The following is a 223,386-nucleotide window of genomic DNA, read 5'->3' as shown; positions in this document are numbered from 1 at the left end:
ACTGTAGGCTGTACTCCTCATACTGACCAACATTTGTTCAGCGACTTTTAAAAATAACTTGTGGTTTGATTTTTAATACACTTTAAAGTTTATTCTAAGACGCAATGTATTGCGAATTTTGTTATGTTTAAGGCGTGACAAGCAACGTCAATCACACGTTCCAGTTCCAGTACTATGAAGGAATGAAATAAAACATCAAGTAGAGTGATGCGTTGGGTTAAGATGGAATGTTTTTTTGGTGAGATGAGAAGTGTTGCAGTAGAACCACCGGAAAACAAAATACTATTATATTTATATTGTATTTTGTAACCTATTAAGATTCTTAGGGGATAATTATAATTTCCTATTCCATCGATAACACTCCGATAATAGGTATGGTACCAATGAAGTAAACTATACCTTCTAAAAAATAAGGAATAAGTTAAATGGTGGCAGGGTAGATAAAATCGATGGATATACCGGGTGTGGCCTGTAATATGAGCAAAAAATTAAACTGTAGGCTGTACTCCTCATACTGACCAACATTTGTTCAGCGACTTTTAAAAATAACTTGTGGTTTGATTTTTAATACACTTTAAAGTTTATTCTAAGACGCAATGTATTGCGAATTTTGTTATGTTTAAGGCGTGACAAGCAACGTCAATCACAGTGATATGGCGTGGTGATGGCGTCCATTGAAGGTAATATTTATTTTGTATGAAAAATAGGGAGTCTAAATACTTCATAATTTTTAAAAGTTGTTGAACAAAAGTGTCACCGTTTGAGGAGTACAATCTATGTTTTAATTATTTGCTCGTGTTACAGGCCACACCCGGTAGATGTCTCAAAATTTACGTTGTTTTAACTTACCTCTGTTTTGACTGACTTCGGTCTCCCCTAATTTTAAACATCTTAATTCGTAAACTTACCCAAATAGAGTCGGACCACGCTAACTTTTCTTGCTAAGTCCTACTGTATGGAGCTTATAGGGATATATTACTTGTGTATGCGTTCTTACTGCCAAGTTTGCGTGAAGTTAGGGTAGTCAGAGTCTATTCACGGTTTTCCTCTACTCCGGTAGTATGGGCAACTATTGCTATCACTTAAAACTAGTGATGAATTCAAAATGATAATAAAGGGTCATGTCATGTCATATGGCATTTTTCTCACGGAGACGATCACGGAGCAAAGCCGCGGACAGATATAGACAGACGTAGAAAGACTGTGACTACTGTGAGGGTTCCTAGTTGAATAGGGAACCCTGAAATAGTTATTTACGATACAAGTGCGGAAAAGAGGAAATTTGAAACGAGTGGCGATAAATTAAAACACGACCGAAGGGAGTGTTTTAAATCGAGTTGCGAATTACCTTTTCGCACGTGTATCGTACAACGTTTTACAGTATATATGGCCCTTTAAACTTTTGACATACGCACGAAAAGTGCTATTTTACGCACTAGTGCGCGAAAATTGGACCATATGTACTGTAAACATGTTTTATCATTACTGACAACATACCAGAAAGAACCTACTTAATTTAGTCGGGTTTATTATTGCCCCACCAACAAGACGTCTATACCGTCTTGTCGTAGTACTTATGAGGTTTAAGAGGTTAATAGCAATAATAGCGCTATCTCATGACTCTTTATTAACTATTACCGCATTTAAATCCATTTCACAGTACACATGGCGCTACTTTACCGCACTAGTGCGATAATTACTTAATTAGAGTCATTTCAAACATAGACAGAGAAGTAGGTATCATACTATCTTTGTCTTCTTTCTCTTATGCTAATAGTCCTTGCACTCAAAAGAAAGGGATGCGTATAGTTATTTTTCTGTTATTTACTAATAAGTTGTGTTTGCCAAACTATATATAGTTGGTCAAGCAGATCTTGTCAGTAGAAAATGGCCGCTGAAAAATGTAGGCGCGAAGGGATATCGTCTTATAGAAAATTAGAATTTCGCGCCTTTTTCTACTGACAAGATTTGCTTGACCATCTATGTACCTAAGTAAAGACAGTTCGTTCCAAAAAACAAAGCACTCGCTGACGTGGCCCACATGAAAAAAAAAAACAATGTAGTGTTTATGGAGCTTTATATTATATTGTGATAAAAACATGTTAATCATTGAATAAATAAAATAAATGTTTTATTAATCGTATTGTGTACTGTATTAATACGGAACCTGCAGTATTTTTATTTTGCTTTCATTTTCAATAACCCCACCTAAAATAGTCCATCAGTAGTTTGTCAAAGGATTGTTTCATTTCAAAAATAGACAGAGAATCATACTATCTTTGTCTTACACTAGTACTAGCACCCGAAAGAAAAAATGGGTATAGTTTTTTGTTCTTATTTACTGACAAATTTGGTTTGACCAACTATATTAAAACAATTAAAACTTAAAAAATCCTATTTCTATTTATTGCGGTAAACTCTTTGAATATTAATATGAAAGAAGTTTTGATTCACCACATGGCAACACTGAATGAACGGACTTATCGTTACTTCCATGTTACTTCAAATCATGGAGTTGTGGCAACGCCATCTCACGGTATGTGACAAAAACTAACTAGTACAAGGGATTTTTAAAGAGTATTTTTTATTTCCTCTTTTAGGGTGATAAAATAATTCTTTGAATAGTTTAATTAATACAAAAATAACAGTTTTATCACCTTAAAGAAATGAAAGGAAATCAAAATTTCCCCAAAATTGTTAGTTTGGCATAAACCGTTAGATGGCGCAGTGGCGGGCTTGATGGCTGCATCATGAAATAGGCTCTTTTAATTTGTCATGTCATTATCAGAAGCGCTGATTGGTGTTTCGAAAATCGTTCCATTTCACGTACAAGTTATTCGAATATAATTGTAAAAAAAAAAAATTATTACGATATTAATGTCGCAGTATTAAGTATTATTTCAGCCTTTTAGACACAAAATACACAAAAGTGCCATGATAACATCTTCTCTATTAAATAGCCGTATAATATTTTTAGTCTATTAAAAAAAAGTGAAACATATCAAATTGTGCGTAATGCTGAGTGCGTAATGCCGTTGGTTTTTATAAAGATAAAAAGTTTAAAAATTAGGCAGTATGGCCTTTGGTCTTAGCCTGTCCAGAAAGGACGAATAAAAAAAAAAAAAAAAAAAAAAAGTTTAAAAAGTAAAAGGAAACCCCGCCAATTTTGACGGTTTACTACCAAGTTATTGCAATTGTTGTACAAACAATTACAGTTTGATTTGGCTTTATTAAATTTGTGATTCTGTGGAGTAAATTTAATATCATCAGACATTTTTGCAAAGTCTAAAATCTGTGGCCCTAGTGAATAAGAGTACAAGTCTCGGGCAGCGCAGTTGTAAAAGGGCGTAAGTTCCACGTAACATTTATGCCCTTTTAGACCTAAGCTGCGCGAGACTTGTACCCTTTGTCACTAGGGCCACAGAAATGTTATAGCAGGTAAGTCAAAAGAAAACTACATTAGATACCTACTTATTTTTTTCTTCTTTATTATTTTATTTTATTGACGTAAGACAAGGTGATTTAGTCAAATTTTAAAATTGTAACGCCAGGCACGAAAACTAGCTCTGTCCGCCCGTCGTAGGACTCGTAGGAAATGCCGCCCCAGAACATTACGGATCCATTGCCATAGGCGACCCTTTCGGAGAAGTAACATTGCACAAACTGTTTTTCTGGCCTTCTGTAGACTTTTTCTCTTCGGTCACACCCATTCAACCACATTTGCACGCTTTCAAGAAGAGAACTGGGGTTCATTGCTCAATGGTCCAGTTCTTGTGATTTTCAGCAAACTCTTTTTAGGCTGTACGGTGTCGCACCAGCAATCTGGGCCCCGCTGCGGGCCTCCTGGGTGTCAAGTTCGCTTTCTTAAGTCTTCTTCTTATTGTCTACTCACTGGCAGCCACTTCTCGTACCTCACGCAGGCGCTGCTGGATGGCAATGCTTGTCTGGTGTCGATCTCGGAGAGATGTTGTGACAAAGAAGCGGTCGTCCCTCTCTGATGTACACTTTCTGCGGCCGCTTCTTGGTCTTGAAGTAAAGGATCCAGTCCCCTGGAACCTCTGGTAAACTCTGCAAACTGTAGATTGGCTTAAATTCAGCTTGGCAGCTACTGCACATTGGCTACGCCCCGCTTGCAGGGGCTGGACGATTTGGCGGACTTCAGCTTCAGTGGTTTCCATTTTTCCAGGTCTTCTTCATGGGAAAATACGCGGAAATATGTAACGATCGACTTCTGATAAGTGACTGATAACAACCCCTTCTCTAACCCCCGTTTTATAGGGGTCAAGGGTAGGGCAACTCGTGCGCGTGATAACGTGAAACCGCTCACAAATCAGGAAAATGCCGATAATTTGAAAAATACTGGGCCAATTTCCATGTTTTTTTACTTTTCGCAAAGCTAAAACTTCAAGGAACATGATTACATTAAAATAATTTAGCAAAATTAACCAGTTTACAAATATATTGGGTGCGGACGAAAAAATGCAAAGTGATGCAATACTTTTGCACGCGAGTGTATGTGTGGGTAAGTCGCTTTACTGAGAGGACGCCAGAAGTCCGCCAGATTCATGTCGCGGCCAGTCGCGGGGCGAGGTAATGCGAGTCGGGGCGGGGCGGTGCGTGGCCGTTTTGTATGATAATACTATTACTTATTCTGTGGTCATACTGAACAAAATTTATTCAGGGACCAATGCCAATGGTGAAAAAAAATTTGGCTGTTTCATACATTCCGACTGATGAGATGCCGCTGATTTCTAAAGAAAATCCAATTTTCGCGATTTTGGCATGGGTTCCGTTATAAAAGTTGTTCTGTATTTGATCTATAAATTCTACGCAGAGTATGGCAGGTGAAAAAAATTCAACCTGTACTTATATCAGTTTATGGCATCTATTTTGAGTTGATGGTGAGGTTTTGTATGTACAAATTATAAAAATGATAGGTAATAGAACACACACAACAACATACAAGTATTTAATGCATTATTACTGAAACTTAAGTTATCTCGTTATTTTATTTATTTTAAGGCATAATTATTCTGATTTAATTTAGGGTGCAATTACATTCAAACCTAATATTTCAAGTTGACATCAGCGCGATGAAATTGCGGACCTATATGTAAGTATATGTCTTGTTGATTCGGTCATATTGTGTTTTTTGAAAAACAAGTTATAGCCAGCATTCAATGGATGTAGTATGATACCTTTGGGTATGGTGCTTTACGCACACTACTGTCCCATCCCCTCCCCCTGACGCAATTATTCCTAACTTTAATACTTTTCTCAAGCATTTTAAAAAACCGTCAACCGGGACATATTTAATGCTAAAAGGGTGGGTTGCGTCAGAGGGAGGGGATGGAACACAACTTGACCGAATGTGTTGACGACGACGGCGTATTTAGTACATATTTAAAGTAGGTAGGTAAGTTAGTTGTTTTTTTAATAATGTCTAATATGGCACTTATTTAGAATTATATAATATTTTTGTTACTCGTTCGTAAAGATGATTTAATGTACGGTGGTCGGTGGTTAACACTGAAGTAGAGTTTAATATACATATGTATAATTTAACGTATGTATCGTAGATATAGTTAGTCATTATATCTGTATATAAATACATATCACTATAAGTACTTTGAAGTTTCCATTTTAAACGGAAAGTATTATTTGTTTGTTTTTGATGACTAGATTAGATTAGGTAACTAGTTACACGAATAGTTCGAGTAGGTAAATAATAACTAATACTAGTGGTTCTGTATGAGTGTAGACCTGGGGAAGATAGCTTTAACTGAATAAATGTATGGCTACGCCATTTCGGAAAATTTCCAAGAACTGAATCAACAATAAAATTCTGTTTAAACATCGCAACCTGCAAATTGCGAACTACAGAAGAGAACATCCGGACATACGAAAACATTTTTGCCCAAAAGCGTATCTAATGTAGACCTTCGCTAACGCTCGATAAATAAATTTAGAGGCATTTAGAATACCTACTATATATTTATATCTATGTAGCTCATTTTTTATAATTTAACTTATTTTACAAAACTGTACCAAACTGTTTACTTTAAAACATTTAGATCATATCTGAGAAGTGGGTATCGAGATCTATAAAATACTAGACGGGCCCGCAGCTCCGCTAGCGTAAATGAAATAAAGAGTGTGTCAACCCTGCCAGGGTTCATAACGGTGATAGGGATTTCTTATTTGTACCCGTTATTTGGATAACTTAATACGCAAAATATCTGAAAAAAATTATGTGATTTGATAAAAAGGCAAAATTATACTTTTTCATCTACGTAGTTATTTATTTAAAACTCCTTTCAACATAAAATTATTATTTATTTTTATAAGCCTAATTGCAAAAACGTTCATTAGATTAATTTCCGCCTTAAGACGAATATGGACGACCACCGCCCATAAATCGCCTTTTGGTACAAACGTACGTACTCCCCATTTCCCTTTCTGAATACTAACATTACTTACTACGGTTATGTGAATCCTGGCCTCCGAGAAAAGACAAAACAAAACCACACCATGTTTCTCGGTCTTGCGATAGCTCTCGCCAGTCCCCATGGCCGAGGATAAGCAGATCGCGAGCAACTACGTCGTTCCAGCGGTAGGTACCTATGACGTCCAATTGGGCGTCTCCCATTTCGTTGTCCCAAGTACGCTCTCGTCACGGCACGATCCTCTCCCATTCTCTCTAAATGTCCGAGCCAATGTAAGCTTAGCCACTTTTGTCTCTCACTATTCCGCCAGTATATCGGAACACTTCCTTATTTCTATATCAACAGAGTTATATTACGATATTTGGCCGACTGCTGACTGTACGTTTGCTGATTTTCACCAGGTCGTTTCGCTCAAAAATATCTGAACATGCACTTAAATTTTATCTACCTACATTATAACTTGCTATCAACTTTGTATTTTTGGCCCATCTCGGCAGCCCGGTCCCCGGACGAATTTGTTTGCCGAAGCTGTGAAAGTAAATCTGAATAACATAACTCAAAAAGAAATTTAAAACAACAAAATACAAATTACTATTGATATTGATAAGTCATTATCAGTCATTATATGGCATGTCACTCGTATGGGCATAAACTAAGGTAAAAGGTTGAGGTTGACAGCACTTTTTATTTTACTTCGAGTAAAAAAGGCCGAAATCACTGCATACCAACATAAAAAACATAATTTTGGTTATTTGAAGTTCGAAACGAAACCAACCGAGAGTTTCCGAAAATAGCCGATAGTCGTAAAATGAAGCATGTTATGAAAATTTCTTTTGCTTATTGTAAATTAAATACGCATCGAAAGCGATAGTTTTTATGCTCTAGTTATATTCTCATACTTAGATAATAGATTAGAACAGTTTTTTTTTATCATACGTGCGTCGTATTTGAGAAACGTGTCAAAAACTTTTTTAGAAATTTGTAAGGCGCCATCTCGCTTCTTCCCTCGTTTTTTATCCCGTTCTGGTTTTTTTATTTTATATATATGATGACTAGACGGGCCCGCAGCTCCGCTCGCGTAAATGAAATAAAGAGTTTGTCTTATGTTTAGTTAAATACCGACATTATTATGTATTCAACCATGCCAGGGTTTATAACTGTGATAAGGATTTCTTATTTGTCAAGTAGGTAGCCGTTATTTGGATAACTTAATTCGAAAAATTCTTATAACGTACGCAGGTATTTATTTAAAACTTGTTTTAACATAAAATTATTACTTATTGTTGTAAGCCTAGTTGTAAAAACGTTCATTAGATTACTTATTTTCCACCCACCCATAAATCGCCTTTTCATACAAACGTAGGTAGTCCCCATTTCCCTTTCTGGATCTTAACATTACTACGGCTAAGGTGACGCAACGATCCAAAGGACTCACCTGGCCTCCGATACCAGATCACGTCATTCTTGCGATCTTGCGATAGCTCTCGCCATCGGGCGTCTCCCATTTTGTTGTCCCAAGTACGCTCGTCTCCCATTCTATAACTTTGTATTTTTGGCTCATCTCGGCAGCCCTTTCCCTGGACGAATGACAATGTTTGCCGTAGCCATGAAAATCAATCTGAATAATAATAACTCATAAAGAAATTTAAAACAATAAAATACAAATTATTAACACGATAATCATACGATAATATTAATTTGATTGATATGTCATAAATGGCATAATTCACTCGTATGGGCTATGGACTACGGTTGAGGTTGGCAGCACTTTTTATTTTACTTCGTGTAAAAAAACTCAGAAATACCTGTATACCAACATGACAAACATAATTTAGGTTACTTTAACTTACGGATTATTTGGTCTAATCTGTAGCACCGCCAAACGAAAGCAACCGAGAGTTGCCGAGAAATGGTCGAAGTCGTAAAATGAAGATTGTTATGAAAATTTCTTTTCCTTATTGTAAATTAAATACGCATCGAAAGCGATAGTTTTTATGTTCTAGTTTTATTCTCATATGTAGATAATAGATTTAAACAGTTTTTTCTTATCATACGTGCGTTGTATTCGAGATACGTGTCAAAAACTTTTTTAGAAATTTGTAAGGCGCCATCTCTCTTCTTCGCTCGTTTTTTATCCCGTTCTGGTTTTTCAATTTTATATATATGATGATTATTAAATAAAAAATGTTACAAACCTAACTGAAGTTTGAAGTTGCATGAAAATTTACATGTTTTTCAATAGGTTCCGGTTATCATAAATTTAGACGCAATACATACTTCGTAGCAAATTTTAGGAACAGTATTTGAGAAACGTGTCAAACAGATAAAAAATACATAACAGAACTACTTACATCATAGCTACTTTTACTTGCCAATTTTTTTATCGATTCTTAATTCGAAAGAAAGTCTTACCCCCCTATTCATAAACGCGCTACAAACCTCAATTAACTAATAATCGTTTGTCCTTATCTGTCATTTTGACTTGTGTATTTGCTACATGCAAATACGTAAGTAAGTAAGAAAGGGATAAAACATAATTTAACTACTTAAATGAGGCCCGTAACGTTTTATGAATAAGGGGGTCAGCAATGTATTAACAAGCATACCTACATTTTCTATTTTCGATTTTTAGCGTCATGGGTAGACCTACTAAAGGAGCAGCCCGCATGAAGGCAAATAGCAATCGCGAAACTATAAATGAAAATAGGGCCCGGTTATTGAAGAATCGTAATAAAAATGCTATATCGCGTTCTCAAGAATTGCCACTGGCCCGTAAAACGAGGCTTTCTCAGTTGAGAAGTTACATCCATTCTCAATTATCACAAGAGTCAACTGAGCAGTGCCAACATCGCTTACAAGTGATCCAAAAACGATTGGTTACAGAAACTCCAGAAAAACGTAAACATCGACTCGATACTATTCATAACCGTATAATAAAAGAAACACCGGAACAACGACAGCATCGACTCGATACTATCACCGGAACAACGAAAGCATCGACTCGACACTATTAATAACCGTTTAATAGATGAAACATCGGAACAACGAAAGCATCGACTCCATACTATTAATAACCGTTTAATAAATGAAACACCGGAACAACGAGAGCATCGGCTTAAACTTAAGAATAAACGCATTAGTGATGAACTTCCCGACCAACGTTCGCAAAGGCTAAATGCAATGAGATGTAATTTTCAGACAAGGCCAACTAATGAAAATGAGAAACAAAGAGAGGAACGTTTACAAAATAAACGTAATAATTCCCGCCAAAATCGCTTGATTGGGGAAGGAAATTTTCAATCTGCGATTAACGAGTTTGCAGATTTACCATGTGATGTGTGTAAAAAACTATTGTACCCCAAACAGAGATGCAATTTGGACTCGTCATGTCAACAAAATTTACTGCCGAATGAATTAGTGGAAATGGGTAAGATTGTGATCTGCGGGCGATGCGCCACAAATCTAAGAAAACGTAAAGTACCTTCACAGGCGTATTGGAACAAAATGTTAGTAATGCCTACACCACCGGATATAAGTAATTTGTCGGATGTAGAACAACGCCTACTTAGTAGAATGATTCCATTTCTAAAAATTATGAAGGTCCAAAATAGGTTCAGTCAAAATTGGTGTAAAGGGCAGGTGGTTTTATTTGCATAAGATGTTGTAGAAATTGCTGAACAATTACCACTGTCCCTTAGTAGCGCAGGATTAATTATTGTAGCAGAAACACGAGAAAATTTGCAACAGCACAGAGAGTTTTCCATAAATATGGAAAGTGTTGAAACTGCATTACGATGGCTCCTATTACATAATAAGCTATACCAAGATGTCACATCAATCTTTGCTAATGTATTAGACTACGATATATCTCAAATTGTGCAGGTTAGTGAAACTCATGACGAAGGTGAGAATGTCCAAGTGCAAACTGATAATGCACAGAACATGCAAGAAAATCAACGCATCAGTTTCATTACCATAAACAACGAAATGTGCATTTTACGTGGTTCGTTTCACCAAGGTAATGAGCGTTTTAGCATAGATTCTCGTGGAAGACAGTGTACTGGTATTGCAGCAGTTGCTTGCGCAGCATTTGAATTATCTGATGCGAATACATGGACCGTAAGTGATGTTGATTATATATTGATAGTTGGAGATGCATACTACCGCGAATGTATTTCAGCTCGACAAAACCCCGATGCTCGTGAGCAAAATGTAGAATACTTAGCAATAAGAGAACTCTTGCCATGGTTATTGTTTAATGGGTTAATTTGAACGTGCAGAATAATGTTTCAATTAATGGTCATATCGATATAGATCAGAGTGAAGAAGGGTTCCCAAATTTGAAAAACGCCTTAGTAATACTCTTTAGATGCCACCATTGTGGAATACTTACAGCCAATTCAGTTTCCGTTGCAATAGCAAGCCAAAATGTGTCTGGCATCATACATTATTGGCTTTTTGATTCTCATGCTAGAGGGCCAAAGGGTCATTTGGCGTCAACCAGAGTTACTGCATGTTGCATGCGTTTTGTGAATATAAGTCATTTATTCACATTACTTCGTCGTAATTTAAGGACAAATGTAGGTGATGTACACTTTTTAAATACGTACTGCATTACTCCTATTCCTCTTCTCACTGAAGACAGAGAAATACAGCAACAAGTTGCTTGTCAATCATCACACATTGAATCATCACATGATATGACATGCAATAGTTCGGGCCTGCTTACATCAGATCACGCAGTCACTCAAACGCATCAGGCTCTTACAAATACATCATCGACGTCAAATGATGATACTATAAGTGATGATCAGATTATTTCCCAACACGTAGATACTACCCAAGTACTATCACACCCTTGTGTACTACCACCTCACACCCAAACACACAGAAAATACTGTGAACAATCTGATTTGACATTAAATAAATTAGATATTCTTTTAATAACGGAACACGAACTCACTCCAACTCAAGAGTCACTTGTGTACACATGTTCTCAAAAGGGTCCATTGAATGCATGGCCCTCGTCATCTGAAAATGCCAGAAATAATAACCCGGTTACTCATTCCCAACAAGTAGATACAAGCCAAGTACTTACGTCACGTCCTTGTTCTATGAGCAATACATCGACTGATTCTGAAGCTCTCAGTACGATTTGCAATAATTCAGTCGTCTTTCCTATAATGGAAGTTGAAAGTCAAGAATCACTTGTAACAGAGAGTGCAGTCATTCTAAGTCAAGAGTCAGTGCGTTCTCGTCCCATTGGCATTGCGTCCTCAGGTTCCGCTGCTCCGATCCTGCCTCTTAATTCAGATGTTCGAAATGTAGAACGCAGAGTTATTTATTCGACAAGTTTACTTTATCCTATCGATGAAGACGTACCTAATTTAGATACCATTGTTAATGCCAATACTGAAAACAACATAGACGATCCTGTGAGAGTGGTTGATGTCCAAAGAAAAACAGCACCACCACTTAACATTGAAAAGGAAAAAAGAATGGAGGAACTTTGTTGGTATTTTCTTTTTCCTGATGGGAGGAGGATAGAAGGGAGGAATACAACGAAGTGCTTAGAACCGGACGAAGCTCTATGTAATAATGGCCGATTCTGTGTGTTGCAAAGAGAAGCAGACGAAGTTATGGTGAACAATTATAACTCAGTTCTCCTTAAAATATGGACTGCCAACATGGATATACAGCCATGTGGCTATGTAATAGCTGTTGCCTATTACATTGTCAAATATGCCGGCAAAAGCGAACCAAAAATTGTGGCGATGTTATAAGGGAAGCAGTGGAAAAGGCAAAGCGTCAAAGCAACGATGTGTATGGCGATTCTTGGCCAACGGTTAGTAAGTGCTTCAGAAGCGGCCTACCGTTTGTGCCACCTACCTCTCAAGATGAGCTCAAGAAAAGCAGTTTTTGTGAATAGTTGTCGTCCAGAAGAGCGTTATAGGCTTTTACGTTTCTCTGAAGACGAAAACATCTGTTTTCAACAATATATTTGATCGCTACGAACAAAGACCAAACGAACTTGAGGAGATAAGCTTGGCTGAATTTGCAGTTAGATACGAAACTGTACCAAGTACGTTATGGACTGACGATGATGGAGACTTTGAGCTAAGAGACCAGGAGGACGAAAACCCAAGATTCATCAAATTACGTGATGGCACAAGAATGCGAGTAAGGAATCAGGCGACAGTTTTGCGCACACGCAATTGTACACTGAACAGCGATCGAGAAGGATTTTATTATAATCTTATCGTGTGTCACCTTCCTTTTCGCTATGAGCGCGAATTGGTTCAAGAGGGCGAAACTGCTGAGTCTTGTTTCCTACGCCGACAATCAGAACTAAGGCCTTTGCTACATAATGTATCCGTAGAGCAGTTCATCCATGCCGAGCAAATTATCCAACAGGCGTTGACTCAAGCTGCAGCACTGAACATAGTACACGAGGACAGGAGCGATCGTGATGAGCATGCTACGGACAACATATGCATCGAGGACCAAAACAATGTGTATGACCATTATGATTTTGTAGAAAATTACGACCCCATAACAATGCGTATGCCTGATGACGTTTTTACAAGTGCAATCAGAAGCCTGAATGTCCAACAAAAAAACTTATTACAGCAAGTTTCGGATACAATTGAGAAAGATCTCTCTAGTTCTAATGATACTTTTCAGCCTTTGCTGTTATTTATCACAAATTTTAGGCAGTACACTGCACTCCGTTTTTTCCCTTCCGGTTGAAAAAGGTACAGTCAGCAGCAGAAGTCGCTATACACTCCAGGTGCTCAAAGAGAGGTAAACGTTTAAACTGTCAAAAAGTTGTTGACTGGCATGGTAGTATTTACTTGTGAGCGCTCAACGTGTCACAATAAATATCTTAACAGTCGCTATTCATTAATTTCTACACTTACAACAAGTCATTGATACCTTAGCTGTCAAAAAACCACTGGTATCTAAGCGGTCAACGTGTCAAATATATCTGAACAATATGGAAAAATAGACGTTTAAAGCATACAAGTATGGTCGAATATTGGATGAAAAATAGCCATGCTAATTTCAGGTAAAGCGTTTTGACAATCATCGAAAGCAGTACAGTCTTGTAATCATATACATCTATCTCACGTTTTGCCCTTCAACCATTTGACACGGGCCTCTCGGTCAACTTACTACAAACTATTTCTTTTAGCAGAATCGTCAAAACGAATGACACATAGCGAAAGCTAACTGAAGCCGAATTTAGAGCCAATTGTCAAGGCACGTTGTGGTCTCAGTAACAGGCATTTGCTTTTCAAAGCAGAGACCGCGGGTTCAAATCTCAGTCGCAGTGCGCACCTAGAGATTACAGTTTTTTTTTTGGGTTTCATTTCTATTATTAATTTGTGTCTTCTGGTTTTATGTTAATTTCGCATTAGTTTATATAATTTTTGAAGATATGATATGTCACATGTAGCGTATGTGCGACTTCTAACAGGACGTTGTAGGTTTGAACCCGCAGTGCGCGTTCCTTAGATTACTCCTGTGCGGAATGCCATTAGATGTTTACCTGCTAACAATAAGTTCAAAGATATATATAAACAGGGTGATTCAGGAGACGTGAGCAGGACTGCGCATTTCGTAAATTATAAGCAACTGTTTCGTATCTCACTCAAGTCAGTTTATTTTCTTCGTAATCAAAATGCTGTCATTACGGTTAAAGAGGTTTTATGTTTATTGATTAGGTCTTGTAGGGTGACCACGATTGTAAGGAATTAAATTTGCCCTCACCAAAAAGTTAAAAAATAGGAAAAAGTGTGGTTGTTTCACCTAAATACGACGGTGATCGATCGATGCAGGATTAGTTCTGCTCACGTCTCATGAATCATCCTGTATATAATTCCGTATTCATTTTTTTCTCTATCCTCTCTGCTAAGTTGTAAAAACAAAATTCGTCATTCCTATGGTCAACAGTTAGCATATTACGTATATGCATGGCAGTGATATTTTTATCGCATACATCTATAGAAGAGGAGGCACCGTTCTTGCGGATCATGAGTCCAACCAACAAAATAAAGAAAGGAGTTATAGTTGGATATGTTTAACACCTTTACTGCCCGTGCTCTTCACGTGGGGCCACGGCTAGCCTCTATTACAAAGCCATAAGGTTTACATGTCGGATTGGGACAGTGAACGTGTTACGTTTCAATTCAATTATAATTTTCTCCTTCGTTCTTTGATCAATTCGGAGCATCGTATTTTAGTACTATACAGGTGGCCCATTTAGATCGGTCAGTATGGGAAAATCTAAAACTATAAGACATACACCGATCTCTTCTTAGGAACCATGTCATCGATTTTAGTAACAAGAAAAACTGCATTCATACATTTAAAAAAAAATTATGTAAAATGTATTGAAAAAAAAATGGTGGTCTTTTCGAAAACTTACTAAAATAAATTAAAGGATATGAAAACAATGCATTTTATTCATTTCAGACATCATGTTTCATAGTAACATTTACTGCTAAGACCTACACAATCGATACCTATCTAAATAGAAATAGTCTTAGTTTTATTTTTCAAAACGTTCGGGGTTCGACCCCGAGCTGAGTAGTACACATTTTTTTTAAATGTATGAATGCAGTTTTTCTTGTTACTAAAATCGATGACATGGTTCCTAAGAAGAGATCGGTGTAGGTATATCTTATAGTTTCAGATTTTCCCATACTGACCGATCTAAATGGGCCACCCTGTATATTATATTATAGTACAATCCATGGTATAATAAAACATGGTCTTCTATTCCCAGAGTGACACGGGCCTACGTCACAATAACATTGCCACTTTATTTTAACATAACATGTTACATGGGTACATTATACCTATGGTTAATAAGTTAAAATATTTCTTTATAATTTTATAATTTTCATTTATAATGTATTTTATCTTACATTTTACAATAACACGTTTTTTTTAATTATTCGTTAGCAATATCTTCCGATTCACGAAAGAAATTTCAGACGTTCGGGTAATTCTGTTTAGATTACTGGCAACACAGGATAGCGCTGTCACATTTGACAATTCGGATCTAGATAACTTCATGCCCTGACCGTCATCCTTGTCGAACGCGTGTTAATTGTCATTTCCTTCTCGCTCAGTGTCAGCAGTTGCAGTGTTTTCCAAACTTTTCACGTCGTAAGCTTGGTAATTAAAGTGTAACTGTGAATTAGTTTTTAAAAACGTTTGTCTTGTATAGATAAATAAAGTTTAATTTAATACATTAGATTTGTTTTATTTTACTATGTTTCTACATGGAGAACTTAAAATTAATGCCGTTAAAATAATTTTCACCGTTGGTTAAAATTCTCCCACATTTTAAAGTTTGAGAACCTGTAAACAGCATGATGACGTAGGCCCGTGTCAGTTAGGTCATACGCGAATCTCGGAATAGAGTACCAGGCGGAGTATATTATTATACCATGGTACAATCAGCGGGCTAAATAAATATATTAACATATATATGCTCTACGGTTTGGAAGAACGGCCGCCTATGACAGTTAAAATAAAAAACCGCTCATAGAACCTACTTATTTATTGTCTAAGTGTGACACTTGACGATAAAATACTTCTTTAAGAAAGGAGGTGTCAATTCGTAGCTGCTACAGTATTTTTTTATAAGTTAAACAGATCAAATGTTGATGCTTAGTTACCATTGAAATAACAACTGCTTAGCAACTGGTGGCACCCTGGCTGCTGACGTACGTGATTGGCAGTGCGTGTAGGTATTAATGACAGCAGCTTGAATTTGAGTGCTTAGTTACCACAGACTTTCTAACCGTTATTGTCATTGTGATTAAATAAGGGTGTATGTGTTAAAGAAAAACCCAGAAGTTAAGATATATGTGACGATCTGAAAGCCTACGTGAAAATGACAACTTAGATGTCCTTATTTTTGAGACGATTGAAGTGTATACGTTTTCTTGGACACCTTGCCCGCTCAGGTCTATCTGCTGCTGACTGTACTACGATGACTTATCGTAAAATAAGTGGACAACAATTGGAACGGTAAAGGCGGAAGTGGAAACACATAAAATGGTTGGTAGTTGATGAAATCTCCATGGTTTCATATGAAAACTTGCGCATGGTACATTTACGGCTCCAAGAGTTTAAAAGCAGTAATGCCTTGTTTGGAGGTGTAAATGTACTGCTCTTTGGAGATATCATGCAACTACCACCAGTAAAAGGGCATCTGGTGCTTCCACCAACCACCGTGGTTAAACGCAGAAGTTCATTTATGGCGTCAATTCTCTTTCTGCGAGCTTAGAATCAACATGTGACAAAGCAGTGATACAGAAATTGTTGATTTATTAAATAACCTCCGCATTGGTAAGCTGACTTTGTCGCAATTACAACTGCTATGTGAAAGGCGCCGGGTGGAGCAGGTTGGTGATTTTGCAAATGGTGCTGCAGTTCGAATTTTCCCAACGGTTAAATTAGTAGAAGAGATAATTCCAAAATTACGGACCATCTGCTTCAGGCAAGTTGTGTTTACACACTGCATGCTGTTGATGAATCACGGGAGACTGCAACCTATGGGAAACAACCACCTAGTAATGTTATACCTGCAGACGTAAATAACTGTGGTGGTTTGTTACATAAATTAAAACTGGGCCTATGCCCAGTTATAACTCTAGAACCTATGTTCTAGAGTTATGTTACGACGTAACATATCGGTTACTGAGGGTCTCGTCAACGGGACAATGGGGATCGTACAACAGTTCAAATGGCCTGCGCTTCGTCGTAACCAGTTAGAAGCAGGAGAGTTACCAGATGCGGTCCTCATAAAATTTGATGACGAAACTGTTGCTCCTAATATGAAGAACAGTGACGGTTTAGTTGCTATAGCCCCAGCTTCCGCAACTTATCAAGGAACTAAAGGCTACGGCGACATTGCGCGACGAATGGCGCCGTTGATTCTTAGTTGGGCTGTCACTGTCCATAAATTGCAGGGCACCACATTAAATAGGGCTGTCATTGACCTGGGTAAGAAAAACTTTGCTAAAGGGCAAGTAAATGTAGCATTAAGTAGAGTAAAGACTTTAGGTGTGCTACTCTGCAGCGGCGCCACCATAATGAATACCAACGAATTATATGGTGAAATGATGTACCTAAAAGGTACATCATGTACGTATAATGTTTATGGCTGTACCTGTGATAGGAAACGAAATAATCGGCATTGAAAGTGGCGCCGCTGGGGAGCATACTCCCCAGCGGCGCCACACAGTACTCATAGATGGAAATGATATTAGCTATTTTTTTCTTAAGTAAATTGATGTACTAATGCTGCTTATTACGTACCTATTGAAAAAAAAGAATTATTTTGCATTGATTAGTGATTTTATTTACATTTAAATTCCGCGTTCCACCTAAACGGTATGAGTTGTAAGAGAGGCGCGCGGGTGAGCGAGATGGTGATAGAAATTCTTCCCGCGGAACCGCGCTCCCGCGGCCCGTTCCGATTTTCAATAATAAATATTTTTGTTATTGCTTTCGTTATGTTTCTGTGTCTGTACTTCTGTATCAAAAGAAAAATTATATTAAGTACGTTGTATTTTTTTTATTTAAAAGTATATAATTAAATAACATTTTCTGTATGATAGTTTCAGGTAAGAATTACATCTTGTTTCATTGCGATTTTCAGTAGTCGGGTTTTAGTTTTTGAACTTATTTTCATAAATAATATTTTTGTTTTGGCTTTCGTTATGTTTATGTGTCTGTAAAAAGAAAAATAGTTATTCGTTTTACGAGGGGGCAAAGTTGTTGTCCAAGATTCCAAAATTATATAAAAAAGCGAATTATTGGGTTGTGGGTACTCGGACCGCGATATATATAACACTTGCACTGCTTGGGCTATCAAAATCGCTGCAGACTTTAAAATATTTTTACCAATAAAGTAACTGAACTGAACTGAACTGAGACTTCCTTTGGTCTAACTTTATACGCGATATAATCCGTTTTAATAGTTTTATTTCATGAGTAACATATGCAATCGCGGTAACCGAAGACAATACATATTATAATACGTAACGTATAAGTTAACAACTCAAAATTTGCATTAGGTAATTTAATTTTCACCACACCAGCTCGGAAAGACTTACTTTGCACTTCAAAAACGGATAGCAAAGTTGCACTTTGCTATCAGTAATTCACATGTGAGGCAAAGTAATCAAATGCAAATTTTGAGTTGTATTCTCATGTTTACTGGTAGAATTGACTTTTAAATTATGATTTTGGATGATAAATATTTAATAACATTAATTTGAAATTGATTTGATTTTGTTTGATACCGTCATTATAGCCAACTTTGCCCGCTTTTTTTGAAAAAACACGAATTTCTCAAAAAAAAAATATAACACATCATATAACTTTTTTGCTCAGCACGTCCATAGTGATCAAACGCATCAGTTTAATTGAAGAAAATTTTTAAATCATGTTTTTACCCACTTTTTTTGGCGTTTTAGAGGGCGGGCAAAGATATCCGGTATTTGCGCCAACATTGCCCACGTCAATTTGGTGTTCAAATACAGCTCGTATGTATGATGATGATGTCTAAAGGGGCCCACTGATTAACAGTCCGCCGGACGGTATCGGCCTGTCAGTCGTTCGGAACTGTCAAAATTTTGTTCTAACTGACAGGCCGATACCGTCCGGTGGACTGTATCGGCCTGTCAGTTAGAACGTGATTATCTACAGTTATAAAGTTAAGAATGAATCAGTGGGCCCCTTAAGGATTATTTAATGGTTTTGGGCAATCGTACCGTTCCCTGTTAATAACTTAACGATAAGTGTAATAACTTTTGAATTGGTGGGTAATGTTGGCTACCCGTTTTTGGCCATTTCCATACAAGACTCACCTAAGCATTTTACAAAGGCTAAGGTTGTCACTTGAGAGAAAACCTGTAGTTTAATGGACTAAAATATGAGTTTTGCTGTAGTTTTCATGCGTTAAAGGGATAAAACATCTAAATAAAGGATAATAAGACCAATCAAATACAGTATATAATTATAAACTTACTTTAGTGTACAAAACATAACCATAACATTCGCTTACTTGCGAAGTTGGGTAAATTTGTCAAAAGTGACAACCCTAAGCCGTTTTAAGTGTTGGGCAATGTTGGCATCCATAGGTCTGTAAATTACCGGATTACATTGCCCACCGCCAAAACTTTTGTGTCTTTAGGCCTTTTTAGATTAAACCTCAATGGACATAATCTATGCTTCATGTTTTATAACTGAAACCCGGAAATATTTGTCAGTGTTGTCATTTTTTTTTCTACTTGCATTAATTTTTCAACAAGTTTTGCCCGCCGAAATATACCCTATATTTGACAACTCGCTGAAAATTCCCAAGTCAAGTTGAGCATATGTTTGGTATATAGTTTTGTCACAAATTTAACCTATTTCCTTTAAATATTTAATAATTTAACCTATTATTTAATGTTTAAAATTGTCGTTTTGGGCAAAGTTTCCCCTGGTGGCAAAGTTGGCTATAATGACGGTATTTAACATTTAATATTTGCTTCGGTCTGAGCGAAGCGAAGACCAAAATAGTAGACGAGGGTAAAAATGGACATTTATGCCCTTGTTGTACACTCTGCTTTTCACTTCGATTGCGAGGAAAATATACAAAAAATCAAATATTTTAGGTTATTTTAACGTATTTATTCAAGACTAAAGAAAATTGTGCTTGGGCCGGTCGGAGGCGCGGGGCACGCCGATCGGGAGAGCGCCGGTCGTGGGCGCGCCGGCAGGGCTGGCAGTTTGTATGGCAGAATTTGGACTTTATTGCTAAGTCAATAAGGGTCGTAATAGATGATTTTACTTTATGCTCTAGAGCATAAAATACAATTTTATGTCGTCTACGCACGACATAAAGGTGCACTTTTTGAGCATGAGAAGTGAAAATAACTATTATTATTGAAAATCGGAACGGGCCGCGGAAGCGCGGTCCCGCGGTAAGAATTTCTATCTCCATCTCGCTCACCCGCGCGCCTCTCTTACAATTCATACCGTTTAGGTGGAACGCGGAATTAAAATGTAAATAAAATCACTAATCAATGCAATATAATTATTTTTTTCAATAGGTACGTAATCAGCAGCATTAGTACATCAATTTACATAAGAAAAAAATAGCTAATATCATTTCTATCTATGAGTACTGTGTGGCGCCGCTGGGGAGTATGCTCCCCAGCGGCGCCACTTTCAATGCCGATTATTTCGTTTCCTATCACAGGTACAGCCATAAACATTATACGTACATGATGTACCTTTTAGGTACATCATTTCACCATATAATTCGTTGGTATTCATTATGGTGGCGCCGCTGCAGAGTAGCACACCTATTTGTGAATTGGAACCAAAGAAATTACTAACCAGGCCACATGACATAAAGGCGTTGGAAGAAATGGAAAGGTTAAGAAGTTTGTACTGTTTGTAATTTATAATAGGGTTCATACTTTTGGACTAACAAACTCTTGAAATAACTTGTATTGATTACATTACATTGCATTGCTTGATTGCAATTCTAACCTAACCTTCTTTTCTGGTAGCAGCTAATTTCTGTGAGGTTCGCAGTTCTAATTTAACCTGATTCACTTTCCTGTTAGCTATTTGTTTTTGTGAATATCCCAGTTTTAACCTAACCGAATGTACTATTCTGTTACTAGTTTTATTTTGTAAAGTCGCAGTTTTAGAATGAAGAACCTGATCTCATTTTTCGAATAGCATATAATTTCTGTAATAGACACCTTTTTAACTTAATCTAACTCTATTTTACTGGTAACAGTTCAGTTTATTAGGGTCACCTTTGAAGATTAGTTATTATTAATGGTCATTATGATACTTATAAAATTTGTATTGATAACAATTTTATATGAACTTTGGAGCAACCTTTATCTTACTTAAATCCAGAATGATGTATTCATTAGAATTAATTATAAGCATACATCGGATTCTAGGGGGCAAATTGTATGACGGGATCCCTATCCGATTATAAGACGTAATAACGCCTAATTAATGTAGTTAATTGTTACTTACGAGTAAATTACAAGTTATCGTATCTGTTAGCTTTAAGTTTAATTCGGATATTTAAATTTTGGTTTACTAAGTATGTACCTACCTACTCAATTGAAAGTTATCATTCTGTACAAAGGATCTGATTTTCTAGTATATAGGTAGGTATAATAATTTATCTTATGTGTCGGAAACTGAATTGTTTTTGGTGAATGGTGGTGATAAAACGGCGTTATTTCAAACTTGGAAACTTGGACGTCATCTCTTCTTACTATCTACCTACATGTTTAACCTGCTTGTATGCTTTAGATATTTAGAAAAATTACTCGTTACATGATGTGTGTATATTCTATGTGCCTGTATGAATTATGTAAATAATATTAATAAATTTGAGGATTCAGTAGGTCTGCACTTACATAAATATATGTAAATCACATCCAAGTGACACCATACAGTTGATACACAATAGAAGATTTCAAATTTGTGTTGGTAAATAATACAACGTATTTGTACTTAAGACTTTAAAAGGTACCAAAATGACTAAAATAAAAATGATATAAAATGTGTTGAATTTGTAAATATTACTTCGATGTTTACATAGGTTATTGAAATATTTTTTTTCCTGAATGACTGCGAATCGAAATGAAATGTTTATAGAAATTAAATCAATTTGTGGTACAATTTACAATATATTTGTACAAGCGATTAAGCGAAAAAAAAATAGTCTTTGCAATGGTCACACCATCCACTTCAAGAAACTTTGGCTGGTATAAGATATTATTATTCACAAAAAAATGTAGGTACATGTATTATTCAAGGGTAAATAAAAAATATAAATAATTATTGTTAACATTTAATTTGTTGTTTTATTTTAGAACGAGAACACATTGAGACTTTCTTCAATATACCGAGATTCTTTTCACATGTACTTACATATAGGTATTCAAAAACACAAGCCAATATTGCCATGAATAAGTTAACTTAATATTATCACTGCTCATAGAACCTCTATGACCATATGTGATGACTATATGAGTGGCAGACATAGTCCAGTACAGTTTATTAAGCATCTACTGCCTAGGTAGATGCTTAATAGACTGTACTGGACTATGTATGCCACTTAAAAATTTGAATGTCATTTCAAAGTGGAGTCGAAGTTGTAGTCGAATTCGGAGTCACGGTTGCTTTTGTAGTCGCGATATGACTCGAAGTCGCAATGACACTCGAAGCTGTAGTCGCGCTGTAGTTACAGTTGCAGTCGGAGACTGAGTCGCATAGCAGTCGCAGTCACGGTCGCAGTTACGGCCGCAGTCGCACTCCAAGTCGCAATCTCACTTGAAGTCGCAGTCGCAGTTGCAGTCGATCGGAGTTACAGATGCAGTCGAAGATGCAATAGTAGCAGTGCTGAGGTGACGAGTTGTATGTGCCACACGAGACCAACGTTATTTACTTTGGACCTCGTACCTTAGAAGACCCTCGCTACGCTCAAATCATATGTGGTCTTCATCATCAGGTCCACTCAATCAAATTTGTAGTTTTCGAGAGGAAATGCTTGAAGAGTTGCTTAAGAATATAGTCAAATCACCATACATGTGCCTTTAAAAATTGAGGAGTTCCCTCAATTCCTCGTGGATTTCATCATCAGATCAGAACCAAAAATATTATGGGACCACACCATGGAGGTAACTTCTTTCAAACAAAAAAATAATTACTCAAATCGGGTCACGGGTGCCACAGTAATCGTTAAACATAGGTACTACATTTCAAAAATCATCATCATCATTCCTCATGGATCCCATCATCAGATCAGAAACAAAAAAAAATAATATGGGACCACCTTAATTGGAGGTAGCTCCTTTCAAACAAAAAAATAATTACTCAAATCGGACCACGGATGTCGGAGTAATCGGTGAACGTACATAAAAAAGCCACAAATACAAAATCCATCCTCTGCTGCGCCACTGACCCAATCCCTGAACCCCCCGATCACTTAACCTCACAGCGCTCAACCCCTGATCACTGAACCCCTCGACCCTTAACCAGCAACCCTTCAACCGTTATTCCCCGACCCCTTAATCCCTGACCCCTTAACTCCTAACCCTAACCCCCGATCAGTAGCCTTACCACGAGTTTGCCATTGATATACTCGCTAGCGTGTTTTTACTTACTTTCTATGCATCTCGCTCGTACTGGCATATTAGTGCGAGCGAGATGCATAAAAAGTAAGTTACGAAGACGTTAGCGAATATGTCAATTAAGGCTACTGATCGGGGGTACTGTCAAACTCATGGTAAGGCTACAGTTACACTACATCAAATTGGTGGTTTTCGGGAGCAAATGCTTGAGTTACTTTAGAAAACACCGAAATTACGTTACACGTGCCTTTAAAATTTGAGGAGTTCCCTCAATTCCTCATGGATTCCATCATCAGACCAGAACCAAGAATAATACAGAAACACCTTGGAGGTAACTTCTTCCAAACAAAAAAAGAATTACTCAAATCGGATCACAGATGCCGGAGTACTCGCTGAACATACTACATTTAAATAAAAAAAATCATCATCATTATCATCAAAACAATCATCATCATCAGATCTACTTCATCAAATTGGTGGTTGAGAATGCTTGAGTTGCTTATGAAAATACCCAAATCGCCATACATGTGCCTTTAAAAATTGAGGAGTTCCCTCAATTCCTCATGGATCCCATCATCAGAACAGTACCAGATTAATGTGGGCCACCTTGGAAGTACCATCTTTCGAACAAAAAAAGAATTACTCAAATCGGCCCACGGGTCTCGGAGTAATCGGCGAACATACCTACATAAAATAAAATAAAAAAAAACATAGCCACAACCAAATTCAGAACCTCCTCCTTCTATGAAATTGAAGTCGGTTAAAAATGTAATAAATGCATCGAATTAGAGGGAGATTATATTGAAAAATAAAAATATTCAAATTTATGTTCATTGTTTTTTTCTATCTTAGGCTTACAACTTTTCAGTCGCCCCTCGTATACAGCTCATATATTTGTTACGTAACGAGCTGAAACTGGATAAAAAGATTGGTTAGTTGCCCAGCCCGTTGACCAATCACCACGCGTAAGAAAGTGAAAACATGGCAGGCGTGATCATTTATGTAAGTATCTTTAACTATACAATTCACAAAATATTGTAACTTTTATAGATAAGGATAGATAGTCGAGGAGTCTTAATCTCCGTCCATTTTCACATTTACGAAGACTATATAAACAGGTATACTCGTACCCTTTCGCTACCTTTGAACAGAATAATAACCACAAGAATGGACCAAGTCGCGTATTCAATACAAACAGAAACCTGAATGAAATTAAAGAATATTTGCTGCGCTCCTTTGCTCCTACTGGTATGGGAATTTGAATCGTATTCAAACAAGTGAATTCAAGTTTCTCTCATTGAAAGCCGAAACACTTAATTGCACAGGAAAGCCGTCACTGTTGTGAATTCAAGCACACTCGAGTTATTTGAGTGGAGGAAGTTACCAGCTAAGAGATGAAGAAGTTCATTAGATATTCAAAGTTTCATTATTTGTGTGCCACAGAGGTCTGCAGTTGGAAAGTTACGTACAGTTTTGAGATTGATTTCAACGACAATCTGTCGACTTTAAGGCTGTGCATCGAAAAATAACAGGATCTTAGAAAGGTGGCAGTGGCTAGCCTCGGAAATAAACAGATGTGATTTTCGGATATATGTTTCTTGACTATATTATAAGAGATTTCATGCTAGTCGAAACACGAATGCTTAAAAATTTCTCGATAGAAAATAAATCCGAAATTACCTCTTCATTTTCCTTATTTACCTCAGTGCAACTAGAAAACACATCCATATCACACAAACATATAGCATAATCCACTTTAAAGTAAAGGTTTTCATCTCGTCTTAATTGTCATAGCAAAAAATATTTACTTATTATCATTATACCGACGGATTTATCATCGTTTTTGATTTTATGAATTCAACTGAAAACGTCATGCGTCAAAGTCATAAGTGCATCCTTTATGCCAGTAATGTTAGATGGCCGTCGGGCCTCAAAGAGAGTACGTAGTACGACAAGAGTACATAGTTAGAACTGAATGATACAATTTATACGTCGCACTAAGAAAACCACTAGTGAGTATAAATTTTAAAACTAATTTCAATCCATAAATAATAATTGCATAATTTAAGGTAGCTATGTGATTTTCTTTTCACACAATACATAATTGTCAACTAGAACCACCTTAAACCTATAACAGATGAACTTTTAAATAAAAAGTGAAAAAAAAAACCGTATTAGCCTCATGTCAGAGGAGAAATACAATTCGCCCACAAATACTGGATTAAACGATTATTATTACCTTGAAATATAATTTAGCTAGCAGTTATACCTGTTTAACAGTTTTGCAGGGAGCTGTTTCCCTAGGTTGTTAGGTAAATTGGCGTCTATTTTTGTATCTATGTAGGTAAGTCAACACAGCAGCCTTACAAAATTGAATATTTGAGAAATGCCTATAATAGGAAATTTCACCATATCTGATATTTGTTTGTATACCAGTTTCAGAAGAATTTCACAATTAGGTACTTACTACAGATACCTACAAACGTGTAGGTAGGTTATAGAAATCTGAACACAAAAATGTGTAAAAAGTATTCGTCTAGATGCAAGCATAAAAAATACAGCACTAACACGGGGAACCATTTAAAGGACGTAGAAATCCGAGTTTTACCTCCTTTGTATTAAATAAGAGGACGGCAGCTTTTCTCGGTGACAGGCATTCTGATAATTAAACTGAACACTGACCTTAATAAACGCCTGTTGTTTATTTAGTAAGACTGGATAAACGGGGGCATCTAAGTATGTCTATATTTTGACATTTTAACTCATGGTTATTCACTTTAAGTTAAGGGGAAAATTGATTAAACTACTAAAAAGTAGGATATACTGTGCGTTAACTAATTATTGTGTTGCCAGTTTGCCACACTATTTGACTAATTCTTAATATTATCAATAGGAACCTAGATCATAGTTTAATTAATCAAATTTAACCTATTTCAGTCAGTAGAATATTCATATTATGAATGATAATGCCGACATAATGTTTCAATGTACGAATAAAATTCTTATGTTTTGTTCTAGGCATTGCTGGCTCTGCGCCAGAAATAAAACTGACTCCGGAAACTTCCTTTAGAAAACCTACTGCAAAGTTAGTGACGTCAAAAACTATTTAAGCACTTTTAACAATGGCACGTAAACTTTTTTTGGCCAAGATGCGGGTTCCGCTCTTCAGTGAACTTGGTGACAATTTTGGACGTGTGAACCGGTGTCCCGGCGAACGTAAGCAACAATAAATGAAAGCTTCATAAAACGTTTTTACTTCGGTTTTTTATAGCATCACGTTTATTATTGTGTTTTCGTAGACAATACAGTAGGTATTCGTAAATAAATTCGTATCACGTCAGTTCAGTTTTTTTAACTTATTGAAATTTACGGTAGGAAGCCAAGCACAATCATTGCTATACGAGGGGGCACTCGTAAAGAGACTAGTCGGGAACTTTACAGCCTTCCGTGCTTCACGAGTTAAAATTGTCCACGCCGAAAAATTCCAACAATGGGGACACGCCGGCTAAGGTCCCGGAGGCACGCGGAATACCGACCTGTCTTATCTTAATACTCTGTGATTATTCAAAATTATGCACTAGCACCAGGGTGAATCAAATTTTTCCTGTCACTGGTTGACATGGTTACCTTCCGGGTCACTATAAAACCCAGGTATTATGTTACTTGTTTAAATAAACAAAACCTTGATTTTTTGTGCCAGGGTCAGGTGGGCTAAATGTAAAACACGGGTAAAAATAAGACTAAGTTTTTACCACTCAACAACTTATTCTCTATTAAATAGAAGCCTTGTTTGTTATAGACTTCCTATTAAATGGAATAGAATTGAAATAAAATAAGTTTTTGAGTATTAAAAACTTAGTCTTATTATTACCCGTGTCTTATATTTACCCCACCTGATCCCTATTTAGAAACCCTTTTTATAATGGGCCAATTGGGCCATTTAGCAAACATCATAGTAGAACGTGGTACAATAGACGGTCTAGCCAAGATGCTGATCGTTTGCACTGTAGCGAACGGAACGGTAATGTCTCTCCTTTATTCTTCCATGTAAGTGCGACAGAAACACGTTAGGGTCTTGTAATCTCGGCTAGGCGCCCAGTTCTCCTAGCTGAGCCACAAACAGACTAACGTCTCCAAAGAGCGAGATAGCTCGGCACTGTATCTGGTGGTGATTTCGCAGACTAGTTTATGTAACATACTATATTATTATACACCTAAGGCATTAAGTACTTTCTTTAAATACATATAATCTAGCTTAGTATAACACAACAAAATACATGTGGGATGTGCCAATTCTATTCTGTACATAATAGGTAAGTAAAATGTGCTCATTCAAATTTTAACAACAGTGAAAGCAACTTAAACTTGACTGGATTTATAAATTCCCATTGACGCGATTAAAGCTCAATTGAAACAGTTTTAGAGGTAAACGAAATTGTTCCGAACCTAATTAACTAAAAGAGGAAGTTCTTAAAATAGTTGGCATAAAAAGGTTGGAAATTGACTTCCATTCAATTTGTTTCCCGGCTACTTCATCCAGATGGAATCTCACTTGAAACTTCCAAGTGGCCTTTTCCATTAACTTTGATGGTACACTAGGAAAAAGATTATAAAAGAGATGATCTTTTCACTTTACTAGTATTAAAGTAACAAGTTTACGTTCATAATAAGATTAGGTACCTAGGTATATACCGGGTGTGGCCTGTAATATGAGCAAAAAATTAAACTGTAGGCTGTACTCCTCATACTGGGTGCCGATGTTTGAATTTCGACCGCTCGATTTCGTGTATTTCGTTCAATAATATCTCCAGTACCCGGCATTTAAATTCTACTAATAGAATTGAAAACGAGTGGTCAATACCACTCGGTTCCCAATTTCTATCGCTCGTATTTCAAAAATTTGCATTTCACTGTTTTCCGCCGATTTTCGAGTAACGAAATTGAGCGCACGAATTTCAAAAATCGGCCCCCTGACCAACATTTGTTCAGCGACTTTTAAAAATAACTTGTGGTTTGATTTTTAATACACTTTAAAGTTTATTCTAAGACGCAATGTATTGCGAATTGTGTTATGTTTAAGGCGTGACAAGCAACGTCAATCACACTGATATGGCGTGGCGATGGCGTCCATTGAAGATAATATTTATTTTTTATGAAAATACGCGAGTCTAAATACTTCATAATTTTTAAAAGTTGTTGAACAAAAGTGTCCCCGTTTGAGGAGTACAATCTATGTTTTAATTATTTGCTCGTGTTACAAGCCACACCCGGTACAAGTACTTAAATTTTGTATTGTGTCAATATTTCAATAATATGCACAAGTACGGCACTCGTAAGTAAATAATGTTTTGTCGAGTGATGTTGTACAATTTTATATTGGGGATACTGTAATAGATTAAGTAGAGCTTACTTAAGGTCTTTCCTCTTAATATTTAAATTATTTTCCAGCATATAAACGAAAATATTATACATAGACGCCACGTTTTCAGTTAGATCACCAGAAAAGTAATTATTGTATTCAATAACACATTTTCTTTCTTCTTACCCCTTTCATAATCTTATTTGGTCTCGCGGCCAAAGAGATATCTCCGGGTAAATCTCAAGCTCCCAGAAGGGTCACAAAGATCGTTTTAAACCCGTGACTTCTTACGTATTAAATCACCTCGGATTTTTAGCCAAGTTGGTGCGTCGGTTGCGATTATAGGGATGAGCTCAGGTAAGATATTATACAGCCCTTGTCTGCTTGCTTTATTTATTACTAGGATTGTATTTTTATAGCGTTTTAGGGTATTTCAATTATGTTTAGTCCTTTGTTGGCATTAAAAATATCATATTTAAAAAATAAAAAAGAGCATGTTGGGCCATGCTCTGTGTAGGGTTCCGTAGTTACCATTCTGTCAGAATAGGCTAAACGGGGGCTTTTAGTAACTATCATGTACCTACATTATTAGCATACGGGAGTATACCTTCGCAGCGCTTTGTACGTCTTTTTACTAAAAAAGAGAAGACTTTTTGCAATAACTCAAAAACGGCTAGACTTGTCATGTTCGCTATATAGTTTAAATTGAAAGTATTTATTAGGTTTTTGTATTAAGAATTTTTCATATTTTATGCATCCAATATCTGGGAGACCGAGCTTTGCTCGGAAAACATATAAAAACTCAATAATGCGCGTTTTCCCAGAAATAAGACCTAACTAGATCGATTTTTCGCCCCCCAAAACCCCCATATACCTAGCAAATTTTATCGAAATTGTTAGAGCAGTTTCCGAGATCCCCGAAATATAGGTAGGTACCTATATATAAATAAATAAATAAACAAACAAGAATTGCTCGTTTAAAGTTATAAGATGATTCAAAAGTTGGGACAAGGGTGTTGGGACACATTTTTTTTCTTTTGGAGCGACTATTTCCGAAAATATCCATATTATCAAAAAATTGTTGTTGCATACCCGTGTTCGTTTTGAAAGACCTATCTCCCGATATCCCACACAAGTGGGTTAAAGCGGAAAAAATTAACATTTTGTATGGGAGATAACCTAAAAAAAGAATGAAAAGCTTTGGTCAGCTTTCAGTATCATTTTATTCATTCAGTATATCTAGAAAAAAAAACGCGTTGCAGACCCATTTGAATATGTGGTAGGTACAATTTATAAATAGTTTGCTACCATAAGTGACTCCTGACATTCAGACTGTATGAAATTAAATAGAGTTAGACCAAGCAAAGTCTGCAACGATTTTGATAGCACACGCAGTGCAGGTGTTATTTTAAACGTCAAACTTCTATGAAATTATGACGTATTAATGTCACTTGCACTGCGTATGCTATTAGGTATTACAATCGTTGCCAGACATCTTGGTTTAACATTAAGTATTTGTGCATGAACTTAGTAAAATTGTAAAGCAGTAGTCAGAGCGTAGCTTTAACGGCTCATATAAATGCAAGTTCACTCAGGAAATAGTTCTTACATAAAACTTTTAATGGTATGTCTCGCGCCCGAAATTGTTTTCGAACATAAGGGAAGGTGGACGAAGGAAGCAAAGGTTAACGTCCAAAAATAACTCTCTCGTACGATATAAAAACTATGTAACGTAACGCACTTTTGGGCGCCATTATGTGGTCTCAAAACTTTCCTCCTGTAGAAAAAATAAGAAATATAAATCAAATATTGTGTTAATTTTTTTAGTTCCTCTTTTATGGAAGGTTACCTACAGCAAGTTCGCTTCAACTGCTTGTTTTGGAAATATACTTAACCGTGGAAACATACCTTATTACTAGTACTCATTATGTATTAGCCTTTAATTTTTAGCCTTAAAAATAATTAATTCACATTTATATATGTAGTACATCATGTACGGAACGCTGAATTTTTTGAACTGCCCCCCATATACAATAATGCGAACTAAGAAATACGAGTACCTACGTACTAGTATTTTAAAGAAGTCATTAATCGAAATTTTGTTGAAGTAAGATGAATTGCAGTGAGAATACTCGTCGGCGACAGCGCGATCGGTAAATATAAGTTGGTTCTAAACTTTTGTGTTTATTTACGGCAAGTAACAACCCTAAGTTTATTTTCTGAAAACTGAGCGGCATCCAGCGTTTGACTAAGAAGATTACTTATTCAAAGTCATGCGCGACATCTGAGCGTACAGCGCCTCGCCTCTCGCCACTTCATTAACACATTTAAACATTAAGATTTGGGCCACATCTGTTCGTGTTATCTGAACAGTTGCATTTTTATAGCGATTCGGTAGCGCAATTTTTAAAGGACTATTTATTGGTCATTCGGGCCAAATGGATAAAATTCGAAGTGAGTTTAGATATGTTATATCCACTGTGTCCATATTTTTGTGACTTATATTTGATTTGGCCCAAAATTGCATTAAAACGCAATGTCTCATTTTATAAATACTAAATTCAATAGCCTTTTAACTAATTGAATCATGTTTCAGCGTACATTTCGATAATGTAGACATCTTAAACTGGTGCTCATGGTGCTGTAATTCCAATTCATCTTATTTATTTAGCAGCCACAATACGACTTAGGTAAGCTGGGCACGTCCTGTAACGTTACACGTTACTCATCCGTGTCCGAACCGCCGGCGTCACTCAGTACATAAATTACTTCCAATGGGCAGTTCACACGATTCCATTAGCAATCCAATCTAGTCTAGACTTACCTACAGTTAAACTGGAGCGGCGGCCGCCGCACGCTAAACGGTGGCAAACAACGACTGCGGTTCTTTAGCTGATAACAAGTAGGCCTGGATTATTGTTTCGTTTGGTTAACCCTTAACCAGGTAGTGATCTAATAGTTACAACATAGCAAATGATTTTTTTGACGAGCAGAGAAAAGACAACCGCCTGACTTCGAGCCCGCTGGAGAAGTTGGTAGTGTGGAGTGTATGGTGACCACAGGCATATGAACATTGGCGGTGTGCAAGAAAACCACGTGTTACGCGCAGGCATGGCCACCAATAGTGGGGTTCAGGGTTGATGTGTGGGCAAGCATTATCAACGGTGCATTGATAGAACCTTATTTAATTGAAGGATGACTAAATAAACAAAACTATCTCCAATGTCTGATAAATGTGGTTCCAGATTTGATAAGCGAAGTAGCGGATTAGTACATTTTAACTTGCATTATCAACAAGACAGAGCTCATTTCCCCCGCGAACTTCTTGATCACGTAGACAGAGAATAAATACCCTGACCTGGCTGGTGGATCGGAAGAAACGGGCCTATCTTATGGCAAGGAAGGACCCAATAGTATTTTATACAATTGTGATATAATAGAGAGTTTTTCAGTCGAGTACCGTGTTTAGGCAACGAAGCTTGCATAGCTCCCGCCTTAGTCTTCTAACCCAGGGGTCTCCAAACTTTTTTTACCTGGGGGCCATATCGCACCTCCACTAACTTTCACGCGGGCCACCATCGGTATTTTTTTGCGCCAGGAAATCTGTAGGATTAGGTTTGTGATACAGGCATAGCTAAGGCGCCTGTACTCGGTACGGGTGTTCAAAACCCGTACCGGGTGCAGTGGCGAGAGAGTGCCTTCGGCCGAGTAGGTACCTACTCCTCAAATTTGTTTATTTGATTTTAATATTTAATACACAACTAAACCGAGCACTCCACCGAGGGCACTCTCTCGCCACTGTACTGTACTCGGTACATGTGCATCAAGCAGCAAGCAAGTGAATTTATTCAAAGATATTAGTATTTCTGCAAACACTGTGGTTTGAAGGATTGAGAATATAGCTGAAAATATATTAACCCAATTATACCAAAAAAACCAAGAACTGGAGTGGTTCTCTTTAGCCTTGGATGAGTCTACATATGTCTCGGATACCGCTCAGGTATTAATATTTATTCGAGGAATAAATAAAGACTATACAGTTTACGAAGAACTGCTGGACGTCAACAGTATACACGGAACAACCACGGGAGAAGATATATTTAAAGGTGTTGAAAATACAATTACAAAAAATAACTACCACGGAAAAAATGAAGTGCATCACGACTGATGGGGGCAAAAATATGTCTGGTAAAAATAAGGGTGTTGTTGCTCTTGTATCAAAGGCCGTTAAAGATGACGATGGTTTGGAACCATTAATTGTACATTGCATCATTCATCAGCAGTCCCTGTGTGCAAAATGTATGGACATGACAGTAGGTAGTGTTGAAGCCTGTCGTCTCTACAGTCAATTTTATCCGATCGCACGCACTCAATCATCGTCAGTTTCTGGAATTTTTGGACGAACTTGGAGAAAATGATTTGCCATATTATACTGCAGTTCGGTGGTTAAGCTGCGGTAAAGTGCTATCGCGTTTTTTTGAGCTCAGAGAAATCATAGAAATTTTTTTGAATGAAAAATATCGCCCTCTTCCTGAGTTACGCGATAACGTCTGGCTGTGGAAATTAGCATTTTTTACAGATGTAACTAAACAAATGAATGAACTTAATTTGCGACTTCAAGGTGAAATCCAACTTGTGCACGAATTATATACTCATGTTAAATCATTTCGACTGAAAATTAGTTTATTTCAAACACAGCTTAGCAAAAAATGTTTTACACATTTTGAAACTTGTGAAAAACTTAATGATCAAATCGACACCCCTTTTCCGATACGATTTGCGACAGAGGCATTGGACGCATTGAAGAACAATTTTGAGTCTCGATTTTCAGACCTTGACGCAATTCGAAGCGATATCAGATTGTTCCAAAATCCTTTTACTGCTGATGTAGAACACTCTTTCTCCAGAACTCCAAATGGATAATTGATTTACAGTGCAATGACACCATGAAACAACAATATGATCAAAGCTCTTCACTGCTCAGTTTTTATAAGTTTACCATTCAACCAATATCAGTCCGTTCACAAGATTGCTCGCGGCATTATTGCCGTGTTTGGCACAACGTATATGTGCGAAAAAACTCAACTTTTTCACAAATGAAATATACTAAAAACAGTTACCGCTCTTGCCTCACAGATGACCATCTCAAGTCTTTGTTAGTAATAAGTACTTCGCATATTGAACCGGAACTCAAAAATATAGTTTCCAGTAAATCTCAGCTGCATGCAACCCATTAGTTTTAAATTCCAAAATAGTCAATATGCATGTACTTCAATTCCGGTTCAATATGCGGAGTAGGTACTTTAAGGGTAGCGAAATAACACCGACCGGCTATCGTAAGGCGAAGGCCCACGGTTGACCACGGTCCGGCCCGCTCCGCAGCTCCACGGGGTTTGGAAAGCCCTGTTCTAACCTAACCTATCCCAGTCGGATCTGCCCCGGAAAGTCTTGTTCGCTCACCGCGCTCGCTCACTGTGAGGGGAGTCACAGGATTTCGGTTCTGAGAGGGTCGCACTTCTAACCTAACCTAACCCACCTTTCTGGCAGCATTTCGGTTATTTGAGGGTCGCAGTTTTAATCTAACCTAACCCACCTTTCTGGCAGAAGTAATAATATTATGCATAAATTTCAACTGGGCAACTGGGCCCACAGGAAAATCGTTCTGCGGGCTCATTCACCCCTTACGTTTTTTTTGTGGGTGAGTCATCCCACCTGTCTGGCCAACTCAGCCCGCGGGTTCAGTTGACCACTCGCTATCGCTACAGGGTCTACTCAGCCCACGGGTTCAGTTGACCACTCGCTATCGCTACAGGGTCTACTCAGCCTAAAGGTTCAGACGACCACTTTTAACCGCTACAGGGTCTATTCAGACCACAGGTTCAGTCGACCACTCTACTGCTTAAGGGTTTACTCTGCCCACGGAACGGACATTGATTTAATTGTTTGAACAATATCATTAACTGAGAATATAACTGTTCATGCCATGAACTTCAAAAACTTTTCCCGGAAAATATTTTTTTTACATAGATGGGACATTCAAATCATGACAAGGTAATTTCTACCAACTAGTAACGTTACATGTGGACCTGGGAAGCGACCGAGAACACATCAAAGTGATGCCAGTTTTATATGCGTTGTTACCTTACAAACGAAAACAAACGTACGAGATATTGTTCAAATTAATCAAGGCTCGAACTACAAATTGGAACCCGGCTCACATTAAGGTGGACTTCGAAAACCCCTTGATATCAGCTCTGATTACTACTTGCCCGGAAGCCGAAAAAGATGTTTTTACCATTTCACCAGATGTCTATGGCGAAACGCAAAAGAATGCGGTATCAAAAAGACAAAACTGGGTAAAGTTCACGTTAAGCGGTTATCAGCTTTAGCCTATTTACCGTTTGAAGAGTTACTGGACGCCTGGATGTACACTTTGGAAGAAGGACCGAAAACAACAAAAGCAAGGGTATTGAACAAATATTTTTTCAAAAACTGGATGAAACCAATGTCAATATACTTTGGTAGGTGGACGTGCTATCAACAGATAAACCGAACAAACAATGCAATAGAAGGTTGGCACAACAAGGTAAATAAACTCCTTAAACCAAAACCCAACATAATCCAACTTATAGTGATCCTGCAAAAATTAATGAGAAACGACGTATTCAAATTAAGAAGAAAGGAGTGGTCAAAAAAGAAACAAGAAGTTATAGAAGTCAACGATATTATTACTCAAATTATTAAAAATTTAGAAAACCAAAAAATAAGCCTAGCCTTGTGTATTGAACAATTGAGAATGTAGGAATTTATATGAATAGTTTGTTTATTAGAATGAAGTTAGTTTTATTGGTTTTGTGCTTATGCTGTGTAGCAGAAATATATTATTTAAAAAAGAGATGTATTTTGTTTTATTGTAATAAATATTGAATACAAAATAACAAACCTTACACGTGTTTATTTAAACTAAGTTATAAGATCGACGATGACAACTAAACATCAGGTTAGCGGTCTGCTTGTTTGTCACCTAAGTTTGTCACCTTAGTTATGTAAAGCTAGATGATTTAAAATAGGTACCGAAGATAGTTATAATATGTCGGAGCGTGACTCCAGAAGGACGTATTGCAGCCTTTCGGTTTATTGTTTTAGACGCCTGTATAAAATCGATTAGCAATGTATTACTTGGTTGTAACGAAATTCCTAACGTAGAGAGTAACGCCGTCTATTGGCGTGTTGTTGAACTAAGATGACAGGTAAAAGGCTTTGGAACGTCAAGTGGTTTAACTTACGTGAAGTTCGGTACGAGGTTGCATTTTGGTCGTTATGTTGGAAGACTGGTCGAGCAGGTTTGCCAACTTGACTTGTAGGCGGTAGCAGAGAGGCTCCGCCGTTGGTAGTTCTTTTTGATCGGACCGCGCTAGAGATCGGACGTTATCGTTAGCCATACCTCGTGCCTAACTCGCCACGTTCCTGAAGGCTTATACCTGAAGGATTATTCTGAAAGCCTATAGGATCCAACGTTCTTTAACCATTTAGCTAAGTGTTTTATTTCAAGTGTTATTTTGATTTCTTATGTTTCATTACAAGCTTACTTTTGTGAAATAAAGAAAGGATGTGTTATGTGTTGTTTTGAAAAGATGTGTCCCTCTGAGTTTGTTGCCGGTCCCATATTGGGCTAAATCTTCTCAGATCAGAGGTGTAGGGTTGGAGCCGGCCTAGTTTGACTTGAATAAAGATTTGAACGGTCTCATGTGATCTTTTTATTTTCAATTTAATCAGTTAACATCCTAATAGCAATTAGTACTTTTATCATTTAGTTCTGAAATATAGTAGGCGCTAGTATGGTTAACGAGTCCGAATGTTTATTTCATGCACTGGTAGCAGTGGTAGCATACTAATTTAGCTGTGAAGTCAATACATCGAGGGACTACCCCCATGCGCCCACCGCCATATATATATATATATTATATAACTATCTGAGTCGCACGGTGGTTTTCTAACCAGTATTAAATAGGTACAATATCCTTAACATTATTGATCAACTTCAGCCCTTGGGCCGAGTAGACCTACATATAAGCTGATAATTGCTGTCTGAGCCCGCGGGTCGAGTAGACCCTCAATCAGTAGAGAGTGGTCGTCTGAGCCCGCGGGTCGAGTAGACCCTCAATCAGTAGAGAGTGGTCGTCTGAGCCCGCGGGCTGAGTCAGGTCGACTACCCACAAAATAAACCGTAAGGGGTGAATGAGCCCACGGGACGATTTTTCTGTGGGCCCAGTTGCCCACAGAATGATAAATTTTAGTACATAATAGCGATATTTATGTAGAATGACATTCTGAATATAATAAATTCGAAGTTCCAATGAGTATTGTTTAAAATGCAAATGTATAATGATCATTAGGATGTAAAATTGTATGAGATACTTTTTCGGAGTTTCAATAATCGAATTTGCAATTTTATAAATGAACTTTGGCGCACCCTCTAACGACCATCGAACGACCATATACTTGAACGGCCAGATGCGTTTGAATGACCACATCCCTGAAGCACTCAGTTTTTTTTTCTTTAGGAGAGGTTCTGTCTTTCGACTCATGAGATGAGCAGAATCTACTGAGAGTTTGTAGTATTTACCTTGGATCACTCCTCTCTAACGCTTAGACCACTGATCTCTCCCCTCTTGTTTAAACAATTAGTGTTATGACTTCGAATTTTCGAACCTTCTAAATTCCGTATTCTGGCTCCATTTACTCGTAGCATATGGGAACTAGAGGAAAAGTCACAGAAATAGCATGTCGGTGTCCAGTCTACAAAAAAGGCTCAAAAAGAGGTGCTCAAGAGAGAGCTAGTGTTGTGCTTGCGAGAACGTTCTCGCTCTCGGGAATTCCTTCTTTTGAGAATATCCGCACTTTCTCGAGAATAATTTCTTGGATGAGAATTACCGAGAAAGTGGGAAGACAGCGGGGTGGGATTTTTGACCGACTGCTTTGTTTTTGATTTGTGTTTGTGAATTTTTAGTAATAATTATGTTATTTTAATAAATTGAAACACAGTACTATTTGCTGTTTTTACAACAATAATTACCCCGCGACAAATAAATAAGTACCCTATTCAAACGGATTACAGTATCCATCAAAAAATAAGAATTAGGTATGTTCTTGTCGCATGGGGTTGAATTTAAAAATTCGGATTATCAAAGACTTATAAATAGCCGAGACACAAATGTTTTGCTCCTTATCGTTCAATTTTACAATAAATGCCACTAGATGTATTGGTGAATTCAGGAACGGCTAGGAAATCGAAATATCATCCAGTACACGACGACGAGATCGTTAAAATGGAATTAAACTACGCCATGAGAAAGACTTTATCGGCTTATAATGCTATAACAGTTTGCGATACGACAAGTTCATTGTTTTAATGAACACAATTATAAAGAAACTAATAATAATGATCAGGTAAGTACCATTTTTTTAAGAAAGATGTTGGAATGCGAAATGCTAAATGGATTTATCCGTGATATAAAACCGTCAAAATACTTCATATCAATACCTAATCACATAATAATAATTGACAAAGGGAAATACGGGAGAAACTATCTATAAAAACTTACCTGGATTTTATGCAATCACAGGTGATTATAATCCAGCATTTTTTTAGGAAAGTGAAATTAAAAGCGTAGAAAATATTAACAACGAAATAAAAAAGAGAATTTTTTTCTAAAAGTAAAGTATTGCGCCGGCGAGAACATTCTCGCTCTCGGGAATTCCTTCACTTGAGAATTTCCGCACTTTCTCGAGTATGATCTCTTGGATGAAAATTACCGAGAAAGTGGGAACAAAGCGTGGTGGGATTTTTCACCGACTGCTTTGTTTTTGATTTGTGTTCGTGTTTGTGTGTTTTTTATACCTGTTTTTATATAAAGTGATTTTTAGTAATAATTATTTCATATTAATTATTTGCAATAAAGTAAAATTTCCTGATTTTTCAACAATTAGTCTGCCACAAATAAATAAGTAGCTGTATCCATCAAAAATAAGAAATATATTCTTGTAGCATGGTGTTTGTAGTAAAACACGCGAGCTAGTTCAACACTGGTTTATTAGTTAGATATGAATTTAGGTAGATACAGTATTTTACAAATACCCTGAACTAATATACTACAGTGTTGACTTTAAGAGTTCGAATTATCATAGACTTATAAATAATAAATAGCCGAGACACTGATGTTTTGCTGCTACTCATTAATTTTTACAATTAAATGCCACTAGAAGTATGGGTGGATTCAGGAACGGGTAAGAAACCGAAATATCATCCAGTACACGAGATCGTTATGGAATTAAACGACAGTAACAACACCACGAGAATGACCTTATTGGCGTATGATGCAATAACAGGTTGCGATTCGACAAGTTTAGTATTTTAATGAACACAAATATAAAGAAATTAATGATGATGATTAATTACCTTTTTTAAGAAAAATGCTTGTAAATTAACTTGTTTGTAAACATCGGATTTTTACAATTTGCCTGCGACAATGCCATTTGTACATTCACTGTTATTCTTTCTAACAAAATTATATCAAGCGTTATTGAGGATTTGTCATGCCCAGACTCACATGCACCATCTATGAATAATTCTCTCTCCTATCCAAGCCTACGGGAACTCGAAATAATTTAAGGTATGTGGACCTAACGAAGATACACGCAAATCGGAGATCTATCTATAAAAGCTTACCTAGATTTTATGTAATCACAGGATGTCATTATAATCCAGGAATTTTTAGAAAAGCGAAATTAAAAGCGTAGAAAATATAAAAGATTTTTTTTCTAATAGTATTGATGTAAAGATTTTCCGACTGAACTTTTTAGTCGCTGAATATGAGTTTGATTCTGATAATAAGATTTGCTTGCATTTTGCTTGTTTAGTTAGCACTGCCACACACAAAATGTTTGCAAATTCAGCTAGCAGTGATAATATTTTTTTTTGGAGATGGCACATTAATTAAGCCAGTGCCCAATCCTTTACACCAGCTGTTTTCGATTCACGTAGATGAGTGATGGGAAAAATACGAACATTTTTCATATGCTGTACGCTTTACTACCAATTAGATGCAAAACACATACGTATCTTTATTTACTTTGATACGAGATGTATTAAAAATCGAAATATCTAAAACAAAATATGACTTTGAATTTTCCCAAAGTGGAAAGGTTAGGTACAGGATGCTATTTCCATTTTGCAAAGGCCATCTGGAGTAAAGCAGATGAACTGCAAAAGCAAATTGTAAGGCTGGTAAACGTCACTTATTATGAATGACGGCTGGAGCTCGATCATCTAGCAATTCACCACCTATCACATAGTCATGTAGCAATTCCGACATTCTGCGATGTAGCCGCTACGCGAAGTGGCCATTTTACGATCTAGACATAGGTACTTAGATGTACGGCTCGATTCGGGAAATGAATTAGAGATTCGCTAGATATGAAATAGTAAAGATATGAGACGTTCCACGCCAAAAGGTACCTTATGGCGGCTGGCGCCGCGATTCGGGAAATGAATTAGAAATTCACTAGATACGAAATAGTAAAGATATGTGACGTTCCACTGCAAAAGGTACCTTATGGCGGTTGGGCCTTAGGTCGCATAGCGCCGCAATAATATTGGAGCGGCGTTAATTATAGCGCAAGTGCCAAACGCCATAAGGTACCTTTACCCGTGGGATGTCACATATCTTAACTATATCGTATCTAGTTATTCTCTAATTCATTTCCCGAATCGCGCCGGTAGTCATTAGCGATTTAGGCTTGCTGCGCTGAAGCACATTTGCGATGCAGCTCTTATGCGATGTGGTCATTTTCCGATCTAGTCATACTACTAGTGACGCAATATTTATCGGATCGTCGGTATTTTTGTTACAGATTATATTCAAAATTCAAGGGAATTTTATTATTCTCAGTCGCAGAATACGAGGCATAAAGAAGCCGAGCCACAGGCCATCAGCGGCGGACCAACCTCTTCCGTCGCTCGTTTCCGCCCTAGTCCCCGCTAGGAAATGCTATCTCAAGTAGCAATCTATTTGCCAACAGTCAAACACTTTGCCTAGACAATAGCTTGATTTTTTTCATACCCCCTCACGTAATATCTTGAATGCTTATTTTTTCAACAAATATTTTTCTTGTCAACTACTTACTATGATTTTGAGAATTGTTTGTTCAATGTGGTTAACATAAAAGTATGTAGGTAAGGTAATTGAGTAATAATTTGAACTGCATTTAATAATAATAAATAATTAAGGCGTAGGGATGTGACGACCCCATCGCCCGCTGGTTTTACCAGTGCAATCAGTCAACGCAGGGCAGCTTGTGGCGAGCTGTTGGGGATTAGCGACCTCACGTACCCGAGTGCTCCTGGAGAGTTCTGTTACCCGCAAGGAGGGTGGGTGGGACAGGATTCTCTGCCTCTGGCTTGCCTTAGCCGGCCGGCCAGAGTGGAGTCGTTAGAGCTATAAGCTCCAGGGGTGGAAGTGAAATATGCATAAGACGCGAGTTGGCACAGTGGCTGTTAACAGCCACTGGGTAGAAAGCGGCGCACGCCTCTCGACACCCCTGAGCCGCTCACACCGGTGTTGCCCTTGAGCCATCCTAGATGTCGCTTTTTGTGGGGGCCCATCTTGTGAGGGCGAGTCACCGTCTGCCGGAAATAAAATTGCATACCGTTTTATTAGGCAGGCGTCCGGTTTTTTACCCCATAGCTCAGTTCTTAGTCCATCGCTTTCACCCAATAACCTAGTTCATTTTAGATTCCATCAACTCTCAATAGTCCTTACACCCTGGCGGGTGCTGCCTCTGCGTGCGTCCCATGACACGGGCAAGGGCAGCCTCCGCTCGGTGTACCCCTTACATTTCATTAAAGTGTCAAAAGGGCCTCTACGTGTTGGCTTCGGCTCCGCGCACGCCTCCCAAAGGTCCGGAACACCATTGTTCCGTGATGGGAAAGACATAAATAATACAATATAGGTACTGTGGAGTATGGGACGGGTGCTAGTTTGGGATGCAACTTGTGTAGACACACTGGCCCTCCTGTCACATCTCCACCGAACCTCCGTGAGGGCAGCGGCGGCAGAGAACACCAAGGTAGGGAAATACAGTGGTCTCGGCGCAGAGTATAATTTTATTCCATTCGGCGTTGAGACCCTTGGTCCGTGGGTCCTGGCGCTCTGAGTCTCTTCAAAGTCATAGAGACTCGGAGACGCCACAGGAGACCGAAGACCTGGTAGCTTCCTCGCTCAGCGTATTAATTTAACAATCCAGCGAGGAAATGCTGCCAGCGTTTTTGGTACTATGCCGCAGGGGCTTTTCTTAGATTTAATATAGTTTTATTTTAGATTTATTTCATCTTATTTTAATTTTAGTTTAGTTTTATTAGATACTTAGGTACTAAAAATAACTAGGAATATACAAACAAAATGTCTATCACTGCTGCTCAATGATTACGACACGGCGTTGTTTTTAAAGCACTGAAATTCAATAGGGAATATTACTGCATTGTTCTTCCGCCAGAGGGCATGACCGATACATATAGTAAACAGTTTTTTGACAATTTTGACAAGTCTTTCAAAACGGGATTAAAATAAAATTGTTAAATATATTAATATAATTTGAGTTTAAAATAAGGTTAATACTTACAAGATATGTTAATACAATAATGCATCAGTGCTGCGTACTTGGCTGTAGAAATCAAGGGAATCATTCATTTCCGAAAGACCAAAGTGTATGAAAGCTAGCTGTGGGAAGCGGTAGTACGTCGTAAAGCAAAAAAAACCTCAAAGATATGTTCAGCACATTTTAAATCCGAAGATTTCATTGCATCTGAAAACTTTTCAGGTAAGAATTTCGAAATAATAGAATAACCGTCACATTTACTACCCAATTTTATTTTGAGCATAACCTACACTCTTGTTTTTTATTTTCAGGATTATATAATACCAGGCGCGTTTATACGAAGGGAACCTGGGCCTTCCATCTTTCAGTGGACTAAAACAGAAGTTATAATATCTAATCAAAGGCGAGAACAGGCTGAAGCGAGTGAGGCGAAATGAAAATAATTGCTTACACATGTTGAGAACTCTGATGAAGCGGCGTTACTCAAAATAACTAGTCGTCGAAAAATAAAGCAAAAGTAACCGTTTCCAGAGTGTTAATTTGGTCGGATTATACATTCGAACAAGCACAGTTTGATTGTAAAGAGGTGTGCAACGTGCTTTGTTTACGCGCGTGAAATATCTGCATATGCTAGCTAATGGAACGTTGCCGGACGCAGTCGACCGTCCCGGCTCGTCGGCTAAAAAAGTGAAATTATTATCGAAGGTACACCACCAGACCACCACTGCTAAATACCTATACAGCATACAGAAACGATTAAAAAATGTGTGAATAATGTTGTAAACATGCATAAATTTAATCAGGAAAATAAACATCATTATATTTTTTTAAAGTAAAGTTGACTATAACCTTTTATTGGCTGGGACATGATTTAAAGACTATCTAGGGAATTATAACTCCCGCTACACCTTCTTGTAGAAATAGTAGATTTCTTTGTAAAGGAGCGGGAGTGTTGATTTTCCAGAATTTAATCCTGAGCGTAACAAGAAATACCGTAAAACGCGCGTAGGAAGAGAAGAGGTAGGGCGTGGAATCTTTAGCGTAGGTATAGTGCTAGTGAGAGATTCTAATAACTCCCTAAAATAAAGTATGTATCTGACCGTTAAGCAAAGCTAATGGCATGGTTTGTATTACCTTTTAGTATTTGCTATTTGCAAACGGTTAAAATTATTTTGTAACAGCACGTGAAGGTAAATGTTCAAAAGTCATTTTTTATCGTGAACATTTTGAACATAATAAACAAATCGCAATCAACACACAGATTATCACATTTCAACTATGTTGGCGTTAGTTTCTGTATTCGTTTCCATTTTAAAACATAACCGCGTGCCTGACAGTAAATAATTGGATATTTTGTGATAATAATTAACATCTATGACATTTAGAATTTGTCATGGCAATCGTGACAAGCATGACAAGTAAGTAGGTAAAAAACTTTTTTGTATGCTTGTAAGGAGGTTAAGTAAATTCCATAAATCATCCATAAATTACTTTCTTTCGCCAAACCTCAAACTTAAACCTAAATTTGAAGTTGAGTGGCACGACAAATAAATAGTCATTTTTTTTACTACGACCAACTTATTTTTTACTGCGATTGAATTTTCCTCTGGCTCACAACGGTCCGACCTGGTACCAGCGTGATGGTGCACCGCCTCATAATATATCGCTGTTCAAATGCGGAATCGATTAAATGAAATGTTTGAAACTCATAATCATTATCAAGACAGTAGATCTTTACTTAATTTTTATTTAAACGTATTTTAATAATTGTTCAAAATGTTGCTCGTCGGCTCAGATTATTTTTTACATTTCTCAACACAAAATTGTCGGCTCTTACATCCGTGTAGATGTAGTGTAGGGACGCCCGGCCGGAAGCAGGCGGGCTGTCGATCGCTTGTCACGTTCATTCAGCCCAGTTCCCTGGAGTTGGAGCTGCAGGTTACTGTCCCGGCGGCATTCCCACACTATTCTCCTCAAGTCTTCTTGTTTTCCTGCACAACAGAAGGACATCTTTGAGTTCGACGTCCTTCTTACATCCTCAGATGCTCTTACTATTTTATTTTAACACACGCTGTTTAATATCTCCTCATAGGTAAAAATCTAAGGGAGTCGAATCGGGACTGCGCGGTGGCCATAAGATAGGCCCGTTTCGTCCGATCCATCGTCCAGGGCATTCCCTGTCTAAGTGAGCACGAACTTCACGGTGGAAATGAGCTGGTGCTCCACCGTGCTGATAATCTGTACTTCTCTTAACAATCCTGGAACCACTTTTATTAGAAATTGGAGATAGTTTTTCCATTTAATCGTCCTTCAATGAAATTAGGTCCAATCAATACGTCATTGAGAAGGCCTGCCCACACATTAAGACTGAACCTCACTTGTAAGGCATCTCTTCGCGTAATTTGTGGTTTTCTTCCAGACCACCAATGCTCATTATGGACGTTAAAGATTCCGATTCGTTTAAACGTTGCCTCGTCAGTCCACAGTAGGTATGTTTGTTTCCAGGTTTTCTAATAACCACCGGCACATAATCCTCCTTTTTTGGTTTGGTTGAAAGTGGTACGGATGTTGGCCTGATGCATTTAACAATTGCATACTAGGGGCTAAGCAAAGATGACAATTTTTTGCAGAAAACGATCTCTATTACTCCTCCATATTAGTGAAATAGAGAGCCAGACAGCGTTTTGATTCGTTGTCAGCAAACTGTTGTCATAATGGCTAAGCCCCTATAGTATGTTAAGGTAACTGAATATGTGTAATGTATATGTATACCTACACCTAACTAAACCTCATAACCTCTACACTTTTAAAACAAAAACAAGTACCTAACTTAACCAATATTAATGCACCTGTAAATTGTAACAGATTAGATAGCACTTTTCAAAAATATGACTTTCTTCTAAAACTCGAAACATGTGATTCGGTTTTAATTGTTTGCTGGCTATGGATGAGGTCTTGGTGGCTCAGATGGCAGAGCGCTGGAGTATCAATCCAGAGGCCGTGAGTTCAAGTCTCACCCAAGACAGTAATTTTTCCACTTTTAAATTTATTCTAATCTTAATAGCATCGTTCGCAGACGTTTCTGCTTGTTAAAAATTAAAATTAGTATGGGTAGCACATCGTAACTGGTGAATTTCCAATATGACTTGGAACTCCGGTAGCCGTTTAAGAAGTGTAACACTCTTGCGGTAGATGTCGCTATGGTCCCCTTGACCTATAATATGGTGGAAAGGTTTGCTGGCTATGGATGAGGTCTTGGTGGCTCAGATGGCAGAGCGCTGGAGTATCAATCCAGAGGCCGTGAGTTCAAGTCTCACCCAAGACAGTAATTTTTCCACTTTTAAATTTATTCTAATCTTATGTGATTCGGTTGTTTTCAAATTCAGCCAATATGCTTTCGTATTTCTTGTCATAAACCCTGTACCGCAGTCTCCTATTAGTTTTAAAATGCAGTTTCATTGTCTGTTTGATCTTGGGATTCACGTGAATACCCTCTTTTCTTAATTTAGGTATGTTTATATGACGTTGGTTTTCGCGTTATTTTGACGTTTAACCGATGATGCCATCCTTCAATTACATTTGTAATATGGTGTTTAGAACCATCACAACTTAAAATTGAAGGTTTATATTTGAGATACCATTTTGTTTGAAAATATCCAATGAAACGGTTGAATTCGTCCTTTTCCGGTTGGGTGTTGAGAATAGAAAATAGAATAGAGAGCGTTTATTCGTGACGCCAAGCTTCGAAGCCACCAGGCAGACCAAGTGAGATGAAGATTCATTCGGTAGTTCTGGAATCCCTGTGATCTCAAGGTCACTTAGAAGGAGATCTTGCTCACGGTCGCAGAGCTCCAGTTTTAAACTAGCGACCGTCGCAGCCAACTCGCTGTTGGAAGAGACAACCGGCCGCTCATCGATCCGTTCTTCTGAACGTTTGACCTTGTCCTCAATGACGTCAGACGATTGCTAAATAAACTGTTCACCTCCGCTACCTCGCGTCGCAGCGCAGGCCAGGCCCACGACTTCGTCGCGTACAGAGCTAAACTCTGCGCGGAGCAAGCGCAGCTGCTCTGCGATGTCGAGCTGATGGTCATTAGGGCTGAGAGAGGATTTTACTTTACCAGTAGAGGAGGACCTGGGGGTAGAGGCGCATAGTGTATCACGAGTGCAGGGATTATTTGGTGAGGTCGTGGTCGTGTGTTTCATAGGCTGGTTACAGGAAGATGGCTTGCCAGACTTTTCGTGGCAATAACGGCACTTCCGGCTACTTCGGTTTTCTAAAGACATTAGCGAAAAGCGCTTATAACCCACACCAATTACACCCATATTTATTTCTTCCGGACCATCCAATCGGTGAAGACTCGGTGCAAGGGAGCTGAGGAATAGCCATGAGATTCTCGATCTGTAAATAATAATATACACGGTGTAACATGAGGAAACCGAATAATTTTAACAGCGTATTCCTGATCATATTTAGAGACAAAAATGTCCTATAGCCTTTTTTGAAATTCGCCTAGTTTCAGATATAATATTATTAAAAAAAAAACAAGTTTTTATTGTTACATAGTGTAAAAGGCCTTTTTGATGGTGATGTTGCTGCTATGGGACGTAGTCTAAATACGAGTATCCTTATTGATAGATGTCAAAAAGTGACAAGTAACACTTTGCAAAAAGTAGGTTTTACGAAAAAAAATTAAAAATCAATTTTAATTGACAAGTTTACCAATAACATTATTTTTTTATGTACAAATACATCCAAAAAATTTAAAAACTAAAACAAAAAAAAATTTTTTTTGGCGAAATTGACCTAAACTCATATTACAATTTTTCCTTCTTTTGACCTCAGAAATGCGTGGTTAAAATTATTCGGTTTCCTCCTGTTACACCGTGTATAATAGAGATGGCAACTCATTATGAATGAAATAAATAATTTAAGCTTAGGTAATAGGTAATTATGGTTTAAGCATTTAATACATATTAATATTTTTACTATACCTACTTAACTTACTTAAATACAAATAATGTAAGTTAAATAAAAGTTTGTAAAAATGTAGGTACTTACATTTTGCTCGCCCACGCCGGTTTCTCCCTCCACCGAGAGCCCCACAGCACACTCCCGGCCAATAATTCCCAATATTTGTTGGGAGAGTGCGGAGGAACCAACGCCGCATTTCCTGTTGTGGCTCTTGCCACCCGGGCTCGAGCCGCTTCGTCGCGGGCCTTCTTCTTTAAATCACGCCATGTCTATAAAAAGGGAATACAGAAATATTGTAATTTGGCTATAACTCTGATTCTTGATATTTTAAATGACAATATGATAGAAAAAACTAAAGGAAAACTACTTTTGTATTTAGTACTTACGTGTTTCCACTGCTCCATACTCTTAAAGGGGCCGATTTCCGCCAGCAACCCCTGCAGTTTGGCCCACTCAGCGTCCATATTTTGGGCGCCGAGTGGGCAAGGCATATTCACCCACGGCGAATAACGGGTTGGCGGCCATATAGTCCACCAGACCTTTTAGTTGAACGTTAGTGCTCCGAACTCTAAAACAGCATTCATAAGATTCAATGAAGGTTTAATATTACGAAACTACGAAATTCTCTTTAAAATAAAACGATGGGTTGAACACTATTACGACTAACATATTAAGTTTGAGATTAGACTTACACTTTTCGCTTCTTGACAGTGGAACTCGCCATTGTAATAAATGTTAAATGTAATATTTAAAATTCCCCGCCGTCAAAAGCGTGATTAAAATTTGACACTGACATTTCCAACTTTTAATAAAAATTGGCTATCTCTTTAATCTTAATAATGCGAGAAGGAGACAAAGTTATCGTGACTAGGGACGCTCCGTTTCTAAGGCTGACTATTAATTATTTTTGTACCGATTCAGTTTTGCCACGAAAAAAAAGTTTGTTCCATGTATAAATGGCCACACTCGCTAAGTCGCGCACGAGTGTGGAGTGGGCTTCTCGCGTGGAACTCTTTTCTCGATCTGCGCACTTATGCTGCCAACATCGAGAAATTGGCAGATCGAGACAGAAATTTGTGACGCGCGATTGCTGTTTCTCGCGGCGCGAGTTATCGCGCGTGTAATCGTCGGGTAAGTACTATCAAAAAATTAAAGTAACAATGCACTCTATTACAATTGTAACACGGTTTATTGTCCAATAATTTCAATGATGTTAGTTAGTGACTTTTGCTTGTCACCCGACGTAATCATGTGCTAGCCGTGCTGGCGACGGCGGCTATACCTATGCGCTAGATTTTTCACGCACAGATTTAAATGTTTCGACCGGGCCCGGCGTATATCCTTATGCACATACACTTAAAGTAAAATAACTAATATTTTTATGTTAAAATCAGTTCACTTCTTGTCGTGTCGTACGTCAAAAGCATAGAGCATTTATTGAATAGGTTCAATACTACTACATCTTCCTTCTTATAACGAATTAAGTAATAAGTTAACAACACTCAACAAGATGCAGATAGATAAGTAGAAAATACAAAAATTATAAAATACAACATAACATTCTATCTCCCGTCAGTAAAATAAATAAATTAAACAAAGAAAATTAGTCAAAACTAAATCATTGTGGCGGGCGCACTTATTGTCTCCCGCTTCTAGTAACCGTACCACTACCACCTGATTCGCGTTCACCCTGAGGAGATCGAGGAACTGCAGTTGGATTAGGTGGTGGATGTGTTGCGTCCTCGTCTGAGTCTGGAAGGACAAAATCTAGATCACTGTATCTGTTAGTGGCCATTGGAGTTGTTGTGTTGGGGAAGCTGAAGCAGACGCGCGTTTGTTCCGCTGTAAGATTTGTACTCGATTTCTTCGGTATGTTCGACCGTTTTTGTCTGGTTTCTCTACTATGACTATAGGCGATACCCAATCAGTGGGACCCTCTTCACGTTTTATAATACTCCACTTTTCCATTTCATCCAGTTCCTCTTTCAGACGAGGTTGCAAACACAACGGTATTCTCCTGGAAGCCGAAATAACAGGTGGTACTGTTTCGTCAATAGAAATTTTGATAACGGAAGGCAGGCAGCCTATACCCTCATATACCGAGTCATACAATAGAGTATTACATTCCATGTCTTGAACAGACACCTTTTGTACTGAGGTACGCAGTTTGCATTTCATATTTGCCATGAAATAACCTACAACAGGCAGACGATTATGACTGACGTCCTTAAGCACCGTGTTAGTTTTACGCAATGTACTAGTATCAAAGCCCGCCTGTGTAAAACACTTTAATGGCATTACAGACGCATCGGCACCGCAATCTAATTTAAACCTTATTGGCACATTATTAATCAATATGTTCTCGAACCATGGCGATTCATCACTGTTCATCACATTAATGTAAATGTTTTCAAGCAAAAACTCACCATCATTATCAGTACAGTCCTCACCGTCTTTTCCGTCAATCGCAACCTCTCTTATCAGCCTCTCGCGGCAGGTTTTAGCAAAATGTCCAGCGCGCTCGCACCTGAAACACTTAACGTTAGATGCTGGACAACTGTCATTAGCGGCGTGTTGTCACACAATTTTAATATAAATTCTAGTTTTATACTCGTACACCAAGAAAACTTTTATAATCCGACATTTTTACAACCGAAAACCAAGACTTACGTGATTGGTCGATTTGAACGCTTGTTCTTTGCGCGTCTGCGCAGTGCGAATTATGGTGTTGCCATGCCATGACACACGCAATCGATTTCAAAATTGAGAGAATCTCGAGAGAATGAATAATGCTTGCACAGATTTATACGTCTCATCTCTTTATTTTTAGGTAATTTTAGATTCCTACCCATTTTCCATATAGCTTTCGTAAAATGATAATAGCATCCGTCTTCTAACGCCTGGAAATACGTAGGTACCCTATGTCCTTGGCAATAGCTGGTTCAAAACCTGTCATTATTAGTAAAGCGGCCAACGAAAGAAAAGTCTTTTAGAAATCCATTTTCGCTCATGTCGTCTCAGATATGGGTGAATATGGTATCGATGCAATCAGTGTAATACCCTGAACACAAATATATGAGATGACAAGCGCGAAAGTGGCGGGGGTAGTTGCTGTGACTTTTGTGAGTTTTTTTTAACATACCATGAGTCTTCTCCGAGACCACGGGGACAACGCCGTCCTCGAAACGTCGGAGGTAAATTTTAAAACTTAAATACGCGATATATCCCGAGTACAGTTTGATAATACCAAGTGGGGTACCAAATGAAAGGGCTTTATGAGTAGATCACAAATATATAACATAGTGTAACATTTTCAATACTTGGTCTAATAAATTATTAGAAAACGTTCAAAAATTTCACAATCCACAGTTGAATTTCAACTGCTCTAAATTGAAAATGGCTAAATGGATTAGTCCAAAATACATACCAAATGACTGCGAATATTCTCTGTATAATGTTAAAAAATAATTAAGCAGATTAATCAAAAAATAAGAAAAGTACATCACGTTGAAAAAAGTATAATTTTCTGTTACATTAAACTGCAACTATTATTAAAACAAACAAAAAACCCGACTGTTTACATATATTTTAGAAATGGTCTTTTTACTAGCTTTCATTTGGTACCCATATTGCTATAGTAAGAACATTTTTTTTTTCGCTAGCCTATTTTGGTGTCCCACTGCTGGGCAAAGGCCTCCCCTCGTTTTCTCCACTCGACCCTGTCATCGGCGTTTTCCCACCATTTGGGGTAAGGGGCGTTCAATAAAAAGTGAGAATGAGTATGTTATATACAACTTTTATTAAATGTTATTTTATTTTTCGACATAGTCACCTTTTAGCATAATACACTTAGTATATATTTTTTCTAAACTTAAAATTCCATTTCTACAAAATGGTTTCATCTTGAGTACTTAAAAAATCTTGTACTGCAGCGACTACCGCGTCGTCGTCTTCAAATTTCTTGCCTCTTAGGTATTCCTATAATCTCGGAAATAGGTAGAAATCACTAGGGGCGAGCTCTGGTGAATACGGAGGATGCTTAAGGATATCGAACCCAGCATCACGTATTGCAGCCATTGCAACGGCGGACTTGTGTGCCGGTGCGTTGTCCTGATGGAACAACACAATTTTCGAGAGTTTACCTCGCCGTTATTCACTGATCTCATTGCGCAATGTTGCTATTTGTTTGGCATATAAAGTGCCCGTAATAGTGGCTCCATGCTCAAGATACTCAATCATTACGTCCCCTTTACCATCCCAAAAAACAGAGCCCATGACCTTACCGGCAGGTGGGCACCTTGAATTTCTTCGGAGTTGGAGATGATGGCTTTTTCCATGTCATAGACTGCAGTTTCGTTTCAGGGTCGTAATGATGCAGCCATGTTTCGTCCACTGTTATAAATCGTGCCAAAAAAAGTTCCCGGTCTTGCTGTATCAGGTCCAAAGCTTCTTGACAAATCTCGACTCTAGTTTGATTTTGCGTGTCAGTAAGCATTCTGGGTACCCAACGCGCTGATACCTTTCTCATACCCAAGCGTTTATGTAAAATATTATGCACGCTCCCCGTTGAAATCTTTACATTTTCAGCAATAAAACGAACCGTGACACGACGATCCGCAAAAACTATGTTTTCGACTTTTTTCACAATTTCTTCAGTTACTGCTGTAGTAGGGCGTCCGGAGCGGGGGTCATCCATGGTCGATGTTCTTCCACGTCTAAATTCGGCGCACCAACGTGCGACTGTCGAATACGGAGGAGCATTAGACCTTAAAGTGTCCCGTAAATCTAAATTGACTTGGTCCGTAGAAAAAAATTTCAAAAACAAGTATTTGATAACGGCGCGCAGTTCAATTTTCTCCATTTTCGCTGACGTACTCAGTAGCATCGCAAAGAAATCGCCGTATTTTTTTTAAACAAAAAACAGTTAGTTTTTTTTTATGGCAATCAGCTAGGTAGGTTAGCTTTACCAAATCGTCCCGCCATCTCCTTTTCGGTCAATTACAATTTTATTACTTATAGTATTTTTAAAACTCTAAAAATGCCTAATGTCGCAAAATATTGAATTGACATCTATCATCGTACCCTTCCAGTTGAAAAATGCTATTATATAGGCGTATGTCAATTTCATTATTCGCATCTTCGTCACGTCTTTTAAAGACTATGATGAATGAGTCACTTATTGCTTTAACTCGTCTTGCAACTGGATTTGAACTGGATGGACGCATCCCTTCAGCGCTAATTTAACTCGTTTTGCAACTGGATTTGAACTGGATGGACGCATCCCTTCAGCGCAATTTAGATGACCGAGATATTGAACTTCTTTGGTGTTGAGAACACACTTCAGTATTGATAATTATGCTGAATAAAAACACGTCTTCACCATATCAACATTTTATTCGAAGAGCAATTTTTATTCTAGAACATCGTAGACAACAACTCCTAATTGAGGTTGTATGTAGTCGCTTTCTCCATCATCGATGTAGACAGCGACTCCTACTGTATTAAAATTGTTGACCATTTCGTTGTAAATATTTCTGGCGCACACTTGATTCCGAAATGCATCATAAGAAAGCGATAGAGTCTGTTCGGAAAGAGAAGAGTCGTGAAATGTATAGGGCCGCATACATTCCACGACTCTTCTCTTTCCGCACAAACTATATCTGCTATGGGGTCTCAAATGTTCCGAACTTAGAGGTAGCATCAAGTTTCGAAAAGTACTTGGCACCATTCTGTTCACTCGGGTCCTCATCCAGCGTAGGCATTAGTGGCGGCAGAAGTGGCTCAGTCCTACGTACACGTACCTACAGCCTTGTTGAAATGCTAGGGGTCAAGGAAGAAGCGTAACTTTTAATCTGGTTTTTTCCAACGAACTAGAGTCGCTGGTTTTTTCACGATGACTAGGCGATACCCAATCTACTGTCAAAAATTTTATATTGAATAATTACACATTTTGAGGCCTTTGCCCAGCAGTGGGACACTAAATTCATAAAAGACAGACGAACCAAAATCTTAAAAGGTTAATGTTGGCTCAATAGAAAAAGAAAACTCAGTGATACTCAATTGTATATCGTACCCTGCATAGCACAGCAAAATAATTTTAGTATAATACGATTGATTGATGGAATGAATAAATTTCTAATTGTTAGCATGTAGGCTACATGTTATATTTTATCGCGTAAATATTAAATTACCCAGCGGCGTAACTAGTTGAGATTTATTCAAATAAGATTTTAAACTGGGGTCTTGAATAAAGTTCGTTAGCAATTCTGAGACATGCGCCTTCTTCCCGGGGGTAGCTGAAATGGTTTATTTCATTTTGAAACTCCACAGCAGATTCAAAATTAAAATAGACTGCAGAACAAGTGTCAACATTACGCTGTAAAAGTGTGAAACAGGTAGAAAAGAATTACTTACCTATTTTCCACTAAAGTGCGAGTATGGAATGGATGAGATTATTACTTGACCGTAAACGGTGATCATTTTCTTAATACTTATAGGTGTTTTTGTTTTTAATTTAATTGGAAATGCCGAATGGCTTGATTATACTCACATTAGATTTAGATCTCACATCATCTTGGTCTAGGTGCTTAGTTTTTTTTACGTGTATGTGTATTTTTTTTTGTGTGTGTATTTTGATGGGCAAGACTCCAGAGAATGAACACTAAAGGAATTATCCAAGTTTGAAAAATCGTTTCTCAGCATTCACTAATAATTTATATAATTGACTGCAATTTAATCAATCCTCATTTAATAAATAAGAAAGTAACTTCTGCGATTTTTTATTACTTTCATAGTTTTTGAGTTATAGCAGAATTTATCAAAAACTACCCAAAAACCTAATGAATAAACATAAAAACTAGTGAATGAACACCGCAAAACCCAGTGAATGAACATTATTTAGATCTTTTTAATCAGCATTAAAAAAAACATTTTTAACACAATAACCGTTTCCAGCTCTATTTTAGTAGGTATAGCGAAAGCGTTCATATCTTTTTATCCCCTCCGTATGGATTTCAAATAGATTAAAATGTAATAAAATGATAGTGATTCAACAGAACCTATTACATATTAATAAGAAAAGTGAATCAAACATTACAACAAGAAGCAACGATCATATTCTGATGAAAAAAGGTTAGGCTCAGCAAATAATGCTTAAAATAATAAACTTGTCATTGCATAGTTCGTGGTTACATTGTTCATACATAGAATTAGTTGAAATCTAATAAATGTACACCCCAGATTTTATGTTGTTCATACATAGGCATGAAAAATCCATATTTAATTACACAAACGGGTCTACCGCGATATAATTTCATTGTTTTTACCTTTAATTCCGACGTTTCAGCTGAGTTGCACCAGCTGTGGTCACGGAAAGACTGACGTCCCAACAAATGTCAACGGAGATATTAATAAAACACCACTAAACTACCCGAAATTAGTTTATAAAAATGTTAGGGGTAGACAAAGAAATTGCAGCTACCCGTTAAAGTTTAATGTTTATTGTCCACGGCACGACACAAAAACAATGAAATTATATCGCGGTAGACCCGTTTGTGTAATTAAATATGTGTACAAAACGCGAGAGTTTAAAGTGTTAAATGAAAAATCCAGTAAATGGACTATAGAAATTTGGTTTGTTCCAATACTGGCTGAATGAATCAGAATCGTTTTCTATGCAGGATTACAAAAAACGAATCAATACCATTTCATTTACATATAAATTTAGAAAAAAAATTAAATCTAGATGACACCAGTAAATGAACACACCGTTCATTTACTGATTTCAGAACATTTGATAAGCCAGTAATGGAACTATAAAAAATAAATACTTAATCGCATAATACGCCGACAAAGTGCACATTTATAAAAGGTTTAACTCTTAATCTAACCAAATAACTGAACTTTGTACAGGTAAACATTAAATAAGCACTTCATATGTTGCCCCAAACGTACACAGTTCTTATCTGGGATCTAATTTTTCCATACAAAACTTCAAACCCAGAAACACGTAAACTTGAAACGCCAGTCACATTCAAACTGGTCGAAAATAAATTCACCACGGGTTGCCATTGCATAGAAAATAGAGTTGTTAATAAGAAAAAAAATACGACAAGTGGTAGAAATTGCTATATTTCTTTTTTTAGACAATAGACCATTTCTTCAGCCACTTGTTTACTTCATCCAAGTGTCAACACATGTCTGTAATATTAGTAGTAGACCAGGTACCTATAGTTTAGATTTCGTTTTTTTTTCAATTCATTCCTTATACTTGAGGGTAATGTATTCCGAACATTAAAATGATGTAGGAAAGGACCACGAGATATTCCCTTTAATAAAACTTTTGGCTTTTGTTTCCTTAATTGAAATTAGATTTCAAGTATGACACAGCTGCTACATTGGAACGCTCATCCGCAAGGAAAATTGCTTCTATTCTTTTTAGTAGAAATACTTTACGTTCAATATGTAGCATTATTGTTTAATAAATTATTTATAATCAAAGAACATTTGAATGAACGATTAAATTAATAACGAAAATTAGACACATTTTAATCCGATATTAGCCTACTTTTATTATTTTTTTTTAATTTATTCTTACTCTAATAATATTTTTGTAGTTTTAGTGTAGGTACCTACCTATTTATTTCCATATTGTAAGTCATTAATAATAGAATGAATAAATAAGTAAGAGAATTGGAGTAAGGTCGGGTCGGGTATTTCCAAAATAAATAATATTAAATAATCGTAGTTTAAATTTTTTCGTGTTGCTTGTTTCATTACAAATTTCTCTAAGATTTACCCTAACCTCAGAATATAATAAAATGTAAAATAACGACAAAGTCTACAATAACCCAGACTTTGAAGTCGATGGAAATATCAACAACAAGTGAATAAAACAAACGGTGACGAATTACGCAATTTTAATTACTTTTATTATAACAAACATTAATGTTAGTCTTGGCATATAGATAAATTTACCATAACACTAATACAAAATAAATACACCACTAACTTATCCTTAGTTACAATATATACGTCAAATTATGATCATATGATCAATCGAATAAAATGCAATTTGTTCACCTGATAAGTGCCTCCTTAACTACATACTTCTATTTCTTATGTTTTGATTATCAATCGGATCATAGGTAATTAGACTCAGTTATATTAACGATAACATATATTGAAATATCTACCTTATGATTACTTTAGTGAAACGATTATGTAAATCAGTCATTTGAAGAATAACATTTAGGTAGGTAACACATATAACTTATGTTTATACATTTAATACATGTATACTAGTTAATATTTGACAGAGTTTACGTGACCGTATGCCACGAGGAAATTACAAACGGGAAGTCAAAGACTTAGCGCATTTAATAACTGGAGTCGCCTTTAAGAGCTTGCCCCTCTGCCGAAAAACTTGCACAATTGTGCAAACTTTTGTATGGACTGACATGGCTAATTCGCTATTTGTACGTTACGTACAAATCATATAGAAATAGCAATACATTTGACGTCCCCTCCCCCGCAAAAATCGGCAGACTGTTTCGTAAAGAAAATGACAGCGACGACATCTCCAGTTACTAAATGCTCTAAGAGTCAAAGAGCGTTATAGCCACATGCGAACTCGTGCCTTAATAAAAGTGCCAAATGTTGCACACTCGGTTTTCAATATAATTTAATTAAAAACCTTTCGAGTCGTTCCAATCAAATGTTCTACTGACGGACGGATGTAACGCGGTCAGCCATGCCCCTGACGATCGAACTTCAAGTCTGTCCGAATAATCATCTACCTACTAGTTTTGTAACCTCGAACTAACAGTAATTAACTCTCGGATTGTAAAAACACGTTGACGTTAATGTAAAAGCTATTTCAAAATTAATCTCATATACAGTGTGGTAATTAAAAATACATGTCGATCCTGTTTGAAATCAAAATTATGTATAAAGTTAATAATAATATTATAAAGAAGTTACTCGTATTAGACGAAATGTTTATAGTGACAAAATAATTTTCTTACAACCACCAGCCCTGGCACCAACGTGTAGATAGCGCTTATTACAGGATATTTAATTCGCTATTGGATTTTCTCCACCCACCTCAATTATTACGATAATTTATGGACACGTCAACGGTGTTTGGAAGTTAAGAAAAATCAATATATGTATTTTATTATAGGTAGATATTTTTTCTCTGACACTTTTATATCTCTAAAGAATTTTAGTGCCTATTTGTCTGTTTTTTTTTTTGTTTTCGACATTTAGAGACTAATAAAGTATATAATATTTCATTTTTTCCATATCGGAGAGGACTTATTTGGTTTGTTTTTTCTTCCCTGTAGAGAAAAGGTACCCACTCCTATGCAGTCTCGGCCCAAAATACGCTGGGTTGGTTTGAATCAAGAACATCCATGGTTATAGCAGCATCAGGTACCACTGTTACTTAATTGATTGCTTTAAATAATTGTAGGCAACTTACATAGCAAGAACGTTTGTCTTAGATCAATGTGAAATTAATGTGAACAGGCTGCATACGACATTGGACACCTAATTATCAGGAATGTTGTTATTGTTTTTTAGATCGACAAAAAAAATCTACAATATTGAAATAAAAAATCAAAATTAATAAATTTAAATAAATGAATGGTTCTATAAGTAAGCAGTTTCATAGGACGGACGCTTAATACATATATCAAAGAAGCTGTAATGTTAGGAAATCATCATTAATTGAAGAACCCACCCTTTCGCATGATAATGTTGATAATGTTTAACACATATTTATTTGATATGATAATTTAATACTTGATTTATACGTGATTTCTGTTTTATTTCACTACAGCGTAGTCAGCAGATGGTATAATCTGAGTACCTATATTATTTAGTAATTGGAATTTACAATTCTAACTCCAAACGATACTTTTCTATGAACATTTTTACAATGTTGTAGAAACATTTTACGATTTACTTTATTCGTGAATGTAAAACATTCGTTGACTACCTAACCTAATGATAAAATTATCATTTATCACACTTCCACGATCGCCACTTAGTAATACACAAGGACTGCTCTAGCGCTGCAAAGTAATATCTAAGTATACGTATAATAAGACGTCCTCGTGTATTAATAAATAAGAACGCAATTCCGCTATCTTACAATTTAGAATTCCATCTTACCACTTCTCCATTTTTCCTTCAAAGTGCACTTTTAAAATTATGCGGATTCAGCCAGAGGTCTCTTATTTAAATCAACTTTACATGGGCTGAAAAATAAATACTTCATTTGTTTTTTATTCAAGAATCTAAAATCATGAACAGAAGTCATTTATTCGTACTTTTTATTTGATTATCTTGTTATTGATTTAATAAAACATATGACGCACGTGAAAGAAGATAGATCATTATTTTTGTATAATTACCTATAGCTAACATCTATATTACGACTTCTTCCCACTATTATGGTTGTGTAATTTGATTATTTTTCTTAAATGTTGACCTTTTTACTATAAGGAAGTTATTGTAATGTAAATGACTATTCAAGAGTTTATAGGATACCAATAAAGATTAAATTCATCTGAGAACAATTTCAGTAAAAACGGGAAGGTAATTAGCGCGCAACGTGCCGCCGACCGCGATAACTCGCCTTCATTAACTGTTATCTGCCCCTCACTACCTGCTATAACTTGACAAATACTGAATATAAAATTATAACGGTGATTGAAAAAGTTACTTACTAAACACGTAATTTTAAGACCCTGATATTTATCTACTCGGTTAAAACCGCCAGGCATTATTGGAAATAAACGGGACGGGAATGTCGGGAATTACAATCTAAAATGTATAGAGGGCTAGAAAGTTTCTCAATTGGCATTAGGTACATTACCATGATTGAGTTACAACTTTACTATGCTAATTTTATAAATATTTCGTGAGATCGGATAAAACAAAAACTCAAAAGCACCAGTATCACAAAGCTCCGAAGTAAGGAAAGATTACTTTGAGTACGCATCTAACGATATCTGTTACACCTATGTATTGGTTAACGAATTGAAATACCATTTAGATATACATACATAAATTATGCTAGACCTGCACTGGAAGCCACCAGACTTGGCAATGGTACGAGAGTGGGTGATATTATGCAAGGCTACGAAAAAAAATCTCCGTACGAATTCACGAAGCTGTAGTCGATCTGATAAGTACATTTTGTTCTTCACGCATGTCGACAATAATCGACAATTTCGGCGTCATTGAGTAGGAAATTTGATCTGAGCGTTTGTTTTGCGGCCAGGCCTCGGTGAATCTCGCTGCGCTGTCCTACAGCTGATAGAGATCTACGTTGGAGGACTGCTTGGAGTGGGACGCGCGGCACGCGGGGCCGGGCTCCCGCGCCGCGGATCACACTTGCGTGAAGCTTGCGTGCAACGCCGTCTCCTCCTGGCCGATCTGGTTCGCCGGCGTGTAGTACTGTTAAAACATTCACTCACTTATTATCAAAAGTGACGAAATGGCTTATGAATGATCTGCTAAAGTAACGGATATGTATTTATTAAAACAAAACGTTGTAGGTATAGATAAACAAGGCATCGATGTTCAATATTGAAGATGATGTCAAATATTGTTATTGAAATATCTATTTCTCTTTTGAGAAGTTTTGGGTTTAGGTACTTAAAAATATTAACGGAAAAGCGTCACATGTCAAACAACAAATTAATGTACCTATAGGATGCACAATCTTATTCGACAGAATAAGAAGGATAAATAAATAAAAAGATAAATATATAAATACGTAAATAAATAAATATTATAGGACATTTATGATAGTAAGTAAGTACATTTATAGTTAGATGCATGCATCGTGTCTTTTTTCGTGCTGTTACCTAACGCAACTGTTTTGTGCTATATTTAGAAAAAAATGGAAGACAATGCTAACATTGCGTCTTTATACTTATCTACAGAATATTTTGTAACAAAGAGCGTAGCCGTGTTTGTATGGAAAAGCGGCCCTTTCAGCAAATGTTTACTGTATTTTTTTAATAAGGACCCTTATGACAAGTAGGTATTATTTCCTGTAAGTTTCAGCTTCCTATCTTTGTTATTTGGGTAATTCTTATTCTTATGCATTTTTTGTGTAACACGTAAGAATAGCATGTATTTTTGTGAAAATAAGTAAACTCTATATCAATATACTTAGCAATTTACCTCTAGCTTTAGGTTAACCTAAATGTATTGTCCTAAGAGTATTAGAAACATATTAAAAAAATTACAAGTGCGATATGTCACGGACCGTGTAGTGTGACTTCCCCAGATTTTGTGATTATTAATTTTTTTTTGAAAAAAATAGAAGTGATTTTGCAATAATTTATATCAAATATAAAACACTAATCCTTGTTCTACAACACTGTTTAAAAATTGTATGGATTTATAACGATTTTATATAATTTTAAACAACATACATTTTGTGATTAGTTTTGGCGTCACCACCGCGCGTGGTAATATAAACATGCGGTACTCGGTAGAAAATTATCTTTACTACTGGCAGCCTTATTAAAGTTTTTTTAGAACAGCAACACTGTGTTGTTGTCAAGTTTGCACATGGCTCAAGGGAGAATTTTTGTCAAAAAATATTTATTTGTGTTCATTTGAAAACACGGTCAACCTTAACGCGTCACCGCCGTGTTTGACTTTTAAAAGTAAGTAGCAGTTTCACGTTATTGTTTGTAACATAAGATATACCTCATACATTGCAGATTAAGCTAATTATTAAACATTTTCAAAATCAAAGTAAATGTTTATGTAATATCGAACATGTTCCAAATTATCACGACCGTGGCCTAAAAATCTGTCACCGCCACGGACTTTTGAGTCCACGTTCGTGACATATAGACACGTGGTCGTGTAACTCTTAATTCGTTTGATTAATTTAGAGGCACATGCACTTTTCAGAAATGCATTTTTATTAGCTATAGATCATTTGCTATTATTGCCCGACTGTCAAAGCAAAAAAAATGTTTTTCGCTTGTATGTATGTATGATGTGTATCGAATTTTTTGTCACGCTCTACAGCCTTTATAGTTTGACGGATTTCAACGTCTGAGCTGTCATTGGGTTTGTCGTAGTCATAGGAGTGACGTAGGCTATGTTAAAATAACCATATAAATCAAAATAGCCGAGTTGGCCACCAACATGCCGAAATGTCACGACTGAGGGACACTTTGTCACAACCGTGTTTATGTACTCATTTTATTTACCTTTCCTGAGGGTATTAAGCTTGACCATATGAATCAAAAAATTGCTTTTTGTATGTACTTTTGATATATGTAATAATATGTGAAAAATATAAACGTTTATGAAAAACAATTTTTATTGGATACAATTTAGGAATCACCCATTTGTTGAGATATGATTTTTTTAATTTTTGCATAAAAATGTTTATTTGTTCACATTGGCTAACGCAATTTACGCAAACTTTTGGTACAGTATTATATATATATAGAGACTTTCAAATACTATAAATAATGTTTAATATTACCAACAAAATTCTTGGATAATTGTAGGAAACAAAACTTCAATATTTTTTTTTCTTGCTTTCTAGAAGAGCGACACCAACAGTTCTTTGTTAAGTGATTGCTTATATAAAGGCCTGTAACATATATTATTTTCAAAATAATCCAGTTGGTACTTCGTACTAGAAAATGTAAAAATAAAGGATACGGTAATACCCACACCCGCAAACGAAAATTACACTATAAAAGATGAATGACAGATAATTTAGTCGCAAAAGAGAATATGCATATTGAAACCTTTTTATCATTAACGATATATCGTCGTTGCGCTTACCAAATCTTATATGTGCGAGATCTTAATCAAATGAATTAACACCTTATGTATTTTGTTGCTAGGTAACTATTTGTCAATCAAAAATCGAACACATATCAGGTTTGAAAAGCGCAACGACGATATGTACATAGCAGTTGCATTTGCATTGCATAACCTTTTCGACGCCGTGTCAAATACAAAAGCAGTCACTCGGACGCCACGTCATCAAAGTGTTAAAACTGAAATTGAACTTTATGAATATGCACGTAGGTCTATCTTGCTCTGTGGTCTGTCACCGATTAATCGGTCTTTGGCGTTGAACCTGCGGTGCGGATATATCGGTCATTGCCGCCCAAAAGGTTAAGAGTATTATATATGTCAATGTCAAGTTTTAATTATAGATGCTAAAGAAAAAAAAATTTTCTTTAATAATTTTATCTAAGTAATATATATAGGTAAATAAATCAGCACCACACACGCAGCAATAAATATCATTTATACGTCTTAAATATGGGTTACCCCAAAAGAAATATCCTTCCCCACATGTTTGGTATCTATCAATGGGCACCACTTCTTCGTCATTCAAATTGATATCCCAATCCGGAATCATATTAAAAAGAATTCTACGGAAATGGCACGTAGTAGGCCTAGTGAAAACTTTGTTTTTATGTGATGAATCTGAAAAAGAAACCTGTATTAGATACATACGTATATTATAGTAAATTAATGTAGTCGGGGGACAGACTGTGTTTTTTTTTGTATAATTTGTGTGAGTCAATCGGTCCTCGCTAGAAATACGGGCGGCCGGTTGCTCTTTGTCGGATAGAAGCTATATGTGACGTGTCTAGTAGGTGCATATTACATATTACTGATTTGTTGGGGCAGGTCCCCGCAGCGAATACCCACCCGGGCCTTGTCCTAAGTTACCAGGTCTTCGCCGGGATTGGCGGTTTCATGGTGTAAGTCAGGTAAGCAATTTTATTAAGTCATATAAGGCTTCTTGGGTTTTATAAGCGCTTTTTAGGTGTCAATTATATATTTTGTGTATTTGATAAAGGAATCGAGTGTGTCGTCTTTTCCGATAATGTGTTTTATAGTGTAATTGTAATGTGATTGTAATTGTGTCGTGTAATTTACGGTTCTATGTCCTGGTATTTTCCACAGATAGTTTCGTGCTCACATCTGGCATGTGCATATCTGGGACAATGTTTAATTAGATGTTCAATGGTTTTATATGGACGTACGCTGATCAGCCACGGTGTGTCGCCATCAAATTCTTCTTCAAAGTTAGGCAAAGTTTCAAGTACTACGGCGAATGCCATAGAAGCAGAGATTTTGGTTGGTAAATCATTATTCAGAAATAATCTCGCAAATGAAGCAATAACTACTTTTCTTCTAATTAAATAATTTTGACGAGTAATCAATCGTCTTTTGTCAAAGCATTTTTTTAATAGTCAAATAGCTTATAAAAATACCAACCAGTCTTCATCGCTATCGGCATTAATAACGACATTAAATCCGTTTTTGAATAACGCCATTAATTTATCAGCTGGTCGTGGAATCTTGGACAAAAATCTTCCGTGGGATAAATAATAAACAACTGCTGCTACGTGCTAGCAACAGCTAACCGTATGCAGTCCGTTCGCATATTCACAATAATATTGTACGATGCTGTTTATTACATTAATGTTTGGTGTATACTCAATAAAGCATCTGTAACATATTTTTTAGAGAAATTATATTTTCCCACGTTAAACCTGTCAAAATAAAGATCTGTTTTTCTGGAATAGATTGATCTTCGATTGCATCGAATACTGAGGCTTTACATTTAATACTCATATGTTCTAACAATTCTGTCACTTCAGTCTCTTTCAGTAAGCACTTGCTACAGTGAATTCGGAGAGAATGCAAATCATCTTCATAAATACGTTCTTTAATTATATGAGAAGAGCAACACCTTTTATTGCTTGGAATGTAAATCATCGATATTTGAAACGCATCCAGTCTGGCTTTTTTAGATATAACTTTCAAGTCTGACTTATTTCCGCAAATAAAACAGTACCCATGTGTAGAGACGGGTCGTTGAATTGCCACCTCAACATAATCTTCATGTAACCTATGTCGGCAGATCTTGAATGTGTAGGCACAACGAAGGTGCTGTTATCCTCTGATAATCTAGACGAACTAGAATATACGATCAAAGCTTCTACTTGTACTTGTATTTGGTTCAGGTAGCACTAACGTATTACTACGAACACGATATGCCTTCGTTCGGCATCCAGAGCAGATGACATCCGATACAAAACGACTGTTAGTCTGTTCGAGAAACGGAAAACGGTGAAAAATAGAGATAATACTCCTAAAAATACGTGTGATACCTCATTAGATTTGTAATGATGTCTAGAAAAAATGTATTCGAAGCGTGTATTAGCACACAAAAAACTACAAAAGTTATTAACAAAAAAAGGGAGATAAAAGTAGAGAAATATCTCAAAAAGTATGCATATTTAAGTAACCAAAATTAATATTATAAAAGAGGAGAATATTTCCAATCAAACATTCCATACTTCCAGAACTGTATCTCCATTATTTATACTTTTTATTCAATGCTGAACACAGCCCTCCGCGCCTCATTTTCGAGAAACGCGAGCGGCGTGAAAAAGCGATTACTTAACATTAAATATAATTTTAAAGGTATTAAATATTCGTTGAAAAAAAAAATGTTGTATTTAAAACATGTCAACAAATGTAATACTTGTAGAAATTTATCATAAAATAATTTTTTCAACAAGTTAGGCAATTGTTAATGAACAAAATTTTCTCGAAATTCCTTCTTTATTGAAAACAAAAAAAATGTATAAATAACTATTATAAAATTTCCTCGTTTTCTAGAGCCCTTCTCATATACATGCTTAATAAGATCACTTTATAAAAGTTCTGAAAAAATTAATAGTTTGGTTATAATGTTGTTTTATATTTTACAATTTTACCTTGATTTTCGTTTTTCGTCAATTTTCTATGTTATTCTAAAACTTATTTTAAGCAAAGTATTAACTTTATTAAGCCTTTTATAATGTGATCTTATTAAGCATGTATATGAGAAGGGCTCTAGAAAGCGACAAAATTTTACAATAGTTATTTATACATTTTTTTTCGTTTTCAATAAAATTTTGTTGATTAACAATTGCATAACTTATTGAAAAAATAACTTATACACTTGTATTTATACAAGTAGTACATTTGTTAACATATTTTAAGTACACCATAATTTTTTTTAATTTTTCAATCAATATTTAATATCTTTAAAATTATATTGAATGTTACGTAATCGTTTTTTCACGCCGCGCGCGTTTCTAGAAAATAAGGTGCGGAGGGCTGTGTTCGGCGTTGAATAAAAAGTATAAATAATGGAGATACAGTTCTGCAAGTATGGAATGTTTGATTGGAAATATCCTCCTCTGTTCCGTAGAGGAACAGATTAGTATTAATTACTTTCTATGCTTATGTAAATAGGTATTTTTCTTACATACAAAGCAACACAATTAGGAAAGAATATATTTTCGTGTAGTAGCTAGATATTTGAACTGGCAACTGCATTTATCTCAAAAGCCCTTCCGGCGCGGCTATATATGCAGCTGTCGATAAAGCAGAGGATTTCCCAATCATCATACATAGACCACCACGTGGTACGCCAAGGTGCTGCTGGATTTATGTAAGTTGCTCTCAATTTATCTCGGCTACATCCTCTTTTATAATATAAATTTTGATTTCTTAAATATTAATACTTTTGAGATATTAGGGAAATAAACAATATCTACCTTTACCCCCTTTTTTTGTTTATAACTTATATATTTTTTGTGTGCTAATACACGCTTCGAATACATTTTTCTAGACATCATTACGAATCTAGTGAGGTATCACACGTATTTTTAGGAGTATTATCTCTATTTTTCACCGTTTTCCGTTTCTCGAACAGGCTATGTGTCGGCGATAAGAACTTCGAATAAAATGTTAGGTCTTTGGCTGTTATTAATACTTTCCTTTTTCCTCTGGCTTTATTTAAATAAATAGCACAACAATATAATAAATAAATAGCACCACATTTCTTAGTAGGTGTCACTTTTGGTGTCATATTGGTATCACAAAGTTCGTAAATTATAATTACTATTGCTGCAATACAATCATAACATAAGTAATGTAATAATACACCAAACTAACACCAAACATTGCCAATCGGGGGAAATAATTCGTGTATAAGCCAATTTTGGCATGGTTGTAGGGAATGGTGTATTAAACAAGATACCTACCTACTAAAAGTACCGGGGGTTGGGGGTGAAGGTAACGGGTAGGGGGGGTTTTATATGTCCCTTTTTATAGTTTTTCGTAAATAACTTTTAAACGGTGGTCCGTAGCAAAAAATGTTCTATTACATAAGTACCTAATCTACATAAAAAGTACTAAAAAAAATTCAGTGCTCCTTTTCGCTAGTATTAATATTTCAAAATATATTAAGGTGAGAAAGTTACTTATAATTTGTTCTAAGATCTCTTTTTTTGTTTTTCGTAAATAACTCGTAAACGGTGCCCCACAGCAAAACAAAATATATTTTACGTAAGTAATCTATTTAAGATTTCTTATAAAATACGTGCTACTTTTTTTGGATCCGGTCACTTACGGCCACTTCCTCTATTGTAGTGTTGAGTCGCTCACTCGTGAGGCACCTCATTTGTACCACTCATTTTGTTAATTTGTCGCAGTACTTCATACCGCAAAAATGTCTTACATCACTCCTCTATTCATTTTACTCATTTACTCGCGCGCATCACAAACACCTCTTGCCACACAAATCATTCACACACTTCAAATTTAAAAAAAACTCTTATCCTTTCAATTTCACTCGCGACCTTCAAAACTCATACGCTCCTCATAACCTCGCAAGAGAGTCCCTGGATCGCGCGAGGCGCTCGAGGTGCTCGCCCGCTCGCCGACACTCAAAACTCAAATGAAGAAACGAGTAATGGACGTAATGGTCCACACTGTCAACTGCCGAACTACAAACCTTATTGCAACGACAAAAGGTCCACCGAGAAAAGCATTGAGTTTGTACCGCTCACCGCCTCTCTGTGACATGAACACCTCAATCCTTTCAAAATGAAACAATGAATTAGAAATACCCAAAGAGGGAGTGAGACAGACACGCGCCGTACTTCAATATCGCCTCGCGTCACCACCGAAAATACGTTAAAAATTAAACGCGAAAGACAACAAGCGTAAGCGCTGCAAGCTTTCATACATCTTACGCCTTTTTGATCCTAACTTACGTGTCAAAATGGCGCGAGAAATCAGTCTCAAAACGAATTTCGACGTGTTGCTTCTCTGTCGCACTTGTAAATTCGTACGTAAGTGTGACAGGAAGGCAACATGACGAACTTGGTTCGCGGTACGCCCTCTGTATACCAGGCGGGCATTTACGAAGCTTGCTTAGAAACAGAAATCCCTTAAGTAACTTAAATATTATTGAAATATAATACGGTAGCGTACACAATTTATGATAATTTCAATAAGTTTCAAGTTTATTAAATAAAAAGTAAGTATAATTTTCATAGGTAAAATAAAAATGTAGATGTAAATTATACCGATTTGAATTTGCAATACTTTTTATTAACATTCTTTGTAATAGTGTTGAGTCGCTCACTCGTGAGGCACCTCATTTGTACCACTCATTTTGTTAATTTGTCGCAGTACTTCATACCGCAAAACTGTCTTACATCACTCCTCTATTCATTTTACTCATTTACTCGCGCGCATCACAAACACCTCTTGCCACACAAATCATTCACACACTTCAAATTTAAAAAAACTCTTATCCTTTCAATTTCACTCGCGACCTTCAAAACTCATACGCTCCTCATAACCTCGCAAGAGAGTCCCTGGATCGCGCGAGGCGCTCGAGGTGCTCGCCCGCTCGCCGACACTCAAAACTCAAATGAAGAAACGAGTAATGGACGTAATGGTCCACACTGTCAACTGCCGAACTACAAACCTTATTGCAACGACAAAAGGTCCACCGAGAAAAGCATTGAGTTTGTACCGCTCACCGCCTCTCTGTGACATGAACACCTCAATCCTTTCAAAATGAAACGATGAATTAGAAATACCCAAAGAGGGAGTGAGACAGACACGCGCCGTACTTCAATATCGCCTCGCGTCACCACCGAAAATACGTTAAAAATTAAACGCGAAAGACAACAAGCGTAAGCGCTGCAAGCTTTCATACATCTTACGCCTTTTTGATCCTAACTTACGTGTCAAAATGGCGCGAGAAATCAGTCTCAAAACGAATTTCGACGTGTTGCTTCTCTGTCGCACTTGTAAATTCGTACGTAAGTGTGACAGGAAGGCAACATGACGAACTTGGTTCGCGGTACGCCCTCTGTATACCAGGCGGGCATTTACGAAGCTTGCTTAGAAACAGAAATCCCTTAAGTAACTTAAATATTATTGAAATATAATACGGTAGCGTACACAATTTATGATAATTTCAATAAGTTTCAAGTTTATTAAATAAAAAGTAAGTATAATTTTCATAGGTAAAATAAAAATGTAGATGTAAATTATACCGATTTGAATTTGCAATACTTTTTATTAACATTCTTTGTAAACGACTTCGAACTGTCAAGTTATGATTATGACATATTTATATTTATTTTGTTCGTACTTCGTTCACTACCTAGTTAATTTTAGTTCTCTAATACCTAATACCTAGTGATAATTCTTATAATCATAACAAAATATGGACATAGTTTTTGCCAGTAAATATACCCGCGGATCTTCCTTGGTGCCTTTTGCATGAAAAAATGAAGTGTAAATGTAGCCTGTGCGGCAGGCGCGAATGGTGCTTTGTTTATATTGATGATATTACTGTTAAATTATCTGAGGTGGTAAGTTAGTCACTTCTATATAATAATGACTAGTGAAAATATTGAATTTGTTCTCCTTAGTTTGTTAAAAATGTGGTAGTTTTATGGTTAATAGGTACTTATGAAATATATCACTACATATTATAAAACAAAGTCCCCCGCCGCGTCTGTCTGTTTGTGGGTTTGTTTGTATGTTCGCGATAGACTTAAAAACTACTGGACGGATTTTCATGTGGTTTTCACCTATCAAAAGAGTGATTCTTGAGGAAGGTTTAGGTGTATAATTTGCTAACCCGTGCGAAGCCGGGGCGGGTCGCTAGTGATTATTATACTTAAAATTATATCAAGTAGCAAGGAGGAGGTCTAAACAATCTAACAATAAAAAAGAGCTACATTAGAACAAGTTTCATAAAAGCAGCAAATTAAGTTAGGTACTTTATGTTCTTAGTTTGATTCTAAAATTATCTTTCTCCTAAAAGTTCTATTCTTAACCTCCAGAATTGCACTCCAATTAAATATTACTACTTATTTATTTATAAAGGAAGTGATGAATACATAAATATGTATATACATTAAATATTTTTGTCGCCGTTGGAGTTAATGGAATAGTCGACGCTGAATATATGCTAGTACCTCACCTCATTTGAAGTAAGACATTGTAACACCTCATTTTAGAAAATGAGGTACTCATACAAACTCATTTTAAATTGATGTCCTACCCATCACTACTCTATTGGCCACTGTCCAAATTCCTAGTTCGCCCATATCCTTGAACGACCACTTCTTTTTTTGTACATTTCCTTGTTCGTCCAGTTCCTTTTTCATACATTTCCTTGAACGACCACTTCTTTTTTTGTACATTTCCTTGTTCGTCCACTTCCTTTTTCATACATTTCCTTGAACGACCACTTCTTTTTTTGTACATTTCCGTGTTCGTCCACTTCCTTTCATACATTTCCTTGAACGACCACTTCTTTTTTTTTTGTACATTTCATTGTTCGTCCACTTCCTTTTTATACATTTCCTTGAACGACCACTTCTCTTTTCGTTCCTCTTGCTGTTCAGACCTTTCCTTGTACGTACAGTGCGTTACCAGCATGCGGGCTTTTATGAAAACTGATAATAATATGCATTGCTAGCAATCGTTTTCAAGTATTAACAGGTTAGAATTAGGATTGTTCATTTTTTTTTAATGTTCTATTTCGAAAACCATTTCGAGATATGAGGTTTTCAAACAGTTTCCGACATTTGCTGGGATATAATAATTGAATATTGAAGATATTTCAACAAATATCCTTATGACCTTAGTTTGACCTTTCTCCTGGGCTGAATGTAAAGTCATCGCATAATAAAATGGTGCTTATGGTTTGGTTTAAAATTCACACCTCTTTGCCCTATATTAAGAAAAGCCCGCATGTGGGTAACACTCTGTATTTCGTCTAAAGCTCGATGTCTAAATACCTTCGTAGAGCCAGATAAATATAATCAAGGATGAAACGTTAAAACTTAACCTGCCACGAACAATTACAAAAGACTTTTTTTTTCGATTAGATGAGGTGGAAAAATATTTAGTTAATAAACTAAGTAAAAATAAAAGACAAGTGTGAATGCGGAGGAACACAATATTTATTTTTCACAATTGTATTGTACATACTTGTTTTATTCAACTTTAATTTCTTCGACATTATCTTAGTTGCCTTACTAAAATGAAATTGACATCCAGTTCTAATAGCTTTTGGAAACACCTTGCCGACACTGTTTAAAATTGGTAACTCATAATCATACTTAAACTTGATTATATTGACACCAAGTTTCTCTTTCAGCACAGAGAAAAAACGATAATACGTTTTGCTTTCCTTATTAGGTAATAACCCATATACCACGGGAAGCATATTGATTGTACTGTCAGTAGACTTGTTATCCAAGTGGAGCACGAAGAGCTGACAGAATGGATGTGGTGCAGCATGAAACGTACCATCAGCATAGTACGAGCCGTCGAGATTATTTATGATGTTTTTACTAATTTTTGTAGCAAATATTAGTATTTTGTCTTCGCGGCCGTCTTCACAGACCAAAAAATCTTCTGCTAATGTGCCGGTTATATGCACATCTTCCAGTTTCTTAAAAGTCAGTCTAGTTACGTTTTAAAACCTTTTTCTTGCAGCATACAACCCATTTTTCACTGAAGAAAATGATGGAATGTGCCTCACAAATCTTATACCCCTTGACTGTACTAGTTTTTCTACATGACTTTCGTAAATTTACTGAACGGAGGTAAATTTTGAACAAACTTCTTTTTTACATTCATTAAGCATCAAGTCAATATCCCTCTGGATGAAGTCTGGTTTACACTGATGTTTTTTTATATTCCCGTATCACTTTTTTCCCGTCGCATCAATTGAAATAGATGCATAGCAATTGCTTCTGTCAGTGCATCTCCATAGAGTAGTGCCATTTTTATTCTTTTTTGTACGTAAATTATATTTATAACCCCTATTACATTGCTATGGGTTTACCTTTACGACTCGTAGCATAATCCAAATCTTCATCTGCCATATTTTAGGCCTTTAGGATTATATTTGCAACGATAATAATTAATATACTATTAATAGTGGCTTAATATAGGTAATGTCACCTAGACAATGACACAACTATAAAGTAAGTAGATCAGAACATAACATAGGTAATAGATAATTTACAAGTGGCCAATCAAAGTGTTCTTTCAAGGAGGTAGTGTATCTAGTAAATAATAAAATGCATAGAGGTCTGTTCGTCGTAGCAGAATATGCAACTAATATTTTCAATTTTATAAGGCAGCGCTTTGGACAGTTGTAAAAGTGGTCGTTCGAGTAAAATGGACGTTCAGGGATGTGGGCATTCCAAGTACGTGGCCTTTCTAGTATTATGGTCGTTCGAGGGTCATGGACATTCAGGGATGTGGGCATTCCAGGCACGTGGCCTTTCTAGAATTATGGTCGTTCGAGGGTCATGGACATTCAGGGATGTGGGCATTCCAGGCACGTGGCCTTTCTAGAATTATGGTCGTTCGAGCGACATGGACGTTCAGGGATGTGGGCATGCCAGGTATATAGCCGTGCGAGGAAAGTGGCCCTAAGAAATGTGTGTAAATTCAATACAAGATATCCAAACAGGCTTGTAGTGACCAGTAATTATAAAAGTAAGCTTTACAGCAAAAAATGTTACCTAATGGCCATAAAAAATTACAACCGTTTACCTAACGACATAAAAGAATTAACTTATGCAAGGTTTGTGTCAAAATTGCATAAATGGTTATTGGAAAAAGCTTTTTATTCAGTACAGGAGTTATTTTTAGACATTTAGAACTATTTTTATTTCTTATTTTATTATGTTGACTTTTGCTTAATTTGAAATATTTTTATCAAGAGATGTAGATTTAAATTAATGATTTATACTTGCCACTCTAATGCGATGGTGAGTAATATGATATGTTTCATCTTGGCACGGCCGTGCCCCCAGATTATGTAAGTAGTTTGTAAATAATGTATAGTATAATATAGGTTAAAACAGAACATAATTTACATGCCTAGATTATTGGCGAAATGTGCTGAACTAGCAAAATTGCATGTTAACACCAAATTTCTGTACCTACCACATTTCTAGCAAATAAATTTCTATTTCTATTTCTAAGTGACCAGATCCCTTTTTTTGCGCTAGGGTCAATATTATAAAAGATATTAAAGGGAGAAAATAAATTTTAAGGTCCCCTTTTTTAGTCATTCGTAAATAACTCGTAAACGATGGCCAATAGAAATAAATGTTATATTAAGTACATGAATAATTAACATAAAATTTCATACAAAAAAGGTTATTCAAACTTTTTCGCTAGGATCAATATAATTATACAGGGTGAAATCGGGGTCGTGTAGCAAGAAAGAAAAATAAGACTTGCCACTTAATTAGGAATACAACACTGTAGATTAGAGTGCATTAACTTGTATCTTTTTCGCACATACAAAAAAAATACAAAATAATTTCTTATTTAGAGTCATGGTCACCCGACAGACTTGACAAGACAACAACATCTAGTAAAGAAAGTATTGGTAACTTACGATAATTAATTGATAACACTTATCTTCGGTTTTACATTCAGTGTAAAAGCAATTGAAAAGGTTAAAAATAATTTAAAGACCTTATTAAAATAATAATTACAATCACTGGCACGGAGACTCCACAAGCTTTTCACAAATACATCAGTCCGGTTCTCACCGTCATTGGGATTAGTTGTGTCCTCACACGTAATTAATAGATAACCAGTGAGTTTGACCCCTCGTCTATGGACATTAACCTGCACTGCCAGTGTCTCGCGCGCCTGGTTTTTGATAAGGTGTTTACAACTTTCGTCGCATCTTTATTCATTTAAATACCTGCATCTACCTTATTATGGAATGTGCTAAGTGTACGGAAGTAGTGAGTGATGGTGTTTTATGTAATACATGTAAGAGGCACTTACATTTTGGATGTGCTGGGTTAGCGGAAACAACTTTTAGGCGTATGACTAATGACAAAAAGGCATCCTGGCGTTGCCCCATGTGCCGTGCGACCCCGCAGTCGCCCCAAGTTTCTCAGGAGGCCACTTTAGCTGACTTGTTTGCTGAAGTAAAAAATTCTAGAACTTCAATTGAGACCAAGATAGATAACGTTCAGCAGCAAGTCACTGATTTGAATGACAAGTGGAGCAGCTTGGAGTCGCGTTTGGCTAGTATGGAGGAAAGAATCTCGAACACAGAAGACAAGATGGAGACCCTTTCGACTTTGCCGGCGCAAATCAAAGAGTTACAAGATTATGTTACATGCCTCAAAAAAGAAAATAATGATCGCGACCAGTATGGAAGACAAAATAACGTGGAGATCACCGGCGTTCCGTTACATTCAGGGGAAAATTTGCGTACCATACTTTATAACATATGTACCAAGGTTGGCTTTGTCCTTGAGCAATCGGACATTGATTGTATTCATCGTATTAGAGTTTTCTCTACGGATGCGAAGCAGCAAAATCTTCGTCCGCCCTCGATTATCGTCCGTTTCACCCGGCGCGCGCGTAGGGACGAGCTGCTGGCGGCGGCCCGCGCACGCCGTGGCATCACCACGGCTGACGCCGGGATCGACGGGCCTTCGACCAACGTTTATTTGAACGAGCACCTTACGCCCGCTAATAAGTTGTTGTTAAAGCGTGCACGCGAAGTAAAATCTGAGCTCAACTATGCTTATGTGTGGGTGAAAGAATGTAAAATCTTTTTGCGTAAAAGTGACACCTCGAGGGTAATACGTATCGTCTCCGAATCCGACCTGTTAAAACTTAAGTGACTTTTGATTCTAATTAATTTGTGCCATCATCTGTATAACTTTAATGCCTATTTGTGTATATTTAAAATTAATATGTATCTGTATTGTACTATTATTTCAATACTGTACTTTTATTTCCCGGTTCACATATTTTTTCGCGCCCTTCATGTAATGATAATAACAATATATAATCCAGTCTTGTTCGTAAACATGGTTAGGTACCTTTCGATACTTAATGAACATATACATACATTTTTAGCATACTTTGAGCCGTGCTATTATTCTATATTCGTATTTTCTACTATACCTATTAATGTTTAGTCTTAATAAGTTAAGCATTTATTATCAGAACGTGAGAGGACTCAGAACTAAATCTCATTCTTTTCTCGCAAATGTATTATTGGGTGAGTATGATATCATATGCTTAACAGAAACCTGGCTCACAGAGGACTTTAGTGATGAGGAATTTTTCTATCATAATTATGTTGTTTATCGTCGTGATCGACCGTCGTCGGCGGGCGCGCGCGGCGGCGGGGTGCTGGTAGCGGTGCGGCGCGGCCTGCGCGCGCTCCGCACCGACGACCTCTGTAGTGCGACGTACTCCGAGGAAATATGGCTGTCTCTGCCCCTGGCTGCAGCGGGGCCGTCTCCTGCTGCTGAGCGAGCGAGCTCTTTACGCATAGCTTGTGCTTATTTCCCGCATAATCGCAATCATGCTGATTCGTTGCAATTATTTTTTAATAATGTCAATAACCTTATATGCCGTCACCCAAGTGATACTTATTTGCTTTTAGGTGATTTTAATATTTCTCATGCAATTTGGAGCTATGATAATTTCTCAATACTAACACTGAATCACAATAACAATCCTTTAGCTATGGCACTTTCTGACTTTCTCTCTCTCTCTGGATTACAGCAGTATAACGGGTGTGTCAATGCTCATGATCGTATCTTAGACCTTGTCATCAGTAATGTTGGTTGTGAAGTATCAGCCTGTTCATCGCCTCTTACGCCAGAGGATTTACATCATAAATCGTTAGTAATATCTTTTCGTTTGTATTTAATGAAGTCCTTAAATTCCACAGCGCATTATAAATATCTTTATCATTTAGCCAACTTTGATAGTATAAAGCAAGGTCTTTCCGATGTGGACTGGTCTATTATCGATGACATTGACACGGAAAGTGCCACAAGTTACTTTTACACAATTTTGAATACGTTAGTTAATGATTTCGTTCCAAAGCGTAAGGTTTACTCGACTTCTAAGTATCCTCCCTGGTATAACAGGCCATTAATTAAAATTATTAAAAACAAATTGAATGCTCATGCTAGATGGAAAAAATACAATAACGCTATCGATTATGCTGAATTTAAATTACTAAGGAAAAGAGAAAAGAAACTTAGTAAAGATTGTTATACTAAATATATTGCCCTTAGTGAAAAGAAAATTACTTCTTCGCCCAAATATTTTTGGAGTTTCATCAAATCAAAATTTCCTGCAAATGAGATACCTTCTAATATGTATTATGATGATAGATCCACCTCCGAAGGTGACGTTATTTGTGATCTTTTTGACAACTATTTCAGTTCAGTCTTTGTTACTGGTTGTAATCAATCACGACTTCCATCTCCTCAGTCTTCTTTCACCCCTGTAGATATTTCTAGTATTAATATTACTGATGATTTAGTATATAAGCATCTAAAACTCATATGTGTTAATAAGGGCGCAGGTTTTGATGATATTCATCCTTTTTTAGTTTCTAAACTTTACGCTGAGCTCGCGGTTCCCTTGGCTAAGCTTTTCAGAAAGTCTCTCAATGAAGGCATCGTCCCTAGCATCTGGAAGCGGGCTATCATTACACCGGTGCACAAAGGCGGCGATAAACATAATGTTAAGCTTTACCGACCAATATCGAAACTTTGTGTATTCGCTAAGATTTTTGAAAAAATTGTGACTAATGAAATTACTTCTGTAGTCTCGCGACACATCTCTGTGCACCAACATGGTTTTTTCAAAGGTAGAAGCGTCGACACTAACCTAGTCACTTATACCGACCATATTATTAATGCTTTGGATGCCGGTTATCAAGTTGACGCCGTGTATACCGATTTCTCTAAATGCTTCGATAAAATAGATCATTCTATTTTACTTCAGAAGCTTTTCAGGATCGGTATACACGGTGACCTTTTTAGGTGGTTAAAGTCCTACATTAGTAATAGAAGTCAGGCGGTTGCACTCAAGGGCTATAGGTCAAAGTTTCTACCCATTCCCTCAGGAGTTCCCCAGGGCTCGCACCTGGGACCTTTTCTATTTGTTTTGTATGTGAATGATATTGATACTATTTTTCAGTCTTCTTCCCACATTCTTTACGCAGACGATACTAAAATATATAAGACTATTAGAAATTATGATGATTGTGTTGCGTTACAATCCGATTTGTCACAATTTGAGGACTATTGTCAGCGAAATCATTTAATTCTAAACGCTGAGAAATGCTATACTATCACGTTTTCCCGTAAACATAATCCTATCACTTTTGATTATAAACTAGCTGGTAGCAGTGTCTCACGTGTGTCGTCGATTCGAGATTTAGGGATTACTCTGGACGCTAAACTCTCCTTTAATGAACATATAGATAATATTGTGACGAGAGCATATAAAAAGTTAGGCATGATCTTGCGTTTAAGTAAACCATTCAAAAGTACGTTCACGTTAAAAGTCTTGTATTACTCTTTCGTCCGTAGTATTTTGGAGTTTGGCAGTGTTGTTTGGAGCCCACATTTCGGTATTCATAAGTCTCGACTTGAAAGGATTCAGAAAATTTTCTGTAAGTCCCTTGATTATAGAACCGGCCGCTATAACTGTGACTATCTTTCGTCAGCAGCTAGACATAGTCTTCCTCCTTTGGAAAAAAGAAGAGCATATCTAGATATTTTATTCTTATTTAAAATTATTAGAAATCATATAGATTCCAACCCACTATTAGAAAACATTTCCTTCAAAATTTCTCGGTACCACTCACGTTCTAAACCTACCTTTTCTATTTCTTCCTGTGGCACACAGTATGCTAAAAATTCTTTCTTTAGGCGCACTTGTAATATGTATAATGAATCGCTTAATGATATAGACATTTTTATTCATAGTTTGTCCGTTTTCAAGAACAAAGTTCGGCATATTTTGTTTTCTAGTAATTGAAAAATTTGTTTTTAGTTATTAGTAATCACTTTATTGTACACAACACAGGTTTACATAATATTTTTAGTTATATTTTGCATTGTTTTCTTATTTTATTTGCGTGTAGTATTCACAACTATACCTTCGGGTAATTTATAATTAAGTAACCTACTACCTTTATTGTAATAGTCAACCTAGTAATATATGAAACTTTAGGCCTATTTTTAATAATTTTTGTAAGACTTATTTGTAAAAGGCTGTTTGTTTTCTAAATAAATTAAAAAAAAAAAAAAAAAAAAATACGATCACAACTTAAACATACTTCAGGAGCTGCTCAAAGTGTGATCCGTTTTGCTCACGACACAATTCGGCTCGTCGCCTTCGGTTATCTTTTAATCTGCCGAGAGCAAAGTGATTCATTTTCACACTTTCAAATGCTCCAATAACTCGCTGACGAAGCTCTTCGATAGTGTTGGACTCTTGTTCATACACCATTCTTTTGATTTCGCCCCAGAGAAAAAAATCCAAGGGCATCAGGTCGGGACTACGAGGAGGCCATGCCACGGGTCCGCCGCGGCCAATCCAACGTCCCGGGAACTGTTCATCGAGGTAATTGCGTACTCGGTGTTCAAAATGAGCCGGAGTACCATCGTGTTGATAGTGTAAGTTATGAAATAAATCCCGAGCAGTGGTAACACGACGTGCTTGGTAATAAAACATTACCATGTCAGACCGCTCAACATTTGAAAACGGATATGCCGCGGGCATTTTTCTGTTTAATTATCTTTAGAATTGCCAGAATTAATGAACTCAATTTACAATCTTTGAATGATTTTATTTATTTTAAAGTTTTGACTTTGTCATAACAGTGACGGTTGACATTTCTTATTCATCTAATCAGTCGTTTATTAAATAGGTTTTAACATTAATTGTAAGGTAACCATAATTTGAGTTTTTAACTGGGATACTTAAATTGTTGATTAATTAATGAATAGCTGCAATTATTTAAAAATTAACTTTATACCTAACATCGCATTAATTTACCGAGTTAAGTACAATAGGTTTGAATCACGACCCCGATTTCGCCCTGTATACGCTAGGATCAAAAATTCAAAATAAACGATTTTAGAAAAGGTTGCAGTGTCATATCTTTTGCGACTTAATTATGTCATTCACATATTATTGTGTAATTCGTTTGCAGGTGTGGGTATACCGTATCCTTTATTTTTACATTTACTAGTATGAAGTATCAACTGGATTATTTTGAAAAAAATATATGTTGCAGGCCTTTATATGAGCAATCACCTAACAAAGAACTGTTGGTGTCGCTCATCTAGAAAGCAAGAAATAAAATAATGAAGTTTTGTTTCCTACATTTATCCAAGAATTTTGTTGGTAATATGTATAATATATTATTTATAGTATTTGTAAGTCTCTAACTATACATATATAGAATACTGTACCAAAAGTTTGCGTAAATTGCATTAGCCAATGTGAAAAAAAAATATTTTTATTAAAAATTTAAAAAAACATCTCAAAAAATAACAAAGATTGGAAGCTGAAACTTACAGGAAATAATACTTGTCATAAGGGTTCTTATTAAAAAAAATACAGTAAACATTTGGCGAAAGGGCCGCATTTCCATGTAAACACGCTACGCTCTTTTAAACAACGATTAGTTATTTAATCCATTTATTTAAATCCGTAAACCTTTCTTTGAAAGCTTTATAAGAATTAAAAGTAGCTACTCACTCCAGCATAGGCTCCTCCATTCCACCCGAGTCGTTCGTGCTCGCGCTGCATCTGCCTGGAGGCGTGCGTGTGGGCATGCGAGGGCTTGTGGTCGGCGCGCGAGGCGAGGCGCGCCTTGGCGGACAGCGCGGCGCGCAGCGGCACGTTGGCGCGCGCTGCCTCCGCGCGCCCGTGCTGGCAGAACTCCAGCAGCGCCACGCCCAGCGCCAGCGCCAGGCCGCCCACCAGCACGTAGAATAGACCGGCCACTTGACCCAACGTCAGTTCAGTCACGTGCACATTCTGCAAAACGTACGGCAACTATAATACAGTATGTTTCTGAACGAAAAGCAATTACTCAAACCCGTTAATGTTTAGGTCATACTGAGCAACTTTTACTATGGGACCAACCCCGAAATATTATAGCCGAAAAAACTTTTAAACAAAAAAATTTAACCGCCGATAAAAAACTAATAGGCAATAAAAAAAACCGGCACTAACACAAAACGAATCGACCAACAAAAACAATAGCGCACTGAAAAGAAGGTGCTCAAGTTTGTTTGAGGCTGGCACCGACTCCAAAAATAACAGATTGTAAATATATAAATACGCAGATTTGTGTGATTGATTTCAGAAGTATGTATATAGTTCATACTTTCTAGGTTCATACTTTTTAGATTATAATTGTAATTGTAGGGTAGGTATTCACTTGCGTTATTAAAGACAAAATAATTATTTTTTTCTTTTCAATGCGCTATTGTTTTTGTTGGTCGATTCGTTTCGTGTTAGTGCCGGTTTTTTTATTGCCTTTTAGTTTTTTTTCGGCGGTTTAATTTTGTTTGTTAAAAAGTTTTTATTTTATAATTTTCTGTTGCTTTTATATTTTTTATACAAATTATTACATGCTTAATTTTTGATTACTTTTAAAATAGCTACCTACCTTGCTTTAGCTATTAACTGTTATATTAATAATCCTACTTTAACTATTATTTTGTTCTGTAATATAAATAAATTACCCCTATTTTCCCACCCTTAGGGTAGGATTTTTTTCCAATTTTTTATTATTACATATTACGACTACTCTGTAAAAAATTATGCGTGGTCATACGTTACAATCGGTGAGTGAAAAAACAACCATCCCCTATTTTCCTACCCTTAAGGTTGGATTTTTTTTCCAAATTTATATGGTACCAACTTCGGGGTATACCCTTTCCAATAAATAAATAATTATCAAAATCGAACTACTCTGTAAAAAGTTATGCGTGGTCATACATAAAAAAAAAATATATACGCGTCGACTTGAGACCTCCTCCGTTTTTTTCGCCGGTTGAAAAAATTGTATGTTTGATACATTTTGCTGGTCTGATGTTGAAATTTCCTATGGAAGAGTCAATTTTTTTTTCGTGATTTCGGGGTTGTTTCCATAGTAAAAGTTGCTTAGTATGACCTAAACATTAACGGGTTTGAGTAATTGCTTTTCGTTCAAATACATACTGTATAATACGTGAATACTCGTCTACACCTTACCTTCCACAAAGTTTTATACAGTTACAGAATACATACCTATATATTATCTCAGACATACCTGTTCGGCGACGTCACACTCCGCTTTAGTAAACCATTTGCGTATGAGTTTTTGAAGCTCACCGTCGTCTTTTAGAGATTGCAGTGCTAGATTGATGCCATCCCTAAAATGAAATGTTATTTATACCACAAATTATCGTTCGTTAGCAAAGCGCGTGGAATAACAATACAGTGGCTGTGCAATTTCGCTGTGCAAACACGGTTTAAAAACGGCAATGCATACTTTCGCAATGCACAGATCGGCTGTAAACAATGCTTACCGTAATTCTGATCCCTTTTGTAAAGCTACAGCAAAGTCTTTCACACCAGAGTTTGTCACAGTGACCAACATCTCGCATGGTTTGTCAGCATCGTCACCAGCAGAAGAGTGGTCGAGTAAATAACTTAGCCAACTATGGCGACTGCGAGGTATGGCGATGCTCCTTATTCCTTCAGAAGTATCCTGGTAAAAACCAAAATTATTATGAGTTGCATTTTAATACTCATTACTTATTATAGTTTAACCATAAAAAATTTAAACTGAAATAGATGTCATATACTAAAGAAAAAAGTGACCAAGGCCTCCATTAGGCGAGGCCGTAATCGAACGGGTGTCTTCAGCTTACGCGGACAACTACGCCGTGACCTTCTAGGCCACCCGGCGATAGTGATACGCATCCTAAATCATAAGGAATTCGTGTAGGAGGTGCAAGTACGTACTGCTCGCAATTTAGACTTAGTCAACGGCTCCTAGCTTTCCAAAAGATGACATAAATTCGAGAAATTGGGACTGGTATATACCGTTGTGGCCGGCGCGGCGGGTGAGTTTGATCGCTTTTTCTTTAGGTGTCATATAGACACCTATTGCAGGTCGTAATTTATATATAGTAGCACAAATCAAAATATATAATAAGAATTAATTTGATATGTTCCCTAATTGCATAAAATGTAGAATACATAGAGGTACATATCAAAAAATTCACCTCGGGGCAAGCTGCCACTTTGCTGTACGTCTGAGAGGGCTCGGCTATGCGTTGTAGCGTGAGATAAGAAGCGAGGCTGGCCGTGTACGAAGATATTACAATAAACGTGAAAAACCACCAAACTGTACCTACAATTCTGCCAGACACCGATCTGAAAACAATAATGTCATAAGTACTAAAGGTTCATTCATTAATACTTACTTAACTACTCGTGACCAGTGAAAAACTGCTGCAACGAATACTGAAGTGATAAACACCTGTTTAACTCAATTCAATAAACAATGCATTTGGAGATCTATGTCTCCACCATATTTCGACAGTTAATGGTTAATTTACCAAGTGAGCCAGTGTAAAGCGCCATAAAACTTTAAAGGAGCTCGATTTAAAATTGTTGATAAAAAAGTCATTAGGGGTAATACTTATATCGATTAAAACGTGAACATCTGTAACTGGACCCTTTTCAAGCAAATAAATTATTTATGATTTAAATTCACCGTAATAGTTAACGACTCCACCATAGGTGTCCAAACATACTGTATAGATCAGTATATAATAATAAAGTGGGAATCATTATAAGAAGTAAGGAATTTCTGTTATAAATTCGTCATATTGATGTGTTTTACTTATTGTACTTCTCGTATTTTGAATGCAAAGTTAGATAAACCAGTAAAAAGGATATATATATCATTTTGCAATATTTGCTCGCATGAATAACATTGCCTTACAGTTGAAATTACATTTATTTTAAACACTGACTAGAATGTTTCACTCGCCATTAGGTTTTCAGTTTCCAACCGCGAGTTTTATTTGAAATGAGAAATTATAGCTCTAGAAATGTGGACTAAAATATTATAATTTAGCTCAAAGAGTTTACAAACATCAACATCTATTTACCTATCTTACATGAAGTTTTATTTACATAATATAAAACGGAAACGCGTAAATGGTTCAACTACTAAATCTAAATGTGAAAATATTCCTTTCATTTAGGTACGATTATTCGACTAATTCGAATGTTAAATACGATTAAAAATGCTGCAAAGTAATGGAAAAAAGACTCTTAGGTACCTTTCTTGTGTGTAGGCTTCACAATTTACAAACGCATACCAACAAAATTTATTCTTGAACTGACATAAATTTGAAAAGACATAGGCTCCGACTCCGAGGAGCCAGTAGGCGTCTACCTACTTACAAAAGTAAAAAGAAACCCTAATCGGCAGAAGCATTAACTAAAGTTTATTTAAGCCGATTGGGATAACGAACAAAACTAATATACTTTACACAATCAAATATTAAAATATACACTGACCTCGGCGTAATGTCGCTGCCCTGCTGCATAAAGGAGCCCACTGAGAACCACATAGAATTCCAAAAGCTGAACTCGTTGACGACCGTAGTCTGAAACATTTTGCGTTTTGAATAAAAAAGTATTCGGCACGTGAGACATAGCAGTGTCTTACACTATACAGCGGCGTATTTTTTCTTTAGGTTATAATGAAAAAAAAAAGGTTTATTATAATGAAAAAAAAAATGTTTATTGTGTTAAACAGTTGCTACACGGAGAACAATTAATAAAATTCAATGCGCCGTATCGATGATTGATTATTTAGAATACCTAGATGATGTCATCATAGCGCATTTCTGATTTCACGCAAGTAAACAGGTATCTGCTTACGAATCCCAACAAAATCGTGCAGGTACTAGTTTTTGCTAAAATTACCCAGAGGGTAACCTGAGCGTTTTTGAGATTAAGTATTTCAGTTTCCTCTCGATGTTTTTCTTCACCATTAGTCCCAATTAAGTAATTGTTCATTGGTTGTCATTGGTTCGCACCTACCACTTCTAGTTTGTAAACTGCACGTCTTTTTGCCAGCTCGCACGCTTAACAAATATAACCTATCGTAAAGCAACCAATTTACCATATTATTTAGTATAACTGACAAGTTAAAAACGCAAATTTAATTTATATTTCACCACACCACATCGGTAAATATTCTCTTTATTCTTCAAAAACTGATGCGCAAGTTAAACTTTATTCACAAGAGTGGCAAAGTAATTTGATGCAAATTTTGAGTTGTTATTAGGAAATTATGTTAGCTGGTGTAATCGACTTTGAAATGATGATTTTGAATGATAAATATTATTAATAACGTTCATTTGGAATTTGAATTTGATTTTTATTGTTTTACAGGTTATTATTATTCTTGCATTAGTGTAGTGAAAAATTTTGTGTTTCACTTAGGTAGTAGCAAAGTCTGTTTAATCCTCGTGCCTTCAAACCCTCGCAAAGCTCAATATTCCAATTTTCGAACCACTGGCTGTGGTTAAATTTTGTAATCTTTAGCTTGCTCGGTTAACAATGTTAGCACGAAGAGTCAAACGATAACTTTGCTCCCTTGTAAAACAAATACTTATCAGTTTATATTATAGGTACCTACTAACGGTGTGACCGATAAAACTAACGCAGCAATTCACGAGATGCAGACGAGTGTTACCTTAGTAGTTGCAACTTCTGTGTGCTCGGAAGATTGAGTATCCGTGTAGGATACTACTCGCCACTCGTATGGTGAGAATCTTGATACAATAAACAACACCACAGTCACGGCCAACACGCTGAACATCAAACAGAGCTGTTAATGTAAAAAAAAAATATTTATTTTCATGAACGCTAATACACATATTTTTACATTTCAATGAAACTTCTGAATGTTTTCTTACCCAAACTTCAGTAGAGAGTGGATCAAGGAAGCTGAAAATGGCGCCTGGCTCATCAGCGATATTTTTAAGACTCGGCTTTATATCGAATGACAAAAACGGTTTACTGAAATCAACTACTGTTTCCCTTTCAACTGTGACGGTGAGAGGAGCTATGGCCATGTCGACTTCCTACAATAAAAAATAGCGTTTTAAAATTATTAAAAAGTACGTACCTACCTCATACTGGTATTTTCATTCAACTTACTTTGCGTAATATTTCACCGATCATTCCATCCCAGCCACCTATAATTTTGGGATTTTCACTTCCGTATTTGCCATCTTTAACAACTCTTATTTCATCTGCAAAATAAATTTAAAGTTCATTTGTTGCCACATAAATTGTCGACTCAGAACTAACTTGCTTCAATCGTTTTTACATCGGCGATTACGCTCGGCAAAACGTTGTATAGACAGAGGAGTAAAGGACCATAGGTACTTAATCCGTTTAAATATGTTTATTTTATAATAAGTATTAGGTAACTATCGGTACATAAGTATGCCATAGAAACGACTATGAACATCCCGATCACTACAAAAGGGCGTTATTTCAATCTGATTTTCAACCTAACATAGTAAATTAAGTCACTTACACTTGATTTCCAACTTATCCGATAACATTTTGGCGAGGTCAACGCAGAACCCCTTGTACGGATCGTTAGGCGTGAATTCCGCGTAGTCCGAGTTTCGACGCATTATGTAGGGGGGCTCTTCTATGGTCGACACTATATAGGTCTTGTTCCTGTTGTACACCCCCGGGATACTTGGGCCCGGCAGCTTCGGCACTACCGGCACAAAGCCTTTGTTGTCGTACCAAGTTGCGATCTGTTGCAGGAATAGTTTATCGATTAGCACACCTCTGGCGTTAAGGGGCACACGAAGTATAATAAATCACTTCTAACTCGGCGCTCTCGAGCCAGTCTAGTTCACTTGTATTCTTTGGCGATGCTTGGCTACCCACTTACGAATGAAGTAGAAACCAATTTTTTAGTACCTACCTAAATTTATTTAGTCTTGTACGAGTAATTACTACTATTTAGTGGTTTTGTTTATGTACTTATGTAATGTACTAATTCTAGGTAATGGAAAAGGTAGGTAATAGTAGTATTTTTCTCACCTTTATCATTTCCCCTTCAACAGTCATCTCCATGACTTGCAGAGAGAAATTCTTGCGGTGGCCCTCTTCATTAAACCTCACGACGCCCGTCAAGCCATCTATCTCCGTCTGTAGCAAACATATCCAATCTTGTGTGTTTATATATTAAGTTTTCAGCTGAATATAACATTCGTCCATAAATGATGCGCATATGATCTCAATAACCAATTCATTATTACAAATTTAACAAAATTCAATTCAATTCTTCAGTACAAATAATTAGTAACTTCATATTTAAAATTGTTTATTAAATGTACCCTAAAATTGAATGTAAAGCCCTTATAATGCTTAATATTTTTTTTAGAAATTGCATGCCAAACAACACATTTTTCTTATGAGTAAATCTATAGTAAGAGAAGGGTTTTCACATCGACGTGTGAATCAGTTCGGTGCCAAGTGAGGGTTAATTAGGCGTCAACCGGCGAAACCTAATTAATCGGCCGGCTAGAGCCGCGGAACAGCAGCCCGTGCGTCGGGCTGGCCTCGGAGTACACGAACGAATCGTGGGACCTAATTCACTCGAGAAAGTGTCTGTAAGATCAAAATTCTTTTAGATATCTTGTTTTCTTAAAATGAGACGGCGTGGGGCTTTTTGTATGTATGTAATGAAATTTATTTAATTTTTTTCTTAACCGCGTCTGTCAAGCTCAAATCTTCATCTTCGGTAAGCAACCGTTCACTAATCTGATCGCTTTTAATACCACATACGAACTGGTTCCGCAGATTAATGTTTAAATTAGACTGAAATTTAAAAAACCGAGCTGCCTTCTTTAACTCCGCCATGTAATCACTGATACATTACGTGCCCTGTCTCTTTCGCCTAAATCCCTTCGGCCGCATACGCAACCGGGGCTTCGTAACCAGTTGCGATCGAAAACGTTATCGGTCTTGTACGAAACCTCTCGACCGTTCATAAAACCAGCAAAGACAGGTACTGGTCCACAGGTTACCGGTAACTTGACGTATTCCTACTAGTTCCTTCCTCCGTGTTCTAGTGGACCACCACTAGACCATCACAAAAAAGTCTAAAGAAACCATGCGTAATGCGACCGTATAGAGCATACCATGCAGCATTCGCTTATTAATCTGCGTCAACAGAGGAAAAATTTGTGCATTTCTATGGTTTCTCATGACTTCTCTTGATTTCGTAAATATCTCAAAAAACTTAAAGTCACGGGAATTTTAATTGAAGCAGTTTTTAGTTATGGTAGTTATAATTAAAAGAAGAAAGTGTTATTAGGGGGGCATTCCATACATGTAACTAACAGTAATACTATCTACGAAAATTGTTTTGAACAGGATCGATTGGGCCATCAATTATTTAAAAGAAAGGCACAGAACCCTCCATTATGCGTGGGCCGACACGCACTTGACCGGTTTTTTTATATTTCTTGGAGGCGGTAAACAATTATTTGAGGTTTTGTGTCAAAGTTTAAGTTACCGTTAGTGTTATCTTCTATTTGACTCTACAATAGTAAAAAAATAATCATTGCAATCAAAGAGAACAATGAAAAACAGCGGTAATGGAGGGATACAAACGTTGTACACCGCGCTTAAGAAAAGCTCTCGTATTCAACACCTGCGCTCCCCTTTGTGATTGCTCTCGATTTAAATTTTGCTACGTTATTATACGCTGATTCCACAGCAAGGGACTACCCGCGTGTATTTATTACCCTACGACTTTTTAAAAGTAAACCCTTCTCAACGTAGATATTATCTGAAAGGTTGGGCTAAGATCTGCGTTTGGAAAAGTTAAAAATCTACAACTACATAATCTTTAGCAACCACATTCGACATGTAAATCTGTTTGATATTTACTCATATACCTAATATACATATATAGGGTGAAAGACCCCGGAGTCGAAGATTATTATTATTACTTATGGTAATTGAAATGATCACAATGACACCGGGAGATCACAATACGCATAAATAAAGAAGCATTCGCAATTAAATCGCATTGGCATTCACATGAATGGTATCAATAATTCGCAGGGCCAATGGGGTCACGATTTACCTAATAGAATAGAAATCGTAACTATAGGCAAGAATTAAGCCCCCTTTCGTGTGTGGAATAAAATGATCGATTACCCAAACCTGTATAACAGATGTTGTGCATAATTGTTTTCCATCGTATTTTCTCGGGAATGTTCGTATTTGTCATGCCACTGCAGTCAACCTGAGTACCTTTTGTACCGAAACTGACTGAAATAGGAAATAGCAAGACACGCTCGTACGTTTCCGTGAAAATACGATGGAAAATAATTATGCACTAATTCAGTGTTGGCCGAAACGTTAATGCAATTGAAAATTCTGGCCCATTAACCAGTATAAGTTGAACTGTCAACTGTAACCGTCCGTTACCGTTTACGGTTTAATTTGTAATGGTTAATGGTCAATTGCAATTAACGTTCGGCCAACACTGTGCAGTCTGTACTATGGTTCGTTTTTTTAGCATCAGAAAGAACATGAAAGAAGGTAAGCGATCTTGACATGTCTTATAATTGAAAAACGTTTTTTAAAAATCAGTAAATCTTACTTATGAAAGCAGAAGAATATAAATGATCGTATTAGATTCATAATTGTTACATATTTGCGCTAACTTATTTTTTAAATATGTTTTCCAATTAAAAGACGCATCAAGATTGTTTACCTTATTTCTAATGCTAAAAAAACGAACTATAAAAGCTGACTAAAAGTTATTGCACAAGCATTATGTCAGCTACTTTTGTAGTAAGTGGCGCCATTGACCCAAACTGTAAAATTTTGCAATTTTATGTCGCTGGTCGGATGTCATTTATAATTTAACAGTTCAAAAGTAAAATTGTTACTTATTATAAAAATAGCGATATGATAGCCAGTAGATTCTCTAGTCAAATTAGGCCCCAGAATTTCTGGCAACACTGAATATCGGTTTAACATGTTATTTTATATACATATATATACAGTGTGGAAAGATAAGTGGGGCCCTGGAGGGAAACTACCTTAAATCCTTAAGCTGGCTCATTTTATACGATTTATACGATCATATATATATATATATATATATATATATATATATATATATATATTATTACTAAAAAACTAAAGCTAAAGTAAGAACAAAGAATTTGGAAAAATAATAATGTAAATGTGAAGTTGGAATTTATAAAATAGTATTGAAAAAGGTCCACTGAATTAGATAATATAATGTATTTTATTAAAGTCAAATTCATTATTAATGCTTGGTTATTGAGATTTATTGAGGTTATTTGATTATTGAGATTTGCAACATATACTTAATGTAATTACGAAACGAGAAATAAATAATCTTTTCAGATATTTATTCAATAATATCGAATCGAATGAAGGAAGTTTACACTAGGGCACAGAATAAATAATAGTACTAGGTACAGAAGACTCACTCTCTAACAAAACGCGTCTGTCACGATCAGCACAGATATGGCCGCTAGGTGGCGACAGCGCCACGCGCGGTTTATGGCAAACCCCAAAATTGGGGCCGAACGGATGTACTTTTAGCTACCTGTAGCAAAGCGACGAAATCGCGGAGTGACACACGCCTGACTAGGGGTACGTTAGTAAAGGATGAAACTTAAAAGATTGGTCTTGTGATTAATTAAATACCTATATAATCAAACCCTATTCGCATTCTGAATCACTATTCTTGGGACTTTTGGACGATGACGTGTCATCCGTTGTATTTATTATAAAAGTGACAGTCGTTTTATCGACCTGAGTGTCCAAACATGTTATTTTTTCTATGTTTTTATATGATTTTTATGCCATTTCTCCTGGGTAGTTTGATTTAATCCGTCTTTCAATTCAATTTATTTTTTTCGTCTGATTTTTTAAGAAATTCTCAGTGCTTATCGTCCTTACTATAGTTGTAACGAATCACATCTAACGAATGTCCCACTTACAAGTCGCGTCCGCGCTACACATGTTAACGGACGAAAGTTTTGTAAATTTCTTTCTTAAGAAAAGTATATTTCAATTATATTCCCTTTTCAAAATGATAGCTTTCTTTGACTGTAAACATTTCCAGAAAAATTTTACAACTTTATGAAATCTCTTCACATTTGGCACATAGCACCTAGGGTATGGAATTTATTATTTTTATTGAGATATACCTATTAACATGCCCGTTTTGGGACCTGTCATTTTAATGTATGTATGTTATTACGCATAATGTTGCCTGAAATGCGTATCGTTGACTGAAGTGTGTATTCTAAATTACGAGTTTGTATTAAAATCCAGTGTCCCAATTTTTTTAACAGATGACCTTGGACTAGTCATGACTTTGAGTAGGAATAACCCAGAATTTGTTAGTTGTTCGAAAAATAGTAATAGTTACACTTTCACAATCAAAAAAAGACCTACATAACACACGCATTCGCAGACGTGGACGCCTATTATGGGATTATTGTTAAAATACGCACCTTTTTGATCATTCTTGATATTTTGTCTCCATGTTCGTAAGGCATTATCTTGTCTCCTTTAGGGTTGCAGTCCAAGATACGGCTTGCATTTACATTGGCGTTGCGCCGGATCGGGCTCCTGAATATGTCGGGCTTCTTGCGGAGGAGCCGCAAGATGGCATCCACCAACACTTGCACTGCATCGTACGTCAGCGCCGCCTGAGCCTGTGTTAGCAGAACATTCGTCAACATCCCTCCTACAATACCTCGACACATGAAAATGCAGCATTCTAATTCTAACACGCTCCCGCGTCTCATTTACAAATGCAAATGTTGACGTCGAGCTAAATGTAGACGGGACAAAAACGAATGCAAGTAAGTATATTTTGCACCTGTGAATTCATATTACAATTAATTATAAACCAATTCATTGCTCAATTCGAGTGACGGGCGAGTAATGCGATATTTTAACCAATCATGAATCGATTTTCCTTTTAATTTGGGTCGAATAATTCGAACCTGCTTGCAAATCAACGCCAACAGGCAAACATCTATAAAATATATCCGTTAAATTTTTTTTTAACTAATTAATTAGCTTCCTCCAATCAAACTCTCATCAAGAAGTTCATAAAACAACCAATCAATAATAATTTTGCCTGCTCAGTTAAACAGTATTTGAGGAGAAGAAAAAGTTTCTCCATTTAATATAATTAGAAATTATTATATTAGCAAACGTTACGAGTATGGCTAATTTCGATGTTTATCATGATACCAAACTGTATCAAAAAATGTAGCTGGAAAATCTGCGGGTAAAAGAATCAGTAGTAAATTTGGGATTGTACCTATTATAGGAGGTAGTACATATTTGACTTTAGTCTCCTTCTCTGGGAATTAAACCATTCTCAGGTTTATCGAACAGTCATTATCTTAAAGAGACTTAACGATGACGCACGCTAGACCGGACCGAGGCCGGGCCGGTCCTTCCGGCGCTTCGTTTTCTATGGAAAGTAGGTACCACGTGTCGGATATCACCGATCAGCCGTCATAGAAAATGACAATTCGGTTTATAAGTAGGTACCTGTGACATTATTACTATGTTACTTGTGTAAAAGTGACATTCGGATTGGGACCGCAGGCGCATTACTGCAGCAGTGTTAACGCTGGCGATGATGTTACTGACATCATCGCAATAATTTTGATAAAGTGAGTGATTGCAATCCGAATATTTGCCTTTGCTTTCTTAAAAAAGTATAATTTTGTTAAAGTCACAAAAGTAGCTAAATAATGTCTTAAAGAGACTTCACGGCCTCCTAGCGTAGTCGGTAGTGACCCTGCCTAGGAAGCAGAAGGTCCCGGGTTCGAATCCTGGTAAGGGCATTATAAAAGCCATTTCCTGTTCATCACAAATATTTGTTATGAGTTATGGATGTATTCTATGTATATAAGTATTTATATATATGTGTATATTTTATATATCGTCGTCTAGTACCCACATCACAAGCCTTATTGAGCTTACTGTGGGACTAGGTAGATCTGTCTAAAAATTGTCCTATAATATAATATAATGTTACTTATTCCTAATTGAATCAATGACGTGACAGCAATAAAGTGAACATATTTTTCCTTTGTCATGCCCCGAAAGTTACTAAGTGATACTGTGCGTCCTTAGGGAGTTTTTACTTTTCAAGTATGTTTGATTTTTTTACGATTGGCAATGAAAGTTTAGTTACAAATAGATTTGTCGCATCATTTCTATTTCGATATTTAACTCCCGATTCATATATAACGATTATGTTATGCCAAGAAATACTGCGAGTATAATTAGGTATGAGTAGTAGTCATGTATTATAAACTGAAATAAAAAAATTTTTTAAAAAAAAATAATTTAATTTGTTCAAATACTTCATAGTGTAGTCATGTATTGTAAAAAATAAACATGTAATATTTACTTTCCTCCTGTTTGAAAATGAAAAGTAGGGTGTTTTACTGGTGTGAATGCACCCATCTTTGGGTTAAATTATTAAAAATATCTCGTCAGAAATAGGCGCCTTTCATCCCTTAACAATCTACTATAGTCTCAATATGAGCTCGAGTATACCATCTTGCACCCATTATCGCGACTTAAAAACAGATCCTGGTGAAATTAATCGAAAGCCGTAAAAGTAGAAATTTTCCACGAGCAGCATTATTATCTTTGGCATCAAAAGCTATTTGGTAAACAAAAGAAATAATTGGCGGAAAATCATAAAGCGCATAACTTAAACAACTGTTCTGTTATTATTTGATATTGACTTCGAGCATTCTTCTATAGCTATAAAGCCTTGTTGTTTCATACCGATATTGAGTTCCGTTTCCATTCATCGATGAAATCTCGAACCATTTTTCTAGAAAAATCCAGGACTCTAAATCCAGTAATATTAATAGCTCCAAATTCGGCGACTTCCTTTTCCCAGCGGTCATCCATCACCTACAAGATAGAAATACGATTCATAATTAAGGATTAACCCTTGATTTGTTTATGTCGTGTATTACACTAGTCGTTAAATCTTTTCGTATTTATTTAGTTGTGTTAGTTTTTGTGAAGTCCAATAATAACACGTAAGCTACATAGTGTGTAAGAATTACACTTGTGGGTAGGTATTACGTAATTACCCACTTATTGAATTTAATCATAAAGTGGCCATGCACTTTTGCAGCTCGCTGTACGTGCATGACTGCACATCTAACGAAAAGTCATGGGAAACGAGTTACAGCGTTAATGGAAAATGGAATAGAGAATCCAGATAAGCTCTATTGCAATAGCGAAATAGAAAAATTGCTCGCCGACCTCCATTTTGAATTGGACTATTATTTTTACGGGATAGCAAGTACGAAAAGACATTAGGGTGTTACTTACTAATCCGCTTAAAAAGTAATGATAGTTCCGGCGACCGAGTTGGACGTCTCGCACGTGTTGAACGAGGGCTTCTTTGGCGAGCTGAGTGGTGGAGTCTAGAACGACGTATTTGTTGCTCCAGCGGTCAAGGCGTTCGAGCGCCGCGAGGAACGCTACCACGTCGCTCGCGTTGTTCACCCTCTTAACGTTCGATATGCGGAACGTTGCGTTTCCCGGCTGCAGGCTTTGGTACAATTGCTGTAGACGTAGCAACCCTGAAATGCAAATATAGGTTACACGCTGTGTTTACAGATGGTTGAAGTGAGTCGATGTTAGTCAAGTTAGTTAAGATATTTGTTCAGTGATATTGTTAGACTGCTTAGTCAGATATTTAGTTATTATGATTAATTTTATTCAATGATAACGTTTACATTAATAAACACAGGGCATTTATTTAAAACTTATTCCTTTGACCATGACAGGAACCTGTGTTGAAATATTTTACTAACCTAAATTTGATAAGTTTATTACATATTGGAACAGATTCTACCACTATTCGCACTTCATGAAATTACATTTCAAACTGTAAAATCAACTGCCCGCATATTTCACCACACTTTATTTGACTTATTATGCATAATAATTTTCGGAAAATGTACGTATAGTTGCACGAATTTTGCGATTTTGGAAGTACCTTTACCAATTTGATCAGAAATTACATTGTATGGAATAATAGTTGCACGGCAGCAGAGTTTTTTACTTCTCCCATAGCCCATTTTCCAGTCCATCCAGTATACAAATCATTGGCCTAAGACCTTAATAGTTTCCATCCCAGTACGTAATGCTGTACTGCACTAGTCTTCGGATATCATATTATGAGCATAGGGATAGTATCAGCCAGGTATATCTGTAGATATTTAAAATGCAATGTCCAAAGACGAAAACATCATCTCATCTATACGTTTCATTATTATTATTAGTAATTTTTATGAGACTCAAATTTTATATTTTTTATCCATAAATCAAACCAAGCTAATAAGTTCACTTTTTCTTTATACTTATCTAAAAGATAATCAAAAATAATAACCTCCTTCATAGTCGAACAATATAATATTTCGCAGAACAGACTGATTAACTAGGTAGGTATAAATTTAGAAAAATGTTTGATAGAACGGCGAAGACGTCCGTTCGCGACAAATCCAACGATAAAGCCTTCATTACCCGTGTGTCAACCCTCTTCTCGCTCGTCTTCGTCACCGCTTCAATCTTTTCGCGGATATTACCCTTAAATTATGACAAAAGTGCCACATCGAGAGCTGCATAATGAACAAATGATGAATAGCGGAATCCGTCCTTTGTTTTGCGTTTCGGCTTATGCTTTTGAAGGTTTTAAATGAGGTATTTTTTATATTGTCTGTCAAAGATTTTAGTAGTTAGATTTGGAATTTGAAATGATTTTGTGGAAAGTAAGTCAGAATCGATTTGGAATTTGAAATGATTTTGTGGAAAGTAAGTCAGAATCAAAATCAATGGTAAAGAAATTAAATTTGATATATTAGAATGTTTATGTCAGGTTTAAAACTGTATTTTTTTATAGAATACAATATAATTTCATGAGTAGAGCCTAGAATACCTACAGGTAGAAATGATATTGCACCAAATCAAGACATCGTAAATTGATAACTTCTTTTAGAATTACGTGGAAATTCATAAAACAAATGTAATTACTTTTCACTAGGATACCAAGATTCTTTCCTCCGCTACGTGCGCGAAGAACGTTACTAACAAGCTAACTAAGATAATACACAAGATACCTACTAACTACTCTCCAGTCGGAGAGGTTCATTCCATACTACGAAGTCTTTAGATGTTTGGAGTTGGATCGTCTGGGCGGTCGCGTTCGTCGCGATTCAGAGTACTAACTTTTGAAATGTCTTCTTGCAACATCTGCCAAATTCGAATAGAAAAGTTTTTCTTTATCTTTAAAAGTCTTGCTCGGTAACGACCCGGAAGCTTATTTACTCTAAGGAATCAGCGCTAAGTTCCAACTTCATCTAAGAAAATTTACAGAAAGAAATTCAACTTGTTGATTTCAAACACTGTTATTTCAGTAGATATTAAGAGAATTATAGTGTACCAAAGTACTTATTGCAATTAAGTCCTGAAACTGTATTAAATGGCGAGATTTCTTTTTTATTATTCGTTTCCTAAATTTTTTCTTTATGACAACATGCACTACCTCCGCATTTTTACCAGTTTTTAAAAGCATACCTACTTCCATTTTTTCCGCAATATTTTTATATACATGGACATATTCACATTCAGCCCTTAAAGTGATTTTGTATGGCTGCTTTGGATTACCGTCGAAGTCAAGGTTTTCTTACGCATAAGGATTTTTGAAGTGAAAACTTCTTTAGCGGCGCTGTGCACTTTTTGAGGTGGGGGAAAATGTTAAACTCGAGACAGCGTAAGACGTAAGGCGTAAGGCGTAATCCTCTCTTTCTACCGCGCGGCGAAAATGTATGCCTGCGCCTGCTGTTTCGTTTAGGCGGCGCAGGGCGCTTGCGTGACGTCACGTGTGACGGACAATGTCACTGTGTTTTTCTTTTTTGATTTAAATGCCATCTAGTGAGTTTCCCTCAAACTGGTATTAATATAACTGTAGTACTCACAGTGATGTGCTTAGGGGTTTCAAGTAATGCGACGAAATAACGCTAGATGGCGATAACCTCAATTATACATAGTGGTGCAGACATTTTGCACTAGATGGCGCTGTTATTAATATTTTGAGTTACAATGTCGTTGAGTTTTTACTTCTGCCGGCACTCCCGGAGTGCAACCCGTTGTTTTTTTTTACGATTAAAATATTCTAATTGCCACCAATCTTAAAAAAAATGACTACCAAATAAAACTTGCCTAAAATAATAGTCAGATAGTTACTAGGTATTCCAAAAAATGCTTAATTATTATTTTCATTATGGCTTAATGTACCTATGTCACACTGCTAGCATAGACTTCCATTGTTCGAGGCAGATTGGGCTATAGTCCCACGTTAACCAGATGCGGATTTGGGGCTAAACACAACCTTTTAATTTCTTCGTAGATATATGCAGATTTCATAAAGCATATACAGCACTATACAGCATTTCATATATGAGTTTCGAGGAACTTGGTACAAACCGGGACTGAAATCCACGATTTCTGGTTAGGAAGCCGCACGGGTTCCCTTCGGTTATCAATGTTTCTCCACGTTCACTAGTGACCAAAGCGAACAAAATTTTATTTAAGGTGACTGCCCACTACACTGTATCATACCATGACCGTGCTGTGAACGTATCAGGCACGGAATGTAACGCGATACGGACTACTATGCCCACTACACCGTGTCCACATTGTTTCATATCCGTACATAACGGGTTTAGTGCCCGTAGTAACCCCGCATCATCCCCATAGCATCCGCCTATAATCCCCGTAGCATCTGCGTTTCATCCCCTGAGTACAGTCGCCATCAGATATATCGGAGCGGCCAAGGTGCTCACAAATATCGGAACACGCCTCTATTATCAGGGCGTTAGAGCGCGTGTTCAGATATTGTGAACACCTTGGCCGCTCCGATATATCTGATGGCGACTGTACCCGCGTTTTATCCGCGATAGCAAGACTCGTCAGAAAGAGCGACCGAATAGTTATCAGACTGGCAAGAGCGAGCAAGAAATATGGCAACGCGTTTATAACCCGTATGCTCACCGTTTCGCCACCTGCACGCACCGTTCTGGCAACGTTGCGTGCCATTCACGGAGCGCTTCGGCACCGGCAAAATATCCTCGCCGACTATTTTTGACGGTCCGTGCATGGCACGCGACGGGTATGGTCGGTGACGGAACGGGCTAGTGGGCATAGTCTCATACTTTTTAATACAAAGAATATATTTTTGCCTCACACGGTCATGGTATGATACGGTGTAGTGGGCAGAGACCTTAAAGTACAAATTTGTCACTGGCCACGAAGCCATCTAAAAATATATAATAATACTTTTTGCTGGTGACGAATGTACTGGACCTTTTAAATAGCAGCCAACTACAGTACTATACCCGTAAAATCAATTTCCTGTATAGGTACGTAAAGCAAATACGTATCATTTTAATCAAAATGTAGCAAATAAATAGTAAAATTAATCATTTCACGTCATACCTATTGAATAATAGATAAATGAATACACATATATTGTACGAAGTCCTTAATAGTAGGTACCTACTCGTATTAACTATGTAAACTGCGTGTAGGTATGTAACTTCACAGACTTGAGAGTTACTCAGAACTAAATACCTATACTATCACACAATATATTTCAAAAACACCCATTGGCTTTACCTTAACGATGTAATCTTTAGTCGAAGCCGGTAAATTGCTGCGGCTTGTTATCCTAATTTTAGAGAAAATACGTAAGCAAGAAAGCCGCTTCTTTTTTGTGAAGAAAATTGCCCACTGTGAAGTCTGCAGGGAATGTCGGGTCCAGCGGAATTCCGGCGTTGTCGGTCGTTGGACGTGATTCTTCTCTAGACATGATTACGTCTTTTCTTATATTGTGCGCGATGAATAGACCCCCCGCGGGTGTCAAAGGAGTCAATTGCTCGCAGTTTGTGTCTGCTAAAGAAACGAGCCAAACCAGTCTTTGACTTTCCACGTTATGTGTCGGATATGCTCTGGTTGATTGATAAGAGATACCTTTATAATTGTAAGATACAACATTATAATATACCTACGTACCTATGAACAAATTATAAGTTCGACTTGATTTAAGTGATTTACTATCATTAACATCACATTTTTTTGTGTTCGTTATTGGTGTTATATTAACTCCACTTACGCACCGTGCTTGTTATGAGTTTAGCTATTTTTTTACGTTACTTAAGTATGTTAATATAGTTAGTAACCTAAGTTAGTTATTACCTTGTTTAGTTTTAATTTACATTGACTGATTTTTATTACCGAATATTTAGCGGAACATTATTTGACTAAAAACCGTCCTTTGACCACAATATAGGGAAACTTTTAGCCGACATTATACCTACGTAAGTAGCTTTATTGTGTAAGCTAGACGGAAAGCTAAAAATAATGCTCGTCCCATTTATAAATAACCTTATGTAAAGAATTTTCAATATAGGTAGGTACAGTCAGCAGCAGAAGTTGCTAAGCGGGCGAGGTGTTCAAAATTACCTTGACACGCTCTTATTCTTTTATCAATAAAGTCGCGACAAGATCATTTTGAACACCTCGCCCGCTTAGCAACTTCTGCTGACTGTACCTATGCACTGTATAGAGTATATTTAATCTTTCAATATAAATAGATTGATCAGACTTTGAAATCGAAGTTCCATAGCATGTGAAAAAATATGTAGAAATGTTCGTGTGTGTTGGTGGTTATATTATATTTGTGCTAGATGTAGATGTAATATATTATACTGGAATTGACCAATAATTAAGAAAGTACCTACTTGTGTACCTTATTTATACACATATAAGTTACTATACTTACTCTTTAAGTTACCCATGAACATACATAAAATAAAAATAAAAAACAGTTTCCGGTGTCTCATTCCGCGTAATATAATTTCAAAAGTTCGCCGTCCGTCTCATAGAATAGGGACGTTTCCGGTGCTGTGAAAATGCAATAAACAGCGGAGCATGTCAACGTCACAACATTCAACTTTTTGCAACGACTTAGTGGATTTGCCTTGTTCTACTGAATTTATAGATACTTATATATTTAAGATCTGGCATGACGCCATGCGCCGTTTTCATGTAATTTTGGCGCGATGCTGAATTATAATTTAGTGATCTGTGTTACTTTAACGAAGCAGCAATGAAAATAATTTGCATACCCCTATTACTTTACGAGTAGGTACTCGCGTTTCCACAACGTCAGTAACGAGAAACTAAAAACAACCTTCTGTAGTAGGCTAGGTAGGGCTTTGCAATTATTAACTTTGTTTCATGTTCTACAATTCTAACAAAAACTAGGTGTTAATTCCACTTCATATGAAATTGGTTTTGGTAAAATAATACCTACACTAGGTAAATTAACTAACAGCGTAAACACTAACTAAATTAACTTACCTACTTAATTAACTACTACATTAAGAACTGTGACGAAATTAAAATAAAATGTACCGCTTAACTCAGGCAATTCGAGATAGACATGAGTAGTTCGCGAATGAAAGATTCAAATGAAGTACTTCACTTGATGTCACTCTTTCATTCACTAGTTCAGCTCGGATTCATTTAGTTCTTTACTTGAGCAGTTCAGTTTTAAAACCTTTTCTTTTACTTGCTCATTCGCTTAGAGAGTGACAAGGACGCCATGTTAAATTCGATTCATAAATTAATTCAGTTGAGTGATTCATATTGAATGAAATTATCTATCAAATTCTTCATTCAACTCAATATATCTGCGAATGAGAGAAATGAAACCAATACTTTTGATATAGATGGATCTGTTGAGCTACTGAACTAGTGAACTAAAAGAGTGAAGTACTCCACAGCGTACGAAAGATGCATAATATATCAATCTTTTCTTTTCAGTGACACATATTGCGCATGTCTAATTCGAGAGAGGTTAATAATATCCCATCAAAAACATAAATATGTAATGACAGCCAAGTTCAATATTAAGAATATTTGTCGTTGTAGACTTCGCCGGCAATATAATTTAGATCTATTGGGTGCCAAGTTCTAGTTCACTTGGGATGTAATTAAAGTTCAGGAATTGACTTGGCTAGTTTTTACGTACATAAGGTACCCCTTGTGTAAATTTCATTCGATAGCGTGACGTGACGTATGCGTTTGCGTTAAGTGTCATTTTGTATGGGGTTTTGAGTTTCCAAAACGTCCCGCTTGGCGCGCTGTTCAAAATCCCATACAAAAATAGACATAATGCGTGCATAACGCAAACGCGAACGCTCATCACGCTATCAATAGTAGATTGTTAACCAAGGGATGAAAGGCACTCATTTCTGCCGAGGTATTTTGGCGCTCAAACGCAGTGAGAGCGCCAATAGTCCGAGGCTGAAATGATGCCTTTCACCCGGTTAAACACTCTACGGTAAAGTAAAATGCATGTGTTTGTTTAAAAACATGACTAAGTATACATTTTTATAGTATTTTTTGAGGGTACTTTCAATTAACAATTTGGGCAAAAGTATCGTTATTTATGGAATGGGGAGTCAAATATCAGAATGGAAATAGTATAACAAATCCATTTATACCCAAATTTCAATTGCTTATCGTAAAAAAATTAATAAAATTGTACTTGGAACCTAAAATGCTCTAGTGCAGAAACGTATCATTTTCTGCACACCTTTTAGAACAACAATGACCCTCTTTCAGAGCATGAGTAATGAAAAAGTAATGTACACTAGGGGTTCAGGCTAGGTGTATTATATTTGTCTACTTTACTTTTCAAAGATTTTTTAAATAATTAGTCTAGATTCGTCGACGAAACTCCCAGTTGTACTTACATAACCAGGAGTCCGAACTCTGCACAATTTACTACCTACCCTAAATATTTTTAGAAGGAACCCTGATGAGTAATGACGTTGGTGTCCATTGTCGATAAATTAGGAGATAATAGTGTGAAGATGTTAACTAAACAGCTTAACATAATTTAGCTAATATAGTTGTTTACAAAGAATGCCGGTGTTAAGGCAGCATTATTTGAAGTGCCGTAAGAGTCCCTGCGGCGTAGGTCGGACCCGGTATAAAATTACAGCTTTGGCGCGCCCGGTCTGTGCGAGGCGGACTAATGTTTTGTATGAAAATATACTTTGATGCTCTCGGGAGCCAGGAAACAATCTTCCTACGTTTCTTTGAAAATGTTTTATTCACTGTAATAACTATTCGGTGCATATATGTATTTGCTTGTTAGAGATTTGTCGTTTCAGATACGAGTACATAATTGTTTTCCATCGTATTTTCTCGGAAACGTTCGTATTTGTCATACTACTTCAGTCAACCTCAGTAACTTTTGTTCCGTACGTTTCCGTGAAAATACGATGGAAAATAATTATGCACTTTGTACATATGTAGGTATACTCTTAGGTTCGTCATAAAATCATTTAGACTTCTATCTATTGCAATTCTGTAGTAATGTTCAGAAATTAATTAAAATTGCCTTTAAATAAGTACATCAACCGTAAATACTGAATTATTTTATAGGTAAGTACTTAAGTCAAATTGTTCGAGCCGATATGGAATATAAGTATGTGTGTATGCTGTCCAAATTCGTTCAACGGTGTCGCTGTTTCCGACGCAAACTAGATAAAGTTAGTTTTTGATAGAGCCTTTATAAGACAATGTAATGATTCCGCGATCGAGTTTTTCACTAGATTACCGCACCGTAGCGAGAGGTCTAGCTGTCATAATCCACCAATCATGTTTAACCATGTTTTTTTATTGGTGGATTTTGACAGCAGCTGTCAAAAAGACCTCTCGTGACGGTGCTGCCATCTAGTGAAAATCTCGATCGCGGAAACCCTAATTGATCAGAATAAATGTTTGGTAACGTAGCAACTTGTTTAAACACGAATAAATAGACTTCTGTTATGTTTATTTTATTAAGGATGTGGATGTGCACTAAAATGTTCTGTCTTATTTATTCCATGTTGCTATGAAATGTTGTTGATATAAGGATACAGATCGTTTTGACTTATCTAAATACGTAAACACGTTTCTCGTTCTATTTTAATATATTTACCGTGTTTTTATTCGTACTAGTATTACATCTACAGGTTCTGATAAGAGTCGGTACGTTAAGTTAACTAAGTACCTACTTTAATCCTGGGCATTTTGGCGCTGTCGTTAAAATGTCGTTTGACCTCTTTACGGATTAAATGCGGCAATAGGATTTATCCCTTAATTGTAAGTTACTCAAAAGAAAACGGATTGTGTGATTAAGTCTTACGTCTCCCTCGCACTAGTCCTAATCACGCGGCGCATAAAAGATGGAACCAGTGTAATCAAACGGTTCACTTGTTAACGGATCGCTTCAAATCGACCCGTGCCTTTCTACCTCATAATATAACTACCTATGTTTTTGCGGAAATATAAGCAATATAATGGAGAAAAAAGTACATGGAGTGCTCACTCTATACATCAGATTTGGTACCAAAACGACTATTATTTTTCGTAGTCGACATCTAGCATCGAGTAGCGGAATTATCAGTACCGCTACTTGATGCTAGATGTCTCGAGTGTCGTGTTTATTCTTATGGAATAGTTAAACATCTCTATATATCACTGGCTATAATACATTTGTAATGGATTTATATGATATGTTGATTTTACACGCCCTAGATACCGTTTACGGAATCCTCAGTGTGTGAGGGAGATTCGCACTTAACCGTTTGGTTCTTTATTAAAACAAGTTTGCTTTTTGTATAAATATACTAATATATATGTAGAAACATTTACTTTCTTTTTAAATTTACGTATTAAAAACCAGATTTACACTTTGACAAATGTCGGCGTGGGCTAAAGACGACTTACGAATGTTTATAGGTACAATATTTTCATTTCATACAAAGTTTAAATCTATTTTTTGATAAGTAGATTTAAAAAGAAAATAAATGTTTTCCCGCCACACATTGTCTATGGAAATATAATATTAAAAAGTTGTGATAGGCCTCCTCTTTGTTTCATATTTGTCTATTGCAAAACTTATCTAGTGACCTATGTATAGCGATAAAAACATCCTGTGGTTGTACATTTTAGCTAAGTTCATGTGTCGGCGTAGTAAAATCCGGCAGTTACCGGCAGCCTTTTGTGTGAGGACTGATGTTTGAGGTCGACTGATGGTCAGCAACGAATAGGTACTGTGTCCTAGCAACAGCTAGGATAACAGAATTATCGCGCCCTGTAGCCCGGGCATAAGAATACGGCTACGGTATCCCCTGCCTGTCGTACAAGGCGACTAAAAGGGGTTCTCGGGGTCGGAGACGGTCGCAGCTAGGGACTGCGACTGAAAAAAGAGGGGACCCACAAAGGCGCTAGGACGCTACTGGCGCGTTCATTGGAGATCCCAGAGCCGTCCGAAATGCGCCGAGGAGGAGAACTGGGAGGTTTTTAGTCGGTGAAAGTCCGACATAACCTCCGCGCTGTCCCTGCGGTGCGGAGGTATCCATAACGGATTTTCCTCCCAATAAAAAAAAATAAAAAAGGATAACAGAATTATATCACTCCTTTTATTACTAACTATTTTTAACTTATTGAAATGTTACAAATAAAGATAATTTTATCATAACATTCTTGCGTGGAATTAACAATTTTAAATAGAATAATCATGACGATATATCGTTTAATTTTATAAAGTGATCACGGTACATGGCTGACGAGACTGATACTTTTAGATTAATATACGAATACTTTAGAGTTAGACCGAGAAAAAACTGCAGTGATTTTGATAGCCCACGCAGTGCAAGGTGTCATTTTAAACACCAAACTTCTATGAAATGGTGACGTATAAAATAACACTTGCACTGCGTGGGCTATCAAAATCGCTGAAGACTTTTTTTGGTCTAGCTCTAGAAAATATTTGAACGATAGAAATATTATAAGTCAACCATTACGTTAGAAGGTTACCAACTAATGTTGGTTTATATTTTAATAATAAAAACAGTATATCACTGAAGAAAGCGGGCACTTTCATAAACTACATTAATATAAACAATAAGAACCAATCCTGTTAAACCCATCTCTAATCTTCTATCCACCAAGAAAGTAATTTTAACATTATTAATTAAGTCTGGGTTGTATAATGAATATGGAAGCAATCAAATTCATTATGGTTTTACCAGTAATCCCGGGCAAGGTGTGGCCTAAAATATGCGGTGGAAGGCTGGAAATCCGGGGCATTATACATTAAACTCTGTGAATAAATTGAAAGTCGATAAAACCATTTCTATCCTATATTGAACTAGCTTCTCTAAAATGTAGGCGAATAAAATTTTATTCAAAGTAACATAATGGTAAAATATGTTCACGGTTGGTACCCTAACTTTATATTGCCAATGAAATGGGATAAGATCAAACTATTAATTATACCTATTATTTTCTTGCAAGCTAATTTTAATCGGTAACGTTTTTTATACATTATTTATTTCATACATTACTCGTAGTTTTATTAAAACAAAAAATGTCTAATTGAATATAAATTTCTTTGTCTTTGCCTGGTTCAGAAAGGACAGCCTCTGATGCGTTAAATCCAAGAAGAAGCCGAATTCTAAGCGGAAACGACTACCTGCTTTTTCGTTCATTCTCATTACCTATACCTACTTTCTATTATATCATAAAGAATCAGAATTAGACGTTTATTGGCATATTATTTTACATGTCAAGAGGTTGGTTAGAGGTACATATTTATATTTACAGTAGGTACATATGGTGCTACTTTACCGCCCTAGGGCGGGATCAAGGACAAAACGTGCTTATATCAAAAATTTAAAGGGCCATATGTACTGTAAAACGTTGTACAATACACGTGCGAAAAGGTAATTCGCAACTAGTGTCGATTTAAAACACTCCATTTGGTCGTGTTTCAATTTATCGCCACTCGTTGCGAATTTCCTACTTTTCGCACTTTTATCGTAATGTATATTTTATTATGTATTTAGTTTAGTTTTAATTTGTATTAATAAAGCATAAATAAATAATTTACAAGGTAAGTACGGTATGTATTTGGTGACGTACGTTAATCGCACAATCTAACTAGGTACTAACCTTAAATGGTTTGTAGATAAAGGCTACGCCAAAATGTATATTCAACCTCGCTCTTCGTCCGTGGTATTTTACACAACCTTTTTATTAAATAACAGGGGGGCTATCGTGAAAACCCAAATTCGCAAATTGCGGGGAGCTTTCTCTTTTACTCCAATGAAGGCTTTATTAGAGTGACAGAGAAAGATGCACGCAATTTGCGAACTTCGATTTTCGCGGTTATTGCCCAGCATCTAACACAAAGAGATATATGGAAAAGAAATCTACCCCACTGCACGTGTAATAGGAGCTCGGTGGAAATACTAAAGGAGTGGACTTTCGTATTGTTTCCCCTCTACCAAAACTCACAGATGTTATAAAAAACCAGCCAAGTGCGAGTCGGACTCGCGCACGAAGGGTTCCATACCATTACGCAAAAAACGACAAAAACTACGTTTGTTGTAATATATTCTGTTTTTAGTATTTGTTGTTAGAGCGGCAACGGAAATACATTATCATCTGAGAAAATTTCAACTGCCTAGCTATCACAGTTCATGAGATACAGCCGGGACTCCCTCTGGTCGCATAACAACTTTTGTCATATTTTTAATTGTCATAACACTTTATGCATAAAATTGTAAGTCATAAAAATCTTTAGTCAGAATGATTCCTGAGCATAACTGGGTTTTTGTCATAAATGAGTTATGACATATATTTTATGGTCATTAATTTAATTTGCATAAAATTTTAAGTCATCTGCTTGATATCCATAATTGTTTTTCGTTCGAAGTATTGCAGTGCACAGTATTAGTTAATATAGACATAAAAAAATAAGTCATATTTTTAGTGGTCATAATATGTTTTTTTCGTAAATGTTACAAGCATGAACAATAAATATGTATGGTTGTGAGCAACCTATGAAGCAAATATTACTTTAGTCATAATCATAACCACAGAAAGACCGTATAAAAGAGGAGACCCAAGGAGAGGAGCCCCCTTCACTAGGAGAAACGGTTTTATAAAAGAAACTAATCATAGATATAGATTTATTCAAATATTTAGTAGGTAAGTTAGGTTCGTTAGGTTTCTTTAGATGCCCGAAGGGCAAACTACGCAGAATTAGGAGCCCCGCGTGAGCGGGGCTCCGTCGAATTAAGTGTTTGGACGGAGATTAGGGCTATCAATAACTAAGTATGCCATAAACCATTATGGTTGAAAATTATTATGCTACAAAAGTAACAAAACGTTATACGTAAAAACATTATAAGTATCGACAAAAATGCTTTTAGTTGGTATGACATTTGATTCATTATAATTAAAACCTAAATGCACAAAAAATATATGACAACTGCTGAGTATGTCATCAAATATTATGGCTAAAAATGTATGACACAATATAATATGACTTTTTATTTGTATGCGCAATGATGATTATGACACAAATTGTTATGCGCATCAAAGATATGACTTAAACTTGTATGCAACCCAATATGGACCCGATACAGCCTGCTGACAGACAGACCGACAGACGGACAGCGGAGTCTTAGTAATTAGGGTCCCATATTTACACTTTGGCTACGGAGCCCCAAAAGAACTTCATTAATCGATTATGTACGCAGTCTTAAAAATCGTTCTCGACTCGTACCTATATGTGAATATAATAATTATGTAAGTATCTAATAATGCTCAAGATCAAGAAATAGCAGACTTCAAGTGGCCTAAAATTTGCCAAGTTATTTTTTCACATAGGTAGTGCCTTACATGGGCGTGGCAGCGATTACCGCGGAGTTTACCCTCCGAGTGGAGTCGCAGCTTGTTTTATTCAGTGTTAGTCTAAAGCCTTCCTATTCTGCAGCGACAATGCGCGGATCACCCCCATTGTTGGCTGTATTGAGTTAGACGATTAGGTGCTTCAATAACAGACCGCGGAGCGCGTAATCTATTGCTGTCCTCAAATCTTTAGCTAAGAATGCTTATGCTTTGATGCAGATACCTACATAATTCCTGCACGGATATAATGTTTCTTGTTGTGGATAAAACATACATAAACATAACACTTTTAAAGGAATTTACAATTTGAGGGTTATTTGAAACTATAAGCTTGTTTTCTGATCTGTAAGGTAAAACTATCACCTGGGTAAGACTACATCTCTTGTATGGAATCCTCATACTGTTAGTCTTTCCCCGAGCAAAATAAACTATGTTAGTCTTACCCCTACCTTACCTTACGTTATTAAATTTTTATCTAGGTATGTACACACATATCTTAAACCCTTTATGATGCTCGAATTTAATAAAATTTAAACTGTCGTGAGTCATACTAACACTAAACTAAGAATACGTGAGTTAAACCGTATAATTAGCTTAGGGCCACTTGCACCATTCACTAACCCGGGGCTATCCGGTTAACCTGGAGTTACCAGGGTTACTAGTACAATTTGACACTGGGTTAAGGGTTTAACTGCTTAACCCCGGGTTAGTGGGATGGTGCAAGTGGGGCTTAGCTTAGACTTCTATAATGCGTTCAAAACCGCAAATTACAGCCAGCATAAAGACATAGACAGTTGAAATTTTCACAGATGATGTATTTCTGTTGCCGCTATGGGTAATTCTTATTCTTATGCATTTTTTGTGTAACACGTAAGAATAGCATGTATTTTTGTGAAAATAAGTAAACTCTATAGACCGGGAGATAGTGACACATTTTACTGGGTCATTTGTACCAGTATGGCGGTTCGTCAGGGGTCTAAGCATGTAATGAAGGAAAGAAAATGCTATGACCATAGCGCTGGTACCGGCGGCCCAATCGCGTGGGCGTTAGTCGAACGTGTCGGATAAAATACGAGTGTCGAACGATTTGTACCACAAAAATCCTCGTATTATTCGATAGTCCATAAAAAAGAAGTAGGCGGTAGCGTAATGCCATACTTCTCCGGTGTGACTTACAGCCCGCCATACTGAGGCGAACACGTTAATTAAAAAAAAACAATTCAACCATTTGTACCAAGCTAATTTTTGCACAGGTGATCATCGTCGAGCAGCCATTCATGGACATCACCATGCCATACTTTTCGGATGGTTCCAAATGCCCGCCATACCGCCGCAAGGAAGTTAATTTTTTTTTTTTTGCTAAACGATTTGTACCAGTATTGCATTTAAATTTTTGGAGAGTATTTGATAAAATGTGACCGTTATTATAATTGCCATACTTATAGTAGGGGGATAAAGTGCTGCCATACTTGAAAAACTTATTTAATCGACACGTTTCAAAAATACGACTATGTATACGTAAAATAATTTTTTACAGCATGGCATCATCATATTCTGTTTGTTTGGATACAATTGTACCTAAAAAAATATATTTTAGATTATAACTACGGGGCGGACGACTGTGAGACTTAAGCCAAGACTTAAAACAAAAAACAATTTTTTGACGATTTGTACCAGTATGGCATTTGGATTTTTGGAAATTATATGATGCAATGTGACCATTATTATATTTGCCATACTTCTAATAGGGGGAAAAAGGGGCACCATACTTGAAATAAAAAAAAAATATTGTACACATTTGCCACCTCCTACAGGTATGGCATTATGAGATTTCCATTTATGATCACACAGAAAGTGTTGAAAAAAAAATTCAAGATGGTACAAATCGTTTAGCAATAAAAAAAAAATTAACTCCCTTGCGGCGGTATGGCGGGCATTTGGAACCATCCGAAAAGTATGGCATGGTGATGTCATGAATGGCTGCTCGACGATGATCACCTGTGCAAAAATTAGCTTGGTACAAATGGTTGAATTGTTTTTTTTTTAATTAACGTGTTCGCCTCAGTATGGCGGGCTGTAAGTCACACCGGAGAAGTATGGCATTACGCTACCGCCTACTTCTTTTTTATGGACTATCGGATAATACGAGGATTTTTGTGGTACAAATCGTTCGACACTCGTATTTTATCCGACACGTTCGACTAACGCCCACGCGATTGGGCCGCCGGTACCAGCGCTATGGTCATAGCATTTTCTTTCCTTCATTACATGCTTAGACCCCTGACGAACCGCCATACTGGTACAAATGACCCAGTAAAATGTGTCACTATCTCCCGGTCTACTATATCAATATACTTAGCAATTTACCTCTAGTTTTAGGTCAACCTAAATGTATTGTCCAAGAGTATTAGATACATGTAAAAAAAAAATTACAAGTGCGAAATGTCACGGACCGTGTAGTGTGACTTCCCCAGATTTTGTGATATTTGATTTTTTTTTTTTAAATATAATGTGATTTTGCAATAATTTATATCAAATATAAAACACTAATCCTTGAACTACAAGACTGTTTAAAAATTGTATGGATTTATAACAATTTTATATAATTTTAAACAACATACATTTTGTGATTAGTTTTCGCGTCACCACCGCGCGTGGCAATATAAACATGCGGTACTCGGTTGAAAATTATCTTTACTACTGGCAGCCTTATTAAAGTTTTTTTAGAACAGCAACACTGTGTTGTTGTCAGGTTTACAAATGGCTGAAGGGAGAAGTTTTGTCGAAAATTGGTTATTAGTGTTCATTTGAAAAAACGGTCAACCTTAACGCATCACCGCCGTGTTAGAGTTTTGAAAGTAAGTTGCAGTTTCACGTTATTGTTTGTAACATAAGATATACCTCATACATTGCAGATTAAGCTAATTATTTAACATTTGCAAAATCAAAGGAAATGTTTATGTAATATCGAACATGTTCCAAATTATCACGACCGTGGCCTCAAAAATCTGTCACCGCCACGGACTTTTGAGTCCGTTTGATTAATTTAGAGGCACATGCAACTCTTCAGAAATGCATTTTTATTAGCTACAGATCATTTGCTATTATTGCCCGACTGCCAAAGCAAAAAAATATTTTTCGCTTGTATGTATGTATGATGTGTATCGAATTCTTTGTCACGCTCTACAGCCTTTATAGTTTGACGGATTTCAATGTCTGAGCTGTCATTAGGTTTGTCGTAGTCATAGGAGTGACTTAGGCTATGTTAAAATAACTATATAAATCAAAATAGCCGAGTTGGCCACCAAAATGCCGAAATGTCACGACTGAGGGACACTTTGTCACAACCGTGTTTATGCACTCATTTTATTTACCTTTCGTGAGGGTATTAAGCTTGACCATATGAATCAAAAAATTGTTTTTTGTATGTACTTTTTATATATGTAATAATATGTGAAAAATAAAAACATTTATGAAAAACAAAATTTTTTGGACACAATTTAAGAATCACCCCTATAACAACAAATACTAAAAAGTCCGGAACCCTCGGTGGGCGAGTCCGACTAGCACTTGTCCGGTTTTTTTAACGCCATACTCTTATTTGAATGCCTTTCATTATGTAGCAGTCACATTAAACTACTGTTATGGATATTTTGTGTAAAGTTTAAACAGGGTACTGTTTATAAAATCTACACACAACATCCATAATAGTACACACAAGACAGTTTCTAGCAATCTGTCAGGTGTACACATATAAAATATTGTCAGTTATTTTACCTCACAGAGCATCACCTAGAAAAATCTGCAGCGATTTTGACAGCCCACGCAGTGCAAGTGTTATTTATACGTCATAATTTCACAGACTTTTGATGTTTAAAATAACACTTGCACTGCGTGGGCTATCAAAATCGCCGCAGGTTTTTCTTGGTCTAACTCTACCTTTTAATGTAACAGACTTGCTATGCCTCTTATCTGACATAGATAAGATAAGAGACAGTAACTTTGTCGAATTTTGTAACCTGGCTCTTTTGCGTCAAATCCGGTAGTTCTGATTTTTTGCAGACTTGTTTATGATGTTGGCCCAATGAATAATCCAAGTTTGTGACTTCGAGCGCCGAACGCAACTTTGTCAAAAATCGAATAAACCGCAATTTTTTTTAGATTTGGACGATTATAACCCTAAAGTACTAGTTTTTGGTAATAACTTCCTAGGGAGTTTTTAAAGTAGACAAAAAATTTTTTTTTTCAAAATAGGCACTCATACATTTTTTTATGGAAAATAAATATTTTGTAGAACGTGGCGATGATGAATTCCATATAAATAACCTACCTAACCCTTATATTATAGCTAAGAACTGATGTAAAATTTTAAAATTTGGAAACGCTTAGATGCACAATCTCGGAAAATATTAGATGCACAGAGACAATTCTAGTGTCTTATTGTAGCAAATTTAGTCTAATAATGTATAATTTTACTGTATTATTGATATTGTATATGGTTTCTATGAGAACAGACTGATGTTTGACATAGCAAACCTAATTCGCATCGAAATTCGTTAAATAAAGTAACGTAGTCTGACAAAAAAGAGTAGAAATTAAAATGTGGCAATACTGTAGTATCGTCCCTTTCAAATCAATCTAAGAAAACGGGTCTACACTACGGTATTGCCACTTTTTAATGTCTACTCTTTTTTGTCAGACTAACCTGCTGCTGTTATCCATTTACCCAAACCCAGAACCTACTCGTAGCCTAGGTCCAAAACTGAACAGAATCAGTGGAAAAATATAATTCGAGCCCTTTATTCCAACAGAATAAGGTGAAAAAAGAAGAAGCACTAAGAATTTTGAGAAATACTTTAAAAAAACGAGTACCTATAACTGGCTTTACAATTAATATAAAGAAAACTTTGGATTGAATACGTAAATACTGTCAAAACTTTATCACAACATTATGAAGGCGCCGTTGCCTCTTTACGTCGTTATTGAGCTCCGAGTGGGCTTAAATGTTTGAAAAATGTTGGAGTGTTTAAGTTTGTTCCCGACTGGAGGCTCGATCGAGTTTCTCTGAAACAAGAATGGGATAAAGTAGAGGCCATTACCTAAAAGGAAATGCACAACCTAATAATATATTGGGATGGTTTTGAACAATTGATTTTATTGTGACTAACAGTAGGTACCCTACTATTCGCTATGTTCGATATAATATAAAATAATATAGAGCTAAGAGCGATAACAATATATATAGTAATAGCGGTACACCGTGAAATTCGGGAATCAGCTGCAAATGGTGTTAGAGGTATGAAAATCGGCACGATTAATCTTTAGGCCATTTGAATCAATTTGACCCGTAGCACCAAAAAAAAACAAACGGAAAGGAGTTATGACGTCATCTTTTTTTTGTATGGAAAAAGAAAAAAAATGTTCAGAAACCTATCGTGTGTGGTATTAAATGAAAGGGCATTTTACCATATACACATATATACAAGCTCTGGTAAGGGCATTTATTTGTGTGATGATGATGATGAACACACAAATAAATGCCCTTACCAGGATTCGAACCTGGGACCTCCTGCTTCATAGGCAGGGTCACTATCGACTAGGCTAGGAGGCCGTTTCATTGATAGATTGATAGATCACAATTTGTAATAATAAAAAAATTGAAAATAATACTAAAACTAAATATTTTCGAAATTAATTTCTTGGGGTTAGATATGAGGATATTGGGTATTACTTGAGGTATATTTTACAAAACATAATTCAACGGTTTCGTATCTGGAAGAGCCCAAACTTGGTATGTTTTGAAAATTATTTTAATTTTAATTAAATGCAAGTGACGGAAATATAATAATGTGATATATTTTTAGAACCGGGTCAATATGCCCTTTCATTTAATACCACACACGATAGGTTTCTGAACAATTTTTTTTCTTTTTCCATACAAAAAAAAGATGACGTCATAACTCCTTTCCGTTTGTTTTTTTTTTGTGCTACGGGTCAAATTGATTCAAATGGTTTAAAGATTAATCGTGCCGATTTTCATACCTCTAACACTATTTGCAGCTGATTTTGGCCAACCGCTAGCACTAATAGAACTAAGGTTTGAGATAAGTACATAACTTCTCAGGGGTGTATTGAATATTATTTGAACCTTAAATTTACCTAGTTTGTTGCCTGAAGTTTGAAAAAGAGCTTGCAGCGCCGGGTCTGCGCATTTTAATTTACCTGATTTTATTTGTTATTCAGTGTTTCTCTGTTTACTGTCCAGTTTAGTACGTAGATTAAAAAAAAATGGGCATTTATAACTTCCTCGTAATATATTATATTGTACATTAACAGAACTTTAGTACCTAAATAGTTTATACCTGACGTCGCAATACAAAGCTAAGCTAGAACCTTTTCAGAACCAATAAATAGTTGAACATTTAGTAACTTGTTTCTACCTTAGCAAAATATTATTTTCTCCAGTCTATACTATCAATATTATTCTTTTGAGCGGCTTGTCGTAAATAAGGTATTTTTAGGTAACGATTTCTTGTTATAGATATAACAAGAAATCAGAAGAAAAGAATTATTATAGGTATAACTTTAACGAGTAAGATTACCACAGTTGCCACAGGTGACGAGTAGAAACGAAATACATATTTATACACATTAGTATCACAGAACCGTTTCCACATTTTAAGTACCTACCTATCGTACAAAATTAAAAAATAAGTTCCGAGACCATACTTAGTTTAGACGAATTCATGATAATGAATATCATTTTTCTTCATAAGTTAGGTTCTTTATAACATGAATATAAAAGTAAAATACAAAAACACATGAAAAAGCAATAAAAATACATATAAACACATATAATTATTGTTATGTTCTTTTTGATTGACCATTGTAACATATTGTAAATGTACTAACGGCTGTAATGTTCATTTAAGTATTGCTGTTTTGACTTATTCTGTTTAATCAATATATTTTATATGTACTTACTTATAATTTTTTTTTGCTACATAACATGATGATGATAACACATTTATTACATTAAATAATACAATTTTAAACGTTATTAAAAACAATTGTACGGTAGAAAGAAGAGAAATCTAATCTTCAAGGATGGTTATTCCACAGCCGTCTTCAGATCTAAATCTTTCTATCCTTCTTCTCGTTCCTCTTATTCTTAGAGAGACCGCTCTGATGTTTGATATTTGTATTTTGACTTTAATCCAGTTGATTATTTGTGAGTATGGTTTGGACCATTTTTCACGGAGCTTAAGGGATGTTCTTTTTATGAAGGATTCATATTCCGTTCCCACAGCGCCATCACAGGAGACCACAAGGGGAGTGAATGAGGCTCTGAGATCTTCTGCAGCCAGGTCGTATTTGCGATGTTTTTCGCGAGCGCGTATTTGGGCAATCGTGGGCCACGTGAGTAGACCATACGAGGCGGCGTCGGCATTTACAATGCGAACGTCGAAGAACGCCTTTCTCGCTGGCTCCCATACGTTTTCCAGTAGTAAGTCGCTAATTAGCACTGGTTGCTCTAAGGTTGCGGCTCGCATTATTGGCTCAGTAGTAGCCGAACCCCATGCTGGTTCAGCTCAATTTTTGATATTGTCTCTGTGTTGGTCGTGGCCTCTTTTTATGAGCCCTCCCTTCAAAAAGTTATGTACTTATAATACTTTGCAAGTTATGGGTACCAAAGAAAATGATGAGCTGGTTTGAAATGTTAATTTTAGGTCATACAGTGAATTCAATCGATAAACACTCGCACATTAAACAGGCTTTATTCAAAAACGTGTATACATTGATATTAAGGAGTGGTCCGGAAAAAAAGTAGCAGCACACTATGTGGATTTTCATTTTATTTTGTTATAATTTGTAAGCAGTTCATTTCTATAGTGATCTGTAGATACTATTCTTTACAATTAAATACACTCGTATTTAATATAAAAGGGTGAATTAGAGTTTACGCGTTTTATTACCTCTCTCATGACACTTTTTGAACAGTGTCTTTTGAAGGAAATTATAAGGTATTTCTCATACACATCGTTTTTTCTAAAAGTTTGATAAGCGAATTAATACATTATGAAATTATTTTTCGTTCTATATAAAACTTTTTTTATTTGACTTCACTTTGAGGTAGTTTCATGGAATTTCTACTTTTGTATATTTGCCATTTTTACAGACCTCTGTCATAGGTTAGATTGGAGAGACATCCTATTTAACTACTCAAGATAAATTCCAGTTTATTGGAATAGCTTATTCATTAAATGATGTTCTTAAAAGCATAAAAAAAGTTATGAAACTGGAACTTCATTTGTGGCATTGTAGAAAACGGCCAACAAATATTATCAAAATGTACTGTTCAAAAAGTTACAAAGTACATTGCAATAAAAATGAGAAAACTCAAACAATCTCATATTTATCTATATTATTTTATTTTATATTAACTAAATTACAAAAAAAATAAACTTCACAGCTTCTTTTTTACTGGACTACTTCTTATAATATTGTACCTCATTGGTTATTTAGGTACCTATAACTAATGAGTAGAGTTGGTCAACAAGCCTGACGTACTGATTGCCGAGAAACACGCTTTAAGAGGAAGCTAACGTAAACTTGTAAGGGCAGGCACTAACCAATACCTTTAAAGGTTAAAGGGGACTCGATAGAAAAAAATCACGAAAACATGTGTAAGTTTCATTTTATTTGTAAGTCTAAGTATATTGTTACCCTGAATACCATAGAGTATTTTATAGTATAAAATAACTAGTGATGCAGTTGAGGGATCTGACGAGCAAAAATTATAAATAAAAGTATATTTCCAGAGTAATTCGGGTAAAAGATAAAAACCCGCGCGATTCCCATATCTTCCGTCGCATGTTCCATCATATCATATCTTTTGTTCCCTTCAAATTTCCTGGCCCCTCTTAATTATAGGTAGTCGACGCGGTCCCATAAAAGCGCCGCTGTAACGTAATTAAAGATCCTTTGACGCAAAATCAAGAGTTTAATGTGACCATGTGACGTCACGAAGGCGTACTCGATGAATAGTGGTGAAGAGCTAACGACCGATATTCAATCGTAATCGACACCCGATAATGATAGCGCCAGCAAACGATGATCTCGCAAATACCAGAAATTTCGTCATAAAGGCGGATTATGCAAAGCTGACAATTTCAAGAGGTCTATTTGTGTGCTTTTAAAACCGTATCCAATACCGTTGTGACAATCGTTTTGCTGTAGGCCAATAAGTCAATGTAGTATGTGAATGGTTTAGTTTTCTAAGGCCCACTTGCACCATTCCACCAACCCGGGGTTAACCGGTTAAACCTGGAGTTACCATTGTTACCAGTACAATTTGACACTGGTTAATGGTTTAACGGCTTAACCCCGGGTCAGTGGGATGGTGCAAGCGGCCCTAAAACATTTTAACCTGAGTATGTGTCTTGCACTATGCCTCACATATAACTTAACTACCTAGCTACAATAGTTTAGTTAGTAGAATAGCTTAGTAATTCGATAATAATCCTAACCTTTGAGTCGTAGAGAGTAAGTTACCTGTTCTTTAAGTAGGTATCTGTCAAAGAAAGTATTGTTTGGACTAGTGTAACTTTTAGAATAGGTTTTTAACTTTTTAGTGTTATGAATTATTTGATAAGTAGGTATTCCATGTAGTACTAAAATGTATTTTTAGTAAACTCAGTAGTAGAGGCTTTGTCAAGCCCGAAATATATTATTTTTATAATTCTAATCCAATTGCACTTGCATCTGATATTTGCTGGAGTTATTATATCCACGCTGCTAGTATTCAGTGAATATAAAACACTCCTCTGTGGTGCTGCACTGCGTGCTCAATTTCGCAATCATATTTATATTTACAATGGTTTTATCGCAGTATTGCATTTTGAAGTTAGGATGTTATTTGTTTTTAATTTACATACATGTTTTCACGTGACCTAACGCATTTCAGATAGCAAAACGGCCTGATATGACTGTAGCTGCATGTGACTTAATACAATCTAGCTTTACCCCTTTTGGTGTGGAAACACACGGCCCGTGGGGTCCCAGTGCCCTGAAATATTTCTGAGCGTTATCAAAGAGGCTGGTGGATGTGACTGGGGACCGTAGTCCGTAGTCGGCTGGCAGCTTCCTCGCACAGCGCATAAGCATTGCAATTCTGCGAGGTAATGCTGCCAGCGTCTACGGGACGTGGCCGAGGGGTGATTTTTTATTGTAGGATACGTTTAGGGATGTTTTATTTTTATTAATTTAGAATAGTTAGATACTTTTAGTTTATAAGTTTTTATACAATATTTATATTTATTTGTTTAATGTTTCAAAAAATAGTTGAGATAGTAAAAAAAACGGTCATTAATGTTCTAATACAATCTTAACTTGAATTGATATTGACAAGTACTCAGTCAACACGCAGTAAGAGGACATTCTCGCTCGAGAATATTCCCCATATTAAACGGAGAACGTTCTCAAGAACTGCACGAATCTAAACAATTTGATAAGTATTTCATTCATCATAATGTTGGGTTGCGAAATCCTATTTCACAAAAGTATCTTAATTTTATATTAGACCGTGCCTAAAGTCTGGCTCTACCAATACATTTCCTATGAGAACAGATCCCCAAACGCAAATCCTAAGCCTTTCTGCCTGTTACTCAATACGGGTTTACCAAAGCTTTTGATGGGCCATTCACCTTCGTAGTAAGGCTTAGTTGATATATATGTACGTCCACAATAACTACTTAAATATTATATATATACATTAGCACTATTGGTTGATCGTGCAATGTATACTTAGCTCATACAATCATTTTTAAAACAGAAAATCACAAAACTGTAACAAAAGAAAGAAACATAAAATATTTAAATCTTATGGTGTCCTTAGTTCTAATGATAAATCATGAACGTACATTTTTATATGAAAACAAGATTTGGATATAATGGGTTTTAAAATTGCTTTATTCGATAGATCACGTTTGTTTGATGTGACAGGCTGAGGAGGGTGTTATTTGGGTATCAGGTCAATCTCATGTTCCGCCCTCTCCGAGACTCCCGATCTCTACTTTATTTCCGCTCTCGGATAGCGTCGAGCTACTTTAATGTACTTAAAGGTGCCTCTACAGTAACATAACATTCAGCTAATCTTAGTGGGCTCTAAATCTTAGAGCATTTTTGAACTGAATTCTTGCTATTGGAAAAGGGAACCGGTAGGTAGTACCTAAGGTACATTAAAAAATAATTATATTCAAAATGATTTGGGAATATTGTAATATGCATATTTGAACATTAGTTAAACTTGAAACTGAAATATTTGTAAAATGTTCCTGATGTGTGTTTGTTACTTTGTTAGTGTAATGTTTTTTTTTAAATAAAGCATCACCGTGAACGGGGTCTAATGCTTTCCTGTATTATTTGGACCGTTTTAGTGTAATGTATATTCTTAATGTAATGCTCATGGCACTTTTTATATCTACTACTATACTTAGCATCTGTACCGTATCCGCCACCCACTCGCCCTCTGCTATGACATCCGCACTTGCTTTTTATGGCTTTTCTGGGTTTTTATTCATACATCGCCCGCGAGATAACTTGTACGAGCGGTTTATACAAACTTTAAAATTGGCGTAAATCCCGGGAACTAATAAGTTTTTCCAGTAAAATGCACTGAAGTACTAGCTCAATACCTTTTATTAGTTCGAGTTATAAAGATGTAGAAAAATAGTTATTTAATAACTAATAACATTAAATAAAATAACAGTTTTGAATGATTCACGGTTAGTTTCACTAGACCTGCGGATGTTGGGTTGTAACTGCGTAGAAATATCGGTAGCTCGAAAACAATACAAAAGGTAATCACGGTTCATATCCCGGTCGATATAAGTCTAGTTAACATTAAAAAAAAATTAAATGAAATTGATAAAAATATTAAAATGGTTTGCCGCATCTCTATTAATATAAAACTTATTATCAATACGGAAGTAAATATGTCTGCCTGTTACCTCTTTACGCTAAACCTGCTAAACCGATTTATGTGACTGAGACAGAGAGTTAATTTGAGTCCCAGGAAAGAATGTAATATACAGTTTTCATCACAGAAATCACCGTTCTATGCAGAAAAAGTTGCGAGCAGAAGCTAGTAGGTAGTATATAATTTAGCAGTAAAAGATACATAATGGCACAAACAGTAAGGTGTACTTAAAAACCACGTTTTATATGCAAATGGGCTTTTCCGTTAGCAAAGTGCTCTTTTCTTGGTGATCTCGTGACATACTCGTAAAATGAATTTTACTCGGCTCGTATCCGCACTCCGTGCCGCGGATAAGTCCATTTTCTGAGGATATATTGATTTCTACCATCATATTCGGTAGTTCTTTTCTTTTGCACTTCTTTCAATATGGAACAAAATTTTCCCTACCCCGTTGTGGTCATGAACAGTTAGCATCAATAATATCGGACGAAACAACGTGCCAAAAGTATCTGCCGCCCTCTCGTTCAAAAGCATTTGCAACCGTCTAATTTTATTATTCAACTCAAGAAAATTAAGAACCGTCTACCGAGGCGTATGGGACAAATCTTAAAATGTGATTTACCTGATAATCTCTAAAAAATACATTGTATCATTCGATTGAAAATACATAATAAAAATAAGTATGGCAGAAGAAAATTGCTCGTCAGTATTTGCACCAAGCATAATTTTAAACTATAATGCCTAGCAACAACCTACTTTAAAGACGAAGAAAAAATTATTCATTGGCAGTTTTGTTGTTCATCTCTAACATAGAATGTAAACAATGAATAACTGCAAAATGTGACAGAAAAGAGTGGGAAATACCTACTTGACAAGTTGTCTGCCCTTCTATTATTTTCGTACCTACACAAGTTACATGTATGCCAAGTCGTATGCTTTCTTCCGGTTGGAACTGTACTTTGACGTTACGAGTTGAACTAAAATAAGCACGGATACTTAGTAAGGATATTTCGAGTGAAACGTGACACGAGTCGTGTCGAAATTATTAAATTTTCCTATACCACATACACTCATTCTCAAGGCAATATCCTATTTAATCTCTACATAGACCTATTTATTTATTACCTGCCTTTGTACTTGATCAAGTACGCTTCAAGTATAGTTCATTTAGACTAGTCTTCCCGAGCGATGTAATAAAATTACCAATAGGTCCGTTTCAAAGACCTTTAGTATGCACAAGGCCATCCAAACTCATTAATGAATGGTTCAATCAGCAATGCGCGGCGCGAATACAGAATAAACTCATTTTAGTAATGACTGCACTCATTATTCGCTGAAGAGACTTGGAAATATTGAGACCAGTGAGCTCTGAATTAACATTCTGGACGCGGCTACTTCAGAATTTCTTTTCTTTTCCTCAGAAATAAAGGCGTAACCTTTACCCATTCCCATTTCAAATTTATTTACAGTTAGGAATATTAATGAGGAAGAAACATGAAATGTTTCGATAAATGTACTTTTTGAATATACTAGGTATGTATTAAAGCTGAAGTCATTACGCGGTTTTTTTCTGCTTAAAATAGACGTAGGTATCATTGCTAGTACATATTAAATTTATATTCTGATTAAGGAAATTCTCATTCCTGAAAATAGATACGGGACATTAAAGGATGCAGTAGTACTGTAACTATACTGTGTATCTTTAAGTATTTAAATAAAAGTAAACAAATAATTTGTACATTTTCGGGTAGTTATAACATTTATTGGTTAACCAACCAAATACAAAACCGCCTGGATCTGTCACTGAACGACCTGACTTTAACATACATTATTTGATCACGTTATGTTTTCATCTACCCTCAACTGGCTTAAGGAGCCATTTGAGGGTAGATTTTGTTTACTTTTATTTAAATACCTAAAGATACAGACTATATATGGCGAAATACATTATGGATATTAACAGTGATACCTAATATGAATTTTCTATACATAGTGTTGAATTGTATACTTACAAATAAAAAACATTCTGCATACAAACTAATTGCATAATTTCAAGTTGTGCAAATGATCAGTTGCATAAAAACAAAATGGATTTAAACTTTTTGATAATTTAATTTCGTAATTTTCGCTTTGAATATTTTTTTGTTGAGTTTATGATAGGTAGGTATGCTGTTTCAATAGGTATTGTATGTATGAAACAACGTATAGGTTGAAATATTTATGTATGTTTTCAAATACAGCTATGAGCTGCTATGACACTGTTTTGATTCTCATTTTTTATGTAATAAATACATTTATTGCACATTTGATTGCAGTATGAGAAGTGAGAGCAGAGTGTAGACACACGGTACAGGCATTTTGAATGCTTCGATTCGCTCTGAATTCAATACGCCATCGGGATGAAATTGACATATTTTGCTCCCTAGCAATACAATCTACTTTTAATGACGTTTTGGGCTCACCGTCATGTGAATCGTAGATGTAGATGACGTGTTTCCAGCCGTAATGTGTGATGGTATCTATGACGGCGCGGTGATAATCGGGACGCATGCTCACGGCGTAGTCGATGAGCCCAGACGACGGGGGAATAACCTGCAGAATAAACAATATAATTCTGTATGACACAAATATATAATAGTTATTTACGATACAAGTGCGAAAAATAGGAAATTAGCAACGAGTGGCGAATTTGAAAACACAACCGAATCTCATGTCATACCTACTCTCCTAGTGGATTAATTTAATGCAACAATATTAAAATTTATTATTATTACATGAATAGGTATATACGTAACATAAATATTACGTATATGTACGTACAACTAATAATCTACTGTATATATTTCTAAAAAGAATATATAAATGTCAAATATCGGTTACGGGCAAAATATTTTAGCTTCGCAATGCATAATACATAAAGTTTTTTAAAGATCAAAGTTGGTTTTATTTCCTTTTTAAAACTAGATTCCACGGGGAGTGATAAAAAACGACAAAAGCCGCAAGAGGGAGAAGAGACAAAAGTATAATAAAATTTACATTTTCCGTTCATTTAAAGTAACAGGTAAAGATGGTGACATTCAACATTATGTATTTTTCGGGCCCCTGTCACCAACAGAAGGCAACATTCCAAGGCGTCTTTTACATACCCCATGAATCGTTATAATTATTTTCACGTGAGATTTATTTTGAGAAAACTCTTGAAAATAACGATAAGGTACTCGGCTCCGAGGAAAGCTTCAGTCTCAGGACGCGCCATAGTATTACGCAGTAGCAAGGTTTGCATTATGCATGAAAGATTCATTGTGGTGTTCTCGTTCGGTGGTTTTAAACAGTTAAATTATTCTTAAGCTGGCTTTATCTCTTATTGCTAGTAATTGTTAAAGAAATAACCAATAACATCAGTTACTTGCATAAAATAAATACAATTCACTGCAGCAATGATTATGATTGAAATACTTTCCTAGTTATGTATGATATATGCGGCGGTATTTCAAAAGCCCCAGGAATACGAGTACCTATATGCAATTATGGAGAATCATTAACTTATATCATTTGTAGGTAACGTACCTAAAACTTTTCCTGGCAGAAATGAGAGCTTGGCAAAATGAATCATCAATGGACTAGCGATAGGTAACTGTCATAGTCTTAAATAAATAAATAAAATATTTCATAATGTGATGTCACTAACCGAGAAGCAACAAAAGTGCAAATGCAAAACGACACATAAAATATTTCCTTACCCCCTTATTCATAAACGCGCTACATACCTCAATTAGCTAATAGGTAATCGTTTGTCTTTATCTGTCATTTTGAGGCCCGTAAAGTTTTATGAATAAGGGGGTTAATGTATATAATTACATATATTAAGTATACAAATATAAAAATGACAACTATAGTACCTATATTTAATGTAATAGAAAATAGTTGTTTAATCAATAAGATAGCTGATTTGTCCCATATTTGGCGGTAGCTATATTCTTTAATAATGTTAGTATAATTTCATAACGTTAAGATACTTATCGATAACAGTTCTGTCGATGATCATTTTGTTAAGAGGTACTTTTTTGCTAGAAAAAGTATAATTCCAAATAGACAGCAGGTTATAATAGCTCCTGGTACCGATACTTGACAACAATGTTATTGTAATGAGTTCTCGGAATGTATGTTGAAAATTCTGATTTAGTAATTTACTAATTAGAACTAATTTAGTAATTTAATTTCGATTGCTGGTCACGTACATTCTATATTAACAATAGGTGCGTAAGCTTCCTTGATCAATGCTTTGGTACTTTATCTATGAAATACGTAATAATACGTACTACATTTCTAAAAGAAAAATAATTAAAACTATAGTTTTATCAGTCAAATGATTCGATAATTTTAAGATCTAATATGCTGAATAAATTAGATCATCAATATAATCTAACCTTGCATCTAAAATGCTAGTTTAAAGAAGCTACATCTTACCTTTTCAGGGAACCAGGGCGTGACAAAAGGCATCTGGAAGGTGTTGGTGTACGAATGCAAAGTGTCGAAGGAGTCCGGTGTGACCGCACCCAGGAATGCGATGACGCCGCGGGCGAACTGGTTGCAGACTGTGACAAAAAAATAATACCCAATAAGTCACAACACTTGCTGGAAGTATTTGTCGCACGGAACGGTTTTCAAGGCACTGCACTATAATAGTTATTTACGATACAAGTGCGGAAAAGAGGAAATTCGAAACGAGTGGCGATAAATTAAAACACGACCTAAGGGAGTGTTTTAAATCGACACGAATTACCTATTCGCACGTATATCGTACAACGTTTTACAGTACATATGGCCCTTTAAACATCTGACATACGCACGAAAAGTGCTATTTTACGCACTAGTGCGGGAAAATAGGACCATATGTACTGTAAATAAACTCTTTGTTACAGCAATCTTTTGGCTCAAATTCGCATTAGCGTTATGGCAGTAGCTGACTCTTTAATAGGTCGAATCAGTGATGTATTTATAGTCTTCTCATAAAATATCTATCGCCAATATCAACTCAAAGAAAAATCAAGCTAGATTTTATGATTCATGAATACGAAAGTGGGTAAAGGGTTATATACTCGTAATCAGGTAACTAAATAGGTACCTATCTAATCTATGTAGTTAAAACTTAGAAATGTAGGTAGGTATATAATCTTCACGTCTGCTTTTTACGTTATACTTATAACGTAACGCGTTAAACTTTCGTTAGTTTGTAAGCCGTAATGTTTATTGTCAAATGTCAAATAGGTACAGTTGACGTCAAATATATGTTTACACTTTTGAACCTTATGCCTTTGTAATAAGGCGAATAGTAAACATATCTTTGACGTCGCCGGTACTTATATTATTAGATTAGGTACTTAGATTAGATAGGTTTATTTTATTCGTTTGTACATATTTATCTACCTAATTATTTAAAATGGTAAATTTAAAAACAATGTGTACGAGTAAGCCAAACACTTCCATTTGATACCAAACTTGACCATACTTCTTTGCAAACATGATGACCAGAATAGATTTTTGGCCTTTTGGGCTCTTATTGTAACTTCATAACCCCTTAATCGAGCCTTCTCATAATATAGGTAATGAATAGAATGTAATGCCTCCAAGAATAGGTACGTTTACCCAATTCCATTTAAATTAGAACAAATTTACTAAAGTTATTACCTACGTAGCAAACTGTCCTCTCATAGCTCAGGTAACTAACATCGAAATGCCGGGACGTGCCCCTAGCCATCCGTGTGTTCCAAGTTGAATGTAAGAACTACGCTTCTCTTCACTCACTCGTTACTTTATTTTTAGAACTAATACGTTTTCCCAAAACGGTTTTTCATGAAGTCGCATGAAAATGAGCACCAAGAGTTTTCTTATTTTATATCTGACCAACAGTCAGTTGTATTACATTAGGTACACAGAAAACCCTAATGCCGTCCGGTTACGCCTCGCGCTAGCTCGGTACGCGGCCGCATAGTCGCATCCACTATTGTTTAGGATTATTCTAACAAGAACGGTGTTGCATACTAATTCGACAATTCTAGAGTCAAATATTCAGTGCGGAATTGTGGGCTGATATGAGCTAGAGATAAAGTGGTTATTAGTGGAACGCTCCTGATTTATACAGCTTGCTGCTTAACGCATACCGATCATACCTGTGTTTTGCATAGCGATAGGCTGTTGGTAATAATCGGGTTATGGAGGACTATGGGACTACACCGCAACTATTATCAACGCGTAAGCACAAGATATTTGTGGTAACAACTATCTTAAACTTACAGCTTTATAAGAAAATAATGCGTTATATTAACATAAAATACGTCTGAAATACATAAGAAATGGCACAAGTCTGTGTAGGAATAACCGTATTTTATATTATAACACAAGTATTTCAATTTCGTTGAAAATGTAGGTACGTATTTTAACTTTTACAAAGAGTTTGGCAATTTGTTAATAGCCTATTAGAACCCACTAATACGCCTCTGCATTATTTTCCCTTTTTGCCCATTTAATTTTAATACTTAAAAGCGTGTTTAACTATTGGATCTGTACGCCCCGAACCACCCCGGCTCCGCTATTTTGAATAATTTCCAAAAACTGAATCGACAGTGAAATTCCATATTATTTTATAATAATTTACGATCGTCGCTCATTATTTCCAACTAAAACGGACCTTTATCGCATGCTTGCTTTTCTATTTGTAAGACAACCCTAGCGTACAAATGAATACTTAATCAAGACAAAGTGCGGCTAGTTCGCAAAATCCGCGTAGCTATTATATCTATATTATTAATAATATTTAACAAATTAACACATATCAATGAAAGAATAAGGATCAAAGTCAAATGGCGTTCTAACAGTTTTAATCTTCTGTCGAAAGATGGCAGTAAATGTACTGTAGCTACATAATTTACCATGACAGTAACTCTCATTTCAAATTCTCTTTGCCTGTTCACTGTACTTATCAGTTTATCTACCTATTAGGTATTTGTGAAATTATATTGAATTTGCCAAATAAGGTTTAGGACTCAGTTTAAGTCTATGTAGTAGGTATGGCTTACGTTCCTAAAGCGTGCGCAATTTGAAACTAATTCATGAGTATAGGGTCCTGTTCCACCGCTGATGAGCAATCCACTTAATCTACGTACGTGTAGAAAAGATCCTGTGTGAATAATAGAAAGGCGTGTACAAAGTAAATATAAAGTCACTTAATGCGGCCTCATTAAGACTTCAAAGACAAATTTTATGAAATATGCAATTACAAACCTGGCACGCTTTAATAATAGACAGAGAGCTAACCCTGAAAAATGATAATATACCTATGGATAGATGTGAGCAACGAAACATGACAGTTACTTCTCTATACTTACTGTCCTTATCTGTATATTACTGAATCCAGGTGTCTGGCAGCTGTTCATCGGTGGAGGTCAGAATAAGTATAATTTTCACTTAAGAAAAAAAAACAGGCCAGCAAAAACTATTTCTTGATTCGGTCAAATTGTGCTTTTTGAAAAACAAATTGTAGCCAGCATTCAATGAATGTAGTATGATACCTTTGGGTATGGTGCTTTACGCACACTACCGGGACATATTTCATGCTAAAAGGGGGGGTTGCGCCAGGGGGAGGGGATAGGACACTAGTGTGCTTAAAGCACCATACTCAAAGGTATCATACTACATTCTTTGAATGCTGGCTATAATTTGTTTGTCTTCCCCATACATTAGAACATAACTTGACCGAATCATCTGTTGAATAAAGTATAACGCCATAAGTTGTTTAAAGTTAGACCAAGAAAAGTCTGCAGCGGATTTGATAGCCTACGCAGTGCAAGTGTCATTTATACGTCATAATTTCATAGAAGTTTGACGTTTAAAATAACACGTGCACTGCGTGGGCTATCAAATCTGATGCAGACTTTTCATGGACTGACTCTAGTTGGGTTGGAAAGGCGGACTAGGTACACATAATAAAATACATACAATAAAATCTTATAGCCCGTTATCAAATCCGTGACAGCAATCCGAAACAGCGTGTTGAATAATGTAAAATATGATAATTTTAAATTGATATCAATATCAGATCAGAAGGTCGTGCTTGCAAAAGCATTCTGATACCTACATGCAGGGCCGGATTAAGCATGTCGGGGCCCCTAGGCAGTGCAAGGCTCGGGGCCCCCTACAGTCAATTCTGTATACAGCATGTTCAGTTGTTCAGTACCTACAGGGAAATAAGTTTGCGTTTTTAATTTCAATCTTCAGCCGAGACGATCCGAGTCTAGTCAGAACGATGTCTTTTTCGCTCTTATTGCTTGGACATAAAGCTTTTTTCTATCAATTTTTGCCGATTCCGCGTTGCGTCAAGTGTAGGAAGAGCCCTTTAGGCTTAAGGCCAATCCCCAGTGGAATACCAAAGCTGTGAGCTTGAGCGTCACTTTCCTATCTAACAATGGCAAATTCTACGCTTAATTTTGCGAGACTGAACAACGATTGTCCGACCATAAGACAAAACGCCGAGCCACATGATTAGAATCAACCTAGTAATAAATAATTTCCAGGCCTAAAAGTCCGAAGTGAGGCGAGCTTTCATGCCGCGAAGTCAAAGCCGTGCTTCAGGCTTCAGGATAAGTACATAGTTGAGCAAAGACACGAACCAAATTCCATTGTATTAAAAAGCGAGACTGCAGGCCCAGCTAGGCGCAGCGAGGCCAAAGCCTAAGCTGAAGTAGAGGAGATGAGGAACACAAACCAATGGTAAATTGAGGTAAAAAGTGAGGCTGAAGTGAAGATCGAGCTCAGCAATTTCCGCATTGCTTGACAAGCCCGAAGCGTCTTTTAGCGAAGTGAGCTTTCATGCGAGGCCAAGCTACTGAATCAATATTAATATTTCTTAAAAAGCGACGCCGAAGGCTGAGCTGTAAGGAAGCAGCGCTCTGACATGAACCAATCGTCGAAAAAAGGTCACTTTTGTGACGCAGTTTTACATACATACATTTTGTATGGATCGTCACTAAACTGACACCCCAAATTCGTCTAAAAAACTGGAGACACTTTTTTTCTTTGTTTTCATCAATAGTCCTCGTGATTCTGAGTCGAAATAACCCAGAAGTTGTTGGTTGTTAAAAAAAAAGGATATGTTAAATTTTTTTCAGAAAACCTTTCTAACAGGGGCCCGTTTCTCAAAAGCTTGTAACTTGTAATACAAGCGGATGTCACTTTTTGACAGCTTTTGTTAGAAAGGGACTTCCACTTGTATTACAAGTTACAAGCATTTGAGAAACGGGCCCCAGGTACGCATATACGCCCCGTAAACTGTAACGTATTGCTTCAATTTTATTCCAGTTACATTAAATTCAACTATGGATCAAAAGAAAAACAATAACAAAAGCATACTCATTATTATTAAGCAACAATTGTTACTCGTGAATTTTGACCCTATGAAACATAATTTTATTTGGTGCGAGCTGAGCCGCCGGGGCCCCCTAGCCGAGGCGGGGCCCCTAGGCAGTTGCCTACTTTGACTTAGGGTTAATCCGGCCCTGCCTACATGTCTAACGGGACGAACTTATTCTGGGGAACATTTCAATTGCAGCATGGTGCCAATATTTTTGAGAAAGGATGAATTATAGCCGTTGCAAAATTTAAGTAACCAGGTGGGCCAGTATTCATTTGCGTGTTATTCTGATTCTAACTGCACCGACGCGCAGGCAGCTGTGCACCCGAGTTCTCTCACTCCTTGCTTTGTAATAATATTAAATTGATATCAATATCAGATTGGTAAGTAAGTCAGGCTTGCAGAAACATTCTGATACCTACATGTCTAGTGGGACTAAGCGCCACTTGCACCATTCCACTAACCCGGGGTTAACCGGTTAAACCTGGAGTTACTATGGTTACCAGTACAATTTGACACTAGGTTAACGGTTTAACCGCTTAACCCCGGGTTAGTGGAATGGTGTAAGTGGCCCTAAGTGTGTCAGGGGAACGTTTCAATTGCAGCATGGTGCCAATATTTTTGAGAAAGGATTAAATTAAAGCCATTGCAAAATTTAAGTAACTACCTACTAGATGGAGCCAGGTGGGCCAGTATTCATTTGCGTGCTTTTCTGTACCAAATCATGATAATATTGATAATATTAAAATATCAGATCGGTAAGTAAGTCAGGCTTGCAAAATCATTCTGATACCTACATGTCTAGCGGGACTAAGTGTGTCAGGGGAACGTTTCAATTGCAGCATGGTGCCAATATTTTTGAGAAAGGATCAAATTAAAGCCATTGCAAAATGTAAGTAACTAGGTACTAGATGGAGCTATGTGCCCCAGTATTCATTTGCGTGCTATTCTGATCCTGCACCGACGCGTAGGCAGCTGTGCGCCCGAATTCTCACTTCTTGCTTTTTACAGGTACATTTCTGTTTCAAAACATGGCGTACTGAATCATCCTTGTTGTCATTAAGCCGACTAAGAGACAATACTTTTATAAATTTAGTTTTGGAAGATGGCTCTTAAATGACCCGAGGGCGAACTCGTTTCGTAATGTTTTAATTACAAGTGATATTTGAATGGTTCGTTCGAGAGAATCGGAAATTAATTTATCTTGCATTATTTCATTTTGTAAATACGCATTCTTTACATTTCAGACATAATTAAATGAAAAACATTATTTTTAGCAAAACGTCTTGTTATTTAGTTAAGATTTCGCTTATGTAAATGTTTCATTGTACATAATGTACTTGAAGACTACGCTCAGCTGGACTTTCACTGAAGTACCTACCTACTGTCTAGTGACACAAACGAAACGATAAGCATGACCTCTCCATACTTAACGTTGCAGCATATGCACTTCAGAACACAAAGTAAGAGCAGGGTGAATTTAAATTGTAAAAAGGTAACCTACGTACGTAAAAGTTTTCTAACTATGACAAGGTTCCAACTGATTTAAAAATTAATTCTAACGTTAGATGTTTTCCGGCGATCCCCTAATAATGTTTCTGTTCACGCACACATTAGTGCTCACTGCTTCCAAATATTGTTGGGGGTTTTCGTGTTGAAATATGGATGTTGTAATAAAAAAAGCAAATATCGGTTGGTCTGGCCGCGGGGAGCTGGATGGAATGCCGATCACGTTTACTCGGCATCACAGGGCGTCTCATACGAGTATACTTTAAGATACTTTACTTTACCGATTCTAAACTGTTCGTAGGTATAGTCAGTTATTATCTGTAACTATTTCCTTTCTTTTTTGTTAAGACCGCCTTCTTGAGTTGACTGTTAATGATGCTTTAGTTTTAGAACCTAAAAACAAATAAGTACAACACTAATGGATGCTTTGAATAAGCTCTGACATAATAATTAAATCTGATCTTTAGTCGCACAGGAATGTTTATAGTACCTACTTAAGTACATGTAGGTACTTAATAAATAAAAAATGGCTAATTTTCGCCTATTATGATCGAGCGAGTGCGAGCGTATTCGTTTCTGCTTTCAACCGATTCTTGTGAAATTTTATGAACAGGTATTTCCCATTCTCCAAGAGATTTTAGTATGTTACTGTCACAATGAAAAACTAGGTTTTAGAGGATTTCCTTTTTTCAAAATTTGCAGGTTCGATATTTATATGGATTTTTTGTCACTTCAGTTTTCGGATCATTGTTGCGAAATATTCAATTATTCACCTACACTTAGGTATTACACACATTCGCTGCGTTACTGGAAGCATTTGGCCGTATTTGACTATCCGCCTATACGTCATTTCATCAACCTATGCTGCCCTCCTAAGCTAAAAAGCCGTATTTGCAGTCAATTTGTATGAAAACTGAATGCAAATACGGCTTTTTAGCTTAAGAGGGCAGTATGGTTGTCTTACTCCCGGCCCGGTGCATTTATGTTCCCTTGTAAGTAAGATAAAGATAACTTGTACTCCGGATATTCTTGCTTCAAATATACTTAATATTTCATTTCTAAAGAAAAATTGTATGTTAAGTATTTTTGCGCAAAGCACTGAAAAGTAATTTTCACCACACCATCTCGGAAAGGCTTACTTTGCACTACAAAAACTGACAGCAAAGGTGCATTTTATTCACATGTGAGGCAAAGTAATCAAATGCAAGTTTTGAGTTGTTTTCTTATGTTTGCTGGTAGAATTGACTTTTAAATGATGATTTTGGATGATACATATTTAATAACATTCATTTGGATTTGATTTGGTTTGATTATTATGTTTGATATTTTACATTTGATATTTGCTTCGGGTTGGTGTGGTGAAAAATTTTGTGTTTCACTCGGGGGCAAATTTTGTTTAACCCTAGCTCGTGATTTGAAACCCTCGCAACGCTTAAGATTCCATTTTTCGTACCACTCGCTACGCTCGTGGTTCAATTTTGGAATCTTTCGCTTGCTCGGGTATCAATATTAGCACAGAATAACTAATAGTATATTAGCACGAGCGGTTAAACAACAACTTTGCCCCCTTGTAAAACAAATAAACTATTCTTTATCGCTCAAGTAGGACGCGGCCTGATGTATCTCGTTTGACTCTCAGACTCTTCATACTACCTATATTCGTCTGATCTTCTTTAAATATGAGTATGACATGTGACAGAGACGAGAACTGAGACGTCTAGTTTATATATAAAGGCAAGTAAAATTAATTTTGTTAAGCTTAAGTATTACATAATCCCTTTGGTATCGTTAGTGATCACTGATCAGGTAGCTATTATCAAAGTTTCGATTTTAAGGATTCCCGGCAGTGATCACTTTGGGGTGGCCGCATGTAAGAGACAGCATTTTATCGATTTCAGATTACAGTAGAGGCAAAAGTGCAGCCGGATTACCGCAACGCTTTGCTTGTAAAGGTGAGTCCCCGCCGGCGTTCGTGGTATCACGGTACGTAGGTCCTTTATGCTTCCGCCATATACTAAGCTAGACCAATCTAACCAAATGGGGAACAATAACGGTAGGAAAGGATAACAAACCTATTGACCTGTGTCTTACTCGTTTTATACACAATAGAGGAATCTTACATTGTCCTGTTAGAAAAAGTATCTTGGGTATGTGTTAATTCAGTAAAATGTGTATTTTATCTAGATTGACTGGCATCTGTGAAGACATTTGTGTGATTGACTCACAAACACGTAAACATAATTTTAAACATTAACTAAATATGATTCTAAGAACAATATGTACCTACATGATTTATTATATTCCACTTTCACTTTTTAGATAAGTAGGTCCCCATTTTTACAATCGTACAACTACATATTTAATCAATCAATGAAGTAAAAGATCTGAGTTTAAGTTACTAAAGACCGTATCGTTAATTATAGGGACAACTTTACTTAGCCATTTTCTTTTGGTATTATATTTTTATTTCAAAATTACGCATGTGTTTAATTAGTGCTTTAATAAGGAACACATTTCGACCTGGGACCTCAACGTAAAGCATATGGTTTGGACAAAATTTACCCAATCCTCTCGAGTAACAATTACGACTGCTGACAAATACTACAAGAAAATTTGCGGTTTGCGGACAAGACAATAAATAAAAAAATAAAATCGTACTATGTAAACAACAATTGATGCAGCAAAATACATGATTCGTATAGCAAAACATCTGCACATAGTCTAAGCATTACTTTTCGTTAAAAAAAAGCTTAGGATCTGTGCATGGTGGCCTTTTAGAGAATATGGCATGTTGCTTACGACAACTCTGACTTTGACATCCAATATAACTATCATCAACTATCATGGAGCGTTTCTATCGACCCGCTCTAGCGATGGATCAACGCCATGAATGTCCGTTAGGCTTTGGTTTTTAGCTTATTCGGGTCAAACAGATCACTGTGTTATGTCTTTCCTGTAGACATACACGAGAGTTAAGGGCTATAAAGGCTAATTTTCTTATTTAACCCTTATCCACGTGAAAAGGTCCTCCTTTTATTTAAAGAACTATGATAAAATCATTACTTACATGCCCACAAGCTGTTAACTATTGCCCACAGGAGAGAAAACTAGTGTGTTCGCGCGAACAGTACATTTTTCTCTCCTGTCGTCAGTCCTGTCTACAGGAAAGACATAACACAGTGATCTGTTTGACCCATTCTTCTAGCTGTCTCCGTCATTTCGCTTGCATCAGAGATTGAAGGGATTCCATAACGTGGGGTGAAAATCGTTTTTATGTAAAAATAAAAATTCACCACATTTATTCCGCAGCTGCTCAATTGAACAATCATTCAAGAGGACACTATTAGATAACATGTTTTGGCAGCCTATTAACCTGTTGTTACTTTAAATCGTACCAAAGAGTCCGTGAAATAGTCTCAAATTCAGTGTTTTCGCCAGGTTTTTCAAACTGTGGGTCGCAACCCCCAGGGGGGTCGCGGCACTTGTCCAAGGGGGTCGCGAAGCTCAGCTTTGAAAGAAACTTATGGAAAGCAGATTTCATTTTATTTAACTTAGATATAATCCAATCCTTTAAAATTTAATGGTCGTTAACGTACATATCAATAAAACAAAAATTTATTAAACAGTTAAATAAGTTAAGATCTGTTAAGCCAGTCAAATTAGATTTTTTCCAGGAATTAATTCCCAGCAAGCTGGAAATCGTCTTAATACCTTCATTTGGTTCTAAATTAGTGTAATCCGAGTTTGCTCCATTCCAAGGAGCTGTGGGAAAATTTTTGTCCATTTTCAGTTTTTGCTTGTAGTTCAAAAACGGTACGTCCGACGGATAATTTGCTCTAATCATGATAAAAATTGATATCTGAGGATCCGAAAAGTACCTTAATATGAATTAGTAGTCAAACATTGTTAAATATGGCCGCCACTTTGAATCAGGGACCGTATAACCGGTTTTATTAAATACCTGTATAAAAACTGTCAAACGAATACCGGTTAAAATGTTATACCTATATTCGCATTAGAGGTATTGCTGTCATTCCGTTTTTGTCTTTATCGCTATTTGTACACTAATTGACATAATGAAATACCGGTATTCATTAATACCTCAATAATAACAGGTATTCAGTATACCGGTAATGGTTTTCGTATTTAATACCGGTATTCATTGCACTTGATCAAAGAGTAACCAAAAACTTTGCGACAAGAGGTTAAAGTTGTTGTTAAGTCCTCATGCCAAAGACATATGTAACTTACTATCTATTCTTTTTGCTCATGCTTATATTGATCGCTGTACAAGCGAAAGATTTCATGATTTAACCACGAGCGTAGCAAGTGGTTCGAAATCTGTAAAATTGAGCGTTGCGACCGTTTCAAGGCACGAGGTTAATGAATGAATTAATGAAAATAATTAATCCCTGAAAACATTTCCATATGAAATATGAGCGCCGCGCCGCCAAAATTTTCGCGCCGCCGCCGCCGCCAAAATTCTGCGCTATCGGTGTGGAATCGGCGTGACCTTGTTAGATACTAGAGTCTGTCTAAGCTAACTTTGCACCGATTTGAACAGAACAAAGTGAGGGAGTGTTATTATAATATAAACGTCATATTTTCATAGAACTTTGACATTAACGATGATATTTACACACGTTGTCGTTGCAAATGCTATGCAGATTAGTTTGATCGGGAATTTATTGCTTTTATATAACGTGCTAACAAATTAGGTACCGATATTTTAAGAGATGGTACTTTATATAAAAACAATTAACTTTAAATAGAAATCAAGAAAACTTTTCATATCATTTTTTTTTTATTTACCGAACAAAAATATAAATTAAAATTATATCTAAAAATAATCATTACGTGCATTTAACCACATAAAGAAAAAAATACATAGAGTGCTCACTCAGAAAAGTCTAATGCTCAACAACTTTCAGCGAATATTAAACAAGGATTAACTGGAACTTTATTTTCAACTCCTTCTGCTTTAATATAGTAGTAGTAGTAGTAAAACACTTTATTGTACAAAAATCAAAACAAAACAGGAAAAATAACATTCGTCATTAGTACAAAGGCGAACTTATGCCTTTAAGGGATCTCTTCCAGTTAACCTTTGAGCAATATTAGTTGTAAATAGTTGTTCAATACAATTTTTGAGACATTTTTGAAATGAATATTCTTTTTAGGGTTCCGTATTTCGTACCAATATCAAGTTGATATCAACAGCAAAAAAGTTTCTTGAAGGGGTTTTTATATGTAGGCTTTTAATATCGTACATTTAAGTCACATTCACTCATTGATTCATTCATACTATTTTTGCGATTAGTAGGTGGTCTGTGCGAGCAGTGTGTGTAATCATTCACCTCTCCTGGCGATACGTACATATAATAACTATTATATTTGACTATAGCTACCCGCACTGACTTCGCACGGATTACACAAAACCTTAACAAATTGTACACCTAAACTAAAGCTTCCACAAAAATCTTTCTATTGATAGCTGAAATCCGCATGAAAACCAGTTGAGTAGGTTTTGATTTGAGTTCATCGTGAACATACATTCATATAGTTACAGACAGACGCGGCGGGGGACTTTGTTTTATAAAGTGTAGTGAATTAGTGATAGATTCAATTAACAGTAACCTCACAATATAAAGAGATGTTCATTATGCTGCTTATCTACAGTTAATGCCATGAAAAACTTTTTTCCTACCATAATTCAATAAATTAAATGAAATTAAATTAAATGAATTAAGGTTTGAATTCTCTTCGCATAAACCAAGTTTTCAAGGCTACGCCGCCGATTCGCCGCCACCGCCAACCAATTTTGACCGGCGAACCGCCGCCGGCTAAATGCCTATTGGGCGGCGCTAGACGTGCGCGCCGGTCGAAAAAAATTGGGTGGTGGCGCGCCAGAAAAAAATCCACGGCGGCGGCGTGGAATTTTTCAACTTTTCAATATTAAGACGTATAATGAAAAGCCATGCTTAACCCTTAAATCGACAAGGGAAAAAATCTCAAAAAACTGTGTTAGTATCATTTTTTTGGTGTTATTATCTTATTATGTGGTTGTTTATTGTAGAAAAATCATGAAAAATCTATTTATAATAGTTTCGAAAAAAACATAGGTATGTCAAATATGTTGGATGTTGCCAGTCGGTGTAAATAAAAAGATACGCCGCATAATGAAAAGACGTCTAGTATTTTGGACGTTGCCTAGTTAGTATACAGTACTTTATATGCATAAGGTTTTTTTTGTCAAATTCATGTTTTTTTTTTAATAAATATAGAATAATTGCATTTTTAATTACAAATACACTTACTGATAATGTCAACTTATGTTATGATCTAAAGTAAAACCTATTATTTTTATATTTTTCCAAAAGCTTTATAGCTCGTAGGTGGTAAAATTTTACCAGTCATTGGCGTCATTTTATTAACATTAAATCAAACTTAGCGGGGTATCGTAGGATGCAGCAACATCTGAGCAATGGTATACAACAATGCATGCAATTTTATCAATATTTTCGTAAGAAATTTCTCAAATGAAATCGGGTCTGTCTCTTGATGTCTTGATGAACGCACAGGAAAAAAAAAACCGTAATAATATTTTTTTATCTATTTGGTTCATTACGTTTCAATACGACAAGTAATGACTTTTTAAAAGGTTTTGAAACACCTATAAAATCCCTCTGTTTAATTCATATTCATATTCATAAAAACTACCAGAAAACGTGATAATTTTACTCTTCGCATACTTGGCACAAGTGCCCTGTAATCGACAACGGTTAAAACACTGGACATTATACTTTGTAAATGTGTTTTACCCATAGGTACATGGTACATACAACACATTTTTATGTAAATCGTACTGCCACATAATAAATAGTTAGTATGGTGTTGGTGCGACATAAAATAGTAGAAATTAAATTATATGACCAAAAAATTTCCGTAAATACGTAATTATTGCCATGTTTAAGTAACTATTTTACGTCAAATATGTGAGAGTTACGTAGGAAGTGGCGCCTATTTCAACTATTTCTTATCGGACTATAACCTATTACATATTTTAACGCTGCATAATACTGTCTTATAAAAAATATTCGGCGCGCATTTTAATCTACCGGCGGCGGCGGCGGCGCGCGGACTCCTTATGGCGGCGGCGCGCACGTCTAATCGGCGCTCATATATTTGAGATTATAAACTACATACGTAATAAAATACAATTAAATCAACAAAAAAAAACAATTAAATGAATCAAATGAACGCTATTAAATATTTATCATTCAAAATCATCACCTAACAGCTAATTTTACCAGCCAACATGAAAACGGGCATTCTAAGATCCGGATCTTAAGTATTTACAACTTTACAAGCGGGCCGGACAACGTCCTTGACGAGTAGCGAAGGAACGAATCGTGGTACTACTACAACCGGTATTGGCACTTACTTATTACCGGTAATAGCTTTAGGAGTAAACTATCAAATAGTGGTATTTGTTGTCAATTGGCTAAACCGATAACACTATTGAATACCGGTATTCGAATACCTCTATTCGGAGCTTAAGTGATATAAATACCCAAATTCAAATTACACCGGTTATACCTCAATAATAACCTGTAGTCAGAATACCGGTAACGGTCCCTGCTTTGAATTTGTATTTTTTTGGTAAAATCGTGTTAAAATCCGATTTTTTTTTACCAGTGTCTGATCCACAACAACCTTGCTGGTAGTGATAGTGACATTAATTTTGACGGTGGGTTCCTTCTACATCGAGTGGTTTTGTCAATCCAAGGTAAAATGTATTTCCCAAGGCTTCCAAAATTTATCCACACCTCCTGGGATGGAGCAAACTCAGATTATTCGCATTTAGGACTAAATGAAGGTATTAAAATGATTTCCAGTTTGCTGGGAATTAATTCCTCAAAACGCTTTATTTAGCCATTCTTTGAACCCAGAACGTACCAGACTTATGGGTCAAACAGATCACTGTGTTATGTCTTTCCTGTAGACATACACGAGAGTTAAGGGCTATAAAGGCTAATTTTCTTATTTAACCCTTATCCACGTGAAAAGGTCCTCCTTTTATTTAAAGAACTATGATAAAATCATTACTTACATGCCCAAAAGCTGCTAACTATTGCCCACAGGAGAGAAAACTAGTGTGTTATCGCGAACAGCACATTTTTCTCTCCTGAGGGCAATAGTTAACAGCTTGTGGGCATGTAAGCAATGATTTTATCATAGTTCTCTAAATAAAAGGAGGACCTTTTCATGTGGATAAGGGTTAAATAAGAAAATTAGCCTTTATAGCCCTTAACTCTCGTGTATGTCTACAGGAAAGACATAACACAGTGAACTGTTTGACCCTTATTCAAAAAAGTATTTAAAATCCAACATTTTCCATCACCAACCAGTGTTTCATTTGAGAAATAACTTAAAAGTTGTTTTTATTTTAACTTTGCACGCTCTCCACTATAGCAGGAATATGAATTTCCACGTTCACGGAGTAATCTGATGATATACCTTGAATTATTTTAGCCATTCTCAAAGGAAAGAATCAAACTGCATTAGGTACTGTGTAAAGATGTTGTCCATAACTCAATTTTTGCTATCAATCCATTAATTTTATCCTTATTTACTTAATAATATGTAAGTCGTTTATATACGGATTTTTGCTCCCGTGATAAAAAAAATACCATCCTATAAAAATAAATATAGAGTGCGTTCCAAAACGCATATGTAACTGAGTGAATGATAGAAAGGTGCGTTCCAAACACTGGTCTGTGGTTCCAAATTTGTTAGAGTCTGTCCGGAAAGAGAAGAGCCGTAGAATGTATGGGATCCCATACACTTCACGACTCTTCTCTTTCCGCACATATATCTATTAGATAGAAAAGGGTCGCGAAAAAAATTTAGTGGTCATAAAGGGCCGTGACACCATAAAGTTTGAAAAACACTGCTATACGGTATTAAAAGCATCATAAAGTCCCTAAAATAAAAAAAATGTCAAACCTTCTTAAATCAGATATAGCTTAAAAATACCCTCAGATCAAACTCTTAGAACATAGTAATACAAAATAATACACATGCCAACAGTTAGACCAGGTTTTATCTGTCCCTATACTTAACAATACGGTCTTTACTAAGCAGCAGCTCGATTCCCACATGATAAAAATACGAAAAATACTGTAGATTGTAACACATGAATCAGAAAAAAGTGTATACGGTTGATTCATTACATGCCAGATATCCAATAACGCGGCTAGCACGTGGGTCGAGGGGACGCTGACGGGTAGCACCCGATTTCTATCATGGCGGAGTGTCCACATTCTTGCCCGCCGAATAACTGAGCCCTCGGCCGTGTTTGTGACCCGTGTGTCCCAATATCTTCGCGTCACCCAAGACGACCTATTGATAGACATCACAATGATGACGGTCGGCTGATTGCGTAGCATAGGCAAATAAAGTGTTAAAAACATGTTTCGCTATGTGTTTGTATTAGCTTTTTCTCGGAGTACTCAAAAGTAAATAAGTACCTATTTACATATACCTATATATGAACTTAAATTCTTTCGCAATAAATATTATTTTAATTCTAAATCTATACCTTATTTTATTACAAGAATGAAATTAATATCTTATATCTATATCATAGGTAGGTTCACTGTTTGTTTTAAATATATTTGGTGCCAATTTTTTTTTCAGAGACACTTAGGTACTTATTTCAAATAAATACCTAATACCAACTTATTAACAGGTCCGGAAAACTTCACAAGCTAAACAGCACAATATTTAGTCTCCTGCTAAATTACTACTACAACGCCTATCTACAGTTTACCTCTCAGGTACGGAATGAGTAAATACCTACCTTATATATGTTGCCTGTCAGCCTCTCAGCCTATTCAGCTAACCATTGACTACACGCTTCTTCATTTGCAACGCTCTCGGGATAATCAAATACTGCTGCATGAGTTGTGACGTACGAGTACGAGTTTTAGAGGTAGGACAGTTGCATTTCGGGTCGCTTTTTGGAGTAGTCTATCAGGAATACCTACATAAAGCCTAATCAAAGTTAAAGGCTAAGATCTTTATTTTTCAAATGAGGCATAAAATGGACTTATGAATGCCAAAAATCTGTCACCGGTTCGTAAAGAATAACGACGACGTACAGTCGCCATCTGATATATCGGAGCGGCCAACTTACCTTGTGTACAACGTAAAAAAGTTCAATTTTTACGTTGTACACAAGTCGCCTTATCACGTAGAATGAAATTCCTACCCCACCTAAGTCCGATCTAGAATGACTAGAAACAAGTTTGCCGGGACACGCCCCTCCCGTGGCAGCCGTTAACGACCAAGTCACTCAACGTTTTAGGCGCTGATTTATTTACCACTAGCACATCTGTTCCGTGACACAACTGGCTAAATGATACTTTGAAGTTGTCAAATTATCGCGTACTTTGCCAAGATTCTGACGCCGTCGCAAGTTTCGCAAATTACTGTTTGTAATACGGTTTCTCGTAACGTTGCAACTATCAGCCCGTGCTAACTAACCGCTCAGTGTTAAACACTGTAATACGATGCGTATTTTCCAGACTTGGTATATATATTATGACAGTACACTAGGTATACTTACATTTTTAGAGTACCGTACCCAAAGGGTAAAAACGGGAACCTATTACTAAGACTCCGCTGTCCGTCTGTCTGACACCAGGCTGTAACGCATGAACCGTGATAGCTACTATAGCTAGACAGTTGACATTTTCACAGATGATGTATTTCTATTGCCGCTATAACAACAAATATGTACTAAAAAGAAAATAAAATAAATATTTAAGTGGGGCTATCATACGCGTTGTTTTGCCGTTTTTTTGCGTAATGGTACGGAACCCTTCGTGCACGAGTCCGACTCGCACTTGGCCGGTTTTTCTTATGTACACCGACATAATCAACGCTACGTACATACATACATTAGTATCAACTACATATTTGTAACATACTGTAGGTACATTAATGTGGACGCCTTGATTAATACAGTAAATAAGTACATATAAAACGAAAACAAAAAAACTGTTGTGTGAAATAAGGTGCATGTATAATTGTAGTATCTCACAATAGTAAAATTTGGATTTAGGACATTTTATTTATTAAAATAGTATACAAGCGTTTTTACTAGCGTTTTTACTTACGTTGTATGTACCATTAAAGGTTATATTCCAACTGTGACTGCTGCAGCGTTGTAACCAGCGGAAAGCGAAAGATATCACTTTACCGACATATCCTAGCATGTTTGTGTCCTTTATCTGTGTATAGAACTGGGCCAACACGTATTCATTTCCAGAGCACAACCGTATTAAATATCAGTGTAAATGTTAATATATTTTGGCAACACTGGAGCCGCAAAATTTACTTAGACACCGATTTTAGAGAAATGTTGGTGCCTCAATATTAATGAATACAAATTCTAGCTACACATTTCATTCATTATATGGCGAGGAGTCAGGAGTTGTGAACGTGGAACGCTGGGAACGAGGTAAAAGTGACCGCAGCGGAACGAAGCATAGCGTACAAAGATTAAATTGAATCTGGCAACCTGCCAGAGATACTGTGCAGAAATTACAAAATATTATGCTGATTTGAACTTGAGCAAAAGGTTGCCCGCTTCTGAATTCGGCTAATGACAATATTTCCCTCTAGTCGCTACAAAAATGTAGGTACTCTTATTTTATACTCACGGAATCATATTGTATTTTATGTAACATGGACCTAAAGCAATCTGATTAAAGTTTAACAGTAGCTACATATGGTGCTACTTTCCCGCACTAGAGCGGGAATAAACACTTTCCGCCTATGTCGAAATTTGGAAGGGCCAAAAATGTACCGTAAACCGCACGGTACTCGTGCAAAAAGGTGATTCGCAATTCTTGTCGGTTTAAAACACTCCCACCACTCGTTTCGAATTTCCTACTTTCCGTAAATCGTAAATAAATATTATCTAACAATAAAATAAAAATTGTAGTATATAAAACTGAATATTTATATGTAGGCAGTAAGTTCTTAATAAGTAGTAGAAAACAGACGACAGTTTGGACGATTTTATTAACAGGAACCTATAAGAAGCTAAAGCTAAACATATAAGGCTATTCAACGTCAACTAAGGTAAACCGGAAATCCTAATTTTGCTCTTAGAATACACGTAGCTAAGTATATTGAAATCTTAATCTTAAGAAATCCTGGGGGTCGCGAATTTTATATAAAGATTAAGAGACCTAGTAAAAATTAGCAGAATAAAGATTTTCGGGATTGAGGTGCATTATGCGTATATGTCAATAATGAAACCAATTTTGCAGTTTAAGTGTTTTTATGGTCAACCCTTTTTTCAGGTTAAAGTAACCGAATTATAAAAACAAAATGCAACGTTTTTGATAACACACGCAGTGCAAGTGTTATTTACTTATACGTCATATTTTCATAGAAATTGGTCGTTTAAAATAACACTTGCACTGCGTGTGCTATCAAAAACGTTGCAGACTTATCTTAGTCTAACTCTAGCTGGTGACGAGTAAGAGTGTTCAATATGTCACTCATTTTAATGAAGGGATTGACAGTGTTTTTGTATAAATATAGTAGTAAGTAATATATTCATTTAGTAACGCTGCTGCGCTCGCAATCTGAATGCATAGACTAGGAATCCTCTAGACGGAGCTTAGAGCAATTATTTCATGAAACCAATGCTGGCAAAAATACAGGGGTGCGGGGGACGAGGTGAGCGAGTCCCGTGCCGTGATTGGTCCGTTCAAAGACACGGGCGTCATACAAAGACACTTGACTCGAAAATGGAGTAAAACTAGGTACTGTATATTTGTGGCAGAGGGGGTAGCGCTACTAGTTATGCTCAGTCTGGAGGATGTCTTGTCTGTGTCCGAATGTAACCTTTTTACAATATCATAGAGTCTGGCTACTGAAATATTACACAAATATTTGGCGGGAAATTCAAAAAATCTTGGGCTGGTCACACTTTGTGTAGTAGGAATTATAGTTATGATACTAGAAAAAAAATTTGATTTTCTGTGCACACGTAAGGTACATAAGGATATAAGTTAAATATACGTTGAAGTGCGCTCAAAGTCAGCTCACATAATTTCTACCACTATGTAAAGTACAGTCAACGATAAACACATATGTTAACACTTTCTCACCATATACCATTGTAAAAAGGCGAAAAATTAAATGTAGTGTAAATAAGACCTAGCTCGATAATACCGTAATATTAATCCATCACCAAAAAAAATACATAAGTACTACGCCAAATATGCTAAATGCTAAGTATCAAAATATTTATAGAGCACCAACCTCCTAATTTGTTTACATTTGTTTAGGAGTTGTAAACATTGCAGTTTTTTGTTATACAACGCTACACGTCGACTTCGCACATTGTCGTAATTATTCACGAGCTTAAATAATAGTTTGCGAACCTCACTCAGTATAGACATTATTAATATTATTTAAAATAAACCTCTTATAAACCGCAAACAATTTGAATGAATGACATAAATTGACAACTGACTTTTAGCTTTTTTTTTAATCATAGACAATTGGTGATACAACAACGAAATATCTGTCAACAATTTTTGGCTAGCCAGACTCTAATCGATTTACGGCTGCTGCAACTTTAAATTAAAAAGCTTAATGTTTTTGTATAAAACTATAAACTAATAAGAGTTAGACCAAGAATAGTCTGCACCGATTTTGATAGCCCACGCAGTGCAAGTGTTATTTAAACATCATAATTTCATAGAAATTTGACGTTTAAAATAACACTTGCACTTCGTGGGCTATCATAATCGCTGTAGATTTTTCTTGGTCTAACTATATTCGCACTATTAGAACCAGTTAAATTATTTTATTTCAGTTTCTAACTAACTACGAATAGTAGTTAGTTAGAAACTGAAATATAAATAATTTAACTGGTTCTAATATATGTATACACATATATTCGGTTCGAAAATGAACGTGGAATGTATATGTATACCTACTACCAAAATTGAACTCAATATACAAGTTTTTTACAACAGTACAAGAGTTTTATACATATCGAAAAAAAAACGGATAACACATAAAATCGCCTACATAGCTACAGTTGAGACTTTAACTTTTTATAGGGGCTTTAAGAGTGAAAATTCAACGGATCTCTGTGAACAAATAGTAGTCCCTGAAGAGCGGAAACTGCCATAAAAATTCGCGTCGTCGTCATTAGTCGGCGACGTGTTTTGATCAGGGAAACGGAGCGGCGGCCAACGCGGCCCGCCCTTTATCTTCGACTTGCAATTTTAAATGAGGCCCCGTGAAAAACCGACTCAAAGAGAAGTCGATTTTATGTGCCAGAGGAGACGGCGGTGTATTTGTTTGATGGCTTTCACGAGACAGCTGAAAAATATCACCTCTGTCATTTCACTCTCTAAACTTTTCACAACTCTACCTACATGAATGCTTATAGGCGAATGTATACATAAAACTCTTGACACACTCAAATATATAAATATTTGTATATGCATATTTATATATTTGAGAAGACACATAACGTACGTACCTACGTCATGTGTCTTCTCTAAGGATGTTTGATTGCGTTCCGAATTTGTTCATCATTTAGTTTTTGATGAAAATATTAATTCTTGTTTACAAGCTTGGCTTTTAACTTCAGAATTTCGTTCTTTACATCGGGATTTCAATAAACTCATACTTAATTGCTGATAATAGTACCTAGATCTTGGTTAATTACTTAATAGTGATAACTTAAAGCTTATGTGATGATCATAATAACACTGCGTCGCTATTAATAAGGAATTTGAACAATAAGTGGTTCGAAGCCTATAATAATGTACATGATTAATAATATCTAAGTTATTACAATTTTACAACTTCTTGCAGTAGGTTATATGAATTATCTACGCAACAATATTCGCAGACATAATTTACACGACCACAGTCGGGGCTCATCTAAGCGAGCCGTTCTAACATGCAATTGCTTTCAAGTAGGCTTTTATGCCCCGGATACGACTCGCGACAAATGTTTCACCATAAGGAGAGACGTCACAATGAACAAATTAACCCCCCCAAGTGGTTCTAATTGTTATAAAAGGTTTTAAATGATGATGAGCATTAAATTGTGATTATTAATACCATATATTTAGTTGGTTACCAGTTTTCAAATATTAATAGGTACTTAAATACAATTCGTTTGAAAGTATAGGGACATAATGGAAACATATGTGCACATGTACAATGCCAAAGCAAGTGCTACCAACTACCGTTCTCGTCGGTACGTTTTCTTGTGCATAGTAGGTTCTGCCATCTTGTAGGCTACATAGGAAGCATAAACGTCACATTTACGCCTCGCGCCAAAAATCGGACGGCTCCTATGCTGCCCCCTATAGTTCATGCACGGGGCCTATTGGCAATCAGTAGTGACACCTGACAAGATTCGTATAAGAAAATATTAAACATGATTGGTTATATCGTCGCCGATATTGCATTCCACATATCGAATTGATCCTTATTTCCATGCGTAAATAGGGCTCGCTCAACCCCAAACAGTGGTGATCTAGTATGTAATTCCGAGGGAATATTACGCGCGGCTGCTAAAGTCGCGCTGATAGATTCTTCTCACGTCGTGCGCTACTCGATGGAACCCCCCAGACTACCGAGAACAGACCATGCAGTCAGCGGGCTAACTTAAATTACTTAGCACATGCTACTGATTACAAAGTTATACTACTACATTCCTTTGAATAGAGCGCTTTTGACTACAAGTATGTAGAATATAATATGCAGTTAAGACAGATAGAGCGCTTTTGACTACAAGTATGTAGAATATAATATGCAGTTAAGACAGATTTTAAATGCATAAATAAAGTCCACATAATATTCGACACGTACCTACCTGATGAATATCTAAAAAATAAATACCAAAAAAGATTATGATATGAACGTTTTCCATATCTTCCGTGTGGCTAACGTTTAAATTTTTTGTTCATGAACGGTTAAGAAAGTAGCTTTATGGCTCAAATAATCGGACATTATTATTAAAAAAGTGAGTTATCTGCCTGTGTTTGCCTGTGGCATCTAAGTTTCGTCGGCTGGTATGTCACACTCGCGTGATATCGCAATTTTAATCACTCATGCCTATTATCGATAAAATATGAGATATAAAAAATACGGGAATCAGTTGTACGATTATTTTTCTCTCTTATGGATTAAAAAACGACTGTCAGAAAATACCCATGCATGATTTTTAAATTCTTTCACTCGGAATCAGTCATATTTTTATTTCATTGGTAAAAATGATCTCTTCTTTGGATATACGAGTATAATGATGTTGATGTCGAATTAATATAATTCGTAATTTATGTACCATATCAATACAATAAAATACCGTAAATGACAAAGTGTATTCATAAAAAAACACAACGTGTATATCTTCCCTATGTAAATGGGTAACATACATAATATACATATTTTTATTTTTTCACAAGTTAAGCACATTAAGTAGGTACCTATAATTCATTAGTAGGTAACTTAGAGCATTTAGTAACTGGAGACGTCATGGCTGTCATTTTGTATTCGAAATAGTCTGCCGTTTTTTGCGGTGGAGGGGACGTCAAATGGGTCTCTATTGTTTCCCAAATAGTTTTAAGTCATAATACTGTATTGTTTGTCCGAATTTTCGTTAGTCATAATTGGTTTTTCTCAGAAACGCGTAATTTTCAGGATTGCCATAAAACAAATCTAACCTATCCTATCTATAGAATAACCTTACGAGAATCCTGAAAAGTTAACGGTCACAGTTTTATGACTAACGATAATATGACCAACAATACATTATGACTTAAAACTTTATGGGAAACAAAGGGACCCCCGTACAAATAGCCATGTCAGTCCATATAAAAGTTTACACAATTGTGCAAGTTTTTCGGCAGAGGGGTAAGCTCTTAAAGGCGACTCCAGTTATTAAATGCTCTAAGGTAGGTAACAAGGTTCGGCATTTTGACATCGCATGTCAAGACATTACTATACCTATGTCTTACCCATCACGGTACAATAGTGTTCCAGACAGTTAGTGCGCGGAGCCGAAGTGAACACGTAGCAGTTTATGTGTTAAAGAGTTTTTCATCGTGCTTATGACCCTTGTATATAACCGCAGACACTACAGTGCCTCTGCCACCAGTTTTGACATTGACACATTCGCTCACGTCTATGTAACTTACTTTCTATGCATCTCGCTCGTACTCGCATAATAGTGCAAGCGAGATGTATAGAAAGTAAGTTACGTAGACGTGAGCGAATATGTCGATGTCAAAACTGGTGGTAGCCGTACAGTACTCACAAGCGGGAGCTGTAACTAGTTTTTAAAGAAGTTGTAGTTTTGTGGTTCGCAGAAAGTGCACGAACGTTTGTTGCTAAATTCGCGCCCCTCGACTCAAAAGTGTTTTGATCAGCCTACCGTGACTAGGCGAAATAAAAAGCGCGGCGGTCGTGCATCGCAATGAGACCGAGACAAGGACGGGGGAAAAGTGGGAGTTAATTTCATGACCCAACTTGCATAGTAAAGTAGCAACTTATAGAAGCTACATTTTTTTGCCTAGTTTGCCAATGGAGTTATTTTCTTATCCGATCTATAGAAGATTAATTTCGATGCTCGGTTTCAGCAACCAGATATTAGATGACGCTCGCACGTAGAAGGGGTAATAATAAACACCCACCTACTGTCTACGTTTCAGAAGCCCTACCTATTGCTTATACCCTTACCATTCTCTATCAGTTCGAGTTTCAATCCGTGTGATGCGAATATTATAACACTTTTTTGGCTGCACGCCACAAGCTTGAGCTCGAGTATTTAAATTGCGGCTGTAAAAAATACAGCGGTGCGCTTGACCTGTCGCGCACCTGTACCCGCCGCGCACAATATTTCACTGAACACCCGCACCCGCTGCACTGCTCTAATTTCCATCCTATTGCTGCCATTAACGTATATATCTATGGACTGGCCTTACGGGCACTAAAAATGGTACTAGTTTAGCGGTGTGACTCACGAATTCCAGCCAATCGTGCAGTCTAACACAACTAGTTGCGACCAATAGCGCGCGTGATGCGAACTCATCAACCAATCGCGCGCGTGATGCGAACTCATCAACCAATCGCGTTGTACCGGTGTCACACCGCTGTACTGGCCCCTGTCCTGTCATGCCTCATTATTATTGTCCGTAAAGCCAGTCTCTAGATATCTATGTCAATGATTGCTGCTAGTACTTGACGCTTCGGATGGGTTGCGATTCTCGGGATGTTCCAAGCAGTCAATAGGGAGTATTACTGCAATGTTCTGCCGCCAGAGCGCAGCACTAATTTGTTTGTAAACCATAGAGTAACTTATACATACTAGGTCTCATCAACAGTTTTTTGACAAGTTTTCACTATGACATTGATGCACCAAGGCGGATTGTTTACAGGTGACCTTCCGCGAAACGCGAAAATCGAAATTTCTTTATCTGCCTCTCTATCGATCGAATAAGCAAGAGTGATAGAGAGGCAGAAACCGAACTTTCTATTGTCGTGTTTTACGGTAGGCCACGTGATTGACCTAGTGACGTATGATGTATTGATGATGTCAATGAGGTTTGTTTACTGTATGTGCTAGTGGAGCCACCTACGCAGAGCTTTGCCTAATAGTCCCTATTTGAAGGAGCACGTTTGGCTATTGTTGTTACTCACTCTGCGTATGACTTGCAAACTAGGCAACACGAGCGGCCGAAGGTATTTGAAAGCCAAAAAGCAGTGAACCTTCTATGCGTTAGTAAAATTATCTATTCTGTGCTCAAGTACACTATGACGCTTAAATATAATAAAAGACATGGGGGCCGATTTTTGAATTTCGATCGTTCGATTTCTTCACTCGAAAATCGGTGGAAAACGGCGAAATGCTAATTTTTGAAATACGAGCGATAGTAATTGGGAATCGAGTGGTATTGACCAGTCGTTTTCAATTCTATTAGTAGAATTTAAATGCCTAGTAGTGGAGATATTATTGGACGAAATATACGAAATCGAGCGGTCGAAATTCAAAAATCGGCCCCATGCTCCTCCGCTTATCTCAGCGAATATACGTTGCTTTTGTAGTAATTTGGCTCAGTTGGAATTTCGTAAATTGGCTTAACCTGAAATTAAAATGGATATAGTCGATCATAGCTGCAACACGACTATAATTTCTTAACACGCTGATTAAAATAACTACCGGCATAAATTTAAATTATTTCGATTTTTTGGCTGTAAATTAGTCTTACAGTGACCAGAAATAAACCAAACAAAGAAAATATTAAATTTCTATGTAGCTACGTAGGTACAGTCACCATCATAAGTAGCGTATCAGACTATGCGCCAAAAGTATCTATTTACCATTATATCTGATAGCTTATCAAAAAGAGATGTCTCTATATGTAGAACAATCAAAATCAAGGCTACTTTTGATGCTGAATGTACAGCTCTTTTTAGGGTTCTTTACCCAAAGGGTAAAAACGGGACCCTATTACTAAGACTCCACTGTCCATCTGTCTGTCACCAGGCTGTATCTCATAAACCGTGATAACTAGACAGTTGAAATGTTCACAGATTATAACAACAAATACTAAAAAGTACGGAACCCTCGATGGGCGAGTCCGACTCGCACTTGTCCAGCTTTATTTATTTATCTTAACTTGCTATAATATTTAGCATGTGTTGGTGAGGTATTTTCCCAAGCCCATATTGAGGTTTTCTAATCAGCGTTACGCGTTACATCGTCATAAATTCTGGGCTTCGAATTTTCGTTTTTTCGCGTGAAGAATTTTAGCCCCTCATCGTAGTAGGCATGTAACAACATTTCTTGTGTACCTCGCACGGATTGGTAAAGAAACGAAAACGTATTATTATTGTCCATTGTAATTTGTTCATTAAACATGTAATTTTTGAAGTTTCATTAAAGAGTAAAAGTACCTACATTAAATTATTATCTAAGAAATAAGATTGTCGTACATAAGTCGTTACTGGCGGTCGGACATAGTGATAGTTTAATTTGTAGTGCTTTGGTCATACAATAATGAAAAAAAATGAAAAAAATCTTACCATAGTAAAATGAATACCTATACTTGTAGAGAGTAATAAAATTAATCTATGTTTGTGGATAAAATTTAAATGTTAGAGGGGCCTGGGCGAGACAAGCCTAGACAACGAGGGCGGGACGACCTAGACACAATCCTTAACAAGTGATCGGAAGAAAAAAGGTAATTATCAAGGGGAAAAGCTGCCCAGTGGGACACTAATCGGCAAGTAGGAAAGGCGACTAAAAGGGGTCCTCGGGGTCGGAGACGGTCGCAGCTAGGGACTGCGACTGAAAAAAGAGGGGACCCACAAAGGGGCATAGCGCTAGGACGGCACTGGCGCGTTCATTGGAGATCCCAGAGCCGTCCGAAATGCGCCGAGGAGGAGAACTGGGAGGTTTTTAGTCAATGAAAGTCCGACATAACCTCCGCGCTGTCCCTGCGGTGCGGAGGTATCCATAACGGATTTTCCTCCCAATAAAAAAAAAGGTGATAAAGGGATTGGGGTATCAGAATACTCACTGAGCCTGGAGAGTTTAAAAGCATCCGCGGTGTTGATAACGTCCACGTACAGCTGGAAGTCTAGCTTCGAAGTCTTGTTGAGCGTGGAATGCTGCATTATCGCGAATTTGAACGCGTTCTGGATCTCTTCTGTGTTTTGGTCAAACACCACACCTGCAACAAAAATAAAACAAATTACGATTTCAAGCTAACACGGTCATTTATACTGTAAATACTATTGAAATTCCTAAAAATCTCGTTTAAAGTAGTATTTACAAGTAGGGGAGAGACAGTCGTGTATAATGCCCTTTATTTAAAAAAGTGGCTTCAACTATTTTTCTGAACTATGAAACCGTTTTTTTTTTACATATGGCATGCCTGCACCCATGGATAGTAGGATATACAGGATACACTGTATTTACCATCTTCTGACAGAACAAAAATTTCAAAAAACTTGTATATTAAGTAATTATCGAGTTGAAAGTAATCACCCGTTTTCGTGTTTAAATAGTATTGAAGCCTTCTTCAAAGTCGAGGGTTAAATTCGCGAACCCTATCCTGTGTAATTTATGATTATTCGTCAAAGAATAAAGTTTTATTACGTTTCGCATGTAAGGCAAACTGATTAACTCCCATTTATTATTTCAACCACGACTTATGTAGCTACCATACACATACCTAAGTAAAACAGAGCAAAAAATATACGAAATAATGTCGTAAAGTTCAGATATATTATGGCATGTTAGGAATTCACGGGCAGGGTTATAGACTCAATTTTTAAAAGTGCTTGCTCCTCCGAGGTAATGGTATACCGATCGAATGACGTGACCGACCGATATAATATTTCAGTCAAGTGGATGTTTCTGAAGAAGCTTATATCATAAATAAATATACTTAGTTACTCTTAACTAAGTGCTAATTATGATTGTGTAGGTAGTGTAGCGAAACGCTACTGGCCGTTTGTAAAAAAATAAAATGCATATTTGCGATTATTTGGAATTTAAATTTTGATGGAATGTTCGAGAAAGAAAAAATTGAATTTGTTTTTTGGCAGATCGCTTGTGAATTTTGTGTGGAAAAGTGGTTTGTGCTCCCGGGTTGTTTTTAACCAGATTTTATATATAACCAGTTTGATATATAACCCGAAGTTTTTAAAGTGCGCGTAAATCCACGGGCGGAAAGGCTCCTCGTAAACAGTTGGCCACCCAAGCCGTGCGTGAATCGGCGTCAGGGAGGAGACGCTCCTCGTAGACAGTTGGCCACCAAGGCCGTGCGTGTATCGGCGCCGGGCACTGATGAAGTGAGGTGGCCCCATCGTTACCGTCCCGTCTACTGCCTGCCATCAGCGCTCTCCAAGAGGCGAGTGAGGTTTGCCTCGTCAGGCCTGTTTGAGGACACCAACTTGTGCGCCATCCATGCTATATGCAACTGGATTTGGATCCAGCTGCCGGCACCCTTGCGTGTGCTTCCACTTTGTCCCCTTTACCCTTTGTCCCCTTTCCTAACTGAAATTCAAGACTGCAATATCTTAATTTTAGCGATAGTTTTTCCAATCCCAATTTTTTTATAACCACCTAATTATTGTGCTTTTGTGTTTTTGTGCCATATTTTTGTTTCGCCATTTGTTAATATCTGTGATCCGCATACCTCTTCTTTTTTCTTCCTATAACTCCTCAAAATTCAAAAAACCTCGCTTGACGGGCGGCATAAACAAGCGGTTCAAAATTTAGGTATCATTCGCCAAATTGTCAACCATCATCGTCCATTATATTCGCCTCATAGATACATCTTTTTCCTTTCCAGCTAAATTCTCAACCGTATTCTTTTTTTTACCTTTCATGTTTACCAACTATGCGGAACGCAGAGAAATTAGTTTAAAAACGATCAAAATTGTGTTTTTAGTGAATTTTGTGAATAATATTTTTTTATACAGGGTGTAACCGGAAATAGATTTTTTTAATTAAAAAGTTTTCAAATTATACGTGTTCAGTGAATTACATTTGTTTTACTGCAGTAGGTACAAATTTATTTGTAACAAGGACATTATGTACCTAGCATATAAATATTTAAATCACATTGTTCACATAAAAAAAAATCACTATTTTATATAAGTAGTAATCTCAGTATTAATTGTATAAATAAACAACATTAGGGTACCTAACTATTTATTGATACATTAACTTAGCGAGGCAAGAGTAGGTTACTCAACTTTTAAATGTAATTTCCCAAAATGAGATACAAATAAAAATAGCTTATTAAATTAACATTCAGCTGGTTCAGCTGCCTATCTATGTAGTGCGGATTCTGAGTGCGACAGTAGTGACTTATACGCATACATTACAGACAGAGGGTTAAGGATGGCCGCTGCAGTAACGCAGATGCTGATCCGCAGATAAAGCGCAGGTTGGCACGCCGTAACATCACGCGGCTCGACTGAAGTGGACGGCAGGCGGCCCGGAATAAAACCTTCCCTGTCCATTGGTTTATGAATATGACTAGAGTGTGCGAGCGGCATTCACAATTTATTGTTTTGTGAGCATACGCTGCTGTGTAGTATTCCGGTATGGAATTTATGGCTTTAGTCTGCCCGGAGAAAAATATGGATTTATTGTCCTAGCTTCGCAACAAATCGTTATTGATTTCAGGAATGGTAGAAATGGAATTACACGGTGATTTACTGGATTAATAACCCATTGTTAATTTCATTTTATTTATGATATAAGTGAAATGAGTATTTAAGATATTTAAATTATAATCTTGCAACTAAGCTAAACTTTAAGTATCAAGTAAGCCATTTAAAGAAGCAGCATTTAAGCAAACAGGATGCATGAAACTTGGCAACCATGGAGATTTTGTTAGTGGGTAATTAGGTATGTACCTAAGTACTTACTTATATGTAAGTACTTACTTAGTTACTAAAACTAATATAATAAGAATTTTAATACTTACATACAGCTGCATCGACTGCAACTAGGGAATAATAGTGAATAGAAAATGTGTCAAACAGAAGCGCCTTCAAAATCAGCGCTCTCAGTCCACCCCGCTGAATAAATCGGAAAGTTCCGGCCACTTGTTTCGACTTTTGTTTGAAAGTGTAAAGGCCATGACGAGAAAAATACGCGGTGACTTACTTTTTATTGTAACGCGAATGGTTGGAGGAGAAAAGTTTCCTTATTTTTCACGTTCCGACGCCAGATGCCCTTAATGCTTTGGGTCACTTTGTTTATTATCCTGGGAAAATTTCAGAACTAACACCTCTTTATGACAAGGGAATCTGTTTTTATATATAAAACTCACGTTGTCTTACTTACATAACTGCGAAGCATAACACAAGTAGGACGATAACTGTGTGAAAAGTGTTTCTCTCGCCCAGCGTCATTGTTAGATAAAAGTGTAACATTTAATATATATATTCAAAATTTAAGAAAGTTTTGGGATTTTACTCAAAATCAGGAGTACTATTGATTAAAAATCAGAAGTTTTCCCCTCAATGAATAAACAATTATGTGTCTGTGTCATAAAACAAAACATACATTAATGGATTAATGAAGTTAACACACTGATGTGGACCCACACGCCGCTCTGGTGTGTGAGCAAGACAGAGTTATGCACCTATATTGCGATTGCGATGTCTCGCACGCGGGAGTGGCGTGAGATACGCATGCAATGTGAGCACAGCATAGATAATACTCAATAGGTAGGTCAGTTAAATGTGCAAGATGCTAAAAAATTTATTTGGCAATAGAAATTTTAATCTACACCTCAATAGGTGTTCATCAAATAGGGTATTTGACTGTATTTAAAATAAATTATTTTACACCATGCAAGAAATAAAGCACCATAAAATTTATAGATAAACGTAGACAGCAGTTATTTTTAGACACAATTTCTATTTTAAAACACGTACAAAACTATAAAGAGTAGGTAATTTGATTGTGACGTCACATGCTAGTGTTTCATATAAATTCCGTAGTAGCAAAATCGTTTTGAAAGTTCGATAAAAGAAACTAATTTGACTAGCAGTCAAATACAATATTCTATAGGGGTGTTTGGTGGTCATTAACTCTTAAACTCTTATATAGCCAATAAATAGGCTATGTATGAAAAATGAAAGTTCACTTTTTCTTTCTTTAAATAAGCATAAACAATATTAAGTACATATTTATTTAAGACAGGATAAAAATTCACACTATTAATATACTTAATACACTAAAAAGTTCATCCTTCCATTAATTACGAGTAATACCTAACAGAACATTAACAAGGTACGAATGGCATGTTACATAGACATATAGGGACTACCTAGGTACCTATATAGAAATCTTCAAACTCTAATGATGTCGGTAGTCGAACTTTACTGCTTGAAGTTTCACACGAACATTCAGAAGGTCGTTTCTTTAACCTTCTAAAGAGCGATTCTTTGCACCTAGTTTACATAAACTAGTTTTTGTATAATGTACATACATATAACCTTTTAATGCGAACGTTGACACGCTACTTAAAACGCTGTTAATAGCCAATGAGTGAATTGAAGTTACTTAAGCGGCCACAATCGCGGAAAAAACAAACCTGGTAAATATTTTTATCCTCGGGTGTCCTCGGCAAGGGCTACATGTTTGCGCCGTTTGGTGTCGAACCTTGGGGGTCCAGTACCAAATTATATGCTAAAAGAGATTTTTCAGTGCCTTGTAGATGCCTAAGGTAACCAGAGAGCTGGCAGCTATTTCGGCCTTTTATATTAAAATATTTACTATTTATTACATTTTAGAACATTTATATACGGTTTCATATTAAAACTACTGTCCGCTATAACTATTATTAAAGGATGCTGTGAATAGGCTCGTAAATTAAAAATATCCTCTAAATCGCTGCTATGGTGGGCAGTGTGCCCAGTAGGCCGGCCGCATTGCCACGTATTGCCATTATTATAATATATGTTTTACTCGTAAAATAACTTATTTGATAAGATATTTAAACGCGTTCGTAGTAGCAGCTGAGTAGATCAATGAGCATAATACATACTTACACGTATATTATTTCATGGTTATATTGGTAATAATGGTAATAGGTCAACGTCATGCTTATGATTACATCTCGCTGACAGACAGACATGTCCCGTTGGCACTCTTTGTATGCGGAATCCCGTATATAAACTATTAATAGTTGTGTCATAATCAGTGATCGTTAATTTTCCAGCAATTTTGGGGCAGGATTGTTGGTTAAAAGCATCTGTATGCCCTACTCTAGGTGGAATAGATAATTAGGGTTAATAATAGTAATATTAACCTTAACCAATCCTCTCCCTAGAAAAAAATTTAAGAAAATCCTTTATTTTTACTATGCTGCACCAAAATTGCTAGAAAATTAACGATCACTAGTCATAATAGACTAAAATGTATTGTATATGTATGACAAATACATTAAGTTAGTACAGTCCCTGGTCAGAATAGACTAACATGTATTGTATAGGTATGTATGACAAATACATTAAGTTAGTACAGTGCTTTCTCTGTTCAAGGTAAATTACAACTGAACACTATAAGGGAGGTTATTGTATTCACCATTTTTATTTTCACTAAAAATACATTTTAAGGCGCTGTCAGTTCAGGTCCTTCTCCGAACATATTCCATTCGTGATTTGATAGGTTTACACTAACGGATTCCATTTAGGTACACAGTCCTGTTTTGCTTTTAGTAAAAATCTAATGGAAGGCAACTTTTACCCTCCAGGCCTAGAGCAGAGCTGGATGGTTTCATCGTTGAAATTAAAACCTATCGATCGTCACTCACAAGTCTCACAACATGTAGTAATCAATTTATGTACCTAACTAAACTTATAAATTGATTCGGTGATTCCTACATTAGGAATCCTAACAGCAGTTATTACCCTAACTATGATTACCCTATCATTTGTGAACTACCTACCAGGGTGACCCAAAAATTTTAGGACATTTGTTTCTTACGTCTAACGTTTCACAAGATTGCTTTACGAGTTAAAACTTAAATCTATTAGGTAATTAACGAATTATCGTCTGTGACAATTATGAACATTATGCTGCAGTAAACATTCTTAGTCAACGTATTTTTGGCTAACCTGTATTGTAGATAACTTATAATAATAAGTTACTATTTACTACCCAATAACTAATGTTCATAGACTATGATCTGCTTAGGTCTAGTATCAATATGTTCATCCTTAGAGGATAGGGTACCTATACATATAAGGTAACGATTCTCTCCGCTAAAATGTGGGGTAGGTAGGTTTTGTAGCTAACTAATTTTTAGAGAGGGAACTACCGAATTCGTTTGACGTTGACGATTGTAACACAAATTAAGCTTGTTTACAAAAGCTACAAAAGGCAAACAGTATCAAACTCTTTATTTCAAAAGAGGAACTTCGTAACGTATCACCGAAACCCAATTATGAAGCAGAACTCGAACACGATTTTCAGCAAACTATTATCACTAAATCAGTAGGGAAGGGACCCGTACCATATGTCATTGCCATATTGATTACTCCGCGGTAGTTCGGTTTCAGCCGAACTACAATCCTGTTTAGGTCCCGTTATGGAACTCTCGGTGGGGATCGCTGTGATCCCCAATATAATTACAAACCATTTATTTCCCTTCGCGTGCCGCGTCATTTTTCACACGTTGGTTATTGAATTTTCACCTAACCGATAATTTACGCGTTACTCTTTGCACGCGATATGTTATTTTAACACCATAGCAAATGCTAGGGGTATATAAACTTAAAATCAAAACTAGTACCTACTAAAGAGTCACTTTTAGTTTGTATAACGTATTACTGTTCATTGATTTATCTATGTATTTACAGTACCTACTTCAGAATATAACCTACACTTGTATCGTAATACAGTGAAACCTGGATAACTGAGATCTCAAGGGACCTGCGAATTAGTCTCACTTAAACAGGTTTTCCACTTACACAGTTTTCTCAGATATCGAGGTTGATAAAAATATTTGTCTCACTTAAAGAGGGTCTCAGTAATAGAGTTCAGAATACAGGTTAGTTCAGTTACAGAGGTGAAATTATTAAATAAAACAACCTTTTTTGTAAACATTAAACATACAGTTGTAATCTTTAGATACATATAGGTATAGATAATCACAATCACAATAATCACTTCTTGCTGTGTAACTTTTTTTCTTATTTAACTAACTGTTTACTGTATGTTATTTCTGTCTTTTTTCTTCTTGTCTGTTACCTTCCGTGATTCTTCTCACTTGATGGTCTCATCGGAAGATCAGCGCTGGAAGCCACCAGCAACATGCTGAGATGGGGCCATTTCGTGGCACTTTAATCTTATTTTGTGTTTTCTTTTATACTATGTACTGTTCCGATTGTTTGTTTGTGCTTACGAATAAATCTATTCTATTCTATTCTATTCTATTCTAAAAGATAAAAAATCAACAAAAATAATCAAGTTAGTGTTTTTGTACACACAAATGAATCACTCAAAAAAAATTGTCATTTTTGTAAACATTAAACATACATCTGTTGTAATCTTTACATATAGGTAATCACAAAAAGGTAATCAACAAAAATAATCATCAAGTTTGTATTTTTGTACACAAAAGTGAATCACTCAAAGAAATCTGTCATTTTAGTTTGTCTTTTGGAACCATCAGCACTAAGATGTTTTTCTATGGAATAAATTTTATCAAATATATTTTGGTCACAAATAGTTGACATTTCAAAATAGCTATGCAAAGTTTCTAGTGCTTTTACTGCTTCGCGTTTAGAAATTTTTACTAAATTTACCTCCGGGCCCATTTCGTCATCATCTTCTTCATATTCTAACGAGGAAGACGAAAAGGTTTGAACAATTTCCACGGAAGACCAGCGTCGAGATCCTTAGATGGTATCTTGACATTACGCTGAGTGGAGACCTTTTCAGTGACGTTTAATAATAAATTAGTTCTGTTGTCTCATGTGATACCTAAATTTAAGCGTTTTCTAAATAAATTTCTTCTATTCTATTCTATTCTATTCAATTTCAGTTTCAGTAAGTTCCCCTGAAACTATTAGGTCATCGTCGACCTTTGTGAAATCCTCGAAAGTTGGCTGCTGGTTATTTGTGTTGCTGATGACGGCTAGATTCCAATCTTCAGGATCAATAATTTCGAAGTTATCATCCTCCTCTTGGAATCTTTCAGAGTCAGAACTTCAGATTTAAATCCAGATTTTTTAAAGCAGTTTGCTATAGTTGTTTTGGTTACAGAAAACCAAGCTTTCCTAGCAAATCTCATAGCCTGCAGAACATTGATTTCTGGACACTGGTCTTCTTCTATACATTTTAGAACATGTTTAACAACTTCTTTTCTGTAATAAATTTTGAAATTGTTGATGATGCCTTGATCCATCGGCTGCAATTTGCTTGTCGTATTGGCAGGTAGATAGACGAGTTTGATGTTACTTAGATCAGGCATATTATTGTGAGCAGTACAATTATCGACAAACATAAAAAATTTTCGCTTCTGGGCCTTCATTATTTTGTTTAAGTTTTTCAACCAATCGGAAAAAAATAGTAGACGTCATCCAAGCTTTTTTATTATTTTGGTAATTCAGAGGCAACGTTTTAATACCTTTAAAACACCTTGGAGTTTTAGATTTCCCGATTAACAGGATAGGCAGCTTTTCAGTTCCTGACATGTTTGCACCCAGAAGTATTGTTACGCGCTCTTTGCTTAGTTTGCCACCATGACAGGACTCACCTTTTAAGGTGTAAGTTTTATCGGGTAGACACTTATAAAAGAGACCTGCCTCGTCGGCGTTAAAAACGTCATCTGGAGAATAACTGCGCAGAAGAACTGGAAGGTCCTCAATCCATTGACTACATTTGCTGACATCAACAGCGTTACTTTCTCCACAAACTGCTTTGAAAACTATACCATTTCTTTTTTTAAACCCGTCCAACCAACCACTACTGCCACAAAAATTATCAATGCCGATCCTTTGCGAGAAATCTTGTGCCTTCTCTTTAATCATTGGCCCACTTATCGGAATATTTTTGTTACGAAGTTGCTTGATCCATGTTAACAGGCACTTTTCAAGTTCAGGATATTCTGATATACGTATACGTTTTAGTTTTCCTTGTCCTTCCGAAAATTGAGACTGAATTTTGTCTTTATTTTTAATTATTCGATATACAGTCGACTTTGGCACATTAAATTCCACACAGACTTCATCGCGTGTCTTTCCACTTTCAAAAACGGATATTAACTTTTGTTTTTCACGTATTGATAAAGACTTAAGCCTTCGTTTCGGCATATTTCAAATGTGTAAACACCCGGATGATAGCTAAACTAAACTAACTCGAGACTCATCTCATTATGCACAATAAACCGAAGTCCGAAATTTGCGGGTAGACTAAGAACGAAATGGCAATTTATTTGTGTCCTACATAGGTCTTAGTTAAAGAGGTTCGAAGTTGACAGCATCTCAGTAACAGAGGTTAATACAATATAAAATTCAAGAAAAACAAGTTAGCAAAAAGTCTTTAAAACATAGTCTCAGTAAAAGAGGTCAAAAACACTCACTGTCTCAGTTATAGAGGTAATTTTGACGAAAAAATCGACAGGAGTAATCTCAGATACAGAGGTCTCTTTTTTCCCACTAACAGAGGTAATTCAGTGGTAAAGTGTCGGGACCGCAACATGTGTCTCAGTTATAGAGTTTTCTCACTTATCCGGGTCCCACTTAACCAAGTTTCACTGTATAACCTATACTATCATGGAATCAATCTGATATATGTATCTACGTTTTCCCGCGATGAATTAAAAAAAAACTTGGTAAAACATGATGTACCTAGCCTATATCGTCGACACATTAAGCATGTCGGTTTAAGCATGTTCAAAACTGGCCTAGCTTCCTTACACGGACCGGCAATATCCTTTTAAAATATTATTATTCACATACATTTCAAAAATCAGAGCGTGCCTTACCTTTATGTTAGACTTAACTATTTATACCTAATACCTAATTAACGCTCAGCTCATGGAAATAAGAGCTCATGGATGAGTAGCTATAATGTATAGCACATTCTAGTAACATTGCACATTCCATAAAGGGTTTTGTCAAAAGTGTACAATCCACGTGATTGAGAATAGCAGAGTCTCACAGTGGATATGTGTGGGATGACGTAGAATTAATCTGTGTCGTGTAAATAAATGTGGGGCGTATGTCAGAGCGGCGGCGGCGCGGCGGCGACCGCGGAGCTCCGGAAACGGTGCCCCTCTACAGATTGGAGTACCAAAATGCTTGCCAAACTTATTATTTACTCAAGCAACAATCTTAATAATCCTGCAATATGTATCCTGTTATTAACTACATCAAACCCGATTAACATTATTTTCAAAATTGTCGTGTCACGTAACCGACACCGACATAATATGTCAGTCTGGTAAAATCTAAGCGTAGAGATTTGGGCATCGGTTTACTACGCGGTTGATTTAATATTTGATATCAGTCGGTCTAGCATAAGTAGCGTTCTCGCGCGCGAGTCCATACTTGAAGTCGCACTTGATGTAAGGAGTCGCGCGCGAGTACGCAACTCATGCTAGACCGTCTGGTAACTTTATCATTTTATGTCATTTGCAGGTTAAAAATAAGGCCACTAAGCAAGAAGAATTTCCTACATTGATCTGCCATTTCCTATCTCTATCGCATATCGTAGCGCTTTTTTACATCACAATACTGTTGCCAAAAAAATTATGGCTACAAATATAATGACCACCAAAAAATACTTTGGTACCCTAAATAAAAAAATCATGCTTACCAAAAAAAATTACTGAACACCAAAAAAATAAGGCCTAAAAATACAAAAGTACCACCACTTTAATTACGACTGCACTTCAAATTGTATTCAAATACCAAATATATTGAATGATCACCAAAAATCATTAATGATCACCAAATCTTGAAGACCAAATTAATGCGATATTTTCACCTAAATAAACCACTATGATTACCAAAAAATTTATACATATTACCAAATAAAGTAAACTGATGCCAAAATTACTAGCCCCTCCCGCTCAACCCCCCGTAGCCCGCACCGCATACCTACCTAACCTAATCTACTTTTCTAGTAGCATTTCGTTATGCTACTAGAAAAGTAAGTTAAACTGCTATCAGTTAAGTGGGTTAGGTTAGGTTAGCACTGCGACCCTTACAGAAACGAAATGGTACTAGAAAAGTAGGTTAGGTTAAGTTTCAACTGCTACCCATACAGATACGAAACGCTACTAGAAAAGTGGGTTAGGTTAGGTTTAAACTGCGACCCTTACAGAAAAGAAATGCTACTAGAAAAGTGGGTTAGGTTAGGTTTGAACTGCGACCCATACAGAAACGAAATGCTACTAGAAAAGTGGGTTAGGTTAGGTTTGAACTGCGACCTTGCAGAAAAGAAATGCTACTAGAAAAGTGGGTTAGGTTAGGTTTGAACTGCGACCCTTACAGAAACAAAATGCTACTAGAAAAGTGGGTTAGGTTAGGTTAGAACTGCGACTGTTACAGAAATAAAATGCTACTAGAAAAAGGTGACGAAGTGAATTAATTAATTTAATAGGATAACGATATATTAAATGATTGCACATTTTTAATTAAAATGTGGTTACAATTTTGTGATCATTTACTATTTTTGCGTTTACAATGATTATTTTGGAGCCATTTGCTTTAATAGGATAGCAAGATTTAAAAATTTGGTTATCATTTTACATTAAAATGGAGTTCTAATTTTGGTGGTCATTTACTATTTTTGGGTTTACAATGATTATTTTGGTGTCATTTTCTTTAATAGGATAGCAAGATGTAAAAATTTGGTTATCATTTCACAGTAAAATGGGGATTGAAATTTGGTAATCATTGACTATTTTTGGGTTAATAATGATTATTTTGGTGTCATTTCCTTTAAAAGGATAGTAAAATGTAATAAAATTGGTAATCATTTCACATTAAAATGGTGTTATAATTTTGGTGATCATTCATGATTTTAGGGTGGTAAAATAGATTTTTTTGGTATTAAATTTTATTAAATCTGGTGATCAGTTAAATAGCAGCCAAAAATTATTAGCAATCTTGAGTTTTTCACAAAAAAATCAAAATTAAAAAACAAGATATTCTGCGGTCCCGAGTACGCACAATGCACATCCATCTCGCTAACGCTTACGCTCAGTGAGAGTGAGAGAAAAACACGAACCTACTGGGCCTTAAATAGCAATAAGCTTCAATGATCTCATAATTAGGGCATACTGAAAATTCCTGGACTGGTCACTTAGAAAAAATAAGTCATCTCATATATCAGAATCCAGAAACTTTCAGTATGGCCCACGTACGTTATTGAATATCTACCTATCGAGCTATAGCTTAGCAACAACTTCAAAGTATTCATAATATATCTACTTCCTACCTTATTCGTTACGTTTCATCAATAGCAAACATACATTGAGTAAAATATAATATACTGCGTAATTTCAGCAATATATTTTTGCCGTCCGTCGGAGAATATCTAAGAGGTATAGGAAACTCTATTATAAGATATTATACTTCACTAATAGAGAATGATTTAAAGATGACTTATGTGCACCTATACCTTACCTAAACGATATTATTCCGCTATTACTCATATTTATATTCTTTTCATATATTTACTCATATTTTACACAATACACTTTCCTGGTTGCCACACGATACAGCTCCTATGAGAGCAGAGCGAGGTTCCTATAGTTAGCTTTTGCTAAGTGTGCAACAGGTACATAATTAGGCCAAATACGATGACATGATTTCTGGACGACCCCAAATTCAAGAATTTTGAAACTTAATTATGTACCGTTGCACCAAATATTTTTTCTAAGACAGCAGCAACCACCTCAAATGATAAATGAAATCAAAGTACACACCTATACCATTTAGTCAGGGGGCAAAACCTCGTCCTATAGGCCTATTCCGATTTCGAGATAATCACAAGATCTTGAGACGATTTAGAGATCAACTAGATCTACATTAGATATCGACTAGATGTGACTTGGATATCTAAGTCATAACTTGTCGAAATCGTTCAAGAGGACCTCCAGAATCGCGGAAACGTCAAATTTGACATATCTATCTTACAAATATCTTTAAATTATCCGTATCGTAACTTGTTGAAGTCTAGTAGAAATCTAATTCATTTTCCGAATCGAGCCGCAAGTATCATGAACAAGCAATTCTTCATGCGATTTGATGCTTGATCATTAAAGACTGCCTGGAGCAGCATTCCTGGTACAAAGAAAAGATAAAAGTGGATTACTTATAACTGATTTAATTATTACGATCATCCATTTGACCTATCACAAAAAATATCGTTCCGAATCCGTGATTCTGTGACGCAGTGAATCCAAGAAACTACGCTAGCTACGCTCGTTATTCTGTTATAGAGTTTTTCGCTAGATCGTATCAAGATTATAGCACTCGAAACAAAACCGAACTTTGCTCTGCTTTTGCGCAAAAAAACTACTGTGTTATTCTTTTGAGACGCCAAAATTAAAAAAAAAGGAATCTTAAGCGTTGTAAAGGTTTCAATGCACGAGGGAAAGAAACTACTGCCAAGTGACTGACTGACTGGAATACTAACTACATACCTACTGTTGATACCTAATACATATATTATTCACACGCTGGAAATTCATTTATATTTGTCAAAAACCTTACGTAATTTTTACGTCTCCTAGCAGTTTTCTTTCGGAAACCACTATAAGAGTTCAATTAAGAAACAATGTTTTAGTCCAGTTGGTCAAAGTTTCGATACGCTCCTCGTTACCTCAGCTTGCCTTCCTTGAAGTCTGTTATCTGAGTTATCTCCTACATCTACATGCAATTAATTGGACTGTAGAGTTTAGACATACCTATCTTAGGAGGTTATATATATCCTACTAGTACCTATCCTACGCCAAAGTGCACAGTACCTATATTAATTCGAGGAACAAATGCCCACAATGTACAGTGTTTCAGTTAGATACCTTACTATTATAAAATATATTAATCAGTTTTCACTTTGTTCTGAAAACGAGCAAATATACTCAAAAATTCATAAACTACAATGTGTTTGCTCTCTACCTGTGGCGACTGCAATTATCGAGGCTAACATTATTTCGTGGCCCACACTGGTTATCATCGCCCAATGTTATAACAAGCGACGCCCCGGCTCGAGCTAATTTTAGGTCGCTTAATATTGCCCGATAATCAATGATATGCTTTGAATAATAATGAGTATAACAAATCTTCCCTTTATTAATCATTTAATACCCTTACACAACATTGGGATCATATCAATTTATTTATATGAAATATTTTTGATGTATGATTTTAAGTAATATAATAATAAATTTTAAACTGAAATAAATGATCCTGCCTTCGCCAAATCACCACCACTGGAGGACTTCGTCAATTTTTCTTTTACCTATACACGATGATTTTTAATCGGTGATCAGGAGTAGAAAAATATTAATATCTAGCCCAAATTAAACTTATTAGGCTAGGTCTCACGCAATTATCTCATTGTTTCATTAATTAAAAGTTAAAACATAATTAAAACTAATAACCACTAAATACATGGTTATCCTACATGAAGTAACTACGATACGTCAAGTGCCATCGATATGACGGGAAATTTGACGGATTTATGACTTCGTTTATGCATATGACAATGACAATGACAAGTTATTACTCGTAAATTATCAATTGCCATTAAGTTAGTAAAGAGGCTATAACTCATAGATACCGATTAGTAGAGTGACAAGGATTTTAGGATAAAATTGATCTCAAAATTAAAATTATGATAAAAAAAACAATTGTTTCCATGTAATTACGACTTCAACGTGATCTACATCAATTACTGAGTTAGAAAATAATGTTCCTGATCACCGATTAAAAATCATCGTGTATACTATGACATCTATTTCAATTAATAATTGAAGACCCTTAGGTACGTTCCAAATATAGCGAAATTAAAATATATCTCTAAATGAATTATCCCAGGGAATTATGCAACATTAGTTTTTATTATCTAAAGGTATTCTAGGCCTAATATATGTACTCGTATACTCTAAATATGTACTCGTATTTCTGCTCTAGCTTCTGATAATACTATTTTTAGATAAACTTACACGTACGACGATGGAACACCTTCTTTTATAAGTTATAAAAGTTATAAATTATAACATAAAATGGAGATAACTGCCGTAGATAAGGTGAAATATATATGCATGTTTATGATTGCAAACAACGTGAAAAAAAAGTCGGGTCAGGCATAATGGAGAGTACCGTACAAGCAAAAGGGCGTAGCTTCACGATACTTACGTTATAGTTTCCGAGTAAAATATGTAGGTATCTGTGACTAACGGACACACGGATATGACGAAAGTACTTATAAGGGTTCTGTTTTTGCCATTTTAGGTACGGAACTCTAAAATAAGATTTTCAACTAACAGAACAAAGAAACAGCCGCTACCTACTCGAATGCCATAAATATGCCTTTTAAAAACAAAGCCTATTTATATCAGGTCTCAAAGGACATAAAACCGGAAAAGTGCGAAAAACTTTCTAGCAGAAGGTTTTGTGCCAACTTACCATAATCCACCCGTCTGGCTGTCAGCCTTGTAACTTCTAAACGGTGTGTCGTTGAAAGTTCAAGTTATGTATTTTGAAGATAATTCTTGACAAAAAACAAAAAACCGGCCAAGTGGGAGTTAACTCGCGCATCGAGGGTTCAAATGCCCATTTTTCATTTTCCGCCGTATTTTTTTTTTCACTGTAATAAGAAGTTCGGGAATGTACATGCAACTCATATTATAAGATATTAAGCAATGTGACAGACGCACCACAATGGTAAAAAAGAACCCTTATGGTGTGAATCTGTCCGTCCGTCCAATCCGTCCATCTATCACATCGCTAAATATCTCGATAACTAAGGTACTATATTATACTTGAAATTTCTATGAGATTACACTAAAGCCACCTTTCAAGTTTGAAATTATTGTATTTTATTATTTATTTGGTTACATCAACAACTGTATATCTAGCACTGAAAGAAATAATACATACATGCTCTTTTAGTGATATTCTGAGTGCACATAAAGGTAAACACAGCATGAGTAGTACGTAGACTATATTTGAAGGGGTAGGTAGTGTCCAACCAAAACCTTAAAAGATTAAATATTTTTATAGACACTAAACATGAAAACTTTCATCTACCTATTATCAGTTGTATATCGCTACCCTATATACCATACCACTTTGGTTTTAGTATAAAATAGCTAGTGATATAGCTGAGGGGTCGGGCGAGCAATGAAAACCCGCGCGGCGGCCATATCTTCCGTCGCAAGTTACGCACGGCATTTTTTTTTTCCTTCAAATTTTCTGTTTGTGCTCCCTCTTGACAAGACACGCAGAGTCTTTTAAACCTCCTGATCCGAGGTACGCCTGCCTTTCTTAGTAGTGATGCCACAATATACACTATACCTACACCCCGATGTGACACAGAGCGGCACACAGATCTAAAAGCCCCGCTTTGAAATTATCTTCTGTCGAGATTTTCTCGCGTTGTTTTTTTCTCATAACATTTCGCTATTCACATAAGTTCGGTACAACTAAAAAAGTTGGAAGTTGGAATTGTGAAAGCGTGTTATAAATGTAATACGTTGTGCTTAACTGAAACGTGGGTGATACACTAATTTAAACTTTCACGATTTTTACTCATTATTATTTAGCCGAACGGGACTTAATTAGACGCGATAAAGTCCCGTAAGCAACTTAATTGTACGTGATTAAGTCCCGTTCTGCTAAATAATAACGTGGGTGATACTTAGATTTTGGTAATTATGTGGTGTAGTTGCAAAAATAACACCGGATATATTAGGATTGTTAAACAGTTGCAACATCACCCGCCAATCGATGCTGCCTTTAAATACATGCTAGCGACCGGCACCGGCTTCGCACGGGTTAACAAATTACATATTTAAACCTTCAAGAATCACTCTATCGATAGGTGAAAACCGCATGAAAATCCGTTCTGTAGTTTTTGAGTTTATCGCGATCATATAAATAAACACACAAACAGACAGACGCGGCGGGGGACTTTGTTTTATAAGGTGTAGTGATAATGTACTCGAAACTACTCGTAAACCTATTCCTCGGAACTCTGTATGAGATTATTATGGGTTTTACTCGTAATTACAGTTTGCAATATTATGGCTGTCATACCTATTGGGGAAAAGCGTAAGGAAAATTTTATTATTTTAATAAAAATTTGGGATAAATTGCACGAAATAAAATTTATAGTCATCATCATCATCATCATCATCTCAGCCATAAGACGTCCACTGCTGAACATAGGCCTCCCCCTTGGACCTCCATTCGTACCGGTTGGAAGCGACCCGCATCCAACGTCCTCCGGCGGCCTTAACAAGGTCGTCTGTCCATCTTGTGGGTGGACGTCCTACGCTGCGCTTGCTAGTCCGTGGTCTCCACTCGAGCACTTTTCGGCCCCATTGGCCATCATCTCTGCGTGCAATGTGGCCTGCCCATTGCCACTTCAGCTTGCTAATCCGGTGGGCTATGTCGGTGACTTTAGTTCGTCTACGGATCTCCTCATTTCTGATTCGATCACGCAGAGAAACTCCGAGCATAGCCCTCTCCATAGCTCGTTGAGCGACTTTGAATTTTGAGATGAGGCTGATAGTGAAAGACCATGTTTCGGGGCCGTAAGTCATCACTGGTAACACACATTGATTAAAGACGTTCGTCTTGAGGCGCTGAGGTATGTCGGACGAAAAGACATTACGTAGTTTCCCGAACGCTGCCCAACCGAGTTGGATTCGGCGGTTGACCTCTTTCTCGAAGTTGGACCTACCTAATTGGACTACTTGTCCTAGGTAGATGTACGAGTCAACAACTTTGAGTACCGAGTTCCTAACAGAGACTGGGATGGGCACAACATTGGCATTTGACATAGGTTTCGTCTTGTCCATGTTCATTTTCAAGCCCACCCGTTGTGAAACTCGGTTGAGGTCATCGAGCATCATGCTGAGTTCCTCTATCGACTTTGCCATGACTACGATATTGTCGGCAAACCGAAGGTGAGTGATGTATTCGCCGTTGATGTTGATGCCAAGTCCTTGCCATTCCAGGAGCTTGAAGGCGTCTTCCATTACGGCAGTAAACAGTTTCGGAGAGATAACGTCTCCCTGCCTTACGCCTCTTCGCAATGGAATCGTCTTCGTGCTCTGTTCCTGTACTCGGACCGACATGGTGGCGTTACTATACAAATACTTCAACACTTCGATGTACCGATAGTCAATATGGCATCGCTGAAGAGACTCAAGCACCGCCCATGTTTCCACCGAATCAAAGGCTTTCTCATAGTCCACAAACGCTAAGCATAATGGCAAGTTATACTCTTCTGCCTTCTGTATAACTTGCCGCAGCGTATGGATGTGGTCTATGGTACTATAGCCTTTTCGGAAACCGGCTTGTTCGGGAGGCTGGAAGTCATCAAGTCTGTGTTCGAGACGGTTCGTGATGACCCTTGAAAACAGCTTATAGACATGGCTCAGAAGCGTGATGGGTCTGTAGTTCTACAATAAGCTGTTATCACCTTTTTTGAAAAAAAAAAAATATATATAGTGCCTATTTGAAATCTCAACACACATTAACGTATAAATTAAAATTAAATGGGTACCTTAAAAAACAAGTACGCTACCCTATTTTGAAATGCGCTACCTAGGTATATAAACGAGATGAACTGCATCCCAGGTGCAATTTGTAGGTATTTGAATTACACTCCGACTGTACATTTCTGTCTAAGTTTCTCGGCTACGTTAACTACTATATATGTAGCTTAGAATTTAGTTCTACTGCGGCTAAATCACAACATCGACGACGTTACCAGCTCTCAAAAACAATGTGGAATTACGTCTGAGCATAACTGGATTTTATGTAAAGTGAACTTAGGGTGGGATCGTAAAGGCGTTACCGTCGTTTTTTAGGATTCCGTACTCTCTCTCTCTCTCTTCCGAGCTATATATCCCACATGGTGATGGGGTCAGCTTTCCGTGTCTTTTGCTTCCACTTCGCCCTATCCTCGACGACGTTCTCGGACACTTTGCACTCAATCATATCTTTTAGCACTACGTCCTTCCATCTTGTTTTCGGTTTACCTCTGCCTCTTTTACCGGGGATGGAAAGTCGTAGTGCTAAATTTCCGACGTAGTCTGGTGGTCTCCTTCTTACGTGGCCATACCATCGCAGCCTACTCTCCTGCATTTTCTCGGCGATGTCACGCACGCCCAGGCTGCCTAGCACGTACTCGTTGCGGATTTTGTCAAGCCTGGTAACGCCGCACATCCACCTCAGCATCTTCATTTCGGCAACTTGAATGGTATGCACGTTCTTTTGCGTAACTGCCCACGTCTCGCCCATACATCAGTACGGGCCTTATGATACTTTTATATATCAAACCTTTCAGTTTGACCGGCATTCTTTTGTTACAGGTGACACCCGTTACTTCCCGCCACTTCAGCCATGCAGTTCTTAGGATTCCGTACCCAGAGAGTAAAAACGGGGCCCTATTAGTTACTAAGACGCCGCTGTCCGTCTGTCTGTCACCAGGCTGTATCTCATGAACCGTAACAGCTAGACAGTTGAAATTTTCACAGATGATGTATTTCTGTTGCCGCTATAACAACAAATACTAAAAAGTTTCCGAACTTTAAGCCTCGGTGGGCGAGTCCGACTCGCACTTATCCGGTTTTTTTCTCTATTTAAGTCCTCCATAATACTACAAACCTAGAGGGAAAACTGGGTTTCGTTGAATGGTAATGGTAAATAAATAATAAATACCGTTCATTCATTCATTCATTCATACTTACCTATCTAAGCCTGTAGGTATGTACCATGTCAATATTTTATATAGGCTTATAGAAGGCGCATGTGTGTTGTACCTGTCTTATCTTTATACCTAATTAGATTTCTATATAATATCCCCAGACCCCCAGAAAATGAAAGATGAATCAGAGCGTAAATAAAATACATAAATCCAAGCAGCTGGCCTTATTAAAGTTCCATAACAACTTATTTTATTTTAAAACAACTAAATAAACCTAAATTATAAGTTTCGAGTTCGAGTTCGATTCGAGTAGGACACGCTTAGCCAAATACTCTGTGTACCAATTTAGTATCCAGTCTCCATGCTTTCGTCCAGTTGAAACTATTATTTATAAAGGGATTACTTTCTCAGTACCTACCTAATCATTTTTTTAGAATTTCATTTGAGGCAAAATTTACACTCAAGTACAGCTAAAAACTAAATAGAAATAAATTTCTATACAATATCTGTAATATCAATTATATTAACCTTGTAAATCGTATATGCAGAAACGTCATTTCATTTATTCGGTAGGTACCTATACAACTTAGAGGAACGCAATAGCTGGCGCTTGGGGGGTAACATAGCAGCAATGTTGTTCTCATAGCTTCGAAAGTGCATAGTTTAGACGATAGTAGACGGGTGCTTCTTCATACAAACGTAGTCACCATCTTCCTCTCTGGTGATTTTTTATAATGTATCCATAGAGGAAAATGGGGACTACGTTTGTATGTAGTAACGGTCATCCCCTTTCCTGTTAATGCGTTGTCTACGCAATGACGATGACGCATCACGCAAGTATATAAATCGGTACCCACCTACGCCGATTTCAACGCAATCAGAGACCGAGAAGTGGTTCAAATAGAAGAAGACACGAATATACGGAGTTAAGCAAAGTAAAAGTGTGTTTTGTATTTTGATATTTTTTTAACTTTATAATTTAAGGTCCAGGACAGTATGTACCTATTTAAGAATCATGTTAATTACAGAAATCTATCATGAAAGGCTCATACGAAGTCATAATGTTGGAAGAAGTAAACGATGTTTGCTCTGTATCAGACTTGAGGCCGAACTTTGAATTTCGACCGCTCGATTCCGTGTATTTCGTTCAATAATATCTCCACTACTAAGCATTTAAAGTCTACTGATAGAATTATGTTTATGTTAATGTTTATTTATTGAAGTACACTCACATCATACCTACATTATAACTCACGCTTAAACATTTTACAAGGTAATAAATACTGATACATATAGTAACTATAGAATTGAAAACGAGTGGTCAATACCACTACCTATTTGAAAAATTCGCGTTTCGCCGTTTTCCACCGATTTTCGAATGACGAAACGAACGATCGAAATTCAAAAATCGCCCCCTTGAGCGGTCGACTCGCCCGCGCTCTGTTGGCTAAGGAATAGGTGCGCTGGAATGCCGCGTGCGACCAACGATGCCGACTGCCGTCGCGGTCGCATTCCGCTTCGCTGCGCGTCGTAAACTGCGCAAATACAGCCCTACTGACAAATATGTGCATAATACCGCACCGACTAATTGCCATCAACTGACTAAGGCCAACTTAGTTACAAATACAATATCACAATTTTTGAAGTGAAAACTTCTTTAGCGGCGCTGAGCAATTTTTGAGGTGGGGAAAAAATGATAAACTCGAGACAGCGTAATCGTAACCCTCTCTTTCTACCGCGCGGCGAAAATGTATGCCTGAGCCTGCTGTTTCGTTTTTATTCACCAAAGAACTTTAGTCATAACGTATCATAATCAGGTCAAGTATTTAAAACTGGACTTTTATATTAAGCAATAAAGCTCAATGTTCTAATCTTGTACGGGCTGAAATACGAGGATCTCACAGTTACATTCTAACTTTAATAGCACTCAAATACAATTCAATAAATCTACATCTTGATGAAATCGCTAATAAAAGTGAACTCTAGTACTGGTGAATAAAACTCAAAATATCATGACCATATTTAGATGCGAGGTCTACAAGGTAACTTTACAATTTCTATTCGAATTTTAAACAATTAACGCTACAAATTTGAATTTCGAATTTTAAACAAGCTCTTTGACCAGCAATTTCGGAACTAAAGTTTTTCAATAGAAAGGAGGATGGGTCAATTATACATAGTGCTGCAGACATTCTAGACTAGTCATTGAGTTTTCACTTCTGTCGGCACTCCCGGAGTGCAACCCGTTGTTTTTTTTCATTGAAGTTTTGTTATTTGTGAAATGCCAGCAATTCACCGATACTTAGAAAAAAATTAAAAGAGAACTGTTTTACCGCTAAAAAATTAGCACTAGTTTTATAATTTTAAACAGTAGGCAGGCGATTGAGTGGTTCGAAAGAACAAAAGAAACAGAAAATTCATACAACGTATATAATTATGTATTTATTTGCTTTTGGAACAGTATATTTCAAGATATAGTCGGCCACCGTATCTCCTGAATACAGCTTTTCGTATTTTCCACTCCGCTAATCTTACGTTCTAGTAAGGTGGTGATAAATAATATGAATGAAATTCATTACTTAGGATAATTATTTATTATGTATAATGTGTAGGTATTTATTCAAGAAAGTGTTGCCGTTACCCTTGCTAAGCGGATGCATTTTGGATATAACGTAGATAAGACGCTAGTACATATTTAAAAAAAATATGTTTAATGTGCCAAGACTGGAAGTCATTCTACAGGTCGTTACAATTTTTTTTTTACTACGGATTGAGATAGAGAGCTGTAATTTTTTCCAACAATGGCCTTTAGTTACAATAATATTTGAGCAAAATTGGGGATCCGTCCGTTTCATAGATTTGGAGGAAAAAAATAAAATAATTTTGGGGTTTATCGGGTATTGTGGACCCCCAGGGGGTCGGAGGGGGATGAAACTTTGTGCAGAGTATTATCTTCTTAAAAGGCATCGTTTGGTTATAGTTTCGAACCAAAAGCGCTGGGGGCAATTTTTCAAAGGCTATCCTGCTACACCCTTTTGAAACATTGGTGCCTTTAGAGGGTAAGTGCTATACGAGTAAATATATAGTCTATGTAGTCCTCCGTTTCCATCCCCACTCGGTTCAAAGCTATTAGGTAATGTGTAAAAGTAGTAAAACTCTTCATAACGTGTCCTTCCCCCCTGCTGTAGAAAGTCAGTAAAAAGCTTTCTTGTGGTCTCTAAATTCTAAAGACAGACAGGCAAACAACTTAAGTGGCAAATGTATTGTGAATTGGTCCACTCTAACGTCGTGCCTTCCATCGCACCCGGGTCTCTCGACTACATAAATGAACGCCCATAACCTTATTGAAATTTGAATGAAAGCACCTACTCCATTTAACATTCCATTTTGCACTTGAAAGGAATTTTATTGTATTTCGGGGTTTGACATTTTAATAAAATATAATTACGGCATTGTGTTGTCTATTTAATATATAATTTTAGTTATTAATCTCAATGGAACAATGAAGTGAAGTGAAAAATTAAGTGGTCGGTTTGTTAAATATCAATGGCGCAATAAAATTCTTAAATTTGTGTTGTGAACTTGTTAAATTGAGTCGCTTAACTTCAAACTCGGGTAAACCATCTGTCAGATTAGACGATTTTGGTATTAAGAAAAGGTAATAGGGGTAACAAAAAATTACGATAAAGCTTCAACGATATAACAGCATTCGAATCATTAAAACATTAAACGTAATTATACGAAACTGCCATTTTAAAGTTACATGAGTTGCGCGTGACACGGCAGATTTTGTCATCATCATTCTCTTGCCCTTGTCCCATTCACTTGGGGTCGGCGCAGCATGTCTTTCTCTTCCACACCTCTCTGTCGCCCGTCATTTCATCATTCACTTGCGTTCGTTTCATATCATCTCTCACACAGTCCATCCACCTTTTCCTCGGTTTTCCTTTCCTCGTACTTCCCTCCACATTCATTCGTAATACCTTTCTCGTCACATGACTTTCATCCCTCCGCATCACATGCCCGTACCATGCTAGGCGATTTGCCCTTACTTTTTCTGTTATGGGTGCAACTTTCAGGCTTCCTCTTATATACTCATTCCTTATCATATCCATTCTCGTCACGCCACACATCCATCTTAACATTCGCATCTCCGCTACATGCAATCTCTTTTCATCCGTCACCTTTAGGGCCCAACACTCTGATCCATACATGACGACAGGTCTTATGACTGATTTATAAATTTTACCCTTCAACCGAAGAGGCATTCGGGCGTCGCAAATGGTTCCCGTGACCTGTCGCCATTTCATCCATCCTGTGCTAATCCGGTTTTTAACGTCACGGTCAATATCGCCATCGCACTGTACGAGCGAACCGAGGTACTTAAAGTCGGAGCAGACCGGCAATGTAACGCCGTCGAGTTCTATGGCAGCAAAACTGGAGAGACCGCCAAAATCGCAGAACATGTGTTCTGTTTTAGATCTGCTGATCTTCAGGCCAACATTCTCCAATTTTTGCCGCCATTTCTCAAGTCTGCTCTGCACCTCGAGTTCGTTTTCACCAACAAGCACAATGTCATCGGCAAACAGCATACACCAGGGTGCCTCCTCCTGTATGTCCGACGACAGAGCGTCCATAACAAGCAGGAAGAGGTAAGGGCTTAAAGCCGATCCCTGGTGCAAGCCTACCGTGACACTGAACTTGTCGGTGGTGCCAGCAGCTGACCGGACGCGTGTACAACATCGGTTGTACATTGACCGGATTAGCTCTACATACTTCCCAGGCACGCATTTCTCTTTCAGAGCCCACCACAAAACCTCTCGGGGTACTCGGTCGTATGCTTTTTCGAGGTCAACAAACACCATATGCAGGTTCTTTTTGGCATGTCTGTATTTTTCGCACAGATGGCGAAGTGCAAAAATGGCGTCTGTTGTACCTCTCCCCGGCATAAACCCGAACTGGTTTTGTGTTATATCACTCTCATCTCTCAGGCGTCTCTCTATCACTTTTTCCCATACTTTCATGCTATGTGACATGAGTTTTATTCCTCTATAGTTGTTGCATTCCTGTACATCCCCTTTGTTTTTAAAAATGGGCACCAGCAAACTGTCGCACCATTCGTCGGGAATGGTTTCTTCATGCAACAACTTATTGAAGAACAAAGTCAGCCACTTACATCCATCCTCACGCAGTAACTTCCATACCTCTCCTAGTATATCATCTGGTCCTACAGATTTCCCATTTTTCATACTTCTCACAGCCGTTCTTACTTCGTTCATACATATTTCTTTCACTGCACCCATATTTATCATCCTGTGCTGTAGTACCCTGTTCCATTCATTTTCCTCATTCATCAACCTTTCGAAGTAGACTTTCCAACGTTCTTTTATCGCTTCGTCTTTCGTAATCACCTTACCTGCATCATCTTTCACACATTTTATATGAGACATATCCCGGGAACTTCTTTCTCTCGCTTTGGCTAGGCGGTACAGCTGCTTTTCGCCTTTAGGACTATCTAAAGACTCGTACAAATGGTCCTGTGCTGCTGTTCTGGCTATAGCAACTGCACGCTTTGCTTTCTTCTTACATTCTTTATATTCTGTCCCCTTTATTTCCTTCTCAATTTCCTGCCCAGTTTCAACACTTTGCCATTCTTTAAATGCCTGCTTCTTTTTCTTTAATACTTCCTGCACCTCCGCATTCCACCACCACGTTTCCTTATCTGTCACACCTTTCCCTTTCGACTCTCCCAATACATCTTTTGCTACTCTCCGTATACAATTTGCCATCTCGTTCCAACATTCGTTTGCATTCAATCCTTCCATTCCTTTCATTTCTATCATTTTATCTATTACACGTTCTTTAAATTTTATAGCACATTCATTCTTCTCTAGCATATGCCATCTTATCTTTGCAGGGGGCCGTTCGGTTCTCATACGAGACTGGACTTTAATGTTCACATCGATTACAAGCAGCCTGTGCTGTGAAGTAAGGTGTTCTCCTGGTATTATTTTTGTGTCTTTGATGCAGTTGATCTTATTTCGCTTCACAAGGAAATAATCAATCTGCGTGGTGCGATTGCCACTTTTGTAGGTTATCAGGTGATCATCCTTTTTTTGGAACCAGGTATTGGCGATTGCCATGTCCAAGGCAGTAGCTGCTTGTAGCAATGCTTCACCCTGCGTATTACGTATTCCGAAACCGAAACCCCCATGCACTCTTTCATACCCCACATTCATTCTTCCAACATGTCCATTAAAATCCCCTCCCACATATATCTCCTCATTTGCTGGTATAGTCATGGTCACTGCGTCAAAATCCTCCCAAAACTTCTCTTTCGCTACATCGTCACATCCACTCTGGGGAGCATACACACTTATTAAATTGAGTGTGATGTTTTCTAACATCACTTTCATAGCGATGATTCTATCGCTCTTCCTGTCAACATTTGTGACATTCTGTTTCAAATGACGATCGAGTGCTATACCAACACCATTTCGTCTGCCGTCACTCCCACAGTAGTAAAACTTATATCCTTCTCCAATCTCTCTAGCCCTCGCACCCTTCCACTTTGTTTCCTGCAAAAAAGCTACATTTATCCTTCGTCTTTTCATTACATCTGCTAGTTCTCTCCCCTTCCCAGTCATCGTCCCTATATTCCAGCTAGCATACCTCAATCTCACATACTTAGGTTCCCGGGCTCGCTTCTTACGTCGCCCCCGCCCGGGCTGGTACGACAACCCTTGTCCATTTCCCACAGGAACCGGGTGCTGCCCCTGCGCGTCGCCTGCGGGGTACGCCCTAGCCCTATCGCTCATCTCATTTGGTCCGATAATCATGCTGCTAAAAGGGTTTGGCATGAGTTTTTACAACCGGCCGCCTGCCTGACGTTAACCCTCCTTGGGAATCCCTAGTTGACTTAGGTGACTGTCATTTTACTCCTTAAGTCGCCTTTTACGACATCCATGGATAGGCACGGAGTCAGATTTTGTAAAAGTAGTAAAACTATTCATAACGTATTCTTCTCCCATCTCTAGAAAGACAGTAAAAAGCTTCCTTGTGGTCTCTCTCTGTGGTGTGATACCTACATAGATATTATTATATTTTGACCTCACTTTTTGCGATGTTATTTATAAGGTAAGTACCTTTTATTTTAATTCATATATTCTTATTAGTAGGTACTAAGTAGATACTTGACCGAAATTTCTAGATAGTAAACTGAAAATTTTAATAGATGTCATACCTACCTACACTAAAGAAAAAGTGACCAAGTCCACGGTCCAAGTCCGGTGGCCGAGGCCGAAATCGAAAAAAAAATCATTCCTCTTTAGTGATCGTTTACGAGACGAGCAATCACTTAAGTACCGAATTTCGGAATCAGAACCTGCATTTCATTATGAACCCGCGGGTTATTCATGAAAAATATTAACTTAATTATAAAATGTAGATACAAGGTGTGAATACAGAAACAACATCAGGATAATTATTGTTTTTTTAATCAATAACATTAATTATAATTTTAACAGCTTGCTTTTCGATGAAAGTTAGGAATATGTATGTGGTATCAGTGAAGAAATTCAAGCTATTCAAAGGTAAGTAAGATGAAACGAATTGATTGTGCAGTCACCCAATTTGGTACTGTATATCCCAAACCCTCTAGTTCATGAGAGCCATCTTGTATATTCGCGACGTAGAGGCAGATAACGTTGTTCGATTTTCCGATTTTGGCGGTTAGGCGCTCAGTATGTACCATTCAGTGGGACCTAAACCCAAATTTATCAAACAACGATAGTAAGTAGAAACCATATTATCCTAGTTGAAGGAACAGCATAATGAGACCACAGAAAATATAGCTACGTATTTGAGAAATTTAATATCGTCTGGACGCGAGTTATTTCATTTCTGCGACTATCGAAACAAAGGGTTGACCCGGTTGACAAACTCTGAGCTTTACAATATTAAACTTTTTTAGTATACCTACCTACTTAAACCTGCCCACTGGTTATGTTCTACTGATTGCACCTATTATATTCTACATACATATCGTGGTGAAGCAAATATCTTGGTAAGCCAGGCCCTGGCAAAAACTAATATTCCTAATTTGTTAGAACAAAAAAATCCAGCAAACTTGATCTGGGTTTGTTTATAAACTAAAAATCACAAAAAAAGGTAAGGTGGGGAAGACTAACATACTTAGTTTATTTTGTTCGAGGCAAGACAAACAGTATCTAGAAACGATATGGATTAGATATGTCAGTATCAAATGTGATGTTTCTGCAAACAAAAACGTCACTTTTGACACTGACACATCTAATCCATATCGTTTCTAGATGTATTCATTGACGTATCTTAAAGTTCGATTCGGGCAGTATGAGGATTCCATACAAGTGATAGTCTTATTCCAGTGATAGTAGGTATTCCCCCATCTTATCTTTAAAAAAATATTTATACGAGATTTTGCTTACCATCTCAATAAAAACACTCTGTAATATTTGAATACTGACGATTAAATGCATCGGTGCCTATGGCAATACTTAAGCGTTTTCTTCCCTCACCTACCCGGTATTGTTATCCAGTGAATAAACAACGATCGAGAGAAATGGGTGCCATTACGCAAAAGGATGTTTAGTTCATTCTTGAGATTTCTTTTACTGGTTCGCTTCGGCTGAATGCCGACATTTGACGTTAAACAGTGCGAGCCAAACGACATGGTTCACAAAGTGACTGCTTTTGCTGTGCTGTGTGTTCTTACGATTCTAATTGCTGGGGTACGTTATATCAGTTTTTTTTTTACTTCAAATAATATTTCCTTAGTTTATCTTTGCGTTGATTCTAAAGCCTGACCAGTAATATATGATTACGCGCCATGTTGCGGAATTTCACTGAAGCTATATTTTTCTAACTATACTGAACTATAGGTACATTAGGTACATGAGAAAAAACATCGCCCTCTTTACAATGATCATCTATTACTGGTCAGACTTTAGTATTACGGGCTTTCTGATCCTAATATTTTATTCCTGTGTGCCGCAATATCATATAATTACCTGCCTGTTACGCGTATAGAGTTTAAATGAACAATCTTGCATTTATAGGTTAGTGGAATTTCATTTTATTCCACAGAAAAAATAATTACAACGTGCAATGAGAGTTAAATTAAGACGTATGAGGAAATTAAAAGACTGGCACAAGAAAGAAATGATTGGCAATTACTCCACCGACAAGAGCAAGGCTCTTAAGTTATGATGATGATGATGATGAATGAGAGTTCAGCTTGTTGGCTCATACCTAGTTTTAAAAAATGCTATGTACATTATGTTACCGTAAAAACCGTTTTTACTGAAAACGCGTTTTCTTCAGTTAAAACTAGTTTTCCATATCACCTCGGCGTTACGAATTTTCAGTTACCTACATTATTGCTCTTAAATTACTGTAGGTGCCTATCCTAGGATGTAGGATGGATGTAGATACTGTACTTACCATTTATTTAAACTTTTGTTAGATTGTACAGTAACTTTTGATATATAATTAGGTAAGTATAATCTCTTAGGAAGTAATTTTAATTATGTTTAATTCCAGGTAGCATGTACTCCAACAATCACGAAGCAAAAACTAGAAGCAATGCTGTTAAAAATAATGTGGGAACGAGTGTTCAAGCACTTACCACCTTCTATGAGAGAAAAAGCAATCAAAGCTCTTAAGAGTAATAATGACTATGACAAGTTTCTTATACAATTACAAAAAGTGAAAAAAGAAAAAATTCAGCGTCTGATGAATATGTTTGCTGACATACTTATAGAGTACATACGTTAAACGTAACTTACCTGACGATTAAAAGTAGTATTTTTAACATCTATAAAAGGCTTACATGTTGTACTTTCGAAGCCTGATTTTCAAAAGTATTTACTTAATCAAAATACTCTTTATTTAACCTTTATTTATCTTTAAAACCCTATCAAATGATGCCACACCATAATGTTTATTTATAAAATATCGACCATCAATGTTAACCCATGAGTCAAAGTATCCCAAATGTACAGTATTAGAACTGATTGCATAGGTATAATTACAAGTAGCAGGTGTAAAGGGCAAACGTTTCTATAACTTTTAGAGCGAAATTAACCTCGTATAGTTGTTAATATTGGTTAACTTTAATAAAATTAAAATAATACATTTTAATAGTAACATAAATATGTTTATTTTATTTCATCCGATTCCAATACTATGTACCTGTCTCCTGTTTTCCACTGTGTCGATCACAAGTCAAACATTTAAGTATGGGGTAATCAATACATACATTAATATTCAGCTACCTACATACATATAGCTTAATCCTCGCACCACAGCCGCTATGCCAGTTAAATGTTCCCCGAGACCGCATTTAATTCACTCTTTAACCACTCAGAATGGTGATGCGCGAAATAATTGCAGACAGTTAGCGCTGTCATGAAGCGCAACTCATCTATTCTAAACCGCAACACAGCCTGACTTTATGGTCCCATTCTGCCCTATTTATCAGAACAAAACCAACGGAGACAACACTATCTTATCATACATTATGATGCTATCGAATCATGTGGTAGATTGATAAACGGACATTCGTTTGTATTGCTTTAGGCTGGATATATTACCCATCGGAATTTCCACTAATGTTTTCATCGCCCTGATTGAATGCGCTATGGCGGTAGTTAATAAATGGCGAGTTATATACTCGTAGCTTGCGTTTGGGCGTTTTGACGGGATTCGTGTTTGGAAATGTAAATCAAGGCTCTTATACAAATATTTGCTATATCGGACTACGGGAGAATACCCAGCTCTACGACTACTGTTTGATTAGCCTTACAAAAAAATTCAAAAATAGACCTATTGTGGTATATGGATATTATTCCCCGTCTTTCGTAGTTAGACAAATCCTTACATAGAATACTTACCTAGATTACATTACATACATCATTCTGTACTTCATATTTATTTTTGAAGACGGATTTATAAACACTATTAAATTTTTGTAATAGCATATTTGATGAGACATTGACTATTTGATGTCATTAATTTGATTCAAGTTTGATTTTCCAACCCAGTTGAGAAACACGGCATTATTGGGACAAATTCATCATCCTCGGTAACTGATTAATAAATATCAAATAATATCGTAGGTTCTAAATTCGGAGAAACTTGGTACGAACCAGGAATAAAACCAACGACCAAACCACACGCCTCGCCTCATGGCCCTTTAACTTAATAAGCAATGGTACTCATCAATTTTCGTCACAGCGGGATGTAGGTACTCAAGCTGTTCATAAATTTAGTACAATGTAGCATCGGCTCGTGCCTGATTAAATGAAGCGGGCTCGTGTGTTTTCCCGCAATACAAAGCCGGCGTTATTGGCTGTATCATCATAGCCACATACCAATCAGGAAGGCTAACTATTGAGTGAGGCGTCGAGCGAAGCAGCGAACAGTGAACCATCGCATAAATTGTGTTTACGTCGGCATGCAGTGCTTTAACGGCCGGGGAGCATCGCCGATTCCAGCGTTCCACTACACACACAACAAATTCAAAAGCAAATACAATCATAGTGCTTCATAGCAGCCCCTTATTGATTCCAATACGGTAAAGGACTCTACTCAACTTTGACAAAGCGATATAGCTATATGGTAGCAGCACTGAACAGATCTCGCATATGTCTACCAGAGCAATGCCTGCACTATGTTGGTTAGCGCGATCATAATTCTGGGATTCGTGAATTAGTTACTATGTGTCATAAGTACTAATAGAAAAAACAGTTTCCTTGAAAGTACGTAAGTACCTACTCTAGCTAGTAGATAGGATTTTTCATTTAATTTCATCTTCTTTATTTTTGGTTATGTTCATAAGGGAGGTAGTAGTTAAGTACCTGTATTTGGTTTATAAGTTTACTTTAGCAACTATCTATTGGTGAATTTACCTTTTATTGACTTATTTTTTGTACATACATACCTATTATTATTCTTCCAAATTCGGATTTGTCTCTTTAGTTACGTCTTTTTTGTGGCGGACGTTATCGGCGATTAACAATAAATGTCTATGTCCGAACATGGAATCTTTTCTTTCCACTACCCAAAGGTTGTCTGGAAGAGTGTGTCAACACGTTTCGAAAACGAAGTGTAGTCACGCCCTAGAGCCAACAGCTTTTATACTAGCGTCATATCAGAATTTACAGTTTCAGGACTACTCCTGAAATGTTATCTGTAGGGGTATTTGGGTGTGCTATAAAGGCCCTACAGATTCGTTACTGTTTAGTGCGACATCATAAATTTGCTACTTGTGTTTTAGTAGCAAATGTATGAACTAGCACTATACAATAATCAATATGTATGTAAACAGGGCCTTACGAATACAAATAACTAAAGTGCCATAATGGTGTTACATGAGTAGCATTAGCAAAATTTAATTCATTTACCAAATAACGCAATTTGCAACAATTTAAATAAAAAAAATAGCACTTTCGTTATTTTAACACACTAGTAATTTTCTATGAACCCTCGTAGTTATTGAAAGATTGGTTTCTATTGGATCGAAGTCACTCCTCACTACACGTGCTCAATTTCGCATTACGTGCGCGGATCGTCCGTCCGTACAACAGTGCAGACTGACACAGATACATAACACATATGTTAAAATTTAAAATTATATCACCCCTCTCTTTGCATCAAGAGTATAAAATAATTAAAAATAGAATGTATCTGTACAAATATAATACAGTGGTTAAGTAAAGTAAACCCCGTTTTTGTCACAAAGGGCATTGTAACTCTAAAATGGCAAGTCGAGGGCCGCGCCGCATTCAAGCCATTAGCATAAGAAGCTATTTCACTGCGCACTAACTTACCTACGTGCTGTACAAGTAGCTACATAGGGGTAACTGGAAACTTTTATTACGATCGCAAACTACAAAACAAGCAAGCTACTAAAGAGGTAACTTTGAAAAATAAAAATAAACAATACACCGCCAGCCAAGGGTATGGCAGCTATTAAAAGTTACCGGCCTCCGCCTAAACTATGTAGTCCGTTTAAAGCAATAATTATGCATTATGTTCGCTCTGTATTCTCGAGAGTTGTCTGCATTTATGGAGATTTATAGTAACTTTACCAACTATAATGTAGGCGCCGAGACTCGCTACGACCGCCTTGCACGTACACCACATTTATTACAAATAATATAATGTTCTTGTTAAATTTAAACAACTATATTTCCCGTATTAAAGATTAGTAATAAATATGACGTAATAGTATATCGTTATATGTTTTAATACGTAATATCTCGGAGACCGAGCTTTGCTCGGAAAACGTATAAAAACTCGAAAATGCACTTTTTCCAGAGATAAAAACCTAGCTAGATCGATTTTTCGCCCCGAAAACCCCATACAGGAAATTTCATAGAAATAGTTAGAGCCGTTTCCGTATATATAAAAATATACAAGAATTCCTCGTTTAAAGGTATAAGATATTACGTATAAAGCTCGTTTACTTGCTTTTTTATTCGATAGCAAGGTATAATATTACCTCCCGCTTTTTCTCAGCTAAGTACGCGATAGTATTAGGTAAGTACGTGATCATTTTTAAGGTATTTCATAATTGAATCCCGTTGGTGCGGAGGCAGCATATTTCACACCTCCCGGCTATCCCGCCTGCGCATTGCTACGCAGGCATTATTTGAACCACAAATTGTGCTTCAAAATGATTAAAAAGATAAAGATAAAGATAGTTTATTATTCAAGTAGGCATATTACAATGCGCTTATGAAGGTCAAATGAAGCTACACCGGCTCGAACCCTACACTTCTGCCTCGAGAAGATTTAAGTCCCCCCTCAATTTGGAGGAGGGTATCCCAATATGGGACCGGCAACAAACTCAGCGGGACACATCTTTTTAAAACATTACATCTTATAATTAAAATGCATTACGAGTAAATAAGAAAAAATACAGTGATTAGTAACACAATGACTAGTTTAGTATTGAAACAGATTAGGTGGCAGTCTCTTTCGTAAAACGGAATATGCACGGTAATGTTCTCCTCAAATTCCTAACGAATCTTAAGAATATATGAAATACTAGTTCGCAAGTTAGCTATATCTAGTAAGCTATATCAACCTTGCTATCAACACATCGTGTTTCTGTAATGACAATGACACGTTACACCAAGTTTCTATAATAACACAATGAAAAAGGACCACAAAATCACGTATTATCTAGGTACAGTTACGTAAGACACAGGCCACAGCGGAAGTTCGTTGGTATGCACGATTTTCCAGGATTGGTAATCTCTGAAACTGCCGAATGGGTTTAAAAAAGTTTTTCGTTGTTTTCAACTTTTGTGCGCGCAAAGCTGAATATATAGGACAGTTGTGTTAGTTTTTACAGTAATGTTCTTTTAAAACTACTGCACGAAAATAAAATTGTCGTACGTGCACGAGTGGATGTTAAGATTAACAGTTGATTTAATGCCATCGAGATTGCCAAACGTTTAGAATTGTAGGAAAATTTTTGACAGAGCTGTTTTTAGATAAATTACTTGTCCAATGATCACTCGCGTTAGGCTTGACTAGTTTTATTAGGTACATAAGTATAATAGGAATGAACCAGGCCTGATTACACGTCAATAAACTAACGTAACAAAATTGCAAAATTAAGATATGTAAAAGAAGAGGTCTTCGAAGTCAGACTTGGGCACTTATTATATACCAGAACATGATGTTAACACACCCTATTACATATGTAACGGGTTTAAGAATACCTACGTACTACATATACACAAGGCGGCATTGGGTTAATTATTATCGGCCTTATTCTTTAGAAATTAAGGTTTATGGTAAAGTGAGTGTTGTCGTACGGTATTCTCCGAATACAAGCCAGCTACACATTGTTACTGTCTGCCTCGAGATTTATGTGTAAACGGTCTCGAACGTGGTCCATGGAACGGCTAGCAACAGAATCTAAACACATCTTTACGACGTGAATTTTTTCCAACCATTTCTAACATAGGTCCAGAAGATTCTCAATTGACTTGCATTTCTTATTTTGGCTTTAAGTGAGGTTAAATTGTAAATAAAATTAAAATACCTACTCTACTACTAGTTAGCTTGCTAGCAGTAGTGTGGTGCAATGTATATAGGCTGTCCGATATGTTTCCCTTCACGGAACAATTCTTATATTATTATTAAAATTAAAATATATGTGTAATTGTTTGTGTTGTCATTACTTCCATAGGCCGCACATTTTGTACCGCACAGCCCCGTCATTAAGATTAGAATTTAGAACGAATATAATTATGACTAAAAGGTCAAATGTGGAGGCAGCAACAGCGTCACGACATCGAGAACAGGTAAGTAATTAATAATAATTACGTCGACTAAAAGGCAGGAAAAGCTAGAACGCCTCACAAAGTTCCCGCTCGGAGCGAATAAGATAATTATATTCCGGACAATCTTTTGCTTTAATGCACACCGTAACGTGCGCACTTCGGAGAGCAACACAACCAAAGATGAGGTACAAAATAATAGCTTCATGTTGGTTAAATGAATTTCTGGGAGGGATTTTACTACAGAAATGTTGATTTAGTGTTGTATATCTATTACCTATCATTTCAGGGAGAAATGTTATGTGAAAGTTATATAGAATAAATTGTATTATTGTTAAAAATATGTAGACATAGAATACATTTTAGCCAAATTGTTTAATTACCTAACCATATTAGGTATTTTGTTCTGTTATATAAAAAGTTCAAAATATCTTAAGAATTAGCAGAATAGAATTTGACTGAAATAGCTGGAACTAAAAATATAACTGTAGACGTGTTCTGGTCTTCATCAGCAGTTCATGAGAATGCAAATGCTTGGTTTGGTTTCAATCCATACGGGGTTTTGACGATAATGAGTCTAACTTGGAACTGTACGTATGTATGTCATTTTATTGCACATGAACAGGTTTACTTAAGTGCATAAAACGGACAAAACCAAACAAAAATAAAAATGTTATGTACCTACAAAGGCGAACTTAACTTTACAAAGGAACTTTTACAAGTAAAAAATTATTTTCCAAATCGGTACGGTCATATTGATTACTTCCTCCTTTTTTGAAGTAGATTAATAATAGTTACCATTTTAAAATGCCTAAAGTGTTTGATACTTACCTTGTTTCACTCACATTGTTTGTTCATTAACTACGTTGTCAAAACTATTTCAATGTACCTACCTATATAAATCATATTAATACTTACACATAGTCCGACTCGTAAACTCAAAATACAGTCCTAACTGCACTTTATCGATACACTTGTATCGATAAACTGTTAGATTACCAAAAAATATTTCTATAAAGCTGTTTTGAAGCCATGCTCCCAGGTTCGCCCCGAGAGCACCGGTCTGTGTCAATTCCCTTTCCGAAAGGGGTGGATTTTCAAAAGTTACGTAGCCTTTGTCCTTTACCAGGAGTTGAGCTCTATATATTTCTTTGATTAAAGCCGGTTGAGTACCTAGTTAAGCCGTGAAAAAATGAAACACAGATAGACAAACGTATAGAGTTACTTTCACAATAATGTTTATAGTCGTCTGCTAATATCCGTTAGCAGGGATTCTAACATATAATTTATTTATTTGTTCGCAAGTGCAACGAACCTTACTTTGTCCATGACCTCACCTCGTTATGTTTCATTCGTTTCTAGTAATCGAAAAATTTACATCCACTAGGTACCAGAAAATTACGTAGGCATGACGGAAATACAACAACATATTAAAATACATTAGATATGCCCGCTTGGGAACCAGCTTATTTGAGATTCTTCCATATACATGCCACACTCGATACTTGTCTTTGAGGGGTGACTGCGGTCTGCGTGCTGGTTTTATAAAAATCTAAAGTAAGGGATCAAAGTCGTATAGGTACGGAAAGTTAAATATTTCGTATATCACCAGTAAGATCTGAATTCGCGACCTAAATCGTCCTTCCGTCCTTTCGTCTATATCGAGCAGGGTTCGATGTCTTTGTTGGTTAAAGCGCCTGGAATGGTATACCTTGAGATGGCGAGTTCGAATGTAAGCACTATTTTCTATAAGACTTAGGTTCAAGAGGAGACTTCTGCGGGATTTTTATGCAAAATCGATGTTTTATCACTCTTTTATAGCCTCTCGTCTTTCTGCCAAATTGAGAGAAAGAAGGCGTGAGGAAATTCATTCGCGAGCCAAAGCGTTTCTCTAATTAAGCCTACTCTTTTATTTTTCGCTTAACGGTCTACAGTCTTGTGTAAATGATGCTTTTATAGTTGCAATTAAGAGTTTGGATAGTTTAGCGACTTTGTCGCGATTGAAAAGAATGATGAACTTTTCATCTTAAATATGCTAGTAAAATCAGATTTACCTGTAGACTAAGTTATAAATTTAATATATTTTTCTCAAACATGCAATGAAATATTGATGTTATGTTCCTTATAATAGGCTGCGAAGTATGACGTTTCAGGTGCGGCTAGGACAAAAGGTCGTTAATGGAATTTCATACACATCTTGCAGGCCTAGGCCGGCAAAGTCCTCTTTTTTAATTTTCATTTCACAGATATTTGTGACACAGCATAGTGGCATTCATCCATTAAAAAAAACTAGAGGCAGTATTTGCTTTATGGTTCGTAATGACACTCTGCCACTACGCCTATAAAAAAAAACAAAATAATGTTTGCTATAATTTGCAGTTTTATTTGTATAAAATCAACATGAACTTAATAAATAATACATTCTATAATTTTAAATTATAAATTTAACTACACAAATAAAAACATTTAAAATATTTCATCTAAACGTTAGCGGTAAAAAGGTCTACTCAAACACGCGTAGTTATATTTTTTAAATTGTTATGGAGGTAAAGTTGAAAAATATTCATTCTGTTTTATTGGATTTATGGTGCGTTGTTGATTTTTTGACTTTAATATGAGTTCCGACGAAATAATGAAATTAATATTAATTGTAATCGTAGGTGTTGGAATTGGCAGCGTAAGCAGAATTGATTTTAATAACTTGCTGCCTCTGCCGCCAAGTCAAAGACGAAGTATGTATATGGTTGCTTATGGCAATTTTATTATTTGAGAAACTCAGAAAAAAGGCTTACAGTTTATTAGAAACAGTTTTGTGGCATATTTTAAATGAATGTAACTACAAATTCGTCTACACTGTGGAAATTATACTTATTTACTCCACGCATAAAGCAACGATGTATGTGAAACATGATATCAACATGAAAGACTATGTAAACTTATGTGACGAAAAATGACAGTCAGACGGATACAAGGCGAAAAAATCAAAGATACATGAAAATATACGGGTAGTAAAAATACACGACTCGTGTAAAACATACGCGTGATAATGATATAGGTACGTTTTGGTTATATTTTGGGTGTAGTTTACTTTTAGTTTTTCGTATAAATAAAACTTGGTCGTGGATTTTTTATTTTATTTATTTCATTGCATGTTTGAGAAAAGCACTATACATACCTCGGCGGGAAATGGGGTTGCCCGCGCTCAGACCTATCCGGCCTCGCTTCGCTCGGCCGTCTGTATGTCTTCGGCCGGCAACCCCTTTCGTCCCGACCTCTGTAGTAATGTACTATTATAATATAACCCTACCTAAATATAACACGTACCGTCTGGTAACTAAACACTCATAGCTACAGTCATATTTTTCCCTTTTAGTTATATTTTTTTTTTTCAATTTCACGTTCAAACTCTGTTCTAGTACTAACAAATATTCCATTAGTTTCTTTATAAAATAAATAAGCAGTCATTCTTTTTCATATTATTTGCTTAACCTTTTGGACGCCAATGACCGATATATCCGCACCGCAGGTTCAAGGCCAAAGACCGATTAATCGGTCACAGACCACAGAGCAACATAGACCTACGTGCATATGCATAAAGTTCAATTTCAGTTTTGACACTTGGGTGACGTGGCGTCCGAGTGACAGCTTTTGTGTTTGACACGGCGTCGAAAAGGTTAAATTACTTCTTTTATAGTCAATAGCCAGTAACTGTTATAACTTTTTAATATTTATATGACGGGGACGCAGCATGGGTGTTGTACACAGGATGGCGGGTGGGCGTAGTATCTCAATGTATTACTTCTCAGCTAACTCAGTATGCTACCAGTGCATGAAATAAACTTTCGGACTTGTTAACCATACTAGTGCCTACTAAAATATCTAGTCGCTATTGGGATGTATTTGAATTGCACTCAAATAAAAGGATCACATAAAATCGTTCAAATCTTTATTCAAATCCAGCTAGGCCGGCTCCAACCGTACACCTCTGACCCGAGAAGATTTAATTCCTTCTCAATTGGAGAAGGGTATCCCAATATGGGACCGGCAACAAACTCGGCGGGACACATCTTTTCAAAACAACAATTCTTCTCTTTATTTTACAAAGGTAAGCTTCTAATCACACGTAAGAAATCAAAATAACACTTGGAATAAAACACTTAGCTCAATGGTTAAAGAACGTTAGAATCTTTAAGCTTTCAGAATAATCCTTCAGGTATAAGCCTTCGGGAACGTGGCGAATTAGGCACGAGGTTGGCTAACGTCCGATCTCTAGCGCGGCTCGATCAATTCTGCTCTAGGAGCCTCCCCGCTCCCGCCTTTAAGTCAAGTAGGCAAACCTGCTCGACCGGTCTACCAACATAACGACAAATCTGCCAACTCGTACCTACGTTCACTCAAGAGAAACCTCTTGACGTTCCAAAGCCTTCTACTTGTCATCTTAGTTCAACAACACGCCAATAGATGGCGCCACTCTTTACGCTACTCTATTATTCCGTTACAACCAAGTAATACGTAGCCAAACATTGCTAATCGACTTTCTACAGGCGTCTAAAACTGAACTATAACGCTGAAATACGTCCTCCTGGAGTCACGCTCCGACATATATACGTTCTACGTTGTAGGTATCTGTTATATGTGTATCGGAAGTCGATAAATGAGAGCTCCATATGACAGTTCAAAAATGCCACAATAATTCCCTAAGATAATTCCGGTCTCTAAATTTAATAGAAATGGAGTGTTTGGGTTCAATTAAGAACAATTCACCTTTAACTATTATTTATGACGCGTTGATCGTAGTCGTCTCGCCGCCAGATTGTTGTATTTATACTTTTCTCAATGGGTAATTAATACTCTATCTCATTGTCAGTAAAAACACAAGAAAATTATTTCGCAAGCAAGTAACTTAAACCGAAATATTGACAGAACTGTCAAAAAGGCCGTAGACTATTAATATAAGTATATAAACAAGAAGTAGGTTATATTTAGTGTTGCCACAGAGTACCCCATTATTTAGGTTCAATCAGAAAACTATACTCTTTCCGAACAGGCTCTAGATGCCTTAACTTTAGGTATTTCCACAGGAGAGATGTGAAAAAAAGTTTGTGTATGGACTTATCGAACGAGCGAGCGAAGCGAACGAAGTTCTTCGAACGAGCGAGCGAAGCGAACGAAGTTCTTGCATTCAACTTTGAACACGCGGCTGGCTAGCGGCACGTCCCGGCATTTCGATGTTTTTAAGCTGAACTGTCAGAAGATAGTTTGATACTCAATAACTAAAGTAAATTTGTTCTAATTTAAATGAAATTGGGTAAACATGTAGTCGAGGGCATTATATTTTAGTCATTAAATTATGAGCAGGCTCGATCAAGAGGTTATTGAGCTAGAAGAGCTTAGAAGGCCAAAAAGCTGTTTGTGAGGGGGCTTGCTATTCTGGTCATTTTATTTGCAAGAAAGTATGGTCGAGTTTGGTATCAAAAGAAAGTGCTCGGCTTACACTTTTATAATATCGTTTTAAATTTACCATTTTGAAATAATTAGCAAGTTAAAAATAAACATAATATAGGTATATGACAATTGACAGGAAATATTTCGGCTTACCACAGATACAGTTTATTTTAATCTATATGGTGACTTAAATCTATCAGTTAAGGGCTCCACAGACCTTGCAATAAATCCACGCGATTTTTGATCTATTATTTTGTACTATTTTATGTCGCACTATACGAGTAAGTAGGTGCAACAAAATCGCTCTATATAATTTTTGCCAAACGCGTGTTCTCAGTTCGGGGCGAACTACTAGTATAGTTCAACCGCTGAAACCCCAGTCGACACCGATAGCATGAAAGTCGTATATTATTATATACTAAAAAAGGCTAAAAAAAATTCGAAGTTCGTATGCAGTGTGGGTAGGTGCTTCAATTTGCGAATGGTGCGCTTGAAAACGCTTCCATGTTTTTTCAACCGCTACAGCGAGGCGTGGGTCGGCGCCACTCAAGCCTGCTCCACTGATATTTTGTTTTTTGAAACATGTTTATAATAGGTATTCCTACCACATGCTATGAGTATTACTTGAACAGTGTGAGAGTTTACGATGTTGAAAATGTTACCAAAGTTTAGCGCGAGTGCGTCGATGTAGATGGATGCATCTAGGAGTATTACGAGTATATTCTTTGATGTAGACTTAACGATGCGACGTTGTTTTAAAAGAAGGTTGCTATGATGGAAAGTAGGTGTCATGTGTTTTAATTACCTTACCTTTCTGGGTAAATAAATTGCCGTTGCTAAATGTTAATACTAAAACCACGCAAAGGCACTGTTTGAAATATATAAAATAAAATCTCATTGTCATCTACGTTATTATTATCTACGTTCTAAACATGTTCTACATAGCTACTTAATTGTACCTATTTACATGAACATAAACACGTAACGGCAGTATCGGCAACGGAATGTCGGGCGGTTTTAATTCCCGGTGGTTAGCGCTTCCCCGATTATTAGAAAGCCATTTAATTCGAACAATGAAGCCAACAAATCACCATAAATTTATAGCCTATGGCAATAATGCCTTGTATTCTACATCAATACATCACGGTATTCAATGCAGTTACAACCAATGTCACATTTCAATACGCGTTCATGGGAATGTAAACGGGGTGCAGATTCAACTGTAGGTACAATGGTTATGAAAATACAATGCATTGGAGTTGCAACAGTCACATTGCATGGGGAAGCTGGTAGATGCGATTTTCGCGTCTCCGGCTAGCGGTGTTACTCTGATCGCCTAGAGAGCCCGGCGAATCGCTCTTTTAAGCAACCAATGTATGCCAGCTCTCCGATTATGCATACTTGTTATGGATCTCAAAGTCACAGTTATCGAGTAGGTAATAGTAGCCAGCGCGCGTTTAGCCGTGGAAATATACGGTCAGACGCTATCATTCAAGCGGGGAGCGGACGTCCGACGCTCATACCCGCCGGTCGCTTTATAGACTGCATACGTCTAGTCCAAAAAAGAAACAAAATACTAAACATGATGAAACATGGCTTTTATTTATTTACTTTGTGTATACTTTTGAGGTTAATAAGTAAATTGACAAATCTTGTTACAGATTTTGGGAATGTTTGTTTTGTGACTGATCCGAGCTTGTAGCTGATCCGAGTTTGTATCCACCTCACGAAGCCTGCGTTGCGGATAGGTATAAAATTATGGTTACTGAATAATTATGTATATTTTTTTTATTTTGAAGAGTATTTACACGCAAAATAACAAACGTGAAGTTTTCTGTTCCCGAAAGTTTGACCATAATTTATATCTGTGTCCTGTAACGACTGTCTTGAAGTATGGACTAATAATACATGGACTAATCTTTTTTTAATTAAGTTATTATGGTGATTACAGGTCCTTCTCAGGGCGTAGCTCGCTGAGCACTGAGGGGACGGCCGTGCGTGCGTGCCCGAGATTGCTGATATAATTTTTAACAATAAATAACATAATCGATGAGTGAATACTGTCGGTTTTAAATAGTGTTTCATTTTCATATGAGGCAAGTTTATTTGGTTTCAATAGCAACGTTGAACTACTGCGACGTCCCGTTAACGGGCTCAGCGATCAAAGAGAGACTTAGTGGCCGTATCTATGTACAGCGTGCGCTGGTGTTCCGCCCTGCAAACCAATCAACGCTATCGAATTTTAAAACCTAGATACAAATTAGCTTAGAGAGATAAAGATACATGGTGGCAAAAAATAAGGGCATTACCGTTGCCAGGGAGGTTTTGGGATTATACTGAGCAACTTTTACTATGGGACCAACCCAGAAATCGCGAAAAAAAAAATTTGACTGTTTCATACATTTTGGCTGGTCCATTTTCTATGGGAGGGTAAATTGTTTTTTCGCGATTTCGTAGTTGGTCCGGTACTAAAAGTTGCTTAGTATAATCCCAAAACCTCCCTGGCAACGGGAATGGCGTTTGTATGGTCTCTGTATTTTTAATGATCCCGTACCTATTTACTAAACAAATGTAAACCGAAATGTTAACACGCTATATCTACCCCTTTGGAGCACTAAGGTTCTGTGATAATGTTAATAATTCTCGAACAACTTAGTCCAGAAACAGCCGGAGGACATACGAGTAGGGAGTTGCCCCCTATATAGATTCGATGTAATAAATAGAACGCCTTATTCTACAGGTCTTAGCAAATAGTGTACCATGTATGCCTCGAATTCACGCCCCACCACTATGAGGCAGTTTTATTCAACACTTGCGTTTTCTGTTTTTTGTTTATTAAGTTTTGCCCAGGATGTCACCCCAATTCTCTACTAACATAATTTACCTGTTAAACACAGAACGTTAACATAATCTGACATAGAAGACAGCAAAAAAATAGGAAAATAATACTGTTAAAAGTAGATATTTAGTAAATACAACATCGCAAGCAGATGCTTGTAGTAAATACTCGTATCTATATAAAGGTATAATCAAAAGTTCTCTATCAAACAATAGGTAGGTACAAATACGTTTAGGTACCTACTAACATTTTAACAAATCACTAAACCTTATAAAACAAAGTCCCCCGCTGCGTCTGTCTGTCTGTGTGTTTGTTTGTATATTCGCGATAAAGTCAAAAACTACTGAACCGATTTTCATCCAGTTTTCACCTATCTGTAGAGTAATTCTTGAGGAAGGTTTAGATGTGTAATTTGTTAACCCATGCGACGCCGGGACAGGACGCTATGAAAGAAAAGCAAATAGAATTTTATAACCCCAAAAAATTTATTAATAGTATTTACAACAAGTTCAAATGAATATCTGAAATTAATCGAAACGCTCTGTGTTACAATTAGCTCATCGTACCATTAACCATGTCAATATATACTTATGCTTCATAAACGTGCGTAATTTATATTTTATCAAGTAAATTATTTGTGAGCACGGTTTGTAATTGCGCAATTTTGTTTCAGTGGTGGTAAAGTGTCAGGTAAACCGCATGCAGCCGGGTGGCAGTCGTCCGGCGGCTCAGCCAGAACGCCACTCGCTCGTAAATAATAACTTCATACATAAACAATGAAAGTCACCCCTAACCCGGCTCCTTCGCGCCTCGAGGACAATCCATTCATAATTTTCTCAATACACAGAGACACGAAAATGATATCACGCTATTATGTTTTCTTCGCGTTCCCTTTTCCCCTCGCTTTTCCCTCACGTAATGTTTATTGCATTTAAATACAATTGCTAACAAAGGTTAAACTGCAATAAAAACTTCTCTTTCACTTTACCTGGAGTATTTCCTTCTTAAATAGTTATCTTGTCCAGTACATAGTAATGAGAGTAGTTAAATTTTAGAGTAAGTAGTTTACGTACTTACAGTTTTGCTGAGAGTAAATATGACCTAAATGATTGTTGGCAGTCAATCTTAAACATGGTCACTTTTGTTTATTAGTCCCACATGATTCCTTCGTGTTAGCAAAGCTATTATGTGTTCATTCGCAGATAGAAAATGCTTCTACGATGTCTAAGGAAAATATTTATTTTTATTGCGCCTTTTCTCCCGTTGCTTCGGATCTGGCATACGGGCGCGTTGCTTTTGTCGATATATGATCATCGGCGAACAAAGGAAATGTTGAACGTGTAACTGTAAACCTTTATTCAACATTTTGACTGAATACCTCACCACATACTCAAATAAGTAGTGAGATTTATACAACTTACACCTAGTATTATGTTTAAATGTTCACACTGCGGATAAAATTACGCAAATAAATATAAAACCACCACAAAAAGTACAAAACTCGACACGTTTCGACTCTCTGCTAGGTATCATCAGAAGATGCTACAGATATTGACGTTCTGATGTCTGGCTCATATTGGAGCATGGCAAGGGGCGCGGATTTCGAAAACTGTGGTCAATATGGAATCAAAGATGGCGGACCTGGAGCCCGATTTTTGATTTTTGACCGCACGAATTCAAGTATTTCGTTCAATAATATCTCCACAACTATGAATTTAAATTCTACTAATAGAATTGAAAACGAGTGGTCAATACCACTCGATTCAGGATTCAGTCAGGTATTGACCGCTCGTTTTTCAATTCTAATAATAGAATTTAAATAGAGTGGAGAATATATTGATGGGACCATTCGAAATCGACCGCTCGATATTAAAAATCGGCTCCCTGTACTTTATTGTATAAGTCTTCATGGATGCATGTGGTTTTCGGACGGACATGCACTTTTTCGTAAAAGTCATCATTGATATTGTTTTCTACGTTTCCATGAATTAGACAATTGTTTATTGTTTTTAATTATGCTACTTACGCTTACTCGGTTCTAAATGGTACTACGCGCTACGCAGAGCGGTAATGCTTGCTGTTATGAAACCGGACTGGACCTGATTCATCTAGAAAAACATTCAATTAATGCCTAAGTTGTTTTTGTTCTGCTATAGGTATGTACATCACGTACGTCTACCCAAGAGTTACGTCTTCAATTTATTTTGTAATCTTTTAGCGTTGTGCCGGCACTTTGACACACCTAGCTTGGGAAGCTTGAGATCCACTTGGCAACCTAATCCCAAGAATTAGCGCACGTACCTACTAGTTTTTACTAAAGCGTCAGCCATGTGACCTTTGAACCCAGAAAGTAACCAAGGCCATGATGGGATTCCTCACAATGGTATCCTTCACTAAAAATCGATATTTTGCACATTAGTTACAAGAAATGCATTGGTGCAATTGTACTAAAAAAATAGTTTGTTTCCATAAAATTGTACATGTTATACGTTTTCTACATTTTCATAGTACCATTTAATAAACTGAAACAAAAATCAGCACTAATTAATGTTCAGCAACCGATATGAGGCGGCGTTAATTAGGGGACCGTCGCTGGCACATTGGTCAACACTAAGTATTCAGTTCGCAATAACACCATCAATCCCATGCATATTCTATAAGCCCCACATGTTCGTGGTTCCTTACACACATGTGAAGTACGAATAACAAATGGAGGTTTCGGCCTGATTGAGATCTAATTTATTGGCTCACATTCTGACTACAGCCGCATTCTAAATCACAATAATGGCATACGAGACGTTCTAGCACGAGCCTAGAGATTACGACGCCTATTGTTGGCGGTGTCTCTGTAAACATAACTTGTCGAGTGCCTATCTTGAAATTAAATTAAGCGGGCCGAGACTGCGGGGGTTCGCCTTTGCCTCCAACAGGTTATATATCAGAGCTTATGTACAGATAATAAAGCCTCATAAACAGCCGTATGATGAACAGCGTACGTAAACTCATACTCAACTATATTACCCATTATAATGACAAATAGAAGCATTCTACTCGCAGGCAAGTGAGCACTCAGTGGTTTTGATAGGGATTCGATTATTATTACGAGTCTATTTCAGTACTCGACACAATTTTACGAGAACTTGCGTATAACAACTTTCAGAGTAATTTTAGTAGCAAGTAAATTACTTTTTCTTGTATTCTGAAACGTGACTAGAGTCCAATAATAAGGAAAACATAAGTTTAAAACTAACAGGTTTAAAATAATCTCAACCATTGACATATTATAGGTAACCAAAAGTCTAACGAAACTGAATCGAACAGAACTCCAAGGATTCGAGTTTCTACCAACCCTTTAGTCAGTACATCCCTCGAACGTGCCGGTCATACCGGTCGTGCCGGCCACTTAAGAACAATTGCGGCTCGGCACCTAGAAAAGGAATTCAATTATACGGTAATAAATAACAGTTAATTATTAATAACAAAGATAAAATTGTATTTCCCACTAAACAATAATCGCAACCTAACTCCTCTTTCATTGATATTACTTCGGAAATGTTCGATGAACCAACACGAACGGCAGAAAGGCAGCAAGTGTGAATGACGTTTAGTATTATGGACGTGTCTCGTGTTACAGCCAGGGGAACCGTAAAAATAAAAGATCAGGTGCGTACCCTGCGAGATAAAATGTGTTGCTCCACTTATAACTCACTCTATTATTAAAGATCCCACGTGTAACACCGAATGAAAAGGATTCCCATTTCCATATTATATCTTTTGTTTCCAGCTTATTAGTTTGAAGGATGAATAAAACAATATTTTAAATTGTATTCAGGATTTCATTTCATAAATAATGGCACCATTTGGCTGGTTGAATGTTTAACACTTTGTGCTTCTACAATCTACTTAGAACTGTGGATAAATTGGTGACCAAACTTATACCTACAGAGTACCTACCTACTTATGTATAAGCACACGCTCAGATGTTGTAAAAACCCTACGGCTCGATTCGGAAAATGAATAAGATTTCTACTAGACTTCAACAAGTTACGATATGGATAATTTAAAGATATTGTAAGATAGATATGTCAAATTTGACGTTTCCGCGATTCTGGAGGTCCTCTTGAACGATTTCGACAAGTTATGACTTAGATATCCAAGTCACATCTAGTCGATATCTAATGTAGATCTAGTTGATCTCTAAATCGTCTCTAGATCTTGTGATTACCTCGAAACCCGAATAGGCCTGCTAGTTACATCCCACACGCCGCGCTCTCTACAAGCACGGTGCCGGCGCAAGCCTACCCGCGCTTTCGCAACCTAAAAATCCACTGAGCTAGTGCGCAGACTGCAATAGTAGCTAATAGTAAAACTATTTATATTGCACTGAGAAAACCTTGTCAAGTGGAAGAGCCCAAATGTTCTAACTGTTACCCGATCCGCCTCTATTGCCTAATATATATCGGACAATACTTTGAATAAATCAGAGAGTTAATTTTCAAAGTGCGATTATGAGGTGACACAGGCGTGGTATTACTTAAGCAGTAACATAAATAATTCACAGTATTCGTTATTCATAATTATCGAGTCTGTTCGGAAAGAGAAGAGTCGCGGAATGTATTGGGCGCCATACATTCCACGACTCTTCTCTTTCCGCACAAACTCTAATACATACCTACAGCAAGGTATAGTAAAATTGACACTGTAATTTACTGTTACTGCGCGCAGAAAGTCTGTGAGACGTGTCACACTCGCAGTACAGTGCGACATAAAATAGTAGAAAATAGATGAGGGCGCCATTTCCTACGGAACTGTCACATTTTTGACGTAAAGTGCTTAAACATGGCAACAATTTAGTATATATATTATTTAGTTCCATTTTATTTAATTTCTACTATTTTATGTCTCACTATAACTACTGCAGCTAATGCCTTTTCTTTTGTAACTCATGATTATTTTCCCCAATCCCCATACTACTAAAATAGCAAATTTGTTTACCCTTGCGAAGCCGGGGCGGGTCGCTAGTTTAAATATAATATTACTTTGAAACTATTGACTTATGTACATGGGTGCCTTAATGTATCATTTAAATTATTTTCGAAGGTGTTTTTTTATGCCATTCATATATAAATAAATTACTGGAAAGCCTATAAAACAACGTTAGTGCGACTAGCACTCGGACCATTTTATTGCTTAGAGTCTGTTCGGAAAGAGAAGAGCCGTGGATTGGACCTCATACATTCCACGACTCTTCTCTTTCCGCACAGACTTAACATTATATAAAATTAAGGTAAAAAAGTTTAAAGTTAAACGGTTTTATTTTAGTCAGAAAGTGTACCAAAAACTATAAAAGTGTCTCTACCTAAAACATAAAGCACTACTTTAAAATTGACACATTCTCCAACCGGTCGGTTATGGCAGGCAGTAACCTTGCATCATCACGATTGAGGAGTTGGAGGTCATTTTTAAATGCAAGTGCCCCTGTCCAATACTTTAAATCCTACTTTGAAACCAGAATTTTATTAGTCTTGGTGGTTAAGGCAGGCAGTAACCGTGCAGCATCAGAACTGTAGAGTTGGAGGTCAGTAATACGTCACTAAGGATTTGTTTCATAGCAACAATAATAAAGTTAAACTAGCAAGTCTGTACGACTCTCGGTTAAGGGAAGCAGTGTTTCTGCAGCATCAGGATGTGAAGATCAAAGGTTGAAAAAGTCATTGTCACGGGGATTTGATACGCATACCAAATTTCATCAAAATCGGTTAACTAGAAGTGGCCGAAAAATCGATTGCAAGATTATAAAGATATATACGGCGTCAAGCTAAATAAAACCGTTTAAAAACTAGCGACCCGCCCCGGCTTCGCACGGGTTAACAAATTATACACCTAAACCTTCCTCAAGAATCGCTCTATTGAGAGGTGATAACCGCATGAAAATCCGTTCAGTAGTTTTTTAGTTTATCGCGAACAAACACAAACACACAATCAGACAGACGCGGCGGGGGACTTTGTGTTATAAGGCGTAGTGATAGTGATATGCCTCATTCAAAATCATGGTTATACAACTAAATTAAGCACTCATAAACTGTAATATTGTTTCTTATAGTTATAAATTGCTTATTATATAATAGTTAAAACAAGTATTTTAATCAAATGTAATTATATTACCTAACTAACAAGTATGTATAATATTTTGAATAACGAAATACCAACGAATAAACGGCCAAAGCTAGTAAATAATTTTAGTTAAAGAGCTTGTCGATTCAGCCTCGAGAAAAAAAACGTCCAGTGGAAGCTCTGAATAATATTTTACAACTCGTTTTGATTACTCGAGATGACAAACCGGAACGCCAGAAATAAAAAATTGACGCGCTTTATGAAAATTATGAATAACCCATTAAAAGGGTAAAATGAGCTGAATATAAAAAATAGTTAGGTAAGCTTTTTGACGCAAAATGCTCAAATGGCAACAATTTTGTATGGATATTTTTAGGTCCAATTTATTTAAATTCTACTATTTTATGTCGCACTATACCTACGATAACAAACCTACCTGTTATGTACCTGTGATACCTGTGATGACAAAGTAATCATCAAAGAAGCAAAGTACACCTAGAAAAATAACTTGTCTCTTAAGTTAATATATTTTCAACCCGCCGAGAAATTCCTATATTGCTAGTTATATTGTCTTGGTCTGGAATAGGCCTGTTGCAAGTAACAAAGAATCATGGAAATAATGGTTTCAAAGAAACATATATGTTAATATGATTCTAAAAAATGGCCCAATCTCAGTATAAACTGAAGGATTATTAATATATTCAATAAAATAAAACTGCAAAATTCTCCAATCGGCCATTATTATTGAAACGCCAATCAGAAGCGTTCCAAACAGTGACGTCATCAATCCATAACATATTTCTTAGAGCAACATAGACAACCTCATTGACCGAAATCCATACGTTCTCACCAAAGAGGTGATCTCTCATCGAAGGTGCAAAAAAAATGTTATTTCGCCATTAAACATTTATTACGTCCAAAAAATATTATTACACGATATAAAGGAGATATCTATTTGTTATTATCTAAATAAAATGCTAACCAACAAACTTTTTTAATTATTTGGCTGAATGGAACTATCATTGCCATGTTGGCTGTCGTAACTAGAAAAAATGAAAAATTAAAAAGTAAAGCCTTTTCACTCAAAATTTACATGTATCTAAATAATTCATCTTAAATTGCAACCGTGTGAGAGTTTTTGTGTAAAATGAGTTATTGTGATACATTTTTGTAATGTATTTATCATCCCTAATCGTAATATATGGTGCTGAATTCTACCACCATACCACCAACTAAATGGTGACGTCACAAATGTCGTGCGAGGCGTTTTCGCGCGAGTTTTAAACTAGCTATAATAAAATGCAATTATTTATGTTAAATCTTATGAGTATAGCTGAAATATTGTGTTTTCGGAACCAATACAAGTGTACCGACAATAATTAAAGGGATTTCAAAATTTGTCATCAGGCCTATTGTAATCAAATAACGTTCGAGTAGGGAGTAGGGGTACTTATCGTATTGTAGACTATTACGTTAGCAGATTTACTATATTTTTTTTATAAATAATACCGAACCTTCTTTAGTGAGTAATTCAACAAATTGGCGGGCCTAATTAGAATATTTCAGCCGCAATATCCAAGATTGAGGTTTCTGCTGGTATGTTTAGATTCCGATGGTTCACAATCACCAAACCCTATTCTCTTCTAGATTCGGCCAAAGACGTCTCGACAGATACTTGGAATTTTCATTAGGGGAAAGTGAGGCCGCAAGAACGCGACCTAATTTAGGCTCATATGGAATTGATTTTGTGGAAGCGAAACATTCTCAGAAAATTGTTGAGGATTTTGTATGAGCGATGATAGCCACGATAAATCGGGTTTAACCGAAATAAAGTGTAGAAAATGTTATTAACAATGATATTTAAGGAAAAGCAGAAATATTATGTGTAGGTTACACATACATACATTACATTCACTTCTTGTATAATAAATTTAATAAACTTACCTTACTTATACAGTGTTATATGTGTATTAGTTTATCTTTTGTATAAGGAGTCGTTTTTAACAATTTTTATGTAGGTTTATTTTATAGGAGTATTTTATTTGCCTATAATATTTGACTCTTGGTTAAATTTCTAAGTAGGTACGGTTATTTACAAATAAAGTGTATAGCTGTATTGGTAATTAAAGTTGTTTATTTAAACTTTATTGCATAAAAGAAAAACCTCACACAGATAGTTAGTAAAATCGGACCACAGGTCTCGGAGTAATCGTGAATGCCACAACCGAATACAGAACCTCCACCTTCTGGTAAAGGAAGTCGGTTAAAAATGCGGAATTCGTTAATGTCATAATACGAGTCTGTGTTTGAATTTCGAATTTGCAAACGTACGATAAACGCATAGACTAGGAATCCTCTAGACGGATTTTAGAGCAATTATTTCATGAAACCGATGCTGCCAAAAATACGGGGGTGCGGGGGACGAGGTGAGCGAGGTCCCGTGCCGTGATTGGTCCGTTCAAAGACACGGACGTCACACAAAGACACTTTCGACCAGGGGGCCGATTTTTGAATTTCGACCGTTGGATTTCGTGTATTTCGTTCAATAATATCTCCTCTACTAGGCATTCAAATTCTACTAATAGAATTGAAATCGAGTGGTCAATACCACTCTATTCCCAATTTCTATCGCTCGTATTTCTAAAATTAGCATTTCTCCGTATTCCACAGATTTTCGAGTGACAAAATCGAGCGATCGAAATTCAAAAACCGCCCCCCAGGGCTCGGAAACCGTTTTATTTTTCAAACCGGTTTCGTTCATTCACCCGGGAACGAAAATGATTTCGTTTCCGTTTGCGGTTACCGGTTGAAGAACTATTCTATTGAGATACTGATTTATGCCAAATTCGTTCGCGTTTCGTTTTTGTGGAACGAAATTAACCGGTTAATTTGAAAATATCGAAGCGAGATAGAACGAGTAAGTATTGCTATCTCTTTCACGTATGACAACGAGTTTAACCTAGAGTCTCCGAAAGCCAAGAGTAACCGGTATCATATCGTTCCTTGCGAACCATACAATTCAGTTCCCTGTTCTTACCGGTTAGGAGAGCGAACGTATTTTTTTAGTTCGCGTCCTTCAATTAACCGGTTTTTTAATAAACGAAATAATATAACGGTTTGGGAACGATATTAACAGGTATTTCAATACCGATTCCGAGCCCTGCTTTGGACTCGAAAATGGAGTAAAACTACCGTATTTGTGGCAGAGGGGGTAGAGCTACTATGCTCAGTCTGGAGGATGTCTTGTCTGTGGATAAACGATTGTACGACAGATCGCTACCGCGATAAACTGTTGCTCGACAGATTGGTTTTGAGATGAACGTTTGTTCCAAAGATTAGAATCGCGATAAACGGTTGCTCGACAAATCGGTTACGCGACAAGCTGTTGCTCGACAGAATTCTTGTACAACACATCTCTAGTGCGACAAATTATAGATCGACCGATCTAATTTGCGACAAATGGTTGTACAACACAACTGTTGTGCGACAAACTAAAGATCGAATGTTTTTACAAGATTGCCTGTCGCAGACGTCGCAGTATACCTTGTGTTGTACAAACGAGCATGTCACAAAATCGATCAGTACCTAATAGCAAAGACATATGTAACTTCGTATAAGATGAATAAAGTCTAAGAAAAAAACGTGCCTCGGAAATCAAGCAAAAGTCATTCTCGGATAGATGGCGCACACACCTTTGGCCTATGATCGGCTAGATGGCGTTGACGACACCGTTTTATATGTAATAATTTTAACACATAGGTATCAGTGAATGAACATGGGTCAAAATGATATAAAAATAATATAATCATTTATCCATATATATATACATTTTTTCGATAGTTTTATACGTTTTCATTTTGAGTTTTAGTCGTGTGTCGATAGATGGCAGTAAATTTACTGTGACTACAAAATTTACTATGACAGGACCCCTCTATACTATCTATTCTCTTTGCTAATAGTTATACTAAAGTTGATTTCTATTTAGCGATTTATGCAATTCATATTGGCTTATAAAACCATGGATGTCATTATATATTTATAAACATCGATTGATTCGCAAATAAACTGCCTACTGTATTTAAAATAAATTGTTTTACACCATGCATGAAATAAAGCACCAGATAATTATTAGAAAAACACAGATAGGAGTTATTTTTAAACACAAGTTCTATTTAATAAATCGGATAGAAATATAAAAAGTAGGTGAGTTGACCGTGACGTCACGATGTAATGTTTCATATAAATTCCATATTAGCAAATCGTTTTGAGAGTTCTAAAAAAGTAACTGATTTGACTAGTAGGAAAATACCGTATTTAGTATTGTCACTACGACGGTGGAACACACGACATAAATATAATTAGGTACACACATCTATTCATGCATTCATAAACTGCTAAAACCATAACCCTTTCCGTAGTCGCTTAAAATTATCTAGCGAATAGATGTACGTAGAAGTATGTACAGTCAGCAGCAAAAATTGCTAAGCGGACCAGGTTTCAAAATGATCTTGTCGCAAATTTATTGTTAAGAGAATAAGAGCGTGTCAAGGTAATTGTGAACACCTCGGCCGCCTAGCAACTTATGCTGCTGACTGTACGACACGTGTCGTGCACTCTTAATGCTGGAGTACGTTAGTTAGGAGTCTCATTAAAACGAACTCTCCTCAATGTAAATCCTAGCTATAAACGCTAGGGACGTTAAGAGGAAAGGGGACGGCTGCTTTTCCATACAAACGTAGTTTTCATTTTCCTCTCTGGATGACTGATATCATGGAAAATATTTTTGAATAATTTAAAGTAAGTATATTAACCATAGCCCTCTCCGTTTGGCTTTTTTTTTTTGAAAAAATTAGAAGTGATAAACAGATTCACACATTTTTAAACGCTCCTAACTTTTATAATAATCAAAATAAAATAAAAAAATCAAATATAGGGGCATAGCTGTGGTTGATATACAACCACATTGTGTCAAAATACTCGTATTTTCAATAATGTTAATATCGAGAGAGGAAAATGAGGAGTACGTTTGAATGAAACGGCAATTTCACACGGGTCCTCCACTGTCGTCTTAAAAGTAGATTAGATTGATTGTAGGGGTCAAAACACAAAATTTCGTCGAGGGAGGTGCGTCGAATCAGGAACGCAGCGATAGATTCTAACATTAAATCTTGAGTCTAAAACTAAATCACCTATTTGATTATAATAGTAGTTAAATGTTGCTTTATTATATTCAGCTTAAATAAGAATGTCTTATAATATTTATTTATTTATTTATGTTTCATACATGAAAGTGCCACTGTCTAATAGTCCATCGGATTTTTAAAGTTATATATACCTTCAATATCAAGTACGGACAGCAACTGCCCCTACTGGTTATAAATGAATAGCTTGGAATTCTGTAGCATAGACGAGAGAAAGGAAGTGATATTTCCCTAGAGGCGGTATCTATCTTGCAATCAACACATTAAGCTTGCGATGCCCTGTTTAAACTCAGACATCGATACACCTATCACATATGAGCGTGTGTGCGGTTAAGTACCTCAAATGTTTACCTTTCTTCAGGAAAAAAGTACAGTCAGTAAAAGTAGCTTTATAACTACCAGGTTTATTAGTTATTTATAAAAGAAAAGTGGTGAAGTGCGAGTTGGAAATTCGTGTTTATACCTATAATAAATACTTGCCTAAGCAGGAGGCCGGTACAACTAACAAATTAATCTCAATTTTCACCTCAGCTTGACACAACTCAACTCAACTGTGAATCTTGCTGGCACTAGTTAATATGTTGTTGCGAGCGTGACGCACTACGAGTAATAACTAAGATAATTCCCATCTACCAAGAACTACGAACAGGGCTGGGGCAGCTGCTGAGGCGGCTGAAAGCAAAAAGTTTGTTAAATATCAAGGACACGGCCCCCAATACCACTTTGTGGCATTTGGGGTCGAGACACTGGGGCCGTGGGGTCCAAGCGCACATCTTCTCTGCAAATAACTATGCAAAAAGCTCGTCGATTTTACCGGCAACCAGAGAGCTGGCAGCTTTCTCTCGCAGCGCATTAGCATTGCCATTCAGCGAGGGAATACTGCGAGCATCTTTGGCGCAATGCCGCTGGGGCCTTGTTTAGACGTATTTTAATTTAGATTAGTTTAGTTTTTAATTTTAGGTATTAATTTTATTATAAAGTAGTTTTATATAAGTATGTCAGATTGTTTGTTTGGTGGCCAATAAATTGTAGTATAATTACAGAAAAAAAAGATACTTAATATGAATAACAATTGATGTTTTTTTGTTAAACTAATATAAATTTGAATCATAGCAAAAATGTCATGAGGGCGAGATGCATGATAGTACCGGTGAAGAGAGCTTTGTTGCAAATAGATGAGACAGCCTGCAGCAGTTTAAATGAAATATGCCTTTTAAACCACTGTGCTATATTTGTCCTTGTATTTATTTTGTCGGCACTGTGCTGTAATTAATAAGTAAAGAGGGGTTAATAATACTTAGAGGGGCCCGGCGGAACGGGATCCCTCCGTGTAAAAGCACTTCGGAGATAATTTAGTTATTTCTTACCGTCTTATTGGAATTCAATTATGTTCACTTTGTACTTACCTACTTATTTATAATTGCTAGACAGTAATTAGAAATGAACTATTAAAGCCGAACATTGCATTACAAATCTTTACGGACTGACGCAAAAGTGAATTTATACTTATACTTTTATTCGTATATAACCAACAAATCTTAAGTTATATTGACTGTACCTACCTATAACTATATTCATACTAAGGTACTGATAGAGATGTTTAACTGAGTGCTTCTTAGTCTCTAAAAAATAGTGGTTTTCCAAAACAAACTTAAGATGAGGACTTGCACTCTGACCTGATAAAAGGAGAGTCCAGATCTGACTTCCTATTGTCAGGTTCCTAAATCAAGAAGCGCTCTAGTTAGGCGACAACATTCCCATCTTTACCACTTAGATGGTTGGCAGTCCTCAACTGTGCGTTTCTCGAGAAACTTCCTGACTTGCACAGCTAAAAGCACAGTTAAGCAGCTTGCAGAGCAAGTGACGCCGCAACAGAAGACTGCGTCACGAAAATGATTTTTTAGTTTTTAAGATTTTTATTATTGTATATATATGTTAGTTTGTAAGGTATGTATCTATGGGCCTTAGTAGCCTGAAAATAAATGATTTTCATTTCATTCATTCATTTAAACTATGGAATGATCTGTCGCCTACGGTATTTCCGGACCGATACGACCTTCAAAACTTCAAGAAAAGAGCCGGCAACGCACTTCCAGAACCTCTCTGGTATTGCAGGTATCAGTGGGCAGCGGTAATCGCTTACCATTTGGCGATTTGTCTGCTCGTTTGCCTTTTATATCATAAAAAAGGACGCCTTAGTCAAAGGGTAAGTAAACGTACTTAAAGTATATTATTCGCAATCCAAACTATGCAGCACTATGTAGCGATTACGACGAATATTTTTATACGAAGAAAAATATAACAAATCGGTTCTCACACAGTGGTGCCACACGTCAGACGAGTTTCCTAAAAAATTCAAGCTTTATTATGTTGGAAAAAATACTCATCTTTACAATTACCATTTTATCAAAGTTTTCCCTTAAGTTCGTTTCGCTAGGACACGGCAGCCAACGCACTAATCAGTCGTCAGAAATGTAAGGCTACATAGCTATCTATAACGAAAGAAAGCGTTTAGCGACAAAGCGGGTTACACAGGATACCTCATCCAAATAAATAGTATTAAATTTATGGAATTTGTTCTTTATAGACATGGGGCTGACTTCAGAGAGCTTACAAAAACTGCATTCAAAAATTATACTTCTACTTTCATACGCGGCCGGGAATCAAATTTGTCAAAATCCGCTAAAAGTTCGATTTTCATTGTTTGGCGGAAGCCTATTAGTTAAAGCTTGCAGGAAAAATTTTTATATGAATATCTACGAATATAATAACGAACGAAAAAAGGGTGTTTTATATGTGTATAGTTTTAGTTTCCTATCTCTTACGAGGTCTGTTTTATATCTTAGATACCTACTAAAAAACAGTATGATTACCAAAACCAGATCTACAAACCAAAACCGGTAGAGTCCGGCTAGCCAAAAATTGTTGACAGATATTTCGTTGTTGTATCACCAATTGTCTATGATTAAAAAAAAGTCAGTTGTCAATTATGTCATTCATTCAAATTGTTTGCGGTTTATAAGGGGTTTATTTTAAATAATATGAATAATGTCTATACTGAGTGAGGTTCGCAAACTATTATTTAAGCTCGTAAATAATTACGACAATGTGCGAAGTCGACGTATAGCGTTGTATAACGGAAAACAAAAGCAATGTTTACAACTCCTAAACAAATGTAAACAATTTAGGAGGTTGGTGCTCTAGAAATATTTTGATACTTAGCATTTAGCATATTTGGCATAGTATTTATGTTTTTTTTTGGTGATGGATTAATATTACGGTATTATCGAGCTATGTCTTATTTACACTACATTTCATTTTTCGCCTTGTTACAATGGTATATGGTGAGAAAGTGTTAACATTGTTTATCGTTGACTGTACTTTACATAGTGGTAGAAATTATGTGAGCTGACTTTGAGTGCACGTCAATGTATTTAACTTACTTACATCCTTAGGTACCTTACGTGTGCACAGTTAATCAAAAATATGTTCTAGTATCAAAACTATAATTCCTACTACACAAAGTGTGACCAGCCCAAGATTTTTTGGTTTTCCCGCCAAACATTTGTGTAATAGTAGATTGGGCAATCGAACTGTCATTTGCGTCTGGGGTAGAAAAACTGAATTTAGATTTGATTTTCCCTCCCTGCCACATTTTGGTTTAAACTCCATGTATACTTTAATCTTTCCGGGTTAGCACAGTAGGCAAGTACAAGTATATAGTGTGATTGTGGTTACGCCCTAAGTCCTGCTTGTTTGAGGACAGCTCTACGTACAACAGACATAGTAGATATCAAAGGAATGTGTAGAGGTCGTCGCCGATTCAAGGACTTCTGTGCGTGTCTTGTTGGTATACTAATTACCTATACATATACTCGTATTCGTATATATATATTTTTACAATGCAAGCCAACAGCGTTTCTATTTCCCATATCAACTAAAAAAAGTAAGTTCAACTCGGTACTCATAGTGCTTATTTGTGTGTGAACTTTACAATATTCGTTTATTCTCCAATTCTATTCTACATCAACAACTATTATTTAAATACTTACATACAACAATATGCGGGCGCATAATGGACGCGGTCATCGAAATTATACCGACATGATAGCACCAAGGGCACTTTTGGACGCCGCTCAAGAATCCTAACGATTTATCTAATGAACTGTAAAAAAAAAGGTAATGAAAACTCCGAATGAGTAGGAACCAAAATTTTATCTCCCCGCCAGGCTGTCGCGCGTAATTATGACGCAATATCCCCGGAAAACGGGATGGGGTCGCGGATGCGGGATTGTGGGATCGTTTTATGAATTTAAACGCAACGAAATGATTAGATATCTTCGCGTTGGCAGCTCTTCCCGCTGCTTACGGTGATATTAATAAGCCGACCCTCTCGGCGCTAACCAACTCTTTTTTGTTTTCTTACTTACCTACATACATAGACCAGGTATAATAGAGATTCTTGTGTTAAATATTAAGTATCTAGTAAGCTAACTCTACCTTCATATATATTTATTATATTGTATTGAAATCACTATGCATTTTTATTTCTTCATTTTATTTTTCAGTTGTAGGTTTACTGCCGAAATAATATTAATGAAACAAATTGATTTCATTCATTGAACGTACCGTAGGTACGCGCTGAACCGAACCGCGGCTGCATCCTACAATTTGCATTTAAGGGATAAAAGTATACTAGCTGTTAAAGGTATACATACCTACATCTACATTGTAACGACGTATGCACGTATCTTGACTAGCTTGACCCTTCTGTTACTACTCGCGCAATAAAGATTAACCCGGGGTAATAAAAGTTATGTACGATACAAATGTAGCTTGCCGCGTAGTAGTTTTACTTTTATGAAGGAAATCATCAGTCTAAGAGACGATGGCAAGTTTTGTGGTGACTGCATCTACTCATGTTTAACTTTTTGGAGTGTGTGTAGTGTAGATTCCTGTGCCTATACCTACTGAACGCCGCACCGTGCCTCGCTCGTTTCGCAGTAAATGATCTTGCTGTACATGCAGTAAACGTTTTTATAACCAATTATTCAAGTGTCGACTCTCGTTGAAAGGTCTGCTTATGACATGGCTCGGCTTCGCTCCTTTAACTGCTCTTTTGATATTGCATACGATATTTTACTCGTACGTTCTTGCGGAAGCTGTAATCTGGTTTTAAATTATTTATTTACATTTTGATTTTTTTAACCCACGGTTATGAAAAACATTGATACTAATTAATTGAAAGCCAAAAAATAAACTTTCCTCATGTATTTATGTGTTAAAAAAAGGTACCCGGAAATAAAATTAAGATTAGTTTTTTAGTCTTCTATTCCAAAATCTGAGTTTAAGATCAAAGCTAGTTATTAATTTGTTTAGTATTTGTACAGTTACTGTGTAATACCTCTGTATATATCTAGTATGTAAATTAAACTAGTGGGAAAAAAATACGTACGATAAACTAAAGAGTCTTCTCGCATTATGGCGTCTGCTAATGAACCAAAACATAAACAAGTGTTACATTGGCACGTTATCATGAAAAGCGGCTTTAGGATTTGCCGGTCGGTCGGGATGATGAAAGCGCGATGTGTATTTGTGTATGAAGGCAAAGACAGAGATTCTATGCGATTGTATGCAATTCTATCCAAATATATGATTTCAAGGATTTCACGTACTACCACATGTATAATCTCGGTGCTCTTATATACGCTGAAGCTCGACGATCTAAGGACACACACGTGAATAGGATAACTGTTAAAGTCAATACCCAGAATACGGTATACAGCATAGAGCATAACATTTCCAATCACAATGATAATTAGACGACTGAATACGAACAACAAACTGCCGTTTCACTGACGCAGTTCGTATAAAGGTATTATGGTCAGGTAAGGCTTAGGTACAAGGAAGGGTACCCAACTGTCTGACTCCGATTTGATTTATTTTGATATATGTTATAGAGTAGTCTAAAATAACGGACACGTATTTTATTTTAGCTGCCCAAACTCAACCTGTTAGGAGAAAATGGCCTTCAAAGTACTGAAAATTGACCAAATCTTCTAATTTCTGAGAAGAGACTTGTTCAAAAAAATTGATAATTAATTACTGGTTTCGTTATATGTTGGAGAACATGAATAAAGAATGGGGACGTGTTTTGTCATTTCACCACAAACTCATTTTATATATAAAAATATATTTATTATATTTATTTATTATACTTTTTTTTTATAAAATGAGTTGTGGTGAAATGACAAAACACGTCCCCATTTTTTATTCATGTTCTCCAACATACAACGAAACCAGTAATTAATTATCAATTTTTTTGAACAAGTCTCTTCTCAGAAATTAGGTTTGGTAAATTTTCAGTACTTTGAAGGCCATTTTCTCCTAACAGGTTGAGTTTGGGCAGCTAAAAAAAAATACGTGTCCTTTATTTTAGACTACTCTATAACATATATCAAAATAAATCAAATCGGAGTCGGACAGTTGGCCTTGGCCTTGGCGGCATGAGTCCCAAAACCCAAAAACCTTTTACTAAAAAATCATCGCGCAACTTCTTTACCAACCACATTACAATGTACCTACATCTACACCATTACAATTCACACCAACCAGTTTAAAGGGATGGTTATCTCATTGTCTTCTTGAACAAGAGGCTTCTAAATTATTTAATACTTTAAACATTTCGCTGCATCGGTCAGCCGAAATATGTGAGCATGTGCATTTGAATTCTCTTTGACTAATGATTTTGTACAATGTTACAGAGGATTTACATTAATTACACCGCGACCCTTACATGCCACCCAAAAGTGGTTGAGATTCATCAATTTGAATATTTGACAAACATCGGGTAGCCTGCAATTCACAATTATTTGACGCATTGTACCTCTGCCTGAAATATTGCTCGACGGCGTCCGAGGTATGGTAAATATGCCACATAATCAATTAGATAAACTTTATGGGTGTGGAATTAGATATATCTCGGACGGCTCTAACGATTTCGATGAAATTTGCTATATGGGGGTTTTCGGGGGCGAAAAATCGATCTAGCTAGGTCTTATCTCTAGCAAAACGTGCATTTTTGAGTTTTCATGTTTTCCGAGCAAAGCTCGGTTTCCCAGGTAAGTAGGTACCTACTTTTCATTAAAAAACAACAAACTATCAGTATCATACACCAATTTCTTGCCATGTCCAGAAAATATCAAGTACATTGGAGTGGATCGAGAGGCGGCACTGTTCTGCAGAGGACAGAATTGGAAGATGTGCGCGAAACAAACGAAGGCACGTAAACTTTTTCCGGGTCATTAATTTCCTCTCCACTCATTTATCGTGTGCTCATGTCGCAGTCACGAATCTTACTAACGTTTCGTTCTTTCTTCTAAGTTCCGAAGCACAAATTATCTTTACTGTACTAGTTTATAAATCAGAATCATTTCCTGAAACGGTAATTCGTTATTTTCACCATATTACAATATCGCCGTACAATATAAGTACAATACAAATATTCTTTATGGCTTATTATTAACCGGGCAACTAAAATATTAAACAGGAACTTTCATTGGGCATATAATAATATAATTTGGCTGTGCATTAATATTTTAGCGCCAAAAAAAATATATTAGCCTCAAATATAAGCATCATATTATTAAAAAAACTAGCAGCAAAATCAAGCCACCCAAAAAAATGATAGGGAACTTAAAGTGATAGGTTGGCGACTAAAATTAATAAATTGGCAACTAATATTGTAAAGCGATCATAAAATTTAGTTGTCATCTAGTTGTTCACACCTAAGTAATCAACTATAGTCATAACTGAGCATGTCGTTTCAGCTAGGGAGTATTTTAACACGGAAGCAGTTAAATTGAATGAATATTGGTCACTTTTTACACAAAACACCTCAAATTAATTTACCAATACATAATGGTCAGTACTTATAGTCGAAATTTCTAATCATGAAACGCCTAATGGCCATTACACCATTAGATGTTTAAATTTTTAATTACTAATTTCAATAGTTACCACTATGTTCTGCTAGAGTCAACAGATAGGTGCGACGACGAGCAAAGCGAGGAGGAGCGTGTTAGGTTGACCGTGTAATGACCAAACAAAGTATTTTAAAAGAACTTCATTTTTGAATTAATAGATAGCCGTTTTCTTTTTAAAATGTGCTTCATAAATGGTCTCCAATATAATAATTCAGTTGCCAAATAAATACTTGGTACCTGCCTAAAAATAATCAAAAGCTGTAACGGCATTAAAATACAACTCATATTGATATATTTTAAGGCTCCGTTTTTGTTGCCAAACTATTAATTTTAGTACTCATTTCTATTTTTTTAAACTACCCAAATTCGATTAATTAGTTGACCGGTTAAATACGTGCCATTCTTTATTGCTCTCCAATATGAAAAATAACATGACATACAAATTAAGCATAACTTAAACTATGGTAGATAACAGGCGGTCTTATCGCTAAAGAGCGATCTCTTCCAGACAACCTTAGGGTAGTGGAGACAAGGCAAAAAACAAACAAGTAATACGTGTTGCAAGTGTAGGTACATGTGTACGTGTTTTACGTATACAAACATGGATACTTATTGTCGTGGCTGTAGTCGGATAAAAAACCGAAATTCGTACCATAATATTATGTTTATCTTCCTTAGTTTATTAGCAATTTAGTTTTAAAAAATACATGACATGCAGGTTTTTACCTAAGGTATACAGGGCGATCAATCCAAATGGGTCAGTATGGAGAAGTCAGAAACTATGAGAGATAGCGAAATCTGTTCTTAGGAACCATGGCTTCGATTTTAGATTTAATAATAATGGCATTCAATTTTTTTTTAAATCTATCATACATAACCGGGATTCGAACCTGGTCAATATTGTTGTTGTTTGTTTGTATGGCAACTTTTAAACGATGCGTGATAGGTGGGGGGTGCTCGACCAAATATCATAGAGGGCCCCGAGACAAAACAAACTACATTAAAAAAAATTCAAAATGGCCGACCTTTTTTTATTTTTTCAAGTTGGTCCGAGCGCGCTGAGATTTGGCATGCGGCGAGCCTGGTGACCCAAGATTACCATGTCAAAAAAATTTTTTGGAAAAATCCAAAATGGCGGCGGACACGGGCAAAGTCAACTTTCCAAGTAGGTTAAGCGAGCCCGAAGGGCGAGCTTCAGGCCGGGAGACCGAAGGCCGACCCCGGCGGAAGGCCGAACGCGGAGCCTCCACCCGGACTCCCAAAACACGAGGCCGAAGGCCGAGCTGCGTGAATGCGGTGCTTCCAAGCGTTCTACCAAGTCAACTGTCGTGATGAGCGTAGCCGGCGGGCCGAATGCCCGACGGCGAAGCATCGAGGCTTGCGAAGGCCGAAGGCCGAGCTCCGCGTAGGGCCGAAGGCCCGAAGCGTCACACGAGAGGGGGAAGTTGGAGCTTAAACACGACCCAACACTTTTCCTATTGGGAGTCGGGGTGGAGGCTCCGGGCCTCGGCCCTCCGACGGGGTCGGACTTCGGCCTCCCGGCCTGAAGCTCGCCCTTCGGGCTCGCTTAACCTACTTGGAAATTTGACTTTGTCCGTGTCCGCCGCCATTTTGGATTTATTCCAAAAAAATTTTTTTACATGGTAATTTTGGGCCCCCAGGCTCGCCGCATGCCAAATCTCAGCGCGCTCGGACCAACTTGAAAAAATAAAAATAAAAAGTCGGCCATTTTGAATTTTTTTTAATGTAGTTTGTTTTGTCTCGGGGCCCTCTATGATATTTGGTCGAGCACCCCCCACCTATCACGCATCGTTTAAAAGTTCCCATACAAACAAATACTACACGCCATTACATAAAGAATATTGACCAGGTTCTAAACCCGGTTATGTATGATAGATTTAAAAAAAAATTGAATGCCATTATTATTAAATCTAAAATCGACGCCATGGTTCCTAAGAACAGATTTCGCTATCTCTTATAGTTTCTGACTTCCCCATACTGACCCATTTGGATTGATCACCCTGTATAGTACCTATGCGTACAAATCCGTAACACACACCCTGTTTTTCTAACAACTAACAAGAAACATTAATGATGGTAATAGGAAACCGAACACTGGGTGATCCATTTGTGTTCGATATCAACATGGGAATAACAAGGCTCTGCAAATCGGAAATATTGTCTGAATATTCGGAGCCATATATTCGAAGTCAGGATCCCCGTAGGCGCAATAGGTGATCGGAAATAGACGTGATCCAGTTTCCATTATGAAAATACGCCTCACATTAATTAATCTATACCTATCATTTGTGCCACAAACTGATTAGATACAATGGGATTCATGCATGAAACATATTTAATAATGCTTGTTCAACAAACACGGGGTCAACAACACGATATTAATGCCGAAATGAGCTCCGCAATTTTTGTAACATTTTTGTAATGATATTCGAGTTTAAAACGTTAAATTTTAAGATATTTCTTTCTTGCCCAAATGTATATCCAACACTTATTACATAAGCATAATTATATGTTATAAAGAGAAAAATGTAAAGCAACTAGGTATAGTATGAATTATCTCAGGTGAATTTTTCGGGCTCGGCCCCTAATCCGTTAAACAAAAGCCTTTGTTTCTTTCAAGAGCGGTCTTCAGCACGTGCCGAAGTAACCAATGCCGTTTAAAAAGCATCTATCGTGATAGTATTAAGGTTCAAATTCATGTGACAGTTCATTCAGAGTATTTCAGAGAACAATCAGGGTGGTCTTGGTTTTGGAGATAACAAAACGTGTTATCTCCGAATGGACCGTTTCATGAATTTGAACCATATAATTAGAATGGTAAGTGGTTTGGTTTTTAAACGGGCTTGTTCCCGTTACTTATGTCGGGGCTATTAGCAGTAAGCAGTGTAACCACTGCATAAAGCAAACAATACCTTTTGTTTAACAGATTAGGGCCCGAGCCCGAAAAAATCACCTGAGTTAATTCATTCTATATATAATTAAATACCTTTTAACGGTGTAAATAACGAAAAACTTATTATTCATGATTCTTTTTATACATTTTGACGCACCCGTTTCAGAAACATTTGAAATTTATGTATTGTTAATAGTCGATTGTCATCTTTCAAAAAATTCATGCACGCACGAGTAATTATGATATTTACGATAATACAGCAGAATTACAAAACAAAGATTAGAATATACTTTTTGTCTGTTTGTCTGTGTTATTTCAACAATTCAGTTTTGTCTAATTTGCCCAAAAGATGATCTGAATGCCTTGAGGCATTCTCTACCAGTCAACCTTAAGGCAAAGCAGAACAGATAAAATTTTAATTAATATAAAATAGCAGTTAAAATGTTCGAAATGAACAGGACAGGTTTATACGGAAAATAGTTGATCGGCTCAGGTATAACGGACACGCATTATCCCAGAGAAAATCAGTAATTAACTTTATGGACACGGGAGCTATTTTTATCTTCGACATTTAAAAGGTAAAACGCAGCGGTATAAATTGGGTTTTTAGGGTAGTAAAATAACCGTATGAAAACTCATTTGTTTGTTGCGTTAAAATAATAAACTATCACACTTGGATAAAAAATCGAAAACCCTAAACAAAGACATTCATTCAGTAAGCATTCAGTCAACGAATCCTCTACACAAATGTATCCCTTTCGGATATCATTTTTATTGTTTATGGTTACTAATTGAATTAATTTTGAATGGAATTACTAATTGTTTGTAATTGACAATTGTTAACTACGTTTTAGTAAAGACAGTAGGTAGCGTAAAACTAATAAATAACATTTTTATAGTTAGACAAAGTTAAGAAAATGTTTCGCTGAATAAAAGCATGCAACCTAAATATATTACTGCAGCGGTTTATCGGAAACCGACACCAGATATTGCGTGCAATATATTTTTATTATTTACGAAAAGCACTATGTATGTGTACCTCAGTGGAGTCAGGTCTTTTCTGTCTCGGATCTTTTGACAGGCATCGGCAAGCCGCGGTTTGGCAACTAAGTACCTCGTGGGAAAATGCCTTTGTTTCCAACATTGTACATACTATTTTCTCAGAACATGCCCAGATTTTTTGGTTGTTTATACCCCAATATATCTGTACAGGTTTTTAATGTTTTAGTACGGACATTTTTATTTTTATTCGCGTGTTGCACCTGAAAACGGAAAATATAAATATTCTTAATCTTATATCTTATAGTCTGTCAAGCCATTCCCGTCAGCAGAAAAACGCGACAAATTTAAAAAATGTAGGCGCGAAGGGTCATCATATCCTATAGAAAATTTGATTTGGTTCTTTTTTTTACATTTTCCTCTGCCCAAGTCTAAACACACAGGTAATTTAATAGACCTAGAAACTGTAAATATATAAAACACAAATCGTTGGATCAGGCCTTACTTTGAAGTACACCAATTTATCCAAATAGCAAAGCAACATTGTTTTGGGGGAAAACACAAAAATAGTAGCTAATATAAAATAAAAACTTAAGACTTACAAATAGTTGCAAATAAATATTAAATAATGGCAATAAAACATAATTAATTACCTACAAAAAGAGGTAATAAAGAGGTTTAATTAATATAAGACACGCTATGGCGATAATAAAGCAGTGCAATTACAACACCTTTTTTAGATAACAGTACTAGATGATGCTTGCTCGCACTCGGTTGTAACTGATAAGACGAAAAAGAAGTGCCCGTAAAGTTTGTTGAGGTATAGTAAATAAATAAACGTTCAGTGCACGGCGCAGATCGCAGGTTACTTTTGAGGAACTTTCTTGATTTTTCAATATCAATGAATACTTTCTCGGATAATATTCAAACCGAAATCGAAAACCGAGAAAAGTAATACTCATAATGATATCGGCCAAAGGCCTAGTTAAATATTGAGCGTAAATTTAATTTAAAATAATGTACCTACATATGTATAATAGGTATAAAACAGTCCAGAGAAAACCAATCAAAGTATTTTTTAAAAGCCTTCATCCAAAAAGAAAAATGGTAAAAAGCTTTGTAACCTGAAGTTAATGTCATTTAATTTGTCATTTTGAAGTTTATTAAAAATAAACAGAAATAATCGTTAATTTAAATTATATAAAAATTATGTTTAAATATCAGTTCGAAAATTTGTGAAACGGTAATATAAAGACCCAAATTTAAGTAAAATTAAAACTTACCTATGGGTACTTTTTCCCCTTTATCTTTATCTCTCACTTGACCGCTCATGACGGAGTTAAAGTACAAGATAACTAGCACCAAAAGTACAATTTGGATCATTCGGAACATTATTCTGAAGGGCATCATGTTGGCGCTATCACATCGCCGCGGTAGTTTGAATCTCGCGGCAAGTCGCGGGGGCGAGCGAAGGGCGCGCGGGCGCGAGCGAGCTCGCGGGCCGTCCAAGAGTGACTGGCTGGAGCCCTCGCCCGCCCTTCGCCAGCCGCCGTTCGCGACCGCCCTACCTTCTTCTCTTTCCTACACGATACGCACGACTTGTTTTATTACTTTTATTTTTCTTTAATAATCTTGCTTAATGGTCTATTCCTTTGCTCGATGGAACTTCTTAAATTTCCTTTTCGAACATTAATCGTACCCGCAAACGGTTCTCTCGATGTTCTGCGATGTTTGTCTTGCATGGGGTACACGGATCACTTGTATTAGCGGTAGTCCGTGTGTGCGATCATAAGTTTTAAATTATTATACGCGAAATTATTATACCGTTTTGCGGTCGTTATTAATAATACTACACGTTAAGAATCTAGTTATTATACTTAGACTGTATTATATTTATACAACAAAATACAAGTGGATAAAAACAAAATAAAATACTTGAAATGAAAAAACTTACCTACAAATAAAAAAATGTCTTTCATCTCAAAGTAGGTAGAGCGCCCAAAAGGCTGGACGCATTGCCCCGGTGGATAGCAATGCTAATCCGCTGAGCAAGATATTGACCAGCCCTCTGGTCACCCGTAGCCTCTATACCTAAAGCGTTATTGCTAACTCCTTGTTATTTAGTAAAATTGGCAAGAAAGTGAGTAAATTAAAAAAGACAGATATTGTTAATATTGGAAAACCAAGCAGACGACACTTTTTACGTCACTGGGTTGTAATCAAAATTTTAATCTAACATGTTGTAGCGCGCTTATCGTTAAAAATATTCCATACTTAAAAAGTCGTTAAAGCAAACCGTTATGTGAATATTTTTAATAAAACACGCCACGCGTCTCCTTAAGCGATGCACCCACTCACCAGAATTATCACGCTTTTCCGGGAGTTCGTAGCTTGCCAAATATCTACTCATAAATTATTGTTGTTTGACGCATTACGGCAGAATCTATTGCATGCTGTTATTTATGCTCTTTATGTTAACATGCTCCTTTAAATACCATTACTGGTCCATAGTATTATGAAGGGATTTGTAATTGAAGACGTGGTGTACCCAAGCTAGTTTTAGTAATTTTAGTTAGATTTTCTATCTAAGGAATATGGAAACGTGTTATTGTAAGCACATGGCACATAGTTATATTCTGTATCTTTAGGAACTTAAATAAAAGTAAACAAATAATTTGATCATTTTCGGGTAGTTATAAAATTTATTGATTAACCAACCAAATACAAAACCACCTGGATCGTCACTGAACGACCTGACTTTAACCTTCATTATTTGATCATGTAATGTTTTCATGTACCCACAACTGGCTTAGAAGCCATTTGAGGGTAGAATTTGTTTACTCTTTTTTAAATACCTAAAGATACAGACTACAGGTAGGTAATTTTTTTAACGGACGGTTACATGATTACATATAACTTGCTTGATGACAAAAGTAATATACCAATCTGAAAGTAACGTTATATTTTAAAGTCCTTGATTGTGTGTGTTTTGAGCCTTATTCAAAGTAGAAACTTTGAAATTGAAATTATCACAGCGCTAAAGTTAGAAGGTTGTCTGACCCTGCCTGTATTACACTCGCTATGTCTATATCAATAACTGTACTTGACCGACGGCTTTTGCTAGGGATCACGGTCTGTCCAATGTCAGAAAGTACTGTTATTTATGAGAGGAATATGTTTCATGCCTATACCTAAGTAACTGTAAGATCTCTATACCTATCTTCAAAGAATGATAGTTAATGTTAGTTAGTCTGGGGGCCCGATTCGGATTTTGAAATAGACATATATTAGACATCTTTTAGACATCACCAAGATACGATAACGATATGTTTAAGATCTAACCTGTCAAATTTGACATTTGCGCGATTCTGGAGATACTGTTGAACGATTTCCCCAGGATATGACTTAGAGATCCAATTCACATCTAGTAGATATCTTACTCTATCTAACGTAAAAGTGACATTGGTTGCCCGAATTGCACTGCAAAAGAGAACTAGTTGATATCTAAACTATAACGTATCTAGAATGGATCTAGTACGTGTCGTCTCTTGTGAATATCTTGAAGTTGGAATACGGCAGTGGGACTAGTCAAAAAATCGATCAAAGTGCCAAAACGGAACAATTCATTAACAATTTGAGTTTCAAGAACTACCCTACCTATTGATATCACAAACAATCGCGTTGTACCAACTCTCTTCTTAGCATAGCGCTTTTTCCGTTGCACTTAAAATTAACTGGGAATCCGGTTGGCTACCTAATTCCTAATGGCCTAGTGGGTAGTAACCCTGCCTACGAAGCCAATGGTCCTGGGTTCTAAACCCAGTAAGAGCATTTATTTGTGTGATGAACACAAATATTAGTTCCTAACTTTCCTAAGTCATGGTTGTATTCTATGTATATAAGTATGTATTTATTATCTATATAAGTATGTATATCGTCGCCTAGTACCCATAGTAAATACAAGCTTTGCTTAGTTTGGGGCTAGGTTGATCTGTGTAAGATGTCCTCTAATATTTATTTATTTATTTATTTTTACAATATCCTTCGTACGCAACGACGACTGCGAACAACATATTGCGAGTAGCCAGATTTTACAACAGAAAAAATATCGCTGGCTTGGTAAAGGAATTCGCTTTTGAAGTATAAGATAGAAATAAATACATATGCGTTTCCAGTTCCTGTTCCATATTTCAAATAAGGTCTGTCTATTCACTCTGTTCAATGAAGCTAGGACTACGATATATAAAATAATATACCGTATATGTTACAATATGACTGCGAATACTCGTAGATAAAAACGAGTATTCCCAGTAAAAAAATGTTTACCAAAAGGCCTGTGTAAAAACTAGTTTTTTTTTTTTCGCAAAGTGCTTTGATGAAAAGTAGGTAGGTACCAGTACTTAAAGTTATGACTAACCTAGACAAAAAGCTTATTCAAACTAATAAATATAACTTTATCAAATTAATAAATATAAAATCAAATTAAGTTAACATTATCAAATACAAAAAAGTCGGTTATGGCGCCATACGCAACAGAACTCGATCCCGAAACTGCGTTGCACTGTACCCTAGCAATTCGCACTCGGTTTACTCATTGCAATATCCACGCTTGGCGCTGCACAGTGACACTATTAATCTCATTGTGAATCTGTGAACAGCGCATCGGTTTGTAAACAAGATGCCGCGGGCTTCGCCACACTTTGCATGTCGCCATAAAAAAGCGTGGAAGCAACGTTCAGGGGCCTTACCATGATATCCTTATTGCGATTCTGTTTAGGACCTAAACTGAATCGCAAAAAGGATATCATGGTAAGGCCCTAGGCCTTTTATAAACGACACACGGGGCTCGATGCACATAACTAGGTATGTATTAAGGATGACTCACTGTAGACCGGGCCGTGCCCGGGCCGGGGCGTCCGACATGTCATTTTCTATGACGGCTTGATCGGTGATCACGTGGTGCTTTCCAATTTAAACAAAGCGTCGGAAGCTTCGGCCCAGCCCTGGCCCGGTCTAGCGTGAGTCAACCTTTATACGGGAATCGTCAGTCGACGTTTCCCTTGAAAGAGGTAGCTCTAGAGATGTAAATAAAATAATACAATTCCCTCGCGAATTCAAATGAAAACTTTGTATTTAAGACGAAACAGGAGCTGAGTTTTAAATATTTTAGGTAAATATACCCGTCTCGCTAACGGAAGCGGCACCTAAAAGTAGTGCGATAAGGACAAGGCGAAAAACCCTGCGTAAAAATCTCATAAATCGAGGTTTCGTACTCCTCTGTTTCCTCCTCCAAAACTTAACCAATCGTAACCAAATTTGGAAATCTAAATGATTATAAAATTATCTGTGTCGGACCGTTTTGCTTTTTTGGCTAATTGATATCAGTTTTGAATACCACGCCTCTCATTGCGGCATAGTCAATTAGGCCATTTTGGCCATTTTTGAAGGGCTCTAGGGCCTTAAAAAACAAAAATATCAAAAAAAGCAAAACGGTCCGACACAGATATTGACAATATTAATCTGTGTTGAAAAAATCATTGCTCTAGCTTCAAAAACCACGGAGGAAAACGAGGAGTACGTTTGTATGGAGAAATGACCACTCCCGTTGGCTCTTAATAACTACAAATGGAGCTATAAATAACTTTAGAACTAAATGATATGTTTCCAGGGAAATCAAAGGTTATACCGATCGAACGCAACCTATAAATAGCTTGTATTCAATAATAGTAACTTCGATATACCTTTTTTTATTTTTGCCATTGAATTATTATTACTAACGTATAACCGGCACACTGAATCAGTATTTTGCGCCATGAGTTGATGTTGTTTTGACAACAAACCATAGAAGCGAAGCGTAAAGGATGACTCACGCTAGACCGGGCCGGGGCCGGGCTGGAGCTTCCGGAGCTTCGTTTTCTATGGAAAGCACCACGTGATCACCGATAAGCTGTCATAGAAAATGACACGTCGGACGCCTCGGCCCAGGCGCGGCCCGGTCTAGCGTGAACTCCACGCGTAAGCGCCACGAATAAGCGTTATAAATGAACTTCCCTACAATTAGATACTACAGGGCAAACGTGCAAATTATAATGCATATGTAATAGCACTGCAGTCACTGCTGGCTACCGGTCATTTTGTCGAGATTACTGTTCATGTACAATCCGATGGTGAATGCACACCAATTAAATATTCCCTGGCGCCTACAGTACATATGTAGTTCGCCAAGTTAACTCCGTAGTGGACAGGATATTAAAATTGACGCCGTAACTCCGTGTCTGTTTCTCTG

At 36.6% G+C, this 223,386-nt stretch overlaps 2 protein-coding genes and 2 non-coding genes across 4 annotated transcripts; 3 read left to right on the top strand and 1 right to left on the bottom strand.

Moving 5' to 3' along the window:
- The first annotated feature begins 45,602 nt into the window (after positions 1-45,602).
- Trnad-auc (transfer RNA aspartic acid (anticodon AUC)) lies at positions 45,603-45,675 on the top strand. Its single transcript has one exon. It is a non-coding gene; the product is annotated as a tRNA-Asp (tRNA).
- Positions 45,676-45,902: 227 nt separating this feature from the next.
- Trnad-auc (transfer RNA aspartic acid (anticodon AUC)) lies at positions 45,903-45,975 on the top strand. The gene has a single exon. It is a non-coding gene; the product is annotated as a tRNA-Asp (tRNA).
- A 13,972-nt stretch (positions 45,976-59,947) lies between these two features.
- Positions 59,948-218,702, bottom strand: LOC134803929 (glutamate receptor 1-like). The gene is made up of 18 exons (XM_063776749.1): positions 218,384-218,702; positions 150,404-150,556; positions 123,311-123,438; positions 121,306-121,435; positions 93,367-93,620; positions 92,806-92,937; positions 90,492-90,695; positions 86,014-86,121; positions 85,490-85,721; positions 85,105-85,199; positions 84,861-85,028; positions 84,638-84,772; positions 83,452-83,540; positions 82,143-82,293; positions 81,441-81,622; positions 81,182-81,284; positions 79,618-79,899; positions 59,948-60,093 (listed from the first exon to the last, which is right to left on the bottom strand). Exons 1-18 carry the CDS (start codon positions 218,508-218,510, stop codon positions 60,025-60,027), a joined length of 2,742 nt encoding a protein of 913 aa, XP_063632819.1. The 5' UTR covers positions 218,511-218,702; the 3' UTR covers positions 59,948-60,024.
- Positions 73,784-74,769, top strand: LOC134804257 (uncharacterized). Its single transcript, XM_063777229.1, has one exon. It carries the CDS (start codon positions 73,788-73,790, stop codon positions 74,709-74,711), a length of 924 nt encoding a protein of 307 aa, XP_063633299.1. The 5' UTR covers positions 73,784-73,787; the 3' UTR covers positions 74,712-74,769.
- Positions 218,703-223,386: the final 4,684 nt, after the last annotated feature.

This window comes from Cydia splendana, chromosome Z (genome assembly GCF_910591565.1).
Source record: "Cydia splendana chromosome Z, ilCydSple1.2, whole genome shotgun sequence".
Classification (NCBI taxonomy): Eukaryota; Metazoa; Arthropoda; class Insecta; order Lepidoptera; family Tortricidae; genus Cydia; species Cydia splendana.
The sequence above is the reverse complement of the archived record's forward strand: the minus strand, read 5'-3'. Positions and strand labels throughout refer to the sequence as shown.

Coding starts and splice junctions, on each gene's coding strand:
- LOC134804257 (XM_063777229.1), top strand. CDS start 73,788: ATGGAATGTGCTAAGTGTACGGAAGTAGTGAGTGATGGTGTTTTATGT.
- LOC134803929 (XM_063776749.1), bottom strand. CDS start 218,510: ATGATGCCCTTCAGAATAATGTTCCGAATGATCCAAATTGTACTTTTG. Junction 85,200..85,489: donor GGATAAGTTGGAAATCAAGT/GTAAGTGACTTA, acceptor TTTATTTTGCAG/ATGAAATAAGAGTTGTTAAA. Junction 82,294..83,451: donor GGCAGCGACATTACGCCGAG/GTCAGTGTATAT, acceptor TATTGTTTTCAG/ATCGGTGTCTGGCAGAATTG.